General features: G+C 53.0%; 23 protein-coding genes, 1 non-coding gene and 1 pseudogene across 46 annotated transcripts in view; 8 read left to right on the forward strand and 17 right to left on the reverse strand.

Moving 5' to 3' along the window:
- cd82b (CD82 molecule b) overlaps positions 1–8,071 on the forward strand; it is a 10,968-nt gene extending 2,897 nt beyond the window's left edge. Inside the window, exons 3-9 of the mRNA XM_086162800.1 lie at positions 2,478–2,550; positions 4,060–4,184; positions 4,639–4,713; positions 5,522–5,620; positions 5,717–5,890; positions 6,716–6,799; positions 7,084–8,071. Of these exons, the coding sequence (XP_086018926.1) occupies positions 2,478–2,550; positions 4,060–4,184; positions 4,639–4,713; positions 5,522–5,620; positions 5,717–5,890; positions 6,716–6,799; positions 7,084–7,161 (708 nt within the window). The 3' untranslated portion in view covers positions 7,162–8,071. The remainder of the gene's footprint in view (positions 1–2,477; positions 2,551–4,059; positions 4,185–4,638; positions 4,714–5,521; positions 5,621–5,716; positions 5,891–6,715; positions 6,800–7,083) is intronic.
- A 17,437-nt stretch (positions 8,072–25,508) lies between these two features.
- On the forward strand, positions 25,509–44,074 carry tspan18b (tetraspanin 18b). Its single transcript, XM_086162798.1, has 9 exons — positions 25,509–25,705; positions 36,094–36,170; positions 40,671–40,766; positions 41,326–41,520; positions 41,626–41,700; positions 41,776–41,874; positions 41,956–42,132; positions 42,624–42,707; positions 43,213–44,074. The coding sequence occupies exons 2-9, from the start codon at positions 36,168–36,170 to the stop codon at positions 43,258–43,260; spliced, it is 777 nt and encodes a 258-aa protein (XP_086018924.1). The 5' UTR covers positions 25,509–25,705; positions 36,094–36,167; the 3' UTR covers positions 43,261–44,074.
- A 1,167-nt stretch (positions 44,075–45,241) lies between these two features.
- trnag-gcc (transfer RNA glycine (anticodon GCC)) lies at positions 45,242–45,312 on the reverse strand. The gene has a single exon. It is a non-coding gene; the product is annotated as a tRNA-Gly (tRNA).
- A 7,254-nt stretch (positions 45,313–52,566) lies between these two features.
- Positions 52,567–64,270, reverse strand: LOC147224657 (homeobox protein aristaless-like 4). Its single transcript, XM_086163353.1, has 4 exons — positions 63,302–64,270; positions 58,221–58,534; positions 54,761–54,889; positions 52,567–54,683 (listed from the first exon to the last, which is right to left on the reverse strand). Exons 1-4 carry the CDS (start codon positions 63,633–63,635, stop codon positions 54,363–54,365), a joined length of 1,098 nt encoding a protein of 365 aa, XP_086019479.1. The 5' UTR covers positions 63,636–64,270; the 3' UTR covers positions 52,567–54,362.
- Positions 64,271–79,043: 14,773 nt separating this feature from the next.
- Positions 79,044–81,198, reverse strand: lmo2 (LIM domain only 2 (rhombotin-like 1)). The gene is made up of 3 exons (XM_086163047.1): positions 80,825–81,198; positions 80,097–80,312; positions 79,044–80,001 (listed from the first exon to the last, which is right to left on the reverse strand). The coding sequence occupies exons 1-3, from the start codon at positions 80,863–80,865 to the stop codon at positions 79,776–79,778; spliced, it is 483 nt and encodes a 160-aa protein (XP_086019173.1). The 5' UTR covers positions 80,866–81,198; the 3' UTR covers positions 79,044–79,775.
- A 4,892-nt stretch (positions 81,199–86,090) lies between these two features.
- Positions 86,091–95,164, forward strand: caprin1b (cell cycle associated protein 1b). 2 transcript variants are annotated; one of them, XM_086163850.1, is made up of 18 exons: positions 86,091–86,247; positions 86,947–87,111; positions 87,281–87,343; positions 87,436–87,522; positions 87,605–87,843; positions 87,938–88,020; positions 90,757–90,936; positions 91,022–91,074; positions 91,154–91,237; positions 92,107–92,298; positions 92,369–92,477; positions 92,561–92,622; positions 92,697–92,789; positions 93,086–93,232; positions 93,488–93,641; positions 93,781–93,960; positions 94,409–94,515; positions 94,600–95,164. In XM_086163850.1, the coding sequence occupies exons 2-18, from the start codon at positions 86,947–86,949 to the stop codon at positions 94,684–94,686; spliced, it is 2,085 nt and encodes a 694-aa protein (XP_086019976.1). In that variant the 5' UTR covers positions 86,091–86,247; the 3' UTR covers positions 94,687–95,164. The 2 variants fall into 2 exon arrangements, with proteins under 2 accessions (XP_086019976.1, XP_086019977.1); XM_086163851.1 differs by having other exon boundaries at positions 93,784–93,960.
- Positions 95,165–95,669: 505 nt separating this feature from the next.
- On the forward strand, positions 95,670–105,211 carry nat10 (N-acetyltransferase 10). The gene is made up of 29 exons (XM_086163331.1): positions 95,670–95,793; positions 96,263–96,385; positions 96,460–96,551; positions 96,634–96,805; positions 97,403–97,525; positions 97,601–97,662; positions 97,731–97,845; positions 99,676–99,783; positions 99,862–99,995; positions 100,075–100,168; positions 100,247–100,345; positions 100,421–100,557; positions 101,165–101,289; positions 101,387–101,537; positions 101,663–101,759; positions 101,829–101,945; positions 102,603–102,704; positions 102,776–102,850; positions 102,931–103,047; positions 103,122–103,255; positions 103,358–103,406; positions 103,482–103,572; positions 103,745–103,852; positions 103,931–104,103; positions 104,204–104,323; positions 104,415–104,513; positions 104,601–104,674; positions 104,754–104,834; positions 104,914–105,211. The coding sequence occupies exons 2-29, from the start codon at positions 96,272–96,274 to the stop codon at positions 105,041–105,043; spliced, it is 3,093 nt and encodes a 1,030-aa protein (XP_086019457.1). The 5' UTR covers positions 95,670–95,793; positions 96,263–96,271; the 3' UTR covers positions 105,044–105,211.
- Positions 105,121–107,395, reverse strand: mapda (N6-Methyl-AMP deaminase). 2 transcript variants are annotated; one of them, XM_086163332.1, is made up of 10 exons: positions 107,238–107,395; positions 106,980–107,110; positions 106,813–106,873; positions 106,634–106,721; positions 106,479–106,560; positions 106,140–106,266; positions 105,921–106,001; positions 105,705–105,843; positions 105,522–105,622; positions 105,121–105,430 (listed from the first exon to the last, which is right to left on the reverse strand). In XM_086163332.1, exons 1-10 carry the CDS (start codon positions 107,280–107,282, stop codon positions 105,239–105,241), a joined length of 1,047 nt encoding a protein of 348 aa, XP_086019458.1. In that variant the 5' UTR covers positions 107,283–107,395; the 3' UTR covers positions 105,121–105,238. The 2 variants fall into 2 exon arrangements, with proteins under 2 accessions (XP_086019458.1, XP_086019459.1); XM_086163333.1 differs by lacking the exon at positions 107,238–107,395 and having other exon boundaries at positions 106,976–107,087.
- Positions 107,396–111,797: 4,402 nt separating this feature from the next.
- LOC147224662 (tyrosine-protein kinase CSK-like) lies at positions 111,798–121,175 on the reverse strand. The gene is made up of 13 exons (XM_086163595.1): positions 120,774–121,175; positions 118,044–118,282; positions 117,854–117,967; positions 117,663–117,775; positions 116,394–116,613; positions 115,708–115,801; positions 115,556–115,621; positions 115,253–115,352; positions 114,224–114,314; positions 114,073–114,146; positions 113,652–113,847; positions 113,479–113,565; positions 111,798–112,627 (listed from the first exon to the last, which is right to left on the reverse strand). The coding sequence occupies exons 2-13, from the start codon at positions 118,056–118,058 to the stop codon at positions 112,442–112,444; spliced, it is 1,356 nt and encodes a 451-aa protein (XP_086019721.1). The 5' UTR covers positions 118,059–118,282; positions 120,774–121,175; the 3' UTR covers positions 111,798–112,441.
- A 399-nt stretch (positions 121,176–121,574) lies between these two features.
- Positions 121,575–126,432, reverse strand: edc3 (enhancer of mRNA decapping 3 homolog (S. cerevisiae)). 2 transcript variants are annotated; one of them, XM_086163593.1, is made up of 7 exons: positions 126,255–126,432; positions 125,858–126,027; positions 124,928–125,154; positions 124,512–124,853; positions 124,279–124,432; positions 123,488–123,705; positions 121,575–123,404 (listed from the first exon to the last, which is right to left on the reverse strand). In XM_086163593.1, exons 2-7 carry the CDS (start codon positions 126,019–126,021, stop codon positions 123,067–123,069), a joined length of 1,443 nt encoding a protein of 480 aa, XP_086019719.1. In that variant the 5' UTR covers positions 126,022–126,027; positions 126,255–126,432; the 3' UTR covers positions 121,575–123,066. The 2 variants fall into 2 exon arrangements, with proteins under 2 accessions (XP_086019719.1, XP_086019720.1); XM_086163594.1 differs by having other exon boundaries at positions 125,858–126,432.
- A 1,119-nt stretch (positions 126,433–127,551) lies between these two features.
- On the forward strand, positions 127,552–131,090 carry LOC147224664 (uncharacterized). Of its 6 annotated transcripts, none has more exons than XM_086163632.1 (10): positions 127,552–127,732; positions 127,796–127,839; positions 127,929–128,169; positions 128,284–128,351; positions 128,446–128,695; positions 128,766–128,891; positions 128,961–129,190; positions 129,279–129,740; positions 129,812–129,863; positions 130,005–131,090. In XM_086163632.1, the coding sequence occupies exons 1-10, from the start codon at positions 127,700–127,702 to the stop codon at positions 130,140–130,142; spliced, it is 1,644 nt and encodes a 547-aa protein (XP_086019758.1). In that variant the 5' UTR covers positions 127,552–127,699; the 3' UTR covers positions 130,143–131,090. The 6 variants fall into 6 exon arrangements, with proteins under 6 accessions (XP_086019758.1, XP_086019761.1, XP_086019759.1 ...); XM_086163635.1 differs by having other exon boundaries at positions 130,010–131,090; XM_086163633.1 differs by having other exon boundaries at positions 128,769–128,891.
- Positions 131,091–131,133: 43 nt separating this feature from the next.
- Positions 131,134–135,408, reverse strand: LOC147224665 (uncharacterized). The gene is made up of 5 exons (XM_086163638.1): positions 135,042–135,408; positions 134,072–134,973; positions 133,783–133,924; positions 133,046–133,206; positions 131,134–132,953 (listed from the first exon to the last, which is right to left on the reverse strand). The coding sequence occupies exons 1-5, from the start codon at positions 135,184–135,186 to the stop codon at positions 132,816–132,818; spliced, it is 1,488 nt and encodes a 495-aa protein (XP_086019764.1). The 5' UTR covers positions 135,187–135,408; the 3' UTR covers positions 131,134–132,815.
- Positions 135,409–136,521: 1,113 nt separating this feature from the next.
- Positions 136,522–142,273, reverse strand: LOC147224666 (AT-rich interactive domain-containing protein 3B-like). Of its 2 annotated transcripts, XM_086162796.1 has the most exons (9): positions 142,180–142,273; positions 141,364–141,867; positions 139,000–139,071; positions 138,836–138,908; positions 138,267–138,450; positions 137,959–138,194; positions 137,653–137,880; positions 137,337–137,426; positions 136,522–137,261 (listed from the first exon to the last, which is right to left on the reverse strand). In XM_086162796.1, the coding sequence occupies exons 1-9, from the start codon at positions 142,201–142,203 to the stop codon at positions 137,131–137,133; spliced, it is 1,542 nt and encodes a 513-aa protein (XP_086018922.1). In that variant the 5' UTR covers positions 142,204–142,273; the 3' UTR covers positions 136,522–137,130. The 2 variants fall into 2 exon arrangements, with proteins under 2 accessions (XP_086018922.1, XP_086018921.1); XM_086162795.1 differs by having other exon boundaries at positions 137,653–138,194.
- Positions 142,274–143,408: 1,135 nt separating this feature from the next.
- Positions 143,409–146,258, reverse strand: cox5aa (cytochrome c oxidase subunit 5Aa). 2 transcript variants are annotated; one of them, XM_086162805.1, is made up of 5 exons: positions 146,095–146,258; positions 145,167–145,283; positions 144,016–144,137; positions 143,825–143,942; positions 143,409–143,742 (listed from the first exon to the last, which is right to left on the reverse strand). In XM_086162805.1, exons 1-4 carry the CDS (start codon positions 146,165–146,167, stop codon positions 143,829–143,831), a joined length of 426 nt encoding a protein of 141 aa, XP_086018931.1. In that variant the 5' UTR covers positions 146,168–146,258; the 3' UTR covers positions 143,409–143,742; positions 143,825–143,828. The 2 variants fall into 2 exon arrangements, with proteins under 2 accessions (XP_086018931.1, XP_086018930.1); XM_086162804.1 differs by having other exon boundaries at positions 143,409–143,942.
- A 374-nt stretch (positions 146,259–146,632) lies between these two features.
- Positions 146,633–149,570, reverse strand: LOC147224668 (ribonuclease P protein subunit p25-like protein). Its single transcript, XM_086162799.1, has one exon. It carries the CDS (start codon positions 148,694–148,696, stop codon positions 147,911–147,913), a length of 786 nt encoding a protein of 261 aa, XP_086018925.1. The 5' UTR covers positions 148,697–149,570; the 3' UTR covers positions 146,633–147,910.
- LOC147224669 (protein mono-ADP-ribosyltransferase PARP6-like) lies at positions 149,566–155,950 on the reverse strand. Of its 7 annotated transcripts, none has more exons than XM_086162794.1 (21): positions 154,912–155,950; positions 154,660–154,811; positions 154,469–154,566; positions 154,336–154,396; positions 154,178–154,268; positions 154,009–154,075; positions 153,084–153,215; positions 152,896–152,974; positions 152,694–152,807; positions 152,120–152,215; positions 151,968–152,042; positions 151,755–151,880; positions 151,610–151,675; positions 151,463–151,530; positions 151,332–151,380; positions 151,151–151,263; positions 151,006–151,078; positions 150,865–150,946; positions 150,622–150,780; positions 150,444–150,528; positions 149,566–150,211 (listed from the first exon to the last, which is right to left on the reverse strand). In XM_086162794.1, the coding sequence occupies exons 1-21, from the start codon at positions 154,988–154,990 to the stop codon at positions 150,115–150,117; spliced, it is 1,962 nt and encodes a 653-aa protein (XP_086018920.1). In that variant the 5' UTR covers positions 154,991–155,950; the 3' UTR covers positions 149,566–150,114. The 7 variants fall into 7 exon arrangements, with proteins under 7 accessions (XP_086018920.1, XP_086018919.1, XP_086018918.1 ...); XM_086162793.1 differs by having other exon boundaries at positions 150,865–150,934; positions 151,950–152,042; XM_086162792.1 differs by having other exon boundaries at positions 151,950–152,042.
- Positions 155,951–156,395: 445 nt separating this feature from the next.
- On the forward strand, positions 156,396–162,785 carry pkmb (pyruvate kinase M1/2b). The gene is made up of 11 exons (XM_086162797.1): positions 156,396–156,706; positions 158,012–158,186; positions 158,261–158,352; positions 159,392–159,523; positions 159,605–159,791; positions 159,863–160,133; positions 160,209–160,359; positions 160,440–160,592; positions 160,905–161,071; positions 162,159–162,340; positions 162,418–162,785. The coding sequence occupies exons 2-11, from the start codon at positions 158,039–158,041 to the stop codon at positions 162,522–162,524; spliced, it is 1,590 nt and encodes a 529-aa protein (XP_086018923.1). The 5' UTR covers positions 156,396–156,706; positions 158,012–158,038; the 3' UTR covers positions 162,525–162,785.
- Positions 162,786–163,064: 279 nt separating this feature from the next.
- Positions 163,065–174,886, reverse strand: LOC147224671 (potassium/sodium hyperpolarization-activated cyclic nucleotide-gated channel 3-like). Its single transcript, XM_086162786.1, has 8 exons — positions 173,983–174,886; positions 171,139–171,562; positions 170,675–170,836; positions 170,091–170,309; positions 169,095–169,241; positions 168,558–168,798; positions 166,426–166,590; positions 163,065–166,001 (listed from the first exon to the last, which is right to left on the reverse strand). The coding sequence occupies exons 1-8, from the start codon at positions 174,558–174,560 to the stop codon at positions 164,563–164,565; spliced, it is 3,375 nt and encodes a 1,124-aa protein (XP_086018912.1). The 5' UTR covers positions 174,561–174,886; the 3' UTR covers positions 163,065–164,562.
- Positions 174,887–177,391: 2,505 nt separating this feature from the next.
- On the reverse strand, positions 177,392–185,903 carry nptna (neuroplastin a). 3 transcript variants are annotated; one of them, XM_086162807.1, is made up of 9 exons: positions 185,583–185,903; positions 183,074–183,421; positions 182,350–182,524; positions 182,167–182,261; positions 180,714–180,847; positions 180,368–180,641; positions 179,343–179,352; positions 178,448–178,523; positions 177,392–178,349 (listed from the first exon to the last, which is right to left on the reverse strand). In XM_086162807.1, exons 1-8 carry the CDS (start codon positions 185,665–185,667, stop codon positions 178,463–178,465), a joined length of 1,182 nt encoding a protein of 393 aa, XP_086018933.1. In that variant the 5' UTR covers positions 185,668–185,903; the 3' UTR covers positions 177,392–178,349; positions 178,448–178,462. The 3 variants fall into 3 exon arrangements, with proteins under 3 accessions (XP_086018933.1, XP_086018932.1, XP_086018934.1); XM_086162806.1 differs by having other exon boundaries at positions 179,343–179,364; XM_086162808.1 differs by lacking the exon at positions 183,074–183,421 and having other exon boundaries at positions 179,343–179,364; positions 185,583–185,890.
- Positions 185,904–186,939: 1,036 nt separating this feature from the next.
- LOC147224673 (UDP-glucuronosyltransferase 2A1-like) lies at positions 186,940–188,140 on the reverse strand (annotated as a pseudogene).
- A 1,112-nt stretch (positions 188,141–189,252) lies between these two features.
- Positions 189,253–194,958, forward strand: LOC147224674 (ubiquitin-conjugating enzyme E2 Q2-like). Of its 2 annotated transcripts, none has more exons than XM_086163295.1 (13): positions 189,253–189,531; positions 191,141–191,245; positions 191,322–191,444; positions 191,521–191,577; positions 191,679–191,831; positions 191,910–191,994; positions 192,244–192,304; positions 192,370–192,460; positions 192,537–192,595; positions 192,759–192,807; positions 192,898–192,993; positions 193,427–193,493; positions 193,570–194,958. In XM_086163295.1, exons 1-13 carry the CDS (start codon positions 189,277–189,279, stop codon positions 193,599–193,601), a joined length of 1,233 nt encoding a protein of 410 aa, XP_086019421.1. In that variant the 5' UTR covers positions 189,253–189,276; the 3' UTR covers positions 193,602–194,958. The 2 variants fall into 2 exon arrangements, with proteins under 2 accessions (XP_086019421.1, XP_086019422.1); XM_086163296.1 differs by having other exon boundaries at positions 191,682–191,831.
- A 527-nt stretch (positions 194,959–195,485) lies between these two features.
- On the reverse strand, positions 195,486–203,101 carry scamp5a (secretory carrier membrane protein 5a). The gene is made up of 8 exons (XM_086162817.1): positions 202,960–203,101; positions 200,779–200,964; positions 200,111–200,181; positions 199,912–200,031; positions 199,552–199,708; positions 199,384–199,485; positions 198,985–199,102; positions 195,486–198,054 (listed from the first exon to the last, which is right to left on the reverse strand). Exons 3-8 carry the CDS (start codon positions 200,115–200,117, stop codon positions 197,866–197,868), a joined length of 693 nt encoding a protein of 230 aa, XP_086018943.1. The 5' UTR covers positions 200,118–200,181; positions 200,779–200,964; positions 202,960–203,101; the 3' UTR covers positions 195,486–197,865.
- parp16 (poly (ADP-ribose) polymerase family, member 16) lies at positions 201,223–206,774 on the forward strand. Of its 3 annotated transcripts, none has more exons than XM_086162813.1 (8): positions 201,223–201,346; positions 201,677–201,750; positions 202,562–202,758; positions 205,230–205,367; positions 205,443–205,649; positions 205,695–205,890; positions 205,971–206,115; positions 206,207–206,774. In XM_086162813.1, the coding sequence occupies exons 3-8, from the start codon at positions 202,570–202,572 to the stop codon at positions 206,340–206,342; spliced, it is 1,011 nt and encodes a 336-aa protein (XP_086018939.1). In that variant the 5' UTR covers positions 201,223–201,346; positions 201,677–201,750; positions 202,562–202,569; the 3' UTR covers positions 206,343–206,774. The 3 variants fall into 3 exon arrangements, with proteins under 3 accessions (XP_086018939.1, XP_086018938.1, XP_086018940.1); XM_086162814.1 differs by having other exon boundaries at positions 201,227–201,346; positions 205,719–205,890; XM_086162812.1 differs by having other exon boundaries at positions 205,443–205,890.
- A 1,233-nt stretch (positions 206,775–208,007) lies between these two features.
- Positions 208,008–209,496, reverse strand: LOC147224677 (uncharacterized). 2 transcript variants are annotated; one of them, XM_086162816.1, is made up of 3 exons: positions 208,961–209,496; positions 208,578–208,849; positions 208,314–208,491 (listed from the first exon to the last, which is right to left on the reverse strand). In XM_086162816.1, exons 1-3 carry the CDS (start codon positions 209,283–209,285, stop codon positions 208,441–208,443), a joined length of 648 nt encoding a protein of 215 aa, XP_086018942.1. In that variant the 5' UTR covers positions 209,286–209,496; the 3' UTR covers positions 208,314–208,440. The 2 variants fall into 2 exon arrangements, with proteins under 2 accessions (XP_086018941.1, XP_086018942.1); XM_086162815.1 differs by having other exon boundaries at positions 208,008–208,849.
- A 783-nt stretch (positions 209,497–210,279) lies between these two features.
- ctdspl2a (CTD (carboxy-terminal domain, RNA polymerase II, polypeptide A) small phosphatase like 2a) lies at positions 210,280–215,771 on the reverse strand. Its single transcript, XM_086162809.1, has 13 exons — positions 215,513–215,771; positions 214,133–214,344; positions 213,597–213,732; positions 213,330–213,476; positions 213,009–213,236; positions 212,817–212,910; positions 212,400–212,511; positions 212,235–212,321; positions 212,082–212,144; positions 211,926–212,005; positions 211,725–211,851; positions 211,557–211,652; positions 210,280–211,474 (listed from the first exon to the last, which is right to left on the reverse strand). Exons 2-13 carry the CDS (start codon positions 214,319–214,321, stop codon positions 211,409–211,411), a joined length of 1,425 nt encoding a protein of 474 aa, XP_086018935.1. The 5' UTR covers positions 214,322–214,344; positions 215,513–215,771; the 3' UTR covers positions 210,280–211,408.
- Positions 215,772–217,746: the final 1,975 nt, after the last annotated feature.

The following is a 217,746-nucleotide window of genomic DNA, read 5'->3' on the forward strand; positions in this document are numbered from 1 at the left end:
CAACTGAAGCGCCGGGAAGTGGCGGGCTAATGATGGCCGCTGGGGGCTAACTGGTCCTCCAAAATGAACAACCATTAACTAGGGCTCTAATTACTGTGGTGTGTTTGTGTGTGTTGTGTGTGTGTTTGGGCAGTCGACACGTGCACTGGGGTGTTGTGGCCCCCTCATTATTTGAACAAGGGCCTTTCTGAGCCTCTGAACCCGTCCGGAGGAGGCAGGAAGTGGACCTGCACACAGAGCACATTCACCACTTCACCCGGGGGGCCGTAATCATGTGTTTATTAGCGGTTAGCCTTTAGTAGCAGGAACCCCCCCCCGCCAGAACAGACATGTAGCATTTTTACTGTAAACCTGTTTAGTTAGCTTGGCTACCGGAGCAGAGCGGATGTTGAAATTTCAGGCATCTGAGTGGAGACTGAAGGCTAGAGGGTGGAGTGCACCTGAAGGTTCCATCAGGGAGGGAGGGGGTGTTCAGGCCAAGTTACAGTCAGGCTAACCGTTTGTGTCCAGGCTAACTGCCTGTGTTCCTGCCAACAGGTTATGTTTAGGCTAACTTGTTGTGTTAAGGCTAATAGGTTTCGCTAAGCTAAACGGTTATGGTCAGGCCAACTGGTTATGTTCAAGGTGACAGACTAGATTCAAGCTAACTGGTTATGGTCAGGTCAACTGGTTAAGTTCAGGGTAACAGTCTGCGTTCATGCTATTTGGTTGTGTTCAGGCTAAATGGTTTTGTTCTGGCTAAATGGTTGTGTTCTAGCTAACTGGTTATTTTCTGGGTAACAGGCTGCGTTCAAGTTAACTGGTTGTGTCCAGGCTAATAGTTTACATTCAGGCTAAAAAGTTGTGTTCAGGCTATTTTGTTGTGTTAAGGCTAACAGGTTTTATTTAGGTTTCTAGGCCATACAGCATCGCTGGTCTTGCTCCTGTCTTGTACCCCTTTCCTGTCATTCTGGCCAATAATCCTCTATCACATAGTACCCCTGACACTTTTCTCCACCCATTCCAACCTGCTTGAACCTGTCTCTTCACCTCTTTTCCACAATCTCCATTGCTTTGGACTGTTGACTTAGAGTACCTATAATCCTCCAACTTCCTGATCCGTTCCACCTGAGTTCCTCTCATTCACACACATATACTCTGTCTTGCTGAGACTAACTTTCATTCCTCTCCTTTCCAGCGCATACCTCCACCTCTCTAGATTTTCCTCAACTTGGTCTCTGCTCTCACTAACCGATCACAATGTCATCTGCAAACATCATGGTCCATGGAGATTCCTGTTTAACCTCATCTGTCAGCCTGTCCATCACCACTGCAAACAAGAAGAGGCTCAGAGTTGATCCCTAATGGAGTCCCACATCCACCTTGAACTTCTCTGTTACCCCTACAGCACACTTCACCAGTGTCTCACAGCTAGCATACATGTCCTGCACCAGTCTAACATATTTCTCTGCCTCTCCAGATTTCCTCATACAATACCAGAGCTCCTCTCTTGGCACCCTGTCATATGCTTTTTCTAGGTCTACAAAAACAAAATGCAGCTCCCTCTGGCCTTGTCTGTACTTCTCTATTAGCATTCTCAAAGCAAATACTGCATCTGTAGTACTCTTCCTAGGCATGAAGCCATACGGCTGTTCACAAATGCTGACTTCTGCTCTCAGTCTAGTTTCCACTACTTTTTCCCATGACTTCATTGTATGGCTCATCAACTTTATCCCTCTATAGTTGCCGCAATTCTGCATATCCCCCTTATTCTTAAAAATAGGCAGCATCACACTCCATTCTTCAGGCATCTTCTCACTCTCTAAGATCCTGTCGAATAACAGAGTCAGAAACTGTACCGCAGTCTCTCCTAGACACTTCCACACCTCCACAGGTATAACATCAGGACCAACTGCCTTTCCACTCTTCATCCTCTTCAATGCCTTCCTCACTACTTTTACTAATCTCTGCCACTTTGTTGTCTTCAATAGTCACCTCATCTACCCTTGCCTCTCTTTCATTTTCAACATTCATCAGCTATTCAAAGTGCTCTTTCCATCATCCCATCACTCTTCTAGCATCTGTCAATACAATTCCCTCTCTATCCTATCCTATACATCGTTTCAATCTTTATTTCTCTGTTTCGCCAACCTGTATAGATCATTCTCTCACCCCTTACTGTCCAACCGAACATACAGGTCATGATACCCCCTTTGTTTTGCCTTTGCTACCTCTTTCTCTCCCTTACGTTGTATCTCCCTGTACCCCAGTCTGATCTCTTTACTCCTCTCAGTGTCCCGCTTCTTCTTTGCTAACTGCTTTCTCTGTATATACTCCTGCACTTCCTCATTCAACCCCCAAGTCTCCTACTCTACTTTCCTTCCAGGTGACACACCGTGTTTAGGCTAACAGTTAGCGTTCCGTGGCTAAGGTTTTTCTCAAACGTGACAAAGCGAGTGATGTCTGGTGAAACCTGGCTGATCTGATTCTTCTCTCAGGTCTTCGGCGCCCTGATCATGGGCTTTGGACTGTGGGTTCTCTTTGATGACCAGAGCTTCATCGCTGTCCTGCGTAAGCGTTCCCACGCACAAACACACACACACACACAGAAACACACACACACATACACATACACGTTGACCTCGAGCTAGAGAGAAGCAGCTGAACTTAAGGCTGAGGAACAGGAGCTCAGAGGAGCTCAAGATCTTCCATGTTCATGGTGTGTGCCGGAGTTCCAAAAGGACAGCAGCACAGGTGACCTTCTTCAGGCAGACCTGATCCTGGTCTTCCTCCAGTCTCTGCTTCACGGCCCAACCAAGCCTTCTTATCGGGTCCTGCGTCCAGAGAACCGGCGTCCATTGGCACCTCCCAGAACCTGCTGCCATTGTTATGGAGGCCCAGCTGTTCCTTTGCAGATAAAAGGTCCTGCTTCCTCCTCTGAAGGCGCCGCCACCTCGCTGGCACTCCATGACCTCGCCATGTGTGTTGTTTTCAGGATCTCCATGGTCCAGGTTCTCCTTCTCATTGTCCTCCTCCTCCTGTTTGTTGACTCTCCAGCTCTGGAGCCACAAAGCGGATCTCCATGTTTTTCATTCTTTTTTCTTCATATCCGATAAGAGCTGAGGCGTCAGAAGGTCCCAGATTGGGGACGGTTCCAGACCCCTGGCCCAGATCTGAGCAGCTTTGAGGTTCCTCTGTTTGTCAGAGCTGGTGGTATGCAAACCTTTGGCGGACCTCACGAAGCCCTCAGCAGAGAGAAGACGAACCCGGCGCTCCATGTTGTTCTTCTGAGCCTGAAGCCCCTGCGTGACCTTGCTCCTCCTTTGTTTACATTTTTGATCCAAACGTCATGTCCATGTTTACTGGAGGTCCTCCCCCTCCAAGGCCACCACTGGATTGAAAGTTCCAAGGAAACCTCTCTGTTTGGGAGAAGCCGTGAGGCGTTCAAGAACCGCAGGAGAACCCCTAGGCTGCAGGCTCAGGAGGGAGAAGATACTCAACGGATTATTTTCACAGCGGGTTTTGCCCGTTCGTCTGGACACCAAATGTTCCTCCTCATATTCCAACGCTCTTCAGTCGCCGATGGGTTGTATATTCTGGATTCAGGGCGAAACACAGGAGATCTCCTAGAACACCATCAGGGGTGGACCTCCTCCAAGTTTCCTCCTCACTCCGGACATCAGCTGAACCTCCTGTGTCGTCTCGCTCCTCTTGCTTCTCCTCCTCCAGGACCTCTCAGACAGCAGTTAGCATTTGCCACATAGCATTTTTGGTTCCGTGAACGATCCTGAGCTCCTGGTGTCGTGGTCCAGCCTCCACCTGCATTGGACCTTAGCAGATGGATGGCAGCCATGGAGGTCCGGCCTCTCCATGCCCTCATTCATCCATCCATTATCAGTGCCGTCGGGGTCGTGGAGCTGCTGGAGCGCCACTGTGATTACACCTGTGAGGTCCACCCGGATGAGGCCGCTGGAGAGAAGCTGCCGAGCTTTACGTTTAAGGACCGGTTGGTCTCGGGTTCTTCTGTAGCTGCTGTTCGGGGCTTGCAGGTGATCTTCTTGCATGTCCTCCTTCCTCCAGAAGAGTCATCGGACACGGTGAAAGTGGCCTCCTACATCCTGATAGGGGTGGGCTCCCTGTCCATGGCTGTGGGCTTCTTCGGCTGCATCGGGGCCATCTACGAGCTTCGCTGCCTGCTGGGTCTGGTGAGGAACCCATCCTATTACTCTTCAGAAAAACGCTGGAGACGGTCCAGTAGAAGTCTCCACACATCTAAGACTTTCAATGCTTTAGATGTTCATATCCAAAGGCAAAGTTCCCCAACTCTAAACAGCTCCCAGACGGGAGTGTGTGTGTGTGTGTGTGTGTGTGTGTGTGTGTGTGTGTGTGTGTGTGTGAGTGTTGGGGCTGAGGTCTTTGAACCTCTTGAACCTATTGGGGGTTAGCAGAAGAACCACAATGACATACTTCTCCTTAATGTATGTGTGTGTCTGTGCATGTGTGTGACAGCTAGTCACTGTCACGCACACACACACACGCGCGCACACACATACACATAGATTAAGAACAACGGAGAGTGGGGGTTCTAGCGTGGACAGTGTAGGTGTGAGCGGCGCCTGATGTTCTGAGAGCCTCTGACATGGAACTTCTCCTCCACAGTACTTCACCTGCCTTCTGCTGATACTCATCGCCCAGGTGACCGCCGGGTTCCTCATTTACCTCCAGAGGGATCGGGTGAGAACCTCCTCACATCTTCTGTGTGTGTGTGTGTGTGTGTGCGTGTGTGTGCGTGTGTGTGTGTGTGTTTGTATGGTCACCTCCACAGGCTGGTTTAACACTCCTAACATGGTGATTCCCTCCTGGCGCCGCTTCACGGATCACTTCTTCAGCTGTTTGTGTGTGTGCGTGTGCATGTGTGTGTTTGTGTTTGTGTGTGTGTGTGTGTGTGTGTATGAGTGTGTCACGGATCACTTCTTCAGCTGTGTGTGTGTGTGTGTGTGTGTGTGTGTGTGTGTGTGTGTGTGTGTTAGCCTCACCGCAGGGCAGGGTGGTGCCTTTTCCCAGAAAAGGGTGGGGCTGTCGTCTAAATCTGTTGTGAAGATGCACGGCTGCTCAGAGTTTTGCGCGTGCATGTGTGTTTGTGTGTGTGCGCATGTGTGTTCTGTCTCCTCACTGCTTCTCCTCCCTTGTCTCTTGTGATTACTGGGTTGTGTGTCAGTGCCGGGGACCAGCCGATCCAGAAGGCGTGAAGGTTCTCCTGGTTAGTCCGCCTTGAATGTTGTCATGGCAACGGGCTTGATCAACTCTCAAGACCTGCACCTCTTCAGGTATACCAGACGGTGGGAGTTTCTGGTGCGGTTAGAACTCCCAACACTCCGGTAGACCTGAAGAGGTGCAGGTTCTGAGAGGTCCAGTTGCCACGAGTAGGACTAACCAGGGTGGACTTGGGATGAGAGGTGAAAAGTCATCACGAGAAGTAAAGTCCCATCCCCGATCTGACCGGGATTTTCATGTTGTGCCTTTCTCTCCATCTGATCTCCAGCTGAAGCATGAGATGTCTAGCATCATCAGGGGCATGATGATCCACTACACCGGCCAGAACCGGACCTCCGAGCACACTTGGGACTACATCCAGAGGACGGTGAGCAGGTCCAGCTTCCCCGGACGGGGTTCCTCCGGAACGGTCCTCCCTCCTTCTGGAGACCACTCACACGTACAGGTGTCCTCCTGTGTCTAGATGCAGTGCTGCGGTTGGACCGGCCCGGGGAACTGGACGGAGAACTTGCTGATCAAGAACAGCACACAGAACTTGTACCCCTGCTCCTGCCGCAACCAGTCCCTGCCCGGCACCGACGTCTTGGCCGAGGGTCTCTGTGTGCATCTTTCCTCCGACCTGCCCGTCTACCAGACGGTACGTTGGCAGAACCCGATGCACGGTTGTCCGCCTGTCTCAGAGAGTCTGATCACGCGGCATAGCTGGATGTGAGAAGACCTCGGCCAGGTGATTGACGGGTGTCAACGCTCAATCACAGCATGGCGTTCATGGAAACCAGACCTCAGGGCGCAGGGGTTCTACAGGATTTTCAGGTTCTTCTGTTTCAGTTTCTTCTGTGTTCAGAGTTCTCCTGGGTCGGGGGATCCTCTTTGTCCAGGGTACTCTGGGGTCCAGAGTTCTACTGTGTCCAGAGTGCTCCTAGGTCCAGGGTACTCCTGGATCCAGAGTTCTCCCGGGTCTTGGGTCCTTCTGTTTCCAGGGTTCTTCCAGGTCCAGGATTCTTCTGGGTCCAGTTTTCTTCTGGATCCAGGGTTCTTGTGGATCCGGGATCCTCCGAGGCCCTGGTTCTTCTGGAGCCGGTCCAAGTCTTTCATCTCCAGCTGTGGATTTGTGGTCCTCAGGTGGTTTTCTGTGACCTTGTGTGGGAGCTGAGGGGTGAAGGTGTGTCTCACACGTGCCCTGCAGTGGGTTGGCTGAGGGCTTCTGCTGGGGTTCTGCTGTTTGCTCAGAACCCACCGGAGCTCCACAGAAGCTGAAGCTCAGATGATTCGTGTTGTTCTTCCGCTCCGTCACAACGTCCAGCACCACTGTTGTGTTTGGACGATCTGCTATGTCCGGCCTGGATCATGGGCTCATTCATCTCCACTGAGCCCTGACACACACACATACACACACACACACACACACACACACACACAAGGCTCCCTGTCTTCCCTGACCTGTTGGTCTTCTTCTTCTCAGGGTTGTATCACCAGCGTGGAGCAGTGGCTGCTGGAGAACTGTGGCATCATCCTGGGCATCTGCGTGGGCGTTGCAGTAGTGGAGGTAGCTGAGTATTCAAGTACTTCCTTCGAATACAGTACTGAGTACTCTATGTACTCCTTCGCTCCGTGTTCTAAGCCAACTCTGGAAGGGACAGGTTGTCTCGGCAAGATCAGGAGACACAATGAGTTCTCCAAGACAAGACCTCCAAATCATTGTGTGTGTGTGTGTGTGTGTGTGTGTGTGTGTGTGTGTGTGTGTGTGTGTGTGTGTGTGTGTGTGAGTGTGTGCGTTGTGTGTGGTTGCCGTGGTTACAGTTGACAAGCACTGTCCTGTGTCCCCTGCAGCTCCTAGGGATGATCCTCTCCATGTGCCTCTGCAAGAGCGTGGTCCAGGAGGACTACACCAAGGTCCCCAAGTACTGAAGACCAGGACGCTGCCGCTTCAAACCCATCACACATGGACTCCTCCCCCAAAACACACACACACACAAACAAACACACAAACTCCTGTCTGGGTTCTCCTGTCAGGTCTTTTCCTGCTGGGTTTGTTTGAAGAGAGAAGATTCAGTGTTTTCACCCGCAAAAAGACTTTGTGTTGTTTCACCCTGACACACACACACACACACACACACACACACTCTCTCTCTCACACACACACACACACACACACACACACACACACACACACACACACACACACACACACACACCTCCACCTTCACCCCCACCCTTAACCAAGTGCTTAATATAGAGCAGTGCTGGGTTGGGCCTCTGTGGCAGCTGTGGTTCCTGTCATCAGCCCCTTTCGCCCAGATGTTTGCCTCCATCCTCCAACAGGGCTGGGTGTGTGTCCGGTAGCCTGATATGTAGTCAGTGTGTGTGTGTGTGTGAGAGAGAGTGTGTGTGTGTGTGTGTGTGTGTGTGTGTGTGTGTGTGTTTGTGTGTTGGCGTATCCCCCCATTTAAACGCTGTCAGTGTATTTGAGAAAAGGCGGTTGCCATTTTCAGCCAATCACTTCCTGCCTCTAATGTCAGGAGGCAGACAGCCAATGGCGGCCAACTTACGCTTCGACCTGCTGCCACTCCTCCTCCACTTCTATATGTGTGTTATTTGTATTCACCCCCCCTCCCTAGGCGGGTCACCGCGTCCTGATTGGTCAGCTTAAGATGTACTTCCGCTCACGTTCCGAACGTATTATCGGCCTGCAGATGGGACCCTTAACTTAAACCCAGGAGATGAAGGCTTTTACTTTTTTTACACGTTTACAATGTTTGATGACTTTTATAAAAAACTATTTCTTTTTCTTTTTTATGGAATAAACATGACTTATTCATCTGTCAGTCACATTCATCCTCACCCCACCTGTGGTCCACAGCCAGAAGGTCCTTGGTTGGCTGTGAGCGGTCTCATGTATGCTCCAGGCCCTCTTGGCTGTAGGTCAGACGTTCTAACAATGGATGGACAGGACAAGTGTTCTTGTTTCCATGGAAACCCTGGGCTGGGGGCTTGGCTGTGCTTGTAGAAAGTGGCCGCTAGGTGGCGCTGTTTCCTCGCTGATGGGACTGACAACAAACAGGAGGAGAAAAGAGTCCGAAACCAACAGTTCCTACTCTGTGTGTAGATGTTTGTACCTCCACCCTTCAGTCTGACCCTTGGTGCCGTTCTACGTTTTCCTGAAAGCTCCTAAAAGTTCAGCCTCCTGTTCTGGAGATCTGGAGGCAGGAGCTCCTGCACCCCTGGACCCCCAGCAGAGCCAGGAGAACGTGGAACCCCGTCACATCATGGGAGCTGGGAGGGAGGACAGTTAATACACACACACACACACACACACACACACACGGTACTCGTAGGCAACTACACGCACTTGATGATGGACATGCAACATACCAGTGCGAGCAGGTCCACAACTCATGAGAGGGTTATTGAACTCTGATGGAGAAACAGCGGGTTTCAGGATTCCTCATCTATCAGGGGAATTATGGCGTGTGTGTGTGTGTGTGTGTGCGTGTGTGTGTATGTGTGTGTGTGTGTTTGAGGTCTGGATAAACATCAGCGGAGGTGAGCAAACATTTGTTGAGCACTGACGATCCAGTGAACACACAATTATGTGGGCGGGATGACAAGCTGGTGGAGTCATTAGAGCGCACACACACACACACACACGGGGGCGCTGTCCAGACTCTAACTAGTGGTAGGAAGTGGGGTCAGTTGAGTTGGGATGTGTGTGTGTGTGTTTGTGCAGAGTCTGCCACTCTGAAACCATTTGGCTTCTTTTGTGTGTATGTGTGTGTGTTTCCCCTCAGCTCTGCTGGTACTTATCCTACTCATCCAGCTCATCCATGTCTGCTGGTGGCGGCGGCGTCCTCTCCCGGGGGTCGTGTGCGCTCTTCCTGCCTGCATCCTGTTCCCGGCATGTCCGGCCCCTCACTCAGCATGCACAGCGGCCCGACCTCCACCTGCACGCCGACCTGGCTTCCTGCACCCCCCTCGCCATCCGTCCCGCCGTCCCTGTGAGAGATCATACATAAATAAACAGCTTGCGCACGACGACATGAAGCGGCTGCTCCTCGCCGCCGTCTGGCCGCCGTCCAATCGGTGGGCCGTCCCTCCTCCCACGCCATTGGTTGCTTGGTCCATCCCAGCTGAAAGTGGCTGCAGGTCGCCATGCCCCCTTCCCCGCCTGCGGCAGCTGGACACCAAGGGACGGGTCACACAGTGGCTCAGCGTTTAGCTTTGCATTAGCAAAGATGCTATTCATAGCTAATGGGGGAGCTGGTCCTGGTGCTCCTCCCTGCACCTGAACGCCATTGCAGACAGAAACAACCTGCTCTTCTCTCTGCACGCAACATCGACAAGTGCAGGGCTGTTTCCATGGCAACAGATGTAAGCGCACACATACGGCTGGGTTAGTGGAAGGACGCGGGGCTTACACAGGACAAGAGGAGGCGGGGCTTTTTCATAGCCTGCTGGCTATGCTAAGGACGCAGGGCTTTTCTTGGACCTGTTGGCTATCAAGAGGAGGTGGGGCTTCTCATAGGCTGCTGGCTATGCAAAGGACGCGGGGGTTCTCATAGCCTGCTCGCTATGCTAAGGGGGCTTCTTCTTTGGGACTTGGCCAGGCCCGCTGGGCCTCCAGAGGAGACGGCTGGAAGGAGACCAGGCTTCGTTCCGTCCACCTCCTTGGACCTCCTGGCTCCACACCTGGGTTGTTACCATCTGGAGATGATCTTACCTGGGGATTGTGGCTCATTATCTCCATGGGTTCTGTAAACAGCCCCTAATCCCGTTGTAATCCAGTGTTCTACACCACTGCTCCGGTGTGTGTGTGTGTGTGTGGGTGTGTGTGTAGGAGTCCATGTCTGCTCTGATGGATGGGAGGGGGGGTGCAGCTGCAGGGGGCGCCGAGCTCCTTGTTAACCTATGCTAATGTGCGAATGCTCCTGTCAGCCCTTCGTCTGGTTGAGCGTCGGCATTATGCTCCTCTCCTCTTCCTCCTCCTCTCCTCCAGGACCACCCATTCCATCCATGTCCATCCAGCTCTCTTCTCCTTCTGTCTGCTGACACTGCTCAGCAGCACACCGGAGGTGGAGATGATTCAGGATTGTAGTCCATCCCCTCAGGCTGCTGCAGATGATGAAAGAACTACAAATATGGCTGCCTCCCCAAAATGGCTACCCCTCTCTTTCGCTTTGAGTTTACTCATCTGCTGCTAAGCTCTAGCCTCATCCAGACATCTTTAGGTCACCATGATGGATCTCAGCAGTGGAAGGTGTCCAGGTCCTTCTGCCCCCATGCCCCCCTTAAGGCGAGAAGGTTCCTGACAGGGCTCTTCTCCTCCACCCATAGAACATCCCAACCAACCCAGTGGAGGAGGACCTGGATGGAGGTGTGTGTTGGACACCAGCCGCCCTCATTGAGGAAAGGCCAAGGAGAGGAACCCCCCCCCAACCCCCTTCAGGTCAGGACTTCCTTCTCAGATGGCCGGCACACTTCCTGTCAGGCTGCCGCATGATTGACAAGCACTTCCTTGTTCTGAGAGGTCATCCAACCCCCCCTTTGGAACGGGACATCCTGCCACCCTGGTTCTAAACCCTCTGCTGTGAATCTGGAGAACCCTAAGGAACCTGTCCTGTATCTCCAGAGGGGGGGTTGATGGTCCTTCATGGAACAGAAAAAACTCAAGGATGAAATTCTACAGCAGAGCAATCAGGACAGGAGGGCTTCAGGGAGATGTTCCAAGGTCCTGATTAGAGAAGCTTCGGTAATGAGACTCGCTGTCTGATACTCGCTTAGATGTTTCATATGCTCTCACAGACACACGCGCACACACACACACACACACACACACACTCACACACAGACACATACGCACAGCGGGTCACGTGACAGGCAGGCATTCGGCCACATTAACATGAGTGATGATGAGTAGCAGCCTGCAAGGGGCTGTCAATCAACAGGCAACATGTGTGTGTGTGTGTGTGTGTGTGTGTGTGTGTGTGTGTGTGTGTGTGTGTGTGTGAGGGAATCGTCAGAAGCCCTAGATGTCTGAGGCTCAGGAGCGTCTTCATCCAGTCAGTGTCAGGCGCTGTGCATGTGTTTGTATGTGTGTGTGTGTGTGTGTGTGTATGTGTGTGTGTGTGGCTTCTTTACTGGAGAAGCAGGAGGATGCTGGGGAGGGAGGACTGATCAACATCCACATCTAAGAGGAGTGTGCAGGGAGGCTCGTGTGTGTTTGTGTGTGTGTGTGTATGTGTGTGTGTGTGTGTGTGTGTGTGTGTGTGTGTGTGTATGTTTGTGTGTGTGTGTAAGTCCTCCTGAGTGTCCTGTCCTCTGGGAGGCTGTGGTCTGTGTGTCGTGACTGAGCGAGGGGTTGAAGGTCATTAGGGGTCAGCAGATCAGTGGGGTTCTAAGGTCGCCATGTTTTTCAAGTCTTATCACAACATCCATGTTTGCATCTCGGGGAGAAAAACACCCCCTATACATACACACACACACCCTGCAGATCCTGCTGTCAGGTCTCCTTTCAGGTGGTTTAGAGGGCTCGGTGTAGTTTCTGATTCATCTCATAGACCTGGTCCTGCTCTGGTGCTTCTGCAGGGTTCGGTCTACGACCTGGTTTTCCCCCACAATTTCACCCTGCTGGTTCTTCTCTGGTCATTTGGAGGGCTTGGACTAGTTCCTGGTCCCTGTCCCAGACTGGTTTTGCATTTCAGCTGCAGTCCAGCAGAATCAGCTATGACATGGGGGGTGGGGGGGGTGAGGTCTCCATTGTTCTTCATCCTCAGGATCTGATGTCTGTGAAAAGAGCCTCAGGATATTTGGAGAAGGACGAGGGGGTCGCTGGAAGCATGAGCTCATTGCCCAGGCGCTGAACTAGGTCTCCTCCTCCAGAGCCCCCACCATGTGAGATCTTTATGGGTCCGGACCAGAAGTGGGGGTTTATGTGACCATCCGGGCTTTTAAAAGAGCCTCCAGTCCAGCCTGGGGGGCGGGACGGGGGGACCTGGGCTTTTGTGGGGGTCCCAGTCGTGGGTTCCTGCCTCGCCCGCTCAGCAGTGCCAGATTACTCCACTTCTGCCCCCCCAGCTTAAGATGCTTTCCCTGGAGGAGGGTGGAGGGGGTTCGTCCAAGCTCTGCACCTAAATGGATTTTTGCTTTTAAATGTATCTTCTACTCTTCTACCTCCCCCCCAACACACACACACACACACACACACACACACACACACCGCTTATGGCCAGCAAGAGACACTTTGCTGCGAGATTGCCTTTGTCATTTTGATGAATGTGCGGCCAGGCGGGTGTGTGTGGCTGCCAGATACTGCACACACACACACACACACACACACACACACACACACTCCCACTCCCCCCCAAGTTATTAACTTAACAATCTCAGATCTGCCCCCTGACAGACAGATAGTTGGGGAAAATAAGAAATTGATACAGGAAAGTTTTGAGGTGGGTTCTATTGTTCTTCACCTTCTTCATCTCCTCCAGAGCTGGGCAGATAGAAATCTCTCCTCAGGAGGAGGAGGAGGTGTTCAGTATGCGGCAAAGGAGACAGGACGTCGCAGAGACAGGACGAAAACAAAACCACAGTCCACGCATCTGTGGAGGTTCTCAGTCTTTCAGGTCACAGTGAATTCTTGTCAAAATCTCTGTTCTGAACTGAACAAGCCTCTGGGACAAGGGGTGAAACGATTTCAACAAGAATTCACAGTTCACACATAAATATAGTTTGAAAAAAGCAGGATGTTCATTTACCCAACCTGTCCAGCCATGTTGATGGTCGGACATCTCTATACGTAGCTTTGTGATTGGTCCGGGTTAAACCCTGCCTCTCACCCGACCCCAGCTGGGATAGGCTCCGCCTCCTCTCCTGCATGGCTGCAGGATAAGCGGCGTAGATGATGAATGAATTAATGTATACATATATAAAATAAGCCCATGGTCCTGGAAGTGCAGTGCGAAAGGCTGCCTCTGGTTATCTTCTTGTCCTCTTCTACCCTCCTCTACTTCGCCGGACGCGTCTCCCGCTGACACCAGAGTGGAAGTGACAAGGCAGGACGGCCCCCCCTCCCTGGGGACCCGATGTCCTTGAGCCGCAGAAGTGAGTCAGAGTCAGTCAGAGGGGGAGGGGTCGGATGGGGGCAGAAGAACCGCACCGGAACAATCTGGAGAATTCACCCTCTACCACAGGAAACACCTGGACTGACACTTGGGTGTCCTATGGGTACGCTCCCAGCCTTGGCCACCAGGGGGCGGAGCTGAGCCTCACCTGTCACAGGTGTGTTGGTTGATAGAGAGGAACCCAAGGCAGCAGGGTGTCTGTGTGTGTGTGTGTGTGGGGGGGGGGGGGGGGGGGGGGTGAGAGAGAGAGCCGCTGACATCATTCAGGGGTTGATAACATGGAGTCCTGCATGTGTTTTGTTTCATGGGATCATAAATGTGTGTGTGTCACTTAATCTGGGCTCTCAGACAGCTAACGGAGTGGATTGTGTGTGTGTGTGTGTGTGTGTGTGTGCGCGCGCGTGCGTGCACGTGTGTGTTTGCTGCCCTCAGTCTGCTCCAGACTCAATGCAGACGGACTTTCTAGGTCAGTCTTCACTGATGACCTGTATTAATAACAGTAAGTGGCAGGCCTGTGTGTGTGTGTGTGTGTGTGTGTGTGTTATCTGAACTTTCTAGATTGGTGCTTTCCCAGTGTCCCCGGGCGAAGCTGACCCTCCCCCTCCATCATGTGTGTTTTCTTTGTATGTATGGGAACGTCCTGCTGCCCCTGCAGGCCTGCACCCCCCACCCCCCTCCACAGGGGGTAGCTCTGTCCCACCCAGGGCACTGAGTGTGTGTGTGTTGGGGGGGCAGGATGAATACCATCCCCTCCAGAAGAGATGGCCGGTGATGAGCTTTTACGAGAAGATGAGAAGAACTTTCTGGAGCCCCTTCCAGCCAGTAGACGGTCTGTCTAGCGGGTGGGGGGGTACACGCCAGGTGTGCTCCTGATGTCTAGCCTGAGCCGTCAACTTGCATCTGTTGCTGCAGATGACCCTCCTCACAACGGTGTGGTGCTGGAGGTGGAGTGGTTATCCCTCATTTTCAGATGGACACGGTGTTTTCTTCAAAACGCACCGTCTCACCGTCGGCTCCATTGCCTGGAGCTTCTCAAAGAAGCTTCTCAAAGAAGCTCTGGAGACATTTGTTAGCGGACCATGTTAGCAGTGGTTAGATTTCCAGGTTACCAGGAACCCCTCTGTCTGAGTGAGGGGTGATGGAGGGTGATGGAGGAGCAAGCAGCTTTTCAAAATATACCTGTGAATGGATCATCTGAAAGCAAATATTTCATATTTGCGGCCCAGAGGAGGTTTGGGAGCACCGCGGTGAACAGCCTGCACGAGTCAAGTGATGTGAAAGTGAAGATAGCAGATCTTCTCTTGTGTTCCTCGTGCCTCCTCCGTGGTGGATTCCTGGTCCTCCTGCCAGCTCCACTCTTCCTGCATCACATTGCAACATATTTCCCGTTGATTTCTGCAGCTGCCATTTGATGCCTGAGATTCTTCTCTGGATCTTGAGTGGGTTTGAGGGATGAGCATGGCGGAGCTTCTGGTTCTGGGGGGTCCAGAGGGGTCCAGAGGGGTCCACGGGGGGTCCAGTGGGGGTTCACAGGGGGTTCAGAGCTGGGGCAGTGCAGGAAAACCAGCTGTGATGAAGCAAAGACTCGCCTTTATTCCACACATGGTGAGGAAACTTCCCCTGTGTGTGTATGTGTGTGTGTGTGTGTGTGTGTGTGTGTGTGTGAGTGGGTGGGGGTGCTTTTAAGCCTGTTCCTGCTGAATCTGGGACTGAGAGCCGTCTTGCATTGCAAGCTTTTTCCTCCTCCTGATCTCCTGTGGATTCTCTACTCTCAGCCGGCTCCTCTGCTCCTCCCTGACCTCCACCTGAACCGTGGCTGGTCCTGGAGGTCCTCCCCGGTCTAACAAGCAGGAGCTTCGGACTCCTCAGATGAGGATCTGAGAGTGGCACTCAAACAAAAGGGATAAAGACAAAAGAGGGAGGAGAGGATGCGTGTGAGAAAGTGGAACCCCGGAGATCCCGGAAGGAACGGGAGCAGAACCTCAGCCGCGAACATCTGATCAATGGCCAATAGGCGGGCAGAGATCAATAATCAGCGCTGGGTGACACATCTCCTCGCCGCCGTGCTCCATGCCTCTTCGCAACAGCGGCCCCATGCTTGCCGGCTGTTGTCATGGCGACAGAGATGCTGCAGCAGCAGGAGCCATTTGGAAAATAAGAGCTGCCACTCCAGCCTCCTCTTCACTGGAACAGACATTAATATTAATATTAATATGGAGGAGATGGTTCCTGCTGGTGGGACGGAGGGCGAGGACACGGACCTGATCCTGTGGACTGGTGATCCACATACGAGGAGATCCGTACAGAAACACACCTGAATGGAGCGTCCTGACGTGGAACAGGAACTCCGGGTTTGTTTCTCCAATCCCATTGGTCCAGAAAGGTCACGTGACTCAGGAGTTTCTAAGCGCACGAACGTTGAGTGAACCTTTTAACGCAAAGCGCCCTTGTGGCCTAAAGGAAAATGACCCGGTGGTCGCAAGGAGGACGGGTCTGATGAGCTTCACGGACTACTCGTGCCATCCTTGACCTTTTTGCTCCAGTCCAGTTATCCTCTAATTAAGCTGCCCCGTTGGCCTTTTCTTCTGACAGCTCCTCCCGGGGTTCTCTTACCGACCCGTTTCTTTGACAGCAGTGGGAGGAGGTTCTCCAAGGTCCTTCTCTGGAGAAACTGAAAGAAAAGAGGATGTAAGATGTTTCATGTGCTCCCTCCTCCAAATCCACCCATGAATCCATGACATTATCTCTGTTTAATGTGGGCTGGGCTCAGCTTTGGAGCAGATTAGATGATAAGTAGGACCGTGGATCCACAGGGGAGAAGAACAATCAATCTCTTCATATTTCATTTGCATGCTCCTCCACGGCTTGCCCTGGGTCCGCCGGTTAGCGTGACCCCCCTCCACTCCATCCCCCAAACCCCCCTAAACCCCCCAAACCCCCAGGCTGTCACACAATCTGTCCATTTCCATAATGACTAATTCAAATGTCTCTGATAATCCTTCAGTCGGCTGAATTAAAGCGCCATCAGCCGGGGGTTCTCAGGGAGGAGGAGGTGACCGCCCACCACCTCCTCTCAGCCCCGGATCTACAGCTCCAGAAGAGCATTGTGCGCCGCTGCCGGAAGTGTACAAGTACCATAAAGTAACAGCGACAGTCCTTTGGGTCGAGACCCTGGATCATCTCTGGGAGAACCACCTGATGGTGCAGGGTGGGGAGAACCTCTGGAGTCCTGGACGTAGACCCCCATGTTCTTTGAACAGTTGGCATTCAAGTATGCTCATTCACATAGAGTGCCTGGAACCCAGTACATCTGTAGTGTCTGGAACCCAGTACTCATTTAGTACCTGGTGGCCGGTACTTCTTTAGTACCCAGAAGCCAAGCACTTCTTTAATACCTGTAATACAGGACTGCTTTGGTACCCGGTACTTCTTTAGTGTCTAGAAGCCTGTACTTGTGTTGTACCCATAACTTTGCACTTTAGTACCTGGTATATGATACATCTTAGGTATGTTGAACCCTGTACTTCTTTAGTACCTGGCACTCTGTACTTCTTCAGTGCTTGGCACATGGTACTTTTTAGTGCCTGCTCTGGTGAGGATCCAAGCAAGCAGATGCTGAAACCAGATATCGAGAGACTGCCGTCCACTGACGGCCTACATGTTCCATGTTGTAGTTCCACATCAGTGCTCTACCTTGGTGTTCCTCCTGACTCCTCTCCTGAAACCCATAGGGACCACATCAGGATCTCCGCCTTCAATGGAGCTCTTCCTCTCTCCGCATTGGTTTGGCCTGTTCTTCCAGCAGAAGCCTCCTGAAGGAGCATTATTAGGTTGTCTCCGTCGGCGAAACTAACTGCTGTCAGACGCGTTCAAGGAGATGAGGATTACTTAAAAAGGAGGGCAGATGCTTCAGGCTTGGCGACAGCAGACAGAAGCTGGAAGAGGAGGATGATTAACTCAAGCGTCTTGTTCACACACGACCACGTGTCTGCTGCACCACCTCCTTATTCCCTTGATGACTGGAAACTCATTTTATTTCCAAAATCTCAACCCTCATTCACACACAGATACCATACTAACACACAGGTATCATGCTAACACACAGATAACCTGCTAAAATGCACGTAGCATATTGTAGCGAATCAGGAAAGTTGGGTTTAATGTTGATATTTGTTTACTGTGTGATTTGGGGGTTGCTGGGAATGATGTGGGTGTGGTTTGCGATGCAATGAATTCTGTTCTTTTTTACCTGGATTTGAGCGTAACAGTTAGTTGTATTGCAGACTCGTGTGGCCGACAACAGCGATTGCTCATTAAACAGACGTTTTACCGTTTCCCTGACTAAAACGCAGACACTACTAACACACAGGTAACATGCATAGACACAGATAGCATGTGAAGACACAGGTAAGCATGCTAACATACAGGTAGCATGCTTTCACACGGATGACATATTAACACATGCGTAGACACCAGTGGCGGGCCGTGCCTTTTACACCTAGGCCTTCAGTTGTGCTCTGTATCAATCCACCCCCCAATACCACCCCGACCGTTGAGGGGATGTTATAAAATGACCGCGCCTCCTTGGCTCGGGGCCAGAACCTCCTCACCTGCACATCCGCTGGACGCTTCAGCGGGTGTCCAGAGAAAGTGAACGATCCTCTCGCGGTGACATTCATTCTAGCACGGGATATCTCTGGTCCGGGATATCTCGTAAGTGCATTTCCTGACTTTGAATAAACCATTCTTGCTCGATCAGCTCCTGAACACACAGGGACAACAAAAGTCCGGTCCCGTGGCGGGAGCCACAAAAACGGACAGTAGCCACAATAAATGCCTTTATAGCAAACAGCTGCGACACATAAAAAACACCAATAATAACCTTATAAACTTGCAGTATTATTTAGGGAAATAGCAGAGTTTACTCACCAAATTTCTGATCATTTGTAGACAAAATACATCCTCCTTTCTTTCCTCAAATAGAGTTCAATTATTCTGGCGTACAGATTATCCGTGAACATCGGCACCCAGCAGTCCCAGCAAAACAATTCACAGTGTACCGAGGAGCCCGTGAGCCAGGGCTGCCGGTCGTGGCTCGTGGCTTGAAAATGTTGGACAAATCCTTTTCCTTGTTGTGACAGGTTCGCTCGCTTATTAGTTGCTCGACCTTTCTTAACTATGTCCAGCTTTTCTTCAAAAAGAAGATCGCTTTAACAATGTATTAGTAACTAAATCCGTATCTTCTCCTGCAGCCATTGTGGGTTGAAAAAAACAATATTAAACAAACACAACTATATTTTTGTTCACAGCTTGCTAGTATGCTTCTCCTCGCTAATACATTTGTCCACTCCATGACTATGCAATTAGAGGGTGTGAATGCGCTGACGTTGCTGAAGCCTGCTAGAGGGCTTTGACGTCCCCCAACTCAAATTCTGATTGGTTGAAGCAACAGCGTCATCAACACTTATCTTTTGCGTAAAGGGCTAGCAGAACCGATTGCCCCCCTCCTCCCCCCAGACTTGACCCTGCCTGGCAACAGATTCTGGCTGAAATGTGATTGGTTAAATGCTTTAGTATGAAAATGCATGTCTGGAAGCGGCACAACCAGGAGAAAAGCTATGAGAGGAAGTGAACAGACCGTTTTGAATGATTTAATAAGAATTCATGGACAAATTTTAATTAACGTTTGTGATTCAGATATTTTTTAGGCCAGCAGAGAAGGCCTTGCAGGCCCTGACAGCCCACCACTGGTAGATACAGATAGCATGCTAACACACATGTAAGCATGCTAACACATAGGTAGCATGCTAACGCACAGGTAGCATGCTTACATACAGATAGCATACTAACAAACAGGTAGCATGCTAACACGCAGGTGGCATGCTAAGACACAGGCAGCATTCTAACATGTCTGCTGCAAGACCTCCTGGTTCTCTTGACAAATGGAAACTTATTTTATTTCCAAAATCTCAACTTCATTCACTTGTTCATTAGCTCATTCATTAACTTGTCCTGCACTGAGGGTCACAGGGGGCGGAGCTTATCTCAGCTGTGATTGGACCAGAGGAGGGTTCTGGACCAATCGCAGGGACCCATATACAAATCCATACGTCTGGACCGTGCAGGGTCTCCATGAAGCTCCCGCATGTGTTTGGACTGTGAGAGGAACTCGAGGAACCTTTAGGAACTCCATGCAAACATGAGGAGAACATGGAGACTCCACACAGGACGGAGCCCTGTGGGAATCCAACCACGACCTCTGGCTGTGAGGGGAAAAGCTAGCCACCCGACCCTTCCTGCTCTTCCATTTCAGTCCTCTGCAATCAAACAAATGAAGGTTCGTCAGTCTGGATGATCTCTCCAGCATCTTTTGGAGCTCAGATTCTCCCAGATCCTCATAGCTGGTCCACTGAAGGTGTTCCTGCAGCAGAAGGGAGGAGGGAAGAACCTCTGATCATCCTGCTTCCTCCTGGAGGGTATATCTGTTCCCCATGGTTTGATTCCAGTGCATCAGCGTCCTGTGCAGACTTCTTGTGAGAACCCCTCGGAGCTTGTGCTTCATCCTCTGCGTTGGGATCTGCTGGGTTCCCCCGAGACAAATGCAGACCAGTAGGTGCAGTGGTCGGCGCGTCAACTGAAGAAGATGAAGGTCACATCTAGGAAGCAGAGTTTCACGGAGCAAAGACAGAAGCAGGTCCTCCCTCATGTTCTCATGTCTGATCTCCAAAGAGGAGCCGAGCCGTCAGATGTTCTCTCCTGCTGAGGTTCCTCCTGAATACCTGACGCCTCTCACTTCCTGTTTGATGTTCTTGCGCTGTCTCAGTTCCTACCTCCTGACAGCCTAGAACAGGTGTACACACACACACATACACACCAAGCGCGCATACACACACACCTCTGCAGCAGGTTTCCCCAGGCCTGCTGCATCTGACGCTGAAGAAACAATAATGAGAAGAAGATAGCTGGGCTCCGTCTCCAGCTGCGCCCCGAAGCCGCCATCAGTGTCCACCATGCACACACACATGCACACACACATGCACGTCCACTGGCCATGCGGTTGCTAAGGAAGTGCTGGTATCCAAGGCAGCAGTCGGCACGGAGACGTCCCTAAAGTTGATGTCCATGTTTCATGTATGAGTTCTCTGTGTTTTCTCTTCTTCCAAAGAAAAAGCCAGAAGGTCCAAAGCCAAGTGTGTGAGGGCCGTGGAAGGTTCGAGGACCTCCAGCCCACAGCACATGGGACCATCTGCACCAAGGATGTGGAGGTTTGATGAAGAAGAAAGACCTTGCACGGGAGGGAGGTTCTCAGACCTTTGCTAGTTTTCATTACAGAGAAGATGGAGGTCCCACCTCCAGTTGTCCAGGAGCAGGTCCTCAACTTCTTCACTCTCATCCTGTACCGGATCAAAGGTGCACATTGGAGAGCTCTGTCTTCTCAAAAGCCCTCAGCTTCAGCCACGTTCTTGATGGATGATAGGAACAAGGTTAGCTGCAGCGGCTGCACCTCTCCCAGCAGGAGGGTTCTCACTGTGGGTTCTCATGTTCTCTAGCCTATGTTCTCTCCAGGTTCTCCAGCCTGGGTTCTCTGTATGTTCTCTCCATGTTCTCCTGTCCAGGTTCTGCTGGGGTTCGCACAACTCCTCCGCCCCATGTTTATTGTCCAGATCTCCAAACAATGGGATGATCTGAGGAGACTGCTGGAGATGTGAAGGTCACGGATCCTCAGACCCTCATCTGTTTTTATTGTGACCCTTCAAACAGTCATTTGTGTCACACTGGAGCTCCAGCCATGACAGATCCAGACCTGTGGAGTCTCCCTGCACCACCTCCACCATGTGGACGGGAAGGCTCTGATCTCCTGAGCTGCAGCAGCTTCTCAGCCTGTCCCTCTCAGGCAAAAAGTGTTGTCTTCCAAGCTTCTTCTAATATGGTGTCGATTCTTCACTGGCTGCTCCTGAACACCTCTGAGGTTCTCCAGTTTCAGGGGTTCCTGCTAAACACCTCCGAGGTTCTCCAGTTTCCAGCCGTGGTGGGCCAAAGGAGAACTTTCTGCCCACGACTCGTATTTCATCCTGAAGAAATCTCTGCTATGCCGTGGCTCCACATCCTCCAGGATCAGAAGCGGAGTCTGGGGCTGGACTGAAACCGCAGCATGCGCGCACACACATACACACACACACACACACACACACACACACACACACACACACGCACACACACACACACACACACACACACACACGCACACGCACACGCACACACACACACGCACACCCACAGACATACACACACACACACGCCTCCTTATCCAAACACACCAGTGGCTCCTGAGATCATCTGTTTCATTAATCCGAAGCTGGAAGGAGGTTCCTATTCGGCAAAAACAAAGAAAGGAGGAAAAAGAGGAAGAGGAGGAGGAAGAGGAGGAGGAAGAGGAGGAAGAGGAAAAGGAGGAAGAGGAGGGGGCGTGTTGGTTGCTTCCCTGGCCTACTTTCCTCCATTTACCACCCACTTTATGCTTCTGGAAGGAGCAGGAGGTCCAGTACTTGTGGGGGATTCAGCCACGCTTGACCTGGAGGTAGGTGTGTGTGTGTGTGTGTGTGTGTGTGTGTGTGTGTGTGTGTGTGTGTGTGTGTATGTGTGTGTGTCTGTGTGTGCTTGTGCTAAGGAAGTGCTGTGTGTGTTTTCTATAGCTCATAAATGATATGGCTGACTAACACTAGGCTCTGGTTCTCCAACAGGTGGGGTCGTAGAACGAAGGTGCGCACATGCACGGACAGGTGAGGAACGTCCAGGTGCAGCACTTCCTGGAGGCGGCGTCTCACACACACACACACACACACACACACACACACACACACATACACACACACCTTCCCCTGCTGGGATCAAGGGAGGCTTCTCCAAATTCAGATCAGTTCAGACCTCCTGCAACCGATTTGTCCAATTGCTCCTTTCCACAGCGTGGAGGGCTTGTTGCTAGGATACGGCCAGGTAATGCACACCATCACCGCAGGAAAGTGTTTCCAAATAAAGATGATTCATTACATTCAGTTTAGCGACCGCGGCGAGCCGGACCCGGGGGCGTGGCCTCTGGGCCCATCTGAGAAGAAACGCTTCCCCACGGGGAAACATCTCGTCACCCGTCCCTCAGAGGAGAGAAGGATTTTCCAGAAGATCGAAGGCCTGCAGACACTCGCATTATGACTCAGACAATCAAGTGGAAAATGAACATTTTAGCTTGTTTAGCGTGGTAATGGTGTGTGTGTGTGTGTGTGTGTGTGTGTGTGTGTGTGTGTGCGCGCCACGCTCATCGAAGAAAATCCTGGTTTTGGAGTCACGGTGGGGGCAGGAGCCGTGACGCAGAACGATGTTTCCCGGAGGCGCTGTTTGATGGGCTGACAGATTGGGGCTGCCAGGCGGTTCGGGGACGGCATTTATCAGGAAAAAGAAAAAAAACAGGGGGATCAAAAGCGGGTTAAAATAATAAAATTTAAAAAAAAAAACAGCACAGTCATGATCCAGCGCTGACCAGCTTCTCTCACCTTCTCACATCTTCTCACCCCCTAAGCTTTTACTCCTGTGAAGTTAACAGGACCACACAGGTAGCATGCTAACACACAGATAGCATGCTAACACACACATAGCATACTGTAGCGAGTCACGAATGTCGGGGGTTATGTTGATACTTGTTTTCTGTGTGATTTTGGGGTTGCTGGGAATGATGTGGGTGTGGTTTGGGGTGCAATGACTTCTGTTCTTTATCATGCCTACAATACTAACACACGGGTCGCAGGTGTAGTCACAGATAGCATGCTTACACACAGGTAGCATGTGAAGACACAAGTAAGCATACTGACACACAGGTAGCATGCTTACACACAGATGACATACTAGCACACAGTAGCATACTAAAACACAGGTAGCATACGTAGACACAGATAGCATGCTAACACACAGGTAGCAGGTGAAGAGAAAGGTAGCATGCTAACACACAGGTAGCATGCTAAAACACATTTAGTATGCTAATGCACAGAAGCATGCTTACACACTGATAGCGTACTTACAAACAGATAGCATTCTAATACACGGGTACCATACTAACACACAGGTAGCATGCTTACACACAGGTAGCATTCTAGCATGCTTATACACAGGTAGCATTCTAGCATGCAGGCAGCTGTTTACATGCAGATAGTATGCTAACACCAAGATATCTTGCAGGTAGCGTGTTAGCAGCCTCATTGATGTTATTTCAGAGCAGAAGCAGCGTCTGCGCCGGAGGCGAGGGCCTCGCTGGCGCTGCAGGAAACCCCGGGGTTTGTTTTGTGAAGGGTTTAGCTGCTGTGATATCCCTCTGCGGGCGCAAGCGCTGCGATTTAAATAAAAATCCGTCAGACTCCTTGCTGGGACCACACTGAGCTCGCCAGTACTCGTGGCGAGGCGCCGCAGCTTTGATGTCGGCCATGTTTTCTGCACAAAGAAATCCGAGAGCAGGTTTCATCACGCCGGATGACTGCGGATTGAAGGCGGATTTGTCTGTGGTGCAACGACGGCAAGACAGTAAAATTACATCTGCGGTCCAGTGGGGTGTGTGCGTGTGTCTGTGTGTCTCTTTGTGTGTGTGTGTGTGTGTGTGTGTGTGTATGTATGTGTGTGTGTGGGGGGGGGTTTACATAAAAACATTGCAAGACAAAACAATCCAGGATCAAGTTACCTCTGAATATAACGTTGCATTGCCCATTTTTCCTGGAAAATTCCTTTAGTCTGCATCACTGTGTGTGTGTGTGTGTGTGTATGTGTGCTTCTATGTAACAATAAGGCCAACATTGTGCTGTTTTTTAATGAGCTATCACATGGTGTGATGTTCCGCTGTGAAGCTGATGTGCAGGCTGTGTAAATTGCATTAGAAGGGTGCGCAGGCGATAAGAGCGCGCACTTGACCGGGGGCGTGCAAAGCGCGCCAGATGAACGGGTGAACGTCGGTGCCAGTGGCGAGGAAGGGGGTGAAGCGAAGGGACTAGACATCGCTTCTGAGTGCAGAAAAGAGGCTTCTTTAATGCGGCGAAGACGATAAAAGCGAGGACAGACATTTTTCCTGCGTCTAGGCCTCCGTTTCCATGGCAACATCCAGTTTCGTCTTCAACTTCGGCTCGTTCCGCTCTCGAAAGCGAGCTGCGGCAGCACAACGCGCCGCAGGAGCGTGCAGTACACCCTTCGGGCCTGCAGGCGGCACTGCGGTTTGTGATTGACTACGACACACTCACGTAAAGACACTTCCTGTTTGTGCGCCACAACAACCAGCGAGTGGGAACGTGGACTATGACGAGCAGCGCGGTGTTTGTGACACCCTGGACGACAGCTTCAAGTTCTCTGGGGTAGTCCTCCACGGTACTTTGGAGAAGGACTCTGGTGCACTTCTGGAGTCGGCCACTGTTGTTGTGGTTGACCTGCACACGGCCTTCAAAGTGCTGCACTCCAGCGTCTCCATGGAGACAGAGGCCTTCTCAGATCTTCCCCGTCCGGAGCTCCGTTTCCTTGCCGTTCACATGGGTTTTCACCTGGTGACGTCGTCGTGGAAACAGGCTGTTATTCCCGCAGCACCAAAAAACAAATAGCGTGGGTTGATGGGGATCTTCTCCTCGTCCTCTGCATCCCACCGCTCCTCTACCAGAAGGATTTGGCCTCTGCGCCGAGCTCCAGGTCCTCCCGGGGGCCGGAGATGGGGGCTCTGCGCTAGGAAAACACCAGAGGAGCCCAAAGAAAACACCTCCCAGCTGTCCTCCCGCAGGCGAGGACGATCCAGCCAGGGAACTTTTTTTTGTCTGCAGAGAAGGTCCTCCACCATCTTCTGATGGTGGATCTCATCAATGTGGAGACATGGAATGAGGCTGATGGTCTCAGTTGTGGGGGAGAATGTGGAGAAGACTGGGGAATGAACCCTCCAGCAGAGGTTAGAGGTTGGATTCCCACCGGGGTTCTTCCTGTGTGGGGCGTCCACGTCCTCCTGTATCTGCGTGGGTTCCTCGGGGTTCCTCCTGTACGGATCCGTCCAAACGCTTCTTGGAATGAGGCCCGAAGGGGGCGTGGCCTCTGTTCGGAAGCCACGCCCCTCCTGGGGCGGCTGGCGCTCCCAGCCGCCTCTCTCCTCACACACGTTCTGCGCTCGGACCGTTCGCACCGGCGGCGAGCGCTCTTAGTCTCGGACCCGCGGATCCAACCGGGACTTACCGGGACCCACCGGAACCCTCCGAAGCACGTCCACCGGGCGGCGGCTCGGATCCCAGCCCGCCGGAGAGCCAAGGAGCAATACCGGTGGTGGAGCGGCATCCGAGGTACGAGCGACAACTTCCACCGGCCCGGTCCCGGTCCCGGTCCCGGTACCCCTTTCGATTGTTTACTTTCGCGAGTTCCGTTCCGTCCTACTGGAGGGGTGCGTGAGAGTCACGTTCAGGGCTCGCGCCCGATCCGGTGCGTCACGCGGAGCGGCAACTTCGCGCTCCGGTAATAACAAAACGCGCGGACACGCACGGAGACGAGGACCCCGCCCCGTCCGTGGTAATGAGGAGGTGTGAATTTAACTGGGGTTCGTGTCCTTCCCACGGGCGGGAACGGGATTTGACGGCAACCGAGGGCATGGGCGCGTGCTCGATCAATAATTAATAATAAAGTGACCCCCTGTGTCTGGTTCATGCCTTCAGGTGTGAGCTGTTACGTCACTTTGAGATCTCAATGGGGGGCCTGGGGGATCTCCTCAGATCTGGAGGTGGAAGGTGACACTAAACCCCCGCTGATCCAGATGGTCTGGTCATCTGTGTGTGTGTGTGTGTGTGTGTGTGTGTGTGTGTGTGTGTGTGTGTGTGTGCGCGTGCGTGTAGGAGTGATCCGGTGTGAGGGTACTGATCCAACTGATTCATCGTTGATCGGATCAATAGCAGGCTGTTGGTGGGAAAGTGTCTGCTGAGATGATCCTCCAGAGACCAATCCAGGCGGAGCAGCTGACCTGCTGATGTCCACCAGTATCATGTGGCTGCTCCATGTAAATCACAGGGCTGTGTGTGTGTGTGTGTGTGTGTGTGTGTGTGTGTGTGTGTGTGTGTGTGTGTTGTGTGCGTGTGTGTGTGAGAGAGAGAGTGTGTTGTGGGAGAACAGTTGCCTTGTCACAAAAACACAGAAGCAGCATTGATGCTGTTGGAGCAGCTGCCAGCATGGAGGAATAGTCTCCTCCAGGAGTTCTGATCCTGGTTCCTCCAGGTGTGAAGATCTTCTGTGAGAACGGAGCCTTCAGCAGCTCCTGATCACACCTTCTCCTCACTGCTGACGGAACCAGCAGGAACAACAATAACAATAACAGAGCTCAGGCTTACTGTGTGTGTGTGTGTGTGTGTGTGTGTGCGTGTGTGTGTATGTGTGTGTGTGTGTCTGTCTGTCTGTCTGTGTGTCTGTCTGTGTGTGTGTGTGGGTGTGTGGCTGTGTGTGTGTGTGTGTGATGATGGCCTTGGAGAACCTTCTCATTAAGGAACCTGAAATGAATCAATCTGTAGTTCCACATGGCCGCCCCCCCTGAGGTTTCAGCTAATCATCTGATGGCTGCCCCAGATTTCACACCCCTGAACCTCCAACTCCACCTCCTCCTCCACCAACATCTCCTCCTCCATCTCCATTTCCATCTTCTCTGCAGCATTCTGCCAACCCCCCCCCAAGCATGCTATTATTATTCCTCTTTCCTCCTCCTTTCTTCTCAGCCCCAGCCTGAGGAGACCATCAGTAACTGTATTGATGGGCTCAGGGCAGCGTGGTGGAGGTGGAGATGGTGGAGGTTCATTATGGAATCAGCCCCCGGTCGTCCACAGAGAGCCTCGGTCTAAATGGAGATTCTGTTGGCTCAATTGCCTACGTGGATTGCAGGAGGACGCCCAGATGAGAACTCCTGAGACCAGGAGACCATGAAAACATCACATTTTCATCAAGTTCTGCTTTTTGGAAGGCAGTGAGACCCAGAGGCGGAGGTCAGGTGTCTACTGCGAGATGCTAACCATTAGCAGCTGAAGATAGGTCTTCTGGGCGAGAAGGTCAGGGGTTTCCATCTCTGGACTCTGGAGAAGCTGTAACGTGTTTTCATGGGGTCAGGGGTTGTTCTGGACTCTTCTCTGATTCTCAGCCGTCTCCTTCTCTGCTGGACTTGGAAGCGGGCGTTCTTTGGCGGCGTTCATGTTTTCTACGCGGCGTCCCGACATTCCTGCGAGCAGGAAGCGGCGGAGACCCAGGCCGACCCTGGCTTCCTACGGTGCAGGAAGTCTGCGAGGCCTCTCGGACGCTGCTTCCTCTTTATCAGGAGGAAGCAGGCGGGTGTGCAGGGGCGGGGCCAGAACCCGTGGCGGCGTTTGGTCCGGCCCGTTTCCACGGGGACGGCCATGAGCGGAGGGGATGGGCACCGGGTACACACAGGCACAAGTGTCCGAGGTTCTGAGAACCCTCCGGGATCTGGATCTGGATCCTCCTCCCTGATGTTGCTAACGTTGATTAGCATGAATCTGTGCACTGATTGGCCGGAGAAGGATCAATCCCTGGGAGTTGATTGGCCCGATCAGGCCTGGTCCCTGGAACTCCACCAGCCTCCCAGCAGACAGGAGGGTTCTTCTCATTTCGCCGGCTTTGATCAACCAGAGCGGCGACAATCGTTGCTAGATGTTTAATAAGTCCTCGTTTCTCCAACCGGGACCAACCCTGATGGTCAGGTTGTCCTCGATCATCTCCATGTTTTACAACCTGACCAGGAAATAGTAGCGACTGTCTGAGACCCTGGACCTCATCTGATGGGGTTTCATATCAGGCTTCCGGGTCTGCTCCTCCAGGTCCGGACACTGAAGGTCTCCCTAGTGGCCCGTCTGTTGATTCTGTTTTCCTTGGCTGATGTGGCACTCTGGTTAGAAGGAATGAAAGTGAACGATAAACCAGGAATGACCTGAAGGTCTGTTCTGTAGGCAATGCAGACCAGGTGCTTCTACTCCCCTCTGTCAGAAGGGGTTTGGATCCAGACTGATGGAGAAGGTAAGCAGGCATTTGGATCCAGGGGATCATCACATGTTTATTGGACCCCATTAGAACAAGCCTTCTGTGATTTATCTGTTGTCTGAGGGTTCCCGGTTCTGGTTCTCAACCTGGTGCTTCCTGGTTCTGGTCCTGGTGTTCTCCTGACCAAACAGGCAAGAGTCCTATCTGGAGACACTAAGATCTGCTGGAGAACAAATTCCAACGATGTGCTGTCTGGAGATGTTCAAGCTGCTGCCTCTTCTTCTTCTTCTTCTTCTTCCTCCTCCTCCTTGCCCTCTTTCTCATCCTCCTCCACCTTCTTCTCCACCTTCCCCTGCTCTGCTTCCTCCTTCACATTCTCCTGAGGAATCATCTGGTGATATGTCCTGATACCTCTCAGCTGCCCCCCCCCATCCTCTAATTCCAGGTGACACCCCCCCCCCCCCCCCCCCGCACTCTGATAGGCTAATCCTTAGCGGGTTTATTGGGGGGGGGGGCAGACAATTAGCCACCTGTCAATTCCTGCTGATGAGATGACGTTTGTGTGTGTGATCTGAAGCTCCGCCCACCACCCCGGGGCGTGCGCGGGCCATGCAAGTGGGGAGGCCCTGCCGTGGCCAGGCTGAATTACAGAGTGTCTGCAGGAGGTTATTTTCAGCGCCGCCCGCTTTCAAACCCAGTTGGCTAATAACACACTGCCGCTGCAGTCGGTGATAACCAAAGCAGACACACACACACACACACACACACACACTCACTCACACATCGCTGCAGCCTTCATTTGGTGGAAATGGGGCAGGTTTATATTTACTCCACAGATTTCACGTCTCCTTGAATTCAGGCAGATGATTTCTGTTCCTGGAAAAAGCGAAACCTTTCTCCAATTTGGAGTGAAGTGAGTTTGGGCCCGCTGAGCTTCTGCTTCTCCTCCTGGGTCTTCTTCTGCGCTCAGCATCTTGTCTTTGAAGCCGGGCTTCTCTTCTCCTGCTTCCTGCTTGCTGGGAAGCCTTCACACCTTGCCGTTCCCGTCCTGAGGATCTTGCTAATGGCCTGTCCCCTGCTGGGACAACAGCCCACTGAAGACCCCCCCACACACACATATACACACACACACCTTGTTAAAGAGCAGGAACCAACAACCCTGTGGAGCTGATGGTCAAGTAAGCTCCATATTCTCCCTCCAGCCCTAATTGGTCACAATCACACCTTGAGATCATATGTTGGCAGGATGCAATGATGATCAGCAGAGCCAAGGTGCGTTCAAATGCCTAATAGAGCAACCAAGTGTCCCAGGGGGGCGTCCAGGTGTCCCCAGGGAGTTGTTCAAGCATACCATATGGGGTATTCAGACGTTCCCGTGGGGCCCTCATGCATCCCAGGGGCACATTCAAGCCTCCTAAGGTGCATTCAAGCATCCCTGGGAGGCATTCAAGCATCCTCGGAGGGCGCTCATGCATCCCCAGGGTGCGTTCAAGTGTCCCAGGAGGCATTCAAGCGTCCCTGGGAGGCATTCTGGTATATTGGAGATGTTTTGAAGTGTCCCTGTGGTGCATTCAAGTATCCCGGGAGATGTTTAGTGGTCCCGCGGGGTGTTCAAATCCCCCCAGAGATCCAGTCCAGTTGCTGCCCCCCCGGCCACGGCGTGCAGATGCTTATTTTTAGCGTCCGCGGCCTCATGACTTTTTGATTTGTCTTCATGAAAGTTTAACCTCTTCTGCTCTAAAAGCCCGCTGTGCGCGCCCACCGTCCTCCAGGGCCTTGGAGGCCTCGGAGCTCCAGCGCCAAGGGAAGCACTTCAGGGGCTGACCGGGGGGCCGGAGGAGCACCTCCAGGAGGAGATGCACTTAAGTAGGAGATGCAGGAGAAGCGAATGTGTAGTCATGTGTCCAGGAGGGTTTCTCCTCCCTGTCAGGATCCATCGCGGTCATCTCGCCGCCGGGCAGCACCACCCCTTCTCTGAGGATCTCCAAGGAGGAGATGTGACTGGAGACAATGCCAGGTAGAGGTGTTTCTGGATCATCAACCGGGGACGGGCCTGGTGTCGGAGAACCAGGACAGATATCTCCTGGTGGATGAGTGCAGTCATCATCTAGCTAACAGATTCCACAGCCCGTCCTCTGTGTGGGGTCTCCATGTTCTCCTGCTTGGTGTCAAGGACATAGCAGCTGCTTGGATGATTGACAGCTGACCCTGTCCTGTTAATGCCCACCTTGAGCGCTGGGATTAGCGCTGCCCCCAGCCCTGCGAGCAGGATAGGACGATGGTCAGAAAGGAAGTGGGCGGACTTCCCGTAGTTTTGAATGGACTTCCTGTAGGTCTCCCCCATGCTGTCACCAGCTTCTCCTCCATCAGCGGTGGTCTGTCCTTCTGCTCTCCAGGCTGACAGGAATGCGTTGAGTAGAAGAGGACAGGAGGACAGGAAACCTGGAGAGCGTGGCGTCGGACATCCTGCGGTCTCCAGTGGAGCAGCTGCCAGGCTAACGGGCTAACCAACTAACGGGCTAACAGGCCACCGATGCTCATACCAGTGTTTATTGGGCGCTGGTCCTCTGGTGGACATCTTAAGCAGATGAAACCATAATGACACAATCAACTGATGGATTTGTCCGTCAGCTGAGAACAACTCCAGTGCTGCTGGAGTGGAAAACCATCTTGAAAGGTCTTCATCTGTCCCATGTCGCCACGTCTTGACCACTGGGAGGGCTCTCAAGTGTCTGAGGACCAAATGGAAAGCCGGGCAGATTTCCAAGAGGCCCGTGGAAGCCAGCCCAGATCTTCTTTCCCGATAACTCTTGGCTGCAGTCGAGGCTCCAGCGCCGCCATGGCTTCCAGGGGGAGACGGTACGTGCTCTCCTGGCTTCCTGTCAGAAGCTGCCAGAGAAACTAATCATCTGCCTGCTGAAAGACCCTCAGGGCTGAGGGAGCAGGAACAAACCACAGCGTGTAGAACCAAAGTCTTCTGTTTCTGCAACCCTTCTCTGGTTTGGGCTGCTCAGGCTTGCCTCTGGAGAAGGTGGAGGAGTAGGGAGGTGGTGTTGTGAAGCAGGCTCCTTATCTCCACAGGCACTCCTGGAAGCCCACGAGCTGCTTTTCCTTTCTAATGCCTAACAGATGTCTGGACGTTCTCCTCCTCAACACACCTCTGAGGGCCAGCCTTTCATTTGCCATATCCAGAGCACCTCCTCCACCTCCACCTCCACCCTGCCTCAGCAACTGGTCTCGCCTGCAAACTTTTCATACAGGCCTCCCCTGGGCGTGGGCTTATCTTCTGCCGTGCCTTTGGCCCAGAACAGAGGTCCGTCTCTGCTTCCAGGGCTCTTCACCCACCGCTGGAGATCCTGAAGGAAAAGAAAACAGAAACAAATGATCAGTCTGCAGGTATCTTCACCACCCAGTGGCTCCTCTCAGCCGCTCATCCTGAGATCTCTCACAGTCTGCTGGTATCTTCACCATCCAGCAGCTCCTCTGAGCTCCTCTAAGCTCCTGGTCCTGCTCTCTCTCTTTTTAAAATCCCTCCTATAAAACCTTCATGCCCAGTCGAGCAGCGTGATGAATGTTTCTTCAGGGTTTCTCCAGGATTCCTCCTGGACTTCTTCAGCAGGCCATTAGTGCCTCAGTGCTCCTCCTCCTGATCGGAGGACCAGCTCCTGGCTAAGTAGAAGACTACCTCCTCCCTCCAGCCACCTCTTAAGATCCCTAGGTGCTCGCAGATGTTTGAGCGAGCAGAAGAGCAGTAATGTTCTCCATCATAAATCTCCACGCCGCGGCCACTCCCTCGCAGCTGATGTTTAGAGCTGTTGGGCTTCAGGGTGAGGAACCCTGAGGAGCAGTTGGGGTCCATCACCCAAGGTTTCAACATGAACCCAGGTTAGAACCTTAAGAGTCGTCTCCAGCTGCTGGTGATGATGATGATGATGATGATGATGATGATGATGATGATGATGGCCTCCAGGGAGCGAAGAAGATCCCAATTCATTAGAAATCTAATCAGACGTGCAAACGAAGTTGCTGTGGCATCATCTGCCTCGTGAGCAGCTCCCCCCAGCTGCTGTCCTACCCGTGCGTGTGTGTGTGTGTGTGTGTGTGTTTCCCACAGTATTCTGAGGGGGTTTATGGTTGTTGGGGCTCACTGGAGACCTCCTGCTCCCACGCCTGGCTTGTAAAACTTTAAAATCTGTGTTTGCACTTCCAGTTGTCGGTGGTTAGATGTTCTCCTGCATCCACTCTGAGCTCAGCACATTTCATCAGTGAGCACTCCACCTTCACACGTTTGACCTCCTTTCTCCCATCTCCATCAGACCTTCTACCAGCACCTCTTAGTTCCTGGTCCCAGTGCAGGGAGTCAGCCGGTTTGGAGAACAGAGTGCACATAGAGTTTAGGGGAGCGCTCATGCAGAAGCCTTCCGGGCCCGTTTGTCCATCAGCGCTAACATGTTTGACAGAGTGAGAGACAAAGTACGGTTCGCTTTCCTCTTCCTCTTCCTGCTCCTCCTCCTCCTCGTCTACTTGCCCCAACGTCGCCGCAGCAATGGCGGCAGGCTGGCATGCTCGCCGGAGAACACGAGCGGATCCCTCCACTGCAGAGGGCAGGTCAGGGGCGATGGCCTCCTCCTCCTCCTCACACGGCTGCTGATGAAGAACTCGGGTTTTACGAGCTTCTGGGGCCCCCTGAAACCCAGCAGGGGACACCACACACACACACACACACACACACACGCACACGCACACACACACACGTAGAAGTCCTGTGTCCACAAACACTGTCAGCACACACAGCTGTGTTTATCAACCAATCAGCTGAATATGAGAGCAGTTCATGAGTTATGGAGTGTGTGTGTGAGTTTGTGTGTGTGGACCCTGACGTCATGCAGGCAGACCTGGACGTTTGCCTCCTGGCCTGTCGGGGCGTGGAGTGTTGGTCTCACAGGAGCCGAACAGTCACGGCTTTGCCGCTGCCGCAGCCATGGCGGTTTTGTGAGGTCTGGGATTCCTCGCGCAGGAATCCGAACTCAGATGCCCTCCGCTGGCTTCCATTATGAAAATAAGCTCCATGTGGTTCCATCGAGTGAGACAATCTGTTTCCACTTCCTGGTACTGGTCTACGGTGAGATGTTTGCCGCCGTGCGAAGGGGCGGCTTGGACACGTGCCGTCGGGGTTTATTTCTTCACGCTCGCAGTGGCTGACGCTGGCGTCCAATTCCAGGAAATTGACAGTTCCATAGTCACGTTTGCGGGGTCCAATCTGGACCCGGGCACTGTCGCCCGTTTTGCTGCCAGCTCCGCGCCGCCCCATACAGAAGGTCGTAAAACCATCAGAACTCGAGTCCACATCCACGCACAACTGATTGACTGCAGCTGCCTGTGTGTGTGTGTGTGTTTAGTTTCTTTTTTTAATTAAAGAAAAGCCTCTGCAGCGGGGGCTGACCCGCCTGGATGTAAGGGTGTGAGATGATCCTCTGGTGGAAGTGGAGATCTTGTGGAGGTGTGAGCCCCCCCTTCCCTTACTCTGCAAGGCTGCTGTCTGTGTTTTTGTAACCCCCCCCCCCTAATTGCATCCCCGGGGCCCCCCTCCCACCTTCACCCCATCCTCCAGCCTCCGACAGGTCTTTCCTCTTTAATTGCTCAACTTCAAAGTGGCGCTGTGGCTCCTCTGAGACAGGGGTTTGGCCCGAGGGGCCGGGGGGGGGGGTAACACAGCAGCCTGCTAAAGAAAATAACAAGCCATTAAGCCGGCGGCAGCGGCTCGTGGCGGCCGTGTCAGCCGGTGCAGGTGACAGACGTCTGCAGGCGTCACCTCAGTGAAGTGGGGGGGTCGGGCCGGCGAGAGGTCCTCACGGCATCAGGGAAGGGAAAACTCAGTGGCCCCGGGGGGGTCGGCCTCGGCGGGGCTTGGAGACGGGGGTTATTATGTGACAGATGCCCCGGTTCTCATCTTCATCCACAGTGACTGACTCGCAGCGCGGCACAGCAGCCCTCATGAAATGGATGTTTCACTTCCTACATCCACTTCCTGTCCACACAGGAAGCTGTTTGTGTATGTGTGTGTGCAGACCATTAGCTTTGTCTCGGGGCGTCTTTCTGTCTGTCTGTCTGTCAGAAAGAAAGGCATTAGGAGTGAGGAGGAGGAGGATGAAGGGGCAGGTCCGTGCTGGATCTTCTCCCCTGCAGCAGCTCCTCATCCCCCGAACCTCCCCGGCTGGTGTGTGATTTAGGAAATGCTGAAGAGATCAGCTTTCATTCTGCCTCCGTCTGACTCCTCACCTTCTCCGGGGTCTTCTGGGGTTCCAGCTGTTCTCACGCTTTGGTCAAAGACTGGCGGGATTAGATGAACCTCCAAATAATCAGAGCGGCTCCTCCAGGACGAGGGGTGGGGGTTCAGAAGCTGCCCGACCATCTGACAGGAGGATGGTTCCTCTGTACCTGACTGGCACCCCCATCCTCCTCCTCCTCCTCCTCCGATAGTGAATCTGGGGCAGCAGCTCCATGTTGAACGCTGAGCTCCAGATCCATAATGCATCGTCTCCTCCACATATTAGATATCAGATGGGACGCTGGTGATGTAACCCCATTGTCAGGCCTTGAAAACAGCGCGGGGGGTGTAGGGGCTCCTAGCAGTTCCGCTGGGCTTATCATCTCAGACGTGAAACACCCGAGTGTATGTAGATGTGGCGCCTCCACCCACACTCAGCAGCCTGCCCTTTCGTCGTCTCCGTGGAGAGTTCTTCTCATTGTCGAATTCAATGAGCCTCCATAGGTGCTCCCCTTTCCCATGAAGGTTTCCATGGAAACGAGGAAAAGAGAATGCCCGACCCTCGGCGTCTCATTTGGGCAGGAATGGTAGACCCCTGCAGCAGCTGCACGGGGTCACCGGCAGGGGGAGCCCAAGAGCAAGCGTGTGGGTTTGCCTGGATGGAGATGTGGTGCCGCGCCTACCACCCCGTGGAGATGTTCCTGAGCCGGAGAGGCCGGCTAATAAGGCCGCGTATCTCCGTCCCCGGGTCGGTCCATTCCTATGGTTGCTATCAGAGCTCCGCGGCCTGGGGCAGTGTGATGACACCTGTCAGTGGGCTTCAGCATCTGTCGGTGTGATAATGTGTCTGGCTCCATCAGCCCGGACCCTCCTTCGGGATCGCCTCCGGCTCAGGGTTCCCTCTGGAGGAGCTTAGCTCATTCCTCCACCCGCCGCTGCCGTATATCAGGAGTGCTTGTCGGCTCCAGAGCTTTGAGAAAATCTCCGAAGCCTCATCAGTAAACCAAAAGCAGACGGCCTGCTGCTTTCCGGCTGCCGTTAATTGGTGTGTCGCTGCCCTCAGACACTTGTGGCATAGCAGCCGGGAGGGGAGGTTTGAAGCGTCGCTGCTCGTTAGGACCTCGGCTGGAGGAGGATCACGCAGCGGCGGTCAAAGAAGCCGCAGTCTGCTGGAGAAGGTAAATAATGCATGAGCTTGGAGAGGTCATGCCAGGGGTGGAGCCACGGAGGAGGGCTGAATCAGGAGTGAAGGGAAGGACCTCCGGGCAGGTGTTAGAACGTCACCTGAATGAGCCATTGAGGTTTGGTCTCCGTTAATGTTCCTCGCTAAAGCGGTGAGGAACGGCGCCGCAAAGAACGGCGTCTTTTATGCTCTGAAGTTCGGCTCCTCCGGCCTCCACGCTCACCATCTTCTGTACTCCTTCTGCTTGTGATCGACAGCTCATGAAAACAGGCGAGGAGCGAGAACCCAGGGGCGCCGCCATCTTTACCTGAGGACAAACAAAGATTCACTCATGGTAGGTTGGATTTTTATTTCTTGTTTCTTTTCTCGCCGGTCTGGTCTTCTCGGTGAGATGCTGACGATGCGGGCAAGGAGCCATTGTTAGCGCTAACAGGAGCTGCGGTGTTCAGCGGGCCCTGAGCCCCGCCTGACAGGAATCTCTGCCCCCCCCCCGCCCTGCTCTGCCGGCCTCTGATCTGCACCAGTATCTGCAGCATTAGTATTCACAGCAGGTCTGGGAGCAGACGTGCAGGGCGGGGGCTTGGTGGGGTGGACCCTGACACGTCAGCCTTCATCACTGTCAGATGAAAGCAGGCTCCTGCTACACCTTCAGGAGACTGTGGGATCAGAACCCATCCCAAGAGCTCACCTGGTGGAAGAGGGAGGGATCAGCACCTTGTTCCCGGGCGGAGATCTTCCACCCAGCGGGGCCTTCCCAAATTCCTCGTCTGAGGATAACGGAGTTAAAAGCAAAACAAAGATCTCCAAACATCAACCTCTGGCAGACGTCACGTTGGTCTGGACGTGACCCCGGCCTTCAGACTCCCAGACGCTACTGGAAATTAAGGATTCAACTAAATCTTTGTTAGAAATCATGAGTTTCCCTGGAGAAGAGCTCCACGTCTATTAGGTTCTGTCCGAGAGCAGACCATTTGATTGAGACAACCCCTATCCATCCATCCATCCATCCATCCATCCATCCATCCATCCATCCATCCATCCATCCATCCATCCATCCATCCATCCATCCATCCATCCATCCATCCATAAGCCACGCACTTGTAAAGCTCATAACAAAAGACAAGCTGAGGAGGAGTTGGTCACCTCCAGGTCAGAGCAGGACCCAGCAAGAGACCCGTGGAGAACGTTGGAGAGAAGACAGCGCCGTCTGAACGGTCACCATGGTTCCGGGATGGCGCCCATGTATTTGTGCGGCAGCCCATAATAAAAGAAACATGAGTTCTCCTGCCTTCATTTGCAGCGCTGACACACTTCTTGTTTGTGCGCTGTTCGCTTTCATCCGAAAGGAAAGGAAAAAGCGTCGAGAACCTTCAGGCTCTGCGGCGCATTAGCCCCCCACCCCCCCACCCCCACCCCACTCGCCGAAGCACCCGTGCGTGGGAGGGGCTCTGAGGCTCCGGGGCGTCACGTCGTCGTCGGTAAAAGTGATAACGCAGCTATTGTCTCTCTGGGGCTTAGGACAAATGGCGGGCGGCAACGTAAAGCACCCCTTTTGTTTCCTAACAGGAAACGGTGCTAAGTTGAGACGCCAAACACGGTGCTCCGCAGACAAAGGCCACGCTCGCCGCGGATCCAGGTTGCCGTGGAGACCGCGGTCCTTATTGGAGCGGTGGAAGAGTTCCAACATCTGCTATAAATAACCCCATTCAATCTGAATGTGTATCTCAGGCTGGATGGCGGCGCCTCGGGGTTAGGAGCTTCTCTTCTTCTTCTTCTGCTTCTTCTTCTTTTCTTCGGTGGTTTTTCCAGGAGTTTGATCCCCTCCCGACCCCCGTTGTTGACCTCGGCCCGCCATTGGCCCTCGGAGACCTCCGGTATTTCACATTTCACCGAACCGCCCTCCTGACCGGATGGGATTCCTGCCGGCCGACGCAGGAAAGCGTCGGAAAACGGTCAGAAGGCCGATGCAGGAAGTTGTGGAGGGAAAATATTTTCCCTCCGTTGTCATGGCAGCGATTATGGAGTGTTTAGTTTGTAATTGAGTTATAAGCCGTCTTGTTGGAAAACCCCGGCGGGTGTGCAGAGGACGCTCCGGGAAAAGCCCGCCGCAGACGTGTTTTTGTGTGTGTGTGTGTGTGTGTGTGTGTGTGTGTGTGTGTGTGTGTGTGTGTGTGTGTGTTCTGCTGCAGGGGGGGGCGGGGGGCTCACAGATGGGACGGTTTGTGACCCAAACGGAGGGACGAATACTGAGTTTGGATCCAGCAAAAAACAAAGACACACACATACCAGCACTTGGCCCAATCACATGTCTCCTGCAGGCATTGAGACACACACAGACACACACAGACACACACACACACACACACACACACACATACATCCGAGGAGCTGTAGAATCGATTCCACTGTGGGAGTGTGAGTTGCTGTTGCTAATGAGCTAACAGCTGGCTGTTTGCCCGGTTGGCATGTCAGGAATGCGGCCCCGCAGCGCTACCGACGCACACACACACACACACATCGCCGCTCTGTTCACCACCCCCACACACCCCCACCGCCGGGGGGGGTCCTCCTGTAAATTGTCCCGTTGTTCTGGGTCCATGTCAGCTGCCTGGTCAGAGGACTCACGCCTGCCGGGAACCGAACCGAGTCCTCCGTTGGGTGGCGAGGGTGCCGCTCGCAGGCCAGGAGGAGAATGGCCCGGCCTTGGTGCTCGGACCTTCGCCCCTCAGCTGCCTGGCACACCACATTTGGACGCTTTCAGCGCTGTTCGTCCTCGTTTCAAAGCTCGGCGGCGTGACAGCTCGGCCCCCGGCTCATCCGACACTAATTGGAGGTTCACGGAGGGACACGGCGCCCCCTCCTCTCCCCAGAGGGGGGCAGGGGGCTTACTCACTTCGGCTCATCTCGGGAAGCTGGGAAAATGTGAAAATTAGTTTTTAATTTAGTTAAAGAGTGACAAGGCACGTGTGCGTGTGTGTGTGTGTATGTGTGTGTGTGTGTGTTTGTGTGTGTGTGTGGAGGAGGTGTCAAGTGGCACAGAGTGAGAAAACACACCTGCTCTCCTTCAGGGGAGGTTTAACTACAGGTTAGCGTTTCAAGGGCTGGGTCTCCAGGAAATAGACACGTCCCGGATCCATATTTGACCCTGGACCCGCCTCATTCATCTGAAAGTGCCGACCTCAAGGAGAACCACTCCCCGCCGTCTGTCTTCTCATCTGTGCTTGCTGACATGACCATCAGGCCTGGTTCTTTTGAGCTCAGCACCATGGAGAGCCTGCAGCCATGTTCTCCAAACACAGAAGAATGGAGGTCACATGGCTCCTCCTCGCTGAGCGCCTTCTGTCAGTGTGGAGAACATTTGGAACGGTTTCTCGCTAGGCGGAGATCTTCAGCTTGAGGAGGGACAGCGGTTCGATTGTTTGCTCACGGCTGACAAACAGGAGGGCTCCCTTGCCGTCCGCCGTCAGCGCCGTCTTATTGGTATTTATTCTTCGCTCGTGTCAACAAAGAGGCACCGCAGAACACCTGATCTGCTCGGAGCTCCTGGCCGCGGATCTGGTCGGGTTCCAGGACCGCAAGGGTGAACTGTTTGTTTACGTTGCACTTTCCTGGGGCTTCTCCCGTCAGCATGATGCATGTTCCTGGACAGCCGCCAGCGCGTCCTCCTCCCAGCAAAGATCTCCAAACGTACTGAAGGACCTGGCTCTCCGTCTGACAGCCAGGGGAGGGGAGGGGGGTAGAGGAGAAATCAGACGTTTTGTTTGGAGAAGGAGACGTGAGCTGAGCTCTGGGAGTTTTTCCAGCCAACCTCCTCCCCCTCCTCCTCCTCCACCCCCGCGCCAATAAATACACTCCCCCTGACACTGGAGGGGGGGGGGGGGGGGTTCTCTGTTCTCTGAGGCTTTTCTAATGTATGCAGAACCGTCAGGGCCTTCACCAGGCCTCTCAGCCATGGAGAGGGTTAATTAAACCCCCCTCAGATACCAGGATCTCCAGCCCAGCAGATCCGTACCCGGGCAGATGGTCCGAGAGCGTGAGAAAGCTTCTGAGAGGTGGAGGTGATCCGGCGGCTCGACAACAAACGTTGATGGAGGCATGGTCAGAAACCTTCTTGTGCCGCCTCCGAGGGTCCGCAGAGGCTTACCGCAGTAAAGATCCCTCACGAGTCATGATAGATCCTCGTCCAGTGGAGTCTCTCATGTCATCCTGGACTTAAGGTGGAGCCTATGACCTCTGTGACCTTCAGCGGGCGCTCAGCGCCGGGATGTCCACCTCGTCCCTGAAGACGGCAGTTTTTTTAGCATTCAGAAGTGCTCCCAGGACAGTCCCTCATCAGGATAAGTGTGTGTGTGTGTGTGTGTGTGTGTGTGTGTGTGTGTGTGTGTGTGTGTGTGTGTGTGTGTGTGTGTTTGTGTGGGTGTGAGGTGAGTGCCTTTCATTACATTAAGGGCTGCAGGCGACGTGCGGTGGGTTAATGTGTGCCCCTTGAACTGAAGAAGGACACTTAGATGTATCACTGCTTCCAGTCTGGGCTGTTCCTGAGCCAATCACACATCCAAGCAGCTCCTCGCCTGTGGATGAGTTAACTGGTTAAGTGGTTAACTGGTTAACTGGTTGGTTAGCAGGTTCATCCTGTCTCTTGGACTCGAGTCCTGAATGTGTCATGGACTTGGAGTCGTGGCTGCAGGTGACAAACAAGGGTCATCTGGAAACATCTCCACCTCCTCTTCTATTAGGGCCTCCCTGCTGAGTCTGCACCTATTGACCTGTGTGTGTGTGTGTGTGTGTGTGTGTGTGTGTGTGTGTGTGTGTGTGTGTGTGTGTGTGTCCTCAGGGTCAGGGGGAGGCCTCGGCCCGGGGCACGACCATGGAGGGCGACTGTCTGAGCTGCATCAAGTACCTCATGTTCGTCTTCAACTTCCTCATCTTTGTAAGTATCTGTGAAAACTCTGCCCCCCCTACTCACACCCACACATACACACACACACACACACACACAAACCCTTTACCAGATGCAAGGAGGCCCTTGGTTTCCGTGGCTCCGCCCCCCTGTATCCTTCACGCAGAATCAGCGCCTCACCTTTGCATTACGTTCTGTGGTCCAGAAGGTCATGCTCTACGAAGGCCCCCAGCGCCTGCCAGAGTCCTGAGGCCCTGATCGGGTTTGGGTCTGGACCTGATGTATGAGCTGTTTTGATAAACCAGATCTGGTGTCGTAGAATTTGGACGGAGAACCTTCGGGCCACCGGCGGGTCCAGCTATCGTTAGCGGCTCATTCCAAAGCTATCTCCAGTCTCTGGACTGCGGACCTCCGCACCTGTGGACCAGGGCGGGGAGTTCTCCGGACGGAGCTACCCGGTTGCTTCCTGTTGCCGTGGCAACAGCTAATCAGCAGAACAGCTTTACTGCAGTATTTCTGCCGTTAAGCTCCGCAGGGAGCGTGTCGTGCCTCGGTCCTCTAATGGTCGCCGTCCCGTGTCCCTCTCCAGCTGGGGGGGTCCTTCCTCCTGGGAGTGGGCGTCTGGGTGCTGGTGGACCCCACGGGCTTCAGGGAGATCGTGGCGGCCAACCCGCTGCTCTTCACCGGGGTCTACATCATCCTGGCCATGGGCGCCATGCTCTTCCTGCTGGGCTTCCTGGGCTGCTGCGGCGCCATCCGTGAGAACAAGTGTCTGCTCCTCTTCGTGAGTCTGGCTGACGAGGAGCTCGTCTCCTCCGGCTCCGCCCGGACCGCCGCCTCATCCGCCTCATCCTCTTCTGACTCCCCTGTCCTTCTGGCTTCGTTGCAGTTCTTCATGCTGATTCTCCTGATCTTCCTGGCAGAGCTGGCCGCCGCCATCCTGGCCTTCATATTCCGCGAGCACGTAAGCGACCACCCCCTCCCTGACCTCCTTCCAACCTCCCCGAACCCCCCAGTCTGACCCCGGTTGTCCTCCTAGCTGACCAGGGAATACTTCACCCGAGAGCTGAAGAGACACTACCAGGGCTACAACAACACAGACGTCTTCACCTCCACCTGGAACGCCATCATGACCACGGTAGGACGGCGGACAGCTTCCCCGCGGTTCGGACCTGGAGGCTAACGGCGGCCCTAACGTCCCCGTCCCTCTCGTCTTCAGTTTGACTGCTGCGGGGTGAACAGCCCTGAGGACTTTAAGGACAGCCTCTTCAGGATCATCAACCCCGGCCACCTCGTGCCCGAGGCCTGCTGTCCACGTGCCGCCGAGCCAGGCGACGCGCCGTATCTCAGCCCGCAGCATTGCCTGTCTGGGAACATGTTGCTCCGCAATAACAAGGTAGGCCTCGCCGCTCGCCGGCTCCCCTTCCGCTCTCCCTGTCTTGAGGTGTCTTCCCCCCAGGAGAACCAGGATGGATCTTCAGGAGCCTCATTCGAGATGTGGGACGTGTCTTGTTTGTTCTTAGACGTCCAGGGGCCCAGGCTCCAAGCGTCCAGAGAACGGCTAGTCTTTTCCGGGAAGCTGAAACGAATCTTCGCTTCGTGCCTTTGACACACACACACACACACACACACACACACTTAGGAACCTCCCCCAAGTGACCAGGAGGTCGAGTTCTAATCTCTGTGCAGAATCAACCTGCAGCCCAGAGACGCACTCAGGGGTCCTCCTCAGTCCTCCCCGCCTGGATGGGAGCGCACGGAAGGAGCATCTCCTCCTCTGTTTGTTTCCCCGGCTGTTGGTCCTCATCAGCAGACCCTTTAGTCGCCCCATTCCTCGATCTGAGAACTGATTGGCTGTGTCCGTCTGTCTCCCTGTCTGTCTCTCAGGGCTGCTACTCGGCAGTGGTCGACTACTTCGAGCTGTACATCTACGTGGCTGGCGCACTGGCCATCGTGGTTCTTACCATTGAGGTATTCCAGAACTCCTAAACCCGTCTGTCTGTGTGGACCACGTGGTCTGGTCTGGCCCCGCCCACCAGGGGAACACCCTTTTAATATTGGGCAATGTTGCCACCTCGTGGTGATGGGTGGTATTACAACACAGTGTCTCCTCATTAAGGATAAGGTGTTGGATACTGTGTTGATTCAAAATTCTTCTGTCACAGCAGCGAAACAATAACAATAAATATAAGGTAGCAAAAGATAGATAGTGAAAGGAACAACAACAAGGATAAACGTAGACATGAGAATGAAAAAAACAACAGCGAGGGTGAGAATAGACAAGCAAAACAACAATGACGACAACAGAAACAGTGATAATAACAATAACAAAAATAAACAGGATGCAAAAGCAGTGACAGCGAGGATGAAAATGGACAGCAGAGTTAGGGCATGACACTTACAAATGACACATGTCAAAGGATTCTCCTGTTTCTTCTGCCTGTCAGTTGAATTCCCGTTCCTCTGTCCCCCCCAGCTCTTCGCCATGGTCTTTGCGATCTGCCTCTTCAGGGGGATCCAGTAGAGCTGCTCCATCTGTGAACTGCATTGTTTTTCCTGTCTTAAAGTGAAAAGAAAAAAGGGAAATCAGGAGAAAAACAAGACGGACTCTTTCAAATGTTCAGATCTCTTTTTGTTGTTTTGGCTCATTGACTCCTGGACTTCACAGCTGGACTTCTGAGGTACCAGGTGGCAAAAAATACACACACACACACATGCACACAAACACACACACACGCACACACACATAAATACACACAAACCTCAGAGATGAACTGTGTATAAAAGGAGGACCAGGTCCAGGGCGGACCAGACTGGAGGACCAGGTCCAAGACCAGGACCAGGAGGACCAGGTGAAGCTGCACTGACTTTTGGATGAAGAATATTTATATCAACTAAAAGCTGGCTTCACTGTAAAAAAAAAAAAAAAAAAAACATTGAAAAAATTAAAAAAAAAAGGTTTTTCTGTTCACTCTGGCTGTTACCCCCATCGCACCACCTCAAATGACCCCCAATACTGTAAAGTGTGAAGTGTACACCCCGACCCCAACCACCCCACCACCCTTTTTTACAGCCACCTTCTTAAAATGCTGTATTATACAAGCTGTGTGTGTCTGTGTGTGTGTGTGTGTGTGTGTGTGTGTGTGTGTGTGTGTGTGTGTGTGTGTGTGCGCGCGTGCGTGCGTGGGTGTGGGTGTGTGTACATACTGAATCCTATGATAGTGTGTTGATTGTGCTGTGGTCGTGCTGCAGTACGGTGGTTCCCTGTGGTTATCAGTGGTCACATGTTCTCTGTTTGTATTAGACTTGAGAAGTAAAAGACGTGAATGGCATTCTGAGGGACGTCTGCCGAGTCTGCTTTGCCTCTGTAACAGATAATGACGAGTCTGGATTGATCAGTCGTTTCCCGATTGCCTCGTTGCTCCATCGGTGACAGAAATCTTTCTCCAAAGTTCAACATCGGACTCCTGTCGCTCCTCCTGTCCCGGGAGATGGACCTCCGCCTTCGCGCTGAAGTGTGGATGTCCACCCTGAACATCTGACCTTCATTTGAATAACAACAGACAGACTTATGGAGGAACTCCTATTTTTTATTATTATTACTTTAATTTGTCATCATTATTATTTTTAGTAGGAGTAGTAGTATTAGGATTGCAGTGGCTGCTATAATAATAACCATTATTATTACTTTTATAATTATATCATTTCATTTTTATTATTATTACTTTAAATAGGTTTTCAAATGCCGTAGTTGTTATAATCATCGCTATCATCATCATCATTATTATTAGAATTATTATTACCAATCTTTCATTATTTTCCATTGCCATATTTTGTTATTGTTCCTTTTAAGATAAGATAAGAAGTTAAATGTTATTGATCCCGATGGGGAAATTCTTTTGTCCCAGCAGCGTAGCAGTCATTTCCATTTTATTATTATTATTATCATTACATCACAATTATTCAATTATATGTTGACAATTTTTTAATCTTGTAATTTGTGTCACTGCTATGATAATAATCATTATTATTACTATTACAACTATTATGTCAATTTCATTTTTTATGATTATTACTTTGTTTTTTATAAATATTGTAGCTTTTATGATCATCACCAACATCGTTATTATTATTATTATTATTATTACTATTATTATGGCCATACTTTATTATTGATCCAATTGATCCATTCGGATAAATAATTCATCCGAATGGGGAAATTCTTTTGTCACAGCAGCGTAACAGTATAATTTTATCTTATTATTATTATAATGGTAGTAGTTTCCATTTTTCGGTCAGACCTATCAACGTGGTGAATTTGTTCTCAGGAGTTTAAACAACGAAATCATATGTGTCCCGTTGCGCCCCCTGGTGGATGGACCAGGAACCGCGTCTCCCACGCAGAACGCGGGGAGAGGAAATTAAAACGAGCCCGACCTGACCGGGTTTTGTCAAAATCTATAAAGAAAAAATATTCCGGAAAAGTTTAGGGGAAGAAAATGCGCTGCATTGGCCGGGAATCGAACCCGGGCCTCCCGCGTGGCAGGCGAGAATTCTACCACTGAACCACCAATGCTCACTGCGAAATAGTTTTTGGGACGAGAACTTATACTAGATACAAACTTGCAAGATGTGTATATCTTCAGAATAACCTCAAAATACATCATGTGAAGGGATGGAGGGATGGATCAGTGGATCGAGGGATGCAAGGATGAGTGGATGAATGGAGGGATAGAAGAATAGATGGATGGATGGAGGGATGATGGGAGTATGAGAAATGGATGGATGTAGGAATGGATGGATGGTTGGATGGAGGGAGGGATGCACACCCCGTGCAGATCAAACTCCACAGGAAGTTCCCCACAAGCACCCAAATGGATGCATTAGGACTCTTTTGGTTGGTCAAACTGTTCCTATGGCAACCGTTTGGTCTTTTTCATAGAAGGATTTCACCGGGGTCTACATCATCCCTGGCAAAAGGAAATATATAATAAATCATTATGATTTAAATATTGCTGACCGTTGATAATCAATAAAGTAGAGGTTTCTTTTGTCCCCAAGATAAAACATGGGAAAGATTTAGATTGATATTTTTGACTGATTTCTGTGGAAAACATGTCAAATCTATTTCACATTTATTTTACCCAGACTTGTGCGATTTTGGTGAAATGTATCAAGAAGTGGATCTTCATTGCAGCTGCAGGAAGAGCACATCTTTCTGAGGTTTGAAGGCCACTGAACCCCCAAAGCTGAAACCTGAGCACAGCCGACCATCCCTCGGTCCACCATACGATGGCAGCAGAGCGCCGGCCACCGAGAGGAGGTCTGGCTGGGATGAAGGTCCTCTTGGATGAAGATCTTCTAGGATGAAGATCTTCTAGGATAAAGATCTTCTAGGGTGAAAGTCCTGCTGGGATGAAGGTGTTCTGGGATGAATGTCTACTGGAGGAGGCTGGAGTAAAAAAAGTTGTGTATTTTGAAGAAATATTAGGGACTCTATTTCCTGTCACTCTCAACATTAAATAATAATAACAAGGATTTCAAGTGAAAGAAAAATTAAACTCAAATATGAATCGTAATATGATTCTTATTATTCATTATTGTCATTATCATTATTATTATCATTGTTGTTGGTCTTTATTTTTCTATGTGGACAGAGATGATGACCTTTTTAGTCCAGTCCTGCTTCAGCCAGTCACACACCAATTATTCATACATTTTTATTGCAATTTTTATTCCAATTGTTATCATAATAATCATGCATTTTAATTGTTATTTTCATTATTATTATAATAATTATTATCATAACTATAATTGAACCATGTATATTAAATATCATTGTAATTACTAAACACGATATTACACACGATATTACTAAACACAATATCATGCTTATTATTACTATTATTCTATAATAGAACCATGTTTTTAAAACATCATTGTAATTATTAAAAGCCAACATTATGATTATTGTCATAACTATTATTATCGTTATTATCATCACTGAACCATGTATTTAACATATTATTGTAATTATTAGACATGACAATATTATTATTATTATTGTTATTGAACCATGTATTTAACATATTATTGTAATTCTTAAACATGACATTATCATGAGGACTATTAATATTATTCTAACACCAAAGCCAAATGTTTGTTATTCATTTTTAACCCTTTACCTGAATAAATTCCAAATAAGTCCCATCTCCTGGTTCCATCATGGACACTGAAACGGTCCCGTCCATCATACTAACACACACACACACACACACACACACACACACGCCTGGACCCTCCCATCTTCTCAGACATATCCTGGTTAAATGTAAATATGGACTGCAGTCACCTGCAAAACCTGATGGTGCAGGAATTTTGAAACCCCTCACTGAAACTTCAGAAGAACATCGTGGAACAGCATGAAGCAGAACAAGATGAGCTTGATCTCCACAACAGCAGGAAAGAAGGAGAAAAAGTTTCTTTGGAATGATAAGGTCTGATTTTATACCATCACGATGTCGGGCTGGTTCTGGACAAAAGATTCTTCACGCGTTCACCAGACGGAGCCTTCAAGAGCTGTTGAACCAGCCCGCTGAAGGTGGCAACTGTGTTTCGGCTGCAGCATCGCTGATAGAAGGTCGGTGACCTTCAGGAGAGTTGAGATGAACTGGGCGAGACGGACGGTAGAAATGAAAAAGCGCAGTCGCAGGAAAAGTACAAAGTACTCAAGAGTACCAACAGTGCTCGCGATGTCATTAATGTTCGGGGTCGGAGAAAACGTCTCCAGGTGGATCTTTGTGGACCTTTGTCCACCTGAGAGGGTTCAAGCCTTGACTTCTCTCAACTTTGACCAAAAAGTAACACCTCCGCCATCTTGACTGAACAGACGACCTCTCAGCATCCAGGAAGGTCACTGGAGCTCCTCTGACCTCCTTCAGCAGCCGGTCTTCAGTGGTTTGGACGGACTTTGTATCTGACCCGCTCTCCATAGTGTGTGCGTGTGTGTGTCACTTACCTCCCATGTGGCCATAGGTTTAGGAGGACACTTCAACTAGGCTGCAGCATCTGTTGAATGTTATTGTTGCTGGTTCTGCCCCGCCCCCAGGTCACATGACACCTCCTCCGCCTGCATGGACCTTAAATCCAGCGGCGCTCTCCCCCCCCGGGTTCGAGGTCGCGGCACGGGATTGATGTCCAAGTACTTCCCTCGGCCTCGCGCCGCCACTTCTCCTCTTTCCTCATAAAAATTCCAAGCAGGAAAAAATGGAGAGGAGAGTGAAGGGGGGGGGGGGGGGGGGGGCGTGTTCAGTTTGTTTTAGCCTCCTGTTTGGAGAGAAAGCTTTCATTGCCAAGAGATTTATGAAGTGTTTTTTTTTTCCCCTGCACGGTCAAGGCAGGAGCGGACGTCAACCTGCGCGGGGGGATGTGAGACGTGAAAAGCCAGCAGGCCCGTCCTGCTGGCGGCAGCTGACCCGGCGTGGAACAGGAAGTGAGGCGAGGACAGGCAGGAAATGAGTCTGCGGGGACGGGGCCCGTTTCACAGGCCGCCGTCTGGGGGCAGGGGGGTGACTCACGGACGGAGCATGTGTTTCCAGTTCGCTGGGACTCGGGTTTTCGCTGATGACGACAAATAAACGGCGGCGCGGCGCTCCGCGGTCGCAGGGAAGCCACGTCTTTTTCCCTCATTAGTTATCTCTGCCTTCCCGGGCCGTTTTCACTTTCCTCCCACGGCGCTGCGGTTCTCGCCGCAAGAGTTTCCTTCAGGGACGGAGCACCAACTCCCCCCCCGCCTGTCAATCGAGGCCTGGGTGGACGGTCAGGCACCTCAGGCCTCACATCGACGGCAGGAACGACCCGCAACCCGGGAAAGATGGAGTTTACTGAGACATGGCTCAACCACACACACTACCGCACTCATAGAAAGAAGTGCACGGATAGCATGGAGGAGAGGAGAGGAGAAGGAGGAGAGGAGGAAAAGGAGGAGGAAGAAGAGGGAGAAGAGGAAGAGGAGGAGAAGGAGGAAAGGAAGAGAAAAGGGAGTGGAGGAGAAGAAGAAGAAGAGGAGGAGGAGTGGAGGAAAGGGGAGGAGGAGAGGAGGAAGATGAAGGAGTGAAGGAAAGAGGAGGAGGAAGAAGAAGAAGAAGAGGAAGAAGAGGAGGAAGAGGAGGAAGGAAGGAGTGAAGGAGGAGAAGGAGGAGGAGGAAGAGGGAGGAGTGGAGCAAAGGGGAGGAGGAGGAGAGGAAGAAGAGGAGGAAGAGGTGGAGGAAGAGAAGGGGTAGAGGAGATGGAGGATGAGAAGGAGAAGAGGAAGAGAAAAAGGAGTGGAGGAGGAAGAAGAAGAGGAAGAAGAGGAGGACGAGGAAGGAAGGAGTGGAAAGGAGGAGGAGGAGGAAAGGGGAGGAGGAGGCGAGGAAGAAGAAGAGGAAGGGGTAGAGGAGGAGGAAGAGGAGAAGGAGGAGGAAGAAGAAGGAGGAGGAAGACGAAGGAGATGAGAGGAGGAGAAGAAGGAGGGTTGGCGGCGTCCATATGCGGCTCGTAAACACGGCTGCAGAATGTATTTTACAGAGTGTAGTGGTGTAAAGCTCCTGCAAATACACCCCTCTTTTATAAGCCGTTTATGTTAGCATGTCAGTAAAGCCGCGCTGGATATTTCCAAATACCAATAAACCCCCGAGTTTTACTGGTAAGAGCCGAGGAGGGATGTGAGGCCGTCGTTATGGTTACGTGGCTGGCGGGTATCCAATCAACTGATGAGGAAAGGGGAAGGAAGCCAATCAGGTACATAGTTTCTCCCAAAAGGCGGGGGGCTGCGAGGGCTTGATTCTCACCCACACACACACACACACACACACACACACACACCAACCTGCACGAGGACAGGTAGAGCTCACCTGGGACAGGAGACCCTCGTCCCAACACACACTCATCAACCAGCAGGTGGCGCTGCAGACAACACAGATTTACTGTCCTTCTCAGACTGAGGCTCCGCCCCCTCTCAGCCAGGAGGTCCCTGATTGGATGCCCACAGGGTTCCTTCCTGTGTGGAGTCTCCATGTTCTCCCATGGGGTTCCCCGGGTTCTCCGGGTTCCTCCTGCAGTCCAAACACATGCAGGAGCTTTGTGGAGACCCTGCCCATGTATCGTTTCTAATAAAACTAGGTCAGCGTGCATGTTGCTAAGTCCAGGTCTTCTGAAGGACGGAGGTCCTCGCGTCCATGACCGGGGACGTTTCTGATCTTCTGGTTTGTGATGAGATGTTTCATGTCATTTGAGCTGGAGCCCCATCGGTGATTTGTCCAGAGTCAGATGTTTAGCCGCTAACGAGCAGCTCGGGGATCGCCTTGTTTATGGAGCGAGATGATTGACGGGCGGATGGACGTGAGCGTGGAACTGGATCTGGTCCCGTCTGGACTTTGAAGTGTCCTAATTGTCTTCACGGTCGTGGGAGCGTGATGGCCTCCATTAGCCGGCGGGACCCGTTAGCTTTAACGAGGGAGGCTGGGCTCAGCGGTCTCCTCCTCCACCTGCATCTTAGACGGAAGTGAAGGCAGAGGGGTCCAGAAGTCCTCGTACTTGGAGTCCTACCTCCAGCCAAGACCACGAGACGCCCTCCCCGCCTCCAAGGGTCAGACCGAGAAGATACAGGTTGAATTTGGCTCCAGATGCTTCATGGCGGTGGATCAGCTGAGGGACCTGAACCTGCAATGGACCATCAGAGTCATCGGCTGCGGTTCTTCAGGAGGATCCCAAACGATTGGTGGCGGTTCTGCTGTTCAACCTGGATCAGGAGTGGACTAGCTGTAACCATGGTGGAGTGTGAAGGACTCTGGGGTTCCTAAGGTTGGAGGAGGAGGAGGAGGAGGAGGAGGTGGTGGTTGATGTTTAATGTGCATTAAAAAAAATCTACAGAAAGCTCAGTAACACCAATGGTTTTCATCCTGTGTGAATCCAGAGTGTCTCACCACCATGAGCTCATCTGATGACCCGCAGGCTCATTGTTCACCAACCTTCTCCACCAGACGAGACCCAGACAGTCATTCCTGAGTGACTCTCTCCAAGGTTTATGTGTGGAGCCAGAAGAGGAGGTCCGGCCATCTGGCCAAGTGCCTTCCTGTGAACGCCTCCCTGGTGAGATGCTCTGGGAGGAAGACCCGGGACCCCTTGAGGAGCTGGACCAAGTGTGAGAAGGAGAAGACGACACACAAATGCTCACCAGCTCCTCCGCCAACATCTTTGTTATTGTTGTCGCGGTGACCTCTGCACTGCCCTCTGGTGGATGTGTTGCTAAGCAGCCATGGCGACGTAAAGGAGGCAAGGGAAGAACGTGGACGCTGACTTCGGAGGACATTTGAAATGGACACGCCTCCTGAAGGAGGGCACCTGAGCACCAAGGGAGACAGGAAACAGGAGGAACCAGAACTTCACCCAGTTGATGGCGCAAACTGATCTGAGTTTCCATATTTCCATACATATCGATTTTGAATATTTCAATCTACCTGGACAGGGATAAAGAGGAGCACGAGTCTAAGAACATCTTCAAGCATGTTATGACTCAAGAAGGCGGTCGCAGCAGGTCATGTGATGCCCCCCCCATGGTGACTCACTTCCTTTGCCCCCCTCCACGGTTCAGTCAATCCTTGGGGGGTGGGGAGGGGGGTAGCATGACTTTTCAGGTTAGCATGTGACCAGAGCGCAAAATAAAAGTCTCCAGTAACTACATAAAAGATGGCAGTGGTTGTTGGTAGAAATCAAGGGGAGTGTGTGTGTGTGTTTTTGTGTGTGGGTGTGTTTGTGTGTATGGGGGGACTGGAACAGGTTATGTTTTGCATTTCTTTTTTTCTATATTTTCCTGGCCTCGCCTTCCGTCTCTCCACTTCCTGTGGAATATTTTCCAAAATAAAAGCCTGACGGCACCCAGGTGTCAGCACTTTGTTGGCACTGAAGAAAGTAAGAAAATATCCTTATATCATAGTTCTTCCTGGGGACCAGTGTGTGTGTGTGTGTGTGTGTGTGTGTGTGTGTGTGTGTGTGCGTGTGTTTGTATGTGTGTGTGTGTGTGTGTAATAGCATTCTGCCTGGTAGCCGCCTGTCACGTAGCGGCAGTTTTAGCGTAGCCGCTAAACCATGGGCCAGACCACCTGGAGATATTTAAGGCCGATTCAGGCTATTAGGCTTAACTACAGGCGTAAAGGCTCGGGCGGAGCGTCCCATCTGGAAGCTGCTGATGTGAAGGAGAGTGGGATCACATGTCTCCCACCGTGCGTGCACACACACACACACACACACACACATACACACACACATATTCTGACATGCCCACCCTCCCCTTACCTGAACCCCCCCTCAATGCAAGACGGTCCTCTTCAATAAGGACGGCACAGTGGTGCAGATGTTCACACTCCTGGAGGGTCTCTGGTTGGATTCCCGCAGGGTTCCTTCGTGTGTGGAGGCTCCACGTTCTCCCGTGGGGTTCCTCGGGGTTCTCCGGGTTCCTCACGCAGTCTAAACCCGGAGATGGACTGGTGGCCGGTGCGGGTGAGCCCCACCTCTCAACCATTGTCAGCTCGTGAATGATTGATTATAGATTTGCACACAACCAATTTATTGAGTAATGCAGTGGTGCAGTGGTTTATCAAACCTATTATTAAATTGATCATCATGTAACAAGGGTTCACTTTGCTGAACTTTGCTGAGCTCCCTGTAGCTCTGAATGGAGTTGGAAGCTTGGAGAAAGCAGGTTCGCGGTTGTGACCACACTGCATCAGGTGGAGCCGGCGTGAACTCCAGGGGTTGGCCTTCAAAGAAGAGACAAGCCAGGGTTCCGCCATTTGAGATTCATTTATTTCAGAATCACTTTAAATTCATCAACAGCCACTTTGTACAACAAAGACCAGTCCGGCACCCGGACGTGGAAAAATTCAAGGGGGGGGTTCAAACAAAAACAACAACAATAACAATAACAGCTTCTCCAAACTGTAAGTGCAATAACTTACTGCAAAGGCACATCATTAAAACGTCTCCTCGGGTCATAGAAATAATTGGTTAATATACAAAAGCAGCTTAAAGCCATTAGAAAATTAGATAGCAGTTGTAACATCGCTGAAAAAGAATTCTTTAGTACACAGAACATCATTTTACACTTTTAACGCAATAACTCTTGGGTTTGCCTCCGGAGGTCCGCTATTCGTCGGCGGCGAGACAAATGTACAAGCAAGAGAAAAATGTGATTGTTCATATTCACACAGCGTGAGGCGGCGGCGTGGCCTCCGGCCGCTTCGTTTCAGTAGTATCGACACGGGCAAAGCTGCAGTATGTGAGCACCGAGGGGGGAACTGCACCCTGGAACACAGGAAGTCCCGCACGCGTCTGCTCTGACCACGTCCTGTCTCATCGTACTGCCCGTTTTTATTCAACCGTCAACATTTACACCCCCGCCTGAATTCCGAAGCCCGAGCAGAGCGCGGTCGTAAAAAAACCTTGCGTGGATAAATTAGAGTATCATCAGCATAGAGATTGTCACGGGAGCCCGAAAGGATCCGGGGATCTAGATTGGAGCGGGGTTTTCATTTTTTTTCCCGGAGTTTTCTTTTCCTTCTCGTGTGAAAGCGGACGGTTTCCGAGCAGAGGGCGGCCTCTCGGGCGGGGCAGCGATGAGTAGAGCTCATGTGTTCCGGCCGCCGGCCAGCTGTGAGGAGGCGAGCCGCGCGAGGAAAAGCATACCGGCAGGCGTCACGGCGAGATGGGCCAGAAGACTAATGAATCCTGTCTCTGGCCTCAGCTGGGGGGCTCCGGCGACGCCCCCGCAATCACTGGACGGACGTGCCGCATTCCTGCGGCCCGGCTCCGATGTCATCACCTCAACATGGCCGCCTCCTCGAGGGCAATCAGGGCCGCTGATTTGGCTCAGGAGCTGGCCGAGCGCAACGGCACCGCTTCGATGCTAATTAGCCGCGTCCCGTCCTGTCGGCCACCTATTTGGCGTGGTCCGGCGGCGTGGAGGGCTTCCTGTAACCCCAGGGAAAACTGTGGAGGTGCTGGCTCACGACCTGCCTTGCTCAACAGGCCGCGTCAGCAGAATCTTCTTAGCTTCAATTGTCCATTTCTGTTTGCCTGATTCTGAAGAATGAAATCTATGTGAAGGATTCAGGGGTCTGCATCAGCGGTGGGGGCTCATGTAAACAGTGTAAAGTGGGCGGGGCTTTTAAAGAACAACGTAATGTAAGTAAATAACCTTAATCGGGCTTGGAAAAAAACAAAAATATAGGATGGCTATATTCGGCACCCACTTCCTGTAAACCCAGTGAGTGGAAGCGAAGCCCGGCGTCCCGCTGAGACCTGAGAGACGGAGGGTTCCAGGACCTCATCTTTTTTTTTTTTTTTTCTTCACGTCCAGAGTCCCTCCTCCTCCTCCTCCTCCTACGGCATCTGCTGAGCGTCACAGTCGCGGATGTTATCACACTGCCGCTGTGGATCTCCGGTCTCTCCCTGTTGGTTTGACCTGTGTTATCGATAGTGCTCGGGAAAGCCCCGCCCCCCCCTTCATCCCCAGGGGGCCGGAAGGGGCTCGGCAGGGGGGGGTCAGGTGGGGGTGGAGGGGTGGGGGGGGGGTTATTGGCCGGGGCATCATGTGGCCCAAGAGATGGCGGCACTGTGTTCCTTGGCCTTCATGCGCAGCGCGGCTATGCTGGAAGACTTGCGGTCGGGGTCCACGTTGAGATCGTAACCGTTGATGCCCCCCCCCATCCCAGGCCCCCCGAACAGGCTGCCCATGTGCGTCTGTCCCATGTGGCCCCCCCCGGGACTCGGCACACCCAGGAAGTCGGACACGCCGCCGTGGCCGTGCGGGTGGGGGGGCATGCAGGAGGGGACGGAGTCGCAGGGCACCACGCAGCCTGGCACCGGAGAGGCGCCGCTGCCGCCGCCGATCCACGACGGGTTCTGGATCTAGGACGGGAAAGGGGGGCGGTTAGAAAGTACCTTGACCCTTCCCTGCGGGGAGAGAACCCCCCTCCCCACCTCACCTGGGCGTAGTTCTCGGGCCGGGTCAGCAGGGGCAGCTCGTAAGCCGTGGAGAAGTGTGTCCGGACCTGCTGCATCTGCCCGAAGCGCTCCCTCTTCCTCCACTTGGCTCTGCGGTTCTGGAACCACACCTGACGGAGGGACGGGGAGGGAAAAACACCATCCGTCATCCGGGCCTCAGAGCCGCCGTTGCCACGGTGAGAGGGGAGCGGGAGGGGGGGGGGCAGCAAGACGTGAAGCGTATAAATTCCAGCACATGAAAGTCCAGACTGCCTTCTTTGGACTTGACGTGTCTTTAAAGTGCCGTCCCAGCACCGCTATTGATGTGGAAATGGTGAGTCCATCCCTCTGTACCTCCTGCACCTCCAACCCTCTGCACCTCCTGCACCTCCACCCCTCTGCACCTCCACCTCCTGCACCTCCACCCCTGGACCTCCACCTCCACCCCCGTCTGCCTCCCTTCAGGCTGCCAGCGTCGACAGATCCACATCTGGGCCTGTAGCCATTCATAAATCACCCCCCCCCCCCCCACACACACACACACACACACACACACACACACACATACACACACAGACACAGACACATCAGAGTGGGATGGGGAGGTGTGGGGGGGGATCTTCTCCGTCCGTCCGTCAGGGTTTATTAGCCGCTAGATTGGATGTTGATGTTGATGGATGCGCCTGCAGACAGACCGTGTGCAGAGCTGCTCCTCCTCTTCATCGTCCTCTTCATCCTCCTTTTCATCGTCCTCTTCATCCTCCTCTTCATCCTCCCCTTTCAGAGGTGTGGCGTCTATCGATGCGTGAGGAGCAGTAGACGGGGTTTCAAGGGCTGCGCGAAGCTCCTGGTTCACAGTGAAGCTCCAGAGACGAAGGTCAGAGGCGGGGCTTCTTGCCCCCAGGCTCCTCCCCTTTTCAACGTGGATTCAGATCTTGTCCTCCGCTCTGCTCTTTTCTCCCATCCCTCTTTTTTTGGGGGGCTCTGTGGGACCTCCTTGTTTATCTGCATCTATTTGTTGCTCTTCTGAAGGGGGGGGGGGCTCAAAGAGCTTCCACGTTGGACTTTGCCTTCTGATTGGAGGGTGATTCCCGAGCCAATCAGCTTGTGGTTTTCACATTTCACAGGCCCTTACATGCAATTTCCCCTCTGTCAGCCCTCCCTCTTCAATTCTTTACTTAAAAAATCCAGCAGCATGATGAGGTCTTCAAAGCCCCCCCCCCGACACCAAGATAAACCTGTCGCCCCTCTGACTTGGTTTTCCAGATGGGGGGGTCCGGTGGGGGGGGGGGGGGGGGTGAAAGCCCCTGTTTTCCACACGGAGCTATGTCACTCCAACATTCCTCAGGTCAGCTGGCGAGATTAGAGGACCCCCCCAACACACACACACACACACACACACACAGCCTGGAAAGCCGATCCTTGGAGTGTCAAGGTGAAGCCCCCCCCCCAATTATATCATGTGTTTGCAGGAGGGCCTGAAATGTGCTCCTCTCCCCCAGAGCTTTGACTGTCTATTATTGTTGAAGGTCCGTCCTGCTCATAACCCCCCCCTCCCACACACACACACACACACACACACACACACACACTAACACACACACACACACAACTTCCAAATGTGATCGGCAGCATGCAGACCCATTTGGGCCCCTCGCCGTCAGATCCCGAGCTCCGTCTCCATCACAGCAACTGAATTTACTCGTCTATTCACGGCCGGCCCCTCCCCCCCCTGCCCCCCCCCCTCAAATCCCCCCCCCCCTTCCTTTTATGTCAGCGAGGGGAAGTGGGGATATTGGAAAGTGAGATGGGAGAATGTTCAAACTGGAGCTTGTTTTCATTTCATGTTTAATTTCCTGACGCCTAAGCCCTTGGCTTTCCGCGGCTCACCCCCGTGACCCCGCCGGGGCCCGCAGACGAGAGGCACGCACACACACACACACACACACACACACACACATTTACATACCTTTTTCACATACTAATTTTGAAATCTGTGCTGGACAAATGTGCCCTGTTTACCCGTCAGACGGGGTTGACAGCTCCGACTCGTCCTTTTGTCTTTTGGGAGTGTGTCGTGTTTCTCGGGGGGGAGGAGGGTTTCCACGGAGACGATAGGAGGGGGTGTTATTAAGTGAGACGAGGACCAGGAGACCTGCGCCATCTTTGCGCGATTGACGGTGGGATTCAAACATCTATCATCAGCTCTGACGGCGAACGCCGACGCCGCCGACGTGTTTACCAACTGCAAGCACTTAGCGCTGCCGTCTGCTTTCAAATGCCGCCGACATCTGCGGAGGAGGCGGCCTGGAGCCGCGGCGGCTCGCGGCGTTTGGCGGCCGTACGGTAATTGCAAAAGACGTTGACAGCGAAAAGGCCGCTTACAGAAACCATTAGAAGGCTTTATTTATGCTCTGGAGAGGAGGAAGAGGAGGAGGAAGAGGTAGAGGAGAGAAGGAGGAGGGAGGCCAGAGTGCACGGCTGCAAACGCAGCTTTGAAGTCCAGCCGTCTCACCTCATCTCCGTCATTCAGGACCGCTGTGATTGATAGAGTGCCTCGCTCACACACTACCTCCTCCTCCTCTTCCTCCTTCTCCACCACCACTGCCTCCATAAAGCGAAGGCAGGTACGGTGAAATTCAAGTCCTGCCGTTTAGTGCTAATTGTCCCTGAGATTCTGGTGGCGGTGCCAGTCATTACCGAGACCTTCATCATCAGAGTGAAACTCAAGGACCTTGACATCGGCGTTCTGGAACAGGAAAAACAAAAAAAAAAAACATCTGTGCTCTGGATTTCGCCGCTCGCTGCTGCAGATGAAAGTGGCCCCGCCCACGCCGCCGCCAAATACCGAGGGGCACTGGGAGCCTGGCAGGCGGTGGCGGCGTGCGGATCCCTGGACTTTGTCTGGATGGACATTGCAATGGAATTGTGGGATTTAGCCATGATTGCGTGCGTGGGCTGCCGGCCCCGTGGGCTCGTGGGCCCACAGGCCCAGGGGCCCGGGGCCGAGCCGCCGGCCCCTCCTCAGCGCTTGCTCGCTGCCAGCTCCAAGGAGGAGGAGGAGGCTAATTGTGTTCATCTGGGGGATAATGTGTATGTGTGTGTGTGTGTGTGTGTATGTGAACGCAACCCGATTGTACTATCCTCCCCACTGTACACCCCCCCCCCCCCCCCCCCCGGCCCTGACTGTGTCTCTGACGGCACGTGGAAATTGAAAGTGGCATCTCAAGTGTTTTTTATTTCCTCGCCAAATAACTTTGATGACTTTTTTTCTTCTCTGTGCCCCCCGGCCCCAGCCAAACACAGTAGCGCCCTTGACCTCTGACCTTCCTGCAGAACCTGCAGCACATAAGTGCCACAGCGGCGAAAAAACACACAGTCACACACGTGACCCCGCCCACCCCAGCAAAGGTGAACCAGAGAACCGGGGGAACCAGAGTTCCGGGTTCTCTGCGGGCTCACCTGCACGCGAGCCTCGGTCAGGTCGGTCCTCAGCGCCAGCTGCTCGCGGGCGTACACGTCGGGGTAGTGTGTCTTCTGGAAGACCTTCTCCAGCTCCTCCAGCTGGTAGCTGGTGAAGGTGGTGCGGTTGCGCCTCTTCTTGCCCTTGTTGCTCTCGGCCTCGCTCTTGTCCAGCGGGCTGGCCAGGTCGGAGCCGGGACGCTCGCCGGGGCCCTTTACGCCCCCCTCCTTCAGGTTCAGGTAACTACCCTCCATCCCGGGCGGATCCACGCTGGGCGGCAGCTCCGACTCCGTCAGGCCGCTGCCGTCCTTCCCTGCACAGGCAGAAACCTGGGGTTAGAAACACAGGTTGCTTCCTGGCCTCCAGCGGCGGTGGCAGCAGCAGCGGTAGCGGCGGGCCTGAGACTTTTGGAAATTTCCAGTGGAGTGTGAGGTTCTCGGCTCTGCTTGCCGTCACCTGACAGCCCCCCCCCCCCCCCCCCCAGTTTAGTTTGGACGCTCCATGTTTGAACGCCGCCGTGGCCTCAGACACCACCTCTCGGGCAGAACCGCCACCACCGCCACCCCCCACACCCCCTGGTCACGCCACCTGAAACCCGAGCCTCACACACACACACACGCACACACACACACACACACATATACACACACACACAGAGAGGGCCCTTAGAGCTGGATGTGGAGCAGCTTTGGGCCTCCGATGTAAACAACATTGTGTTTGTCACCTTCGATTTGGAGGCACCACAGACCCGGCCCTGTTCCTGTTCCCGCCGCCGAAGAAGAACGCCATCCCTTCTCTTCCCCACACACCCACATACACGCACACACCCTCAGTGTCGCCAGCCTTTTGTCTCACGCTCGGATCAGGTTCGAGATAATTAGCTTCGCCGCCATGTGCTTGTGAGCGCGTTTACTTTGTCACTTTGGATTGTCGTGGGCTCACAGTAATAAGCTCCCTGTCAGTCCCGAGAAGCCAGCGCGCCGAGGGACGGGGGCTGCGGGGCCGGCGGGGGCAACACCTCCTGCAGGAGTCAGAGGGATGACGGAGCTGGGCGGAGGCCGTCTACAGCCGCGCATGTTTGTTTTCAGGGATTAGTGCACGTCTTGGCCCGGGCGTCCCACAGCGAGATGTCAGCGCCCCTCCTCCACCCGCCTACCCCGCCCCCCAGCTCTGACTCACACTTGCCCCAACTGAGACTAATGAAACAGCACAGCCTGCCCTGGTGGAGTTCATGACCTCGGAGCGCCGCGGCCCACCTGTCAGCCCCTCTTAGAGTCTCGGTGCAGACAGATGCTCTGACGTTACCCCTCCTACCCCCCCCCCCCTGAACTCCCCCCCTGCCCCGGGGGCCTGGGCATGACTGCACTCCGAAGAAAGAAGAGGGTTAAACTCCAGAGTTCCTGTTCGCCGTTTGCATTCGTGAGGGAAAAGCAGCGTGCCCCCGAGCAAGGGGCGGGGGGTAAAGGACGCAGCCCGTCTCCCAGATCTGTACCTTAATCACGCCCCCAGCCCCCCACCCCAACCCCCCAGCCCGTCTCTCTTCTTTCTGACACGCTAATGTTAACCACACACACTTCTCAGCTCCAGGCTGCTGCACGCCAGGGCCGCCTCTGCACGCCGTTTCTCTGCACGCCGTCTCCGTGTCCTGTGCGCACCGGGCTGTCCCCCCTGAATCCCATCACGCTCGATTCCCTCGGCTACAGCATTTCTGGGATCCAGAGGGACAGACGCTTTTTTTGTTTTCGCCCCCCTGCCGCAAACGCATGGCGTATCACTGGCTGATCCCGCTATTTGCTGCACCCCCCCCCCCCCCCCCCCCCTCGGGGGGGCCCCACAAGGTCACGTGTTTACCGGGGTCAGCAATTTAAGCAGCGCTGGCAGCAGAGCAAGGACATCAAAGTGTAATTTGCCTGCTCGTAAAGCAGCCGGGCCCCTGGGCCTTTACGGGCCGGGCCGGGCCGGGTCAGGGGGAGACACATAAAAGAAGCACTATAAATTAGTAACCCGGGGAACGGGTTAATGGAACCCGGGGAACGGGTTAATGGAAGCCAGGAACGGGTTAATGGAAACCAGGGAACGGGTTAATGGAACCTCAGAACGGGTTAATGGAAGCTGGGAACGGGTTAATGTAACCTTGGAACGGTTTAACGACTGAACGGCGATCAGAGAGGGCGGGATGCTTTCAAAGCGCCCTCTCAGATGTTTCCTCGGCAGCAGAGGATGGTCCTGCTCCCCGGCAGGTAGCCGCGCCGGTGGCGGCGGCAAGGACGGGTTCTTCTGCAAGGCCGGCTTCTCCTCGGCGGACGGGGGGGGGGCTCCCAGATGTTCTCGAGGAGAGCTCCATGCCAGCAGCTCAGCCAGGAATGCGTCTTCCGTGGGAAACCGAAGAATCTCTCTGCTCAACATCAGGCGGCGGCGCTCTGACACCATCATTACCTCACGACTGTCACAGCACCTCAGGCCACGCCGTGCACGCCCCCCCCCCCCCCACAAAAAAAAATCTAAATTCACAACACTGGAGAAAACAGCAGCTTTTGAAGGCTGTGATTGAGAACACATTGTCCGAGCTCGAGTCTCCAGGGTCGCAGAGACACCAAAGGCCGGGACGGACAGTGAAGTACGCTGCCGAGCTAACCCCCCCCCACACCCCCCCGAGAAGACGGGAAGGTTTCTGAGCGGCATCCAGCCGAGCAGAAATCTCTTTGGGCGATTTCTCACCCCAGAATAATTCATCAGGCCAGAAGAATGAGGGATGGTCCTCGACGGGCAGAAGAATGGCCCGCACCAAATCTGGACTCCCATAACAACTGAAACACGCCATCTCCACAGTTATTTTTTTGCCGTCAGCGGGAAAGAACCTCGTTTTCTGGCCTTTTTTTTTTAAAAAAAAAAAAAAAACAGAAAATAAAAAGCGGGATTCCATCGGGCCGAACGGGAAGACGGGAATTCAGAATTTCCTAATCATGGGCGTGGAGGCATCTGCGGCGGGGCATCGCCACTCGCCTTGCCGTCTAGATGGCCGCCATCTCGACCTGCAGGGGGGCACGGGGACGTGTGTTGGTAAGGTCTTTTGATTCCATCCCCTGATTTATTGCAGTTGAAAGACACATCTGATGGCGGATCATCACTCAGGCATCCGCTAATTGCTAACATGGACGCAATGTGTTAGTCATCAGGAGTCGCCGTGCGTGTCCTGTGACATCACTTCCCCCGCCGGTAAACACGTCCTCCGATTAGTCTGTTTTGACAGGACGCGTTTCATAGGCTGCCAGGACGCTTTGGGGTCGTGTTTTGGTTTCTTCATACTCTGAGAAAAATGTTTTGCATATCAGAGGATGCGCCGCTCTCCTGCCGGCGAGGGGGGGGGAGGGGGGGCTGGACAGCGAAATATTGACGGTTTCATAAAAGTATGAGACATTTATTTGAAAAATAGGAGGTGGTCAGAGGTGGTTCCCTCAAACGCACCGCTCTTCCTGTGTCAGGAAGAGTCTTTGTCATTGTAAACACACCCGTCACATGGGGGGGGGGTTACAGGGCTGGAAATATAGGCTGGGGGCGGGGTTCCATGTCCAACCTGCGTGGCAAGTTGGGGCGGTTAATCCCTCATAACCTCCCAATAACACACGATTCGATTCCACAGCACCGCAAATAACAGCCTCTGAATAAACCAGACAAATAAATCAACAAACACGTCCGAGGTGTAGGGGGGCACCAAGCCCCCCCTCCGTCAACGTGAACAGACGTTCCCACGTGCACAACTTTCTCAGAGAAAGTCTGAATCCCTGGGAGAGTCTGCGGTGGTTACCCACGCCATGACCGCCGGTGTGCTGGCCTGGAGTCCGCCGGGGGCATTAACCCCAGCCTCGTGCCCCCCCCCCCCCCCGGACAGGGACTCTCCTGCTAGGGTTTGGGGAGGCTGAATAACAGCCGCCCGACCCGGAGATCCACATCTGCCTCAGATTAATGCAGATCTCTCCTGCCGCGCCGACCCGCATTCCTCGGCGCCGGCGGCTCCGGCCTGGACGCTCCCGAAGCAGGTACGGCATCCTCCGTCCCCCTCTGTCCACCCCTTGGCACCGCCGCCGACAAGCCGTCGCTCAAACTATAGATTTCCTCCTCTGTGGAGGCCTGCCCCTGTGAGACAGCAGGTCACCTGAGGTCCACTCCTCCACCTGCCGGCCATGTCTGACTTCCAGCAAGTTGTGGTTCACCTGCACAGCTAACAGGCTAACAGGCTAAGCAATTTTACATACAAGTATTTTTCAAAAGTATTTTGTGGAGTTTTGGAGCTAGTGTTATGCATAACAACACTAGCGGGATCAATGTATATATTTATAGAAAAATATATATTGTTTATATATATATTAACACACACACAAAATATATTTCTGCACTATTTATTTTTTTGCCAGTGTGTGTATGTGTGTTTCCGTCCGCGGGCATCCTATCCTGACTTCGTGTGTGTGTGTGTGTGTGTGTGTGTGTGTGTGTGTGTGTTTCCGTCCGCGGGATTTCTGTCCTAACAGTATGTATGGCGCCTTCACGGAGCTGCAACATTTTAAGTAAATATTACCGGTTTATTTAAACGCACCGCGGTGCGTTCGCTGACGGCCTGCCGGCGGGTCGGGAGGCGGATCCGGGGTTCTGGAAGGTTCTGGCACCGGGTCGACATCCGGATGACCTTCTGAATTGTTTTGTTTTTTATTTCAGCTTGACGTTTGTGTTTCAACTTCCGGTTTCAGGCTGGCGTCTAAAAGCCGCTCGAAATGACATTTCAACTCCACATTTCATGTCCATCAAATTTAGAAAAAAAATTAAATCCGCCGCTTTCGAGTCGGCGGGACTATTTCGAGTGTGCGTGGAAATAAATCAAAATTAAAAAAATAAAAACACTTTTTTTTGCAAGTTCGTTTTCCACGCCTGGGTAGATGTGTGTGGATGAGGGTCGTGCGCGGTGACGGGGACGCGAATCGGAATCCAGCCATTCTCGGAAACGCTTTCGACCGAATATCCATTGATTAGTTTTGATAGATTCTACATGTTCGGGGCACTTTTTCCGCGCCTCGCCGCGCACACTCACCGTAGCAGGGCAGCATGGCGCCGTTGTGGCCCCCGTCCGGGTGCAGCTTGCCCCCCTCGGGGGGCGTCTTGCAGGCCGGCCGCTGCATGAAGAGCTGGTACTTGCCGAAGGGCCCCTCCTCTGCGCCGTCCAGCGCCGGGCACTCCGGCGGGAAGGGGCTCCTCGGCGCGGGGCCTTTGGCCCCCAGGAACGGCGGGCTGTACTTGGCCTCGGCGGCGGCGGAGAACGTCCTGAACGGGTTGCTCTGCGGGTCCCGGCCCGGGGCCACGGACGGGCTGTAGTACGAATCCATGGAGGTCATGTCGCAGTACGAGACGCACGTATCCGCGTTCATGCCTAGAGACTCGGATCTGAGGAGGGAGCGGGTCCTCAAGCTCCTCTTCCTCCTCTTCCTCCTCCTCCTCCTCCTCCTCACACGGCTGCTCTTCTCCGCGGATTTTCACGCACTGACAAAACTCACGCTGACGCACTCACACACACACACACACGCACACACGCAGCCGCATCTGGGACTGGTTACAACGAGAGAAAAAAAACCAAGAAGAGGAAAAAAAATAGGAGAGAAGGATCAGATGTTTTCCAGAGACGAGCAGACGCTGGGAGCGTACCCACGCACGCACGCGCGTGCATGTGAGTGGCCGGGGCCTCTGGAGGTGCCTTGCTCACCGAGCTGACGCGCCGCTCGGCCTCCGTGCACGTCTGACGAGGCCGCGCCGCCGACGGGCCGCGGTCTTATTCAGCCGCCGGAGGAGGAGGTCAAACTCCTCTTCCTCTCCTTCCTTCCTTCCTTCCTCTTCTTCTTCTCGTTTTTGCTGGAACACGCGGGAGCCTCGACACATGACGTTAATGTGATTAGCGGATGAATGGATGAACGGATGAATGTGACAGCTTTGATTCCCGCGGCCGACCTAACCTCTGACTTCTCCTCCTCCTCCTCCTCCTCCTCCTCCTCCTCCTTCTTCTTCTTCTTCTTCTTCTTCTTCTTCTTCTTCCCCCTTTTCTAAATATCGAATTAAACGGCGCTGTTTCCGTCGCGCATGTGCGTGCGTGTGAGGGAGTGGGTGCTTCTTTTATTTTTAATTTTTATATTTATTTGTATTTTATTTGGATCACCGTTGAACCCGCGCAGACTTCCGGCCTGGGGACCCCGGAGGACCCGGACTGCCAGGGTTTCTTCTCGGGTTCGTTTTCCGGCCTTCATTCCAACGCACCGCCGGCGTTCAGAAAGCATTTATTACGGATCGGACGCGACGGCCCCCCTCCCCCTTGAACCCCCGGACCCCCCCTCGCCGGACCCGGTGTCGTGGACCGGGCTCCTCTGACGCGGGACCCGGGAGACAACCGGGCCTTTATCCGTTTTTCCTGCAGACTAATTAAATCAGTTGTTCAGAAACATTTCCAGAATTGTCCTTCCTGTAAAAAACCCTTTCAGAAACTACAACAATATCATTATTATTATTGTTTTGTTATTGTCATTAGAAAATATTACTGTTGTAATTCATTATCTTCATCACTGTCATTATTGTCGTTATAATAATTACTACTATCATCATCACCAAGCATAAGACTTTTTGTAAGTAAATCAATAGGTGTTCATTTGATTTGCATTTAACAATTAATGTCAGTACTATGAATATGTACAATAATATATTGACAGCATTTTATGGTGCAAATCTAATTTAACCAAATTATGATTTCATCTAAATATTTTTTCTGTCGTCGCTCTAATAATAATAATAATAATAATAATAATAGTAATTAGTATCATTACTATTATTACTGTTGTTATTGTTGTTGTGGTGGTGGTGGTGAAAACATAATCGTTTCTCTGGGTCTGAATTGCGGCTGAACCGCGGGCTTTGGACGGGATCCGGGTCCAAACAAAGCGGGAAAGGCCAAGGCCTCGTCTGTTTTCCAATCAGACGGCGGATTTTAAGCGTTTATATTATTATTATTTACAGTAATATTAGTGAAATAATCATTTTTTTGTATTATCATCATTATGTTCACGGCAATAATAATAATCAGAAGAAGTAGGATAAATAATAATAATAATAATAATAATAATAATAATAATGTAATTGTTTTTCTCGCTTTCCGTTGCGGTCACGGTGTTTCTCCAAACACGTTGAGTGGCTGTGCTGTGTGTGTGTGCGTGTGTGTGTGTGCGTGTGTGTGTGTGTGTGTGTGTGAATTAGTTTTTAAAAGTATCAGTTTCCGGTCGGCGTCCGTAGCCGCGGTCAGGTGTTTCCCGCCGGTTTGCTGCAGAAAGTATCCGGATACCGTCCGCTTTGAATTCGGCCGAAAACGATCATTTCGAAATTCCTCCTCCTTCTCCTTGGACCGGGGGGAATTTCCAGGATCGATCCCACGTTTTCTGCCGCGGAGGGGGTCGAACATCAGCCCGGTCCTCCCGCCCGGCACCAGACCCGGACCGGGGCCCCCCCAGACCCCCACATTTACATTCGGAAACAAACAGGGTGGTTGTGAACTGCTTTTTCGTGCACCCCCTACCCTTCACAGTTTGGGTTTCGGAGGTTGTGGAGATGCTGCGGCCCCGGGCCGGGCGAGTCGGGGGCCTCCTCCTCCTCCTCTGGTTAATGCGAACCACTCTGTGCTGCAGGCCGGGCTGTCAGATACACATCGCCGCTGCAGACATTCCCTCTAAAAGGGTTGGGGGTTCAAGTAAATGGCAACTTGTCTGTTTGACTTCCAGGTCCTGAGTGGTGGTGGTGGTGGTGGTGGTGGTGGGGGGGGGGGGGGGGGGGGGGGGGCTGCCTCTGGGGTTTGTGTTGGCACAGCTTCTTGCACGTTCACGGCAGGGTCCCCTGAAACCTGGTGCTCTTCTGCACCAGGTCGTGCGTGTGTGTGTGTGTGTGTGTGTGTGTGTGTGTGTGTCAAGGTAGGGATGGGGGGTTGAACCTGTGCCCCCCACCTATCCATATTCTGCTGGGGGGGTGTACATCCTCTGTCTGAAGTGCTGCTGTAAGAGTCCATGTTCAGGATCATGGAGCATTGAATTAATTTGCCCCCCCCCCCCCACACAAACACACACACCCTTGCAAAGTGCTCTGCTCCTCTGCCTAGCGTAGAGTCCGCCGTCAGCTCTTGAACCCGTTGATCCCCAGGAAGGAGCCGGGGCAGAAACGTGACATCTCTGCCGCTGAGGTCCAGGACGGTGCTCGCTGCAGGAGGTGACGAGGGGGCTTGGGGGGTGGGGGGTGGACGCCCCCTCACCCCAAGAATAAGGTGGTAGGACTGGTGGGGGTGAGCTCATGTTTCCGAACCCGCCAAGGCCTTTCCAGACTCCTCCACGTCTGTTTTCACGTTTTCAATGTCATTTATCACTTTTTATATTTTCTGACAATCAAGTCTGAAAGTATTCTGGGATTGAGTTGGATTTCTGGAAAACACCCCCCGCCCCATCCTATGTGTGTGTGTGTGTGTATGTGTGTGTGTGTGTGTCTCAGAGGGTTGCTACAGCTCCCACTAATTTAGCCCATGAACTCGCACCCGCATATGGAAAACTCCCACCGTTGGCATGGCAACCGGACGACAATATTTGTCCCCATGCACAATGCACGAGAACCCCCCCCCAAAAAAAATGCTTGTTCGGCCTGGCGCTTGCCGTCCTGCCGGGCGGACGGGGAACACAGACGTGCAAACTGCTGGTCCTCACTGAGGTTTGTAAAGCAGATCATTACTTGAAAGTGAGGGGGGCGGGCACATTGGGGGGGGGGGGGGGGCAAATGGCGCTCGCCACACCCTGAATGTGTGTGTCAGAGACAGAGACACCAGATTTTTATGTGTAGCCTTAAATTGGTTTCACATGGGCTGGCATACACTGCATCAGCAGATTCTCTGATCAAATTAGGCAGAGATGAGGAGGTGGGGGGGTGGGGGGGCGAGGGGGCCGAGGGGGGGCAACGGCGGTTGTACTGATGTATAATTCAATCAACAAGACGGAGCGGGGGCGGACAGAGGGGACGCTGTGCTGCCCTCGCCCCCCAGCACTAAATCTGCTGCATCCTTGGACGGCTGGCCCACGAGGCAGAACCCCCCCCCCGGTACAGTGTGGACACCTGGGGGTGGAGAACATCTCAGGGGTATTTCTGTCCCTGCAGAAGAGCAGTGGAACCGATGCGGCGGGACCCAAAACTAACCGATCGATTCATAACCACTTGTGAGACCAGTCTGTCGCCTCTTTGTGTCTTCTCGTGTATCTGCAGTGGGGGGACTGCTGGCACCATGAGGGGCGCTGAGATGACTTCCAGGTTGTGCAGAAGTCCGGATGTCCCCCCTCTGACCTGCTCTGGGCAGAGCAACGTAATGAATGGCGGTCAGGTGTTTCTGTGAGACCTTGAAGACCTTGGTCTGGAGCGGTTGCTGGTTGAAGTCCGGAGGAGCCTTTTGGACCTGCTCCCAGACACTTACTGCTCCATTTTCAGATCTTCCGTCCTTTCCAGTGTTTCACCTGAGGAATGAATCCATCCCTCTCTTGGCTGCGGTTCCCCCTCCAGCCACCGGAGGCAGCATCAGCCCCCAGCCCCTCCGTCAGGAGCCAGAAGAGCAAACCTCTTGTTTTCCTTTCTGTCTTTCCAACGCAGAGATCCAGCCAATTCATATTTTAGCAAAATTCAATCTTTCATTCGGGGCTTTTTGCCCCCCGAACCCTCCCCATATACCCTGTTGGATGTGTCAGCTGAGTGCTTCATGGAACCAGGGGGGCTGGGAGAGAATTCCAGAATTTCCAGCGTTGTGTTTCCAGCTGCTCCTTCCAGACTGTTCTTTGGATCCGGATCTCCCGACTTCTGGTCAAAGTCTGATCCCTCAGGCAGTGAGGGACCACGGTAAGGTGTGACCTTCACCTTCAGCTCCACTGAAACAAAAACTACAGGTGAAGAAGTAGATTTAATGGTCACCATGGAGGTGGAAGCCACCACAGCGTTCATGGAATAATATCCATGGACAGTCAGATGCCTGTTTTTATCTTCTCCCTGCACTGAAGAACCCTGTTAGGTAACTCCACACATATTCTGGCTAAAGGGTTCTCTGCGAGCCCTGGAACCCCTCTGAGGAGCAGCAGTCCCTTCCTCGGCGTGGGAGCCAGAGTGGAGCTGAGGTCCATGGTCCCTGGTTCCTCTGCACTGAGACACCGCCTGGCTCCTGGGCTGGGTCCCGGAGCTGCAGAAGGTTCCTGCAGTGAGGGAGGAGCTGATGTCAGGACAGGCAAGTTTGGCCTTCTGGAGGTCCACGTAGCAGCTCTGTTTCTTCTCTGCAGTCAAATGCATGCGATAAAGTGCCTTAAAGAACTAAAAGCTGGAGTAAAGGAGCGAGGCTGGTATCTGCGGGGGGGGGGGGGGGCAGAAGATCAGATGTCTCCAGTGTGGAACATGTTCCTGCCTTAACATATTCATGGCGGCGCCTCGCTCTAATAACGCTCAAACCCAGGCAGCACGCGGGATGCTCAAACACAGGACATATGGAAGGCTTCAGAGGAGCTCCATGCCTGTGGACACGTCCTGCAGATATCACACACACACACACACACACACACTCACACACAGAGTGATGCAGTCCATTGCTGGTGTTGAATGTCCTCCTGTTGAGCTCCCACTGATCACGGAGCAAGGCCGCGATGAAGATGGCGAGCCGCCCTTCTAATGGCGTGCAAATTGATTGCAGACTAAAAAAAAAGAAGAAGAAGACGTGGCCGTGCAAAGCGTTCTGAGAAGATTGCACTGCTATCCTGTAATTTGGACTTATTGTTGGATGACGCCACGTGCTTTGTTTCCAAAGTAGCAGCAGCAGCACCACCTCTTCCACCACCACCGCCACCTCTACTGCCTCCTTCCTGCCTCCTTCTCCTCCACTGTCTCTTCCACCACCTCCTCTTCCATCATCACCACCATCTCCACCTCCTCCTCCTCTTCCTCCTCCTCCACTTTCCAGAAGGTGTTCTGTCCTGTCTGTACTGCAGCCACTAGTCAACTGTGATTGCAGACTATTAGTGAAGATGTGTGAGTGGTTTCTGGTATGGCGGCAGCAGCGGTGCAGCGTCCACCTCGCCGAGGTTCTCGCGCACAAAGGCTGTCATTGAAGGGCGTCCTAATGCGAGTCAAATGCTCCGGGGCTGAAAATAGCCGTAGGCTTGGCGGTGGCCCCGCTCCTCCCGTGAGCACTCCGGGCCAGAGTGGTCGGTGGGACAAGCGTCGGGAACCGAATGAGTGGCGAAGCTCCTTGGACGTCCTCGTCCTGCACCTCTGCCGGCCTGGGGTTCGGTTTCGTCATTTGGCTGTAAGCGGACACCGGTGGCGCGTTGACCCAGCTCCTCCCGTGGCGGCGGGCCGAAACCAAATAAAGATGTCTGCCGGCCGCATCGAACTCTGGAAGGACGTCGAGCCGCATTCCCCTGAAATGAATTCTCCGGGATGAAAGCCTCTCGCAGCCCCCGCCCGTGACCCCTGACCCCGTCCGTGTTTGCGCATGGGGGCGGTCCCGAAACCGCGCCTCCCTGATGGGATCCCTCGGAGTCGGGCCGGGTGGTCGGGAAAGCCCGCCATCCCGCCCTATTTCTCTCGGGGTGAAGGGAGACGGTGCAGTCACCACGGCAACCTTTCACCCTAGGGCGGACCGCAGCTAGCCAATAGCACGCAAACATCTAGCTAATAATTCAATCTGTGTTTTTCATCCAAACCCGACTGGAGATCCTCAGACCAGCAGGAGGCCCTTCCAGTCCAGGTCGGGCTCACCGCCACAGCTGGGGGGGGCTGGGGGGGGCTGTTGGCGGCGGGGGGGGTGCTAACCCTCAGGTGGTCAGGAGTCACCACCTGTAGCCCAGTAGTGTTAGCGGCAGGGGATGCGAGCGCTAACCTCTGCCCTCCCCCTCAAGCCAGGCAGGATGTCACACACACACACACACACACACACACACACACACAAACAAACACAGATGCCCCCCGAATTCCACTCTCACTTGAAACAGTTGCCTGTTACCCCCCAGTTCTGCCCCCCCTCCTGTTCAGGTTACCCACCCCCCCGACCCCCCCTCAGGCCAGCCTTAATCCAATAGTTCTGGGAGGAGGTTAGGCAGGAAGACATGGTGGTTGGTGACCACCATGTGTCTTGGGGGGCCCGAGTCCAGCTGGAGACCACCTCCACGGTCTCCTCCGGGTTCCCCCCCCCTCCTCCACATCCGCAGAAAGGAGGATCTGGTAGGAGGTCTGCCGCAGGCTCGGTTCCTCTTGGCTACTGGAGGCCGCGAGATGTTCCTTGTTGCGAAAGGAACCATCCCGATGATGGCGTTGAGTGTCTGACACTTCCTGCTGCTCTCCAGTTGGCTGCAATCTAAAGCTGGAGGAAACCTATTTCTGTATCCCTATATCATTTTCTGTATCAACTTCTTCTACCATGCCTTCTGGAGCGCTTCCACGGGCAAACCGGGTCACGAAGAGAGCGCATCTCCATCAGTGGTAGAGGAGCTGTGTGCACGCCGACCTGCCATGAGCGCTCATCAGCCGAGGAAGCCGAGCTGACAAGGGAACGTCCAGGAAGCGGCAGCAGATCTCCAGACCCCGAGGTCAAGCTTCGCCGAAGGCCTAGGAGGTACAGGGCAATCTTCTCACGGGTTTTCACTGTGGAGAGTGTTTCTGGGGTCATGCTTGGTCCTCCTCAAACTGCCATCAAATGGCATGATGGCTGGAGAAGCTCTGCAGGAACCCTCTGGATCTGTTGAGCAATGTGTGGATTTGGACCAGAGACCTCCAAGCTCATAAAAGATAAATGACACCCAGAGAGCCGCAGGACCCGTGATGCGGTCGGATGTATCTCCGCCCACCATCGCCACTTTCTCCACCGTCCTTCCTGGACTTCAAACCAGAGGCGAAAAGGGCGAAGCCGTCTCAGGCCGCGCTCATTTCCTGTCTCGCCACCGGAACGCCCCCGCCCACCGCCCGACCTTGCTGCCCCGCTCTCCTCCTGACAGGAAACCAAAGACGCGGTTCCTCCGAAGCATCCAACTGGGAGAACCGGTGCGGTACCTCCAGGCGGCAGAACCCGCCGCTCCCGCTCACCTGGCGGAGGTCACATGGCGCCGGTCTCCCAGGTAACGGTGACCCCGGAGACGGCGGAACAGAGCAGCACTCATGGCTCTAATTGGCCGGAATGTCCTGCTGAGACAAGAAAGGAGCTCTTTCACATGGCAGCTAATCAGAGTCATGCTCCCGCCGAGGAGGACGTTCCTTCAACAGCTGCCTTGTCCTCTCCGCCGAGAAGGTCCCGCCGCCGCTAGAGAGGGACCTTCTCGCTGGCGCCGTTCTCGTTCCTCACCCCTTCTCCTTCTCCGCCCGTCTGTTCATCAGCGGGGCAGTTATGAAAGCGGGCCACGCGGGACCTCCGTGCATCCGAAGCCCAGATCTGCTGGAGGACGGAGAACTTCTCCTGCTCCTCCTCGGCGGCGCCAGGCTCCCGCCGCGTCCTTCAGGAGATGCGGGATTGCGAAACGGCCCGCGGTCAGATTTCATTAGCCCTTGTTAGAGGAGCCGAGGAACTCGTTCCACCTCGGCGGAGGTCCAGGGCGGCCGAGGTGGACGCTTGTTTGCACTTGGAACAGCCGGGGGGGCCAAGCTAGGTTAGAACATCTGGACGTCCCGCTCGGTGCTGTACCTCCGTTCACCAACAGGAGGTTGTTCTTCTCCGGCTGAGGACAGTCAGTAGACCATGAGACCCTTATGAGTTTCCATGGTAACCTGTGATGACCGGCGATATCTTCAGGGCGTTAGGACTCCTGCTCCTGAGCAAGAGGGTTCCGGGTTCTCATCCCGTTGTGGACCGGGTTCTCTATGGTCCCCCTATGTTCTCCTACCCGGGAACACTCTTCTGCCTGGTTCTATCTCCATGTTCCCCCATGTTCTACATCCAGATTTCTCTCCATGTCCAAAGCCAGTCATGGGGTTCACTGAATGCACCAAATGAATGGTTGGATGTCTGTGATTGACGGCTGGCTTGTCCAGGTTAAGCCCCGCCCCCTGACCCCACAGTCAGCGGCGATCGGCTCGGCACCTGGCAAAAAATAAATGAATCGATGGATTGAGTGTGTGCACGCAGGTGTGTGTGCAGGTATAAGACCCCCGCCTCCCCCAGATGTGGGCCCTCCGTTCTCCGCAGGGGGGGGTTGTTACTGTAAATGTGGAGGCCTTCTTGGCAGTGGGGGCGGCGGGCGGGGGGGGGTTGTCTTTCTTGAACAATATGACAGTTGGCGAGCGGGCGGCAGCGCATTGAACACACATGTTGGAGAACACGCTGGTCTGCACGCCGGCCAACAAGGGTTTCACAATGGAACTCCACAAGCGCTGGTGAGAACCTTCTGACGGCCCCGAATACAACGTTAACATTTTCTCCTTAACCAGCCTTGACTGTCTAATCCCCCTCCTCCCCTCCAGCCCCTCCTTGCCTTAGTAGCGAGCCATGTTTTCGCAGACCTCACCTTCTCCGGGGACTTTGATTGGCTCTGAGAATCCAACCGACTTGAAGTAATTTATGGAACTAGTTCACTGCATGCATAGTGTAGCTGTGTGTGTGAGTGTGTGTGTGTGTGTGTGTGTGTGTGTGTGTGTGCGTGGGGTGAGGGGGGGCTCATTTTCTTTATTATAATGCCAGGCCTTTCCTGACACAGTAAACAGCTGTGAGTCCACATGAAGGTCTGATGTTCTGAGCTGGGATAAATTGTGTCACAGCTCCACGTCCCCCCCACCACCACCCCGGTCATTTGTGAATCCTGTGCTTTTCCTCCCTTTGTTGTTCAGAGAAAACACTTTTCTCTCCCCGACTCTGGCAAATGTCATCAGAAGCGCTGGGGCTGATTAGCGCCCCCCCTCGCTCCAGCTGTTTCTTTACGGCGCTGGGATTTGTTGAAGCCCCGTTCACAGACAATAATAATTGGGATGTTTTTGTGCGGTTGATCCCGCTCTCTAAATTTAGCGTCTCACATGGCGAACACAAGGCCCGGCCGGCCCCGCCATTAAACCTGCAAACTGCGTGGTTCCTGAAATTGGCGGCCCCGGACAATTAGAGCGGAGGGGTCTGCCGGGGGGGCGCTGGCCGGGGGCCAGCGGAGGCTCGTGATGCGTCCTGAAAGGTAGCAGCGTTGATGGAGGGTCACGGACAAAGGCTCCACACAGCAGCTCCCTTTTGCTTTACGCCTCAAACTCACGCGCCGGGCCCTTCGATTGCTGATTGAATTACAGCTAATCATTCAATTACAGTCACATGGAGGAGCATCATCCGTTGTCTCGACCCCCTCCTCCTCCAGGAACGTGGATAACGGCCGCTGTGTGCTGCTGCTCGTGGGAAGCATCAAAACAAAATGTCTGAGATGTTAGCACCGTGACGGCCACCTAGCTCGCACTCGTGGAGGGACTATTCCCACCGGCGGTTCCGCGGCTCGGCATTCTCCTCCACACGCTGAGTGGGGTGCGACTTCAGTTGCCGTTACCTCGGTATCTCCTGCAAAATAACACGATGGCGCCTGCAGGCGCGATCCCTCCGTCCAAGCGGATGGCTCGGAGATCTCGTCGCCAGCCGGTACCACGTCACATGATTCGGGAGAGAACCTTCAGGAAAAACCCATATCCTGACTTTCTGAAGGATCTCCGAAACCGCGACTCCTCCAATTCCCTCGTCCAGGTAATTGACAGAGATACCTTGGAGCCGGAGCTTCTGCTGGGATCGATCCCGACACCTTGTACTTCATGGTAAGTAGGGGTGAAGGACTTCATGGCGGTGGGAGCTGGCGCTGCTCCCGGTGTGTGTCTGAGGCCTCATGCGGGGTCACTTCCAAGGTTTCCTTCCATGTGGAGATCTTTGGCGGCAGCGGGTGTTGAGAGGCAGCAGTGAGCCGGGGAGGAAATGGGGTCTGGCATGTTGACTCAGGAGCAAATCCCCCTGGACGGCCGCGCAGGCGGCTATTAGGGTTTAATGGCCCCCGCCGTCCTCGACGTACCGCCGCCGCCGTGAGCGCTGGCTGATGAGCGGCTGGCGTGCGGCGCTGGCGTGCACGGCCAGAGGACGCTGATCGTCCGGGAGCCGCAATCAACGCTTTGGACGGATGAGTGCAAGCCCACCATCCATGGGGGGGGGGGGGGGGGGGGGGGTAATGTTACACTGCTGTTCATGTTTTCACGCATGCTCTTACACACACACACACACACACACACACACACACAAACACACACACACATGCTAGATGTTGGGAGTCTCCAGTTGGGACTGGAACGTCCCAAATTGTGCTTCTTCCTCCCCAAAGTTAAATCTCATTACCTCGGGTTCCAGGTGGACTTGCCGCCATGCCGAAGGTTAAAACCCTCGCCACTTCCTATTTGTGTGCGTTAGCTGGCAGATGGACAGCCAGTCACAACAGACACAGCAGAGCCACCCCGGGTCTCGGAGGGCTGAAGCGCTACCAGAGAAGAAGAAGACCGCATAGTCAGGAGAACCAGAGAGAAGAACTGGATTCTACAGCGCCATCACTCCACCACCATCATCTTTGTTCTGGTGTGGAAGCGGAAGGGTGAAGCGTGGTGTATGCAGGGTGTCGGTTGCACCACCACCCCAGCTTCAGGAGGCATCGGGACGTGGTCACCTCACCTCCACGTCTGCGGCCACTGGTAAGAAGGCAGGACCCACCTTCTTGATTTTTCAGCACCTTCACGGGAGCGTCCACCGCTGATTGCCTGACGGAGAAACATGCCGCCACGGTCTGCTTCCTGATAACGGCCCGGCTTTCTGATGTCTGAGGAGGAGGAGGATGAGGTCCAAGAGGGGCCTCTTTATGTTCTAAACACTGCAGGTCTGAACTTATGAGGTCCTCGTGATGCGGTGATGTCAGGAGAAGAATGTGCCAAGAACACCATGTCCGGGGGACGGTGTGAGGCCAGGACCAGGACCCGGTGAGAGGGTGAAATTCCTGGAACCATCCGGAGGGTCATTCTGAAGCCGCAGACGTTTGAGAACAGAGCAAGTCACGTGCCGCATCAGAAGGTCTGCGGCTGCAGGACGCACTCACTGACCTCCCAGAGCGTCCTCACCCTCTCACACACCTTTATGTGTTCACCCACTGCTTCTCTGCTGCCCACCTCATGGTCTGGACGACATCACATACATCAGCCACTGTCTTCCAGTCATTCATTCTTCATCTATCCATGTCCATCCACACATCCATCCATCCATCCGTCTGTCCGTCTTCATCCATTCATTCGTCATCTATCTTCAATCCATCACATGTTCATCAGTTCTTATCATCCACCCGTTCATTCGTTCATCCATCTATGTCACCCATCATCTGTTCATCAGTCCTCATCATCCATTCATTCATCCATCAATCTCACAGCTTATCATCACCCCATCTATCCAGTCATCATCCATCCATCCATCATCTATCCATCACCCTTCCATCCATCCATCCATCCATCCATCCATCCATCCATCCATCCATCCATCCATCCATCCATCCATCCATTAACAATCCAGCCATCCATCCATCCAAACTTTGACACCATCCATCATCCCTTTCTCCATTTTAATATTTTACTGACATCTATTGTTGGTTCTGAGTACACCAAACCATCACCCCTCCATCCATCCATCCATCCATCCGTCCATCCATTCACCCATCCATCACTATCTCTGTCATCTATCCGCCATCTTGCTCGATTTGCTCCAGTCTTTTTTTGACGTCTCTGTTGGTTCTTGAACTGAGTCGATCCACCCATCATTCATTATCCATCCATCCCTCCATCCACTCTCTCTCCATCAATCCATCCACCATCTCTCCATCCATCCCTCTATCCACCATCCCTCGTTTGAGATGTTCACCTGAGTCCATCATCTCTCCCTCCATCATGTCTCCTGTCCTCCCGTCCTTTCCTAACATTCGTGTTGGACTTTTCGACTGAGTCTGTCCATCCTTCATTCGTCATCCATCCCTCCATCCTTCTCGCTTCCTGACATCCATGTCCTCCTCTCAGACGGAGACTCCAGTTCCGATGCTGCCGAGATTAGGAAGGAAAACAAAAAACCCCAATAAATGAGCTGCGGAAGCTGAGGATGAGGAGAAGATCTGTGTGGGGAAGAGAAGGAGGAGGAGGATGAGAAGGAGGAGGGATTATTAATATTTACCACAGAATAAAGCGGGACTGGCAGGAATACGAAGTATCAGATGAGACCGGCTGTAAATATTCTTGACTGACTGTGTTTTTAATCCGAGTTTAAATGTGGAAGAAGACGAAGATAAATCGTCCCGAAGTTTACGATCCCTTTGTTTTCTTTCAACGGGAGACAAGTCCTCCCGCCGGCCATCCCACAGATTCAGAGTCGGGTTCTTCTCCGTCTTAATCCGGTAAACCCTCATGTTCCTCAGCTCAGATCCAGACCCAGGACTCGATTATTGATTATGGATCCGACCCCGGCGCTGCTGTGGTATCTGCGGCGCTTGGAGGTTTCTGGGCCCCTCCCTCCGCAGAACTGCAGGTATCCAGACTCCAGCAGTCCCAGCATCCATCACATTGCACGTCGGTGCACATGGGCCCCGCCAGCGGGACTGCGGGGGAAGGGGGGATGAAAAAAAGCTTGAAAAGGAAAGGAAGGTAGAAGGGGCTAGGTGAGAGAGTGATGTAGAAAGAGAGAAAATATGGGGTGGAGGCGGCTCGGCCCTGGGGTTCCTCCGGGGGCCCCCGGGGGCTTCCAGCTCATAAATCCTCCGCACATATTTAATCCAGTCAAGAGGACATGCCCGGCCAGAGTTAAAGGATGCACGCTTATTACTCACCTATCCACCCCTGACTGCGCCGCCCCCCCACCCGCCCCGCTCAAACCCCAAAAAAAGCCTCCACTCCCACAGTCTGTCGTGCATCCAGACTGCAGGCGCTACGGGCTATCAGGGAATCAGAGCAGGAATGTGACTCCTGACAGACACATCTCTCAGGACCGCCGGCCCAATGTGTTCCCAATTAGCTCCATCTGATAAAGTGTGAGTGCAAGTGAAACCCGAGGCGGCCGTGATCAATAGAGCGCCGCTGCTTTTGTCAGACGGCGCTGACGTTGACGGGCCGCCGCGTGATTAATCGCCGCGGTGCCGCAGATAGTTGTCCGGCGGCGTCTTCCTCCGTAGGTGTCGCGGAGCTCGGCTGTCACGTCGGCGGCGCTTTCGATGCGCCTCCTCACGTTCAGATCCTTCTTAATGAATCTCTTTCTCCAGACGGGGGGCTCCGGTTTCATCTGCCCGTCAGATTTCACTCATGCACAGGCCTCTTCTATTTCCTGGGCCGTACCTGGAGCGGACCTGCCATCTGCTGTCCGCACTCGCCACTGCAGGTCGGCGGTTCGAGCCGTGGGTCGTCCGGATGCCCGGACAGGAAACAGGCTTCCTGCGGCACACACACACACATACACTCACACACTCACACAGCCTTGTGTACATCTGGAATGGAGCCCAGCTTAGACCAACTCTGCTAAGCTAAGCCTGCAGGGGCGCGGAGGCCCTCACAGACCTTACGATGAGACCTTAAACCTGGTGAGCTCTCTCCAGAGAGGGAGCAGGACCCCCCAGATGCTTCTCCAATCGGGTGCCACCTCCCCTGAATCAGCTTTCCCTAGCAGCTAACCGGTTAGCACCCTGCTACTGACTGCATTAGCGACGCCGGTTTGTCCCAGAGCAGGAGAGAGGAGCTGCGCTCTAACCTCCGACCGTCTTCGCCACCAGCCCCCGTGCGCCTCATCTCCAGCCGGCCCTCCATGCCGACGTGGCAGAAAACCAATGTGGAAGCACACCCCTGAAACTTCCTCCTGCTGGCGTAGCCAAGGTGCTGCTCCTGCACACGCGTTCAATGTGGAGATGGTTTGCATGCAGAACGCGGCGTGGCCGTCTCCCCTCCGCAGCCATTCCTGAGGCATTGCTCAACGCCGCATTGATGATTCCTGCGAAACGGAGCGAGGGCCGGCGAGGCTGAGCGCGCCCGACCAGCGTGCCCCGCCTCTGTTGTGGGAAATCTCATTAGTTCCCCCAGAAGTGTGTCTTTCAGCGGCGGCGTCATCTCAGCCTGGGTGGGTTTCAGCTCCCGTCACCCCTCGTTTGTCCGTGAATAAAACTGTCAAAGCGGCCCGGAGACATCATCGCCCGGCTTCTGTTGCCCCCCCTCCCCGCCTTTGCTTTAATTGCTTCCCGATCACATATTTTCATCCCCGCTTAGACGCCGGCTAAGGTTCGCTAGCGCGCTGCCATTCGGCGCCGCCGACTTCACACGCATGGCTGGTGCGTGGATGGGATTACTAATTTTGCGTCTGCGGCGATAACCGGCGTTGGCATGGGAGGCCGCGGGGGGGGGGACAGTCGGCAGATGTGGGTTGAGCCGCTCTGACCGGCACTGGCTTTCAAAACGCGCAAAGACAGGAGGGCGGCCGTTCCAGCTCAGAACATCATGACTTCATTAGCTTGGATTTCTTTGCTTTCTCTCTCCAGAACGCAGTCTGACATCTCGCCACGCCAGAGCGGCTAATTACTGGAAAAGCGTGCGTCCAAAAGACAGACCCGGAGGCCATTAGCTCCCACTCAGCAGCTCTCCGGGGCCTGGAGGAACCTTGCCCTGTGTCTGGAGACCTTTAGTGACCTCTGCTGGCCAACAACCTTTAAGAGCAGATGAAACGTGGAGCGCAAACGCACGCGCGCACACACACGCACAGGCGCGTCTCCCCAATCTCTTTTCATTTATTACATTTATTTAAGAAATTCACAAGCAGATTTTGCAAAAGGTCAGGGGTCGACTCGAGGGGGAGTGTCCGGATTACAAAAGACAGAGAGGGAAAAGCTTCGGCAAGAAGGTCCCCGGTTCAATTCCCACAGGGGGCCTGGAGTCTCCACGTTCCCCCCGTGTCTGTGTGGGGTTTCTCTGGGTTCTCCGGGTTCCTCCCGCAGTCCAAACATACGTCGGAGGATGAGTGGAGACCCTACATCGTGCAGACATAGGAATGACTGATTGGCTGTCTCAATGCGAGGCCTTGTGATTGGTCAGTTTGGGGCAAGCCCTGCTTCTGAGCCAATCACAGCGTGACCCTGAGTGCAGGATGAGCGGTGTGGATCATGAATGAACGAAGGTGGGTCGGATCGGCTGTGCGTAGTTCCTCCCGCAGCCACCAGGGGACGCCCCGGCAGGTCCTAGCAGAGTGGCGCCTGGACTTTCCAAAAGTGAACTCACTTCTGGAACATCTGGAATCTTTTGACTCTAATCACTTGTAATTTTCAAAATAAGAGCCGCCATTGTTCTCTGGGCGCCACCCTCCCTCGGCGTGCACGGACCCGCGACCATATCAGTGTGAACTTGAAAAATGGAGCGTGTAAAGCGATTCAGCCACACAGAACCTCGCTGTTATTGCACGCACACGTGCACAGGGGGTGGCAATGAGGAGCTCCCGGTATCAGGCAGTCCTACACCAGGTTGCCGCTGTTGAGTTTGGTCCACTCGAAGATGTCCTGCTCACATACGATGTCCGAGTTGATGAGCAGGTAGCGGTCGCCTACGCAGAAGTGCTTCTGACAGGCGGCGCACTTGAAGCACTCCAGGTGGTAGACCTTGTCGCGCACACGCATGGTCATCTCAAAGGCCCGAATCCTCTTCTCGCAGGAGGCGCACAGGCCGTCCTGGCCGAAGAGCCTGCGGGGAGGAGGAAGACGTTCAGATACGCGCCTTACATCCTCTCCTCTACCTTCTGAGCTTTGCCCGTCCTCCTGGACCAGCTGAGATATTACCTGAGATAGTCCCTCCTGCAGAGCTTCCTCCCCAGCTTGTAGTAGAGCCTCCGTCCCACCTCGCCGAGCCGGCAGCCGCACAGGTCGCAGCTCAGGCAGTCCTCGTGCCAGTACTGCTCAATGGCCTTCAGGAAGAAGCGGTCTCCGATGCTCTGCTGGCAGCCGCCGCACGTCAACAAGGAAGGGGGCATCTGGAGGACCTCATCCACAGGCTCTCTGTGGAGGACACGCACACCTTCTCAGCTGCTGTGCTATCTATCTATCTATCTATCTATCCATCTATCTATCCATCTATCTATCCATCTATCTATTCATCTATCTATCCATCCATCCATCCATCCATCCATCCAGCCATCCATCCATCCATCCATCCATCCATCCATCTATCTATCTATCCATCTATCTATTTAACTGCGGGGGCTCCGTGGGACCACTAGGATGGAGCTCCTCCTGGTAGTTGTCCACGCGGGGGCGCCCTCGGGCCGGCCCCTGCTGACGCGCGTCCTGCGGCGCGTCGGCAGGCGGCTCTGCGTGGAGCGCCGTAAAAAACACAGAGACGGAAATAATTTCTACGGTCACCGAGACTCCGCGTCGTGCGCGCAGGAGCGGCTCTCCCGGACGTGTCCTTCAGAGGTCCGCTTTGCGGGACGAGCAGCTATTCGGTCGAACGATACCGGACGATCCACGCGTCCTGCACGCTCACGACACAGACGCGAACGGATACGTACTCGTTGGCTTCCAGCGTCTTCCTCTCGATGCTGGACGTCATCCCGGAGGGCGCAGTGATCCGGACCTGCGGGAACGGAGGGGGGTCCTTGGGGTCCCGGGGGGTCCGGAGCCGTGCACCTGCAGCCGCAGCCTCCGAGCCCGCGTCCGTCTCCCTCGGAGGAGTCCCTCCACTCCGGGCAGCGGCGGCTAGGCGGGGGAAGCCGTCATTTCCCGACGCAACGACCGGTTCTCCCGCGGACTCCGGGTTCGGGGTCAGTCGTGCTTGTTTCCCAGGGCCTGTGGACGCGCTCCGACAGACGACACGTTACTGTGCGGCAGCATCGTGTTTAAATACGCCCCCCACGCCCCCCCCCCCCCAATCCGGTCTGCGCTTTCGCTTCCCTCTTCCTGCTCACGACAATGGGGGGAAATCGGTCTTAAAGCGACAGCAAGAGCCCCCCCGCACCACCACCACCACCCCACGCAGGTCGTGACAGAGACTAACGGGTTCATTAGATGCGCGCGGACGACCCGATAGGACAAGAGATACGGTGTGTGTGTGTGTGTGTGTGTTATCCTGCCAGCACTTAGTCGCAGCACTTCCGGTCCGGAAGTCCAGCCCGTCGAACCCGCAGCCCGGCGGCCTGCAGCTCCGGGACCGTAAATACCGGAGTAGAGGAGCCGCGCGTTTATTACCGGGAAACACGCGGCGAGTTGTTCAACGTTTCAGGCTGAAACCAAACGAGTTCATATTTAAACACATTTATATTTTAAATCAGCTTCTATGTCATTACGATCTCCGTAGTTTTTATGATTTATTATTGTTTTGTTTTTGTTTTCTTTAAAAACAGCAAAAACCATTTGTGACCACAACTCAAACTTGGTGATTATTTCTTAAAAATGTACTCATTAAACAAAAACAGGGAGATTGTTGCAATATATATTGCACAATATGTGTGGCTTTTATTGTCATTTCAAGTGGGCGGTGAATATCCAAATATTATTCAAAGAATTCAAACACTCCCGTGTTTGAGGGACGCCTTTCTTCTAGCATCCTGCATCCCGTGCATCCTGAGAAGATATCGTTCTCAAACCGCGTGCATGTGTTGTCATCTCCAGCTCGGAGGAGAGCGTGGACGTCCTCCTCCGGGTCCCGTCTCTTATCTGCGGCCAGCGCCGGGCCGCGGGCGTGCGGGCGCGGCCAGCAGTTGCTCTGCGCCTGGAGATAAAGAGGTCCTCGGAGCGGCCAACAGAAGTGCTCAGAAGAACCCTCAGAAGTGGGCTGGAGAAACCCCCAACAATCCCCCACCCCCACGGGCTCGGCCGCTGTCGGCTCACGTGGACCTCCTGCGGCAAGGTGCGCGCTGCGTGGGCCGGGAGCCGAGATAAAAACCCACGTCCTTCACGCCACTGAAAGTCAGACACACGCATCCTCGAGCAGATGGAGGAAGACTTCTTCACACACATGGACAGTGTGTGATACACCTGATGTTTCATGGCACACACACACATATATTAACAGACACACACTCTCACACACACTCACATTTACTCACAGACACCCATCACACACACACACACACACACGCTCACAACTCACACGCTCACACACACACTCATGTATGCTCATATAAACACACACAGTCACATGCACTCACACACGTACAATCACACACACACACTCCTACAGTCACACACACACACACAGTCACATACACTCATACATATACACCCACACACAGACAAATACATTCACATGCACTAACACACACTCATGCTCTCCCTCACACACAGTCACATACACTCGCACACACTCGCATGGACTCACAAGCACTCACACAGTCACACAGTCACACAGTCACACAGACACACACACGCACACACACACGCACTCTTGCACTCACACACATGCACTCACAACACACTCATCCTCTCACTCACACACACACACACACACACACACACACACACACTCACATGCAATTACACACACTCACAGTTACATACATACACATACACACACTCATACACCTGCGCACACACTCACATTCACTAACACACATTCACACACACTCACATCCACTCACGAGCACTGGCATGCACACACACATACGCTCATACACTCACACTCACATCCACTCACGAGCACTTACACAGCCACATATACACACACACACGCACACTCATACACTCATGAGCACTCACATACAGTCAAATGTACATGCACTCATACACATACAAACAAACATGCTCTCACAGACATGCACTCACATGCACTCACTCATAGTCACATACACTTGCACAACCAATCACATGCACTCACACGCACTCACAGTCACATATACTTACACACACTCACACTTGCATATACTCACTCACAGTCACATGCACATGCAATCATACACATACACTCACACGCACACACACTCACACATACACACACACACACACACACACACACACACACACACACACAAACGGACTCACATGGACTCAGGCACTTTTCAGTCTCCATTTCTGTTTTGACTGAAGTGGTCAGAAAAAAAACTTCACATTCATTCATTCGTTCATCATCTATGCAACTTGGGTGGGGGGGGTCCTGATCAATACACGAAGCAAAGCTTCAATGGAGATGATTGATTGGGCAGGGGGTGACAGGCGAGACTCAGGCTGCTTCCTGTGTAGGCGGGAGTGAAAGGATGTGCAACTGACAAATGATAAAGCTTTCCTGGGGGGAGGAGGAGAGGGTGCACACTTCCTACCTTCCACAACGACTGGAGTGTGAGAGCTTCCCATGCAGACGCTCCGACTCCAGATGGTGGAGCCTGATAGGAGAGTAAGGTTCACGGCGTAGTGGAGTGGTTGGCGTGAGGCGCGAGGCGGGTTTCCTCCCCTTGCAGGCTTCCAGAGGGGGAAGGGGGGGGTTGATTGACAGGGCCCCTTCCTTCGCAGTGCAAACGCAGACAAACCCACCAAACTGTCTTTGTGTCCTTCATGCAGCCATTAACACTCCTGGTTTTGTTTGCGATGCAACGGGGCCTGGCGTGACCTTACGCCTGGAGACCACCTTTCGGGAGGGGGTGTAACTCATGTCCAATTTCCTGTTTTGCCCGTCAATGCTGAGAGCTTTACGGCGTTTGGGTGACCATCGTTCACCTCCGACTCAAAGGTTGGAGGCAGGACGGCTGCTATTTTGAATACGTGTTCAGTTTTCAGGTTCTTTCTGGTATTCATGACTCATTGGCAATTTCCTGTGCAGAACAATGTGGACAGGTTATTCCCTCACTGATGGACCTCCAGTCGGATGGAACTGTGAAGGGGTGGTGGCGATTTTTCTTTTCTAACGCAGATTATCTAACATGGGTTCTTTGAAGACGTTATGTCTGCGGCAGGTTTTGGAAATCCCTCCCGTTCGCTCACAACAAAGGGCGTGGATGGTGGCCAACCTTTCAGTTCCATTATTTCACTGGAGCGGTAGATGCAGATCCCACCCCTTCCTGCCTTCTCTGGGGAGATAATTAGCTTCTGCTGGACTGGAACAGGTGAAGGAGAGTGTCAAATTCACTGACAGAACACAATTTTGATCCGGGAGGGGGGTTGTAAAATCAAAATATTGGAGGAAGAATCGGGGTCGCGCGAGGAACGAGCCTGGAATTGCTATTTCTAATGGCGACAGAATTGTGTTGTCGTTTGAGCTAAGTTCCAGGCTGCGGAAATGAGTCACTTGCTGAGAGGGAGCTTCGCTGGCCAGCAGGATCCTCCCATAATCAGTATTATCCCCAAAAGGAAAACACTTCCAGTGGAACATTGTGATCAAAAAGCTGCGCGCCCATGTTAACTGCTTCCTGGATTTGGCAAAACAAAAGCGAGGCTGCAGGTCTTGGTCGGCCCTCGGGTTCTGACTCCTTTCGAGCCCAGAAACATACACAGAATACTGAGTTTTAGTGTCAGCAGCTGGACAAAGTGGTGCTTCTGAGGTTTTGGAGGCAGAGCTGAACTTGCTCTTTGCCTGGGCTGTTGGTCGACGCAGCTGAGCTCTGATGCCACCTTCTGGTGGCTCAGACAAGGTCTCCTCTGAGCCATTGTTTGAAAACGGTTGGTCAATGCAGGTTGTTACAGAAACACTGGTGTTTTTGTACTTTATTGACAAGGGCAGCACGAAGGTCTGTCATTAGAAAGCTGTGTATTTACGTTCATACACACAAAAAAGGATCATAAATCAATTCATGATAAGATCATTCTCAGTCAGTTCATATAATCTCTTCATTTTGGAATGACCTTCACATGAATAAAAAGACGTGGTGCTCACTGTTGTGTGATTTAAGTTTCATGTCTTCTTATGAAACATGCATGTGTTAGCAAGAGCAATACAACGACAGGTTTGCAAAACAAAGAAAATACGAAAAAAACCCAAAGAAACTCATCTTTCCATGAAAGATGAGGTCTGATAAACAAATTGAGAACGTTTGATATCTTAAAGCGGTATTTCAATCATGTTTACCTCAAAAAATGGGGAAAATTCACATACACATGAATTTTACACAATCAGAATTGCAGGTCAGAAGTGAAAGTTACTTGCTTTTTTGGATATATTTAAAATACATACCATAGCCATGAATACATAGCCAACTTATGAGAGATCAAAACATTGTCAGCCAATTAATCTATTGTTATAGCAAATAATAACTGAGGATGGTATTTCGCCACATAACAAAGTTTAAATTGTTTTTATTGCTGTTCCGAAATGACAAGTCACTTTCTAAGATCGCTCTCCATCGGTTAAAGACACAACTGTTCATTTGAGAAAATCTCTCGCCGTGGCAGATTCTTTGCTGCGACTTTTGTGACACTATTTGGAATTTATTTCACTCTAAACTCCATTTTAAGTTAAACACCGCACACAAACGCACAAAGCGATTTGTATGTGTTTTGTAAGAACAGTTTGTGAAAGTGGTTCATGATGTCAGTGTTTCCCCGTGTTTGGAGCCTCTTCCTGTCATCGGGATCGATCAGAGCCTCATCAAAGCTAATGATTGTGCAAATTTTCTGCCGCGAAGCTGTCCTTGATTTAGCCTGAGCGTATAGTACAACTTTAAAATATTTTCCGCTTACTCTTCCACACAAATGTTTGATAGTTACCCATTTTAATATATCATCTTGTTTGTTTTTTTCTTAAATTGTTTCAAAAAACAAAGTATGACGGCTGTTTCGTGTTTTTTTTTTTTTGCACAGGCATATTTTAGACAACTATAAATGGACCTTCGCCTTTATAAAGAGTTTCTCCGTCTTTCGAACCGTCTCAGTTGTCGGTGAGGCCGGCGGGGCGGATCCCACACTAGAGTGAAAGAGACTTCAGAAAAAAAACAACAACACAATAAAAACATCAACTTGGCTGTGTCGGACAGTTCGCTAGCAATCTCCCCGGTGGATACATAACATCACGGTGGGTGAAGCGGCGAGTCGTGCCAGCGGGGCAACGACGATCCCGACCGGCTGTTTGCTAGCATGCGCCGCTGGCCGAGCTAGCAGTGCGTGAAGAGGCTAAAGTCAACGGTCTGTGCTAACGGTAGTGCGGACATTTTACCAATCCTCCGAGATAATACCGCCGAGCTCGGCGGCGACTCGGTCAGAGAGACGAAAATACCCGCTTAATAATCCTAGCTGACTATAAACATCAGAGGCCTGTCGAGAACGGAGAGGATAACCCCCTCGAATTTTGCCGGAATTAGCTTAGCTAGTTAGAATGATTAAGTTGTTTCGGGCTAAGTCACACAGCCCAGTCAGGTCGCTAACTTAGCTCGGTGTGTTTAGCGAAACCTCCTTTTCTTAATAGTCCTGATTCCAAAGACGTCAATTTTAACTGCACGGTAAAAGTGCGTCTCTACTGTCCAGCAGACATCGAATAACACGGTTTGTAACGCCAGTCTAAGGGGAAAGCTGCAGCTAAGAACACATCTTCGATCGGATCTTTCCAGTGAAGATGTGCTCCTTTCAACAGTCCGGTGTGATTCCTAGGCCAGGGGTTTCTGCCTTGCAATATTGTCTGGTCAGATTACATGTGGAAGACACGATTACGGAACATATTGGTGCCGTCACCTCGAATGACTATGGATAAACTGACCCATCGTGTATTCATTTGTAGATGCCCTCAGCGATGAATGCAAACAGGACTGTGCAGTCTGCCAGCCCAGATGTGGGATCCGCTCCAGGGTGCACAGGCAATTTTGCACTCAGTGGACAGTCAGAAGTCTTGAAGCAAGTGCTGTGTGTCATTGACAAGAAGGCCCGCAACATGGAGAAGAAAAAGGTAAAAGTCGCCGAGCACATTGTCCATGTTTTCTGTGTGAAATGGCCAGTCTCCCGCTTGGATGAGATCCAGTCAGTAGCGCTGGTGATCAGTCTGCGTCGGTAAATATTTACCTCACTGAGGTTAAATTTCAAAAGGGTTCTGCTACAATGTGGATGTTTTCTTGCAGAGCAAACTGGATGATTATCAAGTGAGGAAGGACAAAGGAGAGCGCCTCAACCAGGATCAGCTGGTCATTATCGCTTAACAACATTGAAATACCTAAATGTAGTTATTGTGCATGGGCATGTGTTTGTAATCTCTGTTTCCACTTCTTCCCAATAGGAAGCCCTCTCCAAGTACCAGGAAGTCATTAATAACTTGGAATTTGCCCGAGAATTGCAGAAAACCTTCATCGCCCTTGGACAAGATGTACGGATGATAGCCATTGCACAGTATGAATGTTGTGGCCAGAATGGTTTGCAGGACTGAGTCTTCTTTCTGTCACCATCAGATCCAGAAGGTGGTGAAGAAGTCTGCACGGCGGGAGCAGCTGCAGCGGGAGGAGGCAGAGCAGAGGAGACTGAAGACTATTCTGGAGCTGCAGTTCCTCCTCGACCGTCTGGGAGATGAGGCGGTGCGACTGGACCTGAAGCAGGGACTCGGAGGCTCACCGCTGCTCACGGATGCAGACCTGGCAGCTTTCGATGAGTTCTACAAGTTGGTTGGGCCAGACCGTGACCAGAGTGTCAGGTTGGTCTCAGGATTCCTCCCTCTGTGTGCTGAGGATTAAAAGGAAGTTTTGCTCCCAGGTGGGTCCATTTAACCTTGATCTCTCCACTCTCAGGTTGGCTGATCAGTATGAAGAAGCATCTGTGCACCTCTGGGATCTACTGGAAGGAAAAGACAAGGCTGTGGTTGGAACGACATGTAAGTCGGTTGATGCCAGACAACGGCAACAACCAGTAGAATGTGAATTGCAACATATAGGTGAAGGGATGCTTCCTGGCTTATGGTTTTTCAATATTATTCATGCAGATAATGCTTATAGCTGGTTCCAAATGTGCTATTCTTGCTGTGAACAACGAGATGGCATTTTCTGGCTTCATAGATTGACTCGTAATCACGGAGGGAACTCTGTAAAGCTTCCATGGCGATGGAGTTGCCACAGCAGAGGTGAAGGCTGCATGTGGGGGGGGGAATGACCTGCCAGAAAGCTTCTGTATGTTCTCTGGTGCAGAGGAGGACCTTCGGGCTGAAGCGCACACAGCTCTCCAGCGTATTTGAGGTAGAACCGTTGAGGTCTGCTGTAAGGACAGAGCTGTGTCAAAGACACCTCCCATAGTTGCATCAGTCGCTGCTCCGAACTGTGTTTGTGGTTGGAAGTGGTTGCTGCTGCTTCGGTCGGGTAAAGTATTAATCAGATTAATTGACCTGATTGTAGGCCATCTGAGCTTCAGTCCGCCCACCCTGTGATTCCGAGTGAAAGTCCAACTGCCACTGTTGACAAGTTGTTGCACTCCTTCACTCAAATCATCTAACCTGCACGCACATACCCACACACACCGTTGCTTCTGAATGAAAAGCCTCCTGCAGGGGACATTACCCCCCCCCCCCCCCCCAACACAGAGGTTTGTACTTGCATCACACACCTAAGATTTAAAGTGTCGATTTTTAAGGCAGGTTGGAAGCCTGTGTTCAGTATCAGTAGCAACAGACCTGCTTTCACAGATTGATAATCTCGAGTCCTCGATCAGCAGGGCTTCCTGCCATTAATATGTTAATGTAGAACGTGCATTGTGTTGTGTTAATGCCGCGTGTGTGCCGGGCTGTGATGTGAATAATCAGGACCAGGGGATATTGATGTACTGCATTCTCAGCGGTCTGGCCGCAGGTTTCACTGCTGCATTCTGCTTCGGGGCTGAGCGCTGTGGGCTTATCCTGACTCAGCAGCAGGGCAGCGAGCCAGTTGCCCCGCCGTTCGGATGGCCGGAGCCGCATTGGGACACTGGTGACCCGGTTCAGTGTTGTAACCTGTGCCAACCCTTTCACCTCAGCGTCGAGGGCCAGCAGGACCATTCGGGCCATAATTATTCAGGCCCCAGCAGCACCAAAGAGGAGGAAGTGACTGCAACCCAAAGAGCCGACATGGACACACTTCAGCTTTTCTGGGGATTTTAGTGATTCCCGACAATTCCTTAAATGGCTGCATTTGGATTAACCTGCGCGGGAACTCCTCACTGTGAGCAGTCATCAATGGGGCTAAGTTTGAAAATGTCCCTCGTAGGGAGCTGAGATGGAGGAGAGGTGCAGGTGAAGATTCACTGCTTTTTCTTCGGCCAGGTCTGATTTTTATGCGTTTCCCGCTGTACAGCTGCACTGGGTCAACACTGATGGACCCCTCTCAGACAGACCTTCTGTGAGATGTCTGCTTACATTTCTTTCCGAGGGGTTTTTTTTACTTCCCCAGTCAGTAGTTGAACCACATGCTCTTCCTGTGAACACACACACACGTGAAGGAAAAAAAAAATGTGCACTTGATGTGGCTGTTTGTCAAGTGTGTTAGCTGATGCGGGTTGTAGCAGCTTGATGGCTGCAAGCATCCACACGCCATCGTTGCAGTTGCTTCTCTTCTCATGGTGTAGGTGCCGGAGGAGGGAATTTCATGCAGTCTATTTCCAAAGTGCATCAGTTAAGGTCTGCCCTGAAAGCCCTTCACTCTCCTTGAATCTGCAGGGAGTCACTGGTTCGAGTCCTGTTTGGAGACACTGTTGTTTGGACTCACTGGCCAAAGTGGTTCTTCATTTGAATGCAGCAGCTCCCAGACTATTGGACTGATGCGAGGAGCTTCGGCACAGATGCACATCTACTCTTTCTGACTGACATTTGCCTGTCTCAGCTTGTCGGCTCCTCTAAGTGTCCACATTGAGACTGGTGTCCCTCAAGGGTCCTGCTCAAAGTTCACAATGAATTTCACAACCAGGGAGTCAAGAAAGTCCTTGGCCTTTACAAACAGTGTGTTTCCTTTGAGGGAGAAACTCAGAAGCTCCGTGTTCTGCACTGGTTAAAACCAGATGGCAGCCTCTCCTCCGGCCCACCAGGTCACCTGCTCAGGTGGCCTTCCACCACGGTGCCCTCACCACGGCTGCCAGGAGGAAGACGGAGGAGCCAAAAGTATCTTGGCTAGATTATGCTGACTATATTCTCTTCCTCTTAAATAAAGTCCATACCACCTGTCTGCGGTGGTACCACCAGATAATAAAGTGTTGCCAAAGCTGTGGTGTGAAGTCATTGAGCAGCCTGCAGTCAGGAGGGTCTGATGGGGCGCTGTCACTGTCAGGATGTGTTACACTAATAAAAGCTGATCCCGCATACGAGAACACCCTGGCTCTTGAAGATAAAACGAGGGTCAGTCAGAACAAATCCAATGTCGGACGGCATGAAACTGTGGTTTCTGAAGATCTTTAGTGTGGTGAGTGTTCTATAAGAGCTGGCAGGACTGATGGTCAAGTCTTGTGTTATCTCTTCAGTAGAGCAAGTAGATCTTTGGATGTCAGTGTCTTGTTGTGGATTCCTGTGTAATCACAGCTCAGAGTGACCCAGGTGTGCGTCTGCTGGTGTGTCCCGGTTGTTGACTGGTGAACTGACAGCGTCCTCTTTCCCCAGACAAGGCATTAAAAGAGACTCTGGACCAGGTGTTGCTGAGCGGCTACTTTGACCAGGTCACAACTCACCAGAACGGCGTTTGCGAGGAGGAGGAGGAGGAGCCTGTGGCGGCGGCAGCTACTGCAGCAGCACCAACAGTAACCGAAGCTACAGAAGCAGAGGAGCAGCCCGCTGACCAAGGTGGCGCTTCACGTGGTCCCGCACACTAAAGCTGCTGAGCCACAGACATCCTGGCCACGCGTTCTGACCCCTCTTCTTCCCACAGAAACCGAAATCATCGAGGAGTTCACGGAGCCCATTGCTGTGGAGACCACAGAGGTGGGCCAGCTCCGCTCTCGCTTTGGTCGCTGAGTGTCTGGTGTTGTTGGTGACCGCTGACCTTTGCCTCTCCGTGCAGTTTGTAAACAGACAGTTCATTCCAGACGCCACGTACGGCGCCAGCGACAAGGAGCCTGGGCCCGAGTGGACCTCGGAAACAGAGGTAGGACACACTCTTGGGTACTCTTGAGTCCTGAGATAGGACAGACATCATTAGATAGTACAAGTATCTGCAGAGTACTACCTCCTAAGACAAGTATCTGCAGAGTACTGCCTCCTAAGACTGAGCAAGCATTACAATACTACCACTATATGTAGTATAAGCATAATACTACCATTATAGGCAGCACAGGCAACATCAGTATACTAGCATCACAGACAGTACAAGTATCATCATAGTACTACCATCAGACAGCACAAGCATCATCCTAGCACTACCATCACATAGTCGAAGTATTCTGAGATTACTCTTCTACCGTGGGGTTCTTGGGGTTTCAGTGCCTTGCTCAACAATACTTCCGCAGGCTAGGAGGAGTGTGGGCATCGAAGCTGTAATGGTTAGGTCAAAGGATGACCGCTCTAACCCCCCGAGCTATGCTGCCTGAAGTATCAGAGAATACCATGTCGCAGATAGTACAAGTAATAATACTACCATCACAGAGAGTGCAAGTATCCTAATACTATCATCACAGAGAGCACACATATCATAATACTACAATCAAACACAATAGTAAAGTGAAAGTGTTTGAATGCTACTTTCACACTAAGGCAGCCTAAGTATCAGAGTAGCACCTCCAGAAACGTACTCTCTTGGTTCCCAGCCTGAGGGAATGCACTGCAAGGTACATTTCTCAGTACAAACATAGATGCAGTCATTGTTCTGCAAGGAAACTGTTGCCATGGTGATACCATAGTGATTCCAGCAATGTGACAGACGCCGGTCTCGTCAATCACTCGTGGACTTGTCCTCTGCCAAGTGGGGTTAGATGTGTGGGTGCCCAGGCGTCTGAGTGAGTGACTGTGCCCCCCCAGGCAGTGAGCGCCATTCAGCAGCAGCAGCCGCCGCAGCCCCCGCCGCCCGTGCAGGCCGCCCCTCCCCCCATTGCCCTGGAGACCCACCCCTTGAACTTAGTGCCCGCCGCACCGCCGACCGACCCCATGGTGAGGAAGCAGGTGGTCCAGGACCTGATGGCTCAGATGCAGGGAACGTACAACTTCATGCAGGTGAGGCTGGGAGATGGCAGGCGGTGCTTGCGGGCGCCCGGTGGGGTTCTAATCAGGTCTCCGCTGCCAGGATTCCATGCTGGAGTTTGACGGCCAGGCCATCGACCCCGCCATCGTTTCAGCCCAGCCCATGAAACCCGTGCAGAACATGGACCTGCCGCCCATGGTGTGTCCTCCAGGTAGGCTCGCCGGACAGACCTGACCCGACCGCCCCAAAAATACCGACTGAAGGGGAGAGCTTATTTCTGGATGTGCGTTTCAGTTCACCCAGAGTCCCGGCTATCGCAAACAAATTCTGTTCCTGTCCAGCCTGAGCCCACACAAGTACGTGGCGATACCAACCACACACTTCCATCACTTAGAATAAGGGCCACATTCAGCGTGTTGTCTGCCCGCAGGTACCCATCGTCTCCCCGACCCCGCCGCCCCTGTACCAGACCTCACACACACCAGATCCACGACCCCCGACAGAGCCCATCGACACCATCCAGGTACACCGGCCCCGCTGCCGCTAGCTAGCGCCGTGGGACCAACACAAGGCTGTCTTATCTTCTCTGTGTCTTATCTTCTCTGTGGGAGCTGTGGGTGTTTAACCCCAGCCTGGGGACACCATTCCGTCCAAAGTGTATTTCTAAATTGTTGTGAGACAAAAATGTTTAATTTGGTCAAGTTTTGTTTGCGTGTGTGTTAGCGTGACGACACCACAGAGCCCCCTCCTCTCCCACCTGGCTCACTGAGCGTCCTTCATCAGATGTAAAGCGTTAATGCAGGTTTTGTTTTCACGCAGACCTCCATGTCTTTGTCGTCGGAGCAGCCTCCCCCCTCCACAGCCCTGCCCCCCGCCTCTCAGACGCAGGTTTTCCAGCCTGTCTCCAAAGCTCCTCACAGCAGTGGCATCAACGTCAATGCAGCACCATTCCAGTCAATGCAGACCGTAAGACCCCTTCTCCCTCCCCCAACCAGGGGATCACCCCTGTTTGTTCAGAAATACTTGGCTTGTATGAGGAACTGAAGTAAAGGTTACTTAATGTTTGCGTGAACGGCTGCCCTAGAGAATGTCCTCCATCTCTGTGTACTTGAACGGCTGTGCAGTCCTTCATGTCCAGGTCTTGGACTTTGCTCCCGTTGAGCCCCGTGAACTTTCCCCCGCTTCTGGCGTTGCCACAATGCGCTCCTTGTTTTCTTGCAGGTGTTCAATCTCAACGCCCCGGTCCCGCCAGCTAACGAGACGGAGGCGCTGACCCCTGCCGGCCAGTACCAGAACAGCTACAACCAGCCCTTCAGCAGCCAGCCCCAACATCCGGTGGAGCAGACGGAGCTGCAGTCAGAACAGTTGCAGTCTGGTAGGAGGGGCTTCGTCTTTGCCTTTTGTTGTTTGCCGCAGGCTCGCGTCGAACATTGCGGCGAGACTCCCGCGATTCAGGGAGGCCTGACGTACAAGCGTTTGATTTCACTGAACCTCCAACTCTCTGTCTGTTGAAGTAGTCGGCGCCTTCCATTCCCAAGACCAGTCGGGGGGCCTCCAGCAGCCGTCCCAGCAGGGGCCCAGTTTTGCCAGGCAGACCCAGTCCTTCTACAACAGCAGAGGCATGTCCCGCGGCGGACCCCGCAACGCCAGGGGCATGATGAATGGCTACAGAGGCTCCTCCAATGGGTTCAGAGGTCAGAGCACATCACCGGACGGGTGGGAGGGAGAGGTGTTTCTCCTAGGCCCATCTCCCTCCTCTGCCTAGATGGGGTTTTCAAGAAAATTGGAGGAAGTGGTTGTCATCAGCCTCGCCCTTTCTAATTGAAACCATCAGAAATCTTTGAGTCAAAGGTCCCGTTGGAAAATATGCCTCATGGCACACAGAAACATGTTGCACCATCGCCACCTGATATATTTACAGCATCCTTCATCGAGATCCACACATTTCAGAATGTCACGGAAAAAGTTTAAGCAAAGGACAGTTTTCCAAACTATTTCCAGGCCGCGCACAGACTTGAGTTTTGGAGTATTCCGAGTGACCACATCCTGAATGCAGAGAGGGTCCTGTAGATATCAGAGGCTTTGGTACTTGTTTGAGCAAGGACATGGCGGCCTTGTGACCTGCTGTGTTGGTGTCGTCAGGTGGCTACGACAGCTATCGCCCTCCCTTCGCCAACACTCCAAACTCTGGCTACGGGCAGACGCAGTTCAACACGCCCCGGGATTATTCCAACGGGAGCTATCAGAGGGTACGGCCGCCTCGCTCTTCTCGTCCTCGCTGTCTCTGAGCTGTCTCTAAATGTGTGTGTGTGTGTCCCTTGTCTCCACCAAAGGATGGCTACCAACAGAACTACAAGCGCGGCGCTGGCCAGGGGCCCAGAGGAGTGTCGAGAGGCAGCACTCAGGCGATGCGATCCTGAAAGGCCTTGCTTAGTGACTGTGACTGATTAACCTGCACCACACTGAAAATTCTAAATTCAAGAAAGCGTTGCATTAGCCCCAGCTCACTCATGATCTCTTCTGTTCTGTCCTTCATCAGTGGTATCTTCCTGTCTCTTGGATCAAAGTAACGCCTGCTTTGACATTGGAAATATTCAATCATTTAGTCTGAACACGAAGCTGAGCTGTAAGTCCGAGCAGAGACTGCAGAAGCCACGTGTTAACAATATTCCTGGAAACTTGAAAGATTTCATAAGTTATTTTTTGTATGAAAAAGAGATGCACCTGCCACTGCTGGTCCAAACCCTGGGAGTCGGTTCCCCTTCTCAGTTCTTTTGTCATTTTGGTTCTTAAAAAAACAAAAAAAACTGAAGTGCGTTTTTATGTTCGAGCTCCAGTTCCTTGTTTGTAAATTGATGTTGCTTCAAGAGTTTCAATAAAGTTGTGTTGCATACCCCAGGCTTCTGCTCTGACTTCCTGTCTCTGGGGTACGACCCGCTGACCCGCTGCAGTCCCGGGTCTTCATCGGGTACCTGGGCGCCAGAAAAGCGACCTGAGGAGGCTCAAATAGCGCCGAACACAGCTAGCTTGGTCTTTGGGTCATAGCTGCCCACAACCTGAGCTCGTCCTGGTCCATAGGAGGACAACAGGTGAGATGGGGTGAAAACTACTGAAAGACCAAGCCATCACAACCAGAAAACTTACTTATTCATATTTGTGTTACTTGCTTTTGTAAGTGAATACACTTGTCCTCATATAAAATAAATCAGAATTTTCCCAGAAAAGGCTTTTAGATGTAATTTTGTCAAGAGAAAATAAACTTAGGAACTTCCCGAGCTCCTCTCGCAGATCTGAAAGAGGAAAGTGAAATTAAATGACACTTCCGGCGGCACCGGAAGCCCTCCTTCCCTCCCGCCCCGCCCTTCCCCTCCGCGGCGCTTGATGATGTCGTCACGGGGTCCTTCCTCTCTTCCGTCCCCGTCCATGTGAGCGCCGCCGGCGTGATGTCCGGGTCCTGTGTGTAGCCGAGGCTCCTCCAGGTGTTCGGGGTTCGTTTGAAGGAATTCAGCCGTTCGTCTCTCTACCAGGTAACCGGACTCCGGACACTCCTCCTGGGAGCTTTGTCTCCTGAAGCTCCGCTGATGCTAGCAGCCGGAGGGGAGGGAGGGAGGCACAGGTTACTGGACTCCATGCAGCTAACTGTGTTTCCCCTCCGGTCCTCATCTAGAAGGTTCTTGGTAAAGGTCTCGGAGAAGATCGTCCAAGACCTTCTGACTGAAGAGATGATGCTCCATGTGTGCTCAAAAGCAGCGTGGAGCTCACGCCCAGCAACATGCTGACATCCTCATTGTATTCTGTTGGTGTTTCCCGTGGTCCAGACATGTTCTGCTCATGTTCTCAGTGGCCCGGTCGTGTAACTAGATAACTGTCTGGATCCATGTTCTGCCACCACAGAAGCTCGGGATTAAATCTGTCCCTCATTGATATCGAACACCTATGAGAGCAAGCAGAACATCTCTGACATGAACAACTGTGTGTTCCTCCGGTGAAATCCAGATCAGGAGTATGGCAACCGTCCGCAAGAAGGTGGACAACCGGATCCGGATTCAGATCGAGAATGGCGTGGCTCTGCAGCACCGCTCCATGTTTGTGGTGGTGGGGGACCGAGGCAGGGACCAGGTAGGACACACCTCCTCGTCGCCTGCTGGACTTCTGCTGGACTACCACTGAGAACCTGTTTGTGCTCCGTCCAGGTGGTCATCCTGCATCACATGCTGTCCAAAGCCTCGGTCAGAGCCCGGCCCTCGGTGCTCTGGTGCTACAAGAAGGACCTGGGCTTCAGCAGGTGAGGGCACCTCAGCGGTTTTCCACCAAGTGCTGCTGAGGAAGTGATTTGTCAAACGTGTGTGTGTGTGTGTGTGTGTCAGCAATCGGAAGAAGCGCATGAGGCAGCTGCAGAAGAAGATCAAGACGGGCACACTCAACCTGAACCAGGACGATCCCTTCGAGCTCTTTGTTGCCGCCACCAACATCCGGTACTGCTACTACAACGAGACGCACAAGATCCTGGGGAACACCTACGGCATGTGTGTCTTGCAGGTGAGCCCCACCTCCACTGTGGCTTCGGGAACTCTTGAGCAGATTCCTGCTCTTCTGCCTCCAGCAGACAGACAGATCATCTCCCGCTAATGATGATTGTAACTGTAGCATTAACAGCTACATGCTAATATCCGATATGTCCAATAACAGCTTAAATATTCATAAGAGAAATAACAATGATGGATGCTGCGGTTGATCAGCCCACGCCCCCTGAGAACCTGACCAATGAGAGCAAAACAGAAGAGATAAGGTTGCTACCGTGCACTGAGGAAGTGTGCGGACAGTAGAGGGACGCCCCTCACCACTAGGGGCTAAGCTAACACTGACTGCAAGAAGGTTTGAAGCCCAAGCAAGGAGAGGGTGTCCACCCCCAGGATGGGGGCCTGAAGATGGTTCCACAGGAGAGAAGCTCAGGACCTGAGCGCTCCGGTTCCTCACTCTGCTTTTTTAGACTCTGGGAAATCTGACCGGGCGGTTGGGTCCTTGAAGATATGATCCTCAGGCAGGTTCTTGTTAGAAGACCCGTGGCTCTCTTCCTGCGGGACAAAGATGTGAAGTGTTTTTTTTCCTGGAAGCCTCTTATGTTTCCATCTCCAGGACTTCGAGGCTCTCACGCCAAACCTCCTGGCAAGAACAGTGGAGACGGTGGAGGGCGGGGGCATCGTGGTCATCCTGTTGAGGACCATGAACTCCCTGAAGCAGCTCTACACCATGACCATGGTAGGTTCTCCTTCCCACCGCTGAGCTCCACGCCCTGCTCAGGCGCTGAAGCTCCTCTGATCCGTTCTCCTGCAGGATGTCCACGCCCGCTACCGGACGGAGGCCCACCAGGATGTGGTCGGAAGGTTCAACGAGCGGTGAGCGAAGTTCTGTTCCGGTGCATCTTCTGAGCTGGTCCGGCGCTGAGCCCCTCCTCCTTTTGCAGGTTCATTCTTTCTCTTGCGTCCTGCAAGAACTGCGTGGTCATCGACGACCAGCTCAGCATCCTGCCCATCTCCAGTCACATGGCCAACATCAAGCCGGTTCCTCCTAAGACTCAGGTATGAAATCCTCAGACCAGGGCCATGGAGGAGCCTTCTCCCTCTGGGACACCTATGTCAAAGTCAAGGTGTGCGGGCCAGATCTGGCCTGCAAATGAATTATCTGTTGCCCTCTGGATGATATTTAATTATAATTAGAACTGGCCCGCAGGCCACGGCCACCCGCTGGTGTTTTGCACACACCAAAACTACATTCCCCATAATGTAGCGGTCGCCTACAAGATCACTGCAGCGTGGCAAGCGGGCAGCGTAGCAAGCTGCTTCATGATTCATTAGCAGGCAGAGCACTGATCAACTTTCTGCTACCCGCCTCTTCAAAAATGGCTTAACCTAAGGCTTAACCTAATGGCTTAACGGCTAGAAGAGGGGGTTTCAAGCTAGGTGGGAAGCATAGTACTTTTTCACTGAGGTAAAAGGTAAAACCGTGTGTCATCTGTGTGGAGAAAGTTTGGCTGTAATGAAAGAATATAATCTAAGAAGGCACTGTCAAATTCTCAGAAACACACAAACAAAGACAAGAAAATGGACACAGAACAAAGGCTACAGAAGGTGGAAGAAATTAAAACGAGTTCTTAAGTCCAGGCAGGCTCTGTTCACAAATGCCAAAGCACAAAGCGAGGCTGCTGTCAAGGCTATTTTTATTGTGGCAGAAGAGATCACAAAAGTTTTTGCCATTACGTCCTATGCATGGCACAACTACAGGACAAGATCTGTATAAAGAGGTATCCAGATGTGTCAGTGAGATGGGGCTGCCTTGGGAAAAACGGGTAGGATTGACAGCAGACGGAGCACCCGCAACGTGTGGGCTCAGGAGTGGATTAGTGGCGAGGATGCGGCAGGAAAACGTCACAGATGAGCTGACAGCGTATCACTGCATCATACACAAGAAGTCGTTGTGTGCCAAAGCCTTGAAAATGGAACATGTAATGAGCACCATAACGCGAGCAGTCAACATCATCAGAGCCAAAGGTTTAAATCAACCGCCAGTTCAAGGCATTTCTGGGTGAGCTAGATACAGAGTATGGTGACTTGCTCTATCACACAGGTGCGATGGCTAAGCCGGGGAAAGGTGCTGCAAAGATGTTTGGAGCTGCATGAGGAGATCTGTCTGTTCATAGAAAGGAAGGGGAAGAGATGAAACGTTCCAGTGTGAAATGGCGTTTCTGTGCGACATCACAAGCCATCTGAATGTGATGAATCTGCACCTGCTGGGATGGGGGCGTGTCATCTCTGATGTAGAATACAGTGAAGGCGTTTAAAACCACGCTGAGTCTGTGGGAGACGCAGATGCGGAAAGAAAACTTGAGCCACTTTCCCAGCTGCCAGACCATGAAAGAGAAGCTCTACCGCTGTGTTCCCGATTGCACAGTTAGCTGATAAACTAAGCATACTTGCAGCTGACTTCCGACGTCGATTTGCTGACTTTGAAGCCCAGCCCGTCTCAATGTGACTTTATCTCCTGAACTTGTGCCACCCCTCTGATGGACCTCCTTCTTAATCCTCTCCATCCTCCTCACTCCCCAAGAGGAACCTTCACATCTTCATCTCTGCCTCCTGTCTTCTCCTTTGTGTCTCCAAAGCAGCCACCATGGCTGCTCTCACCTCCATCTTCTCCATCTTCCCTTTCCTTCTGGCTCATCAGCCGTTCCAACCTGCTTGCACACGTTCCTCCACCTCTTCTCCCTCGCTCTGGAAGGTCGACCCTTCAACTCGTTCCCCTTCTTAATCTCCACTTGCTGTAGCCTCACCGCTCCACCAGCCTCCCTCTCCTCCACACACAGCTCTTCTGTCTCGAAGTAACGCGCCATGTCCGTGTTCCCTCTTCTCCAGGAGGACGGTTTGTCTCCCAGGGAGCAGGAGCTGAAGGACCTGAAGGAATCTCTGCAGGACACGCAGCCCGTGGGTGTGCTGGTGGACTCCTGCCGGACCATGGACCAGGTCAGCCGTTTCTCCGCTTTAGGAGATGTCTGTCTTCCCTGAGAGCGCTTGGATCCTAACCTCAGTCTCCTCCTGCAGGCCAAAGCCCTGTTGAAGTTCATCGAAGCCATCTCGGAGAAGACTCTGCGGAGCACCGTGGCCCTGACCGCCGCCCGCGGTCGTGGTAAATCGGCTGCCCTGGGCCTGGCGGTGGCCGGAGCCGTGGCTTTCGGGTGAGGACAGACCCAAGCCCCCCTGGAGCCGCCGAGGTTCCTGCCGCCGCTTCGCCAACATTCTCCTGTCTCCTCACAGGTACTCCAACATTTTCGTGACGTCCCCGAGCCCAGACAACCTGCACACCATGTTCGAGTTCATCTTCAAAGGCTTTGACGCCTTGCAGTATCAGGTTCGTCACCATGGAGACAGGCGTGCGCATGCCGCCTCACGCACGCACGTTGCCTCACGCCCTCTCCGGTGTTCGCAGGAGCACCTGGACTACGAGATCATTCAGTCGCTGAATCCCGAGTTCAACAAAGCGGTGGTGCGCGTGAACGTCTTCAAAGAGCACCGGCAGACCATACAGGTAAGGCGCCACCTCTGCCGTCCGGTCGCTGTAGAAACAAGGCCGGGTCGTCTGACTGTCCTCTGCCCCTCGCAGTACATCCACCCGGGGGACGGGGTCCGCCTGGGCCAGGCCGAGCTGTTGGTCATCGACGAGGCCGCCGCCATCCCGTTGCCCCTTGTCAAGAGCCTGCTGGGACCCTACCTGGTCTTCATGGCCTCCACCATCAACGGGTGGGTTGCAACTACGCTGGAGGTCCAGGGACTCAAAGAACCCATCCATGTTTGTGTGTATACCAGACAATCACATTGATCCCGGAAGGGGCAGAAAATGCTAACACCCCCATGACCTCCTATGGCACCGAGCCCTGTCGTGAAGACCAGAAGGTCAGTCAGAGCGGCCTTCACTGACTGAGTTGGTCCACACAAGGACCACAGGCTGTGACTGATGGACAGTTACAACGCCCTCGGAGTCCGGTCAACCTGGTTAGCTTAGCATAACGGAACAAGTTGGATTTTATTTCTACGCCGTTAAAAATCCCAACCCTGCCATCTGGGCACCCTTTCTGATTAGAGCAGGTGTGGACCACCGCTCTTTAAGATGATCTCCAGAAACCCAACATTCCCTCAGGGAGCTAGCATCCCAGCGCTATGCGGTGGCGTTCTGCCTTGACCGGCCGGGGTAGAAAGAGATAAAAAGGGGATGGACGGTTGATCTGTCACCGCAAACAACAGAAGTGGTAACTGTTAGCATCCATGGCTAACAAGCTGTTGAATCCAGGTCCCCACAATTGCTTTCATCTTGTTACAAAACAGCTGGTGTGTGTGTGTGTGTGCGCAGGTACGAGGGCACGGGGCGCTCGCTGTCCCTGAAACTGATCCAGCAGCTGCGGCAGCAGAGTGCTGCCAGCCAGCTGAGCCTATCTGCAGAGAACCGGACCACCAGCACGGCGCGGCTAGCTGCGGGTACGGCTACGTCCACGTTTGCTCCGGGGGGAATGAGGGAGGATGGTGGGGGTCCCGTTCCGGACGGTGGCTCTAACCTGAACGTGTCCTGCCTCAGCTCGGTCCCTGCACGAGGCATCCCTGCACGAGTCCATCCGCTACGCCCCCGGGGACGCAGTGGAGCGCTGGCTCAACGACCTGCTCTGCCTGGATTGCCTGAACGTCCCCCGCCTGATCTCTGGCTGCCCCGTCCCGCACTCCTGTGACCTGTATCCTCCCCGCGGAAAAAAAACAAAAAACAAAACACGATTTGTAAACCTTGTCGGTCACGCGTGCTAGCGCTGTGACCGGCAGTCGTCCTGACAGTGGTGGACGGATCTTAACCATCATGCAGATACTACGTGAACCGAGACACGCTGTTCTGTTACCACAAGGCGTCGGAGGCTTTCCTGCAGAGGCTGATGGCGCTCTACGTGGCGTCGCACTACAAGGTGGGTCCTCACCTCCCCGGGACTCTGGGTTCGTCCGTCGCAAGACTCTGACGTCTCCTCCGCCCGCAGAATTCCCCCAACGACCTGCAGATGTTGTCTGATGCGCCAGCGCACCACCTCTTCTGCCTGCTCCCGCCCGTGCCCCCGACGCAGAACTCCCTGCCAGAGGTCCTGGCCGTGGTGCAGGTACGACGCCCCCCTGGAGCTCCGCCTGAAGGTCTGGGATTTAGATCCACCCAACCCTGAAGTCCTGGTCTGGAGTCTTTGGGTCGCTCCCTTCAGGTGTCTCGACAGCCAATCACCTGCTTCCGTCTAACTTCCTGTCCTCCTTCCCTACATCATAAACCTCCACTGGTCTTCCTCTGGACCTCCCACCTCAGCATGCTTCTCCATCCCTCCTCTGTCCACGTCCAAACCACCTCAGTGTGACTTAATGTCCAGAAGATCTACCATATGCTGTCCCTCTTGACGGACTCCCTTCTCACTCCCCAAGAGGAACCTCCACATCATTGTCCCTGCTGCCTCCTGTCCAAATCAGACCACATCTTTTCCACCATCTCCATTACTTTAGACTGTCCAGACCCTTAAACTCCACCACCTGTAGCCTCTCGCTCTCTGACACACACTTCCTGTCCTTTCTCTGCTGTCCCTCTGATGGACTCCTCCCTGATCTTCTGCATCTTCTTCACTCTCAAAGTAGAACCTCCACATCTCCACCGCTGCCTCCTGCCTTCTCAATGTATCCAAACATGTCTGTTCTTCACCTCCACCTTTGCTTTCCGTCTGGCTCATGATTTGAGGGTTGTGATTGGCCCTAATGGAGCCCGGTGTCTCGTCCCCCAGGTGTGCCTGGAAGGTGAAATCTCCCGTCAGTCTATCCTGAATAGCCTGTCCCGCGGGAAGAAGGCCTCGGGGGACCTGATCCCCTGGACCGTGTCTGAGCAGGTGAGTGTCGGCGTGGGTTGAGGTTCTCCCGGGTTCCTCTGACAGACTCGGCCCCCCTGTGTCTCCTACAGTTCCAGGACCCGGAGTTCGGCAGCCTGTCGGGGGGGAGGGTGGTGCGGATCGCTGTCAATCCAGACTACCAGGGGGTGAGAGGCCGCCGCCCGCCACGCGTGCCGCCAACGCGTTTGTTCTCCTGATTCTCACTCCGCTGCCACCTGTCTGCTAGATGGGCTACGGCTCCAGAGCCCTCCAGCTGCTCCAGATGTACTACGAGGGGAAGTTCCCTGCCATGGAGGAGGACGCCCCGCCCGGCCACAAGGAGATTGCCTCCGTCAGCAGCGAGGTATCTCACTCTTCTCATCTCTGGGGGGAGGCGGTGGGGTAATTGATTGACAACGGCTGCTTTGTGGCATCCAGGCTGTCAGTCTGCTGGAGGAGGTGGTCACCCCGCGCAAGGAGCTCCCGCCGCTGCTGCTGAAGCTCAGCGAGAGGAGAGCCGAGAGGCTGGACTACCTGGGGGTGTCCTACGGCCTCACCACACAGCTGCTCAAGTCAGTGTGTGTGTGTGTGTGTGTGCGTGCGTGCGTGCGTGCGTGCGTGCGTGCGTGCGTGCGTGCGTGCGTGCGTTTTAAATATTAACTGTGATCTGACAGGTTCTGGAGGAGAGCGGGATTCACACCAGTCTACTTGAGACAAACCCCTGTAAGTATTAACCGTGTGTGTGTGTGTGTGTGTCCTGGTCTTGCTCAGTGGTAACCCTGCATGGTCTCCTTGCAGAATGACCTGACCGGAGAACACTCGTGTGTGATGGTGAAGGAGCTCGTCACGGAAGAGGGAACGAGTCCGTGGCTGCCAGCCTTCTGGAAAGGTCTGCAGCCTTTACCTGAGTCTCACACATTAGAGAAACTGCGCCACCGTGTGGACGGGGAGGGAAGCGCACCCTCAGCCGTGGTTTGAAAGCTAGAAGTTCATCTGAAGTCTGTCTTCCACTACTTCCACTTTGCCAAACTTCTTCTTTTGTGTTTTTTTTTCCTGCGCAGATTTCCGCCGGCGCTTCCTGTCTCTGCTCTCCTACCAGTTTGGCAGCTTCCACCCGAGCCTGGCCCTCAGCATCCTGCAGAATAAGACCACGCAGGAGGAGACCACAAGTAAGACGCCTACCCTGGCCGGTCCAGTCGTCGCTGTCAGACGTGTGCTCACATGAACCTCTCCTCCTCGCCCCCCAGTGCTCAGCTGCTCCGAGCTACTGGCCCTGTTCAGCCCATATGACCTCAAACGTCTGGAGCTGTATTCCAGGAGCATGGTGGACTACCACCTAATCATGGACTTGATCCCAGCCGTGGCCCGCGTCTTTTTCCTCAAGCAACTAGGGAACCTCTCCCTCTCAGTGGCTCAGTGTGTACGTCCTCCTCCGCCCATGTTACCGTGTCAGAAGTTCGATTTATGCATTCCGGAATCAGAGGTGAACTGTTCCTTTGCCGGCATCTCCTCCGGTCCAGGCCCTGCTGCTTGGGATCGGCCTGCAGCACAAGTCCTTGGACCAGCTGGAGAAGGAGATCGAGCTCCCCGCCTCTCAGCTCATGGGCCTCTTCAACAGGCTCATACGCAAAGTCGTACAGGTCAGTCTCCCGTGCTTGAAACACCTCCGACTCCAGAAGCAGGAGAAGCATCACGGCAGCACCATGAGCTCTCGCTCCTTGAACTCCGCAGATCTTTACCGCCATCCAGGAACAGGCCATCGAGGCGGACATGGCCGCGGCCAAGGAGATCACCATGGAACCGACGGTTCGAAGCCTCGGCGAAGACCTGGTTCGTTGTCCTCTGGTGCCTTCGCTCTCCATCTGAAATCAAGACTCTCAGCTCCAGGTTGACCTCCTTTTCTTTCTCCTCCGCCAGGACGAAGCCGCCAAGGAGTTTGAGGAGAAACACAAGCAGGACGTGGAGAAAGTGAAGAGCCTGGACTTTGAGCAGTAAATCTGAGCTCCTCCTGCTCCTCCATGCTTCTCCTCCGTGTCAGCCGAGGTTAACTCACCCGCTCTACTCTCCTAGGTACAGGATCCAGGGAGATGAGGAGGAATGGGAGCAGGTGCTGAAGAAAGCAGGGAACACATCCATGGTCAGCATTAAAAGGTGGGCGATAATACCTCTGCGCCCCGGAAACCCACATGAACCAACTTTATTTAGCGAATCTCGTCCGCTTCCCCTGCAGCAACAAGAAGAGGAAGCTGGACGGAGCTACCGCTGCCGCAGCCAACGGGGCTCCACATCCTGACAAACCCAGGAAGAAGGACACCAGGCATGGAAAGTTCAAGAAGAACAAATTTGGGAAGAAGGCATAGGAGGGAGGCAGGACTGCAGGGTTACTTGGGGTGTCTGCAGATGGATATATTGCACACACACAGACCCAGACCCTGAGTAGATATTGTATTTTTACTTGACATGTATTTTTTCCATTGATTCCCTTTTTATGCCATGATTTAAAGACGTATAAAAAGTTGAGGTAATGGTCATCTGTGGCTGCGCCCGCTGTCGCCTCACTTCAAGGCCCGGGGCTTTAGTTCCGCCCACTTCTCTCTCAACTCCTGCTGGACCGCGGCTGGCGCAAAGATGCAGTCGATGGCCCGCAGGGAGAGCGACCAGATGTCGTGGTGGCTCAGGCCAAAGGTGGAGGCAGCCAGCTGGTACTCCTGAGACAGGTCCGTGCAGAAGACCCCCTTATCGTCCGTCTGCGGGGGGAGCAGAGCGTCGGAAGCGACCGTCAACCTTTTTTTCAAGACGCACCGAGAAGATCTTCTGTGCGTGGATTTGATCACTCACACAGATGACGCTGGGGTGTCCCATCTGGTACCAGTACTGGAAGTGGTGTTTGGAGTAAGAAGGGACGGTTTGGCCTTTTACATTGGATGTCAGGCAAAGTTCTGGAGAAAGGAGATAGGTGGCAGGATCAGCAGGCGGCAGAGGTGTTCGGGTTCCTCCCAGAGATAAGGAGACCTGGCTCACCCAGCGGGATGTTGTGCTTGGTCACTTTGTCCACGAGGCTCTGGCAGCCGCCCATCTGCGGATGTAGGAAGGTGCCGTGACCAATGCGGTCCGGAGGGAGGTTCAGCAGCAGGTCGCTCTCCTCCAGCTGAGATGGGACCTGCAGCAGCAGCGGCACGGTGGCCGTCAGACCTCGGGCTCTGGCTGAGACGGCGGAGGAAGCTTTCGGGGTCTTACTTCTGAGAGGTGCAGCGACAGCTTGAGGCCGCTGTTCTTGGCCCTGAGCAGGGCGGGGAGGAGGTCTTTGCCGTGGCCCACCTGGAAGGAGGAACAATGATCACCTTTCCTGAGGAAACTCAGCTGCTTGAGGGCGAGGAAACGGCTCCGGCAAATTCAAACGGAAGACCAGAACATCAGCTGTGAAGAAACGCCACACAAAGACGTCTCCGTACGAACCGTAGGATCTCCACTAAGGTCCAGCCCGAGCACCAGGTCCTCCGAGGACAGCGCGAACTCCTCGGCCAACTTCACTGTCTCCATGGCGACGGTAGCCCCGTTCCTTCGGTCGATGGCCACCAGAAATCTTCGGGACAGCACAGGAGTGAGTCGATTTGACGGGACCTACAGGACGATGTATTGTGGAGGTCCTCCATCCTCCAGGTCTCGGCTGATCCCTCTGGACTCCTCCAGAAGACGTGTCACCTCCCACCTCAGAAGAATTCGAGTCCAGTTGCCGAGGCTCTACGAGACCACGGCCTCTCGGCAAAACGCAGCAGGTCCTGCGTGAGAACTTACCTGACGTCGATGTCCACGTCTTCCTCTTTGCACTGCCGGATGGCGTGGAGGACAGTGTCCACATATCGCCTCTTTGTCAGTCCTGGGACAACATAAGACACTGGTTGGAGGCTGGAGAAACAATCCCACCTGGACGGTCCGCCGTCGCCACTGACCCGTCTGGACCACGTCCCTCGGGGTGCTTCTCAGCTCCAAGTACTTCACGCCATCCGCTGCAAACTCCTTGATGACATCTGTGGCCACCTGGCGTGGAGGAGAGGAGAGGAGGCGGGCTGTCTATGACATTGAGGACAAAAGCGTTTTCACAATAGCCGCGCGGGAGCGTCGTTCTCACCATCAGCAGGTCCTCCTCCGAGTCCACCAGGTGGTGGATCACCTTGAAGACCTGGAAGCACCTGTTTGCCACATATCACACTTCCGTTTCCGGTTGCTTCTTCTCGCATGCACACATTATAACTTTACTACGATATCCTACCATTTGGTGGGTGAAGCGATACCTACTCATCCAGTGTCCGCTGCTGGCCTTTGGCGATGGCCGTCATCCCGTGGACAATGTTGAGGTGAGGTTTCCTCTGGATGAGCTTCTCGATGGTCTGGACGCTCACCGAGCCGTTCAGGTGGGCATGAAGCTCCTGGAAAAGAAGCGGGACGCCGGATTAAGCGCGTTAGCATCTTAGCATGTTTGCGCGGAGCGAAGTTACAAACGACGGCAACCGCTGCATTTAAAATGTTTTTCTTCGTTTTGCTTCGTCCTCTCACCACTTTCGGCAGCTCCCGATAAAAAGTATTTTCCCCGCTAGCCATCTTGAAAGTTTTACAAGAAAGTGTGAGAGACTTTCTTAAGAAGTGTCCATCGCCGGGGATTGTCAGTGTTTGTTTGTGTGTGACGCCCCGCCGGTGTCACACACAAATAATCCCCCCCGCCGAACTTTAGTTCTTACTGTCACCAACTAAAATGTACGTTCAAAAAAAAAAAAAAAAAATATATATATATATATATATTATACACCCATATAATTCAAATGGTATTTCTGTATATGTATTACAGCTGATTAGAGCAGATGAATGAGGGCAGAACGAATAGGCATTAGAATAAAGTCATCTGGAAATAATCGAGCGAGCTGGATTTCCTCTACATACTCCTACAGTTTAGCATTTATGATAAAAAAGTACATTTTGTGTACTGTATATTCCATCAAAAATCGCATTGAAATGTATATGTATAATATGTATATATATTACCTTAATGGATGACAATCTCTAGCTTTTCCCCTGCAACAAATATTTCTGGATCTGGAGAGGTACTGCGGGTTTTGCTAAAAAAAAAAAAAAATATATGCCCATAGTTTTAGAGACATTCAGCTGTAAGCAGTGCTCATGTAGACAGGATTTAACACAATTCATTGCTTTGGTGAGCTTATATATTTTATTGAGCTATTATACCCATGTGGTTTTATTTATTTGTGTATGTGTGTGTGTGTATACTATAATATATTTTTTATCTATATTAAATACATTTTTGTGCTATTCCATATTTAAAACCTGTGTATTTTTTTTTTGAGCTATTATATATAATGCCTGTGTTTTTGTTTATATATTGTGTGTGTGCGAGTGTGTGTGTGTCTGTATATATATATATATGTAATTAATATTATTTAATCAATATTTAATGTATTCTATTGAAATGCAGCCTCAGGGCGGCACTGGCCCGTGCCTCTCCAAGCCTGCCTTGGGGGGGCACGGAGCAGTGCCTCCCTGTGCCGGTCCCAAGCCCGGATAAATGCAGAGGGTTGCGTCAGCCAGGGCATCCGGCGTAAAACTTTTGCCGAAACCAAACATGCGAGTCAACCATAACTATATCATACCGGATCGGTCGCGGACCGGGTTAACAACGACCGCCATTGGTACTGATGACCTACAGGGTACTAATGGAAATTGGGCTACTGTGGGTCGAAGAACAAGAACAAGAAGAAGAGGAGGAGTGCGTGTTCGGAAGCAGAGAGAGAGGAGGAAAGGAAAGAGTCTGGGACTGAGAGTAGGGACTTTGAATATTGGGACTATGACAGGAAAAGATGGAGTTGGTGGACATGATGCAGAGAAGGAAGGTGGATATACTGTGTGTCCAGGAGACCAGGTGGAAAGGTAGTAAGGCTAGAAGCTTAGGAGCAGGCTTTAAGTTGTACTATAATGGTAGACAGGAAGAGAAATGGAGTAGGAGTTATCTTGAAGGAGGAGTTTGTAAGGAACGTCCTAGAGGTGAAAAGAATGTCAGATAGACTTATAAGTCTGAAATTGGAAATTGAAGGTGTGATGCTCCATGTTGTTAGTGGCTCTGCCCCGCAGGTGGGATGCGAATTTGAAGAGAAGGAGAAGTCCTGGAATGAGTTAGATGAAGTGATGCAGAATATTCCCAGAAATGAGAGAGTGGTAATTGGTGCAGACTTTAATGGACATGTCGGTGAAGGCAATAACGGGGATGAAGAAGTGATGGGCAGATTTGGTATCCAGGATAGGAATGCAGAGGGACAGATGGTGGTAGATTTTGCAAAAAAAGGATGGAAATGGCTGTAGTGAACACCTTTTTCCAGAAAAAAACAGGAACATAGGGTAAGAGTGGAGGTAGGAGCACACAGATAGACTACATCTTGTATAGACGCGGTAACCTGAAAGAGATCAGTGACTGCAAAGTAGTTGTAGGTGAGAGTGTAGCCAGACAGCATAGGATGGTGGTTTGTAGGATGACTCTGGTGACAAGGAAGATCAAGAGGACTAGGTAGAGCAGAGGACAAAGTGGTGGAAGCTGAAAAGGGAGGAGTGTTGCATGGTTTTCAGGGAGGAGTTGAGAAAGGGTCTGGGTGGTCAGGGTGAGCTTCCAGATGATTGGACAACAACAGCTAGTGTTATCAGGGAGACAGGTAGAAGAGTACTTGGTGTGTCACCCGGAAGGAAAGTGGATAAGGAGACTTGGTGGTGGAATGAGGAAGTGCAGGAGTGTATACAGAGAAAGAGGTTAGCAAAGAAGAAGTGGGACACTGAGAGGACTGAGGAGAACAGACAGGAGTTCAGGGAGATGCGGTGAAAGGTAAAGATAGAGGTAGCAAAGGCAAAACAAAGGGCGTACGATGACTTGTATGCTCGGTTTGATAGTAAGGAGGGTGAGAGTGATCTATTCAGGTTGGCGAAACAGAGATAAAGATGGAAAGGATGTACAACAGGTCTGGGTGATTAAGGACAGAGGGAAATGTATTGACAAATGCTAGAAGAGTGATGGGAAGATGGAAAGAGTACTTTGAAGAGGTGATGAATGTGGAAAATGAAAGAGAGGCAAGGATAGAAGAGGCGACTTTTGTAAATCACAAAGTAGCACAAATTAGTAAAAGGGAAGTGAGGAAGGCATTGAAGAGGATGAAGAGTGGAAAAGCAGTTGGTCCTGATGATATACCTGCGGAGGTGTGGAAGTGTCTAGGAGAGGCAGGAGTAGATTTTCTGACTAGATTATTCAACAGGATCTTAGAGAGTGAAAAGATGCCTGAAGAATGGAGACAAAGTGTGATGGTGCCTATTTTTAAGAATAAAGGGGATGTGCAGAATTGTGGCAACTATAGAGGGATAAAGTTGATGAGCCATACAATGAAGTTATGGGAAAGAGTAGTGGAAACTAGACTGAGAGCAGAAGGCAGCATTTGTGAACAGCAGTATGGCTTCATGCCTAGGAAGAGTACTACAGATGCAGTATTTGCGTTGAGAATGCTAATAGAAAAGTACAGAGAAGGCCAGAGGGCGCTGCATTGTGTTTCTGTAGACCTAGAAAAAGCATATGACAGGGTGCCAAGAGAGGAGCTCTGGTATTGTATGAGGAAGTCTGGAGTGGCAGAGAAGTATGTTAGACTGGTGCAGGACATGTATGCTAGCTACAGTACAAGACATATGTGAGACCAGCAATGATGTATGGACTAGAAACTGTTATAATGACCAAAAGACAGCAGGCAGAACTAGAGGTTGCAGAGATGAAGATGTTGAGGTTCTCTTTGGGAGTGACCAGGATGGATAGGATCAGGAATGAGTCTATCAGAGGAACAGCACATTTTAGATGTTTTGGAGAGAAGGTCAGAGAAGCCAGACTGAGATGGTTCGGTCATGTACAGAGGAGGGATAGAGAATATATTGGTAGACGGATGCTGGAATTGGAGCTGCCAGGCAAGAGGTCTCGAGGAAGACCAAAGAGAGTTATGGATGTAGTGAGAGAAGATATGAAGTTAGTTGGTGTGAGAGAGGAGGCTACAGAGAATAGGGTTAGATGGAGAAAGTTGACTCACTGTGGCGACACCTGAAGGGAAAAGCTGAAAGAAGAAGAAGATTTAATGTATTCCATTGAGCTAATTTCTATTATACCTGTGTTGTTTTATATATATATATGTATGTGTGTGTGTATGTAATCTTCTTCTTTCGGCTTTTCCCTTCAGGGGTCGCCACAGCGAATCAACTTTCTCCATCTAACCCTATTCTCTGTAGCCTCCTCTCTCACACCAACTACCTTATATGTGTATATGTAATTTCTATTATTTTATCCATATTTAATATATTAAGCTATATATATAATAGCGGTGTAGTTTTAAACATTATTTCTGTATATGTATTGAAACATATTTTTACACAATGAATGAGGGCAGAGCACAAATGCATTAGAATGATGTCATTTCAAAATAATCAGAACAAAACAACACAATCCCCTGGGGACTTATAGTAGCTCCTCTCTCCAGTCTGCTGTAAATTACTTTTTTAAATGTAATAGATGTGTATTTCATTTAGCTAATACATATCATACTTGAATTATTTTAAATATCATTGTATATGTATCAAAACACATTTTAACATCTCGGATGGGGGAAGAACTAAAAAGTCATTGAAATAATCAACACAAAATAAGACAATCCCCGGTGAGCTGTTGTTCCTCCTCTCAACAGCTTCCTATAGTTTAAAAATGTAATATATTTAGTGTATTTATATATTAAGTATATTAAATTCTTATATGTATATGTATATACATATATGACTACATTTTCAACTTTCATTGAATGTGCTCTATATGGTCATAATAATTAATCCTGGCATCCATTTATTTATGATGGGTTGTCAGCATCTTGCTCAACAACACTTCAACACACGTGTGTGAACACATCGGTACTGTGGGGGGTTGTATCCTGGACGGCAGCCATCAATGTCTTGCTCAACCAGATGGAAGCCATGACTTGTACTCAATATAAATCAAAACCTATAAACCCTCAGGACTTCCAGGTGCCTCAGAAAGATAGGAAAAGATTTTCAAAATGCAATATACTTTATTGTTGAGAATTCTCCTTTTCACATCACATTAAAATGATAGTGTGTCTGTTCCAATAATTGCTCTGAATGGACGTCATACTTTGTACATCGGAGTTTTTTTTTGCGAGATCAAACCAAAACCGTGTCGTCATTTCAGTAGTAACATTTTCCCCGGACTTGTGGCACAACTTTGTCATTAATACAAAACAAGGCTGCTTAATTATCCTTTTTACATTATTCCTTTTAGCAAAAAAATAAAATCAACATTCAATAGTACATGCAAACATGGTGTACCTGGAAGTTCTATCAAAAAAGGAAAAAAATAATACATCTGGTAATGATGTAGACAAATATTTCTCCTTAAAAACATGTTTTTAGTCCAAAGTTTGACCTAAATAATTAACGGGATTGTTTGAAAGTTCTGAAAGTTTGTAGGTTGCAATGAGAGGAATAAAGACCTGGAGGCAGCGCTCACAGCAGAGCAGAGGAGGACACCAAAACTGCTGCTCCGCCTGGGAGCTGCTGCAAAACCCATGCAGAGAGTTACAGTTAGATATTAAAAGAGGAGAAACCAACAGTCCAGAGAGGTCAATCTTGAGGGATGTTCAGCGTCAGTAACTGTCAGTAACTGTCCATTCCCCTCAGGTTCTCCCCCCTGTCCCCTGGTTGATTTGCTGCAGCCACTCCCTCAGCATCTGGAAGCTGGGCCTGGCGCCAGTCTCCAGGTTCCAGCACTGTTTCATAATATTGTAGACGACTTCTGGGCAGCCGTCCGGACAGTCCATCTTGTAGCCCTTCTCTACCCGGGGGACCACGTCTTTTAGAGGCTGCAGAATGGGGAAAACAACATTAAAACATTATATTGACACAGAAGCCCGCCTCGGTTGAGCTTAGTTTAGCCGTGCCCTGGGCGTCTCCGCCTTTTAGCACTTTTAGCACGGCCCCCGTTAGCCACGAATTTAAAACATTTCTCTCTGACTTGTCGCGGCATCCTTCTCTCAAGACCCTTGGCTTCCGCCAGTGAAATGTTTCGTCCTCGTCTGTTGTCGGAAGGTTTAAAATAACAAACGCCAAACGGTGTTTTCAGTGTCGGTTTCTGTGTGACACCAGTCGGTGTTACAGTAAAATAATGCCCCCGCTGAACTACAGTTCCACTTCTCCCCGGCCGTTTAAAAATACACTTTTTATGCAGATTTCTATTGCATTCTATTCCAATTTCTTATTTCAGTGTAATATGTATTATACCTGTATCATTTTAAACATTATTGCTGTATTCGTACCAAAAGAAAAACACATGCCCTTTATTGTGCCTAGTATTATGTCCTGACTGAGCGTCCTTTGTCCCAACACCTTGTCAAAGAATCTGGCTTCAGCGCAGAAAGCAGAGGAAGAATCTTATTTTGCAGGGAAACATGTTTCTTTATGGTCCTTGAATGTGTTGACATAATGAATAGGGGCAGAACGAGAGCTAACGGGTGCGATCTTTCAACAAGTGTCTAATGGGACGAGTGTCATCGAAAAACACTTCAATGATAAAATAAATAGAATACGGGAATGAAAATATATTTTTGCCTGAAACCTGTTTGGTGGTTCGATCTCCTCTTCCCTCTCGTTTACACCCTGGTTCCTGATTTCAGATCGTCTGAGAGGTTCTTGTGAAAACGGTGATGACACTTACGATTCTCGGATAAGGCACCCGGCCAAAAGAGTAGATCTCCCAGAGGAGAATGCCATAGCTCCAAACGTCCGACTTGGTGGAAAATTTCTGTGGATTGCATTGAAGCGGAGCCAGATGTCAGAGTTTGTCTCCAAACCAAGAAGTTAAACCCAAGCGCTGTTCTGAAAGTCCACCTTTTCCCTGAGGGCTTCTGGCGAGGTCCACTTCACGGGCAACTTGGCGGTGTCCTGGGTGGACGAGGCCTCCTTGGTCAGGCCAAAGTCACTGACTTTGGCGATGCCGTCCTCCGACACGAGCACGTTCCGGGCCGCTAGGTCTCGATGGACAAAGTTGTTGGCCTCCAAGTAGGCCATGGCCTCGCAGACGTCCCTGCGGCAGAGAGGAGACAGTCGTAGGTTCAACTCCGGCTCCCGGAGGGCGGATCGGCTCGGAAGATTGCAACCAATTCCGCAAAACAAAACTGAATGATTGGATTTCTGTCTTTTTCTTCCGGTGACTCCGCTTAGAAGGTGCACAAAAGCATGCTGATAAATTGGAGGCAGAAATACAATACGGCCCCATGGCTCTTCCGCTATGTACTGCGAACCTACGTACAGCGCAAAATGAAGGAGAGCATCTGCGCCGAGTACAGTCCGTCCCCTGGAGCGGAGGTAGTCCACCAAACAGCCCTGAAACAACAAACCGCCATGTGACAGCGACAGAGATAGCGGCGCCGACGTCCGTGACCGAGCGACCGCTCACCGACCTTGGCCATGTATTCGGTGACAATGAAGAGGCTCCCGTTCTCCTCCACGATCACCCCGAGCAGCTGCACCAGGTTCTCGTGCCGGAGTTGCCTTTGAAGGAACGCACGGCACTTAGCATCACTTTATTTCTGCTTCTGTGGATTTGACACGTCTGCTATTTGGACGCGCTCCGATCGATGGGAAGATTAAACGCACCGCCTTTCATCTCAAACCACAACAACTTCAGGAGTCGGAGGACAAACACTGAGAAGAAGAGCTATTCGAGGACCAAAATTAAGGATATCATGGTGTGCATACTAGTAAATCTATCTTATACTAAGAGAAAACAGGTTACATAGAGACACAAACATTTCACTCTCACATTCTCAATGACTCTATTGAACCTCTTGCGTGTCTGTGGGACAAAGCCTACTCTGTATATTATATGTACGTTTCCGGACTATCAGCTGCTACATTTTCCCACGATTTAAACGACGATGCGGCTAATTGGTGGATTTTTTTTCGAGCTAACGAAACATTTATCCTCTTCAAATCGGACTGATGAAATAAGGATGAAATTCCGAGGCCGCTCAATTCCGGCAGTGATGAAAACGACCTTAATGGTTTTGGCGTGCGGGAGGAAGACCAAGATAGCCATCAGCTGGAGGAGGATTAGAAAATTGTCTTTTATTATTCATCTTTTTTATCAGCTGTGTTACCTGAAAAATAATTTTCAGTATGTATGTGTGGATGTTACCGGTATGGATGTAATTAAAATGTTTGTGTGTAAATATCTCATGTTACACCGTGGACACCTGCTGCTTACAGACAAGTGCGGCCTATATATGTACACATAGATTTATTTCTATATTTTTTAGCCAGTGCGACTTCCATTCAGGTGCGCAAAATAGTCCGGAAAATTCAGGAAAAGAAATCCAGTGCCTCCACTGTGTTTTCTATTAAATTTCTATAAAAAAAGGTGCGTTTGCTGAGTTGTACTTTTGCACCAGATGTGCGAGCTGTGAGGAGGAGAGCGCCGTCGGGCTTACGTCATGACGGAGGCCTCGGCGATGAAGGCCTGAGCCGTGGCGTCGTTTTTGATGCACTTCACCGCCACCTTGGTCCCCCTGTAGTCTCCAACCATCACGTCTGCAAAGACCGGAAGCGGAAACAAGACGTCACTGCGGGTATATATCAACGAGGCCGCGTGGCCTGCGCCGTTTTTTTGCACTCGCAACAAAAACACCGTTCACAGTCGTGATTTAGAGGGGGAAATATGGTGCTGGTATACATTTCCGGTGAAAAACAGTGGTGCTCGAGAAAAGAAAGGAGGACTGCGAGTAGGAAACTACCTCCGAATTCTCCTTTACCGATGACCTGCTGCAGCTTCAGGTCCTTCCTGTTCATGGACCAGCCGCCTGGAGAGGAAACAACACACGCGCCATTTACACGTTGCTGTTTATTTAAGTCTTCCATGCGGCGTTTACGAAAAGCGTGGCCGTACTCCTGGAGAACTCGTCCTGGGCGGCCACCGTCCCCTCCTCCACCTTGGGCTTGATCAGACGGGTGCACAGGCCGTCGGCATCTTTGGTGTAGTGCTGGTGGGGGAGAACCGGAACACGTGCACCCAGTGAGTGGCAAGGAGCCGTGTTATTGCAACAGGTAACGCTTTGCATGGCGCCGCTCAAAGGAAAGGAAAGTGAGTCAGTTTGACAGTAAGAAGCCGCTTTGAGGTTTGAAGGCCCACGCTTCACGCTTCTCTCTTCCTCTTTGACACTTCCTGTTCAGGGTTTGTTCCAGGAACCGTTCGGCGGCGGCAGCAGCACACATCCTCCTTCTTCTCCTCCTCCTCGGAGGGACTTCATGCTAGAATGGACGCGTCCTGACCTTTTGGTCGGCCGTTAAAATAAAGAGCTCCCCGAATGACTCGTAAAGCACAAAGAAACAAACGAGGATGGATTACTGGCGCATCTAGAGATGGGGAAGGGTCGGCGAGAAGTCAGAACGCAGCGACACCGCACTGAGGTTCAACAGGAAGCTACTTGAATGATTGATAACCAGATATGAACCTGAGAGAAGGTCATGGAGAAGTTGTCAGCCTGCGTTCTCCTACTTAAAGCGGGAATTATAACCGGAGATTTTTTTTAAAAAACATCATCAGCCGGTGTGAGATTGAAAGCCTCCGCCCACCTCCACCAGCTGCATGAGGTTCTCAAAGTAGCCCTCCTCATCGATGGTGAGCTTGCCGTTGTGGTAGATGATGCGGTAGTGCTCCACCTTGCCGTCGCAGCTCACGCACAGCGTGTAGTCGCCGGGGAAGTTGGTGCTCTCTCGCACCAGGAAAAGGCCCGTCTCCGGCGGCAGCAGCAGGCACTCCGCCTGTTCCCGCGGGATTTTCCCATGGAACCATCTGGACAAAAAGAGGCCCACATGTCACCGCTCCTGGGAAAGTCCAATGCCAGCGCACGCCGAAGGCGGAACAATCGCAGCTGCCCATCTCTCGAGAGGCGGGGCTTAACCCAGCAGGTCAGCTGTCAATCACCCAACCATTCACGCCTACGGAGTCTTCGTAGCACCAACCGCAGGTTTAGAACTGCGGGAGGAAGATGGAGAACCTGCAGAACCCTCTCAGAGAACCCAGTTCAGTGCATGATTTGAATCTGCCACCTTCAGCTCAGCAATAAATTTTGAAGGAAAAGTAGTTCAGGTCATTTTTCATTTAAAGTTATTTTACGATGAGATACTTTAAGACGCTGCATATTTATACTCAACAAAGCTATATCAGATTTATTCATTTCAATCTCAAATCACAACGATGAGTTAAGTCACATCCAGTCTTGTAAGTGATCTGTTATGAGAATAATAAAAACTATGACTCATTATCGTCTTCATGTTCATAATTATTAGTTATTATTCATTTTTGTCATTATTATTATCATTGATTATTGTTATCACTGTTATTATCAATCAGATTTTATCATTATTGTTCTTTTACTTTTATTACAGTTATTATCAGTGATATTATTATTATTACAAATATTCTTACTATTGTGTTTATTATTGTCACTATTACTATTATTATAATGATCATTATTTGTTCTCTAACGGATATTATTATTCTAATCAGAATTATCGTTGAAAAAAAAGATTATTATCCTTGTTTACATTATTTTTGCTGTTGCAATGATTTTAATATCAGTGATTATCCTGATTGTTCTTATTATTATTATTCTGTCAATGGTTGTCATGCCGGCTGTACCCTCGGGCCGTGCAGGAAACAGGCTCCAAAAAAGCAAACGCACTTATTTTGTGTGTGCGGTTTTTCTAGGTTTGTGCCTCCATCGGGCAATTCCAGGCAGAAATTATGGGATAGAGGATGCTATAAACTGACAACCCGCGCACATGCAAACTCTGTCACACGTGTGTGTGTGTGTGTGTGTGTGTGCGCCTGGTACTCACGGCATCAGGCTGAGCTTCCCTCCAGACTTTACACCTTCCCGTTTCTGCACATAGTTGGCCGGGATTGTTCCTTCAGCACCTGCTGGGTTTTTAGCTTTGTACCAATTGGGATCCTGGAGAAGAAGAAAGAAGCCGAGGCCTGAGTTGAGCCAGGGCATCCCGTCCAGAGGCGGGACCTCGGGCGACGTTACCTTGGTGACCCCGATGATTGTCAGAACGTCTCCTTTGCTGAAGGGCAGGTCCTGCTCGGAGGTGCCCTTGAAGCTGTACCGGGCCACGCACTCGGTGCCCTGAGGCCACGGAGTCTGAGGAAACCACCGGGAGATCCACCGTCAGCAGAGCCCCGGGACCGACCCTTCGCCCAAAGGAGGGGCCTCTCACCTTGAGCTCCGTCATGGTTAGACTGTCTTTTGGTCCTCTAGTTGATTACATCCGAGCCGGTAGGCCGCCAGCGAAGGAACCGGAGCTCGGGATCTCCCCTGAACAGCAACCTCGAGGGCCGTTCCTGGTCCAGAAGGTCCGCCGAGGCTCCTTGAGCCCAATATTCCGGGGCGACGGGCCGAGGAACCCCGGTGAGGCGGAAGCCCGGACCCTCCCGAGCGCTCTCTGCGGTGCGCAACCTCAGGAGGGAGAAGGAAAAGTTGTTTTTTTTTAAGGGGGGTGAGAGGAGGAAGGGGTGCTGATTTACAGCTAACAATTTGGTTATCGTCCAATCCCACGCAAGACGCGTCACATCAGATAGCCTCCAAAAATAGCCCTCTGATTCCGAAAGCAGAACTAACACGTCGACATCTGAAGCCCCGCTTTCACAACCGGTGCCGCTCTTTCCATGATGCGCGCGGCGCTCTGAGCGCAGATCCAGCCCGGACCGCCCTCTCCAAACACGGAGGGGCCGGAGCCGGACCCCGGCGGGGCGTCCCTCCTCCGGCTGGGATTAGGTCACGCTAAACATTCCTCTGCCCCCCCTCCACATCTAACACCCCGCTTCCTGTGCCGGTTCCCACGGAGACGGGAAGGCCTCCGCTGGCTTTTTACTTTTCGACAGAATTTCAAAAATCCCAGCCACAGATATCAGCCAGAAACTCCCGGGGGCCTCCTCGGGTCCACAGAGGAGCAGAGATGACTTTTCTCTCCACGTTGGCCTTCACCGTGGAGATCTGATCCTCGGGACGGTCAAACCCCAAACCTTCCTCCTCATTTCCCTAGCTGACATTTGACTCTTTCCGATGTACCAAAGGTCGAAAGCAAAAATAAAGAGTCCACACACACACACACACAATGCTAATGTGCTCAAATGTTTCCTACCAAGGTGGACCAGGTTTTGGAAATAACGCTTTCAGCCTCTGGTTGGAGTTTGAACCGGCAGGAGATACCTGGACCTCCACCGGGAGCGTCCTGTGGGTTCCCGGTGCTGACACCGATGTCCGAGGCTCGCCAGAGGAGGCTCACACACATGATTTTGGATTTTTATTTTTCACTTGAGGACAGTGAAGGCATCACAGCAGTGTCAGTGTCGCACTGACATTTTCCTCACAGCTCACTGCTTTCAGGAAGCAGACAAGACCGTCATTGTGAGTTGCTGCGAGTGCCACCGAGGCCTAGATCCCCCCCCCCCCCCCCCCCCCCACACACACACACACACACACACACACACACACACACCCTGCCCCCCTCTAAGGTAAGCAACAGGTTTCTCCTCCACCCTCCTCCCCTCTGCAGTCGGACCGTTTCCTTATCATCACACCTTGAAATGTGCAAAAAATAAAACTGCCATCGTGTTGCCAACTGAAGACACGCACATACACACGCTGAACACACACACACCAACGGGGAAATGTCCTCAATCGTGGCTCCTGATACAGGAAACCGGCAAAGGTGAAGACAGGGAGGATCGCATTCTGAGAGTAAATAGAAGTACAGTTGCATCTGGCTGGAGCAAACGGTGGATTCAGGTGTATTCCAGGATTCAGCCGGACGGCAAAGATCGGCAGGAGCGAGACACTACACAGTGAGAACAAGACGGGACAGGAATGTGGAGACAGCCTGAATCCACCGCTCCCTCCCCGAGGCTGGAGCCTGAGCTTCAGGTGAGGAGGGTGAAGAAGGCACGAGGCCTCACAGAAGTAACTCCCCGACACACACTTCTCTGAAGTCCGTCTTCTTGTGAGGTCAGAGCGCATTCTCCCTCCTTCACACTCATTTTCATTACATTTGCCTTCCTCTCAGTCACTTCCTGTTAACCCTTCGCGGGCCGTCATCCTCACTTCCTCCTCTGTAAGCAACCGTTTGGCGCTCAGGTCAAACATCTGCTGTGTTTGGAGCTTCAACGGCTTAGCGCCCTGGGGAGCCACAAACACACACACACACGCGTTGCTGCGAGATCTCCTGGATGCTCCAACAGCAGCTCCAGTGGTGCCTGCATCTTCTCAGCACCATTTAGGTTCAAAGGGAAGATTCAAGGCTCTTCCTGCAGCCAAACACTTACAATTTTGCAGGTATTGTGGGGGGGGGGGGCAGAGGAACTTCCCTCCTGGTGCAGTGCAGCCGTGCACAGCCAACAGTTGGCCTGATTTTCCACTTGCTCCCCTGCTGTTAGTTGGTGGAGCGTCTGGAGAAACGACCCCCTAAACCAGAACCAGCAGGAGATCAAGTGTTCTCAGGAGCTTCTGGTGACCTCAGACCAAAAACACTGGTGGGTTTGTACATTTCAAGGATTCTCTTCCCCACGAGAGATCTGCTGGAGCGCAGCTCCTTCAGCTCCTGGTTCAAAACCTCCACCTTCCGCTGAATCAACCCAAAGCCCCGAGGAGACCATTCTCAGAACCCATAATCAATAATCCCCTCTGAACCGCGGGTTGCCATGGTGACCGATCAGGAAGTGCCGCCTAATCAATAGGTTTATCTCACGGGTCTGCAATCGATATTGATAAGCAGGATCAGCGTGAACCGACACGCGTGGAAACGACTGGATAGAAACTTTCCAAAGCGCCCCAAACTCTTCAAAACTGTCACGGAAACCGAACTTCCGTTGTCGCTCCTCATCTTCACCTTCATCATCATCACCTTCACCTTCAACCCCGCAAACCCGCACCCCGTCCAGCGGACCCCTACCTGGACGCAGCGGGCTCCGGGCGGCGGCAGGTGGGCTTTCCACGGGCGGCTTCCGGGGAGTCGCGGCGAGAGGAAGTGTCGCTTCCACGGGCCGGAAGTGAGCGGAGTCCAGGTGGGCCGGGGGCCTCAGCGGCCCGCCCGCGGCCGCACACCGGCGGGGACCCCCCCTGAAGACATCTCCTGCGTGGGGGGCACACACTCACACACACACGGAGGTGGGGGGCTTCCGGGTGACGTCTCCTCCGCGGCTGGACCGGCCCGGAACGGCGTGCACGGAGAGTCAGGCGGAATCCCGTGTGGGGTGTGGACGCGCGGCTCTGCGTGACGGGACACTCCGGTGCAGCCGGATAACACACTCACACACAAACATACATACATGTATACACACACGCTCAACTTTACTTTGCCCCACCTTGATTCTCAGACGCGCATGCGCAGTGGCGACGCGCAGATGGAAGGGGGGCGTTACCCCCGCGGGGGAAGGTGACGCGGAAAACACGCGGGTTGCTTTTTAAAAGATAAAAGTAAATAACTAATAACAAGCCCCAGCCGCGGGCGGACTTCCGCCCGGTGAGTTGCGGAACTTCCGGAAACCGTGGTGAGAGAAACACACGCACATTCCGGATCAACCGTGAGAACCATCGATTATCAGTATTTGAGAACATAACGATAATCCTCGTTTCTTCCCTCTGGCGTGAATGACGTCATGGCCGTTGGACTCCGATATCCACGCAGATGGTGGGCTGGATCTTCTCGCTCCGCCTGGAGGGGCGGAGATGATGAAGGACTGAGAACACTGCGTTCATGGTGAAGGCTTTTACTGTCTTATCTCCTGTCTCTCTCTCACACGCACGCTTCACATTCATAACCGGAGGACACTTCGCGGGCTTTCCTGGAGGGGGGGGGGGGGTTGTGGCGGCCCCTGGTGGCCGCAGAGCCCTGCTCGGTGATGCCTGTCTCCGGTCTGGACAGATGTGAGAACATCAGGCCGGTGGAATGTTGGAACCAGGACAGAACTGCACTTGTCTTCACAAAACAAACTGTGTGTGAACTCTGCTCGCGGCTGTGCCACGGAAACCCTCGGAACGCGAGCACGCTAAACCACGGGCAAGATCTGCAGAGATTTCACTTCCTGACTACATCTCTTCCAACATCCGTAGACACAACCATCAGGTGGCTCAGAGTTCACGCACACATACACACACACGCCTGGAACTGACAGGACCTCCAAAACAACCCGCTGACCTGGACATCTCATGTGAACACGCTCAACACCATGGACCTGCTCACACACACTTCTGCTGCTGGTGGTGAAGAACATCTACTCCATGAACCTGAGCAGGAGGTGGAGAAGAATCCTGCTGAGCTGCGGGCCTTCACACCTTCAGTGTAAAGGCCCGCAGCTCCGTAACAGCGGATTTTCAGGCCACGCTGTGTATTTTCTCTATCTTTACAAGCCCCTGCTGGTTTTGATTCACTGTATTTATTTGAAATCTTCCAGAAATAAGACCGTTCTGTCCAAACTGCGTCACGGAGTGACGGGTCTGAGTGGCAGGATTCTCCCTGGCAGTTCTACGACGGTCCTTGAGCTGACATAATTAAGCTTGAAAGAAAACAACACTTCTCCTTCAAACAGCCACCATGAAGCATGGAAGCCAGAGGTCTCACGTGCTGCCACCTTGTAAAAAAACAACCCCAAAAAAAAAAAAAAAGCCCTTTTCGTCACAGTCTGAGCCCTGGTTCAGACGGGATACGGACAGGTTTACCGGGCTGTCGCCGTGCTGACAGGGGGTGGATGGGGCTGGTGTTCGGAGTCTTTCTGGTAGCTGCCCCCTCCGAACACCGCCTCGTGCTCAAAACATAGCGTTGCGACTACATTGGCGATTTAGAAAAGACACGTCATAACAATTAAACGTGAGACGACGGCACCTAGGCGCTGGAACCAAACAGCGGAATGAATCACTGACCGCTGGGTGTCTAGATCCCGTTCTCTCGCTCGGGGTCGAGCTGATGTTCATGCGGTTCGTCCCAGACACACTTGAGCTTATGTACGTTTTGGTATCACGTAGGAAACCAAATTAAAAATGTCTGCTTCAACCGGATGTAAGGTTTGCCACACTGAGTTGTCTGAAGTCACCTGTAAAATGCTTTCTTGTCCTTTGGGAACGCTCGCAACAAAAGACGAGGGATTTCACATGGAGAGGAGTGGAAAGTCAACGTTAGTACAGCGGAGGCTCTGATGTTAGAAGGGGGGCCGGGAGGGGGGGGGGGGGTGTCTCCCTGACGCTCGCCGTCACTGCGCCGAGTGCAGGGGAATGACAAACTTGCACCCGAACGGAGAATGGTACTTGATACCCGCCTCCTGGAACACTTGGCGGGGGATGCCGATGTCGCACAGATAGACCCTGCCGGCGCCCTCGGCCAGGGGCAGCGGCAGGCAGAGTGAGAGGGACCACTTGGCCTCCACTGCCTGCCCCTGGCCGCCGACTGGGGGGTCGATGCTCAGCACCGGGGCGCGATTCTGGTTGGCCCAGTCGGCGGCGGCCCGGTACCAGGGCTGATCCATCAGGAAGGTGTTCTCGTGGCAGTCCAGGCAGTTGATGATGAGGTCCACCGGAGTGTCCGGAAGGTCTGCCAGGTCAAAGAGGGACACGGCCTTTCAGGACTTGCGAACTGTGTCTCCGTGCCTGAATCAAGGATGGGAACTGGCTCACCTTTGATACCGGACACCTGCTTGCCGCCGGTCTTGTTGAAGAGTGCGAGTTCGCCGGTGACCGAGTCCAGCATCTTGACGAAATTGGGCAGGAACAAGATGACCTCCACCTCGTGGTTGGCCAGGTGACGGCCGCAGCTGATGCCCTGGGCCCCCTGGACATGGGGGCCGCACAGTAGGGCCACCGTGGGCCGCTGGTGCAGGTTCTTCGGCGTGAAACTGGAATCAGAAAAAAAAAAAGTTTTAATTTCAATGTCTCTGCGGGATAACCACACGATCCCGGCGCAGGCTAAACTCCCGGCATTGACAAACCGTTTGCGAGGCGGACGAACCATGAGATTTTCCACCCTTTCAGAGTCTCCACGTCACACAGCCAGCCAAAAGTCAACTTCTGTATCCTTGGCTATAAAGTTGTGGGTGACGGTCACGGAAATTTCAAGTGTTTCTCCCTTTAGCAGCATTTATTTTCCCTCATGGTTTTGCACACACGGCTCCCATCTTAAATAAACTCTCCCCCTGCATTCCTGCAAAACCCGACCGTCGCCCACAAGCTAGCCTCGTTACAAGGATTCGAGTGGCTGGCGTCAGTGCATTCCTCCGTGTCACCCCCGACATAAAAAAAAAAAAAAAAAACCCCGGCGGCACGCCGAGTCTGTGTTGCTAAATTTGATTGATGCTGGACAGCAGCGTCCTTGAGGTTTTTGGCGGAGCAGGGCGATTAAAGGGTCGGAGTGAGCCGGACCACGGGGAACCGCACCGCTGTTTACCTTCTGCCTGTAACCCCGCGCTTACCGGTTGGGCCCCCCCAGCAGCGTCAGCGCCATCTGGCTGGCACACACTCCCGTCATCTCCAGTCGCCGCTCCAAAGAGAGGCCATGGCGCTCGGCTGCGGACAGCAGGCGCTTGTGTAGATCGTAAGATATACTGGGTACAACCAGTCCGGAATCTGCACGCAACCAAGTGTGATCATGTTAGTGGGTACTAGAGGAACATTGGCATAGTCTTGGAAGAGAAGAAATACTCGCCAGTGCAGTATTCTTTGGTCCCCGGCTGAGGCACGGTGATCTGTCTGTACACGATGGGTTTGCCCTCCAGGATGTTTTCATCGTGGCGGTACCGCGAGGGCGTCTGCTCCTGTGGCGTGCCCCGCGACCTGGCGCCGCCGCGCCGCTCCGAAATGTCGATCTCCGAGAAGACCGCGGCCTTGTCGAAGAGGGCCAGGTTCCCCTCGAAGTCAAAGTCCGTGTCCAAGCCATCGTCTACACCATCCCCGAAACACTCGTCGTCCCTGTGCTTCATCTGGCTGCCATTTTTCACCCCATTCTTTTTGGGTGTGACTTGGTTCACGCCTCGACTACTCGAGGACCCTGACAAGGAAAATACACATTGTCAACATCTTTTTCCACACAGGTCAAGAAAATTACTTTCCCATCAAACTCACAGGAGTTGTGTCTCCGACGGAAGCCTTTGGGCTGCCCGGGGATCTCCAGATGACGGTCCCCGTAGCTTTTGGAGCAGTGCTGCGGTGAGTTGACCTTCTCCACAGACCTGGGGTCACCCTTGGGGACGGCGACTGGAGCACTGCTGACCTTTGTAAATGACGACGAGCCACTACGAGCGTTTCCATTTTTAATATCTAAAATCTTCAGTTCTTTTATATCAATGGCACTGCAGGAAACAAAGATGAGACAATCAATCTCCGCCTGGTGGCCAGGAAAATGTGAACCCATGCAGGAGGGAAAATAAGTCCAACTGTTGGGTTGAGTTGACATTTCAGGTTCTCTCTGAACGCCGTGGTTCTTTCAAAAGGGCTTTCAGGGCCAGGCAATTACAATACGGTAAAGCACAATTATATTGGACAGCAAGTGTTTATCGCCATTTGTAGTCTGGTGACGTGTTTATGTGTGCAAGGAAGCTCTTATATTGCTGTCTCCAGTGCAGCCAGATAGAAGGGAAAAAAAAAAGACAGTAAATACTAAGTATATTATTGGAATAATTCAATATTTCAGGATGGGCAAGTTGAAGTTAATACTGTAAATGTAAAACAGTTGTGTTCACAGCATGTGCAAGCTGACACACTGCAGACTGACATCTTAAAGTTGAGCGCATCTTGAGAGTGCAAACACACAAAGTGCAGTCTCTCTCTCTCTCTCTCTCACTCACTCAAACACACACACATCCACACATCCACACACACACACACGGACGGACGGACGGACGGACACAAACACGCGCGAAAACACACTCTTTTAAATGAAAGTGCATAGAACCTTAATGCAAATTTGTGAAATAATGCTGAGTATTTTCTATACCACCACCATGAAGGTGCTTGCTACCCCAATGGAGACAAAGCCTAAGCTGCAGGTTGTACCTGAAAGTGACCTCTGGAACGGGACACTTGACCCCGTTGTGGAAGGGCTGCCTCAGGGAGATGGTCTGGCTGGACTGGTCCACGGAAGACACCTCTCCCTGGTACACTCCCAGCGTGGGGCCGCAATTTATCGACACCAAACTGCCCAACCAATCCGCAGCCATGTCTGCCTGACATTTAAAAACACCGGTTTATGAATCGGCAGGGATAAAAACACAACGTTACAGTCTCGACCGCTGAATTATACCAAAAATGGGCGCTTGTAGACAAAAGATTAAACGCATTAATAAGAATTAGGCGATGTTCGTGGACGACAAGCTGGCTAGCATTAGCCTCGGGTAGCTTTCTAGCACAGAGACAGCCTTCCGCCATAAACACATTATTTATGAATAACTACCTGGCGTTCAAATGTTAAGCCTTGCTTGGATTAACGCAAAATGCCCACAAAACGTGAAGGCTGTAAAGTTACGTGACGAATGGGAAAGTTACAGTTCGCTCAAACTGATAGCGTCATTAGCTTCTTGTACGTTCAAGCGCTGCTGTTGCTAGCGTACGGGAGAACTACTTCCTGCTTCCGGAAAACCCCTTTCAAAATAAGAGCACACGGTCTTATCGCGAAGCGTGTAAACAATCAACACTTCAGCGGTTCATTCATTATGTTTGTTTTAAATGCTGTTTTCTTCTTAAATAAAGTATCGAGGTAACTCGAGGGATAAAGTGAATGTGCGAGCTGCTGGTGCTTTTCTGTCTGACTTTTGCAGTATTTCACACCGAACTGCAAATGACTATTCTTACCCACTGATCACATGACTCCCATTTCAAACGTGTAATGATAATAATAATAATAATAATATAATTGTATATCATTGTTGTTGTTATGACAGCAACAATAACAATAATATGGCACAGTTGCAAATCTAGAAGATTCCTCTCACAGTAGGCCTTCCTGTGTGTAGTCTCCATGTCTGCATGTGAACCCTGTGTCTCCATGGGGTTCCTCCCAGAGTTCAAAAACTTTTAGGACGTTAATTGTCCCTACATTGTCCAGATGTGTGAATGAAGGAGTGAATGGGCGTATGTTCCCCATCCTCTCCTCTTCCCCTCCATCTATAAGCCTCCTCTCAGGTCTTCCTCCACACCTCCTGCCTGGAAAACTCCAACCTCAGCATTTGCTCTACCCAGATCTTCACCATCCTTCTTCTGTCCATGCCTAAACCTTCTCAGTGTGACTTTATCTTCAGAACATCTAATACGTGACGTCCCTCTGATGGACTCCTTTCTGATCCTCTCCATCCTCCTCACTAGCAAGGAGGAACATCAACATCTTCACCCCTACTCCCTCCAGATCTACCTCCTGTCTTCACCTTAATGTCTCAAAACCAGACAACATGGCTGCTCTAATAATAAAATTAAAATTAAATGTGTAGTAACTGATAAAAATTATTGAGATGAGTGATAATCTAAAATTAGTCAACTGCCATCTGCTCACCCCCAAAGTAGGATAATATGACATGGACACACCTAGGAAACAGTGTATGTATGTGTGTGTGTGTGTGTGTGTGTGTGTGTGTGTGTGTGCGTGTGCGTGTGTGTGGCACAACATTGGCAAGCCTCCTCCGGGGCGGGTTCAGACCGGTCATTGACCTTCTGGCGGGCGGTGGAAACATCACGACACGTGTTCTATGAATAGTCCTTGGACTCACGATGCCACCTTAGTGCGAACACCATCCCTGATGAGGAGACCCGGAATCCCGCCTCTCCCCTGGAAAGGGCCTCTGTGTCTTGGGTTCGTATGCTCCCGTCCGGAGGACTGAGAGGGCTGCTCTTCTTCTGGGATTCACCATGTGGGACGGCAGGTCTCTTCTGAGGACACAGGTATGACGATATTTTCCTCTCTCACGTCAGACGTGCTTTTACTCCCGTGGTTTCCTTCTCCAGTCGTCCGCGTGGTGCTCCGCCGGCATGTCCGCCACAGGCGCCGGGTCAGTTCCTCCCTCAAAAAGGACATTGTTTATTTGATGATGTTGGAGAGATTGTGGAGTAGAAGATCTCTGCTTATATTCCTCCTCAGCTCGAGCGGAATTAGGCAGAGCGACCCGGGTTCGAGGAGGTGGCGGTCCCTGTCCCGCCTGAGCCCCGAGGGAGCGTCACCGTTCTCGCTGTGGCGCGACAGAAGCTTCAGGCCAGCGGAGCTGTTGGACTGGCTGGACAATGCTCATGAGGGTCTGGACGAGCAGCTGGACTTCCTGAGGTCGAGAGACGTGCAGACGAGCTACATGACGGCCGCGGAGACGTTTGACTCGAGACATGAGGTTGGAGATTGAACACAACTATTTGAGCTTTACACTCCTTCCAGTAGATGCATAGGATCAGAAGGTGTTTTTTGGAAGAAGGAGCTTCTTCTAAATGTCAATGTTCTGCTGCAGCAGGCCGAGGCCAGGATGGCTTTTGGGCTGGAGAACACCTGGCTGCATCCCAGCCTGTTCAGTGACAGGTAACATCACCACAGGAGAGAAAATCTAATTTCATGTAGGAACGACTGAAATGTCTCCTGTGTGTGTGTGTGTGTGTTTGTGTGTGTGGGCAAGGCTGACACAGCTGGAGGAGGACCTGCTGCAAATGATGTCTTCTGCAGCTGGAGGAGGAGGTCGCCGTCAGCCACGCCCCGGTGGAGCTCCATCGGGGAATCCGGGCGACGAAGAGATTGGTTCACCTGGATCGTATCGGTGCTCTAGATCTTCAGCGGTTCTTCTCGGTCCTCGTCCAGGAGTTGACCCGGATTCGTCCACCGTGCTGAAGGTGGACGACACTTTATCTGACAAAGAGTGCCTGATCCAGGTACCGTATGTCCTCAGCTGACACGCCGAGGTCAAAGGTCAGAGGTTCACTCACGTGCGCCTCATTCCAGAAGAAGTCAGATCTCCAGCAGCAGCAGCAGCTGGAGAACGACCAGCCAGACTCGAGGAGCTCTGAAACTGGGGAGTTTCACCACAGCGCCACCCTGATGGAGGATGCAATGAAGGCCCTCAGGAAGGTCAGCTCTTAAGCTGGAGGTCCAGGGGTCAATGTCTGACTTCTCAGCTCCGCTCTATCTTCACGGCAGGAGAACGAGAAGCTCGCATGTGAGCTTGAAGTGACAAAGAGGAGCCTGGAGGTTTGCCAGAGCCAGCTGCAGGAGGTGACGTCAGGAGAGGCGGCCATGAGTAGACGGGTGACCGACCTGGAGGCAGAACGCTCTCAGCTGATCAGAGAGAGACGGGAACTCCTGGATAAAGTGACAGGATGTGGACAGGAGGAGCTGACAGAGTTGAGGGACAAATACAAGGAGCTCAGGTGAGACGGTGGAGACACACCGACACCCTCTGCATTCTGGTACAGGAACCCCAAGGTCCACACCAAAGGCCTCGCCGTGTTTCTCCAGGGAGTCGTGGGAAAGCGCAGAGCTAGAGAGGCAGGAGCTGCAGGACCGGTGTCTGCGCCTGGAGGCCGAGGTCCTGGAGAAGAACGAGAGACTGCAGCTGGAGGAGGAGAACCACCGGAGACTGGACTCTGCCAGAGTCCAGAACATCCGAGAGCTGAGAGCCGTGGCTTCACACTGGACCGAGAAATGGAAGGAGGCGGCGTTGACCCTGCGGTCCACGCAGGAGGAGCTGCGGGCGCTCCGGATGAAGAACATCGACAAAGATACCGTAAGTGGTCAGGAGGATCCCGAGATCCCGCTCAGGCTCCAGCTGGAGGCCTGCAGGCAGCGGCCGCAGCTGCAGAGGAGCCGCGGCCAGGTGTCACCACAGGAACAAAGAGACGGCGAAGCGGATCGGCCGGCACCGTGCGAGCCGAGACCCTGCGAGGACCTGCGGGCCCGGGACCAGGAGATACCCACTGCGTGAGCGGGCATTCTTTTTGGGTGAAAACACGTGACCTCTGCCTTCATCTCACCACATGTTTGCTCTCCAGCCCCGGTACTTCACCACTGCCCACCCACGGCCGCCACAACCAAAACCACCAGGTAACAAGAAGGTCCCCACTTTGATTCCTGCAGGGTTCCTCCCCACATGCAGGAGCGTCATGGAGACCGATGAGAGCCCAGACCGCAGGAGGAGCAGCGCAAATCATGAACGAATGTGTGTGTGTTTCTGTTGTTGCTCAGGGCAGCGTGGAGAGGAGGAGCTGGAAGCAGAGCGCTGGCCTGATGCCTCTCTACGAGGAGGACGAAGACAACGACCCCACAGACAGAGAGGAGGAGGAGATGAAAGGAATGACGATAAATACTAATGGGGACGTGTAGTTAGATATATGTGAGGCTGAGTTACTAAAGCCCTGTAAGCGTGTACGTGTTTGTGTGTGTATGTGAGTGTGTGTGTGTGTGTGTGTGTGTGTGTCCATATGTCCTGATAAACACATGAACATAAAGCCTCTTACACCATCATCCTGCCTCTGACGGCGGGACGACCCGTCAATTATGGGAAAGGAAAAAGCATCTGATGCAAATTAATGTCATTAATACACACATTCACACACACACACACACACACACACACGTCAGTTGAGTGTGTGTTCAGACAGCAGTAATCAAGCAGAGTTCAGCCATAATCTCACACAAAACCATTTTTTTTTACTGTGAAAATAATCGGATGAAAGAACGGACGTCATTTGCGTCCATGGAATGCAAGGGGGTGGAGCTTCTTTACAGCAACAGTTACTCATATAGATATAATGTACATGTAGTATAATATACATATAATAACTGGTTCAGAGGCGTTGAAGCCTCTCACCTCGGAGTTGTAACCATCTAAGGCTTGCTTTGGAGGCCTCCAGGGCCGCCACAAAATTTGAGAAAAAAGTCCCCCTCAATATGATTATAGGAAAACTATTATTACTATTACTACTATTGCCATAGACTCTTAAAATAGAAAAGCTCACGTCGATTATTATGACAAATTATAATATCAACCTTCCCGCTCTCTCTGTGGGGATGAGACCCCTTTTTGTATTTATAATTTACTACTATTATTATTTATTCTATTATTGACAGGATTTTTTAAATTTGTGGCAGTGGATGTATATTTTATTTTACATTTTTTGGTAATTCTAGTCATACCTTGATTTAGGAGTTTAATACTTCTGTGAAAATGAACTGAAATGATATTAATCCCAGTTTTGCTCCATGTTTTTGAAGAAGAAAATGTACTTTAAACATTACAAATAATGTATAATAAAAGAGAACATATAGAAATTAAGTTGTTTTATTTCATGAATTTAGCTTGAAGATGGGACACTTTTCATTTCTCTACAATGTTATGCTAAATCTACTTTGTGTCTAAACCCCATTTATGGATGGAGTGAAGCCGCTCCTCTTTTCGTAACCATCGAACCGACCCCAAGCGATGCCTCATCCGTCCACGTTACCGCCGTCCGCCGCGCCGAATCCCCGTAAACGCCTCCTGCCTTCTCACAGAGGATGCTCTCTGTCACCGTATCTCACCCACGACAACTTCTCCATGTCTTCGTGGACGATTCCACAACACGCACACCTCACTTGTCGTTTTCCGCGATTCTCTCTGGGCTAGCTGGTGGCGGCAGCGGCGTGTCTTTAAATGCCACTTCACGGCCAGCGGCGTGCTTGTCGGTGTCAAACGAAGCTAAACATCCACTGACTAGCAGCTCAGATCTGGGAGAACTCCCGAGCTGATGCAGTGGAAAGCAAAGGTTCCGGTGTACTTGTAATTCTATAAGCGTGTAAATGTCATATGTTAAAGCCGTCGCCAAAAACAAGGCTATTTGGCTATTTTCAAAATGAGGGTCCTCAAGGCGGCATGGGAGTTTGCTCAACCAGTCTACATGTGTTTTGTGGACCTGGAGAAGGCATTTGACTGTGTCCCAGGGGAAGTCCTTTTAGGGGTCCTCCGGGAGTATGGGGTCCCCGTAGTATGGGCCGTTCGCTCCCTGTATGATCGGTGTCGCAGCATGGTCCACATTACCGCTTGTAAGTTGGACCCCTTTCCAATGAGAGTTGGACCCTGCCAGGGCTGCCCTTTGTCACCCATTCTGTTCATAACTTTTATGGACATAATTTCTGGCGCTGCCGGGGCGTTTAGGGGATCCGGTTTGGTGGCCGTAGGATGGACTCCCTGCTTTTTGCAGATGAAGTGGTTCTGTTGGTTTCATCGGTCCATTATCTCCAGCTCTCACTGCAGCGGTTCGCAGTCGAGTGTGAAGCGGCTGGGATGAGGATCGGCAACTCCAGATCCAAGACCACAATGTTCAACCGGAAACGGGTCGGGGAAGAAGTCCTGCTGCAAGTGGAGGAGCTCAAGTATCTCTGGGTCTTGTTCACGAGTGACGGGAGGATGGAGCGGGAGATGTGGACGAATGGATCGGTGCGGCGTCTGCAGCGATGGCGACTCTGTTTCGGTCAGTCGTGGTCTATTTACCAGTGGATCTTTGTTCCCACCCTCAACTACGGTCACGAGCTGTGGGTCATGCCCAAAAGAACCCGATTGCAGATACAAGCTGCCAAAATTAGGATCATCCGGGAGGAGCTCGGAGTAGAGCCGCCGCTCCTCCCATTAGAGAGGAGCCAGACGAGGTGGCTGGTGCATCTGGTTAGGATGCCTTCTGGACGCCTTTTGGAGTTCTGCTTTTGGAGTTCTGAGTGGAGGACACTCACCACCCAGGACCCTCCCGACCCCCCAACCCGGGAGGGTTGTTCCTGACCAAGCCGGTGGATGTCTGCAGTAAGAGGTCGTAAAGAAATCCGAGCCACTTGGCTTTTGGACGAACTTTAATAAACCCTTCCAGGGGACCGGTCTCCTCACGTTGGACCAATGTTGTTGCAGCTTCAGAGCCGGCAGGTAGATTTCATACCATTTTGGTCTCGCCGTCTTCTGAACAATCAGCCCAACCTGGTCCTTCCTCCCGTCCAGATAAGGCAAAGCCGACCCCGGCACGGGGGCGGGGCTTACGGCTGCACGGTGTGCCAGCGCGTCTGCTCCCCCTGCTGCCCGCACATGTCCCTCCAGTGAGCGCGCCCGGCGTCCGCGGCCTCGGTGCCGATGAGCACCCGCCCCAGGACCTGCCCACCAGACGGCGCCTGCATCTGGAAGACACCAGAGAGAGGGTTTCGCTGCAAATGCATCAGTCCTCCGTTTTAAACGCCCCAATCGGTCGAGGCGGCGGACATCACCCCACCTGCGAGAGGATGAACTCCATCGTGAGGGGCAGCTGGCTGATGTCCCCCGGCGGGAGGTCAAACAGGAAGGAGGCGTTCCATACCGTGAAGGTGGCCCCTTTGGTCTCCCTGCTGCTGATCAGCGCCCCCTGGTGGCGGAGGTTGACTGCCACCCGGTAATCTGCGGCCCAAGACAGCGAATGCAAAGGAAGCCTTAACGTCATCCCAAGGGTGACTGTCATGGCACCATTCCTCGTCGCCAGGGGCAACAGAGGACGTGGCCCTTTTTTTAGAGATGTTCGTTTTTATTTCAATTTTTTTTTTTCAGCGCAATTATCGCAAAGTCCACATTTGCAGGGAGACGAATTGAGATTTTTTTATTTGGCCCTGGCATCCCTTCCAAAATAATCCCAGAATAAAACTGTCACGGTCGGGGGTTTGAGAGGCACGGTGGAGGAGCTAATGGCGGCGTGGAAAATAATGCTCGGCCACCGCAGACAAAGATTAGACGGGTCAGATGGGAGACGCTCAGAGTAGATTGGAACATTTCTGAGGATTGCGCATGGCCAAGGATTAAACCACAATGTCATTAAAAAACAAGGATGATCTCCGCCGGCGGCCGTGTACGACATCTTCTAATCCCCCAAACATTAAAAGCAAACATAGGGCATTGTTTCCCCCCGGGGAGCGTGAAGGTCGGCGCCGGCGCCACCGCTTACATCACCACCAGATGGACAGCGGGGGGAAGAGCAGATACCTGGAGGGGCCGAGCCGTGGGCGGGGCTGTCCAGGTTGTCGGCCCGCAGGACGGTGACCTTGATCTGGTGCAGCAGAGCCTGGTACTGCAGCAGGATGAAGATCTGCGGGGGGCAGCTGAGACCCTGGAGCAGATGAGCGTCCTGGGGATCACACACACACACACACACACACACACACACACACACACACACACACAAACACACACCTACTGTCTTCTGGACTTCAGCGACCACCCATCCTGCTCTCCCGGATGGACAACCCACCAGATGTTTTCAGGAGACTGCTACCTTGCTAATCCTGGCGGCGTTGGCATGGAGCTCCCTCTTGAAGTGGAAGATGTGCCCTGAGCCCCAGTCGCGTCCCCCGCACTCCAGCTCCAGCCCCCCCAGCCAGGCGGCCCCCGGCCCGCCGGGGTCCCGCTCGTAGAAGTCCACCCTGAAGGTGCATCGGTGGAGCTCCTCCGCTGAGCTCACGTCTAGGAGCAGCAGCCGGCCACGAGCTCCGGGCCCCGCGACGGCCCTTCTGGGGGCCGGGTGGAGGGGGGGGAGGCTTCCCAGCAGGTACACCTCTTCCAATGGGCGCGGTGCCCCCGTCAGGCCGAAGACGGTCACCCCAAGGGTCTGGCGCTCCGGGGAGAAGGTCATGGTGAAGTGCATGCAGGGCGCTGGCGATGGCGAGGAGGCGGAGCTGTATTTGAGTGGCAGCAGGGGGATGGCGCAGCCAGGCCCTGGGGCCGCCGGCCCCCCGCCGTCCCGCTCGCCCCCGCTCACCGTGCAGCGCCTCTGCAGGGCCCGGGACAGGATTCCCGGCTTGGGGAAGCTGCGCACGGCATCGATGGGCCGGTAGAGCGGCGGCGTGCTGAGACGTCGCATAGAGAAGTAGGACAAGGGCCGGGCCGGGCCCTCGGACCCCTTAAAAAACCCCGACGGGGAGCCTTCCCTCTCCGACGGGGCCGGGCTGCTGAAGGTTGACGGGAACTCCAGGACGTCCCCGTCCAGCGTCTCGTAATCCTGGCCGGAAGGAGGAGGATCGGCGCCGGAGGTAACGGGGTTGGCGGGAGGCGGCGGCGTGGTGCCGGCCTTGTCTTTGGTGGCGTCAGCCGGGCTCTGCCTCCAGCACAGGAAACACCCCAGGAGCAAACACAGGCAGAACACGATCAGCCCCACCAGGAGGAGCGCCTGCAGGTGAACTGAGCAGAAGAACGGATGCCGTCAGACGAGAAGATCCAGCCACTCACCCGGGAAGACGGACGCTTACCCTCCAGCTGCTTGGTGAAGAGCACCTGGACCAGCAGCCAGAAGAAGAGCACCACCATGATGCCCTCAATCATCCCCTTGCAGCAGAAGAGCAGCACGGACTGCCAGAGTGGCTGGCCGGGGTATTCTTCATCGTGGTACGGCATGGTGCCCCGACCTGCAGCCTAAGCCACGAATAATCCCGGATGTTCTGCGACCGTGGCTCTCCGTCCTGGACTTATCTCCGCCGCTCCGGGAGGTCCACCGCAGACATTCTCTTGAGGAACACCGAGGCGCTACGACACGGGCTCCCGTCCCTCCATCCTGGAGCTGCGGGTCCCGCCGGAAGAACCGGGATCTTGGTTCCTGCTCAGATGCCCCCCTGGAGTGGTCTCCTCTCCTACAGATGTGCAGAGTTCCTCCGCTGGCGGGCGGGGCAGGGGGCGGAGCCTCCCCGCCGCTAATGCCTCTGGCTGTGGGATCTTCCCTCTACAGCGCTCCAGATGCAAATCCAGCTGTGTCCTCGGGGCAGGGAGTCCCGGTGGTAAATCCCACCGCCCTCCAGTCGGGCTCTCCATCAGACCTCCAAGGATTAACCCCGTTCTCCCTCGAGCTCCGTCCACAATGTGTTCCCGGGGAACATTTGAAGGTGCCCCCGTCATTTCCTCTCACCTTGGAGGCGAGTGCGGTTGAAGGAACATCTGAAATGTGAGGGTCACTGACCCCCGCCCGGGCCTGCACAGCAGACGGAGGGAACATCGCCCCCTGCTGGCCACAGGTGGAAACACAGGATCCATGATGTTATCCAGTTCAAGACCTTCTGGTCTGCAGAGATGCACGGCGAGGTCCCAGGCGGACATTCACGGAAACAAGGGTGGTTTGGCGCTGGAAAGTTTATCTTTGTGTTCCTCCTTCTCCAACAAATGAACCCTCGCGTCACCTGCCTCCATCTACCCATCTTCTCTCACACCAGCTAACCTCCTGTCTTCCTTCCCTCCATCCATAGACCTCCTGTCTGGTCTTCCTCTCGACCTCCAACCCCAGCATCCTTCAATCCAGATCTTCTCCATCCCTCCTCTGTCCAGGTCCAAACCATCTCAGTGTGAATTGATCTCCAGAACATCTACCATGTGGTGTCCTTCTGATGGACTCATTCCTGATCCCTCCATACTCCTCACTCCCCAAGAGGAACCTCCACATGTTCCTCCCTGCTGCCTCCTATCTTCTCCAAACTGGTTTTACAACACACACACACACACACACACACACACACACACACACACACACACACACACACACACACACACACACACACACACACACACACACACACACACACACACACACACACACACACACACACACACACACACACACACACACACACACACACACACACACACACACACACACACACACACACACACACACACACACACACACTCCAGGAAAAATAAAGGGAAATAAAGAGTGGAGCCTTTCCTCAACACACAGGAGTTCTTTATTCCTGACAAACAGGCGGTCAGTGAACGCAGCTCAGAGACAGTGTTGGAGACCCTCCGTCAGAAACGCCTGATTGTCCACGTGGAGTTCTTCGCTCCTCGAGGAATGCATTGTTCTCCAGGAGCATGAGGTAGAAGGTGCTGGCGTTCAGGGATACATTCTTTGAGTAACAGCTCCCGACGTTCCTGAGTCCAGAAGTCCTCAAACGCACAGACGACGGAGGAAATATGAGGTACAATGTCAAGATGCAGAGAGAGGGACCTTCTCAAGGCACAGAGAGAAGATCTTCTCCAGGCCTGAAGCTGCAAGCTGGGAGAGGGCCTTCTCCAGGCAGAGAGAGGGCCTTCTCCAGGCAGAGAGAGGGCCTTCTCCAGGCAGAGAGAGGGCCTTCTCCAGGCCTGGAGGTCCAGAAAGAGGGCCTTCACCAAGCAGAGAGAGGACCTGGAGCTCCAGGTAGAGAGAGACCCTTCTCCAGGCCTGGAGCTCAAGGCAGAGAGAGGACCTTCAGCCACACAAGAGAAAAAAAAAAAAAAGGAGAATCGATCCCGACCTCGGAGAAGGAACCCTGAAGTGGCAGCAGATACACGTCCTGGCGTGCACAGACGGATCTAATTTGCTCCTCTGGAGGAGGTAGAGGAGGACGGGCTTTGGGAGGAGAAGGCACTGAACCCGCTGGTTCCTGCAGGAGTCACCGCCTGAGATGCCACCGGTGCAGACAACCTCTGTGCGAACAGGGTTCCTGTAGAGAAACCACAGAGGGATGAAGAGCTACACGTCTGCATCTTCTGCACCAGGTCCACAACACACTCCTTACCGGCGTAGACGGTCCCGTTGATCTCCACCGACATGCTGATGCTGGAGGCCCCGCTGGTGGAGATGTTCACGGACAGGTCCTGTTTGCTCTCTGAGTGAGAAGAAAACCATGAAGAGAGAAGGAAGTGAGGAGAAGGAGACAAGGAGAGGAGAAGGAGACATGAAGTTGAGGAGTAGGGCTGTGGGCTTTCAGGTCCTCCTTGAAGAGACGACAGGAGGAGGAGGTGGTGGAGGTAGCATTCGTGCGCACACGCATGCACGCACAGGTAGGTCTCCTGGGACAGGAAGTGATGTCTCAGACACTTCCGTTGGCTCACCGTGGCCGTTGTTGATCTTCAGGCTGACGGGGTTGAAGTGTGAGGCCATGGCCAGGAGGTTCTGCTGCAGCGCCTGCTGCATGAGGCGCTGCTGCTCCTCCGCCAGACGCAGCATCTTCTTCTCGGGGCCTTCAGCGCCGCCCGCAGTCGCTCCTCGCTCCACGCGCTCCCGCAGGTGCTCCAGGGTCATCTGCTGCTGCAGGGCCACCATGGAGACCGGACCTTCATCTGAGGAACAGCACACCAAATGAACAGGCCTCTCCTTTACACACACACACACACATACAAATATAAACAGACAGATACCTGAGCTCTTCTTCAGGTTGGGGCTGCTGGTGTTTCTGCTGGTGGGGGCAGGTGGCGTGGGCGGAGCCAGGAGCGCATGGGGGGCGGAGCCTGGCGGGGAGGCGTAGCGGTAGAGGCTCCCCGTGTAGCTGGGGCGCCGGCCCTCCCGCCGGTTGCTGTCGATGGCGGCCTGAAGCTCTCCGGGAGAACTCAGACCTTTCTTCTCGCACTCAAACGGATACAGGTACTTCATGTATCTGCGGGGGGAGGGGGGGGGCTTGTTTGGCATGGCAGCAGCAGTGTAAAAAATGGCTTCTGGTGCCACTTACTGGGTGCGGAGGGTGAAGGCGGCGCTGGTGATGGACGTGGGAAGGTTGAGACCTCTGGTGATCTCACGCCACATCTTCTTGTTGATCACCTCTACCAGACCACCCTTCTCCGTAACCAGCCTGTAGAGCCGGTATAGGTCCAGGACCTGCTTGGCCATGATGGGGATGCGGTTGACGGGGGTTCCTGAGGAGGAGGAGGAGGAGGGTGAAGAGCTGCTGAAGGTAGAAGGACTGAGGGGGTTCTTCTTCTCTGTTGAGGTTTGGGGCTGTCAATCAAAGCTCTGACAGCTGAACCACACTAGCATGATTAGCATGGAAGCCATTTAGTGAAAGGGGCTAATGAGATTAGCTTGACACACACACACACACACACACACACATACAAAGGAGTTTCAAAGTAAAAGCCAGAACAGAATAGAATGAACCTTCTCGCCTGCTTCTGAACTGGCCAATCCAGACCTTTGAGATGTAATGAAGAACATCTCAAAGTGCGTGTTTTGTTTTCCAGAGGGGTTACCAAGCGTCTCTGAGACGCGCGCACACAAACACACGCACTCTCTGGTGTTTACCTCGTTTCTGCATGAAGACAAACAGCTGGTCCAGGAAGTCCTTCCTCTGTGGGTCATCATCCAGCTCATAAAGCTGAGGAACCAGAACACACACACACACACACACACACACTGAGAATGTCTGCCTGCCCCTCCCTCGCATGCCACGTCAGGTATCTACTCACCTTGGCAAAGTCTCTGGACGGCTCTCCTCTCGCTTTCGCTCCGTCACCCTCCTCGGCCCAGACGCCCCCCCTCTGCGGATGGGGACAGAGACCAGACTTGGGAACACACACCAAGCCCTGTGTGTGTGTGTGTGTGTGTTTGCAGATCATGAAAAAAAAACAAAAAGCTTCATTCTCATCTAGTGGTCCTTAAGTGACATGTTATTCCTCTGCCCCCCCATCACACACACACACCTCGCCCATAACCCCACCCCCACCCCCCACGCCATGACAGTTAGGGGTCAGAAATGCGAAAGGAGGGCAATGTGTGTGTGCAACCGTGTGGAAAAGCATGTGGAGATGTTATTGTCCTGTCTGTGTGTGTGTGTGTGTGTGGGGGGGGGGGGCAAGTATGAAAATGAAAGTGGTGCAGAGGAAGAGGAGCTCCATGAAGATCCAGGAGGTCCATGTTGTTCTCATGTTCTCAATCACACCAGGTATGTGTGTGTGAGAGAGAGGTCAACCACAGGATGTGTCAAAGGTGAGTCAGATTTACTGTCCATGTGGTGAATCTCGTGCGCACACACACACACACACACACACACGCACACACACACGCACCTCGCTCTGAGGCTATGTATGTAACTAAGGCCTAAATGAAATGTGTAATAAGGTCTCCTCCGGTTGCTGAGTTCTTTTCAGCCAGGATGTTCTGCTCCTCCAACAGCTTCAGCCTAGAAGCTCTAATAAAGGACCCCCTGCCCCTCACCCTCAGCAGAAGGTCCATTGATGTGAAGGTAGATAAACATCCCAGTCTTTTCACCCTCAAATGGAAATCACCCCCCCCGCCCCTTGTTGATGATCGGGCAAGACCCACTGTGGATCTGCTAACAAAGAGCTTTCACACGTCCACCTAGAAGGTCTACGGCATGCAGGTCAGAAGAAGGTGGCTTTTGTTTCCTTCAACAGGCACCGTTTATTACCTCCTTCTCCAAAGTTCCCTATCTCCTGCGCAATTAAAGATGTCCGCTGCCGAGGCAAAATCGAAAAAAAAAAAAAAAAATCAGAGCCCTTCTAATGAGATTAATTCCAAATCATCCGAGGCGAGAAGGTCACATTAGCTTCTGGCCGTCCTCCAGCGGGGACGGTTTTAATTCAAATCAAATCATTGGGGCTTTTAATCCCCCATACAAGTCAAGATCATTTATCCGGACCCCCACTGGGCCACTGAGAGGGGAGGGGGGCTTCTGGCCCACGGCTGAGCAGCATTCACATGCACACACACACGCACACACACTTTCTTTGCTGAAACTTCTGGTTTCTGCATTTGAACAGAGATTGTGTTTTACAACACACACACACACACACACACAGTGAGCTCAGTGTGTGTGTGTGTGTGGGGGCTCTCACAGCAGTGTCCCATACAATGTATTGATCACTTGGAAGTGGATTGCGCTGCAATTTACTGTTGCTAGGCAACGGCGTAGTTATGCAAAGCCGTGGCGGCGAGCTGCGTCTGCAGGGGAAACTCAAGATTTCAGGATTGATCTGAAGACCTTCAGGATCGATCAAGTTCCTGAAGATTTCTCACACAAGTTGCTCACACACGCACACCTCCACCTTTGTTTAAACCCTCATCCTGGACGATAGAAGCTTCTTCTGAAGCTTTAGACCTTCTGCCATGAGGAGGAGGAGGAGGTCTGAGGAAATGGAGAACATCTCACCTCCTCAGGGTCTCCTGAAGGAGGCCTGACTGGAGAGGAGGAACATCTGGGGTTTGCTGAGACAAAGGTCAGATATCTGCTGCATGTGTGTGTGTGTTGGTGGGGGGTCTTAGCTAAGACTCCAGGTCAACACTGAGCTACTGTAAGGAGGCCGACCCCCCCGCTCCCCCACCGGGCCCCATTAATCACCATGTATTGTACTGAAGTGGGGCATTTGTGGGGGCGGGGCCAGCGTGGACCAATGAGATGGGCCTCTGCAGGGGGACAGAGGACGCTTACCTTTATGAAGAAAACAAGATGGGAAAACTAGGAACCTTCAATCCTTTCTGGGGGGATGATAAGGTGGAGGAGAAGGTCAGGAGAGGGAGGCAAGGGGAAAAGAAGGAGGTGAAGAGAGGAGAAGGAGATGAGGGGAAAAGGACGTGAGGAGAAAGGGGTTAGGAGAGAAGTAGAGGGCACGAAGAGGAGGAGGGGAGGAAAGAAGTAGATGAGGAGGAGATAAGGACAAGGAGGCAAGGAGGTGCGCCCCTCCTTCCATACGGGTATGGAGACACCAGGAGGAGGAGGTGGATGTAAAACACACACACGCACGCACGCATGCACGCACGCACGCACGCACGGGTGTGTCCTGGTACAGGAAGTGACCTCAGAGGTGTCCTACCTGTCTGAGCGCCTCCTCAAAGGTCCAGTCTCCGAGGCCGTTGGAGGTGAAGGTCGGGCGTCCGGCCGGAGACGCCAGCTCCTCCTCTTCCTCCTCCTCTTCCTCCTCCTTCTTCACCGGGTTCACGCTCGGGGGCGGAGCCACAGCGGCGGGTGCCGCGGGCTGAGGGCCGCTGTACGGGTCGAAGGTGAAGCCCAGTACCTGCTGGACACGAGGCCTTTTGGACTCGTTCTGCTCCTCCTCTTCCTCCTCCTCCTCCTCTTCCTCCTCCAAGTCATCCTGGTCTTCTGGCTCCTCCACCTCCTCATCAGAGTCCTCATCTTCCTCGCCCAGGTCCACCAGGCCGGGCCGGCGGTCCACCTTGGCGCCGGTGTGCTGGGCAAACAGGAGCTGCTTTTCCTGCAGGTTCATGTCTCGCTTGGCCTCCTGCTGTCTCTGCAGCTGCTCCATCAGCTCGTCCAGCTTCATGGCGGCGGCCGGTGGCTGTGAAACACTGGACTGAACCTGAAGAAGAAGAAGACGGCTTTACTTCTTCATCTGGACACTTTCAGAACACATCTAACCCCACCTGGAGACCAAACTGACCCACAGTGGGGTTTAACCTCACGACCAACAAACATCTCAGCTCGACGTGGGGGTGGACAACCACAGCAAGGGAAGAACAAGCCGACCTTCTCCTGCGGACTCACGGCGGAGAGACAACCGACCTTCTCGGTGCGGGTCCTCCTGGAGGCTCCCCGGGAGCTTTTGAACCCGCAAAGTGAGGAAGAGGATGAGGGTGAAGAAGGAGACGCCAGCGTGGACGTGGACACTCACCGGCTGCGCCCTGGAGAAATCCATCAGCGGCTCCGGACTACTTTTTTCTGCGCGCCTCCGCCGGGGGGAACGCGCATCGCCTGACCTTTGAGGCTCCGAGGGGCAGCGGGGGGGGGGGGGCACAGGAGGCTCCTCCGGGGGAAGGCGGACGCCCGTGGGGACCGTGGGGCCGTGGGGTCGGGGGCCGGAGGAGGGGACACTCCGCCGGGCGCTGCACCTCCGCGGGGAAACTCACAGCTCTGATTGTGTGTGACGGAGCGCTCCGCCCTTCGCTCCCCCAGTTTTTAATGGGAGGCCCGCCCCGTGCGTGGAGCTTGCGTGCGCAAAACCCCACGTGCAAGATCCCCCCACCACCACCACCACATACACACCGCCTTTGCGAGAGGGGTCCGAACTCGGCTGCTCGTTGCTCCTGCGTGGATTCGACCCACCCCGTGCAACCCCCCCCCGACCTAGGCCGTGGGATCCCTCCGCGGCGGTGGGATTCTTTGTTCCACGGTTGAGCCCACGCAGACCTCCGCGCCCCCACCCTCTATGACTCCAGTACTAGCCCCCTCTGCAGTACTTGTATGTTTTCACGAGTATTTCTGCGAGTACAAATACCTCCAAGCCAAAATGGTCAACTCCCAGGACATGGTCTTAATGCCCACCCACGCCGACGGGGATGAAACCAACTTCCGGTTCCTGCAGGGGCGCTATCGATCCAACCGGAAGTCTTGTAGTCCTATTTAAAACAAATCTTTCATTTGGGAAACTTTTCCTCCCCTGAGGTTCTCAAGAAGAACGATTCCCTCTGAGCGGTGGGCGCCCCTGCAGTGCGTTCAGGGACTCACGCACACGCAGGACATAAAGCCCCAGCAGAGAAAAGGCTCTGCGGGGGTTCTTCTGTTTGAAGGCCAACCGCAGCTGCAGATGTCCTGCTCCCAGCCTGAGCTGGAGGAATCTTCAGGTCAATAATCGTTACATTTCTTTGTTTTCAATGAGAGCCCGACCCACAGAGCGAAGCCTCCCAGGAGGAACCTCGGGCTCAACGAGTGGGGCAAATATTGGCATTATTTTAGCAAATGTAATCCTCTATCTTGAACTGGCCTTCAGGTTGAGGAAGACGGACGCCACATGAACATGCACTTCCTGTTTAGCTTCTTCCAGGTAGGCTGTTTGTATTCGGACAAAAATACATTTTAAAAACACTGTTGGTTGGTGTTCATTGACAACAACTTAACAAGAGCTGCAGGTAGAACATGTTTATTGTACCAGCACGTCAGTTGTCCCTGAAAACAGATGAGATATGGCCTGAATTATACAGTACAAATGTTACATTCGGGTGCAAACGCGACCCCCTAACCGCTGGCATGCGAACCGCTACAGGCATGCATCTTCAGGAAGTGGTCAAACGGTGGTCCAATCCCAAAGCAGCCGTGACACTCAATAAAGATACCTTTCCTTTATTAGGTTCATTCATATTTTACAAGCACAGGAACTCAATAAAGGTCAAATTAAATATCAAACATTGTGAGGCAAACATGTAAGCACGTGTCCAGAGAGGAGCCGCCGCCATCGGACCTGCAACACACCAGGACGCCGGCGTTTGAGATCCCGGAGGGAGCGGAGGCAGATTGGGCATCCGCGCCGCTTTCACACTTACTCCTTTAGACTTTGTCGATGCCCAGCTCTTCAGGCGTGGAGATGCCAAGCTCGTCTAACGCCGGCCTGAGCTCTTGGATGACGTAGGGGTAGATCTCTTTGTGGGGCCCTGCTTTATCCTGGAGGAGGAGGCAAGAAGGGTCAGACTTGTCCTCTGCATTCCTCGGATAAACGACCGTGTCTCTTGGTCACCTTCACGGCTTCCAGGATCCGGATGGCGCTGGCCAGGTCGTTTAACCTCCGACAAGCTCGCAGAGCCGCCTCCAGGATCTTTGGCTCGGGGACCAGGTCGTAACCGATCAGCGTGTTCATACCTGAGGCGGGAGCAGGGGAGAAGTCAGACGCTTCCTGCCGGCTAAAGACGACACGCACGCTTGCTTTGGCTTTACAGCTGGACAAATAGCCTCGTGAGCTGCGTGCAAGAACTAAATTCACTTCCGGATGAGGCACACCAAGACTGGGAGGCACAGGGGACGCTAGGAGGAGCCACCGAGCCCCGGTCGGGTTCCTCTCTCTATCCCTAACGGATCACGCCTGTCTCGATTTATCACGTGCTTTACAACAGCCGACAAAAAACTTGACGCCGGCAGTCGAACGAGGCCACGAGTTTGTTGGTGGCCGCAAATGTTTTTTAATAACGTGGAGACATTTGAACGACACACAGCTGTCCTCCCCAGCCTGATGTTAATCTCCGGAGGACGTTTACCAGTACATTCTCCTATTTAACAGGTGTCTCCGGGATAGGAAGGTCCATAAGGACCTCGTCTTTAGAAGATCTGGACATTCATCTCCAGGGATTAACCTAACCAGCTCTCCCTGCCGTTCACTCTCAGACCACCAGAGTCATAAATCTCATCTCCAAAGACTATTCTTTTTTTCTTTTAAACAACAAAGTACTTTTCTCTGAATATCACTGATCAAGAGGCGAAGGACTTCCGAAGTAGGTCAAGGTGACAAACATGGCGCTCACCTGAAAAAGCTCTTGTGTTTTTAATTTTTATCTTATCTTATCTAATTTTTATTTTAAAGTGAGGTGTGTGTCAGGACATGCAATCACACTACATTAGACTGTTTAACTTCCTTTTACCTTTTTTCAATCTAATACGTTTGTCAGCAAACACGAGTAAAGCTTCAATGTTTGTTCTGCATGTTTTTCTCTGCGTTGCTGCTCAGCAAATTTTGCAGATGAAACGCATCGTGACTGTTTGCTGAGATTGTTTTGTGATGCTAAAAAGAGGAAATCTTAAACAGGAAATCTTGCGGTTGCTGTCAGACACTGTGCACCTGCAAAGATAGCGGGCCCGGATGTTGTAAACGAAGCGGTGGAGTTTGAGAGCGCTCACCCTTTCTCAGCTCCCATGCATCAATGTCTGGCTTGTTAAAATAGGTGACCCAGCGGGCATCGAACTCCTCGTCTGTCTCTTGCTTCCCATGTGAGTAACACCTCGAGGACAGTAGAGCTGTAAGAAGAAAACAATGCTGAAACTTGAAACTCTGGCACAACAATTTCCTTCGGGATTGATAAAGTCGTTCTCATCTCATCTCTCATCTATTTTGCAGAAGGAAAAGCGAACCGTCCACGGCCACGGATGTGCACCTCCTATCAAACAGCGTGGAAAGCTGGATCCACGCCAATGTCCTTAAATGACCAGACCCTTGCAGGACCTCCAGAGCGAACACACGGCGCTCGGAGCTCATCCTGGGGAGGAGGGACGGTGCTTTGCCCGGTACCGGCTGTGTGTGACAGTAACAGGTGGAGCTGCCTGTGACCGGTGTATAACGGCACCTTTTTTGCAACCGTGCAGCTCAACGTCACCTTGAAGGCAATGCATTGGAAAAAACGCTCTAAAAAGTAAGACACGTCCCCTCTGATGCTCTCCGTCTTTGACGTGATGTTTCCTGAGCAGGAAATGTTAGTCTTTAGTTAATCTTTAGCCACAACGACCCGCAGCAATTCAGCCTTCGGATGCGCTACGACTAGGCCGCGGCGGAAGCCTACCGTTACCTGCTGGGTCACGGCAAGGACACACACTCCGATGAGCTCAGCGCCGGAGCATTCAAAGGGCGGAACACACTCGGGTGGAGGTGACGGTGACCGCGACGTACCAAAGAGCGGGCCGGCAACCCCGAACCCCCGGCGGGCTTGCCGGGCTGGAGAGCGCTCGGCTGATAAACACCTAGGCTAATGCTAGCACGAGTGCTGGCCAAGTGGCGACCGCGATGTGCCTATTTGATTTCTGCCGCGGATCCGTCGACAGTACGCCCGCTTACCTTGGCACCCGGGCTTCGGTCGAGTTAAACTCCGCACCCCGGAGACGGAGAGTCGGACGGCGGCTCTGAACATGATGCGGGTCAGCCAGCTAAACCGACCGGGAGGGCGACCTGGGAAGAAGTTAGTCTCAGCCGCGCCGGTCACGTACGAGAGCGCCTAGTGCGCATGTGCGAGCGTCTCTTCCGGGGCTGTCTTGACTTTGACCGACTTCTGCAGCCGTCAAAAGACGCGCTGAGCTTCTTTGCAAAGAAGTGGCAATAAAACGCCAACTAAAATGTTGTGCAACTTCTAAATGTGAAAAAAAAAAACCACAATGAAACAATCATGCACTCAGAATTCCATGACTGACGTGTGTCAGGCGTGTGTGCTGTATTATTTATCTTAGACAGCATTACCTTTCTTTGTTAGTATTTATTAGGTAATTAAATCATTACTGTGCAATACAGTCTGTACTGTTTTGTTTGTGGGTTTTTTAGTATGTAAGCTGTGTCCCATACTGCTGTCTGTTGTCGCATTGTCAGCTATTGTCTCTATCGCGACCTGTCTGGTTGTGAAGGGAGTGTGCAAAGTGTGTACAATAATTGCATTTCTTTGTCTGAAGAATCATATTCTTACAATGTATATGTCAATCAAAATCTTTAATCTTGAAGATGCCGTCCAGTTAGCATGGACCCACGGAGGTCAGGCTTAGAAAAAAAAGAGGCCGTAAACTAAAAGAACAATAAAAATAAACGGAAAACAAAAGCACCGCAACATCTCAGGGACACATGTCTATGGTCTTGATAAAATAAATGTATACATTTGTTGCTCAATGTCATTTGGCTCAGGGGTGAAAGCTTATATGACCTTCTTGCCATAAATTGTGCTTTAACAAAGAAAATAGTGTTTTTATAGGACACATTTTAAAAAAAGCAAACAGGCTTGTCATGGCTTGAGAATTCACTTGCACTGTTATGATAGAGACAGTGCAGAAAAGGCAGAACCCAAGCGGGCGTACTGCTGCAGCCTTTATTCCATCATGTGATGTTTGTTGCCACGACAACCGTTAACACCGCGTGGACCACCGCTATCAGCTCCAGCGGTGCCAGAGTGACGGGCCGCCCTCAGGACACAAGAAGCTAAATATGAATATATTTATTATATATTTATTAGATTTATTGACAAGTTCAAACAATACCTAAAAGCACTCAGATGGGAGGAAATCATCTGGACTCAAACACACACACACACACACACACACACACACACACACACACACACAATGGATGGTCGTGTAGTCACAGTCTACACACTTATCCTGTTCACACAGCAAAAGGTCCGGTGCCAATCACAGCTGAGATGAGGGAAAGAAGCGGGGTTTAATTTAAATGGGTCAGCTGTCAATCATGGACGTCCAACCATTCACTCTCTCATTCACACATTCGGACAGTCTTTAAGGAACCATCGGACTGTTTTTGGACTGTGGGATGAAGAAGGAGAATCTGGAGAGAACCCAGGCAGGAGAACATGGAAACCCAGGCAGGAGAACATGTAAAATCCATACTGGAGAACATGGAGAACCCAAGCAGGATGAGAACAAGCTGTCAGGAGACAGTCCTGTCCAGGTGGACATTTTGATTTTTCCTTCTTGTCAATCGAAATATGAGAAGAATAAACCAGAGGACACACACACAGATCTCCCGAAGCCATTCCTGGATGAGTTTATGTGGGTCCGTGGATGAACAGGCCGAGGATGTTGCCTGAGGGCTAGAGGTCAAAGTCGGTCATCGATGGAAGGGAGAGATTTGGCGCCCAAGTTGCAGCTCATCCAGAAAATCATGGAGAACATCTCGCACCGTCGCCGTGGTGGGGCCTCTTGGAGGGACGTGTCCTGCGTGTCTCCACCTCCTCCTGCTGGCCACTGGTGGCCGGGGGCGGCTGGTACCCAGGCTCGCGGGGGTCCAGAAGGTCCTTGGAGAGCAGGATGGAGATGGCGGGGACAGTCCTCTGCACGGTTATGGCCGCCGCCCCCTGCTGGGAGCCCTCCCACACCTCGGTCACCGTCTTGTAGTAGAGCTTGGACACCTGGTGGAGACCCACCACCCTCCGCTTCAGGATCTCCACGCAAGTGATGGTCTTGGTGACGCCTCTGTCGGAGCCGGTGAAGAGGACCTGTCTCAGTGGCACGGCGCCACTATGACCTCTGCCCTCGCCCTGCATGCGGGCGGATGCCAGCCGCAGCAGATTACGGATCTTGCTTCCTTCCTTCACTCGCATGTGGAGAATATCCGGTGCCAGCCCAGGGACGGGAATGGGGGCGCTGTCCTCCGAGCGCCGCACCCTCCGCAAGATGTTCGGGCAAAGTTTCGGAGGCGAAGCCAAGACGTCGGCGTCTTCGGAGGCCGGCGGGGCTTCTGTTGCGGCGTTTTCCGAATTCGCCTGGCCCGGGAGCGCGGCCATCGCCAGTGAAACGGTGCGGTGACGGCTCGGGTCACTTTTGCGGCACGGCGCTCCCGGAGTCGATCCCCATGTCCTTGTCACCGTCGGATCGCTGAAGGAGACGTCCTTGGTCCATTCAGCAGGAGGACAACCGAGGCTCAGGAGGCAGGAGATGCAGGACATGCTGCTCTTAAAGGCGCAAGCAGCTCCTCCTTCTTCTTCGCTCCATTTCACCTCCACGGAATTTGTGGTTTTTTTCCAATGAAAGCTGTGGTCGGGCCCGCAGGCGCTGAGGGCCCACCTCCAGCTCCTGGAATCATCTGGATGAGCAAACAGGAGTTAATGGGGTTTGATGAGCCATGCAGCTGGAAGGAACCAGGTTGGGGTTGAATTGTGGGCACTGATGCTCCCTCCTAATGTACGACCTTTCCTGCCCTGAAATATCAGCGATCTTAGTGGAGATGCAAATCCCAAATCACGTCTGTCATCGGTGAGACAGATGGTCTCCGAGAAGAGCCTTCCTCCAGGCGTTTGCAGCAACTCCAGCCTCCTCCTCCGCCTGCTGGGTGACCCAGAAAATGGCTGCTCCTCCACCGATCGGTGACCTTCAGAGGAGAGGAGCCACAGCTTGCTTTGTTTTCTCTGTTACTTCCATGAGAAACAAAGGAAAACTATGGCGAATCCGGGGCGTGTCCTCCTCAGATGGTGTGGAAGGAGTGTGCCATGGAGGAGGGGGCAGCTGTGGGGCTCAGATGGAGCCAGCATCCTTGTATAATGCTGCCTTTCCGCCTCGAAGAATGGAGCCAACCACATGGCCCGGTCGTGGTTCTCGTTCCACGTTCTGTGGAGAACAGCTAAGCTCTGAGGAGTTCCTGCTCCCCCAGTACAAAATCCAGGAGAAGCTTCAGAGGTCCGACATCGTTCCGGACAGGCCTTTTGCTTTGCTTTACACCAAAAGTGGAAGAAAGAGAGAAAAGCTCCCGTTCCCTCGTATATTTGGTCCTCGTGGTTTCATACCGACGAATAAACAAATGAAAAAACAAACGAACAAACAAACAAATGAAGGAACGAACGAATGAATGAATGAACGAATGAAGGACTGAATGAATGAATGCTCATCACTGGATTTTTACTCTTTAAAAACTGTTGGTGTTCCATTGGACTTTAGATGATTGGCATGAGTTGACAGTGGCAACACTGCCATCGAGTGGAAGGAGAGGTACAAAACACTCATAAACACACACACACACACACGCACGCACACACACTCGGTGACAAACCCGAAGGAGCTGGTGGGATTGCAGGAATGGGATTCCAAACCCTCATTGGAAATAACTGCTACAAACTGGAGGTCCAGCTAGAGAACGAACCCCGGGGCTTGGAGTGACAGTCAGTTCATGTGAAGCAGGTGAGGGCGAAGTGAGGAAATTGCATCTCACCTCGCAGGTGAGACTGTCCACTTTGACCGATCCGTCTAATCTTCGTCATACAAAAGTAGAAAACAGTAGTGTTGATCTTCTCAACGATGATCCGACAACTTCAGATCCACGAGCTGGGTGGTGCTGACGTCCCAGTGGTGGGCTCGGGGCCGGGGTGGTCCTTTAAGACGGCTGCCGGGCGATGACGTCCAGGATCTCCTTGTGGATCGCTGCCTCCTGGGTGTTGATATGGAGGTCTCCCACCCGCCCGTCCTCGTACCTGGAGGAGAACACCATCTGAAGCTCCTCACAAGTCCTGGAGTACACTTTTGTTCCTTCGAGCATCCTTCTTTTTTCACACACATGCACACGCACCCCCCCCCACACACACACACCTGTGCACATGCAAAGGTCCTCTGAACTAGGTTTACTGCCCTCTAGTGGTGCAAGTTTGCACTGCGGGTGCATGAAGGTCTGGGTGGTTCTGCTGGTGTTTGAGAAGCTGCACTCACACAAATAGGAAGCGCGTGCAGACGTGGTCGGCGATTGGGCACATCCAGATATCCCCATGCTTCTGTAGGTCTTTGGAAGCTATCACTGCGAGTGAGGACATACGGGTAGGTTCGATAACCCCCACCACCGCTCAAGCTGCACACCAGGGCATGTTCCTCGGGTTCTCCTCATACGTACCCTCACAGAGAGCGATGCAGTTCAGGTTCCTGCTCTGCAGAAACCTGCTCCTCGTCGGCTGCGCAGCAGGTCCGCCTACCTGGTGGACCTTGCCTGTCTGGCCGCACTTCCTGATCAGCTCCTCCTTGGTGGGAATCTGGTGCCACCCTTTACCCATCTCTGGAGGAGACAAGAGGAGCTGCGGCGGTCAATCCACCGCCTTCTCCTAAACGCTGAGAAAACTTTGGATTCATCGAGTCCTACCTGAATAACCGAAGGAGACGCCGGAGACGGGGCTGAGGTAGATGCCCTTCCCGTAGGCTGCTCCGTGGAGCTTGAAGACAAACTGGGATTACGGGTTGTTGGATGCATCTGACGTTAGGGACGGACCTCCTGGCCCTCTACCTGTAGCCTGGTGTAGGAGGCGCTGACCAGCCCGTTCCTCAGGATGGAGTGCCAGTTCTCAATGTGGGAGCCGCTGGAAGGAGGAAGGATGGAGGTCGGAGGTGTGCGAAACGCCCGGGGGCTTCTGCTCGACACTCTGACTCACTGGAAGGCGAAGGTGCTGCCGTAGAGCTTCCTGGCCGACCGGAAACGTGCCTCCTTAGACGGCGGGCTGCTGACCAGCAGGAACTGGTGGGACGTGTGCATGAACCTCAGCCGCTGGGTCGGAGAAGGAGCAGTTAGAGGAGGGCAGGACTTCCCGGAGAAGGTCCGGGGGCGGGTCCTACCCTGTGCGGCGGGAGTTTGACGATGTGGGATCGGTTGCTGGATAAAATCCTGCGAAGAGGGATTTGGATCCGATCAATTGGGAGAAGGTTCACTGACACGATGAGGATCAAGGCGGGGGTCCGTCTCTCACCACTGCAGTAGCGGGTAGGCCAGCGGGTCTGTCCGGTCCATCTGCCTCTTCAGCTCTGAACTCGGACCCTGAGCACGAACGACACGGGAGGACATTTCGGCGGGCGCCCAGGAGGAACACGAAGAGACGAACCGGGAGGTCCCTCACCTGCGCCGTCCTCCTGACAAGCAGCACACTATCCAGCGCCGTCCGCAGCCTGTCGTAGCTCCTCCGCTGGGGAGGAAAGAAGCAAAGCGGGCTGAGTGGCCCCGCCAGAGGTGGAGGTGGGAATGTTCTCCGCCTGAAAAGATACCCTGGGGCTGAAGGCGAGCACCCCGGGGCGGCGGGGGTCCACCACGCACGGGTACGGCTGGAAGATGACGCTCTTGCGCGGCGACTGCAGGGCGGCTCCGCACATGGCCACCAGCAGGTCCACCACCTGGTGAGAAGAGGGCGCCGTGAGCCGGCCACCTGTCACCACGACAACCACGCGGACGGCGTCCCCGACCTCGGCCCCGGTGGCCACCTCCTCCGTGGCGCCGGACATCACGCCCAGGGTGTGAAAGGAGAAGACGCACAGCTCTCGGGTGCAGACGGACGGCTGTACGCGGGGAAGAGGAAGAGGAAGAGTCAGCCGAGGGTCCGCTCGGGGAGGAAGGACTCGCCGCTGGACGGTACCTTCAGCAGGGGGCCGTTCTGGAAGAGGTGGCGCTCGTCGCACAGCACGCAGTACTCGTTCAGGGTGGGAACCCTCTGGGCGGCGTACCTCATCACCTGAGCACGGAAACACCGACAGGTGAGCCTCTGAGGTCCACCAGATGATTTCCCGCCACTCAGACCAAAGGCAGTCACTTTATAAAAGTGTAATAAAGATGTTGAGGGACATCAAAATTAAACCCGAGGAGACAAAGCGCAAATGGGAAAATAAATGTCCTTCATTTATTACATATATTATTATATGTTGTATCCATGCTAAATGAACAGGCGCGGCTGTCGGTTATATTTGGTTCACGTCAAACCCAGGAGATACATATGAAGAGCAATGTGTGTGTGTGTGTGTGTGTGTGTGTGATATGCTATGCAATATGCGTGTGCGTGGCTGCGTAGGACACATGATTCTGTAGATATGTCCAGCCCCTCCATTTATAGCCGAGCTTCTCATGAACATCATGCCTGAGAGGGTTCTGGACGTCCCGGGATCACGTTAAGGTGGGAAGGGGGCGGAGCCTAGCCGGACGCCGGGCGCTCCCACCTGGACCAGGAAGCCGTGCTGCAACGTGGGGACGGCCTTGCAGTGCAACGTTCTCCGCGAGGAGAACGGCAGCTCCATCAGATGTTCTGCGGCGGGCGGGGGCAACTCCGCCTTCTGAGGAGGAAATGTTGTTCCTCAGAGATGATGGTGGAGGTGAATGAAAAAAAAAAAAACACATGAAGGAGATCTGTGAGGGCCTCACCTTCTTCACATGACCATCTGTGGAGTGAGGCCCACCAGCTTGCCCTCTCATGGCAACCTCCTGCAGCTCACCGGGTCGTCTGGGGGGGTGGGGTGGGTGGGGGGTCATTCCAGAGGTCATCAGATACCCCAAGACACACAGAGTCAGCAGAAGAGGGGATCCGTACATGTTATTCTCGACACACGTACCTCCAGTGCGGCACTAGGATGCCGAGCCTGGCCTGGAACTTCTTGGTCGTGCCGGGGCGGACTTTCTGCCGCTGCACCAGGCCCTCGTTGGTCAGATGTTTCCACTCCTTAGATATGAAGGTGGTCAGAATACTGTGGGGAAACCAAAGCGGCAGACACTATCTTTGGCGCTCCACATCGAAGAGGTCACCTTCATCCAACATCTAAGATCAGAGCTGCCGGTCTTTCGAGGACCAGGAGATCTTAATCCCCCCCGATGTCCCTCCAGAATGCCGCAGCCGTTCTTCTAACCAGAGCAGACGTTTAGGTGTTGCACCATCTCGTCCATCTGACCCGGTGGAGCCTCTCGTGTCTGGAGGCGCGCTGAGCTCCCAGGGGTCTGGGAGGAGACCTTTTCTTCTGGTGCACCAACTCTGAGGAACATCTGCCTCCTGCTGTCTGGCAGATTCTGCTGATTCTTTGAAGCAAAGCTGAAGACCCGCTTCAGCTGAGGTGGAGCAGGTGTTCCAGCTGCTCCTTGTCCCAGCCAGGTGGTCCCTGGTTGGATTCCCACAGGGTTCCTTTCTGTGTGGAGTCTCCATGTTTTCCCCGTGTCTGCATGGGGTTCCTCAGGGTTCATGCGGTTCCTTCCGCAGTCCACACACACAAAGGAGGTCCACTGAAGCCCCTCGTTGCAGGACAAGGAGGAATAAATGCGTCCTTCTCAGGACCTTCTCAGGTACAGTACTTTTGCTCCACAATGAACATGTCTGGATAACCTGCATCTGTGACCTGGTTCCAGAACCTTCTGACCAGAGCGCAGATGTGTGTGTCCAGGTAGTGCAATGTGTGTGTGTGTGTGTGTGCGTGTTTGTGTGCGCGCGCGCGCGTGTGTGTGTGTGTGTGTGTGTGTGTGTGTGTGTGTGTGTGTGTGTGTGAGACAAACCTCTGGAGCTGCTTCCCGAGGCTGAAGCCTTCTGGGTTGGACGGCTGGAAGACATGGACGCTCGGCGCTGCAACGAGAACATCAGCGAGCAGGACGTGACACGTATGGCGGCGAAGGGGGCAGGGCTTGAGGGGGCGGGGCTTGAGAGGCAGGGCTTGAAGGGTCGTACCTGGGCCGTCCAGGTACTGAGACAGAGACAGGTGCAGCCGGACGACGATCGGCTCCGACGGGTTGATCCTCCAGGCCTTCGCCGCCCCCGCCTGCGAATGCCAAAACACACTGAACGCGCTCGGAAGGCTGCGGCCAATGAGACGTCAGCTAACTTACGTCCAAGAAGCCGGCGTCCACATGGAGCTGGACGTCCAGGCCGTCGATGAACGGGTGCGCCCTGCACAGACGACGGGACAGTGAGGATGCGGAAGGCACTCAGGCCCACGTCACCTGTCACCCAGATGACCACCTGACGGAGACGGCACGGTCCGAGTACAGCGTTCTGACGGCGCGGAGGTCGGCATCCAGCAGGGGGTGGCAGAGCACGTCCCTCACACGGTGGTCCTGCTGACACACATATACACACACGCACGGGGCGATGACACACACTCTGGCCTGTGTGCGTGTCAGGAAGACATTCACGTCGAGTCCCATCTCCACCTCTTCCACTTCTGAGTCCAAGTCCGTCCAGCTGGAGCGGCGCCGGGGCTCGGCCTCCAGGAGCGGAGGACAGGTCTCCACCTGGACCTCGGGTGGATCACCTGCCATGATCACCAGCTGCGGGCGCCTCCTCGGTCCCACGGTCGGATGCCCTGAGGCAAACGCACCAGATCAATTATCCGCTCCGATGATTTTCCAGCGTCTGACGGTCCCTGAACACACCGCCGACCAAAGAACCTGAGAGGAGCCCACCTGATGGCCGGGACGGAGATCCCAGACTGACCTCGCCGTCTGGGTTTGAATGCCGGGACGGGGAGGGGGAGGGGCACATGCTCAGCGTCCCGTCACGTGATTGGCTGATCGGCTGACGCCGAGGAGGGCGTCGGCTCCCGTCGCCGGGGTGCACCTCAACTCCGCACAGGGGTCCCCACGTTGACGCTCACCTGCTTTGCATCAAACATGCCGTTCCATAAATCTGACGGAGGAAAGTTACCGGTTTGAAACCCAGAGGTTCCCAGAGCGTCCCGTCGGTCTTCACCACCGCCACCATCTGGCCTTAATCGTCAGTTACCCTCGATACCGGTCACCTGCTGCTCCCGTCTGCTGAGATTAGACCCTCCTGGGGAGGCTGGTCCTCCACCAGCCAGGTTAATCCACTTACCCCGGAGTGGGTGTCTGGGGCGGATGGGTGCGGTGGAGCAGAGGTTAGCCCCACCTCCTCGCAGCAAGAAGGTCCCTCATTGGACCCGTGGGATTCCCTGACCTGACATTCTCCTCCTGTGAGGGGTTCCTCAGGGTGCCTCCCACAGTCCATGCAGGGGTCCATGCATGGGATCGAGGGAAACTTCATTTGGGGCAATTTGAGGGATAGAACAGGAACTGAGAGCAGGAAAAATAAAATGGAGAAGAAAAAGAAATACAGCGGCCCCTTAAGATACCGATCACTTTATACACGATTTTTACGAAGATGAGATGAGAAACAAATTTAACCCTTGAAATATGAACCTAATTTCACGATACAAATACAAGGGCGAGAAAGTCAAAATTCGAAATTTGCGAATTTTTGCTCAGTGTAGCCACGTAAGCACTCGCCACCATCTGCAACTATAAGTTTACAATAAACACATTTCTTATTTTCGATGGGCCTTACATTATCAATGTAATTCTTTTCAGGCTTATTTTGTGAGGTTGGGAGGGGTTGGGGGGTTGGAATGAATTAATTTCTGTTATTTTAAATGGGGAAAACTCATTCAAGATACGAAAAAAATCAACGTGCGAACCCACTTCTGGAACAAATTAAATTCATATCTTAAGCGACCACTGAACACTAAATTAGATTAGAAATAAAAAAATGTAATTAAAATAGAGATAAAGTGAAATAGATTAAAGTGACGAACAGGGTGACATCAGTATATAAAGTGTACGTCTGTGAAAACGGCTGTCCATCTATAAATAACCGTACATCCATACAAGGGCACAGGAAAACCTGCACATTTGTGCGATGTGACGACAAATGAACTAATGAATTAATGCATGCATGAATGCATGAAGTCTGATCTGATAACGCTGAGTTTTAAATGGATATTTTATAAAAGTGTCCTCCACATTGGACCTGAAAGGTTATGGGCTTGAAGGTCACCCTGGGGGAAGACCATATGGACTCCATAGATGTTTTAGGTGCTGGACCTCCTTGGTCAGCATCCAGGGGTGATTTAAGGAGTGACAGTTCTGAACTCGGTGTACCGGCTCATGTACCAAGCGGCGGAGGGATCTGGGGGTCCGGGAGGAAGCGCGCCTTGCACTTGCGCCGTGTCCTTCCTCGTGGGTTTAAATTTGGGGCTGCGCGTCCGTATTCGGTTAGCACCTGCACAATAAAAGATGCCAGATGAAAAACAATCCCTACGCGCACGGGGACGAGACCCTTACGCCCGCGCGGACGCACTATTTCTTCTGACCGGAAAAGTAGTTCCGGCGGGCCGGCGGTGCGCATATAAGCCGCCGCCGCGGAAGATCCGGCGGCGCTTCAGTCCTGCACTTCATCCCGGAGGTGAGTGAGCTGGGGGACACTTAACTAGTCCCTTAACTAGTCATCCAGTATCCAGTCTTTTTTTTTTTTTTTTCAATAATTTGCGGGGGGCAAATTTTATTCACGTTTATTTACAGTTTTTTTAAATCAATATCTTATTGAATTTCTCATCCTGTTATTAGCATTTTTTTAAATATGTTATTATGAAGCTCTCATCCACTCATTATCATGTTATTATCAATGTATTCATACTTTATGATGAATTTTTCATCTGGTTTTTATCAGGTTATTATCAACTTTTTAATCTTTCATGATAAAGTTCAAGTTCTCATCCAGTCATGATCAGGTTATGATCAATTTACCAATATTTTACCATGAAAATCGTTTTATTTTAAATGTATTAGAAGATCTCATCAGGTTACCGTCAATTTATTCATTTTTCATTTCTAAAATCTTCAGTTTATTTGAAATGTCTAAATATTCCATGATAAAGATCTCATCAGGTAACTATCAATTAATTGATACTTTATTTCTAAAATCTTTTCAGTTTATTTTAAATGTCTAAATATTCCATTATGATGTTGTCATCAGGTTACTATCAATGTATTAATTTTTTATTCCTAAAATTTTTTCAATTCATTTTAAATGTCTAAATATTCCATTATGAAGGTCTCATCAGGTTCTGGTTCAGTGCAGCCACGTTCATAGCATATACTTTTAACATCCAAATGTGACTGGTGTGCCACTGAATGAGGTTCTGAAGGTGTTTGGTGCAGCACGGAGAGAAACTGCACAGTGTTCTCTGAGTGAACTGAGGATGAGGATGGTCTTGCGGGTTCAAATGTCCTCCTCATCCAACGATGAGCTCCCTCCCTCCCTCCCTCCCTCCCTCCCTCAATCACTCACTCACTCCGATCCACAAGCCGCGGCTGCCGCTCAGGAGATCCCCAGAAGGTCCACTGTGAGACGTGACGGGACCACGAGCTCCCGGCTTTGTCTGCAAAGCCCAGTGTGGGGATCTCGCGCCTCAGGGCAGCGTACAGTGATTTTTCGCCCCCCGCCCCCGCCTGTGAACGACAGCCACCTACGGTCCCCGGCTCGTCTTCCTCGGCGGCAAAGGGCTCCCGCTGGAATGTGGGAGAGTGCAGTCAGGCAGGAACGCCGGGCCGTTGTTGCTTTTTGCACAGGCTGTCCCTGCAGCTGCCGGGGGCAGGAAGGGGGGGGGGGGGGGGGGGTCCCAACTTCTCGTGTCCGCACTGGTGCTCCACGCGATCTATGCAATAATCAATCCATACTTGAGAGTCATAGGCCTGCCCTGTCCCAAAGTCTCTCCCTGCAGAAACAGGTCCAGTCATGTCAAAGAAGGATATGGGTTCCTCAGTCATCCACACGCAGCAGCTGCACGCTGCTATGGCGGACACCTTCATCGAGCACATGTGCCTGCTGGACATCGACTCAGAGCCGGCCGTGTCCCGCAACACCGGCATCATCTGCACCATCGGTCAGAGCAGGCGCCGCATCCGGGGGGGGGTCAGGGGTCGGGGGTCGGGGTCTAACCGTCTGCTCCCGGTGCAGGACCCGCCTCCAGGTCGGTGGACATGGCCAAGGAGATGATCAAGTCCGGGATGAACATCGCAAGAATGAACTTCTCCCACGGCACGCACGAGGTGAGAAGGTGACCGTCTGCTTTTTTTTTTCTTTCGGAAAAAGGGTCGCCGTCGGTAACCGGATCCCAGCTCGTGGGTTTACCCTCCGCAGCTGTGCCGGCTCACCCTGACATTATGGGATGGGACGCCGCCGTAACGCAATACCCGAGCGCGCGCTTGACTCGGCCAGCCCCTCCCCCCGATCTGGCACGGCTACTCCACGCCCTCTCGCACGTCGGCCGACCTTTTACCGCCGACCTCCCACCTTTAAAAGTCATGCCTCTACCTTTCTCTGGGACACTCGACTGCCCGGCTCACTGGCCCACAGGTGACCTCTGTCTCCCCGCCGGGTCACATCTCAACATCTATTCTTAGGTTCAGCCAGAATGTCCCGGTTTATGAGGCCTTCCTGTGCGGAGTCTCCATGTCGGTCCAAACCCATGAATGAGAGGCTGTCCGTATGAGACAGGCGTCCTCTGAGCGCGGGATGAGGAGGATAGAAAATGGAGAGTGTTTTAAAAGGAGATAATGGTGGCCCGACGTTCCTGGGTGTCAGCGAGGGGCTCTTGGATCCGCCGGTCCAGCGGGACGTCTGTCAATCCGACACTGGCTGGACGCCTCGGCCCGTCTCACTACACCACGTGTTATTTGACATTCACTTCAACCGCGAACACGCGTGAGCGTCTCCAATGTCAGCGGAGACAAAAATATAAACGGATGGCTAAACAACAGCTGGAGGACTTGTACCTTCAGGACACATAGGCGGTGTAGTCAGAGTACCAGCCAGTACTAGAGCCTACACACACACACACCTGAACCAGCTGTGCAGAACATTTTGGTTTCCTTCTGCCAGCCACCCTGCAGTGTGTGTGTGTGTGTGTGTGTGTGGGGGGGGGTGTTCTGGAAAGAATCCCACTCAGAGCTCAAAGTAGCAGCTATTCCTGGAGTCCGATGCCGAACATTGTCATATTCTAAAAATGGCCGCCATTTGTCAGCGTGAAGCCGGCGCCGCTGTTGGAGGACGCGTGACGTTTGACTCGTCTCCCCGGCTTATCCACAGTATCACGCCGAGACCATCAAGAATGTCCGCGACGCCACCGAGAGTTTCGGCCAGGGGTCCCATGACTACAGGCCCGTGGCCATCGCCCTGGACACCAAGGGACCGGAAATCAGGACCGGGCTCATCAAGGGCGTAAGTTTCACCGGAAGGGGCTGCGATTCGCGGGGCCGGGGAGCTTCCGCCACGGGTTAACTCCGACCTCGTCCCCTGCAGAGCGGCACCGCCGAGGTGGAGCTGAAGAAAGGCGGGAGCATCAAGCTCACGCTGGACGACAGCTACAAAGAGAAGTGTGATGAGAAGGTCCTGTGGCTGGACTACAAGAACATCACCAAGGTGGTTCAGATCGGCAGCCACATCTACGTGGATGATGGTCTGATTTCCCTGAAGGTCAAAGAAGTCGGTGAGTGTCGCCGCGTTCGCCCGGCGCCAAGCTCCGCCCCCTGTCTTCAACACCCCTCTCTCTCCGCGAAGGTCACGATTACCTGATGTGCGAGATCGAGAATGGCGGCATGCTCGGCAGCAAGAAAGGCGTCAACCTGCCCGGCGCCGCCGTGGACCTCCCCGCCGTGTCCGAGAAGGACATTCAGGACCTGCAGTTCGGCGTGGAGCAGGGCGTGGACATGGTCTTCGCCTCCTTCATCCGCAAAGCCGCCGACGTGCACGCCGTGAGGAAAGTCCTGGGCGAGAAGGGCAAGGACGTCAAGATCATCAGCAAGCTGGAGAACCACGAGGGCGTGCGCAGGTGAGCTTGGCGGCGGCTGGCTTGGCCCCCAAAGATCCCCGTGCCCTGACGCCCGTTGATCTTCGCACTCTGAAGGTTCGACGAGATCCTGGAGGCCAGCGACGGCATCATGGTGGCCCGCGGAGATCTGGGAATTGAGATCCCGACAGAGAAGGTCTTCATCGCCCAGAAGATGATGACCGGCCGCTGCAACAGGATCGGCAAGCCCATCGTCTGCGCCACACAGGTTCGGAGCTTCCGCACCCCGGGGTTTGACAAAACCACGCCACGTATCTGCTCACCTCCTCCTCCTCCTCCCACTTTCAGATGCTGGAGAGCATGACCAAGAAGCCCCGTCCCACCCGCGCCGAGGCCAGCGACGTCGCCAACGCCGTGCTGGACGGAAACGACTGCATCATGCTGAGCGGCGAGACGGCCAAGGGAGATTACCCCCTGGAGGCCGTGCGCACGCAGCACAGGGTGAGAACACACACACACAGACATACACACACCTGTCCTTGTTTTTCCGTACTAACTTCAAACGAGGGCTGAAGACGGAGGACAACTGGATGTCTTTAGATGAAAATAAGAAGGGAGAGAGAAGTCAATCCATCATTTAACCAATGAATCAATCCATCGATCCATCCGCCAGCCCTCAATCCCTCGATCCAACATATTGAAGCTCGCCGAGGACCTTCTGCCTCCTCTAATTGTTCTGTGGTAGCGTTGTAAACTTAGCATGTGTCCGAGGAGCTGCAGCGCACCCATGGTCTCCACCCTGTCCCTCCCCAGATCGCCCGTGAGGCCGAGGCAGCCATGTTCCACAGGCAGATGTTCGAGGAGCTTCGCCGCACCTCCCACCTGACCCGCGATCCCACGGAGTCGGTGGCCATCGGCGCCGTGGAGGCGTCCTTCAAGTGCTGCGCCAGCGCCATCATCGTGCTCACCAAGACTGGCAGGTGGGTGAAAGCTCCCCCTTCTGACCTTCTCCGATGTGAACCCTGACATTTCACTGAAACTGAACCCCGTGGGGGTGCAGGTCCACCCAGCTTAGTTTCCTTTCGGTATCTTCTCCATCCTCGTCCACATGGACCGCTGTCTGTCCAGCGCCACGGCGATAAACATCCACCTGATCCTCACAGAGGGCAGGATGACCTTCAAGATGTTGCTCCTCACCTAAGACCACACCCCCCCCCCCAGCTTGTCTTTCCCACTATTATGGGATGCAGAGCTCACAGATGCAATAGATTATTAATGCATCCTATTATGTTTTATCATAATGACTAGTTTAAGTTTTATTGTTTCTATTACTCTTACATTTTATTTTATTTCTATTATTATTAGCGTCATTTCTATTTTATTATTATTCCGATTAATATTAGTTCTATTATCTTTTATCATCATTATGACTATTTTAAACTTTATTATTTCTACTATAATTATATTTCCTTTATTTCTATCATCACCATCATTTCTATCCTTATTATTATTATTGTTTCCATTATAATATTTATCTGATTCTATTTCTAATATTATTAGTATCATTTCTATTTTATAATCCTGATTAACATTAGCTCTATTATTTTCAATTTACAATCCTGAATGACAATAAAGGGTATTCTGATGATGATGATGATTTTTATTATAACGGTGATTAGTTTTATTTTTTATTAATAATTATTATTTTATTGTTTATTTTATTGTTTATTTTATTTCTATCTTTATTAGCAGAATTTCTTATCATTATGACTCTTTGAAGTTTTATTATTTCAATTATTATTTATTTGACTTCTATTATTATTAGCTGAATTTCTAGTTTATCATTATCACAATTAACGTTCGTTTTATTATTTTTAATTTCCAATCCTGGATGACCGTAAAGGCTCTATTGATGAAGATTATGATTTTTTTATTATTATTACACTGCCGTGAAACAGCATCTAAAATGGATTGGAGCGCCCCTCGTCCTGAGGACGTGATCGTCAGTGTCTGAACAGAACGGGAAGGTTATCCTCTGACTTCTGATTTGTCCCCCTTGTCCTCCAGGTCTGCCCACATGCTGTCCCGGTACAGGCCCCGGGCCCCCATCATCGCCGTGACCCGCTGCGGCCAGACGGCCCGCCAGGCCCACCTCTACCGCGGCATCTACCCCGTGCTCTACACCAAGCCCGCCAACGACGTGTGGGCGGAGGACGTCGACCTGCGCGTCAACTTCGCCCTGGAAGTCGGTGAGTGGCCTCGACCTGCGAGAGGGTCGCCGTCGCCCGCGTGAAGGAACTCCGTCTGAACCCTCATCCATCCGCAGGCAAACACAAGCACTTCTTCAAGTCTGGCGACGTGGCCATCGTGGTGACAGGCTGGCGTCCCGGCTCCGGATACACCAACACCATGAGGGTGGTGCTGGTGCCCTGAACGCCACTAGAGGGCAGCGGCGAACGCTCGTCCTCCATCCCTTCTCCTGCAACCTGCCTCTCCTCCATGATGGACTTTACTTCCCGTGGCCCCTCCTGGAGGACTTTTCTTCACTGACAGTAACTCACACTCCGACACACTCCTGCACCCCTTCAGGTGTGTGACACCCCCCCCCCCCCAGACCCCATCACCAAGACGACCTGCCAACATGAGCTGATCTGGCATGATTGAGCTTCCATCCATTAAAAGGATTTCTTGGGTTCCCTGTGTTTGTCCTCGTCTCTGAATAACGGGCTGGCAGGGGCGGAGCTTCACGTCCAGGTGCGGTCAGAGGGTAGAGCTTCACCCAGCAGGCGGTTTCCCTTCCCTGGTCATTTGTTTTTTTTTTGCAGTTTCCTGTATTGTTGAAACAATATGGGCAAGGCTGTGTTTGGGGGCCAGATTTAACCAATCCCAGCACCACATGTAGAGACATCCAACCATTCACCCCGTCATTGGACGCCCATAAAAGTGACCACCAGGCAGGAGCAGCTCTGCTGACCGTGCAGTTTTATTGCATTGAATTGAATAGCTAAAATCAAATATAGCTAACAGACAAAGGTGACGGGTTCCTCTGACTCTGAGGTTCAAAGGCAGCAACGTTCAAAAAGTCCAACGCACACACACGCACACACACACACACACACACATACAAGTGTGTACACGTCCACTCTCCTGCACACGCACACACACACACACACAGATGCATCATCTTCACACAGGGAAGTGAACATCAACTAAAAAGGACTGGAAGGTCTGGTGTAAGAAAGGATGCGACCTCGCACCCGGGTCACATGGAAAGAGGTAAAAGTGTCCAGGTGATCTTGCGCTGTAGCCCTTTGATCGTGCAGGAGACATTTGGATCGATTGGAGTGCATCATTGTAGGTTTTTCGGCGTATTAATCCGCAATCGCTTCTTTTTTTTAAAAAAAAAAAACAGGGTTATCGATCGGCTTTGGATCTCCCCTGGCCGAGGAGAGCCGGGCTCAGCGACCCCTCTCAGACAGACATTACATTCATCACCTCGGGCATCTGGAGGAGATACCGGCTCTTGATGCCCCGTGCAATATTGCTGAAAGAACTAGAAAAGAAAAAACGCACACACACACACACGGTACCTTGGAAGACACGCCGCCCTCCAATACCAGCTGACAAAAGTGCGTGGGGTGGGGGGTTAAAAAGGACGGTTGTTTTTTTGGTTTTTCCTTTAGAACTGGACCACGCCTTCAGTAACCCAATCCTCGGAGCTAAAAGGTTACGGAGGGGACACCTGGGTCCGGGACAAACTAATACGGGATGTGTAACAAATCACAGAGGGTGGTTATAATACATATGAGATCAGGTGCTATATATATATGTATATATATAAATATTATATATATGTACCCATCCACAGGGTAGTATATTCAAAGAAGAGATATCCTGTAGAAAAATATCCATTACTGTCCGCCGTGATCTCCACGCTGTCCACTCCCATTAGAAAGGAAAGACCGACCTCTGACCAGATTGGATAACACACCCTCCTACTAGGAAAGGGACCAGAAAAAGTGGCTCGTACTCAAACTCTGCCGGGGGAGGTTCCAGTTCTCCAGGAGGCTGCTGTCCTCCAGGAGGTTGCTATCCCCCGGTAGGTACCCAACCTCCATGTGGTTGCAATCCCCATGGAGGTACCCATCCTCAAGGAGGTTCCTGTCCTCTAGGAGATACCAATCCCCAAGGAGGTACTCGTCCTCCAGGAGGTTGCTATTTCCAAAGAGACACCCATGCTCCGGGAGGTTCCTGTCCTCCAGGAGGTTGCTATCCTCATGGAGGTATCTATCCTCTAGGAATTTCCCATCCTCCAGGACATCCCAATCCCCAAGGAGGTACGCATCCCCAAGGCGGTACCCGTCCTCCAGCAGGTCCGATCTCCAGGAGGTGGCCGGCCTCCTAGAGGCTCCTGCCCTCCAGCAGGTCCCCGTCCTCCAGTTCGGGCACCACAGGAGGGTGTGTCTCAACCTCACAAGTTGGAGGGCAGTTTGGACTGTTTGTGCTCTGTCACCAGTATGCTCGGGGATCTGGTGCGGGGGGAGTGCAGGGGCCCTGAATGTGTCCTGCCGATGGGGGCGGCGTGGCCCGTCATCGGGCTGTAAGGGTTGCCGACATTCATGGGTGAAGGGAAGGGCCGGGGCCCCCCCGCTCCCCCCTCCGAGGACTCACTGGAGCCCAAAAGCCTTTCCCTGGGTGGAGAGCTGTGGGAGCCTGAGATGGTCTGTATTTCCTGGGTAAGGAGCCCCACTGGAGAGTCCACGCTCTTCCGGAGGGCGCAGGACACCGGGGCAGGGCATGAGGTCTGGGGGATTGTGGGGCTGTGGGGGCCGGTGGTGACTGTCCTTCCCCTCACGGGACTCTGTTGGGCGGGGCTGTGGACGGGGGGCGTGTAGCAAGGCGAGCCCTCGGCCGAGCCGTACTGGGCCAGCGAGGCCAGGGCCGAGTGCTCGGGGATCACCTGGGGCAGGAACGTGGAGTGCAGGCCCGCCAGGCTGTGCTGCACCAGGGAGGTCGCCGCCCCCGGGCCCGCCGCGAACCCGGGACGGCTGAACCCGCCAGACTGGGGATTGGCCATGAAGGGAAGGTGCGCGAGGCTCGGGGCAGCGTGGGACGTCTGCTGCAGCTGGCTCAGGATGGGGCTGACGGAGCTGGAGATGAGGGGGCTCAGCGAGGAGGAGGAGGAGGGCGCTGGGAACCTCCCGCGCTGGAGTAAACCCGCAGGGTGAGGGAAGGCAGTCATGGTGCCGTGGAAGGGCTGGGGGTGGAACTGAGTGGCGCGGGTGTAGGACATGGTGGTGTGGCTGATGGGGAAGACGGAGGCGGTGCCAGAGTAGGGAGGGTGAGTCGGGAACGGGAGAGTCGGGTGAGGCAGAGCAGCCAGGGGCTGCAGGCCGCCGGTGAAGACGGGCTGCGAGGCCAGGCCCGGCGACAGCGGTCCTGTGGAGAAGTGCTGCACCCTCAGGGGGGCCAGCGTCGGGGTCTCCAGCCCCGTGCGGATTCTGATGGGACTCGCGGGGGAAGCCGGTCCAGAACCGGAGTTGTGCGGCCCGCCGTGGGCTCTTCCGAGCTGCATGGCGGGGTCCTTCAGTGAGCCGGGGGCCAGCGGGTGGTGGAAGAGGATGGGGGGCAGCTGAGGGTGGTGGGCCAGAGCCAGAGCCAGCGGTGTGGTGGCAGCGGCCGCCTGCAGCGGCGCCTGGACCAGGGGGGCCCAGATGACCGGGGTGGGTGGCGCTGGGGCCGGCGCCGGGCTCAGGCTCGGGGCGGCGCTGGTCTGGATCAGGTGGGTGCACTGGGCCATGTCACGGTCGTGCTGCACAATTCTTTGGATGATCTCGCTCTCCTGGAGGTTCAGCGTTCCAGAACTCTGATGGTGCTGGACTTTATGCTGAAGAACAGAGTTTCTCTTCCCTGTTCCACAAACACAAAGGAGACGTTCAGTCACAACCTGGACAGAGAATTCTGCTCACCTGGAGCCGCAGGAGCCAATCACAGCTGGGGGCGGAGGCGGGGCTTAACCCACACGGGTCAGCTGTCATTCATCCACCTATTCACAATTTGGTCTTCAATGAACCTGCTCACCGGAGAACTTGGGCACAACCCAGGCAGGAGAACACGGAGAGAACGAAGGCAGGAGAACATGGAAACTCAACATGGAGCAAACCTAGCAGTAGAACCTGGACAGGCAGGACTAGAACATAAGGACTGCATCGGTGGACCAGAGCCGGGAACCTTCTTGACATCCTGACTTTTCTCACAAATAGATCTTTTCAGAAGAACCCCAGGCCTTGAACCAGATCTCCATCTATTTTTGGCGGTGCGACGAGCCACTCACCGATGCGGTCCAGCCGGTCCAGAGCCACCGTCTCAAAGGCCCGCCTCATCATGGGGTACTCCTCCAGGACCTCGTTGAAGTTGTCCACCGACAGGGAGTACAGGCGGCAGTAGTTGTCCGCCCGCACACTGGCCGTCCTCCGGCCTCGGGTCAGCAGGCAGATCTCTGCGGGGAGGGGACAACCTGCAGTCATTCATGCATTCATTAACACACCGTTTAGCCCGCAGGGGGGCGGAGCCAATCTCAGCTGGGATTCACCTTGGACCAATCACAGGGAGACATATAGAGACGTACAACCATTTACCCTTCCATCCATATGTCATTCAGTCATTCATTCCTTTACTCGTCACTTAGAGATATGCAGCCATTCAGCCTGTCATCAATGTCCAACAGAGACATACCACCATTCATTCATTCACTCAGTCACTCATCATAGAGACATATTACTATTCACCCTCTCATCCATATGTCCTACAGAGACATACCACCATTCATTCCTGTCACGCATCCTATAGACATATAACCATTCACATGTCATATAGAGACATACTGTCATTCATTCATTCACACATCCCATAGAGACATGAAACATTCACTCTCTCATTCATGTTATATAGAGATATCCCACCATTCACCCTTTCACCTACATGTCATACTATCATTTATTCATTCACTTGTCACATAAAACCATTCACCGTGTAATTCATACCTCATATGGAGACATAGCTGTCATTCATTCATTTATACATTCACGCATCCGTTTATACATTCATGCACCCTCTCATCAATATATCATACGGAGACATCCTGCCATTCATCCATTCACTCGTCATTGAGAGAAATGCAACCATACACCCTCTCATCCATGCTATATAGAAACATACCTGACATTCACTTGTATATTCATTCACACATCCTATACAGACATGCAACAATTTACCCTCTCATTCATAACTCAAATAGAGACATACCTGTGATACGTTCATTTATTCATTCACACATCCTATAGAGCAATACAACCATTCACTCTCTCATTCACACGTCATATAGAGACAGACTGCCATTCATTTATTCATGGATCCCATAGAGACATACCACCATTCACCCGTCCATCCATGTTATATAGACATACCACATTTATTCATTCATTCCTTAACTTGTCATTTAAAGAAATACAACCATTCACCCTGTCATTCATACCTCATCCAGAGACATACCATCATTCATTCATCCATTCATGTATCATACATAGACAAACAACCATTCACTCATTCATTCAGTGCAGGGTCTCCATGAAGCTCCTGCCTGTGTTTGGAGTGCGGAAGGAACCTGGAGAACCGTGAGGAGCCCCACGGGAGAATATGGAGGCTCCACACAGGAAGGAACCCTGCGGGACCTTCTGTCTGGGACACGGAGGATCTAACCTCTGCTCCCAACCTTCAGCAATCATCTAAAGGTGCACCCGTGTGGTCAGAGCTGGGGTTAGGCAGCAGGTCCAGGACCTCCAGGCTGCTCAGAGGAGGGAAAGGAGCGTCATGAGTGTTGGCGGTGGAGCCGTGGGTGCGGCCGAACCCACAGATGGAGCACTTAATGCAATTTCTGCGGCTTACAGTTTGTCCTGACCTCATCTGCCGTGCCGGATCAGGAAAATAAAATAATGCGCTGTAAAAAAAAAAAAAAAAAAAAAAAAAAGAGCAGACATATTTTTCAGGGCGGACATATTGAGGGTGTGGACGCCAACACACACACACACACACACACACATATGCACTCGCGCCCCCATGTTCTCCACACGTTCTGCTGGTTCTGCTGGAGGAAGACACCTGTCAATCAGGATTTCGGCCGGGTGGGGGGGCGGGGGGGGTCAGAGAAAGGTTTAAATGTGGCGCCGGAGAAGAAAAAAGAGGGAAAACCCCACAGATGGAATGGAGGATCACAAAGCTGTGCGGCTCTTAGCCCACGCTGCTTTTAAGGAGATGATGTGGACCACCCCACCACCACCACCACCGCCATAATAGTCGGCGGAGGTTAATCTGCTGAGTGCCTGTGCAAAATAAATCAAAACAAAGCGGGCTGTTAGCGCTGCGCCGCCGCGGCTATTGAAGGACAGACATGGACCGGGGGGGGCGCACCTCCAAAATAAGAGCCGTCCGACAGCTTGGTGTCCTTGCTGCTCTTGGTCAGCACGCTGACCACACCGTGCTGGATGAAGTACATCTTCTTGCCGATGGTGCCCTCCCGGACGATGTAGTCTCCGGGTTGGAAAACCTCAAAGCGCAGCTTGGTCAGCATGGATGTGACGAAGTTGGGGTCGGCGTTGGCGAACAGTGGCATGGAGGCCACCAGCTTGCGGCAGTTGAAGTTGATGATCTCCTGAGGAGGAAATTGGGTTGTTTTTTGTTTTTTTTAAAGCATTGGCAACGGTTCTGCACACACACACACACACACACACACACACACACCGGCAGCAGTGGTAATTGACATGCGAACATTTCAATCATTATAAAAGCAGGGTGGTTAACAGCTTAGCGCTCCGCTAATGAGGCTCTGCGGCTCTCCGGCCGCCCGCTAATCAGATTACACCACTATTAACATGATGGAGCGAAGGCCGCGCTCCTCCACGCCCGCAGCGCCGCTTCCGTCCGCAACATCCTGTTCTGGGGTCTGACCTCCCGCAGAGGTTCGTTCAGCTCCTCCAGGATGCTCTCCTCGTCGAACATCTTGCCCTGGTAGCGGTGCTCGTAGTAGTCGTGGATCCTCTGGCGCATGTCGGCCGGCAGCTTGTGGAAGGACATGTACTGCTCCACCTGCTTGTACTGGGAGGTGGAGGTGGACACGGGAGGAGGGGGGAAAAACAAACAAAAAAAAAATGCAAAGTCACGTCAAATATAATATGTTAATCTGATTGATGTGGGTGGAGGTGGGGGTGGACTATGATGTGCCTCATTATGTTAACTGTCAGGCCATCTGTGAGACCTGTGTGTGTGTGTGTGTGTGTGTGTGTGTGCGGGTGTGTGTGTGTGTGTGTGCAGGGCCGTAGCTAATAACATTAAGGCTGGTGTCCTTCAGCGGCGTACCCGAGCGGCCCCCACCCGCCCCTGGATCTGAGGTATTTGAAGTTTTCTCCAAATGCTCTGAGATGCTTCAAGGAAGCCATGATCGCTGCTCAACGTCATAAAGGAGTTTGAAAAATAAGGTTTCGAGAATTTTTTGGAAGAGTTAAAAAAAGAAAACACATGCACGTCCGCTACCCAGTTAGGGATGATCGCTGGATCAAAAAGAGTCGACAAAGTAGAGTTTGAGAGAATCCGCACAAAAAGAAAAAAAAGGTTTTGAGCGTTTCTTTTGGGTTTTTTTTAATCACATCTTATTAACATTTTAACATCAAACTCCTGTGCATATGGTTAAAAAAAGTATTGCTTTCTCGGTTCAGCTTTTGAAAAAGCGCCGAAAGATAATGCTATATTGTTAAAATGTTAATACAACCTGATGTATCCAACAAGAGGCACGCAAAAAAACAACTCTTTTTTTTTTTTGATCCAGCACTCATCTCTAACTGGGTAGCGTACATGATTGCGTTTTCTTTTTTTAACTCTTCGACATCACCAAGGAGCCAACACGGAAGCTCAGCAGAGGCGGTGTCAGATGAGATGTCGGGAGCCCACCTTCTCCTGGTACTGCCTCCGCGAGGAGTCCAGGGACTGGATGAGGGCGGTGGCGTGGCCCACGAACATGGCGAAGCAGGTGGCGCCCACAATCATGCTGAGGATGGTGAGCCAGACGTCGGCCATGCCGATGGGGGGGTACAAGCCGTAGCCGATGCACAGCATGTGGCTCATGGCCTTGAAGAGGGCGTAGGAGTACTGCTGGCCCCATGTGTCGTTCTGAGGAGGAGGAGAAGGTGCTGAGAAGAAGAGTGGAGACATGCCGTACCCTCCTTATTTTCACTCGAGAACCTGAAGGAAACCCGGCCAGGAGAACGGGGAGAGAACCAACGGAAAGAACCCGGGAAGAACACAGAGAGGGAAGCAATGATGGAGATCCCGGAGAGAACCCAAGGAGAAGAACTAAGGCAGGAACCCAGTCGGGGCCGAAGTTTTGGGTCCCGATCTTCTCTGTGTTTTAGTCTTGATTATCTGCTCTAGCTTCATGAAATTCATAGATTATTGCCCTGATCGGGAGTTGCGTCGAGTGAACATCTCAAAGCCCGGTTCTCCGGGTTCTCCGGGAGGATCCTGAACCCGCTCACCACCATCTTGTTGCGTGTGACCCAGCAGTCGGGGGGGAAGTCCTGCAGCATGGGGACCAGGAATTGCAGGCAGCCGTCCCAGTGACAGAGCAGCAGCATCATCCCGATCAGGTTCATGATGCGCACCATGGCGCTGGCCAGGTCGTAGGTCATGTGGAAGACCTGCCGAGGAGATTACCGCCGTTAATGGAGCAAACAAAGAAGCAAACATCTGCGGGTAAACACGTTCCGCCACGTCGGACTTCTCTCATGCAAGCGGCGGATTTGCGGGCGGTAATCTGCGGGCGTCATGGCCGCCCCCCTGGAGGATACAGCTTTGGCGGCGTTATGAACGAGAAGAAAGGAAGATCACGGAGATCATGGAGGGAGGCGAACGTGTGAGCGGATCGCGGGAGGCGCGATAATCCGGGACGGACCAAAATCTACTCTGCGCGCCGTGATCTCCTGCGGGGCAGGGGTTCTACCTCCTCCCACTGGTGGATGTAGCGGATGAGCCTGGAGAGGCGCAGCAGACGCAGCAGGCTGAGGATCTTGGTGAAGCGGACGATCCTCAGCGCCCGAGCCGTCTTGTAGAAGTCGGAGTCGATGCGCGTCTCCACGATGAGGAAGATGTAGTCCACGGGGATGGAGGAGATGAAGTCCACCACGAACCAACTCTTCAGGTACTTGATCTTGATCTGCTGCGGGTCCAGGACAATCTCGGTGTTGTCCTCCTTGACGATGCCCGTACGGAAGTTGAGCACCAGGTCCATCAGGAAAAAGGTGTCCGACACCACGTTGAAGACAATCCAGGGTGGCGTGTGCTCGTCCTTGAAGAAGGTGATGCCCACGGGGATGATGATGAGGTTCCCCACCATCAGCAGCAGCATGGTCAGATCCCAGTAGAACCTGGAGACAGCAGACACTCACAGCTTCAGTCGCCGGCAACGGGACCGGAGAAGATCCCGAGAGGCCCAACGTCTGGGCCACGCCGCTGAGGGGAGACCTCAAATACCAGCAGGTTCCAGAAGATCTTCAGCTGAAACATCTGGGCGCCCAGGTTCTAGTGACTCTGGGAACCCATGAGCACTGAGGCCCACACAGATGGAGAGGAGACTGTGGAGTAAACCATCTGTGGGCCAGGAAGGGGTGGCAGATATTCGGACTTGTAGGGTTTGCACAGTGGAGGTGAAGTTACTCAAAAAAAAGGCTTCATTTACTGACAGGCAACTAGAATGAACACACACACACACACACACACACACACACACACACGTATACGTCATCAACGGATCTGCACCCCCCTCCCACCCCCAGCTGGAGAACTGAGCAGATCCATGAAAGTGACAGAACTGAGCTGCTCAGCAGAGCGTCAATAACCTGGATAACACTTGTTTGGCTCTCACAGCCTGAAGCATGTGTGTGTGTGTGTGTGTGTGTGTGTGTGTGTGTGTGTGTGTGTGTGTGTGTGTGTGTGATCGCATGCATTCATTCATGTGTTTGCACACACTTTTGTGCGGGCACGTCCGGTCAGTTCCAGAAACCTAATTACGGCCCGATCGATCCACCGATGCTCCTCAAAGCCTCAGAGGGAGCGGACGCGACTGTGTGTGTGTGTGTGTGTGTGTGAGATGGATGAGGGCGCTCCGAGCAGCACTCAGACCGACTGCACGTGGCACTGATTAAATGATGGTTCTACCCTCTGGTGGACAGGGTAATGAATCTAATCCGTGGGTAAGTGATGGTGGTGGCGAGAGCTGAAGAACACGGAAAAAAAAAAAAATCAAGAACTTTTTAGCTCATGGGTTTGGGGGCATTGTTCTAATCAGCTTTCTGTTCCCTGTCCGCCGGTGACACACTGGTCCTAATTGCGTCCCCTCCCGGGCTAAATCCACCATGATCTCCTGGGAATCCATGTCATCTCCAGAAGTCGCTCCCACAGGCCAGATGTTGAGCAGCTAGCATTACAGCTCTGCGCACGTCACCGCGCTGCAGGACGCTTGAACAGCTGGACCAGCGAGAAAAAAAAAAGGCCTGCAGGGGAGAGTGCATTACCCCCCCCTCCCACCTGCCCCCCTTCTCCCCCCCCCCCCCCCCCCCCCCCGCACGCAGCCTTCAACCCACAAACATCAGACCAGCCGCCGCCGTAATCTGAAAACGTAAAGCCGATGGTGGCAGGTTCCCCCCGGAGGACCTCCAGGGAGGAATCTTACACGATTTGGGGCAAAGTGCGGCCCCGCTGAAGAGCCGGGGGGCAGATGGGGGGGGGGGGGCGTATGAGCAATGCGAACACAAAAAGGCTTAAAATGGCGAAAGGAGCTTAGATCAATCAGCATGGCTGGGAAAGGGATCACATTCAGAGAGGAGATACTTATCTGAAGGGGTGAACACACACCTGGAGCCGTCGTGTTAGCATGTCTGAGGGGGGCAAAGGTCAACCCTGAGGGACGGCACCTGAACGGCGGGAGCCAGCTAACAGCTGGGCATCAATCTCCTGTCCGACCCCCCCACAACATCTCCGCTCCATTAGACTAATTGTGCCATAATAATCTCCCTGATGTGCATCTAATACCTCCAATGTTCATGTTACCCTACTTTGATTACCCCACTCCAACCCTGCTCCACCCCCGCTCAACCCCCACCAGCCCTGTAATCCACTGCCCTCAGCAGATCAAGACTGTAATTCAGAAGAGTGTGGGGGGGGAGGTAAAACCGCTGCAGTGAGACACACACACACACACACACACGCATACACTCACACACGGGCCTCCAGGTGGGGCAGCACCTGAAAAACCCCTGATGCCAGAGGTGAGCAGACCATGGGAAAACACAAGAGAACATGGGAGAACATGACGGGAGAACATGGCAGAACATGGGACGACGTGGGACAATGTGGGAGAACAAGGGGGAACTTGGGAGAACGTGACAGAATGTGACAGAACATGGGAGAGCGTGGGAGAACATAGTGGGAGAAAATGGGAGAACATGGGGGAACATGACAGAACATAAGAGAACATGGGAGAACGTTGGAGCACATGGGATAATAACGTGGGTGAACGTAGGAGTACACAGGAGAATGTGGGAAAACATAGGAGAACATGGGAGAACGTGGGAGAACACAGCGGGAGAACATGGGAGAACGTTGCTGTCTGAGCTTCAGTTCTGTTCAGCTGAAGGACTGGAAATCAGGAGGTGAGATGAAAACCTGCTGAGAGCAGGACGGAGCGGAGCAGATCTTCTGCTCAACTCCTCCCAGGATCAGGAGGTCCAAGAGGTCCAGGAGGTCCCCTCTCATGCGGACGAGGTTCCCGCGGGAGCGAAGGAGTCACCTGAAGTCGCTGTAGGGATGGATGATCCAGAAGCCCGCGGACTTGACGCGCTCCCTTTCGTGCTCCACGGCGCGCTCGCTGCCCAGCATCCGCAGGGAGAACTTGTTGACCCCGGGCTGGAGCATGGCCCCGAACTGCCGGTGCATGAACCCGGCCTGGTAAAGCCGCTCGTCCTCGGTGCCGATCTGCTCGGAGCCCGCCGGCGCGAAGCCCCGTCCGGCCGCGCCGCCGGGGTCCCCCGCCTCCTCCGCCGCCTCCACCGCCCGCCGCGCTCCCCCGGGGCCCCCGGGGAAACTCTCCCCGGCGCCCGAGTCCGACTCCGGGAGGAGGCGGCGGCGCTCCGCCGGCTCTCCTACCTGGAGCGGCAGCCGGCAGTCCCCGTTCAAGTTGCTCTTTCCGTCTAGTTCCAGTTCCGGTTCCGGTTCCGGGGGTCCGCTCCAGGCCGCCGGGGCGCTCCCGCAGCTGCCGGCTGGGGACGCGGGGGACAGCGGCCGCAACCCGATGCTCTTCCTCCAGGTGTCCTTGTCGTCGCTCTGCGGCAGGCTGGACAGCCGCTTCCGAGACGAGGACTGGAACATCTCGGAGCCGAAGAGGAGGAGGAGAAGAGGGAGAAGAAGAAGAGGAGAAGAAGAGGAGGAGAGGAGAGGAGAAGAGGAGGAGGAGAGCAGCGCGCTAAGGACGGCGGGGATGAATCATTGCTCTGCTTCCGTCGGGGCTCCGCTGCAGGCGAGAGGCGCTTCCGCAGCGGATCCACCGCCCGGGGACATCCCGCCGCTCTCTCTCCACCCCCGCACCGCAACGCACCGCACCGCCGCCGCGGAGGTGCGTCCACGGCAGGAGCTCCCGCTCCCGCGCTCACGTCGTGTCGCGTCGCGTCACGCGCGTCAAGTCGGCGTGCCGAACCGGAGAGGCGCGGGAAGCCGGCTGAACCCGCGCGCAGACGGGAGCGCGGCGGGGATGCGGCGTGCGGGACGGGGCGGGGCGGAAGGGGGGGCGCTGAGGTCCTCAATGACAAAGCACGCCCCCCCCCCACACACACACACACACAAACGCACACACCTCCTCCCACGCCAGGAGCTCCCACGGCCGTGCGAGGTGATGACACGCATGCACGCACACGCACGCACGTCAGGGAGCGCTGACACCACGGAGTGTGTTTGTATGTGTGTGTGTGTGTGTGTGTGTGTGTGTGTGTGTGTGGGGGGGGTCTATTTGGGTTGCCATGACAGCGCCGCTCCCCACCCCCACTCGGGACGGGCTCCACAAGTGAGGTCCAGAACCTCCTGAACTGAGGTGGACTTCCGGTTCTGAAGGCCTCCTCAGGTCTTCAGCTGTGGTGGATGTCCACGTGTTCCACGGAGGCTCTCAACAAACAGGAAGTCAACCTTCACCCAGACATAACTCCTGCTGGGTGCTCCATGAGGAACAAGAGTCAGATCCCAGTGGATCTGTTTTCAAACACACACACACACACACACACACACACACACACACACACACACACACACACACACACACACACACACACACACACACACACTCTTCCTGTCATCACTGGATGCTGGAGGTCGTGACCTTCAGCCTCCTCCATCAGTGAGGAGAACATCAGAGGACCAGCTCAGATCAGCATTCTTATTCTGACAATAATATTGAAATATAAAATAGATTGAAATTAAAATGTTAAAAATCTGAACATCTAATAAAACAATGTAGCTGCTTTTTGTCACCATTTTTGAATTGTGATGATCCAGAGGGTCGTCAGACAGGGTTCCTCAACATTTCACGCCTGTCACCATGACAACAGGAAGCTGCAGCTCCAGAGGTCAAAGAACCCTTACGGCTGGACAGGGGAACCTCTTGTCAACACAGTGAAGATCCAAAACCAGGACCAGGGAAGTCTCTGGTCCCCCCGCAGAACCAGAACCATGGAATTGGAGAATTACTTCTGAACATCTGCACCATCACGGCAGTGCAGACAATTGATCATCAACACCACAATCAACAAATCCATGCGTAAACACTGGCGTGAATCAGTTTGATGGAGAAAATGAAATATTAAGTAGAGACAAAGAAATAAAATGATAACTAAATTAAAGTTAAATGTAACTGAATTCAGGATCCTCCAGAAGGAGTGCACTCATTTGTAAATAAATATACTCATAAAAAAACAAAATAATGAAATAAATTAACAATACTAAATCCAAAATACTTCAGATTATTTCCTATTTAGATTAAAAACATTGTCAAAGTAGTAATATATATATATATATACACTGCTCCAAAAAATAGAAGAAACACTTAAACAACACAATGTAACTCCAAGTCAATCACACTAGTGTGAAATCAGTGTCCACTTAGGAAGCAACATGGATTTATTTGGTCTTGTTTTAAGGACATTATATCAACGTTGTGTGTTTTTACACCTACATTTGGAGTCCAGACCTCCACGGTTTCATACATTTGATTTCCATTGATCATTTTGGTGTGATTTTGTTGTCAGCACATTCAACTATGTAAAGAATGAAGTATTTTTATGAGAATATTTCATTCATCTAAGATGTGTTATTTTAGTGTTCTCTTGATTTTTTGAATAGCGTATATATAAACCAATATAGACCAAGCCAAGCCTGCAGGTTTTCCCGGGCAAACAGCGCCCCTTTGGCCGTATTTTGGAAATACACCCCTCCATCCTGCGGATGTTTCTGTGATTAATTAAGGTTGGGGGGGGGGGGGGGGCGTCGAGTCAAGAATCCGTCATTGGGTTGGAACCGGGCCTTCAACACCCGACCCGCCCATAAATCGCTCTTTTAGTGAACGCTTGACTTTTCACCTCCACTTACCCATAATCCTCCTGACAGATAATACAACCTCATCCCTGGAATATCATCTGAGGGCTGTCCCCCCCCAGCCACCCATCCCCCCCCCGCGTCTGAACATCCAAACCGTGATCAAATCCACGGACACTGAGAGGTGAAAGATCGCGGGGTTTACTCCGCTGCGGTTCAAGCCGGCGAATCACATGTTCTCATTTCACAGCTAAATATTGGACAAACTGGATCCGGGAATAAAACGGACGGCTTCATTTTACCGTCTGGCCGTGGGATTAAACTCAGGGATCTTTTGTCTGATTCCACTCTTCTCTGGAAGCACACCTCTACCTCCAGCTGGGATACCTCGCATCCTGCTAAACTACCCTGCTTAAAAATGTTTTAAAAAGAGGCATCTTCAGAGTCACGGGCCTTGTTTCTTTCTTCAAATACCTGTGTTATTACTCCGTCGTTAACAAAGTGTGTTTCACGGCCCTTTGCGATTATAGTGTAAATCCTAGATGTCAGATCCACTTACAACCACCAGTTGTCACTGTGTTGCTATTTTGTGTGTGTCTGATTGAAAAAGAAACACTCCACAATTGTTTTCCCCATGGATTTATTTTTGAAATATTAATTTTTAAAAATGCAATCAGGGGGCTCCTCCCCCCCCCCCCCGGGCCTGCAGAGCTCATGCAGCCGCCACGCGGTCTACGCTGATCCTACTGGTTTTAAAGCTCAGTCACAGAAAACTCAAAAAGCCGCGGTGATTTTTCCAGAATAGTGACGTGGATAATAGTTGCATAGGAGAGAAGCCATGCTGTACAACACATCCAACTAGAAAACGACCTGCCGGCCGCCGCCGCAGGTCGGACTAACGCGGATTATTCTCAACACTGAAGTGCATGGGATCATATTAATAATCTTCATATTCATGGCAAGTTCATACATTGTTAGTGATTGAATACATACAGTACAAACATAGAGGAAATCAATGAACTTAGTTTATAGGGACGCTGCAAAGCCCTTTGAATGTTGTAGATATTATCGGACAACTTAGAAAATGGTATGCAGAATGAGAAAACTGTACACGGCTGCCACACCATAATATGTCGGCATGTCCTGTTTTGTTTTGTTTTTCTAACACTGCTAGAATGTGTGCGTTTTTTGTTTGTTTACTTTTTATTTTTTTTTCCCTCTATAACATACAGTGCAGGTTATCTACATGAAGCCACTCGGAGAAGAAAAGAAGAATAATTTCAAAAGAAGAAGAGGATCGAAGAGAAGAAGCCTTTTTCTATCCGGGACAGTTGGGCGCCATCTTTGCATGCGTCACTTTACAGGAAGTAGAAGTGAAGGGGGGGCGAGAAAACAAACATCTGCATGCAGTAACCGTGGTTATAATGTTAACATTCCCATAATGATCTCCAGAACCTTCACGCCTCCACCCCCCCCCCCCACCACCCCAGCAGATGTTCAATGGCAGCTCAGTTCTACAAACACCTGGCGTGGACTCCGCTCCTCTTTACCTTCATGTGGTCAGGACGCGTGTGACGGAACCTGGGAACGAGAAGGGACCAATCAACTGAGCCGCTGCGGCGCCACATCACGCACTGGGCCAGCTGACCGCCGCCCACCATTAATAATGGAGGACTTACTCAGCAGACGCCTGCTCAGTTCGTGTTCCTCTGGCGGAGGTTCTTGTCTTTGTGGTTGTTGGTTGAATTGGTTTTCCTTTGGTGGAGGAAACACACAAACACACACACACACACACACTAAATCAATCCACAGCTCCACAATAAATGAGTAATTACTGGATTGCGCATGCAGTGACACGCCACCCATTTGATAAATCATGTTAGCGCTGCAAGGATGGGCAGGTTGGAGAAGAACCGCTGGATCAGACTCTTCTAATGGGACACTTTCTGCTCCTGAAACCCCACTACAGCTTCTGAAACATGCAGCCCCTTCGAGAATCGATACGTAATAATAATTTTAGCTCAATTTTTAATTTCTTAAAAATAGCGAAAAGAGAGCAAATGATCTGTTTTTTTCAAAAAAGGCCATACAGTTGACACAAGTCTGTGTGTGTGCGTGTGTGTTGCGTTAAATTGCTCCTCCAGTTGCTCAGTGGAACTGGCAAACACTGCCACCCAGAGGCCCCATTGTGCAGCTTAAGATGCAGTCTTAGTGTTTTTAGGTTCGCAGAGGAGACGTACGTTTGTGCACGCCCTGGTTCCTTTCCGGTTCATGTTCTGCCCTCCCTTCCCCTCAACTGAGATTGGCTGACAAGTGACCAGTGATCAGATTTGAGTAGCGGTTGAGTTGTAAAGGCTAAAGATCTGCTAGAAGCAGAGTAGAACCCCAGACCTGGAGCTCGGGACAAGCACGCTCTGGACACCAAAAAACAAGTCTTATAATTTTTTTGAGATTTTCTCTCTGATTTACTTGATGCTGCTTGCCCCGGAGCTGTGTGCGACCCAGATATGGGGTTCTGAGGAGAACATGCCGGGAGCGAGGCCTACAGAGAGGGATGAGAAGGAGGACACTTACACTGGTCCGGCTGGGTCGTCATCTGAGGCAGCGGGAGAGAAGATGGAGACGTGAGGACCGAGAGGTCAGAGGAAAGCTGCCAGAAACCGGCCATTGAGGTCATGCTGTGTCACACACACACACACACGCAAGGCTCCAACACACAGGCCGAGTCAAACATAAGGCTGTCCTCGTGCACGGACTGAGGAGATGAGCAAATTCACATGCCATGTTTGCGTCTGGCGGTGGTGGACAGGTGGGGGTGAACAGCTGAATGTGTGATGGAATTACTTTAAAAAAAAAAAAAAAAATTAAAAAATTTAAATCTCAAGCACTGAATTCATAAGCCGGAATCCAAACACAGAGAAACCAGGCCAGACGGGGCGAGGAACGCAGGCTGGGAGAAACCGATCCGACACTTACCGCAGACACGGGTTTTGGTCATGCCATTTGGGGGGAAAGAGGGGGGAGGGGGAGAAATTACAAGTCCGTTAAAATATTCAACAGCCGAAGCCGCCCCGGTTTAAATAAACGAGTTGGGGTTCCACGGCGGAGACATCTCTCATTTAGTGCATGTCTCATGTAAACAAGCGCGAGGCCACGTCAGAGGTTAAAGGTCGCCGGAATGACGGCCTGCATCACTGCTAGCTCGCTGCACTCCTAGGATTGGGAACCCTAGCAGTGCTGTGCTACTTTCTTAGGAATACAAACCCTAGGATAATGAGGGAATGCTCGAGCTGGAGCCGATGAACGTCCAGACCTTCTGCTGGCTCCTCCCCCTCAGCCAGGTCAGAACCACCAGCAAGCTGCTCAGACTGAATTATTGAACGGTGGTGCACCGGGAGCAGAGTCCGGTGACCGTGTTTGTGTCGGCGGCGAAGGAGCGGCCTAGAGAATCCCGCTCTGCAGTACCGGAGCAGACCTCCGTGCTCTTTAACCATCATTACCATGCAGAGACTCAAGGTCTGGAAACTCGCCTTTTCTATTTTCTGCATTCTACCTTCACGGCCGCCGCTGGGGATTCTGGCGACTTGCTAGCGACTCACCGTCCTGTAAGTCCTCAGGCTTCTTACGCTTCTCGTAAATCACGATGATGATGACCAGGATGATGATCTCAGCCAGAACACCCAGGAGGGGCCACAAGGGCGCCAGGTGGCTGCGCACCCGCAGCACCGAGGTCTCGTCGGTGCTGCCGATGGCGTTGGTTGCGTTGCACTGGTACTCCCCAGGGTCCAGGTTGATGTCCAGCTCCACGATGCTGAGCTCAGTGTAGTTGTCCCTGCTGCTGATGAAGAAGCGCCCGGACGTGTTGTCGATCTCCTGCGGAGAAAGCGGAGTGAGGAACCCGGGTTCGAAATAGCGAACGGCGTCAGCCTCTCAGGGAAGGTTTACCCGATAGACGCCGTTCTCCATCTTGCGCCAGGACCAGGCGGGGTGAGGGTAGCCCACAGACTTGCAGTAGAGCGTCGCTTGCTGGCCCTCATTCTTGTTCTCACTCCGCTTATGCCCCGTGATCTCCGGCACCGCTGCATGTAAAGCACAGCTCCACTCAGGACAACGCCAACGCCGGGCCTTATCTCAACCGTCCGGGTCTGAGGAGCACACCTGACTTCAGCTGCCGTCTCCACAGAATGACTGAATGAACTCATCATTCGCTCATTCATTATTCACACCAACCGCGATTGGCCGGAAGGCGGGGTTCAATCACGGGGAAACACACATTCACCCATTCACTGTCATAAAGACATTCAACTATTGTGACGCAACCGTTCACTCACTTGTGTGCGGGTCATGCAAATGCAGCAATTCACCCTCTCATTCACACATCATTCACCCTTTCACTCACTCATCATAAGGTCATCCAACCATTCACCCTCTCATCCGCACGTCACAGACATAAAAAATATTCACCCTCTCACTCATACATCCTATAGACACAACCATTCACTCTCTTATGTGCATGTCATATAAATACAGATATTCACCCTCTCATTCTCACATCATTAAGACATACAACCACTCACCCTCTCACTTGTACATGATATAGAGACATCCAACTGTTAACCCTCTCATTTGCACATCACACACATAAAACATTCACACATCATGCAGAGATATACAACAATTCACCCTCTCACTTGCACGTCACAGACGTACAACCATTCAGCCTGTGATTCCCTAATATGTGCATGTCATACGCATACAGCTATTCACCCTGTCATTCACATCTCACATAGAGAAATGTAACATTTCAACCTCTCACTTGTTCATTACATAGAGAAAAACAACTGTTAACCCTCTCATTTCCACGTCAAAGACATAAAAACAAATGGAGACATACAACCATTCACCCTCTCATTCTTACATTGTGAGGACTCAACTGTTCACTCACTTATGTGCATGCTATATACATACACAAATTCATCCTCTCATTTGCACGTGTGACATCCAACCATTCATCCACTTGTACATCATATGAAGGAATACACCCTCATTCACACATATATAGACCGACAACATTCACTCTGTCAGTTGCACATCACAGACATGTAGCCATTAATTCTCTTACTTGTACATCATTTATAGATATACAACCGTTCACCCTGTAATTCAAACATATATAGAGATGTTCATCCAACACCTCCGAGGCTTTGACCAGCAGGTTGTGGTCGGCCGGCCGGCCGAGCGCTGCGGCACTGCCGCACACGTGCCAGATTTTCCCCGGCGCCCTAATCCCCCACCATCAGGCGAACAGGACGCCATCTGGCGCCCACAAGCCGGGTGGTGCTCAGCCGCAGCCGCCACCTTCTAAAATCCCAAAACGGCACCTAAAGCGGAGGCCTACCTTTGATCTCGATGGTGGCGTTGGCCGAAGGGCTGACCTTGAAGGTGTAGACGCACATGTACACGCCGGCGTCATCTCCGCGGGGTTTGTTCAGTCTGTGGAGCACAAACACGCCAGGTGTGTGTGCAGGATTTAACAGCCTGAACACGCACACACACAGCGGGGGGACGGGGCGGTGATTACCTGTATTCGGTGTATCTGTTCTGGCTGCGTGTGTCCAGGATCTCCTCGCCGTTCTTCATCCAGAAGCTCTCATGGTGTGGGCTGTGTGCGCTGGTCAGGTTGCACTGCAGTGTGAGGGGGGGGCTGTGGCCCTCCAGTGGCAACGTGGTGTGCTCCGAGGAGCTGATCAGCGGCTCTGGAAGAGAAGACGTCCGTCGGGAACGGGAGGAGATGTCGGAGAAGGTCTCCAGACGGTCTCCGGACCTCCCGAAGGCCGAACAGACGCGGCTGTTTTAAACACCCATCAATAACCTTTCATATTTGGTTTGACGGTGCGGAAAGAGGAGAACATCTGCCAGAGTCATGCCGCGTCCGAGCGGGACCAGAAGACAGAGGTGTGCGATCCAAAATGAAATTCTGCAGGAGCATGTTTTCTGGTTCTCCGCCGTCCTTCTAGACAGGACGCCGAACCAGGAAGGACGAGGAACTGTGTCAGGGCTATTCTGTGGACGGACACAAGGTCCAGCCTCTGCTAGCAACAGAGGAACAGGTCCGCTCTGCCTCCTTCACGCACCTTGACCTACTTTACCCTGCTACCTAGGAGGAGGTCCGGCCGCTGCAGAGGAGATCTGCAGCGTGGAGTGAACGACCACAGAGGGGACACTGAGAAGAAGCTATGGGACTCTAAGGAGGGAGAGGAGGGGTTCTAGCAGGAGGTGGGGTTCTTCTACAGCGACCCACTCACTCTGCAGCACGGTGACGGTGGCCTGGGCCCGGATCCAGGCGCTGGCCGGGTTGAGGTGGGGCTCGTTGCGCCGCGGGTCGTTGCTGGCCCGGCACTCGTACGTGCCCACGTCCTCCGGCGTCAGCCGGGACACGCCCAGCGCGCTCACCGCGTTGGCGCCGTACGCCGTGCTGATGGACACCCGACGCTTGCGGGCGCCGTCCCATAGCTGGCGGAAGGAGTCAGCCCGGTTCAGCTCCGAGTACCACCACTGGATCTCCGGGGTGGGTGAACCCACCACCTCGCAGTACAGCTCGAAGGTGTCCCCCGTCAGCTTGGTCTCAGAGAGGGGGGATCTCACAAAGCCCGCTGGAGGCGGGAGGGTCAAAGGTCACCGGGTGGGGGAGGGGGGGGGGTGCAGAAGAGTGCAGGAAAAGGAAAGAAAAGAAATCAGACAAAGTCAAAATAAAGAAATGCTGACAAAAGTAAAACTATGTGAGACACGAGGGTGGGGAACACTGAGGAGAACATCCACACCACTTCCAGGAGCCAGGAGGAGAACATCCAACTCCAAAGTTCAGGAGTCAGGGGGAGAAGAACCTCCGACCAACTGTCTGGGAGTCTGGGAGGTAGAAGAACGTACATTTGACTTCCAGTCGCAGGGACAAGGGGGAGAACATCCACGCCAGAGTCCAAGAGGGAGGAGAACATCCACTCCACTTCCAGGCCCAGACAGGAGGAGAAGAACCTCCATTCAACTGCTGAGTCCAGAAGGGAGAAGAACCTTCACCCCACTTCCAGGCCCAGGAGGGAGAGGGAGAATGTCCACTTCGCAGTCCAGGATGGAGGAAAACCTCCACTCTGCTCCTGGCAGAAGGTGAATTTTCCAAGAAACATCTACAGATCTAAAGGAGAGCTCCAGTTTGGAGGCCTTCTGGAGCAGACGGGAGCTCGAGTCTGCCGAGGAACGGGAGGACAGCTATTCCCGGAGCACCTCCTGGGAGAAGACCCACTGCAGGGAGACACTCGTACCCCAACGTCCTCCAGGAGTCCTTGAGGCTGGAGAACGTGGTTAGAACTCAGACTGGGGGAGGCTGATGGGAGAGGGGGTCCTCATTGGGGGGGAGGAGGAGGAGAACTTAGTCATCATCATGGTCTACATCCACATGAGATCGAAGGCTGTTTTCCTGAAGCTTCATCTCCTGCTCTTCGGAGAATGTGTGGGCGCATGGTGATAGAGCCCCTCCACCCCTTGTTTCCATAGAAGCATCCAGAGCAGCGTGAAGGAGGACGGATCTCCAGCGCGACCACGCACAGCTGAGCGCTGAATCATCCTGGATGACACGTCCAGAACCAGACACATTCCTCCAGTGACAGAGCCTGCCGCCTCAGATGTTCCTCCACACCTCCAGAGCGCTGAGGCGCTGCCGCTGTCACCGTGTGTGTGTGTGTGTGTGTGTGTGTGTGTGTGTGTGTGTGTGTGTGTCTGCGTGCGCACTACTGCAGTTTTTATCGTATCTCCATGTTCTTGTCTCCATGGACAACGAGCAGCCCTGGCTGCTGATTGGTTTAGAATCACCTTCAGGTGTGTTTGGAATGCACTTGACCTTTGACCTCTGGCTGTACCAATCATGGCTGGTGTGAGGCTGGGGGGGCGGGGCTTAACCAGACAGGTCTGCTGTCAAACATTCAACCAATCAGACTTATGGAGAATTTTGAGTCTTCAAGCAGCCAGTGGATGTCTTTAGAGTGGAGGGGGACGGAGAACATGGGTAGAACCCCCCAGAGAGGACCCAGTTAGAAGAAAAGCAGGAACCCATTGGTCTCCTGGTGGCCCAGAACCTCCTGAGGTCCAGAAATAAACCAGTGTGTGGAGACTCTTCTTCACTAGAGCTGCGCCTCCTCCACTGCGCACTGACTCTAGCCTCCAGCCAAGTTGTTATCGGTACCGTACAGAACCCTCGCTTCAAATCAGACCCGCTAGCTCCCACACACACACACAGACACACACACACACACACATATATACCACCGTGTGTATTCACTGCACACACTCTGGGGGGGGTTCAAACCTCCGGAGCCGATATCCAAGACGTGGACACACACACACACACACACACACGCAGACCGGAACCGAGCAAATCCTCCCCCCCCCCGCCCGCGTTGTGGGAGTCCAGGACCGGAACCGGTGCAGCACCACGGATCTAAAAATAGAAGCATGCAGCAAAATGGACTGAAGCTATTTCCAGCTCGCCGGTCCGAGCGTGAATGTATATGTGTGTGTGCGTGTGTGTAGCAGATTTCCGAACTTCCCCGGTGCCCCCCCCCCCCCCCCATCCCGTCCTTGCCGCCCAACCCGCAGAGGACGCGGCGGGCCTCCTCCCGGTCCGGTCCGGTCCGGAAGGTCGCCTACCCCCTCCCCCCTCACCACCACCACCGATAGATAATCGATGCGTGTGCGCAATCCCGCACAGGTGCATCCTGCCCGAACCGAAGACGGCGTCGTCGGGAGCGGTTCCGGTTCTCCTACCGTTTTGGCCCGAGACGCAGCCGAGCAGCAGCAGCGCCCCGAGGGCCGCCAGGGCTGCGGCTCTGCGGCTGGCGGGAGCTGCCATCCTCCGATCCGCCGCCGAAGGTGACCTGCGAGGGATGAGACGCGACGCGACGCGACGCGGCGGGGCGGAAATCACGGGCGCCTCCACGCGGAGGCGGGGAAAGAGGTGCGGGAGGAGGAGGGGTGACGTCGGGTTGCGGGACGTGCGGGTCCTGCTACCTGCGCGGCTCCGCCTCAGCCTGCCGCATCCAGGGAAATACCTTTTTTTTTCCTCCTTTTTTTTTTTTTTAATTCCCGCGAGATCTCGCGAGGATGCGTCGCGATAGATGAGTAAATGAAAGAGCGGGAATCAATTAACCTCCGGACAAGATGGTGGCCAACACTTCCGACGGGGCTCTGCGGGTTACATCCCATAATCATGTTTATTGAATTCATGTTTATGAGGACACAGAAACCGTCTGTTTGTCTGTGGTTTGACGTGGTCCTGGTCCTGGTCCAGCAGGTCACTGGTATTCCTGGACTTGAGGTCAGCTACTTATAGCAGTGGGGCTTAAAGGACACCTCTAATCCTATTTCCCCACAAACTAATGTCATTTAGGCCTGGAGACTTTTCCAGCGAGGAGACATGGCTTCCTGTCTTTAACAGAAGAAGAAGAAGAAGGAGGAGGAGGAGGAGGAGGAGGTTGAAGATGCCAATGCATGAGCTCTTTTGGCTGCACTCCCTCTACCGTCCGATAGATGGCGATATTTTGCATGGGCAATTATTTCTTTTTTAATTTTTATGCACATGCTAATTAAGTATTATGTCAATTGAACAAAAAAAATTTTTTTGGCATTGTAATGCAACTTTAAAATCATTAATGATTGTACGGACCTAATTTTGTGTCTAATCGTCCATACAAAATTAAACAAAAGGAAAAACGTCTAAATGGAATATTGATTGAAAATACTTGTTAAATATTAGAAGATAGTAGTTTGCGGCCGTAAAATGCCCAAGTTTGGTCCTGAGGGTTTGTGTTCCTCTGTCATACTTCATTCCCTGTGGAGGCTCCGGGGTTCTGATGGAACCCACATCAGGGAGCTTTCGGGAAACAAAATGAAGGTGAAAAAAGGTGAAGTCCTTCAAAGCCAGGACGAAAACATCTCTCATCTCCTCTGTGAGAACGTGAACTTTCTTATTGCTTCATTTTCCTGTGACTCATGGCCTCCATTTCTATTTTAACTCATTCATTATTTATACCGCTTGTCCTGCAGCAGGAGAGCCTATCCCAGCTGTGATTGGCTGGGGTTCACCATGGACCAATCACAGGGACACAACTGTTCACCCTCTCATTCACACGTCAGGACCATTCCTGGTGTCCGAGGTGAACCTGCTGCACGCTTTTAGACCAAAGAACCCCACAATGACCCAGGGAGAAGATGAAGACTGCACATAGAAACCAACCAACCAGGGACCTTCCCGCTGTAAGGGGGAGATGTCAAACTCTGATAAGGGGGAGATGTCAAACTCTGATAATGTAATAGTAACTGACACGGTTAAGGCAGGGATGCCGTGGTAGATGGCCTCCTGAAGGCCATTAGTGCCGCCATGGGTCATGAACGCTCTGGTCTTGGGATGTCCCAGGAGGTGGTTCTGTAGCAGCCAGTCCACCAGAAGGGTGTTATTTCCCAGGCGGAGCAGCGGCGTGAACCTCCAGACAACCGTCTGGGGCAGCTGGCCATGATTTCCTCCGTGACGTCCCAAGAGAGCTTCCTGACCAGCGTTCCCAGCATCATGATAACCACCCTGTGATCTCCGGAGCTCTGGTCGAAGTCCTCCAGGTGGGCGGGGAGCTCCCTGGGCGGCCTGCACCGATACCCGCCGATGTAGATGATATTGGCCACGGTAGGGCGAGGGAACTCGAAGACGAAATCGCTTCTCATCAGCCATATGTCAGCATCCAGGAAGAACGTGGATTAGTCCACATTGTGCTCGACCAGTGGTCTTTAGTGAGGACCTATGATGTAGGACATTGCGTCCGTGCCCAAGCAGTAGCTCAGCACGTTCTGGATCCTCTGAAGGAACATCATCTGATCAATAAATGACCATGGTGTTGTGGTTGCAAAGAAGGGAGCGTATCCTAGGGGTGAAGGAGCAATCTGAAAACGAGCCTTCCCATGTGTGGTCCGCCTCACATTGATCCACTTCCAGCCGCGCCATCCGGATCCGGGTCCAGAGGCGAGTCCAGATAGAAGCGGCCTCAGCCTGGAGCTTTTACTCCAGCTGCTTCTGTAGGAAGCTGTCGAAGCTCTGTTCCGAGCTGGCAGGGCCGGGGAGGCTCACCTAGCTGTAAAAGGGTGACGATTCCCTGACATAACAGCAGCCACACCAGTGTGCACGCATGGCCTTTGGAGTGCAGCTCCTTGATGAGGCCCTTCATGTTGACCCAGTGGCTCCCCACCAACTGGTACACCAGGATTTTACCCCCAGATGAACCCGACGGTCCGCTCGGCAGCAAAACAACAACGATCAAGGACGTGGGAAGTCCCTCCATGTTGGCGTCACTGTCACACCTACAAAATATATGAAAACAAGCCTCTGGCATTTCTGAAACAGGATTGCGAACTAGAGCGCGTGTGGAAATCTTAGCGGAACGAGGCACAATCAATGATTTTAATGCAAACGAAAGCAAATGTATACACATTGCAACCAGTTATGGTGTCTCGTGCACGTCACACCTCGTCCTCCGTGAGATAGAACAATCTAAAGTGCACAGACGGTCTGCACTTTGCGTGGGTCAAACACCACAAAACATGACACGAACACCAGTTGACACACACAGTTTTCTTCCACTGCCGTGGAACCAGCGCCTTTCACGATCCGCTGCGGCAAGAAAAGCGAATCGTCTTGCACAGACAGATTCAGAATCTAGCCTGCAGCTCGGAAAGAGCAAATAAGGTGTGAACCGCTGAGCAGAAGTGACGCAGAGTAACGCCATGCGTGTACCGAGACCGGCTGGACCATGTGGGGTGCTGGTGCCAGAGTCGATGGCGGTCTGGTGTCATCTAGTGACAGTGAGGATGTATTACATGTGGTGGTAATCAATACAGTGCATGCAGGCACACAGACAGACAAATAGACAGAGAGAGAGAGATAGAAAGGTGGAGAGGTAGACAGAGACATAAATGGGTGAGATGATAGATAGGTAGATGGGTAGAAAGCGTGGATGCTACTTTAGCCTCAGGAATCTGAGCAGGCTTTGAGGGACTTTCTATTTCAAGTGGATTGTGTTTTAAGTTGAGTGCATGCTGACAGACAGACAGGTGGATACGCGTGTAGATGGATGGCCTGAAGGCCTCAACCTTGTGGAGGGAGAACATCCTGTCCTCCAACTCCCTGTCCTCCTCCCCTCCATCCATCCATCCACCTCAGCACCTTCCTGCCCACATCCCTCCTCCGTGCGTGACAAAACCGACTTCATCTCCAGATGTTATCTCCTGCAGCTCTACTAAAACACAAAACAAAATCCCAGTGCACGTCACCCCAACGGCCGTTTGACGTGGATCAGTCAAAGGTGGACGAAGTTGTGCGTCGACGGGGGCGCGCACGCGCGCACGCACGCACGCGTACACGCGTTCGCGCAGGCGCGGCGGTGACGCGCAGCCCCTTTGTTGTTGTTCTCACGCTAACATGCGAGATCCGCAGCCGGAGCTCCACTGCGCGGTCGCATTCCGCCCCGACTTCCCCCCTCTCCCAGCGGCCCGCTCGCTCTGCGATGAGCGAAAGATGTCGGTGTCGGGGCTGAAGGCCGAGCTAAAGTTCCTGGAGTCCATCTTCGACACGAACCACGAGCGATTCCGTATCATTGACTGGAAACCCGACGAGCTGAGCTGCCAGTTCAACGTGACCGGGGAGAAGCTGCTGATCATCCACTGCAACATCACGGTGAGTCCGGGCCGGCTAGCGGCTAGCCGCGGCGCCGGCTAACCTCTGGAGCCCGACGCGTTCGGTCCGAGTTCGGCGTGCGACGCCAACTCCGGACGAAGTCGCCCCGCGTCGACATTCGGCTCCCTTGAGCCGCGACGCTTTAACCCGCCTTGCGGGTTGACGGAACCGACGCGGCGTGGTAGTTCAGGCCCGCTTTAAGGGCGAGGAGTGCGGGCGGAGGCGGCGCCTAGCCCGGCTAGCTCGACGGCCGAGAGTCCTGTCGAAGCTAGTGGGGATCAGCCGTTAGCCTGCCGCGGCTAGCTCGACTGTTAGCTTGCCGCCCCGTTTCCGCTTTGAATCCCCCCCGGTTCTGTTCCCAGTACGGGGTTCCGCTCTCCACAAGGTTTTATCCCCGGCGAAAGCGAAGACACGTCCCGGACGTCACCCGGGGAAACGGCGGCGGAGCTCGCTTTCAGCCGATAGACCGATCCCGTCGCGGCGGGGAAGTCCACCGAAAGTTATAGGAAAATGCACCCGATCTGACATGTAGTGGTAAAACATACAAGATAAAGGTTGCAAGTATGAGACATCAATTTGCGATTTTTCTCCGACAGGTAAAAGGATTCCTGCTCAAAGTCCCCCCCCCCCCCTCGGTGTGTTTAATCATATATTCTCCAAATCTCATGATTGAGTGCCACTGTGTGGGGAGTGTTGTGTAATGTCAAATCTGACAGTAGATCTGTGATAGGTTCAGAGGCATTTCCTCACCAGGGAAAGCAGGAGGAAGCCGTGGGTCCAGGGCTGTCCCTCAGGGGGAACCCAGCCATCATCACACAACTTCTGACCAATCTGATATTGATCTGTATTAACCGCCCTGGACAATCGGCGGAGTCAACTGATGTCCACGATGGGTGGCCGTCACGTCAGGCAGCTTCTGCCGGGAGGCGGCGGCACATTTGTGGGTCAGGCAGATGTTGCGATCCTGACGCCAGTGGTCTGACACATCCTCCCCACCCGACTCCAAGGGCGTCCCTTCCAACATCCCACACCTGCACGTGGAAGATCTCCGTGAAGACGTTCAAGTCATATTGACACCTGGTTAGCTCTCGTGCAAAGCTGGACTTTACATTTTCAAACTACTTCTATCCCATCATGGCAGCAGAGGCCTGCCAGTGTCTCCTTGACGTCCTTGCTGTTCTCCTTCGAATCCGGGCTGTTCTCTAGTCCCCATGCAGCCTGTCGGCTAAATTTTGAAGAATCTCCCCACCCCCCATTTCCTCTTCAAGCAGCCCTCTGAATCGGCGCCTCGCTTGCACGCTACCGCTAATTTCCTTCTTAGAGGAACGTGCGCTGCACACATTGCAGCAAGAAGGTTCCATGGTGTACGTGTGGCACTCAGAAGGCCTCCATCCAGGGGTATCGGACTGCAACGGCGCAGCGTCCTGCGCTGCAGGTCTGGTTTCAGCTCAGCTGTCAGAGAAAGAGGAACGACCTAAGTCGTGCCCTGGAGTCGGCCCTCCTTTCAGCAACTCTGTGGACGCCATGGAACCTCAGATATTTGTTTTCTGAACCACCTCAGGTGACAGGGTGGCAGCGGGCACTAACTCCTCTGTGCCCTGTGCTGCAGGAATCGTACCCCTCCACACCCCCAATATGGTTCGTGGACTCTGATGATCCCAGTCTGGCGGAGGTGTTGGAGCGCCTGGAGGACGTGAGGAAAGGCAGCACGTTGGTGAGTGTGCTTGTCCAGAGAGGGCGAAGGGCTGCAACCGTGTGTTTTTGACCTGTCCGTCTGCCGCCGGTTCCAGCTTCTTCAGCAGCTGAAACGCCTCATCTGCGACCTCTGTCGGCTCTACAACCTGCCTCAGCATCCGGACGTGGAGATGCTGGATCAGCCTCTGCCTGCTGGCCCAATCACGCAAGACAGAAAGGTGAGCGCCAAGGCGGAGGCGGGGGGTCCGCAAACGCCCCTCCCCTGTTAACGCCGGTCGTTTCTCTCCCGAGCAGCACGGGCCGTCGGATGAGGTGACGTCCGAGGAGGAAGAGGAGGAGGAGATGGGAGAGGTGCCTACGAATCTTCCTGGCTTTCGAGGAGATCTTGAGTCGAGAAATGCAGAGATCTTCGTCGCAACCCGCGTCTGACGGTAACTTGTCGACTGTGACAGCAGGACATTGACCTGGACCAAGACCTGGACCATTACGACATGAAAGAGGAGGAGCCAGTGGATGGGAAGAAGTCGGAGGATGACGGGATCGAAAAGGAGAACCTGGCCATCCTGGAGAAGATACGCAAGAACCAGAGACAGGATCACTTGAATGTGAGGGCTCTCTCTCCGGCCATCTTCCGGGTGTAGGAGCTCGTCCTGACACCGGCTGTCTGTCCCCTCTGTGCGCAGGGCGCCGTCTCCGGTTCCGTGCAAGCCTCAGACCGCCTCATGAAGGAACTCAGGGAGATCTACAGATCGCAGAGTTACAAGACAGGTAACCGGGCGCCGCAGCAGAACGGAGCTTCGATGCCTCCTTGTGTCAGGAGAAGGTGCTTTTCTGGCAAATTGTCCCTGGAAACACTCCGAGCCAAAGTCCTTAAACCTCGCCCGAACATGTATTACATCCACTGAGGGGAGCAGGGACTGCTCTGATCACTAACCTGTGTGTGTGTGTGTGTGTGTGTGTGTGTGTGTGTGTCTGTGTGTGTCTGTGTGTGTGTGTGTCTGTGTCATTCCTCCACAGGTATTTATTCAGTCGAACTAGTCAACGACAGTCTGTACGACTGGCACATCAAGTTAAGGACGTAAGTCCACCTTGCCGCCGTCCCACGTCATATGTGTCCTCGTGCTGAGCCCCCCTCTCTTCTAGGGTGGACCCGGACAGTCCGTTACACAGCGACCTGCAGGTCTTAAAGGAAAAGGAAGGCGTAGACTACATTCTGCTCAATTTCTCTTATAAAGTAAGTCCCGAGATCACGCCTGGTTTGAGAAAGAAAACGGAATCTTAATTCGCGTTTTGTTTTTCCCCTCCAACAGGATAATTTTCCCTTCGACCCACCTTTTGTACGGGTTGTCTCACCTGTGCTCTCCGGAGGGTGAGTACACGCCACCTCCGCAGGTACACTTCACCCGCTTTGGAGCAATCACAGCTGAGATGGGGGGGGGGGGGGGGGGGGTCTTACCTGTTGCTCGCGATGCTGCAAGACAGGGTTTAGAGTAAAATCCAATGAGCCTCCTGACCTCTGACTTTTGTTCCAGTTACGTTCTCGGAGGGGGGGCCCTGTGCATGGAACTCCTCACCAAACAGGTGTGTGTGTTGCTCCGGCAGGGGGTTGTGCTGGGCGATGGGGCCCCCGTGGGATTACCCACGCTGCCTGTGTCGCTGTGTGTCTTCCAGGGCTGGAGCAGTGCCTATTCCATAGAGTCTGTCATCATGCAGATCAACGCCACGCTGGTCAAAGGAAAGGCCAGGGTGCAGTTTGGAGCCAATAAGGTGAGGGCGCAAGAGGTCATCCGCTTCCTGTTCATGTAGCGGGGTGTTTCATTTGCCACAGTGTGAGGAGGTCACTTCTGTAACTGCCCCAATTTAACAGAAGCCACACTCCCCTGTCCTGCCAAGGGGGGGCGCCCATGCTCCCATGCCGTTGAAAATTAATTCTCAGGCTTATTTATTTATCCTCCCCTGGTAAAATTGGAGGAACCTGTTCTACAACACCACTTCTAGCAGCAGGGCGCGTCTCCACAAAGACAGCGGAACCTTGACTTGGCTCCGTGGATTTTCAGCTTTGTGATCACCAGCGAGCAGGATGAGCCAAACGTTCAGCCAGAGTGAGATCTCCTCGCAGGACGCTCCCCGACCCTCTGGGTCCGCACCGACAATCGATTTGATCCCGCCTCTGAGGGCAATGTAATTTCCTGTCTTTCAGAACCAGTACAATCTCGCAAGAGCACAACAGTCCTACAAATCCCTGGTTCAGATCCACGAAAAGAACGGTACGTGGGAGTGTCTGCGAGGGGTTTGTGGGTGGGTGTGTGATGGTGTGCATCAGCGACTGTGCGTTCCCTACAGGCTGGTACACGCCCCCCAAGGAGGACGGGTAAGGAGGCGGAGCCGCCTGGAGCTGGGAACAAGTCTGCGGGTCAAAGAGTCATTTTCAGAGTCCCCCCTACCTGCCGATCTGGGAGTTCATCGTTCTTCTTGCTGATCCCACCCAGGCGGAGGGGCCTTTCTAACTGTTCATCCACCCCCCTCCTCCTCTCCGGGGCCGGGGGGGTTGGCTTCGCTTTATCTCCGACCAGACTCCAGCGCCCCCTCCCCCGACTCCCCCTCCCTCCCGTGGACATGGGAGATTCACGCCGCCGCTTGTTTGTCCTCTTTCTTTTCGGGGGTTTGACCGGTACACGGATGTTGTTTTAGAAGTATTGGGCCGATGGTTTTATCTCTCGGGCGACAGGTGAGCCGTGAGTTGTTTGGATGCCCGCCTCCGTTAGGTTTTAGCTCCGCCTCCGGGACCCCGGCAAGGTGCTCCATCTAGACCGCACCGGACTTTTGACGCCGGAGCAGAGCTGCTTCTTTTTTGCCTTATTTCTAAATATTTCCTGCGGCGGTGGCGTGGAGCCGTGGTCGGGGTTTGCTGCGGTGCTGGCATCGGCCTCATGGCGAAGAGTGAAGGTGTGCGTGATGCCTGAGCTTCTTGTCGTGTTTCCGGACGTACGTTGATTGTAGTGGTTTGCACCTTCTCGGCCGAGCTGGCTTCTTCCCCCCGCCCTGCACACCAGACCCTAGATGAGAAGACACCCTCACACCCTCGTTGCGGTCACAGATATTCAGGCTCTTATGGAGTGAGATGTTCATGCCATCTGCAAAAATATGTTTGAATAGCAACTCAGGTAACAAATTCTAACAGGGAGGGAGTTCTTGGATTATTAGACACCGCCCCTTGTCACCCTGGAGGTCCGGATTCCCGACCCGGTGGTTTACTGTGGGGAGATGTTCGCAGAGGTGTTTCCTCCGCGAAGCTCCGACACAGTTGGTTTCTGGAGAGTCTCCAGAACCATCTGCCTCGTCATGGGGAAAGTCCTCCCAGAGCTATCCGCGTTCCCTGGTATTTGCCTGGCGACGCTTGGAGACCACCGTTATCTTGTGCATGGAGTTAGTTTTGAGGAGAACCTCCCCCTCCACCCTGAGGCAGAGCCTTCATCCACTGGTGTGACCCCACCCCCATCACCCCCCTCCAAGAGAGGATTCAGGTTTGAAGGTCCTGCAGTGTTACAGACTTGCACGCTTCTCTAACAGGACGTTGGATCTCGCCGCCCCGGCGCCCCCCACTAACAGCTGCAGACCAGGTCTGGCACTGTTGGCTTGCTTCGGTTTCCATTTTCCATTTGAAGATATTTTGACCGTGTACAGTAATTTGTAAACTTGCATCAAGTTTACGAATAAAGAATTTTAAGATTACCGGCGTCTGCGTGTAATTTATTTCCCTTCAGCTGCAGAACCTGAACACGGTAAAGATGCTGGCTCCTGGAATCCATTCACTCCTTCATCTAGACTAGATCCCAGCTGGGATCGGACCAGAGGTGGTCATCACAGTGGAACATCTATAGACAGCAAACCATTCAGTGCCTCCAGAGAACCTTCTGCATGTGTTTGGACTGGGGGAGGAACTCCACGCTGGAAGGTCCCCTGATGGAATCCAACCAGGGACCTCCTGGCTGCGAGGAGGAAGTGCCCAACCCCTGCCGCTCTTGTAGAATCCGCCGTGCCGATCTTGTAGAATCCATCTGGCTCCTGTAGGGCTCGGCCTCCAGGGTCTTGTAGATCCACGGACACGCCGTTGTGGCAGATGTGTCGTCACCTTGACGTGGAGCTCTCAGACCTCCGCCTGGATCCATTCTAGCCCCTCAAGCTGACGCCCTCGGACCCGAACGTCCCTGCCGACGACAACGAAGTTTCCAGAGGGACGCAGACAAACCCACAGGAACCACTGATGACTGTTTAATATTTCCACCAGGTTCGGACCAAATCATACAAAAAAGTCATACACCAAAATGGATTCGCAGCCGGACTTCCATCCTGGAGACGCCGCCTCCCAGGGAAACCACGGCAACTTCACCGAACGTCCAGTCAGTGGGTATTCATACCTACATATATAGTACATGGCAATACATATTCAACAACATACAGTACTTGGGGGGGGAGGGGGGCTAATGGGGCTGGGCGGGGGTCCTCGGGAGCCCAGGCCTCCAACACACAGGAGGTAAACATCTTGGAATATGTCACTCACTCACATTGTGGCCAAAAACTAGCTCGGACGGGGAAAGGGGGCGTTTTGTGTTGCAGAACGCCAATGTCAGCGACCGCCAGTGACTTGGTAATGGTGAAAATAAGCAGCCGTGGAGTGACGCGGCGACCATGTGCTTGAACCTCATCTGCTCACCATTCAGAGAAAACACACACACACACACGGAGGTGGTCAAACGGACAGAATATCGAATATCACACCATCACGACCGGACGAGACCACGCACGTTTCCGAGTAACAAGCAGTCCAGACACAGAGCTTCACACCGATTTAGGAGACCAAAACCGGAGGCGTCTGCGGCGACTTCAGGCAGAGGCCTTGGGAAGAGGGGCGGGGCGGCGCCGAGGGGGGCAGCCTCTCCCTGCCCACAGATACATCAGCATGTCCTGCTTTCTCTATATTGAAGAAACTCATAAAAACACCAAGTCGTTGGGGGAAACACCTACATCCACAAGGAGACGCTGGGAGGCCTGGAGGTGGAGGTTTAAGCTTCTACAGGGACATCCATCACATCATACATGGTCATGAGCACCTACAACAATAATGATTTATTTATAAGCCGCGTCTCCATCACCTTCCAATGTACGGGAATGTCTGAGAGCGCGAGCCGTGGCCCTCCGTTGCACGCCGGATGAAAAGCCGACACTTCGAAGGCGGAGCTTAAAGGGACGCGCCGACCTTTTTCGGGGGGAAACGGACCCGTTTGCCTCCTGGCCGGGTGAAGAGGAGAGAACGGGTGGACCCTGTGTCTCCTGAGAGGAGCCGGAGAACATCAACGCCAACATTCATCGCATTAGGGAATACCTAGCAAATCTGGGCTAAGCTAGTTAGTCGGAGGCAAGACGTGGGGGAGTTTCAATTATTATATGTTGGGAGAAAAAGCTTGATTTTATTTTTTAAAAAAAGTTGGCGGAGGGGAGACCGCCTGGTCTTTCAGCCCTCAAGAATCTGCGCCGCCATTTAGCTTAGCTTAGCAAAGCATAGTGACTGGAGGACAGTTAGCCTCCAAATGACGGACCGACACCTGTAAAGACCGCTTATAAACGCAATGTAGGATCTCCATGAACCTCCTGCATGTGTTTGGACTGCTGGAGGAACCTGGAGAACCCTGAGGAGCCCCATGCAGACACGGGTAGAACATGGAGACTCCACTCAAGAAGGCGGAGTTGGTAACCTCTGCACCACCGTGCCTCCCATGAATAAACGTGTAAAAATGCAATGTTGTGGTTTTACGAGGTTTTAACGGTGGAATCATCTCAGATTACAGATTTGAGAGACAGTTTATGAGAAGTGCATTTTGATTTGTGACCTGGCTAGCTCCTGGTCCTAGCCATACCCGTCCTGCTAAAGTTCAGTCTGCACAGAGCTAACCGGCAACGGCTGCGGATGTTTACAGAGATGATGCCCCTGCTATCTTCAACTAGATTTAACCAGCTTCAACTAGCTTCCACGAACTTTAACTAGCTTTCAATAGCTTTAACTAGCTTCCACTGAATTAACTAGCTTCAACTAGCTTCCAGTCGCTTTAACTAACTCCCCATAGCTTTAATTAGCCTCAACTACCTTCCACTTGTGAAAACTAGCTTCCACTCGCTTCAGATAGTTTTAACTAGCTTCCACTAGCTTTAACTAGCTTCAACTAGCCTGAACTAGCTTTCACTAGCTTCCAATAGCTTTAACTCACTTCAACTAGCTTACGGTAGCTTTAACTAGCTTCAGCTAGCTTTAACTTGCGTCAACTAGCGTCCAATAGCTATAACTAGTTTCCACTAGCTCTAACTAGCTTCCACTAGCTTTAAATAGCTTACAATAGCTTTGACTAGCCTCGACTAGCTTCCGCTGGCTTCATCTAGCTTTAACTATCTGTGGAGTACTGCAATCGAACCCAAAGCCTGACTTTAACGGCTTACGGAAGGAAAGAAAGGTGTGTTATATAATGTATTGTAGTATGTCTGGGTCTATCTTGAATGGTTGGCGTGGATGTTGAACGGCTCCCGGTGGATGGGGAACCCCTCGGTCCTCCTCACCTGGCTCCCGGAGCGACCCGGCCCCCTCCTGCCCTACATGGGGTTGTCATAGTTGTAGGTGGGGGCGGCGGAGTACTGGTTCTGCTGCATGGCGCCCTGGGCGGCGCCCATGGCCGCCTGCTGGGCCGCCTGCTGGACGTGGGGGTTCTTCCAGGCCCCGGTGGCCCACTCCTCCTGAGCCTTGCCCAGGCTGCCGCCGCTGCCCCGGTAGAAGTTATGGACCTGTGGAGAAGAACCACCGGTCAGTCATCATCGCATCCCCGGGTTAAACGCGTGGCTTTTCCTCCATTTTCGCGGACGAGGGTGAAGATTTTAGAGAAAATACGGACGGGGAACCGCTTTTATTGTGAAAGGGCTTCAAAGAGTAGCATGGAGGAGCCTGAGATGAACATCTAACAGCTCGCGGTGGTACCTGCTCCTTCTTGGATAGGTCACAGCTGACTTTTTATTGTTTTTAGTCTTATGGTGGATACGTGACGGGTGAAGATACCATGAGAAAATGGATCGGGACGTGGGTGAAGATGTGAAGGTTACAGCACATGGAAGATTTTCTGGAGATAAAGTCACACCGGGATGGTTTGGACGGAGACAGAGGAGTGACAGAGAAGATCTGGGGCGAAGCATGCTGAGAGTGGAGGCCTGGAGACGAGGTTTATGGATGGAGAGAAGGAGGACAGGAAGTTGGTTGGTGTGAGATAAGAGAGTAAGTTGGAGGCAGGTGATTGGCTGAGGTTTACATGGGGGCAGGTGATTGGCTGAGGATTAGATGTGGGCAGGTGATTGGCTGAGGGTTAGAGGAAAGTTAGTGATTTGCTGAAGGTTAGATGCAGACAGATGATTGGCTGAGGGTTAGATGGTGGTTGTGATTGGCTGAGGGTGACATGGAGGCAGGTGATTGGCTGTGGAGCCCCCTGAAGGGAGCAGCCTAGAGGAGAAGACATTGTGATATCTACTCTATTTGTTCGGTATTGATGAAAATCATATTTTAAGTTATATTTTCATCTTGTTTTATCAGAAATTATCTGTGTTGGTGTTGAACCTGACAGGAGGATTTAAAGTATAGCCTTATAATATAACATATCCACATCTTCGAAACTCCGTCCCTGTGAAAGTGTGTTTTGCGCGGCGGTCAGGAGTGTGTGTGTGTGTGACCTTGGTGAGGGCGATGAAGGACAGCACTGCCACGGCGGTGAACATGACAGTGGGGATCAGCATGACCACGGCCGAGCCCACGTTGGTGCTGAAGAAGGTGATGGTCGCCAGCCAGCCGCTGTGGGGAAACGCCACAGTGAGCTCCCCCCGGGATCCAAACACATCTGACCACACGTGCTGTCGGTGCGAACAGTCGGACGTCTCCGTGATTGACAGCGAAGTCTTCCCAGTTAAACCTCGCCTCTCAGCAGAGGTGGGAGAGCTACCGCGACGCACCATGAGGCCCAGCGATACGGAGATGGAAGGAGATCTTGAGGAAATCAGATCGGAGACCTCACAGACATCTCCGACCATCTCAACCTTCACACAGACAGCGGCCGCCGTTCGCAGAGGACCTACCATACTCCCCAGCCCGGGATGCCGACCGTTTGGATGATGCTGATTACCACCTGGGCCATGAAGACGAAGAAGAACGCCATGAAGTTGAAGGAGCTGTCGGTCCTGAGGAAGAGAGAGGTCAGAACCTGAATCTGCCGGCGGCTGCGTCGCACCGGGACGGCATCTTACTTGAAGGCCTTGTAGATGGGCCGGAACCAGCACACGTAGGAGCAGGGCGTGAAGAGGATGAGCCACAGGATGGCCATGCCGAAGTTGGCGGCTCCGCCGCCGCCGCACATCCAGGCCAGGCAGCCGATCAGATTGACGGCCAGCGTGGCGCTGTTCACTGCGGGAGGCCAAACAAGGCCAGTCAGAGCGCAGCCACTTTGGGTTCGCCCGGAATAAAACGCGGAAAGTGATATACCTCCGCCTCGCAGCAGAACCAGTCCGACCGGCCCGATGGTGTTTGGGGTAAAACAGGAGGAAACCCTGCGCATACTGTAAAACAAGCTGTGTGTGTGTGTGTGTGTGTTGGGGAGGCGCACTCACAGATCCACAGGTAGTAGAGCCTCTTGCACATGGTGCGGCGCTGGTCCGGGATCTCATTGAAGTCTTGGTAGAAGCAGGGCTTGAGGGGGATGAAGCGAGGCAGCGGGGGGAAGTTGTTTTCTGAAAGGAAGAAGACCAGAATGGAGGTCCGGCACCTGCAATCCCACGTTCTGAAGACTCCTTGGAGACGAGGTCTTACCTGCCATGATGGAGCTTGGGTGCTCTCCTTCAGAAGGCTAGGGTCTCGGTGTTGCTCCCTTTCAAGCAAACCTGCAGAAAATCACCTGTCAATTACTTTCCTGGCGGTAGCCCCCCCCCCCTCCTGCAGCACCTCCCCCCCTCTGATGAATCACTATTTATTATGTTGACACACACAAACATGTTGACCAGCACACAGTACAGGTGTGTGATGCATCGCCTCCGAGTGTGTGTGTGTGTGTGGGTGTGGGTGGGGGGGCGCAGTGTGGCAACGTCCCTTCATATTTTCAGGCGTGTTACGAGCCTGCGGTTGACAGATTAGATTGTGGACGTTGGAGTGTGTGTGTGTGTGTGTGTGTGTGTCTGTTCCCTGCAGAGGGCCGCGGTCGGACCGCCGCTCCCCGGTCCCGACGGTGGGACGGTGATGGCGGGCATGAAGGGCATCCTACTGCAGGAACCGACGGTCGGGACGTCTCGGGACGTCGGTGCGCGGCCGCGTTCGCGCCTCGTGATCTCGGCCGCCGGAGGCGCGTCCTTCGGCCCGCCTTCATTCCGGAACGCCTGGGAGAGGTCGAGCCGCAAGCCCGGCCCCGCAAGCCCGGCCGCTCGGTGCGGGCCCCCGACGAGGCCGCGGCTCGGATTTCACACGGCGGGAATGCGGCGCTTTACCTTCTATGCGCGTCGCTAGAATCCCGCGGTCCGGTCGATGTGCATCCTAGGATGGATGGAGGCTGCGGGGGGTGCGGAGGCTTCGGGGAGTGGACGGGAGGCAGCAGACGAAACCGTGTCCCTCAAACGGTGAACGTGAAGACACGGCCGTGACGTCAGAGTACGCACACGGCGCTCCGATGGTTTCTGCGGGATGCAAACACGGGATTTGTCGCGGGTCTAGCTCGACCAATCACAGAGCGGCGGAGCCAGCCCGCTTCGTGATGCTGCAGTGCCCCCCCCCACGCCCCCCCCCACCCCCACGCACCGTGGGGTCTGATTGGCTGCGCTGCTTCCTGCAAGGACACACACACACACAGACACACATCTGCAGGGATGTTAACACACGCGTTTACATGTTTGTGCCTTTTCGTATTGGAGTTAAGGCTGGGGGGGTGGTATTGGTGTTGAATTGATTGATTTTCAGGCTTTATCTTTGAGATTACGTCACTTGAGCGCGGCTCCATGTGGCCTGGACACCGGGATTAAGGATTAAATCCTGAGCCTGACAAATTATTTTACATCCGGGGTTAGTATTCTTTGCTCTCATCTATTCATTTAACATAAAATTGTTAAAAAAAACGCACACTCTATAGTAAACACAGTTGAAGCAGGTGGTCAGAGCGCCCCCTGGTGGCAGAGACGTATTTTTTGCCCCAATATTTGACAGATACTTGATATTTGATTATTTGATTCAGACATTTGACACTTGTGTCCCAATCTGAATTTCTTAATAGCGATCCTTGGTTTTTGTTGTTTCTATCCATTTGATTAAACGTGTAACAGCAGATAGATTGACCGATCGATCAAGCTATAGATAAATGGATACTAGCGGCGATATTTCCGACGCTTTTGACAGGACATGAACGCAACGCCAACCCAAGCTCCCGGCACGGCTAGCCCGGCGCGGCTATGAGCTGAGCCGGTCTGAAGGTAAGAACCGCCGCACACAGACCAAGCGGTGTTTGTCGCGGGGAGTTGGAAACCAAAACAGAGCCGGCGGTCCTTAAATTTGTTTCCCCGCGGGGAACCAACAGAGGGCCGACAGTGTCGTGTTCTTTCCGCCATCAATCAACAGCTGTCAACTTGTCGTGGCTCAGTTCACCAACACCGGCGGCTAGCTCCGAAGCTAGCCTCGCAGCTAGCTCGTCTTCACACTACTGTGGACACATTAAAAATATTTCTCGGGACTTGTCGGGGTTTTAGTTGTATTTATCGAGGTGAAGCGGCGAGGAGACAATCATAATACCGCTACATAGCGTTATTTATTCTCCGAATTGGTCGTGGCTAAGAGCCAACTAAACTCCATGAGCCGAGTTGACCAGGAATCCGTCGCTGTTAGCAAACAAGTGCAAACACAAGATGACGAGCTGGGGTCAGAACAGGGTTTGTCACTGAAACCTCACACTTCTCTTGAAGATAGACGGATACGCAGCCCCCAATCTCTGTTCATTTGAAGGATACTTAACTCGTGTGATCCCACTGTCAACAATATGTTTGTTTTCCTGTCTGACAGCAGAGCTGCAGACAAGTCATTGACATGTCTGCATAGGGGCTAATTTCAAATCAGTCTACTGTGAAAACGGTCCAAACACATTTTATTCGAGCTAGAAGGGAGCCAGCTGGCTTAACTCTTTGGATATCAATGTTTGCACTGACTTTTCAGTTAATTGATTCATGGCTAAATTCTCCAGGGGTAGGGTCTTCTGTGGACTTTCTGTTGATATTGTGTGTTTGTCTGCAGAGCTGGGAATGCAGCCGCCGCTGCCGCCCGAGGCGGTCCGAGAGCTGGTCTGCTCCTGCCTGCACCGAGACCCGGTGGCGGCAGACCTCCGCTGCAGCCTCTTTGTCGCTGCTGCACAGAACTATAAGAGGGACTCCCTGCTGAGGCCCTTCCCCCCGAGGTACATCGACGGAGACGCCAAGTGCTTTGAGGAGCTGGTGAGACACCCGAAGCATGGAGATGAAGGAAAACACCCGCACAACTCTAGTGGCATACACAGAATGTGGGAGGTATCCGGATTAGACGTGGCAACGCGGTTGTCTGTGTTCATGTCGTCCCCGTTTCTAACCATAGCTGATTTTAATCTGCCGATGAAGTGAGATGGTGATTCATTTACGCACCGTCTAGTTTGTACACACCTGCCTTCTTACGTTGTCTTGAGAGCCCGTGGTGGTTTTATCTTATTTGTTCTTGGGGAGACACACCTCCTGTGTCCGGGTCAGGGGGACGAGGCGGTCCGGTGGCGGTCGTGTTGCGTGAGACACAGAACAGGACTTCCCTGCAGATTTAAAACACTACAGCAATTGTGAATGCTTTTCATGTGACTGATCAGCAGCTTGCAGATTGTTATGTTTAACACCAAGTTCAAAGTTCAAAGTTCCAAGTCAGCTTCTTTGTTAATTTCTCTGCATGTCTTGGATGTACAGAGGAATGGAGAAGACCTTTCTCACAATCCCACGGTGACATGAAATGAACAGTATAATAATGATAAAAATGATTATGATAATCTGGCGCAAATTAGCAGTGAAGGCCACGGTTACATTAAACTATGAGGTGTGACGTATAATGTGCACGCAGATGCACACTGATATTTGACAGCATGAAAGAGTAGCAACAGAAGTTGTTTTTTTGTGTGTGCAGGTTGGAGCAAAGGTCAGTAGGTGGTACCATAATGGTATATGGTGCAATAGCAGCACAGTGGTTTTCTCAGTGCAAAGTAGCAGTAGTGCAAAAAATAAAAAAGTGGCAATGTTTTGATATGTTATCAGAGTCCAGTACGGGGGGGGGGGCTGAAGAGAAAGAGTTCAGTATGACGTATGAAGCTGTTGATGAGTGTGGTAGAGCAGGTTGTGTGCAATGTAGGATGCTTAACAGGTGAGCTGGGCGGCGTGCAGGTCTTCCATCCCAGTGGGGCGCCCGTGATCCTTCCAGCTGTGATACCGCTGCTCAGGATGCTCTCCATGGTGCCCCGGTTAAAGGTGTGCATGATGTCGACAACAAAGTTAGAAGATCCACCTCCTTCCTGTAGTGGGTCTTGTCGTTCTTAGTGATGAGACCCACTGGAGTTGTGTCCTGCCCCGGTGTCCCAAAACTTCACCATGTGATCTCTGCTGTAGGTGGGTTTTCAGTTGTTAGTCAGCAGGGTGAAGAGCAAGAGCCTGAGCATGCAGCCCAAAGTCCAGCGGCCAGTGAGAGAGGGAGTCGTTGAGCCCGGGCTGTTATAGTTTGGTGTTGAACGCTGAGCTGAAGTCCAGAAGCAGCATAAGAGTCTAGTGTCCAGGAGGGTGAGGGCTGGCTGCAGAGCTGAGCAGATTGCATCCCCCGTGCTGCGTTTTGCAAACTGGTAGGGGTCTAGGGTAGGCTTTGGAATTGATATGTGCCTTCACTAGTTTGCCTTTGGCTTTCCTGATGCCGCGTGCCAGGTTGGCTCTCGCTGCTCTCAGGCCAGGAATCCTTCTGTCTGTTGCTCACTGATGGCTGAGGACAGTTTACTAAGTGCTACATTCCTGTTACTGCTGTTAGAGGTGGGAGGGACGTAAACATCCCCTGTGAGTTCCCTTGGCAGGTAGAAAGTCTGCCAGTGGTGAACAGTGTTTGCATATAACCACTGTGTGCTGGATATAAACACAGATTCCACCACCGTTAGTCTTTCCTCTGTTTATGCATGATCTGATCCAGTTGAACAGCAGAGACCAGGATGTTGTCATTTAGCCACATATCAGTGAAGACAAGCACACAAGATACTCACATTTTGATTCGTTGTCCTCAGAAACCCTAGGTGATCCATTTTATTGGTCAGGGATTGTATGTTTGCCAGAAGGATGGATGGTATGGCTGGCCATGTAGGGTTAGCCACTAGCCTAGCTCAGATACCTTCTGCTTCCTCGCACACCATTCGCGGCACCTCCTTTCCGGGTGAGAAGATGCGGACAAGTTGTCCGAGCTCTTTGATTGTCTCGGTTTGAAAGGAACCCATGTTGTCGTGAGCCTCACTCCTGTAGATGTCTAGCAGAGAGGACACTGTGTCTACATGCACCGCCATCACGCGGTCCGTGAAGTGACGTTTAAAGAAAAGCAGGACGCGCCGCCAGCCGCAAGCTAGCCCAGTGAGAATCATGGAAAAACACAAGCGAGGTGTGTGTGTCGTGGACCCTCCATGCAGAGATGGAGAAGTCCTTGTGGGTGAGATACGGTGACGGAGAGTATCGTCCGTAAGATGACAGGAGATATTTACGGAGATTTGGTGCAGCGGACAGCGGGACCGTGGACAGACGAGAGTTGTTCACTCCGTCCATGAATGGAGTTTAGACAGAAAGGGGAGCAAAGTTCCAGTTTGCGACAGACCGCTAACCATATGGAGAAATGTAGGCTGAGCACTGGGGGGTTCTGACGATCTTCCATGGTCCAGTTGGCAGATGTGACGTCTCTGCCGGGTGTCAGGGAGCTGGTTCGGCTGCGACCCGGGCAGGGTGACCGCCATCTGGCTCTGTCGCACTGGATTCTCTCCTCCAAGAGCTTCGCCGTCAAGACGCTCCAGAAGGATGAGGTGAGTCGCCGGCAGCAGAAAAGCCCAAAGGCAGACGGCTTCCATTTCACGCTGGCATATTTGTTCCCCCGTCAGTTCACCAAACTTTGCGGCCTGGCGGAAATGGACCGCGTCCCCGCGCCCGCTCCGGACTTCCTGTTTGAGCTGGAGTACTGCGACCAGATGAACGCTAGGTTCGAGAAGACGAGGGCGGGCGGAGACATCTTCTACGCTTTCCACGGGAGCCGCCTGGAGAACTTCCACTCCATCATTCACAATGGGCTGCACTGCCACCTCAACAAGGTGGGAAGGAGGGTTGAATGTGGAGCGTGGAATCAAACATCTCAGCTGTACGTGTGTGTGTGTGTGCAGAACTCGGTGTTTGGAGAAGGAACCTACCTCACCAGTGACCTGAGCCTGGCCGTCCTCTACAGCCCCCACAGCAGCGGCTGGCAGGAGAGCCTGCTGGGCTCTCTGCTCAGCTGCGTGGCCGTGTGTGAGGTCATCCATCACCCGGACGTCAAGTGTCGGGTGAAGAGAAAAGGTCGGTCCTCACGCCGCCAGCAGAAGATCGGATCAGATCGTTGTCCTCCGACTGACCCCCTCCCCCCTCCGCGCTTTCAGATTCCGCAATCGTTGACCGCCAGCGCCTTCGGGCCAAGAACAGCGAGGGTGGGGACGTGCCTCAGAAGTACTTCGTGGTCACCAACAACCAGCTTCTGAGGGTCAAGTACCTGCTGGTTTACTCGCAGAGGAAGCATCTGACCAGGTAGACCACCTCTGGTTTGGTGGCAAATACAGAGGAGCTGCTTCAAGGAGATGCAGATGGAGGTTATGTTTGTATTTTGCCAACCCCGCAGAAGTTCCCGCGGCTCATCCTGGCTCCTCAGGCACCACTTTGCCGTCATGATGAGCCTCTACCTTCTGCTGCTGGTGTTCATCGGAGCCCTCAACTCCAGCGCCTTCGTGTCCTCCTGGAACCGGCTCTTCAGGTGACCGTCCGGAGGGGTTCGTCCGCCGCAGTGCCTTCCTGCTGAGCTTCTCTCCATGCGTCTGAGCGCCGTGGAGTCCTCCTCCTCCTCGAGTAGTGTGATTGGAAGGAGAGTCTTCTCCAGGAACCAGAAGTTCTAAGGGTCTGACCGGTTTAATTGGCCTGGGATGTTTTAATCTTTATTAACAAGATTAATATGCGCGTAACCAATCCCCACGTCAGTATCTCCATCCCGGAGGTCAGACAAACCTGACAAGATATTTTCTTCTCCACGGACCCGTTCTGCTCGGCGCCACGTCGGCGACCTCTGCTGGTGCATTCACCCGCCGCGGGCGACCTGCATCTTCTCAAGCGGACACTGTAGACTGTTTGGAGGTGCGAGGAACTCGCCTCACTCTGGTCCACTGCAGCCCAATAAAAACCATCAGCGGAACAAAGATGGCGTGTTCTTGGACCGACACCAGATCTTCTCAGATCCTGAGCGGACTGTCGCGGTGGGGTGTTACCGTGGCAACTGGACGTTTCGCCTCCCATCTGAGAGGCTTCCTCAGGTCACGGCTGAAGACGCCTCTCTCTCGAGAGGAAAGTTATGAGAAGCGATCCAGTCCAGTTGCCACGGCGAAATGGTGAGACCACACCCTGGAGATGACGTCACCCTCCTTAAACCCACTCCACATCTCCTCCTGACCTCACCTCATCCAGCGAACCTGCCGCTGATCCTACAGTCTGATGTCAGATGTCCTTCTGTGAAGATCCACTCTGGACCTCCTCCTTCCCTCTCGAGTCAGGCAACGTTTCCGTCCAGCAGATGTGGGGTGTCACTTTTGACCGGCGGTCGGTCCTGTCTCCTCCGAGCTAGAGGGACCCCTGTTCCAGTCCGGTGTGGACTCTCCGTGTTCCTCTCCCGATGTTCTCATCTTCTCCCGCCTGGGTTCCCTCCAGGTTCTCCATGGTCCAGAAGCAGGTTTACTGAAGACTAATCTGTCCACAGGTGTGAATGGGAGGGTGAATGGGCCGATGATTGACAGCTGAGCTGTGCGGGTCGAGCCCCGCCTCCCTCCCCGATGCCAGCTGTGATTGGCTGAGCCCTCCGCCTGGTGAGCAGGATAAGGCTTGGATGTTCCTCAGGTGAGCCTGCAAAGGTGAATACAAGGCTTCTTCAGAGCCCAGGTGAGGAGACCCGGTCCCACCACGACCTTCGGGGACATGGAAACCCCCCCAGCTTTGTGTTTCTCCACCCCCTGCCCCGCCTGGGGTTATGACTGCCGGCACGCCGCCGCTCCTTTTCATGTCTCCGTTTATCAGTTGGAGTAAAATAGCGGCGGTTGATAACGACGGCGGCAGCTTTGATGGCGCTGCATGCAACTCCGCTGCGGGAGGAGTTTTCGTACTAGCAGTTGTAGTAGTATTTTTGAAGCTTGGTGGCTGAGTCAGGCTTCATTTGAAACCCCGGCGGAAGAGTCCCTTCGCTGTCCCGTCCAGGAGGAGACCCGATGTAAGCTGAAGGTCTCCGGATGTTCTCTGGCGTGGAGCCGAGACCGCTTACGAAATCCCGGGTTCTTCCGCGGAGGGCTGTCGTGAAGGTCACGGAACAACCGTGCTATTGTTGGTCTGCACCTGCCGCCTCATAAACACCGTTATTCAATAACCGTGGGGGGTCACATGACCCAGAGAGGACGATCACTGCCTTTCAAATCTGGAGATGTTCACAGAGCTGAACAAAAAACCAAACCACAGGTGTTTTTTTTTTATTTTTTAAAAAAAAAACCATTTATTTGACACAGGAGCACATCATGTTAGTCAAAAAAAAACGATCTGCAAATAAATCAGACTTATTTTACAGCAGAGATTCATTTCTTCACACTTGCACCGTTTTCGGGATAAAATGGCAGATTATTACTCGCACACACACGCACACACATACACACACACACACACACACAGGGGATTCAGCCGAAGCTTAAAAACTCCCAACGAGTGAAACGTTTCCCAGTGCGAAATTCTTGGAGGAAGCTGGTTGCTATGGTGACGGTCCGCCGAAGCGATGTTCTCCTGCACGGCAGAAGGTCCAGAGTTGAAGATGGTGGAGGATCGGCTTGTGCCTCAGCGCGGGCACGGGGGCACAACGCACAGCAGGACGCCCGCCGGGTCGGCCTACGGAGGAAGGACGAGGTTGGACCCACACCTGTATGTATGTGTGTGTGTGTGCATGTGTGTGTGGCAGCACGCATCTGGCCCACCTGGAGGTTCTGTCCGCATGCGCCCGACAGGTGTGCGCGCACACACTTCCCGAAGCGCTGCAGGCAGGGGGAGTCCGATGGCGCGCAGGCCTGGGTGCAGGAGGGGGTCCGCAGCAGGAGGCAGGCCGAGCAGGATGTGTGCTGGCAGGAACCCTGGCACCCCCGCCGCTCCACCGACACCGACCGGGCCGAGCACACCGCAGAGGGGTTCGCAGCGCAGAACTCAGGGGTGCAGTCCGGGCGGCAGCTCTCCGGGTCCAGAGGGTCCACCACTGCAACAGCACCAGAAGTGTGTGTGGGGGTGGGGTGGGGGGGGTGAGTAATGCAAAGCACTCACATTGCAATATTTGTTCAGATACTTGTTGCAACCATCCGGGGCCCACCTGCTCTGCAGACCCCTCTGCTCTCCGGGTGCCGCTCGCCGGTCGCCGCGTCCTCGTACACGCACACCAGCCCCTCGTCGCAGGTACCCAGGTAGTCCCAAGCCCCCCCGCAGGCCTCCCCCTCCGTCCGGGCGCACACCGGGCAGCAGCCGCACACGCCCGTCGTCACGCCGCCTTTGCACTGGAGCCGCAGCGTCCGCCGGGAGGCGCAGTGGACGCGCTCGCAGGGCGGGCAGTGCAGGGCCTGCAGCAGCGGGGGATCCCCGGGGGGTTCCTCCGTGCCCAGGGCCCCGACAGAGGCGGTCAGGAGGAGAAGAGCCCACATGCTTCACGGTCATCCTGGGGTGCGCGCACCTGGACGCACCTTTTATACCTTAACCACCCCCGCCCGTGACGTGCGCCCCCTACCGGCGGGCGGCGGTACTGCGGGGTGAGGGCGCCGCTCGCAGGGTTAGGCCTTATCTCCTCACTATCAAGGGCAGCGTTTTGTTTTGAAACAAGTCCTCCTTTGCAGATAAGTCCGCAGGAGGCGGGAAGACTGGCCCCCTTTGTCTGTGCCGTCACGTGACCCCCCCATCACCACCAATTAACCTGCAGCTCACCTGCAATCCGGTAGATGACCTGTTTGTCCTGAAAGAACAAAAGGATGGGGCTGTCAGTGAGGTGTGTGTGATCAAGAGCTTCCTGTTGGTGACACACACACACACACACACCGGGCGATTTACGTAAGAGCGTGATTATTCACGGGGGCTGCAGGGGGAAGGGGCTCTCAGGTATTCTCGGGTCCCTGCAGGCGTTTGGCACTTTGTAAGAACTGTGAGTGATCTTCTCAGTGAATCTCCCCCCCCCCGTCTGGTCTGCATCCTACCTTCAGTTCTCCTCATTGGGCCTTTTTTCTGGGAGCCTCATGGAAGGAGACGCCTGAGGGACACACGGCGGTCCACAAGTGATGAGGGAACCGCCAGTGGCAGGAGAAGGAAGAAGAACCGTTGTGTCTGCTTCAATTACAACATGGCTGCCGCCGGATGTGACCATCTGCAACAGTCCTCTGACAGTCCACTGTCCTCCAGTCTTCTTCTCCTCCGGGCGGCTCCCTCCAACCACAAATCTCCTCTCTGGTCTTCCTCCAGACCTCCTACCGGGCAGCTCAGCATCCCAGATCTTCACCAAACCACCTCCAGAACATCTAGCGTGTGCCGCGGGGTGATCATCCAGCTCTGGCAGTCTCCTCCACCTTTCCTTTCTTTCTGGCTGATCCTCTTCTCTCCAGGTTCCCCCAAGCGGAAGGCTGGGCAGCGATACAGTCAGGAGGCTCTCTAATATAAAAATGCATTTATTTTTCAAGGAAACCACCGAGTAACACTGAATACAACAGGAGTGATCATTCAATAGTCAATCTCTGACTCCTACGTGGTGGAGTTCCCCGTACGAGACGTCCTGGAAAACAAGATTTCAGAGCAATCGTGTTGGCAATTTGCTGGTGCTACAATTGACCCCCCCGCCCCCCCGCCCTACATAACAAATCGAGGTGAGACACACCTGCGTAGAAAAGTGACAAGATTTTACATGGACTTACAAAGGGTTGGGTGTCAAAGTGCAAGATGCCGGAACCCCCCTCCCCGACCCGCCCGGCCCCCCCAGCGCAGAGTCTCAAATACAAATCTTCAAAATGAGTCATTGGCCACTATGGCTTGGTATTCGGTGAAGACCCTCCTCTTGTTTCCATTTCATAGCTTTTTTTGTCTTTTAAAATATCATTTCAGAAACTGGTTTTGTTTTGTTTTTTCTACCCCTCCCTCTTCCCTCCCTTCCATCCCCTCCCCCAAAGATACATCTTAAAACTGCACCTGGTTACAGACGACTGCATGTCATGGAGGAAAAAAGCGTCACAGGAGAAACGCAGGCGGACAACGGAAAGGAAGCAGACGACCGCAAACACGCTAAACATGATGGGGGAGCGGTAATCAAAGAACGCGTACTAAAATCTGTAAATAAAACCATTTAAAACTTGAAAAAAAAAGAAAAAAAAAGTTATGTACAAATATTTACAGGAAAGGAGAGTGAAGACTCTACAGGTCGGGCCCACCGCCGGGTCCACACAGTCCAACGCTGAGTGACATTCAGTTCGGTCAGTCCCAGGTGGTTGCTGAGGAAGGGGTGTGTGTGTGTGTGTGTGTGTGTGTGTGTGTGTGCGCGTATATGTGTGTGTGTGTGTGTGTGTAACAACATCCAGGGCTTTTCACTCTTAACATAGCTTGATTTTTTCTTTTTTTTCTTTGCATTTGCATGATTTCCAAAAAAAAAACAAAAAAAAAAAGGAAAGAAAAAAAAAAAAGAAAGGAAAAAAACCAAACAGTAATGGGGGTGGGGGAGTTGTTTTTGCAAATCCATTGAATAAATCCTTCTGGCGGGGAGGGCTGGAGACCACGAGGAACCCACAGAAGGTCCTCAGTCCGGCGGCAGGAGGTCGTGTAAACGAAAGCGCTCCCGGATGTGCGGTCTGACATCTTCGTTCTAGGGAGGAGAGAGGAGAGGAACGGTGAAGGGCGGAGAAGCTCTGAACCCACACGTCTCTGGACCGGACGGGAACACCCACCAGCTCCACCAGCTTCTCCAGGAAGGGCACCAGCTTCAGGAGCTCGTTGTCGTTGCGGTCCACGAACCAGCTCTCGATGGGGATGCCGTTGGAAAGCTGCAGAGCAGACGGCCGTCAGACCGGCGGAGGAGAAGCGGCCGAAGCTCACTCGCACGCTTGCTCGCTCACCTGGTAGGCGAACGCTTGAGGTGAGTTGTCAATGATGATGGTCTTGGAGAGGTCCCGGCCCAGGATGTTGAGGTCCTTGATGTAGTTTCCCTGGACGCACACGCAGTGCTCCCGGAACAACCGGTGTCTGCAACGACCGAGAAGAACATCAGGCCAAACGGCGGCGGCAGGTCTGCCGGGAAGGAAGGCATCCTCACTCACCGCACCAGCTGCTTCTTGGGGTCCAGGATGTTGAGCAACTTGTCGGCGTAGACCTTCTTGGACGCGGTGAAGAGGATGATCTGAGACGACAAAGGCCGACCATGAGAGATTGACACGGGACGGCGATGACGACGTTTGAGACAGGACTCCTCTTACCTCGTACATTTGAGACATGCGCTCCAGAAACTCTCGGAAAAAGGGCCTTAATCGCACGTAGACCTTTGGGGTGAGAAGGAGTGGGGGCTTAACGGCGGCAGCGGCAAGAAGATGCCGTCTCAATGCCTGACCGAGGCCGAGGTGCCTCCATACCTGATAGATCACATCCTGAAAGAGCACCGGGAAGGTCAGCGCGGCGTCCTCCAGCTCGTTCAGGCTGCAGTGAACCAGCGTCTCGTCCTGGAACGGAGAGGGTCGCAGAAGGTCAATGTGTAACACCACCAACTCCTTTCAGGTGCAGGAGACACTGAACCCTACCAGATCCAGGACCAGGGAGAACTCTGGCGTGCTGCGGGTTTTCAACGGTAAGGCCGGCTTGCGTGTCATCTGCTCCTCCGTCAGCGGCGGGACGTGCTTGATGAAGAAATACCTGTAGGACGTATGACAAGAACCTCCAGGTGACTACTTGAAGGACTTGTGGGTGAAGAACTGGTTGAAAATAGGACATTAAGAAGACTGGAAAACCATCACGCTGAGTGACACACACGCACACTCTTCATTGTCGGTTGTAATTTACTGCCCACTAGTGGTTAGAGTGCAACACTGCAGCACACCTAGAACTAACATCCAAGGTCACCTTGGTTTGATTTGGGACAGAATCAAGGGGCACTCGAACGCGGCACGCCTCCGACAACTGAATGAAGAGTGATGTGCGTCTCGGAGGAGTGCACTCACGGGTCGAAGACCTCCCAGTCCTCGTCATAGGAGGTTTCTGCGGGGGCTGCTGGTAGTGTGTGGGGGTAGCCGCCGTCCGGGATACAACCGGGAGCTGAAAGCCACAGGAAACAAGACGCCGTTTAACACGGCAAACGGAAAGGGAAGTGGAATTCCTCTACATGGAAAAGTCCCTCAGTCCGCCGGACATACCCGTCAGCGGGGGCATGTCGGTCTCGGTGACGATCTCGCCTTCTTCAATGGTGGCGTCCGAGTTGATCTGGAGCCTCTGTGGTACCGCCGGGGTGGCGTGGCAGGGCCCGAGGCCCTCTGAGGACGTCAGGGTGCTGCTGGGCATCTCCTCGGCCTGCTCCATGTCCAGCTGCTTCATGATCTCCTCGGCCTCCACTGCCTGGCCGGGGGAGTCCGAGCCAGGGGTGGCTGGGAAAAACGGTCGCAAACATTCATTTCCACTGCGAGACCCGCGAGAACAATTGATTCGACTCCTCGCCGGAGACGAAGAGTGGGCGTTACCGTTTTTTGTTGCTGGTGAGAAGAAGTTGAAGACCGGAGAGAAGATGGTTCCCAGCAGGGTGGTGCGCGGCGGGCTGTTGGCCGCCTCTGCAGGACTTTCCAGCTTGCCATTCTGTTTGACAGGTTTGCTGTTGCACGTCATAGGGTCTGGAAGACAGGATGGCTTTTTTTCGAAAGCAAACTTTGGGAGGAGCCGCATTCGTTGTGCTGTTTGGTGAAGGCCTGGCGGCGGCTCCACACCCCCCCCTGACCGCGACGCGCCCATACCTTTATTGGGACTTTTTCGGCACGCTCTGGAGACCGCCTTGTTGGGGAGTCCTCTGGTCTGTGGCGATGACGTGATGAGATCGCTCTCAGAGGTACAATCGATGCGACTCCTCTTGGCAGGGATGTCCTGCTCCACCTGCGGGAGGAGAAACACCAATAGTCCAAACCTGCATGCAGACTCAACGAAGCCTCTGCGGATCAATTTCCGTCTGACGGTAGAGCCGAATACTCCCCCGGTGCAGTGCGCGCTCACAGACCACTTATCAGATGGCTGCTTCCTGTGTGCGTTTTGGTTTTAATTCTCCACATTATCACATACTGTGACGGGACATTTCTATGTATGCGGACGTCACGGATCTGGCCGATACAGGAGTGAAAATATGAACGATAAGCGGTCCTCGGTGAAACGTTACTGCAATTAAGAATCAACTCTGAAGGTTACGCAGATCAGATTTTGTATTTCTCCCTGGACGGCGTTTAGCTCCTTCACGAGAGGGTAAGAACTACAAGCTTCCCCGTGACCCCGCCAAGCCCACCTTGACTGCATTCCCGCGGATCAATTTCTTGATGGTGGACAACAGGCCGGTTTTGCTCTTCTGCATCTTGCTTTGACCTCTGGTCGGGGAAGGCTCCACCTGGCAGTGTTTCCTCTTGGCCTGTGGCGTGTGTGCGGGATGGCCGGCGTTTGGCTGCTGAGGAGCTTTACGCACTCTCAGCCTCATCATGCTCCGACGTCACATAGAAGAACCTGATGCGAGGCGGGGAGAGGACAAGAAAACACACTTAAGGTCTTTGCGGAAAAGCGTCCTCCCCTCTGCACACAGCTGAACTGGACAGAAGTGACAGGTGCACACATCAACCACTTTCGAAATGTCATCTCTGATATAACTTGATGTTTGGAGAACACTTGCACGCGCACACACACACACACACACACACACACAAACAAATCTTGTGGCTTTTCTTCTCTGGTACAAGCCGTATTATTGATAACATTAACGTTCACTTTCTATGATTGTAAGATAGCCTGGATTATTATGATGAAGATTAGTTACTGCTGACGAGTCCACATCTGGGTAACTAGTGGCTCAGCCGGTCCGAGAGCAGCACTGTCTTCACTAACTTGTCGTTAACTAGCCGTTAACTAAGTGACGAAAGGGTGAAAAGTCATGTGACCGCGGACCCTGACCGGCTAACGTCCCGCCTCGGTGCGCCGGAAACCAGGACGACAAGGCACGTTAAAAACGGTTTTCCGTGAGTGAGAGCCAGAACCGGTGAGGGCGTGCCCGCGCCCCGGCGGCGGTGCCCGCGTCCCGGCGGCGGTGCCCGGTGCCCGGGCTGCGGCGTCCAGCCGCTCCGCGTAGCATCGCGGGGTGTAATGAGAGCGGCGGCTGCCGCTCCAGAGGTTAGCCCGGATCCGGCCCGATGCGCGGGCGATCACCGGGCCAACGGCCGGCGACCGACGTGCCGTGAGACGCGGCGGTATCGGTGGCGGTGGAATAGTCCACGGCCGCGGCTGACGTTGGACCGGCGGTCGGGGCGGATTCGAGCGGAAACTCCGCGCCGCCGTTAATGCCGTCAGCGGGCTCCATTGCTAACGGTGCTAGCCGCTGTTAGCTCTCCGGCTAACAAAACGCCAGCGGCAGCAAAAGCAAGGCCGTAACTCCGCTCGCTCCAATTCTCGCGGCGCGGTCGGTGGCACCGAACGAGGCGCCGACAACCGAACCGTCGGCGTCTTAACCCCCGAAAAGGCCTCATTTCAACCAGCTACGCTCCGGATACCGCCTTATTTTCTCCGCTTCCATGACTATTTTCAGCCATTAGACTACGCCCCCTTCGCTGGCTAACCGCTAGCTAGCAGCACGCTAGCCGGGGACAAACATCTTGTTGACATGTCGCCGCAGCCCGCCGCTCACCGATCACCGAGGAAGCTCGCCCAAACGTGCCGCGGGGTCGTCGGCTCTCGGCCGCGACGGCCGGCGATGGAGGTCGGGCGGCGCTCGTCGCTGCCAGCGGTGTCGGTCGCTCGGTGGCTAGTCACAGATCAACCATGTCTGCGGACGCCATTTCCCGCCTCCTCATCACAAACATAACGTTGGAGGTGCGCAGCAGAATGCGACACACGCGCAGGGGGGCCCAAGCGGCGGAGCGCGGGCCGAGCGGCGGCCGGCGGAGGAGCGCAGCCGGACGGGCGGACGCCCGGTGCCGCCCGTCCGCGGTGCCCGGTTCGATTCCCCGCGGCGGATGTTGGTGCGCGCAAAGGTTATCGATCCGCCGTCGGCGTTTGTTTTCCACGGCCGCCTGTTTCCATGGTAACATTGGATGTGGGTCACCGGGAGCACCTTCTCCATCCAAAGGCTTCAACTGCACTTTTCACATCAGCAACATTCAGATCCGGCTTCTTATTCTCCTTTGGGCTTTTTCCTTCAGAAGTTTCCACAGTGAATCTCCCATTTCCATCGAATCCTATTCTCTGTATCCTCCTCTCTCACACCAACTACCTTCATATCCTCTCTCCAAACGTCCACTCGTCTTCTCTTTGGTCTTCCTCTGGACCTTCTGTTCCATTATCCGTCTCCCATTATATTCACTGTCCTGACCCAACTATCTCTGACCTCTCCGAAACATCAAACATGATAGACTCATTCCTGATCCTATCCATCCTGGTCATTCCCAAAGAGAACCTCAGCATCTTCATCTCTGCGACCTCCAGCTCTGCCTACCGTCTTCTGTTCATTGTCAGTGTTTGTAGACCATCTTACCCCCATCTCCCCCACCTTTCCTTCATCCTGGCTGATGTTCTTCTATCTCTTCGTACCCCTGACACGTTTCTCCACCCATTCCAACCTGCTCGAACCCGTCTCTTCACCTCTTCTCCACACTGTCCTACACTCTGGACTGAAGTTCTTCGAATCCTCCACCTTCTTGCTGCGATGAACTGTCATTCCTCTCCTTTCCAGCACATACCTACACCTTTGTAGATGTTCCTCAACCTGTTCCCTGCTCTCTATGCTGTTCTTATAGACCGCTCAGATCAACAGTTTAGATGCATAGTACTGCTTTGAGAAATACAACTATTCACATCAATAGTACTGTTCAGAAATAGATCGTAATATTCAGATAAGTAATACTTCTCACATGAATAATTCTGCTACAAGTCACAAATGTTGGGGTTTCTGTCGATGCTTGTTTTCCTTGGGATTTTTGGGTTGCTGGGAATGAATTCTGGTTTTTTTTTCCTGGAATTGAGGGGAACAGTTAGTTGTATTGCAGGCTTGTGTGGCCAACAACAGACATTAAACAGATGTTTAACCGTCACCCAGGTGCTTTCCTGACTAAAACGCTACAATACTCTTCGGGTACACACCGCTGCTCATATTGACTGTATTGTTTGGATACATTATACTTTTCCGATAAATAATACACTTCAGATAAATGCTAGTATTCATCCCTTAAATAGCTCTGTTCAGATACATGGTACCGTGACGATAATTGATGTTGTTCAGATACACAGTACTGCTTGGATAAATACTACCGTGAAGATAAAAAGTATTTTTAAAATATATAGCACTGTTCACACAAAGACTACTGCTCAGATCAGTGGTACTGTTCAGATCGATAATACTGTTCTTTTGTCCACAGTAGTGCTCAGATCATAATACCAGTGGAAAAAATACCACTACTATTCAGATCACTTGTGCTATTCAGATAAATAGTACTTTTCAGATCAATTGTACTATTCAGACGCATAGTGCTGCTCAGATAGATAGTAATGTTTGGATACATGGTACCTTTCAATCAAATACTATTATTCAGCTAAATAGCCGTGTTCATATACAGAATAATGCTTTGATAAATACTACAGTGAAGATAAAAAGTACTGTTCAGATACATAGCACTGCTCACTGACCAGACCTGGACAGTACTATTGATTGTATCGGAGCAGTGTTCAGCGTCTCATTCCCAGCAGCTCCTTTCTCCAAATCCCAGTCCTTCCGGCAGCATGACCCAGACGCCCAGCATGGACTTTACCCTGTGGAGGATGTTTGCGATCATCCTGCTTCGATCCCAAACCAACCCGAGCGCATCAGCTGAGATGCCAGCCTGAATCTGAAGGCACTAGATGTTCTGGAGCCCGAGTGTTGATCGC

This window comes from Fistularia commersonii, chromosome 17 (assembly GCF_037954325.1).
Source record: "Fistularia commersonii isolate RoL2024-O1a breed Wild chromosome 17, RoL_Fcom_v1.0, whole genome shotgun sequence".
Taxonomy (NCBI): Eukaryota; Metazoa; Chordata; class Actinopteri; order Syngnathiformes; family Fistulariidae; genus Fistularia; species Fistularia commersonii.

Coding starts and splice junctions, on each gene's coding strand:
- LOC147224665 (XM_086163638.1), bottom strand. CDS start 135,186: ATGCCGTACCACGATGAAGAATACCCCGGCCAGCCACTCTGGCAGTCC. Junction 134,974..135,041: donor CTTCACCAAGCAGCTGGAGG/GTAAGCGTCCGT, acceptor TCTTCTGCTCAG/TTCACCTGCAGGCGCTCCTC. Junction 133,925..134,071: donor ACGCCGCCAGGATTAGCAAG/GTAGCAGTCTCC, acceptor TGTGATCCCCAG/GACGCTCATCTGCTCCAGGG.
- LOC147224666 (XM_086162795.1), bottom strand. CDS start 142,203: ATGGATTTCTCCAGGGCGCAGCCG. Junction 141,868..142,179: donor ATTTCTCCAGGGCGCAGCCG/GTGAGTGTCCAC, acceptor CTTCTTCTTCAG/GTTCAGTCCAGTGTTTCACA. Junction 137,262..137,336: donor CAACGGGACCGTCTACGCCG/GTAAGGAGTGTG, acceptor GTTTCTCTACAG/GAACCCTGTTCGCACAGAGG.
- pkmb (XM_086162797.1), top strand. CDS start 158,039: ATGTCAAAGAAGGATATGGGTTCCTCAGTCATCCACACGCAGCAGCTG. Junction 160,360..160,439: donor CCATCGTCTGCGCCACACAG/GTTCGGAGCTTC, acceptor TCCCACTTTCAG/ATGCTGGAGAGCATGACCAA. Junction 162,341..162,417: donor CAACTTCGCCCTGGAAGTCG/GTGAGTGGCCTC, acceptor ATCCATCCGCAG/GCAAACACAAGCACTTCTTC.
- scamp5a (XM_086162817.1), bottom strand. Junction 199,486..199,551: donor CCCATCTACAAGGCCTTCAA/GTAAGATGCCGT, acceptor TCTCTTCCTCAG/GACCGACAGCTCCTTCAACT. Junction 198,055..198,984: donor CCTTCATCGCCCTCACCAAG/GTCACACACACA, acceptor TCTTCTCCACAG/GTCCATAACTTCTACCGGGG.
- LOC147224662 (XM_086163595.1), bottom strand. Junction 116,614..117,662: donor GGGAAGCTCAGCCTGATGCC/GTGAGTACCAGG, acceptor CTTTTTGTCCAG/ATGGTTCCATGGGAAAATCC. Junction 113,566..113,651: donor CAGAAGCCCTCAGGGAAAAG/GTGGACTTTCAG, acceptor TGCAATCCACAG/AAATTTTCCACCAAGTCGGA.
- LOC147224668 (XM_086162799.1), bottom strand. CDS start 148,696: ATGTCCTGCATCTCCTGCCTCCTGAGCCTCGGTTGTCCTCCTGCTGAA.
- nat10 (XM_086163331.1), top strand. CDS start 96,272: ATGGCAACCGTCCGCAAGAAGGTGGACAACCGGATCCGGATTCAGATC. Junction 96,552..96,633: donor AAGGACCTGGGCTTCAGCAG/GTGAGGGCACCT, acceptor TGTGTGTGTCAG/CAATCGGAAGAAGCGCATGA. Junction 97,526..97,600: donor AGCTCTACACCATGACCATG/GTAGGTTCTCCT, acceptor GTTCTCCTGCAG/GATGTCCACGCCCGCTACCG.
- LOC147224669 (XM_086162788.1), bottom strand. CDS start 154,990: ATGTGCCCCTCCCCCTCCCCGTCCCGGCATTCAAACCCAGACGGCGAG. Junction 154,812..154,911: donor ATCTCCGTCCCGGCCATCAG/GTGGGCTCCTCT, acceptor CGTTTGCCTCAG/GGCATCCGACCGTGGGACCG. Junction 150,212..150,443: donor TGCACGCGCTTCCTATTTGT/GTGAGTGCAGCT, acceptor GTTCTCCTCCAG/GTACGAGGACGGGCGGGTGG.
- LOC147224677 (XM_086162815.1), bottom strand. CDS start 209,285: ATGTGGGCTCTTCTCCTCCTGACCGCCTCTGTCGGGGCCCTGGGCACG. Junction 208,850..208,960: donor CAGAGGGGTCTGCAGAGCAG/GTGGGCCCCGGA, acceptor GTGCTGTTGCAG/TGGTGGACCCTCTGGACCCG.
- tspan18b (XM_086162798.1), top strand. Junction 41,521..41,625: donor ACAAGTGTCTGCTCCTCTTC/GTGAGTCTGGCT, acceptor GCTTCGTTGCAG/TTCTTCATGCTGATTCTCCT. Junction 42,133..42,623: donor TGTTGCTCCGCAATAACAAG/GTAGGCCTCGCC, acceptor TCTGTCTCTCAG/GGCTGCTACTCGGCAGTGGT.
- LOC147224657 (XM_086163353.1), bottom strand. CDS start 63,635: ATGAACGCGGATACGTGCGTCTCGTACTGCGACATGACCTCCATGGAT. Junction 54,890..58,220: donor TGACCGAGGCTCGCGTGCAG/GTGAGCCCGCAG, acceptor TCCCTCCGTCAG/GTGTGGTTCCAGAACCGCAG. Junction 54,684..54,760: donor GGCCCGAGAACTACGCCCAG/GTGAGGTGGGGA, acceptor TTCCCGTCCTAG/ATCCAGAACCCGTCGTGGAT.
- LOC147224664 (XM_086163632.1), top strand. CDS start 127,700: ATGTGGGACGGCAGGTCTCTTCTGAGGACACAG. Junction 128,170..128,283: donor CGTTTGACTCGAGACATGAG/GTTGGAGATTGA, acceptor GTTCTGCTGCAG/CAGGCCGAGGCCAGGATGGC. Junction 129,741..129,811: donor GACCAGGAGATACCCACTGC/GTGAGCGGGCAT, acceptor TTTGCTCTCCAG/CCCCGGTACTTCACCACTGC.
- edc3 (XM_086163593.1), bottom strand. CDS start 126,021: ATGGCTGCGGATTGGTTGGGCAGTTTGGTGTCGATAAATTGCGGCCCC. Junction 125,155..125,857: donor GTTCCAGAGGTCACTTTCAG/GTACAACCTGCA, acceptor TGTTTCCTGCAG/TGCCATTGATATAAAAGAAC. Junction 123,405..123,487: donor GCAGGTGTCCGGTATCAAAG/GTGAGCCAGTTC, acceptor TTGACCTGGCAG/ACCTTCCGGACACTCCGGTG.
- lmo2 (XM_086163047.1), bottom strand. CDS start 80,865: ATGACGTCCAGCATCGAGAGGAAGACGCTGGAAGCCAACGA. Junction 80,313..80,824: donor AAGACGCTGGAAGCCAACGA/GTACGTATCCGT, acceptor TGTCCTCCACAG/AGAGCCTGTGGATGAGGTCC. Junction 80,002..80,096: donor TGCAGGAGGGACTATCTCAG/GTAATATCTCAG, acceptor TCCTCCCCGCAG/GCTCTTCGGCCAGGACGGCC.
- LOC147224674 (XM_086163295.1), top strand. CDS start 189,277: ATGCGAGATCCGCAGCCGGAGCTCCACTGCGCGGTCGCATTCCGCCCC. Junction 191,995..192,243: donor ATCGCAGAGTTACAAGACAG/GTAACCGGGCGC, acceptor ATTCCTCCACAG/GTATTTATTCAGTCGAACTA. Junction 192,305..192,369: donor TGGCACATCAAGTTAAGGAC/GTAAGTCCACCT, acceptor CCTCTCTTCTAG/GGTGGACCCGGACAGTCCGT.
- LOC147224671 (XM_086162786.1), bottom strand. CDS start 174,560: ATGTTCCAGTCCTCGTCTCGGAAGCGGCTGTCCAGCCTGCCGCAGAGC. Junction 171,563..173,982: donor CATCCCTACAGCGACTTCAG/GTGACTCCTTCG, acceptor TGCTGTCTCCAG/GTTCTACTGGGATCTGACCA. Junction 169,242..170,090: donor GGAGGCAGTACCAGGAGAAG/GTGGGCTCCCGA, acceptor TCCACCTCCCAG/TACAAGCAGGTGGAGCAGTA.
- nptna (XM_086162806.1), bottom strand. CDS start 185,667: ATGGCAGCTCCCGCCAGCCGCAGAGCCGCAGCCCTGGCGGCCCTCGGG. Junction 180,642..180,713: donor TGGAGAACGGCGTCTATCGG/GTAAACCTTCCC, acceptor CTTTCTCCGCAG/GAGATCGACAACACGTCCGG. Junction 178,524..179,342: donor GACGACCCAGCCGGACCAGT/GTAAGTGTCCTC, acceptor CCTCCACCAAAG/GAAAACCAATTCAACCAACA.
- caprin1b (XM_086163850.1), top strand. CDS start 86,947: ATGCCCTCAGCGATGAATGCAAACAGGACTGTGCAGTCTGCCAGCCCA. Junction 87,112..87,280: donor GCAACATGGAGAAGAAAAAG/GTAAAAGTCGCC, acceptor GTTTTCTTGCAG/AGCAAACTGGATGATTATCA. Junction 94,516..94,599: donor CCAACGGGAGCTATCAGAGG/GTACGGCCGCCT, acceptor TCTCCACCAAAG/GATGGCTACCAACAGAACTA.
- cox5aa (XM_086162805.1), bottom strand. CDS start 146,167: ATGTTCAGAGCCGCCGTCCGACTCTCCGTCTCCGGGGTGCGGAGTTTA. Junction 144,138..145,166: donor TGCATGGGAGCTGAGAAAGG/GTGAGCGCTCTC, acceptor CTCCCGCCTCAG/GTATGAACACGCTGATCGGT. Junction 143,943..144,015: donor GGATCCTGGAAGCCGTGAAG/GTGACCAAGAGA, acceptor CTCCTCCTCCAG/GATAAAGCAGGGCCCCACAA.
- mapda (XM_086163332.1), bottom strand. CDS start 107,282: ATGGCTAGCGGGGAAAATACTTTTTATCGGGAGCTGCCGAAAGTG. Junction 107,111..107,237: donor ATCGGGAGCTGCCGAAAGTG/GTGAGAGGACGA, acceptor CTTCTTTTCCAG/GAGCTTCATGCCCACCTGAA. Junction 105,844..105,920: donor TGTCGCTGCACCTCTCAGAA/GTAAGACCCCGA, acceptor CTGCTGCTGCAG/GTCCCATCTCAGCTGGAGGA.
- ctdspl2a (XM_086162809.1), bottom strand. CDS start 214,321: ATGATGAGGCTGAGAGTGCGTAAAGCTCCTCAGCAGCCAAACGCCGGC. Junction 213,733..214,132: donor TCCGCGGGAATGCAGTCAAG/GTGGGCTTGGCG, acceptor CTCCTCCCGCAG/GTGGAGCAGGACATCCCTGC. Junction 212,911..213,008: donor CGACATGCCCCCGCTGACGG/GTATGTCCGGCG, acceptor TGTGGCTTTCAG/CTCCCGGTTGTATCCCGGAC.
- parp16 (XM_086162812.1), top strand. CDS start 202,570: ATGCAGCCGCCGCTGCCGCCCGAGGCGGTCCGAGAGCTGGTCTGCTCC. Junction 202,759..205,229: donor CCAAGTGCTTTGAGGAGCTG/GTGAGACACCCG, acceptor TCCATGGTCCAG/TTGGCAGATGTGACGTCTCT. Junction 205,368..205,442: donor AGACGCTCCAGAAGGATGAG/GTGAGTCGCCGG, acceptor TTCCCCCGTCAG/TTCACCAAACTTTGCGGCCT.